The sequence below is a fragment of the Phyllobates terribilis genome, unplaced genomic scaffold (genome assembly GCF_046119375.1).
Source record: "Phyllobates terribilis strain yellow unplaced genomic scaffold, ASM4611937v1 Scaffold_5__5_contigs__length_657084704, whole genome shotgun sequence".
In the NCBI taxonomy this organism is placed as follows: domain Eukaryota; kingdom Metazoa; phylum Chordata; class Amphibia; order Anura; family Dendrobatidae; genus Phyllobates; species Phyllobates terribilis.
The window spans coordinates 21,719,435-21,981,175 of record NW_027362765.1 but is presented as its reverse complement, the minus strand read 5'-3'; the positions used below and the strand labels follow the sequence as shown (position 1 = coordinate 21,981,175).

Sequence of the window (261,741 nt, the reverse complement as noted above, 5' to 3'; positions counted from 1 at the left end):
AGGCGGAGCGAGCCCCCAAGGCAGTGTAGGTGCAGTTGGTGGTGATGCTGGGGCTTGTAGTGCAGGAGAGATGGCGCAGCAGGAGAAACTGACAGAGACAGGGGATTCACTTCAGTATCTTTACTGGTGCGGATGTCAGGTACGGTCCAGGATAGGTAGGAAGGGTGCACTTCAGGACTTCTCCCCAGTGAGCGGGTATAAGGCCTCCTGGTCCGTGTCTCCCTCTCTCTAAGCTCCTGGCCAGCCTGCAACTGGGCCTAGCTTCTGTGTCGTGCTGTTCCTTCACCTGTCGCTTGGTAGTAGGACCTTTTTCTGGCAACCACTATCCCTGGACGCTGGGGCCTTCGTGGTTCCTAGTCCTGTCAAGGGTTTAGCTTCAGGTCAACCAGGGACTTGTAGTCCTCCTGGTATGCCGTTGATCCCTACTGGGTATAAAGGACCCTGTAGGCGCGGACCCATTGTCCGGTTTGTGTCTTGGGGTGAGCCAATGATGCTCCTCTGCCCCCTCAACTCCTTTCTCCTCTCTTTACTGCCTCCGGCCACACTCGGGGCCCTCAATACAGCAGCAGTCGTGCTGCGTCTTCACTGCTCTCAGTGGCAGCACACTCTCTGACTGACTGAGACTCTGACTGAACTGAACTGCCTGGCTCTACCTTCCATATATATACAGTACAGACCAAAAGTTTGGACACACCTTCTCATTTAAAGATTTTTCTGTATTTTCATGACTAAGAAAATTGTACATTCACACTGAAGGCATCAAAACTATGAATTAACACATGTGGAATTATAAACTTAACAAAAAAGTGTGAAACAACTGAAAATATGTCTTATATTCTAGGTTCTTCAAAGTAGCCACCTTTTGATTTGATGACTGCTTTGCACACTCTTGTCATTCTCTTGATGCGCTTCAAGAGGTAGTCACCGGACATGGTCTTCCAACAATCTTGAAGGAGTTCCCAGAGATGCTTAGCACTTGTTGGCCCTTTTGCCTTCACTCTGCGGTCCAGCTCACCCCAAACCATCTCGATTGGGTTCAGGTCTGGTGACTGTGGAGGCCAGGTCATCTGGCGTAGCACCCCATCACTCTCCTTCTTGGTCAAATAGCCCTTACACAGCCTGGAGGTGTGTTTGGGGTCATTGTCCTGTTGAAAAATAAATGATGGTCCAACTAAATGCAAACCGGATGGAATAGCATGCCGCTGCAAGATGCTGTGGTAGCCATGCTGGTTCAGTATGCCTTCAATTTTGAATAAATCCCCAACAGTGTCACCAGCAAAGCACTCCCACACCATCACACCTCCTCCTCCATGCTTCACGGTGGGAACCAGGCATGTAGAGTCCATCCGTTCACCTTTTCTGCGTTGCACAAAGACATGGTGGTTGGAACCAAAGATCTCAAATTTGGATTCATCAGACCAAAGTATAGATTTCCACTGGTCTAATGTCCATTCCTTGTGTTCTTTAGCCCAAACAAGTCTCTTCTGCTTGTTGCCTGTCCTTAGCAGTAGTTTCCTAGCAGCTATTTTACCATGAAGGCATGCTGCACAAAGTCTCCTCTTAACAGTTGGTGTAGAGATGTGTCTGCTGCTAGAACTCTGTGTGGCATTGACCTGGTCTGTAATCTGAGCTGCTGTTAACTTGTGATTTCTGAGGCTGGTGACTCGGATTAACCTATCCTCAGAAGCAGAGGTGACTCTTGGTCTTCCTTTCCTGGGGCGGTCCTCATGTGAGCCTGTTTCTTTGTAGTGCTTGATGGTTTTTGCAACTGCACTTGGGGACACTTTCAAAGTTTACCCAATTTTTCGCACTGACTGACCTTCATTTCTTAAAGTAATGATGGCCACTCGTTTTTCTTTACTTAGCTGCTTTTTTCTTGCCATAATATAAATTCTAGCAGTCTATTCAGTAGGACTATCAGCTGTGTATCCACCAGACTTCTGCACAACACAACTGATGGTCCCAACCCCATTTATAAGGCAAGAAATCCCACTTATTAAACCTGACAGGGCACATCTGTGAAGTGAAAACCATTTCTGATGACTATCTCTAGAAGTTCATCAAGAGAATGCCAAGAGTGTGCAAAGCAGTCATCAAAGCAAAAGGTGACTACTTTGAAGAACCTAGAATATAAGACATATTTTCAGTTGTTTCACACTTTTTTGTTAAGTATATAATTCCTCATGTGTTAATTCATAGTTTTGATGCCTTCAGTGTGAATGTACAATTTTCTTAGTCATGAAAATACAGAAAAATCTTTAAATGAGAAGGTGTGTCCAAACTTTTGGTCTGTACTGTATATATCCCTAACGGGCTCCCTCAGGTGGTATGAGGTGGAAGGGTGGAGGTGTCTGTAATGAGGGCCTCTTGTGGAGAAGTCCATCCATGCACCCTTTTGGGGTGGTACCTGTGAACAGGGTGCCACAAGAGTAACAAATGTGCTAATAGTATTATGTGCTGGCAAATGCAAGAAGTTTAGCTAAAAAATGAATAAACTGAAATATGATGTGGTGGGTATTATGGAAACCTGGCTGGATGAAAGCCATGACTGGGTGACAAACGTGAAAGGATATACTACATTTAGAAAGGACTGGAAAGACAAAAAAGGTGGAGTGGTGTGTATTTTTGTAAGATCCAACTTAAAACCTGTGCTCAATGACAACATTGGGAGGAGCTTTGACAATGTAGAGTCAGTCTGGGTTAATGTACATGGAGATGGCCATAATGAAAAGCTTTTAATTGGAGTTTGTTAGAAGCCTCCTAATATAGTTGAACTGGTAGAGGATGGATGAAATTCTGCAACAAATTAAAAATGCAGCAAATAATAATAGGGTCCTTATTATGGGGGATTTTAACTATCCAGACATTCAGTGGGACATAGAATCTTCCAGTTGTGCTAAAAGCTGCAAATTCTTATCCTGGTAGATGAACCAACCAGGGGAGGTAATCTGCTGGATCTGGTTCTGTCAAATAGACCAGATAGAATTTCAGATCTACAGGTCCAGGAGCATTTGGGAAACAGCGACCATCATATGGTAAGTTTCAATGTAATATTTAATAAAACATTTCAAAAAGGGAATGCAAAAACCTGGAAATTAATGAAAGCCGATTTCAACAAATTAAGGGAAGAGTTTATTCGTGTAGACTGAGATCATGTCATGGTAAGTGGGGATACCGAATGTAAATGAGGCATGTTCAAGGAAATACTACTAGAATCCTGTAGAAAATTTATACCCTCTGGTAATAGAACGTCCAGGAATAAAAAGAAATCATTATGGATAAATAAGACAGTACAAAGTTTAATAAGACAAAAACAAAGAGCATTCAAAATCTTGAAGGCCGAGAATACAGATATAGCATTTCAAGAGTATAAAGACCTAAATAAGAAATATAAAAAAGGAATCAAGCTAGCAAAGTTATCTACAGAGAAAAAAATCGCCAGTGACATTAAAATAAATCCCGAAAAATTTTATACATACATCAATGGCAAAAAGAGAATATCAGATGGTATCGGCCCCTTAAAAGACAATAATAACAAGATAATTATAGAGGACAAAGAAAAGGCTGAGATATTAAACAGACACTTTTCATCCATGTTCACCAACAAACAGTCTGTTCCAGGGATCTTTCTACAGAGCAAAAATCAAAGTTCACCACCTGATATAACTAGTATAACACAAAAAGAAGTACACCTGTGTCTGAGCAAATTAAATATTGACAAATCCCCCGGCCCAGATGGTATTCATCCACGGATACTGAGGAAATTGAGCTCAGTAATTGACAAACCGCTGAATCTCATTTCCTTAGACTCTCTTGTAACAGGGGTAGCGCCACAGGATTGAAGGATAGCTGACGTGGTACCGATATTTAAGAAAGGTAAGAAGGTGGATCCAAGTAACTACTGTCCGGTAAGTCTGACATCAGAAGTGTGCAAAGTTTTTGAGGGCATTGTAGAGATATGAGGTTGTGGGTTGTAAGTAATCACCTAGGCAGATTAGTTATGCAACAATATTTTATTGATCACAGCCATGGTAATAAAGCAATTCCAGGTAAATGGCCAAAATACAGTTCTCTCAGTCCTCAAGTTCCCAATCTGGGTTCAGTAGTTCCACTGGCTTTGTATAAGGCAATACTCACTGTCTCCCAACTTTTGGTTGGCCCACAGATTTCATATCTCCAGCTAGTATAGCCTGTAGATAAAACGATGAAAGCACAGGTATCCAGTCCTTTTAAGAAAGTTTAAATCCAAATGACATAATCCATAATGGTAACATGTTTATTAGTGTTGAGCGAGTATGTTCTGTCCGAGTATGCTCGGGCCGAGCTCCGAGTATTTATAGCTGCTCGGTGATATGGTTGAATCGCTCCCGTGTGCATGATTTGCAACTGTTTGACAGTTTTATTACATGTGAGGAATGTGTAAGAAATAGACATTCCTCACATGTAATAAAATTGTCAAACAGTTGCAAATCATGCACACGGGAGCGATTCAACCATATCACCGAGCAGCTATAAATACTCGGAGCTCGGCCCGAGCATACTCGGACAGAACATACTCGCTCAACACTAATAAACATGTTACCATTATGGATTATGTCATTTGACGAAAGGGTTAATAGAACATACTCGCTCAACACTAATGTTTATCCATCCTTCCAAGTCCACGGTCTCCATCCTCTTCCGTCAATCCTTCCACACAACTCTCCTAAAACATGACTCTCCTTTCTTTCACTGGGATCAGTCCCCTCCCAGGTCAGAAGTGATCACCCTCACCCTTAAGCATTTACTGTTAGCTAAAAACAATGAAGAATATTCTAGAATATTCTTACGGCATGTAAGACCCCCTGCGGTGATGGCTCCACTGTGTCTACAATCTACACACACATAATGAGATTATTGGCTGTTGGAACAATGGTTAGATACTCCTGAGATACAGATATTCTGAGATACAAATTAGTGGAATGCTGGACATTTTACAAGTGAATCTAGTGCACATACTGACAATTTAGCAGAACTATATAAAACATAACTAGTAAATCACTAATAAAACACAATAATAATATTGACAAAAATGGTGGTCCGTTGCTGGAAAAGTATCATAGTCTTTAGTAAGTGGGCAGCTCCTCACATGCATCATAAGATATGACCTGCAGTTATATCACAGAGAATAATATAATAAATGATAATCAGCATGGATTCATGAAAAATAAGTCGTGTCTAACCAACATGTTGGGGTTCTATGAGGAGGTAAGTGCAAATCTGGATGTTGGTAATGCGGCTGATTTGATTTATCTGGACTTTGCAAAAGCGTTTGATACTGTACCACATAACAGCCTTATGCTGAAGCTGCAGAAGCAAGGACTTGGGGGAACTATATCCAGATGGGTAAGAAATTGGCTAAATGATAGGAAACAAAGAGTCATCATAAATGGTACATTATCTAAATGGGATATAGTCAACAGTGGGGTGCTACAGTGATCTGTGCTAGGATCGATTCTTTTTAATCTCTTTATTAATGACCTTGGGGATGGGATTGAGAGTAAAGTGTCAGTTTTTGCTGACGACACCAAACTATGTAGGATTTTAAAATCTGATCTTGACATTACGATATTGCAGAACGATCTGGATAATATGACTGAATGAGCAAACACTTGGCAGATGAGGTTTAATGTAGATAAATGTGGAGTATTGAACCTAAGACGGAGTAATCCTATTGCTACATATACATCTGGAATATGGGATCCAGTTTTGGGCTCCACATTTTAAAATTATATTCCGAAGTTAGAGTCAGTTCAAAGAAGGGCAACTAGATTGTTCCAAGGAATGGAAGGCCTCTCATATGATGAGAGGTTGAAAAAGTTGAGCTTGTTTAGCTTAGAAAAACAACACCTCAGAGGGGATCTCATTTACATGTATAAATATATGTGTGGTCAATACAAACGACTGGCACATTACTTATTCCTTCCAAAGACCATACTAAGGACCAGGGGGCACTCATTACTGGTGGAAGAAAGGTGATTCCAGCACCTAAACAGGAAAGGGTTCTTTACAGTCAGAGCAATCGGACTGTGGAATGCCCTACCACAAGAGGTAGTGATGGCTGACACTATAACAGCTTTCAAAAAAGGGCTGGATGATTTCCTCAATACACATAACATTCTGGGTTACAGTTAAATTAGGCAAAATGTTACACCTATAGTATTACATTTAGTACGGTAATTTTTTGCCTTCTGAATCAATAGATTTAGGCATAGGGATTAGTAAATTAGTGTAGGGAGTACAATTGGGGGACAAAGGTTGAACTTGATGGATCTAGGTCTTTATTCAACCTACATTACTATGTTACACAGTAAGGGTATGTGCATACATTCAGTTTTGATTGCAGAAAATGCAGCCTCAAAAACTACGCTTTTTTGCCTGCCTTTTTCAGTGCATTCAATGGGTGAAAAACGCACAGAGAATTGACATGCTGATGATTATTTTCTGCACCAAATCTGCAAGTGAAAAATACTCAACGTGGGCATCACACTTCAGGTTTCTCATTCACTTTGCTGGCATCGGGTTTAGCTTCAGGTTTTGTCACAAATCCGAATGGAAAAAAACGCTACGAAAACTCACCAAATCTGCAACATGTGCACACAGTCTAAGATGCCTCTAAAGCCCCTCACACACAGTATGATATCCCCTAAAGTAGATTATCCCACACACAGAATAGTGTCCATTCCCATGTACACAGTATGATACCACACAGTATTATGTCTCCACAAGCGATTGTGTAGGAATCGAGCCACCTGGGCCCAGCATCCCCTAAACTCCATAAAAGATGGAAAAACCATCCTCGAGCCCCTTGGGACACTCATCCAGGAACTGGGGTTGTACCCTGTGTATTGTGGATTTAATGTAATACATACGGTGAAAGATATAGACTAGACGGTAGAGCCCAGATTTAACAGTTCATGAGTGCCTCTTAAGGCCAATCCCCCACTATCAGTATTTAGTCAGTATTCAGTCAGTATTTTTTCTCAGGAGTGGGAGCCAAAACCAGGTGAGGAACATTCTCTCTGAAGATCAGATTTCACTTCTTTCTAAAGGCTTGGGTTTTGCTCCAGATACCAAATTTGACATTTTTAAAACCCTGCTGGACGTAAATAAATTCACGAGGAACTTAACTTTAAAATGTCACTTTTTGAATGACACTTTCTCCCCAGAAAGACTTTTTCAATGTGACCAGGACGCCAGATCTACACCGTGTCTGTCTAACGATATTTTTTCATTTCAGGAATACATCTCACAGCTCTTCGCAATTTAGAGGTGGAGTCGATTGTTCCATCTAGCATTAGATGTACATTTGTACAGCATAACCCCTTTTTTTTATCCGGTACAGTCGAGACCACAAGTGTTGGATCTCTTCCAAGAACGCATAGAGGATGGTTAAATTGGACTATTCTAGTCATCATTTAATTTCTAACCTTACTATAGGGGAAAAGTTGGCTTTAGGCAATCTTACCAAGAATAAAGATCTAATGATTAAGAATGCAGACAAGGGAGGTGGGTTAGTTGTCCTTAATACCTCCTTATATCTCCAAGAAAATCAAAAGGTTCTTAATAATGATAATACTTATATCAAACTTAGGGAGGATCCTACTTCAGCCTTCCAACAAGAATTGAGTAAATTATTAAGAGAAGTTATATATTTAGGAGCAATAGACACCAAACTTTCTGAATATCTTTACGTGGAAAATCCGATAATCCCTATTTACCTTGCTCTTCCGAAAGTCCATAACAGGGTCTTTCCCCCACCTTTTAGGCCAATTATATAAGGCATAGGTTCAATGTTGGAAAGGCTGGGAAAATGGGTAGATCATTATCTACAGCCTCTTATTAGTTTTATCCCCAGTCACATCAAGGATACCAAATCAATTCTCAATGTGCTTTCTAATCAATCATGGAAATCCCAATATAGATGGCTTAGCTGTGATATTGTCAGTTTATATCCTTCAATTCCACATAATATAGTGACTAAATGCTTAGAATTTTTTTCTATATAAATACAGTACATATTTGATTGCTATTCAACAATTTATTACTATGGCTGTCACTTTTCTGTTAAATCATAATTATTTTACTTTTGATAAATTATTTTATCTACAAAAGCAAGGTGTGAGCATGGGGGGAAATTCTCCCCCTCTTTAGCTAATATAGTAGTGGCCATATGGGAAGAAGAATATATTTTTACTGATAGTAATCGTTTTTCAGAACATATAGTTTTTTATGGACGCTACATAGACGATACAATACTGATTTGGAATGGAGGGGAAACAGAAATAAATAATTTTATGTCTTACATCAACGACAATAATTATAACTTAAAATGTACTCATTTCTCTGCTGAAAAAAACAATTAATTTTTTGGATATAACCCTGAGAGGTGATAAATACTACAGTAAGGTTTTTACAATGACCTATAGAAAACCATCAGAATCTAACTCTATTTTGGAAGCACATTCCTGTCATCCCACGCAGACAATTAAAAACATCCCCGTTGGGGAACTGGTCAGGATGAAGAGAAACTGCACAACTAGAGATTTATATGAAACTGAGCTCCACATGACTAAAATAGACTGAGGGAACTTGGTTACCCCGAATAGACTCTTCTATGAGCTGAGTCAATTGTGGATAACATGAAAAGGGATGATCTTTTGAATACTAATAGAACTATTAATAAGAACAAGGATAAATATAAAAATAGCAAGAAAAATAAGAATGGAGCAGAACTTATGGAGTATCCGAAACAACACGGTTATATTACATTCTCCACACAATATAGCAGTGAATTCCATTAAAATGGTTTTGATTATTAAAATATTCCTTCCTATGCTGAATCATGATATTAAACTGGCACAAATTTTGCAGAACACGGATATAAGATTTGTAGCTAAAAAAGCCTGTACTTTGGGTAATATTCTTTCACCCAGCTATTATATGGATAAATCATTACCTGCCAACAATACAGGCACTTGGCTATCTACAAAAGTTTTTTTTAGATGTGGTCATAATATTTGTAAGTCCTGCAATTATGCAAATGTTTCCCCAACCTTTGTATCTTCAACTAATGGTCGTGATTATTCTATTAAGAGTTTCATAAACTCCAATACGACTTTTGTGGTTTATCTAATAGAATGTTCGATATGTAAAATCCAATATGTAGGATGTACTACAGGTCCTCTTAAAAAACGCATTCGTAGACATATTTCTGACACTACCAGCACCTCTGCGACTAATATCTCCAGTTTCAAAGCATTTTGCCGCTAAACACGGGGGAGATACTCGATATCTAAAATACATGGGTATAGAAAAAGTTTTTAAACCCGTCAGAGGTGGCGACCTCAGGAGAAAAATTCTGAATAGAGAGAGTTTTTGGATTTTTTAAATTACAAACCCGTATCCCTTATGGTTTAAACACTCGCCAGGATTTAATTCTATAGTACAATTGATGTTAGTTAATTCATGAGTTGGTTTTCTGGGTATTGTTTTTATCAGTTCTCTTTTCTTATGGAGCTCACATTTGTCACATTGCCTGCTAGCTGTGTTGCTGATTTTAACCCTTTTCCTCCCATTTAGACGGCTTGTTATTTCATTCACTATTGAGTGCACCTGTTTCTGGATGGTGGCCTACTAACCCTATATATGTGAGTTGCCTCTTTTTGACTATAGATCATGAATAAGACTCGTCTGAGTTGAAACGCATCGATTTGACTGATGTAATTCCTCACTGGAGCAGATTGATGTGATGCTTGTATTTCTCAGATGAACTCAAAGATTTTTTTACCTTGGACTCAATAAATTACTGTTTTAGCTTTATCCTACGATGGAGATTTTCCTCTTTTCTATTCTATATTTATCACCCACTCCTGGTTTTGGCTCTCACTCCTGAGAAAAAATACTGACCAAATACTGATAGTGGGGCTGTGGCCTTAAAGTGAGATTCAGGAGTGTAAGCTGAAGAAGCCCAGAGCTCTTTACAGTGGATATTCTTGTCTCTTATTAGTCATCTACAGATTAATCGCTACAGATGCGATTCTAGGCTGATTTTTAGGCCACGGCCCCACTATCAGTATTTGGTTAGTATTCGGTCAGTATTTTTTCTCAGGAGTGGGAGCCAAAACCAGGAGTGGGTGGTAAATGCAGAATTGGTTCACTTGTTTCCATTATACCTTTTCTTTGATTGCTCCTCACCTGACCGAATACTGACCAAACACTGATAGTGGGACTGTGGTCTAAAAATCAGCCTAGAATCGCATCTGTAGCTACAATCCTGGCAGAGATATGACCATAGTAACCAGAAATTATCTCAAACATCCATGGTCACTGAAGTGCCAACCTGTAGACACTTTTGAGATTATTCCTTGGCAGAGAAAAGGTTTAAGATAATCTATATATTTATATTCTAATGTTAATATTTACAGGAGTGTTATTTCATAGTTAGTTTTTAAGGTTGAAGGTAGACAAAGGTTCATGGAGTTCAACCTATAACTTAACATGTTGATCCAGAGGAAGGTAAAAACCCCATGAGCCGGGGCGTACATAGGAATCATGGGGCCCCATAGCAGAAGTTCTAATTGCCCCCCCCCCCCCCAAAAAAAAAGTAAATAATTGTCGGGGTCACAGAAGAGCAGATCTCACAACTTTCCAGCCTTTACATAGTAATTTTTCTCCTGCTGAAGTCCTAGATTCCTTTTTCATTGACCCATAAAGTGTGATGCCAACAATGCCAACAAAAGTGTTCCCAAACACAGTATGATACCCCCATGGTGAATTCCTCCACATTCACAGTATAATGACCCTATTTGAACCCCACCTCAACTCCCAAAACAAAGTATGGTGACCCCAAAACAGTATGATCCCCCAAACTGTGACCCCCATGCAGTATAATGGACCTACATACAATATAATGGCCCCACACCTCTCCACACTTCACAGAGTATAATGCACTCGCCATGGTCCTCCATACAGTATAAGGCACTCGCCATGGTCCTGCACACAGTATAATGCACTCGCCATGATCCTCCATACAGTATAGTGCACTCGCCATGATCCTCCATACAGTATAATGCACTCACCATGGTCCTCCACTCAGCATAATGCACTCACCATGGTCCTCCAGTCAGTATAATGCCCTCGCCATGGTCCTCCACACAGTATAAGACACTCGCCATGGTCCTCCACACAGTATAATGCACTCACCATGGTCCTCCACACAGTATAAGACCCTCACCATGGTCCTCCACACAGTTGAAGACACTCGCCATGGTCCTCAACACACTATAAGACACTCGCCATGGTTCTCCACACAGTATAATGCACTCGCCATGGTCCTCCACACAGTATAATGCACTCGCCATGGTCCTCCACGCAGTATAATGCACTCGCCATGGTCCTCCACGCAGTAAAATGAACTCCCCATGGTCCTATATGCAGTATAATGCTCTCCCCATGGTCCTGTATGCAGTATAATGCACTCGTCATGGTCCTCCACGCAGTATAATGAACTCCCCATGGTCCTCCATGCAGTATAAGACACTCGTCATGGTCCTCCACACGGTATAAGACACTCGTCATGGTCCTCAGCACAGTATAAGACACTCACCATGGTCCTACACACAGTATAATGCACTCGCCATGGTCCTCCATACAGTATAATGCACTCGCCATGGTCCTCCACGCAGTATAATGCACTCGCCATGGTCGTCTACGCAGTATAATGCTCTTTCCATGGTCCTCCACACAGTATAATGTACTCCCCATGGTCCTGTATGCAGTATAATGCACTCGTCATGGTCCTCCACACAGTATAATGCACTCGTCATGGTCCTCCACACGGTATAAGACACTCGTCATGGTCCTCAACACAGTATAAGACACTCGCCATGGTCCTCCACACAGTATAATGCACTCGCCATGGTCCTCCATACAGTATAATGCACTCGCCATGGTCCTCCACACAGTATAATGCACTCGCTGTAACATACCTGGCGGCGTCCTTGCATAGTGGTCCATCTCCCACTGTGCAAGAGCGCGCACTTGATCTCCTGTCCAGAATGTCTCTCTGGCTTCCCTCCATGCTGTCTGTTTGTGTCTGTTTCTGCTGCTTAAGGGCGGCGCCCGATCACTTCCTGCTTTTTGTACCTGCTGTGGGTCACACCCCTTGTGCGTCCTCAGCCTATTGCTGTCTGTCACCTGGTATATAGCTCAGCTGCTCCAATCAATCCCTGCCTGAGCATAGTGTTTCATTCAGTGTGTGCTTGCACTCTGAAGGTGCCAGGTCCTGTTCTGTGTTCTCTTGTCTGCCTATCCTGGAGGCTGTATTTCCAGGCCTGTCTGAAAATGCTCCTAGCCTGTTCCTCCTGCCTTCTAGGGGCCGATTACCTAGACCCGCTCCTGTATCTTGTTTGTCCTGTCTGAACACGCTCCTAGCCTGTTCCTCCCGCCTTCTAGGGGCCGATTACCTAGACCCGCTCCTGTATCTTGTCTGTCCTGTCTGAATACGCTCCTTGCCTGTTCGTCCTGCCTCTCTGGGGGCCGTATTCCCAGACCCGCTCCTGTATTCCGCTGCAGTGTTGGTCTCCTCCGTACACTCAGTTCCAGTCGGAACTCTCTCCTATCCCTTACCTGTTTTGCCTCTATGTCCGTTCCCTTCCTTTTTCTGCAGAGTCTGAACTCGTACCTAACTCCTGCTTGTTGTCTCTGTACTCCCGTTTGTGAGTTTGTGGTCCACTCGCTACTTCACTGCAAGTACCCTGTGGGTATCTGGCTCTGCCTTTCCCTTCCTGTCTGTTCCGTGTGAACAGAGCCCTGTCCCCCCTGCTCAGCCTTGCCTGCTCTGACTCCTTTGCTCACCGCTCCGGCGGTTCTAGCCTGCTCTTACTCCTTTGCTCACCGCTCCGGCGGTTCTAGCCTGCTCTGACTCCTTTGCTCACCGCTCCGGCGGTTCTAGCCTGCTCTGACTCCTTTGCTCACCGCTCCGGCGGTTCTAGCCTGCTCTGACTCCTTTGCTCACCGCTCCGGCGGTTCTAGCCTGCTCTGACTCCTTTGCTCACCGCTCCGGCGGTTCTAGCCTGCTCTGACTCTTTTGCTCACCGCTCCGGCGGTTCTAGCCTGCTCTTACTCCTTTGCTCACCGCTCCGGCAGTTCTAGCCTGCTCTGACTCCTTTGCTCACCGCTCCGGCGGTTCTAGCCTGCTCTGACTCCTTTGCTCACCGCTCCGGCGGTTCTAGCCTGCTCTGACTCCTTTGCTCACCGCTCCGGCGGTTCTAGCCTGCTCTGACTCCTTTGCTCACCGCTCCGGCGGTTCTAGCCTGCTCTGACTCCTTTGCTCACCGCTCCGGCGGTTCTAGCCTGCTCTGACTCCTTTGCTCACCGCTCCGGCGGTTCTAGCCTGCTCTGACTCCTTTGCTCACCGCTCCGGCGGTTCTAGCCTGCTCTGACTCCTTTGCTCACCGCTCCGGCAGTTCTAGCCTGCTCTGACTCCTTTGCTCACCGCTCCGGCGGTTCTAGCCTGCTCTGACTCCTTTGCTCACCGCTCCGGCAGTTCTAGCCTGCTCTGACTCCTTTGCTCACCGCTCCGGCGGTTCTAGCCTGCTCTGACTCCTTTGCTCACCGCTCCGGCGGTTCTAGCCTGCTCTGACTCCTTTGCTCACCGCTCCGGCGGTTCTAGCCTGCTCTGACTCTTTGCTTACCGCTCCGGCGGTTCTAGCCTGCTCTGACTCCTTTGCTCGCTGCTCCGGCAGCCTTGCTCCGCTATGACCCTTTTGCTCACTGCTCCGGCAGACTTGCTCCACTCTTGCTCACTGCTCCAGGCGGTCTCGTCCTGCTTTACTCTTGCTCATTGCTCCGGCAGTCTCGCTCAGCTCTGACCCTTTGCTCACCGCTCCTGGCGGCCTTGTCCTGCTCTACTCTTGCTCACCGCTCCAAGCGGTCTTGTCCTGCCCTGTTCTCGCTCACCTCTCTGGGCGGCCTCACTCTGCTGTGTTTGTCCGCCACATCTGTGGTTCTGTTCCAGAGTCCCAGTGTGTACTGGGTCCTATCCCGCCAGTGTTCCTACCTGCTAGTGCCTCCCTGTCTGCACTCTAGCTGTGCTTGCCTGTACCCCCCTGCCTGCATACCCGCCTGCCTGCATACCAGTCGTGCCTGCCTATACCCACCAGTCAGTGCGCCAGCCTAACCAGTCTGTTCCTGTGTTCCCCTGTGTGGGTCAACAGCCGTGTCCGGGGTCTGTCCTGGAGTAGCACCTGGTCCCTCTGCTCGGTTCCTCCTTGGTGCACTGGCGTCGTATGCCGTCGTGCGACCCTGGTCGGATCGGGTGAATACCTAGTTACGCCCCTCCAGGCAATCACTCTCCGGCACGGTCCAGTGGAATCACTCGCACACGCCGCTCAGCCCGGGCGTGTGCATTACACTCGCCATGGTGGTCTACGCAGTATAATGCTCTTTCCATGGTCCTGTATGCAGTATAATGCATTCGCCATGGTCCTCCACAGAGTATAATGCACTCCCCATGGTCCTCCACGCAGTTTAATGCACTCCCAATGGTCCTCAACACGGTATAATGCACCCCATGGTCCTGTACGCAGTATAATGCAGCCCCCCATAGGGTAAAATGCAGCTTCCCCCCACCATAGGGTAAAATGCAGCCCCCAGTCCTCCAGTTTTATCAGTACTCACTGATTTATAAATAAATACATACTTACCGCTCCTCGTTCCCCGCTGCTTCAGTCTCTGCAGCGCGTCTCTGTCATCACCTCAGCAGCTGCCAGCTCCACTGTCTGACAGAGCGTGGAGCATCATCAGGCTGCTGCGTCAGACGCAGAGGAGGAATGATGGGAGAGAGAGTGTCACATGATGTTCCCTCCTCCATCATTGCTATCAACCAGGGCCGACCAGGTTTTCGTGGGCCCCGGGCGAAAGAGTCTCAGTGGGCCCTTTAATACATACCAACATTCATGATGCACAGATACGGCGGAGAAATATAGGTAGAGTACACAGGGCCCAGGCTGTCCCCTCATCCTTCATATATGCAGACATGCATACACACAGTACGCAGACACGCACACACACACACATTACACAGACACGCACACACAGTACGCAGACACGCACACACACAGTACACAGACACGCACACACAGTACGCAGACATGCAACACACAGTATGCAGACACACACAGTACGCAGACACGCGCGTACACACAGTAGGCGGACGCGCACACACAGTACGCAGACATGCGCACACAGTACGCAGACATGCGCACACAGTACGCAGACATGCACACACGCAGTATGCAGACACGCACGCACACACAGTACTCAGACATGCACACACACAGTACGCAGACATGCGCACACACACAGTACGCAGACATGCACACACACAGTATGCAAACATGCACACACACAGTACGCAAACATACACACACAGTACGCAAACATACACACACAGTACGCAAACATACACACACACACAGTACGCAGACATGCACACACACACAGTACGCAGACATGCACACACACACAGTACGCAGACATGCACACACAGTACGCAGACATGCACACACAGTACGCATACATGCGCACACACAGTACGCAGACATGCACACACAGTACGCAGACATACACACACACACGGTATGCAGTCATGCACGGACATGGTACGCAGACATGCACGCACTTGGTATGCAGACATGCACGCACACGGTAAGCAGACATGCACGCACATGGTACGCAGACATGCACACACACGGTACGCAGACATGCACGCACATGGTACGCAGACATGCACGCACACGGTAAGCGGACATGCACGCACACGATAAGCGGACATGCACGCACACGGTAAGCGGACATGCACGCACACGGTATGCGGACATGCACGCACACGTTAAGCAGACATGCACGCACATGGTAAGCAGACATGCACATGGTACACAGATATGCACATACACAAACAGATACACAGATAAGTACATATACACATACGTACATATTTGAACACATTCTTAAAAACACATAAAACAGACATAAATATATATATACACAGTCATACACACTGACATACACACAAGACACATTAGAAATATATTTAATATGGGGATTGGGGAATCCGGCGACAAGCCTCACTCACCTGCCCCTTGGCCTGTGTCCGGTCCAGCTGTGCAGGGCCGCCGGCTTGTCTGATGGCTATCACAGGCCCTGGACCATCAGAGGGGCCCACTCGCCATTGGGGCCCACACCGCTTCCCCAGCATCTCCGCAGGGAGGACCTCCGGCGGTGTTTGATTGCCGGCACTTCATCAGGGCCCCACTTCTGCTCCACCGGAGCTGCTTAATTGACGACACTTCATTAGGGCCCCCATCGGGGCTCCCTCCAACGGGGCCCCCCTCGGGGCCTTCCTTCATCAGGGCCTTCCTTCATCAGGACCCCTTCTTCATCGGGGCCCCCCTCCTGCACCCCCCGCTCCGCTGCTTGATTGCCGCCGCTCCCCCCCCGGCACTGTTTTCAGGCATGGCCGCGCGCAGTGCGCTGTGCGGCTGTGTCTGCTAGTAATGACGGCAGGGGCGACACGAGCACAATTAAAGGCGCAGTGTCGCCCCTGCCATGTCATTACTACAATACACAGCCGCATATCGCACAGCACGTGGCCATGCCTGAAGACAGTGCCGGTGGGTGGCGGCGGCAATCAAGCAGCTGAGCGGGGAGTGCAGAAGGGGCGCGACTGCTATGGGGCCCCCCCAGCTCACGGGCCCCATAGCAGTCGCATGGCCTGCCGCCATTGGTGGTACGCCACTGCCCATGAGGCAGAAGCTAATTGCCCCATATTAGGGGAAAAATTTCTTCCCGATTCCACATACAGCAATCAGACTAGTTTTTTGGATAAACACCCCATCACAGAATCTAATACCGATAAACTATTATATTATATTTATCAAGTCATCCAGGTCCTTCTTGAACTTTTTTAAAGAATCAACAATTGCAATATCTTATGGCAGAAAATTCCAATGTCCCACTGCTCTCAAAGTAAAAAATTCATAGTCTCACAGTAGAAAATCTGCATCTGTCATTCTGATTAAACCTTCTTTCCTCTTGAGATAGAGGATCCCTCCTTGTAAAAAAGATCATTATATAGATCTCTCTACTGTCCCTTGATGTATTTGTACATTGTAATCAGATCACCCTGAGCCTTCGTTTTTCCAAACTAAATAACCTCAAGTTGGATAATCTGTCTTGGTATTGCAGTTCACGCGATAGCTTAATAACCTTGGTCGCTCTTCTCTGCATGCATGTCCTCTTTATACGCCAGAGACCAAAATTGTGCACAGTATTCTAAATGTGGCTGCATCAGTGCCTTGTAGAGGCAAAACTATGTTCTTGTCAAGAGCATCTTTTCATGCATCCCATTATTTTATTTGCCTTGGCAGCAGCAGCCCGGCACTGGTCCCTAAAGTTGAGTTTGCCATCCACCGATATGCCCAAGTAGTTTTCAGTGGCAGTTTTACCCAATAATTTACCATTTTAGTACATTTTTATACATTTAATTTTCTCTGCTAAGTGCATATTACATTTATCTATGTTAAATCCAATTGCCATTTCTCAGCCCAGGCCTCCAGTTTACATAAGTCCTTTTGTAATATTAAATTATCCTCCTCTGATTTATTTGCAGTGTTTACTATCATATGCAAACATTAAAATTCTACTCTGTATGTCTTCTCTAAGATCATTAATAAATATGTTAAGAGAAGAGGGTCCAATACTGACCCCCATAGTATCCCACTATTAACTGTGACCCAATCCGAACCACAACTGAGCCAGTTGTTAACGCAGTTATAGACATCTTCTCCCTAGTCCTATTTCTCTCATTTTATATACCAACCTTTTGTGTGACACTGTATCAAACGCCTTTCAAAAGTCCAGATAGACAACATTCACGCTGTTACCCTGGTTCATTCTGAAACTTACCTCCTCATAGAGGCTGATCAGATTAGTTCGACAGAACCGATACCTCATAAACCCATGTTGGATGATAAGGTTATTCTTGAGATACTTCAGGATAGCATCTCTTAGGAAGCCTCACCCTTTGGCAAAGAATCTCTCTCAATATTTTCTGTCTTGATTTGTTTTTTACACAATTTAATTTTTTTTCTCTATAATTATTTAATGCCTCGTCGCTACCCTTTTGTATTATTTTCTCGTCACTACCTTCATGCTTTCACTAAACGCTTTCTTTTTGTCATTTCTTGCGCCCCTTATAGTTCTATTTAGCTTTAGTGGTTTTCTCCTATTTTTAGCATGTCTATTCTCATAGGGTATTTATTTGGAACAGGTTGTATTCAGGACACTTATAAAAGTGACCCATTTGCTTTGTTCTTTTATTTTCAAAGACATTGTCCCATTTGATGGCACCAAGATCATCGCTCAGTTGTTGGAAATTCGCCATTATGAAGTTTAGTGTCCTTGTAACCCCTTTACTATACATTTTATTAAAGGACACTTGAAAACTTATTTTTTTGTGAACACTATTACCCAAGTGACCCCCAACCCATTTATTTAACCCCTTCCCGACATGTGCCGTATATATACGGTACCGCGGGATCTGCGTTCCCACAAACCGCTGTATATATACTGCTTCACAATCGCGCAGGCTCACGCTGAGCGCCATCACGATTGTGTGCGGCCCCGCAGCAACGCCCACGATCCATGCTAGCACCGATCGCAGGCGTTTAATCCCTTTGATGCCGCTGTCAATAGTGACAGCGACATAAAGGAGCATCGCAGAGGGAGTAGGCTCCCTGTCTGCTCCCATAAGCGCAACGCGATGCCTCCTTCCTGCCTGTCATACGCTGATCTGATACTCTGCAGTGCAAAAACATTGCAGAGTAATAGATCAGCTATCAGGGCAGAGAAAATTGATGTGCCATAGTGAGACAATGTAAAAAAATTAATAAAAATTATAAAAATCTTAAAAAAAAATCACAAAATAAAGAACGAAAAAAAAGAAAAAATATTAATCCAATAAATCCATTTATCTGTGTGAAAAAAAAGGACACATTTGGTATCGCCGCATCCATAACAACCCGACTTATAAAACTGTCCCACTATTTAACCCCTTCAGTGAACACTGTAAAAAAAATAAATGAAAAATAAGGCAAAAAATGGTGCTTTATTATCATACCGCTGAACAAAAAGTGGATGAAAACGTGGTCAAAAAGATGCATGTCAATAAAATTGGTATACCTGAAAATGTCATCTTGTCCCTCAAAAAACAAGCCACCATACAGCTCTGTCGGCGGAAAAATAAAAAAGTTACAGCTTTCTGAAAAAAGCAATGCAAAAATAATATTTTTTTCTATAAAAATAGTTTTTATTGTGTAAAAGCACCAAAACATAAAAAAATTATAAATCTTGTATCGCTGTAATTGTACTGACACGAAGAATAAAGCTGCCATATCAATTTCACCGATCATGGAACGGCAAAAATAAAATTCCAAAAAAAACAATTCCTGAATTGCTGGTTTTTGTTCATTCTGCCTCCCAAAAAAAGGAATAGAAAGCGATCAAAAGATATCATATGCCTGAAAATGGTACCAATAAAAATGTCATCTCGTCCCGCAAAAAACAAGCCATCACATGACTCTGTCAGCAGAAATATGGAAAAATTATAGCTATCAAAATATGGCGGTGCAACAACTTTTTACAATAAAAAGCGTCTTTTAGTGTGTGCAGCTGGCAATCATAAAAACCCGCTTTAAATCTGGTATCGCTGTAATCGTACTTACTAGAAGAATAAAGTCACCTAATCACACAAGGAATGACGTAAAAAAATAAAATAAAACTAATTCTTCATCTTCTGTTGATTTGTTCATTCTGCCTTCCAAAGGTTGCAGTAAGGCTCAGCACACATTTATCCTGCGCTCTCCGCGGAGCGCTTACACCGGAATTTCCATGTAAATATCTGAAATACACGATTCAGACGGAACTCCCGGTGGAAGTTTTCCTACAATGAGGCAGATGGAGGCACTGCGGACGCTGTCTGGCCTATGATCCGGCGGTGTCCATCTTTTTATTAGCCGTGCATAAAAGTGCCATCAGCCACAGTTTTGTGCACTTCTGAAAAGAAGGACGACGCTGAACAGAGGACAGACAGAGTCCAGAGTAACTATGCTGCCTCATGATAGTGAATAGATCCCTGGGGGGTTTCATCTGAATCACATCACTCAGAGATTTAGATGGAAACCCCGATATAAGTGCTCAGCATAGAACGCTGGATAAATGTGATCCCAAACGTTATGTAAAATGTTCCCAATAAAAGCTTCAACTCCATTCACAAAAAAAGCAAGTCCCCACTCAGGTCCATCATCTGCCAATGGAGTTCAAGGTGCTCACAACACATCTAGATAAGTTCCTTGAGGCATCTGGTTTCCAAAATGGTGTCAGTTGTGGGAGGTTTCCACTGTTTAGGCACATCAGGGGCTCTCCCAACACGACATGGCGTCCGCTAATTATGCCAACAAATTTTACATTCAAAAGTCAAATTGCCCTCATTCCCTTCTGAGCCCTGCCGTGCGCCCGAACAGTGGTTTTCCCCCACATATTGGGTATCTCAAATACAACATATTTTGGAATCCATTTTCTCCAGTTACCATTGTGAAAGTACGAAAAATTGGGTCTAAGTATAATTTTTGTGGAAAATAGTTAAATGCTTATTTTTTGCTTCCCCACTCCAAAAATTCCTGTGAAGCACTTGAAGAGTTAATAAACTTCTTGAATGTGGTTTTGAGCACCTTGAGGGGTGCAGTTTTTAGAATGGTGTCACTTATGGGTATTTTCTATCATATAGATCCTTCAAAGTCATTTCAAATGTGATGTGGTAACTAAAAAAATGGTTTTGTAAATTTTGTTGTAAAAATGAGAAATCGCTGTTCAACTTTTAACCCTTATAACTTCCTATAAAAAAAATTGTTTTCAAAATTGTGCTGATGTAAAGTAGACATGTGGGAAACATAATTGCTTACCAGTAATTTGATTTTACAGAACCATGACAGCACCGTACAGAGAGAGAGTATCCGCCCCATGGAACAGGAAACCTACCAAATAAAAAGGGCGGCACCGCTCTACCTCCCAGGTGTGTTTTCAGAGAATAAGATGTAACCGCCTTGTTAAGACATATATGCATACAACAATAGTTATCAATAATCACCATATAGTGTTTGCACAAACGAGTGATTTTTTTTTTTGAAAACAGAAAGTTTTCCACCACCAAAAAAGTAAAACAGAAGGGAGGGAAGTAGCACAGTACTGTCATGGTTCGGAAAAATCAAATTAACGGTAAGCAATTATCATATTTACCCTTCATCATGACAGCACCGTACAGAGAGATTAAAATAGATGAAATCCCTAGGGCGGGACCACCGCTGAAAGAACCTTTCTCCCAAATGAAAGATCAGACAACCCAATATCCAGCCTGTAGTGTCTGAAGAGATGGTCAGAGACGACCCAGATTGCTGCTTTGCAGATCTGGTCTACTGAGGCATTAACTCTTTCTGCCCAAGAGGTAGCTATGGCCCTAGTAGAATGTGCTTTTATACCCTGAGGGGGATCACGGTCAAAGGCAGAGTAGGCTAAAATGATCGCCATTCTAATCCATCTGGCAATCATGGGCTTAGTAGCTGCTTTACCTTTATTTGCCCTCTGAAAAGAAACAAACATGGCCGTGGACTTCCTCCACTGACTTGTTACCTCAAGGTATCTAAGGATACACCTTCTCACATCTAGGGAGTGAAACGTTATTTCCCCTTGGGTCTTTGGTTCATCACAAAACAAAGGGAGCACTATTTCCTGACTTTTGTGAAATTTAGAGCTCACTTTTGGGAGGAAAGCTGGATCTGGCCTCAATATCACCCTGTCTTGTAAGATGTTTGTAAAAGGGGGATTGATCGAGAGAGCCTGTAACTCACTCACCCGCCTAGCAGAGGTTAGTGCTACCAGTAGTACTGTTTTTAGTGTAAGCACCTTAATAGCTGTGGATGACATGGGTTCAAAGGGAGCCTTTGTAAGGACATTCAGAACTACATTAAGGTCCTAGGGAGCTACACTAGGATTGGCTATAGGTCTGGATGAAAAAGATTCTTTTATAAACCTATATATCCATGGGTGATCACTCAGCTATTTTATGATTGAATAGCGCCCCAAGGGCTGATACCTGCACCTTTAAGGAGCTAGTGGAGAGACCCCTCTCTAGACCTTTTTGAAGGAATTCTAGTATTTCTGAAATGGGAACTAGCTGACATTGGGGAGTCATGACCCGACCGGAAAATTTAAGAAATTTATTCCATATCTTTTCATATTTAAGGGAGATGACTTTTTATCAGCTCAACAGGAGAGTTGAAATTAAGTTTTCAGAGAAACCTCGGGCCGATAACAATCCCCTATCAAGTTTCAGGCAGTTAGGTGTAATCTGGGAATCTGACGATGGGTCACCGGACCTTGGGATAGTAGATCTGGATTGTTGGGTAGGATCCAGGGGTCCGAGACTGACATGACCCTTAGCCAAGTAAACCAGGCCCTTTTCGGCCAGAAGGGGGCAATCAGTATTACTCTGGCTTTGTCCTCGCGTATCTTTTTTAATACTATGGGAATTAAGGGAAAGGGCGGGAAGGCATATGCCAGGCGAAACCCCCATTTCTGCAGAAGAGCATCCACCCCGTCTGGTGACTCCCTTGGATTTAGAGAATAGAACTTTTACCTGGTTGCGAATAAATCTATTTCCGGAAGACCCCAGGCCGATCAAATCTGATCGCCGGCTCTTCTGTTTAGAGCCCATTCTCTTTGAATGAGTGAATGGCGACTTAAATAATTGGCGATTATATTTTCTGAACCCCTTAAGTGACAGCTTGATAGCGATAGAAGATTTTGCTCTGCTATGGAGAATAATTTCTCTACCTCCAACATTAATGGGTCTGACCTGGTTCCCCCTTGGTGATTTAAATAAGCCACTTCTGTGCTGTTGGCCAATGGGATTACTACATCCTTCCCCATACAGTATTTTAAGGTTGCCTGCAATGCTTTCCTGACTGCTGCCAGTTCTTTTAGGTTTGAAGAACCGCTTTTTAATTTGGAATCCCATAGACACTGAAACCAAACCCCCTCTAGGTGGGCACCCTAACCTGTCGGGCTTGCGTCCGTGGAGATTACAACTGGATCTTGTACCGTCCATGGGACCCCCTTCAAGATATTTCCTGAATCTGCCCACCAATTTAGAGAATTTAGTGTTTTTGTAGCCAGCTGAACTTTGTAGTCCAGCTGATCTCCTTCTGAGGTCTGTATTTCCAGGATTTCCTACTGTAGTCTTCTTGTGTGGAAATGAGCCCACTATACCGCTGGAATTGTGGCTGTCAGGGATCCTAGCAAGGACATGGCTTCTTTTACCAAGATTATATGTCTTTCCTGAATATTTTAGATTTTTTGAATCTTCTCTTGTGAAAGGAGGCAACGCTGATGAATAGCATCCAGGTTGATGCCCAAAAAAGTTTGAAGTTGAATGGGCTTGGGTCTTGATTTTTCTTCGATTACTATCCAACCCAACCTTGTTAGGATGGATAGAACTTTTTTGACCGCTATTGTACAGGCTTTTTCGGAGTCCCCGACTATTAAAAAAATCGTCTAGGTATGGCACTATTAATATGTCTTTTTTCCTTACATAGGATGTAATTTCTGCCACTACCTTGGTAAAAATTCTGGGCGCTAGTGACAGCCCAATTGGCAGGCACTGATATTGTAGATGCAAAAGGTCACCTTGGAACTCTACTGCCACCCTGAGATATTGTTGGTGAACTGGGTGGATTGGGATGTGATAGTACGCATCCTTTAAGTCTATCACTGCCATGAAACTTAAGGGGTACAAAAGCTTTACTGTCGATATCAAAGTCTCCATCTTGAATTTTTCTGTTTTTATATATACGTTCAAGGCTTTTAGATTTATTATTGTTCTGTAGGAACCATCGTTTTTTTTTATTAGAAATAAATTGCTGTAAAAGCCTCTTCCTTTTTCCAGCTCTGGCACACTGATTAACACACGTTTGTCTAGTAACTTTATGATTTTCGCTTCTAATGTGATCTGCTTGGTCTTGCCTACCTTGGTCTCTATCATCCAAAGTGGGGGAACGGAAGAAAAACCTATTTTTAAGCCTCTGGAAAGAGTATCCACTATCCATCGGGTAGCGAGCAGCAAGGCCCACTGATGATAAAATTGCTTTAATCTTCCCCCCACTGGTAAACTGGTGTCATTGGTGGTTTGTTTCCTTATTAAACAGGAATCCCTTGGACTGACCCCTGTCTCTTCTCCAGGCTCGACCCCCTCTTCCACTATCCTCTCTCTGGCTTCTTCCTCTTCCCCTGGTTGTTGACCCGCGAAAGGATTTTTTATATCTTTGTGAGGGAGAGGGAAAATTTCACTTTTTATCAGCTGCCTTCTCCAATATGTCAAGGACTGTCCAGAACAAATAGTCACCTTGGCAAGGAATGGCACATAATTTCATTTTGGATTGGAAATCGGCTGACCAATTCTTAATCCAAAGGGCTCTGCGCGCCGAGTTTGAGAGACCACAGGCCCAGGCCGCAAACCTAACACTGTCTACTGAAGCGTCAGCCAGGAAGTCAGCTTCTTTCTGGATAGTGGGGAGTGCTTCCAGGAGTTGTTCTCTAGGACATTTATTTCTTATTTGAGACTCCAGTTCTTGTAGCCACTTCTCTAGAGAGCTAGCAGTACTTGTGGCTGCTATGCTGGGCTTAAAGGAACCGGCTGGTGCCTCCCATGTGCCCCTGAGGAATGTGTCAACCTTTTTATCTAAAGTATCTTTTAGAGAACCTAGATCCTCAAAAGGAAGGGCTACTTCCGTGGCAATAGCCACGTCAATTTTTTGGGATTTTTCCCAAACATTTGTCAACTAATCTTCAAAAGGATACTTTCATTTAAGTATGTTTGGGACTAACACATATTTAACTGTTTTTTTCCACTCTTTTTTATCAAGGAAAGTAAGTTTTTTTGGACTGGGAACACCCAATGTTTGTGCTCCTCCAGGTTACTGAACATGGAATTCTGCACAGATCTACGCTCCCTCGGGGTCTCTACCCCCATAGAAGACCTAATGACTTTTAATAGTTTTGACGTTTCTTCCACTGGGAAGCATGGTTGGCCATATGCCCCATCAGATTAAGATGGTTCTGAGCTATCAAAGTCAACTAATTCTCCTGATTCTTCCTTTTCCTCCTCTGAGCTAATGTCTGAGAGAGTATGCTGTATGCCTGAGGAGGTGGACGGACCCCGGGTATGTCGTATTTCCTTTTTTACAGTATTTTTAACTTCGTCTTTGATTAAGGTTTTTATCTCCTGAATTAGAGACGGGGATTGCTCCATTACTGTTTTCTCTATACAGGCACGGCAAAGCTTTTTAGCTATGATTTCGGTAAAGCGTTCTTGCATAAGGCACAATCTTTATTTTTTGTCTTGGTCACCGTTTTCCTAGTTCTATCCGAAAATAGGTAATGACACCAGTCAATATGTGTGTGTGCAGGAGAAACACTCACCCCGTCCTAGGGCCCCAGAACTACTGCGCCAGGAGCAGTAGCACACTCAGCAATATTATGCTAAGCACACCTCACCTGCTCAGGGACCCACACCATGTGCCACTTATATTCAGTGTGGGAGGAGCTGGGTCTGCATGGGGTGGTGGGGTCTCTCTTTTTTTTTAACTGCGGCGACTTTCGCAATGCCACGTGTATCGGCGGTGTCATTCTCCAAATCCGGAAGCAGACCGCCCTGTAGCCCTTGCCGACGTCATATCCGGCACCGAGCATGCGCCGTTTAACAAACCAGCGCCATCTTTCTTATGATCTCCTGGTGCTCTGTGCTCCCCTCAGCACCAACCTAACAATCCGGAGGTTGGAGCGATCCTACCAAGAAGATTGCCCCCACCTCTTGGTACAGCCCTCCGGCTACCAGGGTTACCAGGTCAGCACGGCACCAGGAGAAATCTCCCCAGGTATGTTGTTCCACCGTAGGTATCCTCTTCCAGGAACAGGAAACCACTGGGGAGGTAGAGAGGTGCTGCCCCTTCTATTTTGGTAGTTTTCCTGTTCCTGGGGGCGAGTACTCTCTCTCTGTACGGTGCTGTCATAGTAAAGGGTAAATGTTATTTATTAAAGGGGTTGGCCGGTACTTTTTTTTAAGTTGCCCAATGTTTTCAGCATGTGGGCATAAGTATCTCTGTAAATACCTTGTGTTGCAGATAATGCCTGTGTGTGGCGCTATCACTGGCCGCTCATAGGTATCACGTGACCCCACGCTGACGTCACGACAAGTGAGGCGTAACTCAGCGCTGGGGTCCCCGCGGTGGTTTCTGGGTTGTGGGCGGGGGTATTCCCTGCGTCACACCCAGTGTCCACAGCGCGCTTTACCAATGAATGGGGACAGGGAGAGCGCGTGGTGGATGCTGGGTGTGATACAGGGTAATAACCCCGCCCACAACCCAGCAGCCATTGGTGGAACGCGGAAGAGGGACCCTCGGCTGCAGCCTGGACTTGTCGTGACGTCAGCATCGTTTTTTGTGTGACTCTGATTTAAGGGCATAAAAATTCAAAGTTTGAAAATTGCAAAATTTTCAAAATTTTTGCCAAATTTACGATTTTTTCACAAATTAACGTAAGTCATATCAAATAAATTTTACCACTATCATAAAGTACATATGTGCCAAAAAAAAACAATCTCAGAATTACCGTGATCCTTTGAAGTGTTCCAGAGTTATTACCTCATAAAGTGACACTGGTCAGAATTCAAAAAATTGACCTGGTCAGGAAGGTGAAAACAGGCTTCAAGATGACGGGGGTTTATATTCTGCCGGGCCTATTGGTTAATATTAGGTCTAGCAGTGCCCCTTCTTGTTGGATCCTGAACCAGTTGTGAAAGGTAATTGTCTTTACTTATTTTCAAAAACCTGCATCTTCTGCTAGACCTGCAGGTTTCTGCTCCCCAATTTATACCAGGGTAGTTGAAGCCGCACTATAATAATATCTTATCCCTGATTTTGAAGCCTTATCTATTTGCTTTGTGAGGATATTTTATGCCACTTCCATTATATTTGTAAAGTTATAACAAACCTCAACAAACAGGTCTCAGTTATCCCCACCATATCATAATTTCTCTAACTCCTCCAACCTTCTAACCCTTTTTCCCCCAGCACAGTGGCATCCTCCCCATTGAGATGCAGCGTAGAGCCTGTATCCAACAGAGAAGTTGGCCCACTTCTCCAAAAAACCCAAATCCTCCTTCCTAAATGAATTCCTGAGCCACTCATTCACCTCCATAATCTCCCGCTGCCTCCCTGGTGTAGCTTGGCGCACTGTTTCAGAAAATACTACTTTGACAACACAGCTTCTAATCTAATTAGCTAGACGTCTTGATTGATTAGGCCAAGATAGACTATTGTGTTTGTATTGACTTTAGATTGTGTGTGTTTCTTTGGCTGGTCAAGTAATATTTGTATAAACCTGAATGTTGACTTCTCTTGGTCTTGGAACAATAATGTTTGTTAAGATGCTAATTACATATTTTACTAAGCGAGCTAGTTGTTGATTTAAAGAACAGGGGTATACCAACTATGCAAATTGATTAAATGCTCAAACAATGAGACAAGGGGGTATGTGGCGCCCCTGCGGGTTCAGTCGCCACAGAGGTACTGCATCTCACCCAGAGGTGTGGTATCTCACTCTCAGGTAAGGATAGAGTGCTGCCCGGGACCCTAACACCTGCATCCAACACTACACTACTCCAGACCAGCTGGAGGGGCAAGATGTGTCGCGCTTCCTGCTGAGCCCTGACCCTGGCTGGTGTGGGGGGGAACCATGTAGTGGGTGTGGGTGGAGGACGTAGATCAGGGAGCACTTGTTAGAAGTGATATAAAAGAGGGAACCATCTTGGAAAGACAGATCAGTCTGAGAGGAGAAGTAGAGGGAGCAGGAGCTCTGCTCTGGAGGAGGGCCTAGGAGAGAGGCCCAAGACTGAGAAGGAGAGGAGGAACGAGAGAGGAGCAGGAGAAAGGCTCCAGGAATGGGAAAGGGATCCCAGGGGTACGGGCAGTGCTGGAGGCCACCCGTACGCCCGAATCTGCCAGGCGGTGGGATCAAGCCGCAGAGGGGACCGGCCCCTGACCAGTGAGAATTACAAAGTTCAACTGGAAACTGGAGGCTTCTGTACTTTCATGGTGCAGTTGCCACATCCGCACTCAAGTCGCCAAAAAGGTAACCACATAGGATCCAGGGAACTCCAGGTTGCCCAGAAAGATCCGAGAATACCGGCTTGGGACATTGTTTGGCGAGGCGCAGGGCAAGAAGGGTGAGGGCCAGCGCAGAAAGACGGCTGAGAAGGTCATATAGAACGGGTCCTGTCAGGCACTCTTGAATCACCTGGGAGTTTGCTGAAACCCTGCCTGGTGAACGCAGCGCGACGTGGGAGGCTGTAAGCTGGACAGTGCAACCTGAGGAACTTAACAACTGTGAGTGAACTCTGAAGACTGCACCCCACTGTCACTGTGAAGTTATTGCTGCGCCATCACCCCCTGCACTACACTGCAACATCCATAACATCTCAGCACAGCCCTGGAGCTAAGCTCTACCTGTGGAGAGCTAAACCAACTCTGCTGCATTTACACCAGCTCCAGAGGACCTGCCCCGCAGTGGCGGCTCCCTTTAGCCGCATACCACAGGTGGCGTCACGAACTCTATACAAGAACTATAAATCCCCTGTAAATAATTCCCCTTTTGATTGACCGCCCTGGGTCACGGACCGGGTCACCGCCACTGTGACATCTCCCCTAGCAACGACTGGCCCGGCACCGAGTACCCCACGGCCCAGAGGGCGCGTCAATGTACATTGGATGGCATTGTCAATAATGGAGCGCATTTTACTAATGGGGATTATGCAACATAGGAATATAAAGAAGTAAATGCAAACAGTGAATTAGTACGAGTTACTCTCTTCTAAACTTTCTAAATCCAATGTCACTGAATCACAAGTCACATACTTAAGCCAAATCACACTTAATAACAAATCACTCACAAGCTCATTCATTTGTTATTTTATACATTTTAAATATAGTTGATTTTCCCATAGCTGCAAAACAAACTGCAACTCAATGCAATGGCTGCAAAGAAATATTTAGATGTTGTTTTCTGATATTTATTATTAATTACATACATTTCCAAATCATCAACCAGCGCTCCAAATTGCTTTCCCTTTTCCATTTAAATTTGTGACTTACTTTGATTGTAACCTAAGTATAATATAACTTTTCTTGTACAATTTTTCAACAGAAGGACTTAAAAAATATATAATTGCTAGATCTCTGATACTTAATATGATGTAATTTCTCTGTAACACATTTTACACATTCTCAACATGAAAATGATTTCCCCCCTGTGTGACTTTTCTTATGTTTAAGAAGATCTGCTTTGTAGGCAAAACATTTGTCACAGTCTGAACACGAAAATGGCTTCTCTCCAGTGTGAATTCTCTGGTGTGTACAAAGATTTGCTTTTTGGCTAAAACATTTCCCACATTCTGAACATGCAAATGGTTTCTCCCCTGTGTGAGTTCTTAAATGTACAACAAGATTAGATTTATCATAGTAACATTTCCCACATTCTGAACATAAAAATGGCTTTTCTCCTGTGTGAGTTCTTAGATGTATAATAAGTTTTGATTTATTGGAATAACAACTCCCACATTCTGAACATGAAAATGGCTTCTCTCCTGTATGGATTCTCTGATGTCTAAAAAGTCTTGATTTTCTGGAATAACAATTCCCACATTCTGAACAGGAAAATGGCTTCTCACCTGAATGAGTTATATGGTGTTCAGAAAGATTTGCTTTGCTTTTAAAACATTTCCCACATTCTGAACATGAAAATGGTCTTTCCCTTGCGTGAGTTTTCTGATGTTTAACAAGATCGCCTTTGCAAATAAAACATTTCATACATTCTGGACATGTGTATGGCTTCTCCCCTGTGTGAATTCTTTTATGTATAAAAAAATATCCTTTGTGGGTAAAACATTTCCCACAATCCGAACATGAAAATGGCTTCTTTCCTGTGTGGATTTTGTTATGTACTAGAAGAGCTGAATTGGATGAAAAACATTCCCCACATTTAGAACATGAAAATGGCTTCTCCCCTGGCTGAATTCTCTGATGTGAAACACGAGTCAATGTGTGCTTAAAACTTTTCCCACATTCTAAACATGAAAATGGCTCTGTTTGTGTACAAGCTGTTCTATGTTCCACATCCCTTCCGTTATTTTTATTTTGATGAACATTCAGTATTGAGTCAGAAGATAGCACATGCTGCAAAGGATCAGATGATAGATCTTCGCTGTGAAGCGTTGAACGTAAATGTGGGATAATGACATCCTCTTCCAATGTATCTGGTTTGATACCATGATCATCGGTGTTGAAACCTAAGCTCCAGGTACAATCATCTGCCAACAGAAATGTTTTTATTTTAGAAATTCAATTTATTTCAGTAAAATTAAATTATTAACAGATCAAGACAGTGGAGGCAACAGGAAACTTGAATACAAGGACTAATAGATTATGTTAGCCTAAACAGGTTAAGCTCAAACACTCACTTGAAGCTATCTGCATGTTAGCACACAGCAAGGCACAGTGGTGAAGCAGCATGTTCATGTAAGAAAAAGCAATGGCACTGTAGCAAGTGTAGGGTTGGAGTAGCACGTGTTTTTTTTTTATTATTAATAAAATCATGCAGTGGATATAAAAATATGTAGGATTTATTTTTTTATACTCCTTCTATACACAATAAAAGCCAAGGAGGGAGATTTATTAAGACTGGCATAGACCTACCGCCACTTTCTCCAGTGTCCAGCGCCGGACTTATCAGCTTCCCTGTGATGTCACCACTCTGAAGACTGGCCGGGTCACGCTGCGCTCTGCATGACCTGGAAATCTCTTTTACAATGAAAGCCTATGGAGTGTGAGAACGAGGCTCCATAGCCTTTCATCGTAAAATCAACTTTCGGCTCATGCATAGCACATAGAACGAGCCGGCTAGTCTGAATTGTGGTGACTTAATAGAGAAGAACGGTGCTGGACACCATAGAATGGGGAGTATATTAATACACCTACACTACATTACATGCATGCATGTACACACACATTTAATCAATAAAAAATTTAGTGGGAGTGCTTCTTTATATGTACAATTGCTTGACTTCTGAGTATGCCCCAGTTCTTTGAATTTAATTTGGGTGAAAGGCCATGTGCCCACGTAGCGTTTTTGCGGCGTTTTTACGGCTGCGAAAACACTTGTAAAACCGTCTGCCATGCAAAGCAATGTGAATTCGGATGTGCTGTGCACATGATGCGCTAATTAGCGCACCAAATTCGCATTGCGTTGCAAAACGCAGCATGACCATTTCTACCGCGATTACGCTGCAAATTCGCGGCCATTGAGGAACATTGAAACGCAGCAAACCCGCAGGTATATGTGGATTTGCTGCGTTTCAATTAAATTCAATGGCCGTGAATTTGCAGCGTAATCGCGGTGCGTGTGGTACCCAGGATGAAGAGACTACAACTCCTCTTCATCCCGGCTACCACACGGTGAAAAAAAGAAATAAAAAAGTAAAAAAAAAACAAACCTGTATACTCACCTCTCCGGTCTGCTCCCGGCGGTGCCCTCTCTCCTCGGCGTCCCGCGGTGTACTTGCAGGACCTGCGGTGACGTAATTTAGTCAGCTGATGGTCACGCGACCGCTGACGCCAGCGGTCAGGTGATGGTCGCATGACCATCAGCTGACTAAATGATGTCACCGCAGGTTCTGCAAGTACACCGCGGGACGCCGAGGAGAGAGGACGCCGCCGGGAGCAGACCGGAGAGTTGAGTATACAGGTTTTTTTTATTTTTAACTTTTTAATTCTTTTTTTTTTTAATATAGATGCAGCATTTAAAGCATCTAAGTTGGTCACACAATATAAATCCATGCTGGTTGCATGGATTTATATTGTGTGACCAACTTGTCAAGCACTTTTACAAGTGATGCTCAAAATCGCTTGGAAAAGAGCTTGAAAAAACGCATACGAAAACGCATGTAAAAACGCTGAAAAAACGCTTCTTTCTGGCAGAAAAAACGCATGTAAATCTGCATGCGCTTTTTTCTGCCAGAGAGAGGCAAAAACACTCTGCATCAAATCTGCTACGTGGGCACATAGCCAAAAGGTGAATACTAATGATCTTTTGAACTACCTCTTCTAGCCAACACCAAGATAACTGCTTGTTGGTGTTTGCCTGTACTTTTCCCACCTGATTATTGTCTCGTAGCAAGCAATAAAGAAGAAGATTTCTGCATGATGTGGTGAGTGCCATCATCTGCACTTCTAATACTTGGGACCCCAAGATGAATGCGGCTAGCCTCAATTTACAGGTAAGCATAAAAGAGTAACTGGCCAATACTAGCAGGATTGCAAAGAATAAAATTCAATTACATCCGGGTATAATGTCAGCAGGAAACTATTGCTCTGACTGCAGATGGTGGGCTGCAGATTTCAGAATGTTCCTGGCGTCTGATATGAACTTATCACTGTCCTTTCAGACTGCAATAAAGGACAACTCGGTGCATTATCTAACCCTTGACCCACTGGAGTTAGCCAAGACATGTCCAAAAGCCCGTAGAGAAGAATGCATGAATATCATCTCTAACAGACACTAGACTTATTTTTTTTTTTAACAAGGCGGGAACCCTATTACCATCAACTAAAGAAAAACATTACTTGCTCCATTCATGGCTAACAGACTGCCATCTTCCTCTCTCTCTATCTGAATTCCCAGATAATGCTTTATATTTTTTAATATCTATGGTCTCATAATTTTGTTTTAGGGTTTGTAGCATTTTTATTTCATCACCTTTTTGCTGAAAACAGAATAAAATATGGCTGTCTTTTATACTCGCACCCACTGATCTCAGATGTGCAATCACTTTTTTTTTTTTTTTTTTTTACATCCTTTGGCTCAGTAGGAAGATTGATCTTGTGCAAGCCTAGATAGGTCCACCAGGTCTTCTCCTCAAATATTTTGATAGTATCAAGCCATTGAGTTGCTGGTCTTCCTCTTCAACTTGTTCATTCTCTGCCGACCATTAGGTTCTTCTCCAGTGATTGCTCTCTTCGTATAATGTGTCTAAAGTAGGCAAGCTGTAGCATGGTGATCCTTGCTTCCTGTTAAATCGCTTTACTTCCTAAGCTTCATTTTGTATAATTACACTTATAAATTCCAAAGCTGGTAATTTTCATTATTCAGTTTGGCCATTGTAGCCACTAGTTCTAAATTGTTTCTTTGGAACTCTCTGTTACCCCAGAGACTCTCCAGCTCCTGATGATGAAATAGAGTTTAACCCCTTTCCGATCAAGTCAGTAATAGTACGTAGCTGCGCCCAGGGACTTATGGACCAGCTATGTACTATCACGCGCGCTGCGATCTCGCCCGCACACAAGCGGTGCGGGGTGATCGCCACCGGGTGTCAGCTGATTGTCACAGCTGACACCCGATGCTATGTGCCGGGAGCGGTCCTGCACTGCTCCCAGCACATTAACCCCCGAAATGCTGCGATCGAAGTCAATCGCAACATTGCGGGGACAAGGGGGGAAGTAAGTGCCGATACTTACCTCCTCTCCGGCGTCCAGCGATGTCTGCGGAGGCTCCCAGATGTTGGCATGACGACCCAATTGGCAACCTGTGGAAATCATTAAAAAGGTTGTCCACCCCTAAATCTTTAATTTAATGGGATAAATTATACTTACCTTACTGATCCCTCAACACTCTTTTTCTTATCTGCCCAGATATATTCGCCGATCTCTGTACTTAGCTTCTGGCCAGAAGACCATGACCGTTGTGGTCAGTCACTGATGGCAGAGGTAGACAGCACAATTTTGCTGTGGCCAGTGATTTATCTGTACCAATCATAAGTCCGTATGGAGAGAACAGACTGTATAGAGAGCAACCCTGTGATTTTTTTAGGTGGAAAAAGTGTCAATTGTGCCAGTTTAGCTTTTCCAATAAAAATATGTTGAGAAATTAAAAAAAAAAAATCTAATAAAATCCATGTCATAAAAATACAACATATATTGTGTGACTGAGTAGAATTTAGAGGCTATAAGTCACCTGGGAGGTTATCTGTTGGAATCTCCTCTTTACACTGCTCATCACCCCTCACATATGTCTCTGTAGAATTACTATGGTTCAGATCTTCACCCTGAAACAAATATTGTAAAAGTCACAGACAGATGGAGAAGTCACACCTATGATCAGCTCTAATCCTGCCATCTCCACCGTTCTCATTACACAAGTATAAAACATATAATACTGGTGGATAAAACAAGACTGAGCACAAGATATTCACAGCCGTCTACACATCATAGGGGAGATCTCATGACACCTTCTCTCCATCTACCTGATGATTCTGAGGAACATTGGGATCTTCTTGTTTACAGTCCTGTGGAAGAAGAGGAGGGGGACATCTCTCTGGTGTTTTCTTCTTACTGGATAGAACTGGAGGAAACACACACAGGGAGTGAACTCATTCTATACATATAGATAATTATAGGTCGTGTGTATTTAGTCCTGTCTATTACCTGGTGATGTGAGGGGCTGGGGGTCCTCCATCATGACGTCCTTGTACAGATCTTTGTGTCCTTCTAAATACTCCCACTCCTCCATGGAGAAATAGATGGCGACATCCTGACACCTTATAGGAACCTGACATATACAATGATACCGTCATCCCCCCGATCCCTTCATAGCATTACTGTATAATGTCCCAGCAGTGTCACCTCTCCAGTCAGCAGCTCAATCATCTTGTAGGTGAGTTCTAGGATCTTCTGGTCATTGATGTCCTCATGTATCAAGGGGTGAGGTGGAGGCCCCGTGATTGGGCTCAGGGGTCTTCCCCATCCCTCAGACACAGGGGCCTGACAGCGCTCTCTAGAGGTCTTCTTCACTACTGTGTAATCCTGGTTATGGAGAGACACATTAATAAATCTCACTACAGACATTTGCAGAGTCCTCGCCTCTCCAGTTCTGTCCATCTGTTATTCCCATAGACAAGAATGATGTAATGTGACGTCATCAGAATCTCTCACCTCTCCAGTAAGCCGGAAGAGGATCTCCAGGGTGAGGTGTAATATCCTCTCCCCCATCTTGTCCCTGTTCATTTCCATCCTTGATGGGTCAATCAGGAGAATTCTCTTATATAGAAAATCTCCACTGAGAGGATGCAATATTGTGGGAACCTAAATGGGAAGATCAGCCGATATAACATCATAAAAAACGCAGTGTAAAAAGTATAAATGAATAAATGTTTCCTATGACAATAGTCCTGTTGCCTTCACACCAGCATCAATGCTGGGGGCAATTTTGTAGTAGGGTTTTGAGTACAAAGTGAATTTGGGTCATGGGAGTCTTAGTACTCAACGTTAATGAATGTCAACATTAGTGTTCATTAGAATAGGACAGCTCCATAGCTATTGACAATTGTGCATATATTCTGGCAGATATCAATAGATGTGACATCACCTGCCCCTCTCACCTGATGAGGAAGCGAGCAGAGCAGGACTAAACCTTTAACTAATTTACCATTGTAGGCCTATGTCATGCTACAAACTGCATTTCTTACAAATATACAACATGACACGGCACCATCTTGAGTTCTGTATAACACACCATAGGGTACAGTATGGCCCTGATATATGTTGGATCCTCATACTATTTGTACTACAGCACACACAGTGACCAGCAGTTTTTTCTTTGATGGCAGTGGTTTCCTCAGATCCTACATGCTGAAGATACATCCCATATATTAATCCTTTCTGTAAAACTCGTTCATGTCTCAGTCATCGACACTAGAATCAGCATCACCATCTTCAGGCTTACTGTAACCACCAAGAAATACTGTGATAAAATGCATACAAATCCCATACAAATTAATTTAGAGAAATACGCATGTAAGATTACCATCTTCCCCATTACCAGTAGTGTTCTATGAAGTCCCATACTGTCACGCTAGTCACAATGTGGCGCCCCTGAGGGTTCGACCGCCACAGGGATGCTGCACCTTTTTAATGGGGTGTAGTGTTCCTCCGGTAGTAGTAGATGCGGTTTTGTATAAAACCAATAGGGAGCACCTAAATAGATGCATAACTATTTAAAAAGAAAGTCTGTCTTCTGCAAATGTCCGCAGGGACTAATGTCTCTCTATACCGGGAGGAAAAACATTATCAAAACATAAATAGTAACAGATTAACTGTAAGGCACAGCCTCCGGGGCCGTTCAGTCCAGGTATCCCCACCGGGGAAAAGGCTCGTTCTTCCCGACGGAGCCTGACCGGTCCTCCACCTGCGCGCGCGCGGGGCCTCACCCTTGAACACCATATGGAGGTCCAGGGCGTACCAGCCACGCACTCCGTGGTGGCGGGTGTAAGACACCAGATCACCCGGATAGAGATTCCGGCCAGGATGTCCCTTCTTCAGCTGTGGCTCGACATCCCGCCGGTTGACAAAGAAATCTTGCTCAAACTGGGGACTCCGTATGAAGCACCATCCCGCCTCCTGGTGGAAGCGAACTATCAGCCCTTCCTCCCTGGGGCTTGGATGGGCGGCCTCCTCCTGAAGGGCCTTGGACTTGGCGGCCTTCCACCTCGATGCGCTCGCAGTGGATCCGCCTATCCCGTCGCTCTTTGTCAAACTGGAGGAGCTGCTTTCTGCACATCTCCTTCCTCCTCCATGCTTCAGCCCGGGTCTCCTGGGGGAAGCCTATCGGGTCCCCCCCCTGGTTATCCCAGGCCATCTCCTCCGCAGTTGGGCAGGTATCCGGAGGCGCTAGCAGAGGCGACAGTAGGGGTTGCTGCAGGCCCTCGGGTGACGCGGACCAGTCCGGGTTGGGGGTGATGGTCTGCCCTGCGAAGGCGGGTTGCAGACCGGGACTCGGGAGACATAGCAGACCTTCGCCGGTGACAGTTACTTGGGCCTCCGGCTCCGGAGCTAGGAGCTGCTCCCACACGGCAGCGCCCGGGGACATGGGTGTTGGCATCAGATCCAGGAGGGCCTCCATGGGCCTGGCGCTCGGGACAGGGGTTTGCTTCTTACTCGATCCTGGGCTGCACGCGGCCTCCGGGGTTTCCTCCTCCTGGTTTGCTGTTCCGCTGGCCTGGGCGGCAGCACGTTGGTGGCGGGACCGGATCTTCAGCACCATTTCTTCCCGCCACGCCGCGGACACCATGCGTTGAGCCTCCGCGACCCTCCGGGTCAGGTCTTGCGACTCCTCTCGGAGGAACTTGGCCTCCTCCGGGGTTAAACGGATTCTCCGTATTCCGTGCGGGGCAGCAGCTCGTGGAGCAGCATCGGAGGTACTCTCCTGCGCGGCTTCCATCATCGCTGCTGGGTGTGGAGTGTCTCGGACTGTTATGGCCGCACCTTGTACTTTCCTTCGTTCCCACCTCTTTTCGGGGCGGCTCCTTGGCGGTATGCTGACAGGCCCGCCTTCGTTCAGCCCATCCAGTTTGACGGGCACTACCCCGCGGACAGTTTCTGATGGAAGGGGCAGTCCGCACTTTTGGCGCCATTTGGGAGCCTGTCCCACGATGGGAGGTGTTTAAAGACCGTCTTTTCACAGCATTATGGCGCCTGTTCTTCTTGGGCGGGCGCCATTTTAAGTGGAAAACGACAGTCCAAGGTATAAGGCACACAGTACCCGGTAGCAATGGACAATCTTCCCCCGTTGCTGCGGGCACGCAATCCTGCCGACTACGCCAAGTATGTGACGCCTCGCAGCCCTCACCCTGGGAAGTGGGGTTACTCGGAGGCGGGCCTGTTGCTGGTGTTAAGGGGATGCAGTCGTGGCCTAGGCCCGTTCCGTGCCCAGGGTGGTCACATTAAAAAGATGTAATGGGCTTTCAGGGTTGAGTGGTATTTCGACTACGCCACCTGTGGTGTCTGGTGATGGCCACCAGCGCTGCTGCAGTCCTCTGAGGCGGGATGTAGTGGCAGCTGAGGATGGTAGTACTCCCCACAGGCGGAGCAGGGCCTCAGGGCAGAGATGAGGATGGAGGGAGTCATAGTGTAGAAGTTCTGGTGCTGCGTGGTGCGGTGCAGAAATAAAGAGTCTGGAGGCCATAGGGGTAGACTTCCAGGATTTTTACTCACGGTAGAGAGTACAGCTGCAAGGCTTCTCCCTGCTCCTCACGGAGTTCTGCGGTCACCAGGGACGGGGGTCTGACAACCTCCGAGTAAGTCCAGTGTTCAATAAGGACCCCGCACCAGAGTGTTCCTAGACTTCAGACCGGGTCCTTTCCTGTCTGTGTGTGTGTGTAAATAGGCCGGGTCTCCCTCTGAACTTCACTCAGAAAAAGGGTATGGGTGGCAGCTCCGCTCTTTCCGTTACCCGGTGGGATCCTCAGGGCCTACCCAGGCTTCCCTGACCAGGACATAGAGTAGCAAGATCAGGTGTCGGGGGCCGGTACCCCTTTCTGCAGCCGGAATCCTTCTGACTAGATCAGCATAGAGAGGACAGGTGGCGTACAAAGCTCCGTCTGCATCCTCCCTGGAATCCATTTGCGATGGAGCTACACTCTTAAGCTCCGGGCGTTCTTGGTCATGGTCCTTGACCAGGTTGAGACATTCATTATCTGCAACCTGCCCCTCGACCCAAGGCCAGGGTACGAGGGCTGTGACCCCATCCACTGCAGGTCCACACAGGATCCACGCTCAGTGATGAAGATCACGATCAAAAGGCAGTCAAAAGTCTAGGAACACTTTGGTGTGGGGTCCTGATTGAACACTGGACTTACTCGGAGGTTGTCAGACCCCCGTCCCTGGTGATCGCAGAACTCCGTGAGGAGCAGGGAGAAGCCTTGCAGCTGTACTCTCCACCGTGAGTAAAAATCCTGGAAGTCTACCCCTATGGCCTCCGGACTCTTTATTTCTGCACCGCACCACGCAGCACCAGAACTTCTACACTACGACTCCCTCCATCCTCGTCTCTGCCCTGAGGCCCTGCTCCACCTGTGGGGAGTAGTACCATCCTCAGCTGCCACTACATCCCGCCTCAGAGGACTGCAGCAGCGCTGGTGGCCATCACCAGACACCACAGGTGGCGTAGTCGAAATACCACTCAACCCTGAAAGCCCATTACATCTTTTTAATGTGACCACCCTGGGCATGGAACGGGCCTAGGCCACGACTGCATCCCCTTAACACCAGCAACAGGCCCGGCTCCGAGTAACTCCACTTCCCAGGGTGAGGGCTGCGAGGCGTCACATACTACTCACAGATAAGCCATAAAGCTGGATAGTCAAGAGGTCCGAGGTCAAAAGTCAAGAGAGTACATCATAGACAGAGGGGTAAGACAAAAGAGTAGTCATGAAACAGTCTGAGGTCAATATTCCATGAAGGTAGCGGATTATGACAAAAAGGGCTAGGCAAACAGATGGTCAAGACAAATCCTATTTTGAGCAGCAAAGATCAGAATACCAGACAAAGAGCATAGAGCACGCACACTCCTCATGAGCAAAGCTACAATTGGCAGCAATCAAAGGCAGAGAGCTGGTTACATATCCAGGTAATTACTCTGGACAAGAGACACATGGATGAAGCCCCGGCACACCCTGGTCCTGATTGGACGGCTAAACTGTCACTCCAGACACTGACAGCTCAGCATGCTCCTGTCCCATATTGGATGGCAGAACTGTCAATCACTGCATCCAGACACTCAGATAGAGCGAATCGAGACACGTACTAGAGATTATGCACGTTCCACTTCTATCAGACTTTTATAGCAAATCCTGCTTAAAAATTGCCACCAATTATAAAGGCCCATATCTCTGAAACCATATGGCGGATGTAATAAAATAAAGAGGCAAAAAAAACCTAAATAAATAAAATCAGTAGAGGAACATAGGGAATAAAAAGAAGAGTACAAGCTGATCACTTTTCACCTATTGGCAGGTCCTCTTTGAAAACATAATGACAGGGTGTATTTAACTAAATGTTAAGACCTTTTAAGGCTAGGATATTTGTTTAATAGGTCCTGATACATTAAACCATAGAATTCGCAGACGGCGCAGAGCTGATCACTTCCTGTATCTTGATGTAACTGTACATTTTGAAAATGTAGTAATTTGTGGTGCCGGACTGCCTCTTTAAAAGATAAGTGTTTGTTACATTAGGTGCAGAGAAATGCTTTTGTACACCGGACAGGAGCAATACAGAGGCAGCCGCCCAACACCCGACAGATACAGAAGCAGCTGCCCAACACCCAACAGATACAGAGGCAGTCACCCAACACCCAACAGATACAGAGGCAGCCGCCCAACATTCGACGAATACAGAGGCAGCCGCCCAACATCTGACAGATACAGAGTCAGTCGCCCAACACCCAACAGATACAGAGGCAGCCGCCCAACACACGACAGATACAGAAGCAGCCGCCCAACACCCGACAGATACAGAAGCAGTCATTCAACATCAAACAGATACAGAGGCAGCCGCCCAACACCCGAGCGATACAGAGGCAGCCGCCCAACACACGACAGATACAGAGGCAGCCGCCCAACACACGACAGATACAGAGGCAGCCGCCCAACACACGACAGATACAGAGGCAGCCGCCCAACACCCGACAGATACAGAGGCAGCCGCCCAACACCCGACAGATACAGAGGCAGCCGCCCAACACCCGAGAGATACAGAGGCAGCCGCCCAACACACGACAGATACAGAAGCTGCCATTCAACATCCAACAAATACAGACGCAGCCGCCCAACACCCGACAGATACAGAGGCAGCCGCCGAACACCCAACAGATACAGAGGCATCCGCCCAACACCCGAGAGATACAGAGGCAGCCGCCCAACACCCTACAGATACAGAGGCAGCCGCCCAACACCCGACAGATATAGAGGCAGCCGCCCAACACCCGACAGATACAGAGGCATCCGCCCAACACCCGAGAGATACAGAGGCAGCCGCCCAACACCCTACAGATACAGAGGCATCCGCCCAACACCCGAGAGATACAGAGGCAGCCGCCCAACAGACACAGAGGCAGCCATTCAACACCCTACAGATACAGAGGCAGCCGCCCAACACCCGACAGATACAGAGGCAGCCATTCAACACCCTACAGATACAGAGGCAGCCATCCAACAGATAGAGAGGCAGCCCAAACACCCGACAGATAATAACAAAAAAATATACCTCTTTTCTTTTGCACCAGTAAGTAATTATTCTATTTAGTACATTCACCCCCCGTCCCCAAAATGCTACTACAATGTTCAGTTCACACTGCAAATACCAGCCCCTCATACATCTACATTACAGGGAAAGGAAGAAGTTCTATGTCCTGGAATGTGACAACATAAAAACACCGAAATGGTCTCGGTACTGAAGGGGTTAATGCCCCATGCACCCAGTAATGGGGTCTCTCCACATACCTCCACCTGCAGAGCCGCCACCACATATATGGCTGTTCTGTGCGCACAGGACCTGTGATGAGGTCACAGGAGGGGAGGAATATTCCTACCCACTTTTCTATTCAGATTGGACGTGCACAGACAATATAGTAATTCATCAATTAACAAGAGGAGTGAGGGCTGCACCTCCTAAGCATGAGGTGGCAAATTTTGACTTTGCCTCTCGCCACATCCAATTACCATTTCTTTCTCCCCGGCAGTAGAGGATGTCAGAGGGGTCATGGTAGTAATGAGGGACATTCAGCAGACACCGGGGGCCGCAGAGTGTAGACCCCAATCCTGTATCCGGGACAGTTGGGATCTATGGATTAATTTTTTGTTCATTCATAGTTGTAGCAGCCAGAACTTTCTCATTTTTCCGCAGGCTTCACTCTATCAGGTCTTACTTTTTAGTGTTTATAACGCTGTGGGTTTTTTGTTTTTTTTTTCCCTAGAGTTTCTTCTTCTACATATTTTCTGTAGGGGTCCGCACCATACTATACAAAAACGAGGTGTACGGAGCGGAGCCGTGTGTGTACGACGTGTACGAAGCGGAGGCATGTGTGTACGACATGAGCGTCGTGTGTGTACGACGTGTACAGAGTGGAGCCGTGTGTGTACGATGTGTACGGAGCAAAGTGTGTATGGAGCCGTGTTTGTACAACATGTATGGAGCAGAGCCGTGTATGGTTGGATGATGTGTACGGAGCGGAGCCGTGTGTGAACGACATGTAGAAAGTGGAGCCGTGTGTACAGCATGTGAAAAGCGGAGCCATGTGCATACAAAGCATATGTAACCGAGCTGTGTGTGTACGGAGTGGAGGTATGTGTGTATGATATGTACGGAGCATATGTAGCAGAACTGGGTGTGTACTGAGTGCATGTAGTGGAGCCATGTGTGTACGAAGTGCTCGGAGCGGAGCCGTGTGTGTACGAGGTGTACGGTGTGGAGCCACGTGTACAGAACGTATGTAGCAACGCCGTGTGTATCTGTCCCTTCCATTACTTTGCTATGGATGCTGTCAGCTCTCGTCTTCTCCATGAGACTTTCCACAAGAAATACAATCACATCTCGTCCCCCGATCTGTGTGCGGCCGCTCACGTCTCTGATCAGGGAGGAGAAGAAGCTGATCGGTATCTGCTCATCGCTCTTAAGCTTCCTACAATGGAGAGAAGTGCTGAAGCTGCAGGTCCTGGAAGAGATGATGGGTAACTATGAGCTGAAGAACCAGGGGCGGACACTGACTGCTTGGGGCCCTTGTACGAGAAATGTGTCTGGGCCCCCAACCTTTTATGGCGATAAAGCTACAGATGTACAGTACTGACCAAAAGTTTGGACACACATTCTCATTTAAAGATTTTTCTGTATTTTCATGACTTTGAAAATTGTACATTCACACTGAAGGCATCAAAACTATGAATTACCACATGTGGAATTATATACTTAACAAAAAAGTGTGAAACAACTGAAAATATGTCTTATATTCTAGGTTCTTCAAAGTAGCCACCTTTTGCTTTGATGACTGCTTTGCACACTCTTGGCATTCTCTTGATGAGCTTCAAGAGGTAGTCACCGGAAATGGTCTTCACTTCACAGGTGCGCCCTGTCAGGTTTAATAAGTGGGATTTCTTGCCTTATAAATGGGGTTGGGACCATCAGTTGTGTTGTGCAGAAGTCTGGTGGATACACAGCTGATAGTCCTACTGAATAGACTGTTAGAATTTGTATTATGGCAAGAAAAAAGCAGCTAAGTAAAGAAAAACGAGTGGCCATCATTACTGTAAGAAATGAAGGTCAGTCAGTCTGAAAAATTGGGCAAACTTTGAAAGTGTCCCCAAGTGCAGTTGCAAAAACCATCAAGCGCTACAAAGAAACTGGCTCACATGAGGACCGCCCCAGGAAAGGAAGACCAAGAGTCACCTCTGCTTCTGAGGATAAGTTTATCCGAGTCACCAGCCTCAGAAATCGCAGGTTAACAGCAGCTCAGATTAGAGACCAGGTCAATGCCACACAGAGTTCTAGCAGCAGACACATCTCTTCAACAACTGTTAAGAGGAGACTTTGTGCAGCAGGCCTTCATGGTAAAATAGCTGCTAGGAAACCACTGCTAAGGACAGGCAACAAGCAGAAGAGACTAGTTTGGGCTAAAGAACACAAGTAATGGACATTAGACCAGTGGAAATCTGTGCTTTGGTCTGATGAGTCCAAATTTGAGATCTTTGGTTCCAACCACCGTGTCTTTGTGCGATGCAGAAAAGGTGAGCGGATGGACTCTACATGCCTGGTTCCCACCGTGAAGCATGGATGAGGAGGTGTGATGGTGTGTGGGGGCTTTGCTGGTGACACTGTTGGGGATTTATTAAAAATTGAAGGCATACTGAACCAGCATGGCTACTACAGCATCTTGCAGCGGCATGCTATTCCATCCGGTTTGCGTTTAGTTGTTTAGTTGAACCATCATTTATTTTTCAACAGGACAATGACCCCAAACACACCTCCAGGCTGTGTAAGGGCTATTTGACCAAGGAGGAGAGTGATGGGGGGCTACGCCAGATGACCTGGCCTCCACAGTCACCAGACCTGAACCCAATCGAGATGGTTTGGGGTGAGCTGGACCGCAGAGTGAAGGCAAAAGGGCCAACAAGTGCTAAGCATCTCTGGGAACTCCTTCAAGATTGCTGGAAGACCATTTCCGGTGACTACGTCTTGAAGCTCATCAAGGGAATGCCGAGAGTGTGCAAAGCAGTCATCAAAGCAAAAGGTGGCTACTTTGAAGAACCTAGAACATAAGACATATTTTCAGTTGTTTCACACTTTTTTGTTAAGTATATAATTCCACATGTGGTAATTCATAGTTTTGATGCCTTCAGTGTGAATGTACAATTTTCATAGTCATGAAAATACAGAAAAATCTTTAAATGAGAAGGTGTGTCCAAACTTTTGGTCTGTACTGTATATATAGCCACACATACGTATATACCTCTTACATACCTCTTACATAGTCTCCTTTATTATGCATATTGCCACTCCTTATAACACAGTGCCCTCTCTTGTTATGTACATCACAGTCCCTTACATGTTGAATTATCTATAGCGCCCTGTCTTTATTACATACTGTCCTCTCTTGTTAGATATATAATGCAATGATGGCTGATGGAGCATGGGAAAGCTTCTTTTCTGATGGAGGAGCTGATGGACTGGTCTTCTGGTCACCGGCTGCTCCATCAGCAGTCATTATATATCTAACAAGAGACGACTATTTAATAAAGAGAGGGCGCTGTGACTGACAAAAATAACAAGAATACGCTATGTAAGGGACAGCACTGTACATAACAGCAGAGGAAGCTATATAATAAGAGACGGCACCATATATAACTAGAGAAGATGGTAGGTAATAAAGGAGGGTGTTATACATAATAAAAGAGGAAACTATATAACTAAGGATGGCGCTATACATAATAAGTGAGTACACTATATACTAAGGGACTGTATTATACATAATAAGCCTACATTCCTGTATCTGTGTGCAATGTCGGTGTGCTGCCCGCTTTTACAGACGCATTGAGCAAGTCCAATTCTAATCCTCAAAATCTGATAAGAACAGGACATTCTCTGACCCTCACAGATCTCATTCTCAGATCCGTGATTTTCATGGATGTGTGAATGAATCTATAAAACTTTACGAGTCCGTGGACCATCCCATAAAAAATCTGGCAGCACACGGACATTCCACACAAATGTGAGACAAATGCAGCCTAAGGGATTTTACAGATAACATTATCACTACAAGTCACACAGTGCAGATACAGAATAATATTACATCCAGGCACTTACCGCTGACATCTCATCTGATCAGAGTCGGTTTCTGCTGTTTCTTCTCCGTCTGGTCAGACCTTCATGTAGACATCTCCCAGCCACGACTTGTCTTGTCACGATGAACTCCAGCCTAGAAAATAACAAGGTCACATATATTGTATACATACATGTGTCTCCCCCACACTGCGCTCCTGACTACAGATATGTACCCCAACATTAATATACTATTAGCCACTTAGTAATCAAAATATAAAGTGATAAGCAGCACTGTGCCCCCCATTAACTATAATCTCCACCAGCCAATAATGTAAATTATTCAGTCTCTGTGACTCTCCACAATTAACTGTAAGGCTATGTGCACATGGAAAATATACAAGACTTTACAGTAGAAGCAAAGTGAAACTCCCATCATTGCACTCCCCCAGCACCCCCATCATTGCTCTCTCCCAACATCCCCATGATTGCTCTCTCCCAACACCCCCATCAATGCTCTCTCCTAGAAACTTCCATCTTTGCTCTCCCTAGCCCCATCATTGCTTTCCCCATCCCCACCATCCCCGTAATTTCTCTCCAGCCCCATCATTGATCTCTCTTGCCCCATCATTGCTCTCTCCAGCCCCATCATTGCTCTCCCCATCACCACCATTGCTCTCCCCATCGCCACCATTGCTCTCCCTAGTCCCACCATTGCTCTCCCCAGCCCCTCCATTGCTCTTGCCAGCCCCATCATTGCTCTCCCCAGCCCCACCATTGCTCTCTCCAGCCCCAACATTGCTATCCCCAGTCCCATCATTGCTCTCCTTAGCCCCATCATTACTCTCCCCATCGCCACCATTGCTCTCCTTAGCCCCATCATTGTTCTCCCCATCGCCACCATTGCTCTCCTTAGTCTCATCATTGCTCTACCCATTGCCACTATCGCTCTCCTTAGCCCCATCATTGCTCTCCGCATCGCCACCATTGCTTTCCTTAACCCCATCATAGCTCTCCCCATTGCCACCAATGCTCTCCTTAGCCCCATCATTGCTCTCCCCATCGCCAACATTGCTCTCCTTAGCCTCATCATTGCTCTCCCCTTTGCCACCATTGCTCTCCTTAGCCCCATCATTGCTCTACCCATCGCCACCATTGCTCTCCTTAGCCCCATCATTGCTCTCCCCTTTGCCACCATTGCTCTCCTTAGCCCCATCATTGCTCTACCCATCGCCACCATTGCTCTCCTTAGCCCCATCATTGCTCTCCCCCACCTCCCCTCATTCTCCTGTTCTCCCCAGCGTTTCAGTATATAAAAATAAAAAAACACACAACGTTCCTCTCAGAGCGCTCCCCTGCTGCATTGTCCTCACCGGCAGCTTTCTCTCTCACACAGGCCTGCACCGCATGATGACATCATCATGCAGAGCGGTCCTGTGTCAGGGAGGAAGCCGCAGCGGCGGGCTGGAAGCAGAGGTGAGGACGCCTGATCCCTCCAGCTCCGCTGCCATTTTCTCCTGTAAGCAGAGGAGCTGGAGGGATCGCTCCCTGCTCACCGCATATGATGAGAGCAATCTGGCCATGGGCCCCCCTGGAGCCTGGGGCTCTGAGAAGCAGGCCTGATTTCGATCATCATTAGTTGCTCGGCAAGGGCTCCGCTGCACCGCAGGGCCCCGATGCAGTTACACCGGTGGTAGGTCCGCCCCTGCACAAAATCATCCAGGTGTTCATTGGCAAACTTCAGACGGGCCTGCACATGTGCCTTCTTGAATAGGGGGACATTGCGGGCACTGCAAGATTTTAAATCTTTAAAGCGTAATGTGTTACCAATGGTTTTCTTGGTGATTGTGGTCCCAGCTGCCTTGAGATCATTAAAAAGTTCTCCCAGTGTAGTTTTAGGCTGATCTCCCACCTTCCTCATGATCAAGGATACCCCATGAGGTGAGGTTTTGCATGGTGCCCCAGATCGATGTCGATTGACAGTTATTTTGTATTTCTTCCAATTTCTTACTATTGCACTAACAGTTGTCTCCTTCTCACCCAGCGTCTTACTTATGGTTTTGTAGCCCATTCCAGCTTTGTGCAGGTCTATGATCTTGTCCCTGACATCCTTAGAAAGCTCTTTGGTCTTGCCCATGTTGTAGAGGTTAGAGTCTGACTGATTAATTGAGTCTGTGGATAGGAGTCTTTTATACAGGTGACTATGGAAGACAGCTGTCTTTAATGCAGGTAACGAGTTGACTAGAAGCGTCTAACTGGTCTGTAGGAGCCAGAACTCATAATGGTTTGTAGGGGATCAAATACTTATTTCTCACTGCAAAATGCAAATAAATTTATCTAATTTATACAATGTTATTTTCTTGATTTTTTTTGGATATTCTATCTCTCAATGTTAAAATTAACCTAACCTTAAAATTATAGACTGTTAATGCCTTTGTCAGTGGGCAAACTTACAAAAACAATGAGGGATCAAATTGTTAGAACCTTGCTCTTAGTTTTTTTTTCCTTTGCTGGTCACATGACCTTGTTGGCCTATTTAATCCTGCTCCGCCCTTCTGGCTTTGCTGGACTTCATTGTATAACTACTTTCTAGCTAGCCTGTGCTCTGTATCGAACTCTGTTAGTTTGCTTGGTCTACGGACCTCTATGTTCTATATATTTTGTTTGTTCGTCTGTCTGCTACTATTTCTGTTAGGAGGTGTCCCATATTCCTCCCAGTCCTTAGTACTTGTAGGGATTCCTTCCCCACATCTATAGGTCTCCGTACAGACTAGTCTAGGACTTTAGCAGGTCTGATCGCAGGATCAGGTTCCCTGTTACATCGTAGGGATTCAGCTGAGTTCTATCGTAGGGACAGATCTCCTCTCTTTCCTTAGCTCTGGTAGCAGAACATAACAGTAAGTCCAGCCAAGCCAGAAGGGCGGAGCAGGATTAAATAGGCCAACAAGGTCATGTGACCAGCAAAGGAAAAAAAACCTAAGAGCAAGGTTCTAACAGTGGTGAACCGATGGAGATTGGATCGGTGGCACCTCGATCTCAAGAAAAAGACCGTAGATTTTCTGAAGGCTTGTGTTTCTATTGCGGAAAATCTGGTCATTTGATTAAAGGCTGTGAGCTTCGTATGAAGAAAGAAAAAAAAATGGTCAGTCATGCCCGTATTGCCTGTTTAAATTCCAAGGGTGTATTTTTAGCTGCTTCCACGATTGCTCAGGAAAAATTAATGGAATTTCGGGTGTTTGTTGATTGTGGGTCTACTCTGAATGTTATTGATGGGGGATTCTTGGAAAGACTCAATTTAAAACCCGAACCTTTATCATCCCCCATTGCTGTGGTTTCTGTGGATGGTTCCCCTTTGAAGAATATTACTCTCAAGGTCTGTGAATTTCCTCTCACTATTAATGGTGTTCACCATGAGAAATTGGATTTGGTAGTTTTGAATAACTTGCCTTCTCCAGTAATATTGGGATTGCCCTGGTTAAAATTTCACAATCCTGTACTGGATTGGTCTACCAGTGAAATTAAATCCTGGAGCCATAAATGTTATGACAAGTGTTGTAACGGGTGTATTGCAGCTTTGGATAGGGGAGAATTGCCTGTTCCTATTCAGGATTTTTGGAGAGTTTTTTCTGAGAAGGAATCGCAGGTTTTGCCTCCCCATAGAGACTATGATTGTTCTATTGAATTTGTCCCTGGAGCGACTCTTCCTAAAAGTCGTTTATTTAACCTTACTATTCCTGAGAGGAAGGCTTTGGAGGAATACATACAGACAAGTTTGGCCGCCGGTCACATTAGGCCCTCTAAGTCTCCTGTGGCGGTTGGATTTTTTTTTGTAAAAAAAAAGGACGGCGGTTTACGTCCTTGTCTGGATTTTCGTGAGATTAACAAAATTACTGTACGCAATCCTTACCCACTGCCATTGATTCCTGATCTGTTTAACCAGTTAATGGGGGCCAAGTGGTTCTCTAAAATTGACCTTAAGGGGGCATACAATCTGTTGCGCATGAAGGAGGGTGACGAATGGAAGACTGCTTTTAACACTCCTGTGGGTCATTTTGAGAATCTCGTTATGCCTTTTGGTCTTACTAATGCTCCTGCATTTTTTCAGAATCTTATTAATGACATCCTTAGACCTTTGATCGGCAAAAATGTGGTTGTGTATTTGGATGACATTTTGATTTATTCGCCGGATCTGGAGTCTCATTGGCGGAGCGTACGTGAGGTATTACAGTTATTAATGGACAATTCGCTTTTTGCTAAGCTGGAGAAATGTGAGTTCGCTGTACAGAGAATTAGTTTTTTGGGTTACATTATCTCCAGCGAAGGTTTTGAGATGGACCCGGTTAAAGTTCAAGCTGTACAGGAATGGCCTAGGCCTATTGGTTTGAAATCGATACAGAGGTTTTTAGGTTTCGCCAATTATTACAGAAAATTCATAAAAAAATTTTCTAGTATTGTCAAACCTCTGTCCTATCTCACCAGGAAAGGTGCTGATGCGGTTCAGTGGTCTTCTGAGGCCATTGAAGCTTTTGTGTATCTCAAGGAGAGGTTCACCTCTGCTCCCATCCTTATGCAGCCTGAAGTGACTAAGCCGTTTTTGGTTGAGGTTGATGCTTCCTCTGTGGGGGTTGGCGCAGTATTGTCTCAGGATAACGGGGATGGATTACATCCCTGTGCCTTTTTTTCAAAAAAAATTTTCGGAGACTGAACTGAATTACGATATTGGTAATCGGGAATTATTGGCTATTAAACTCGCATTTGAACACTGGCGCCACTTCTTGGAAGGTGCGGAATTTCCCGTTCAGGTTCTTACGGATCATAAAAATCTGATATATCTTGATGCTGCCAAGCGCCTGAATGCCCGTCAGGCTAGGTGGGCACTGTTTTTCTCGCGGTTTAATTTCTCCGTTACTTACATCCCTGGTACTAAGAATGTTAAGGCGGATGCCTTGTCTCGCAGTTTTTCTCCCATAGTCGGTGCTGAGAAAGAGGAGAACATTTTACAAGAAGGTGTTGTGATAGCTGCTTTGGACTCCGTTTTGGAAGATGAGATTCTTAAAGCACAGGAGAATGCCCCATCTAACACTCCTCATGGGAGGTTGTTTGTGCCTGGGACCTTTAGGAGAGATTTGTTTGTTGAGTGTCACGAATCTCGGTTGGCAGGTCATCCCGGAATCTCTGAGACCAAGAGACTGGTGGGTCGCAGTTTTTGGTGGCCTGGATGGCAGAAGGAAGTCATTAAGTGGGTGCGTCAATGTACTATATGTGCTAGATCTAAGTCCTCACATACTCCTGCTGCGGGGTTGCTTTGTCCTTTGGAGGTTCCCAGTGCTCCCTGGACACATTTGGCTATGGACTTTATAACTGACCTTCCCCCCTCTGAGGGTTTTACTGTCATCTGGGTGGTCGTGGACCGTTTTAGCAAGATGTGTCACTTGGTTCCCTTCATCAAACTGCCCTGCGCTAAAACTCTCGCTAAGGCCTTTGTCAAGGAAATTGTCAGACTTCATGGCGTTCCTACTGACATTGTTTCTGATAGGGGTCCTCAGTTCGTGGCTCGTTTTTGGCGTGCCTTTTGTGACAGGTTGGGAGTTCATTTGTCGTTCTCGTCCGGATATCATCCTGAATCTAATTGCCAGACAGAAAGGAAAAACCAGGATGTTGAGCAGTTCTTACGTTGTTTTGTGGCAGACAATCAAGAGGGGTGGTCTGAGTTTCTGCCACTTGCTGAATTTGCTCTGAACAATCATACATCTTCTTCTGCTGGTTGTTCGCCTTTTTTTTGTTGTTCTGGGAGACATCCGTCGTTTGGGTCGTTCTCCAAGTTGGGATCTGCCGTGCCTGAGGAGGAGAATTTTTCCGGTGATTTGGAGAGAGTTTGGACGGATGTGCGTGGTAATCTTCAGGAAGCCAACAGAAAATCTAAAGACTACTTTGATAGGAAACGACAGTAGGTTTTGTTCGCTGTTGGTGACATGGTTTGGTTGTCCTCTAGGAATCTGCGGTTGAGGATTCCTTCTAAGAAATTGGGTCCCAAGTTTGTAGGGCCCTTTAAGGTGCTTCAGGTTGTCAACCAATCTGCTGTTAGGTTGGAGGTTCCTACCTCCTGGAGAATTAATCCGGTATTTCATGTCTCTCTGTTGAAAAAAGCTGTTGTATCGGATTGTGACGCCTCTGCCTCTGTTCCTCCGGTGGTGGAGGACGGGGAATATGAAATTTCTCGCATCCTTAACTCTAGACGGTATAGAGGTAGTTTGCAGTATCTTGTGGCCTGGAAAGGTTTCGGACCCGAGGATAACTCTTGGGTGAGGTCGGATGATGTTTCCGCGTCCAGACTTATCAGAGTGTTTCACAGGAGATTTCCTGATAAGCCTGGTCCTAGGGGATCCGGAGGATCCTCTTAGAAGGGGGGGTACTGTTAGAACCTTGCTCTTAGTTTTTTTTTCCTTTGCTGGTCACATGACCTTGTTGGCCTATTTAATCCTGCTCCGCCCTTCTGGCTTTGCTGGACTTCATTGTATAACTACTTTCTAGCTAGCCTGTGCTCTGTATCTAACTCTGTTAGGTTGCTTGGTCTACGGACCTCTATGTTCTATATATTTTGTTTGTTCATCTGTCTGCTACTATTTCTGTTAGGAGGTGTCCCATATTCCACCCAGTCCTTAGTACTTGTAGGGATTCCTTCCCCACATCTATAGGTCTCCGTACACACTAGCCTAGGACTTTAGCAGGTCTGATCGCAGGATCAGGTTCCCTGTTACATCGTAGGGATTCAGCTGAGTTCTATCGTAGGGACAGATCTCCTCTCTTTCCTTAGCTCTGGTAGCAGAACATAACACAAATAATTATTTCCTTCACTGTACCTTCTTAGAAGCTAAGATAGATATAAAGAAATAATTGGCACTCCATAGTCCTTGTTGGTGGTTGGTGGTGCACGTGGAGGAATAGATTGCAAGCAAAGTAGAAAGGTCCTGGCAATCATGTGTATATAATCAATTAATTTATTCCACATGTAGGAGAACTACAACAAAACGTTTCAGCCCCTTACGGGCTTTTGTCAATTTCTACTTTGTTTACCTTCTTAGAAGCTGTCTCTGTAGGACCCAGCGGCTTCCTATTGCTAATTAACACTCTGGCCTGGGTGTATAAATAGCTGCTGTTTGCTAGAGGGAGGTGCCAGTGATATTCACATGACCCCTTGTGAAGGCTTGAGCAAGAGCAGTACTTCTTCCTCTCTGGAGCTAAGAGGACGTGTTCATCTCTCTGAAATTGACTAAAGCTAAGCTATCTTCCCTTGTTTGTTCCTCCTTGTTGTGTTTAGTTGTGTTTAGTTGTCAGTGGGGATCAACTAGGGCTCATCCCCTCCCTTCCCTTGCCAGGGTCAAACACCAGGGAAAGACAGGGCGAGGGTCCTGTGCGGCGATTGGTTCGGAACCAATATTGGGACGTTAGGGGAGACAGGGTGAAATAAGGTCGGCCTTGTAGGTCTCCACTACCCCCTTTCCCTAGAGTCTGGTCCCCCTTTTCCCCCTTCCCTTTGTGTTGCACTAACTATTTCCTACACCTTGCGTGACACAGCACCTCCCAGTCTCAGATTGAATGGCTTAGCTGTCAATCAAAATACAGATAGCTCAGCACGTGACTGCACTAGATTAGACATCTGAGCTGTCAATCAAAATAATGACAGCTCAGCACGCCCCTACACTAGATTGTTCTGAGCAGTCAATCAAAATACAGACAGTTCAGTATGCCCCTGCACTAGATTGGATGACTGAGCTGTCAATCAAAATACCGACAGCTCAGCACACCCCTGCACAAGACTGAACGACTGAGCAGTCACTTACTGCGTCTAAGACACACTGATCAGTGGAATCGTGACACAGATAACACCAAAAACTAGACAAAAAACATGTGCAAATGCAATAATTATTCTGGCCCTTTGTCTTGTATAACCCTATTAATTACTTGTAATTCTAGCTTGTAGAGAGGACTGGATCCGTTCAATGGAAATTAATTTGTGCCAAAATTTTAGGAATTCATTGCATCAGCCAGAGAAGGGTCAGGTGACCTAGTCCGCAACTTGGCTTCTCCATAATGTTTTGCAGCTATCATATCACCGGATGTAGCACAGCCAATCATAAGGAGCCATCATAGCCTGTATAAAAGCAGAGGCAAGGAATGAAGCAGCCTGTCAAGGGTTTACCGCAACAGAGAGGAGTCAGAAGACAGCAGCGTCTGAGTTCACGCACTCCTGCATCAAATAGAAGTACTTCTCCCTATTATTAAATGGTGCTAGTTTCTTTCAGTAGTCCATGAGTTAATCTGCTCAGCTTTGTAGCTTTCTTCTGGAAGTTCTCAGCTGTGCAGCATCAGTCACTCCTATCTCCTATATAGTCTCTGCTCTGGCAATCTGGGATTACTAGTTTTAAGTCTTGTACAGCCTGATGAGGAGTGGGGGATTCAGTGTTTGGTAGAGGCATTTAAGAAGAGTTGTTCTGTGATGTTGCATTGTGTTTTGGTTGTGTGCATAGTCCCATCCTCTTCTGTTTTTGTTTTGCAGCCTAAAATCTTAATAAATCATATGTTTTGTTAATCCGAGAGAAATACTCTATTATCTTTACGTATTTGTGTCCAGTCAATAAGAACGGACCAGTGTTTGTATAACCCTGAATGTGAGGTTTATTTATAACAGCCGCTGTGATACCATCTATGTAAATAGATTAGCTCAAACAATGATAGGTGAGCCCTGCACCTTTACCTCTTACCTGTGACAAATGACCCTTTGTTACGCTCGCGCCCGGACTGACTGGCGTGAGCGTGATTAGTGATCCCACTGTACCATGAACCGAGGAGTGCTTGGAGGGGCGTAACTAAGTATCAACCCAATCCGACCAAGGTCGCACGGCGGCTTAGTCGACTCCGTGAACCAAGGAGGAACCAAGCAGAGGGACCAGGTGCTACTCCAGGTCAGACCCCGGTCACAGTTGTTGACCCACACCAGGGAATGCAGGAACAGGCAGGTAGACTGGCATACAGGCAGGTGGGTATTGGCAGGCACGGCTGGTATGCAGACAGGTGGGTACTGGCAAGTACGGCTGGTATGCAGACAGGTGGGCACTGGCAAGCATGGCTGGTATGCAGACATGTGGGCACTGGCAAGCACGACTGGAGTGCAGACAGGGAGGTACTAGCAGGTTGGAGCGCAGGCTGGATAGGGTCCAGTACAGACTGGGAGACAGGTTCAGAGCCGCAGTAGTCAAGCAGAGTAAAGCGAAACCGCCGGAGCGGAGGACCAGGCAGAGTAGAGAGGAACTGCTGGTGCGGTGAGCAAGCAGAGCGGAGCGAAAACTGCAGGTGCGGTGGGCAAGGCAGAGCAGAGCGGAACCGCCGGAGCGGTGGACAAGGCAGAGCAGAGAGGAACAGCCAGAGCGGTGGACAAGGCAGAGCAGAGCAAAACCGCAGGTGCGGTGGACGAGGCAGAGCAAAGCAAAACCGCAGGTGTGGTGGACGAGGCAGAGCAGAGTGAAACCGCAGGTGCGGTGGACAAGGCTGAGCAGAGCGAAACCGCAGGTGCGGTGGACAAGGCAGAGCAGAGCGAAACCGCAGGTGCGGTGGACAAGGCAGAGCAGAGAGGAACAGCCAGAGCGGTGGACAAGGCAGAGCAGAGCAAAACCGCAGGTGCGGTGGACGAGGCAGAGCAGAGCGAAACCGCAGGTGCGGTGGACAAGGCTGAGCAGAGCGAAACCGTAGGTGCGGTGGACAAGGCAGAGCAGAGCGAAACCGCAGGTGCGGTGGACAAGGCAGAGCGGAGCGAAACCGCAGGTGCGGTGGACAAGGCAGAGCAGAGCGGAACCGCCGGAGCGGTGGGCAAGGCAGAGCAGAGAGAAGCTGCCGGAGCGGTGGGTAAGGCAGAGCAGAGGGAAGCCGCCGGAGCGGTGGGCAAGTCAGAGCAGAGAGAAACTGCTGGCGCAGTGAGCAAGTCAGAGCAGAGAGAAGCCGCCGGAGCGGTGGGCAAGTCAGAGCAGAGAGAAACCGCTGGCGCGGTGAGCAAGTAAGAGCAGAGAGAAGCCGCCGGAGCGGTGGGCAAGGCAGAGCAAAGAGAAACCGCTGGCGCGGTGAGCAAGCAGAGCCAAACAGGGATGAAGGTGCAGGCAGAGAGGACAGGGCTCTGTTCACATGGAACAGACTGGAAAACACAGGAAGATGGCTAGAACACAGGAGGAAGATACGGAGGAAGGGAAAAGGGACAAGCAGAACCCTGATACACACAAGGTACTTACTATGAAGTAGCTAGTGGACACAAAACTCACAAACAGAAGTACAGAGACAATGAGTAGGAGTTAGGTGCATGTTCAGATACTGCAGGAAAAGGGAAGGTACGGACATAGAGACAAACAGGTAACAGGCTAGGATACAGTTCAGACAGGAACTGCTACTGCAATGAGATACAAGAACGAGCCTGGGTATACAGCCAGGTTACTTCTTCTTCCCAACCTGGTTTCCTCAAATTGTATCCATGTCCCTCTGATGGTTAATGGAACAGATCCGTATCTTTCCAGTCAGGGCCGTAGCCTTAGGCTTAAGTGCCCACGATGCAGAAATGCTGCGGATTTTTCCTGAGCGTTTCTGCATCACCACCGGTCGCTTGCAACCCACAGAGACATTCAGAGAAGCCATTTTGGGACCCGCCAGTCATCTGGCCCATGGAAACTCTCAGAGAGGCCAGGTTGGGAGCTCCTGGCCTTGTACGTCGATGGACTGCTAGCTTCCTAAGCTTGCTGCTACCTCCTCTCTGTGGCTGCCCGCCAGAAGCGGGGGGCCACTGATTGGAGACTTCCAGGGCTGACTACCTCAACCAAAGTTGCAGCTGTTTTATCCCAGTTCTACCTCATACATACACGGCTCCGCTCTGTATACCTCATACACACGCGGCTCTGCTACGTACACCTTATACACATGCGGTTCCGCTCCGTACACCTCATACACACACGCTCCGCTCCGTACAGCTCATAAACACACACGGCTCTGCTCCGTACGCCTCGTACACACGCGGCTCTGCTCCGTACGCCTCGTACACACGCGGCTCTGCTCCGTACGCCTCGTACACACGCGGCTCTGCTCCGTACGCCTCGTACACACGCGGCTCTGCTCCGTACGCCTCGTACACACGCGGCTCTGCTCCGTACGCCTCGTACACACGCGGCTCTGCTCCGTACGCCTCGTACACACGCGGCTCTGCTCCGTACGCCTCGTACACACGCGGCTCTGCTCCGTACGCCTCGTACACACGCGGCTCTGCTCCGTACGCCTCGTACACACGCGGCTCTGCTCCGTACGCCTCGTACACACGCGGCTCTGCTCCGTACGCCTCGTACACACGCGGCTCTGCTCCGTACGCCTCGTACACACGCGGCTCCGCTCCGTACGCCTCGTACACACGCGGCTCCGCTCCGTACGCCTCGTACACACGCGGCTCCGCTCCGTACGCCTCGTACACACGCGGCTCCGCTCCGTACGCCTCGTACACACGCGGCTCCGCTCCGTACGCCTCGTACACACGCGGCTCCGCTCCGTACGCCTCGCACACACGCGGCTCCGCTCCGTACGCCTCGTACACACGCGGCTCCGCTCCGTACGCCTCGCACACACGCGGCTCCGCTCCGTACGCCTCGTACACACGCGGCTCCGCTCCGTACGCCTCGTACACACGCGGCTCCGCTCCGTACGCCTCGCACACACGCGGCTCCGCTCCGTACGCCTCGCACACACGCGGCTCCGCTCCGTACGCCTCGTACACACGCGGCTCCGCTCCGTACGCCTCGTACACACGCGGCTCCGCTCCGTACGCCTCGTACACACGCGGCTCCGCTCCGTACGCCTCGTACACACGCGGCTCCGCTCCGCACACCTCGTACACACGCGGCTCCGCTCCGTACACCTCGTACACACGCGGCTCCGCTCCGTACACCTCGCACACACGCGGCTCCGCTCCGTACGCCTCGCACACACGCGGCTCCGCTCCGTACGCCTCGTACACACGCGGCTCTGCTCCGTACGCCTCGTACACACGCGGCTCTGCTCCGTACGCCTCGTACACACGCGGCTCCGCTCCGTACACCTCGTACACACGCGGCTCCGCTCCGCACACCTCGTACACACGCGGCTCCGCTCCGTACACCTCGTACACACGCGGCTCCGCTCCGTACACCTCGTACACACGCGGCTCCGCTCCGTACACCTCGTACACACGCGGCTCCGCTCCGTACACCTCGTACACACGCGGCTCTGCTACATCCACACTGTAAACCCCTCCTGACCCCACACATAACCTTCACCTCATCCAGCACCATGACAACCAGCACAGCAGAGTCCTGCATCCACTGAGGCCCCTGATCATGTGACCCCTGACTCCTCCCCTCCTGTGACCTCATCACAGGTCCTGTGTGCACAGAACAGCCATATATGTGGTGGCGGCTCTGCAGGTGGAGGTATGTGGAGACCCCCCATTACTGGGCGCAGGGGGCATTAACCCCTTCAGCACTGAGACTATTTCAGGGTCCTTCTCAGCTGTATATGGCTCACACCTTGGGGGGGAGCAGTGTGTAGAAGGGTTGACCGTAGACTGTTACCAGGGCGACTATAGAGGAGCACAGGGATTGGCTGTTACTGCGCCCTCTGCTGTACAGAGAGAACAAGTGCAGGATTAGTACTGCAGCAAGTACCTAACATCTCAGCGTTTTTTTCACACACAGCAGCGAGCATTCACACTGTGCAGACTGATACCAGCCGCACCGGACAGTGGTCAGAGCAAGATGGAGAGGCTCTATATCTCTCTACTAGTGATGAGCGAGCATTTCTGTTAACCCTTTCGGCGAGTATGCTCGGGTGTTATGTTTGACTCACCCCGTGCTTATGATTTGCGACTGTTTGACAGCTTTCGCTCCTTTCTGACGTATGCGATAATAGTACGTCATGGTGACCTGGGCCTATTGCTCCAGGGACGTACTATTACTGCATACTCTTTAATGCGGTGCAGTGATTGCATTAAATTTCCCGTGCTCCGAAATTCTGAGCACCGATCCTAGGCTGTTGCCTAGTGTTTTCAGCCCTCTCTCCAACCCGCTCTGATTGGTGCGATTGCTGATTACATTGATTGCACCGATCGGAGCGCGACCGCGCGGTGACCAGCTTGTGACCTGCCTGTCACCGCCCCATGACCCCCTGTGATGTAGGCTCAGACCCCAGCCAGCTCTCATTGGAGTGATCAACAATGTCATTGAACGCTCCAATCAGAGTGCCTGACCATAGGTAATCGGGAGGTGACCAGCTTGTGACCTGCCTGTCACATCCCTGTGATGCTGCCCAGGCCCCAGCCAGCTCTGATTGGAGCGATCGATGATGACATCAATCTCACCAATCAGAGTGCCTGACCGGGTGATGACCGGCCTGTTACCTGCCTGTCATCACCCTATCACCCTCCTGTGACCACCCTGCAGATCCTCCCACTTGATGAAGATTTCTATAGAGCGGTCACACTGCTGATCTCTGTGCTGGGCCTTCTGGTGCCACAGAAGTACCTGTGACACCACAAGACCTTTCTCTCACCTGCTCCAGTCGCTGCTCCTGTTCCGGTGTCCTGGGTCTCCTCCGGTCTCCTGCTGCTGCGGTAAGCTGTAGATCCTGCTCCAGAGCCTGCTGCTGATCCTGCTGTTGCTGAAAGAAGAACAGATAATACTTTGGTAAGTCCATCTCTGATCTCCCCTCATCCACCCAAATCCCCCTCCCCCTCCCTCTTTTTACCCCCTCTCCCACCCAAGTCCCCGTTCCCCTCAGTTATTTATTTTTTCCGTGCTCGCTGCTTTTCAGGACTTTTTTTTGTCCCTGTCAATTCCCCCCCCCTCACTTTGCACCACCTGCATGCGTGCATCCAGCAGCCGCCGAGAGTTGATCGGTGACGCAAATCACCGATCAGCACTCGCTACTTTACCCTTTTTTTTTCAACTAACCTTTTTTCTTTTCTAGAGGGCATTCGCGATGGCCGATTGTGCGCCATGCTGAGCCTTGCGGTGCCACAGAAGCCTGTGACACCACAATCGCCGCTCCTGCTCCAGAAGACATCTTACAGAAGACATCTTACAGACGACAACTGTAAGTAGGATTTTTTGATCCCTCCTCATCCCCCCCTTCCCATACCCCTTTCTGCCACCAAGTGCTGATCATTACTTGATCGGTACTTGATTGCTCAACTTTTGTCCGTTTTTTTTTCGTGCTTCCTGCAGCGGCCGAGTGCTGATCAGTGACCACACATCACTGATCCGCACTCGTACTCGCTGTTTTACACTCCCCTCCACCTTTGCACCACATGCAGCAGCCGCCGAGCGTTGATCGATGACATAGTTCACTGATCCACACTCTTGCTCGCTGTTTGCTCCACCTTTTGAGAAAAAAAAAAAAGTTCACTCCAAGCACACTGACACACACCCACACACTCTAAATAAAGTACTGACACACAAGCACCACATACATAAAAAAAAATGTCCCGCTCATCCCAAACTTGCTATTCAGCGGACGAAGCATATGCTTTCCTTGCCTCCTGATAGCGAGTGAGAGGATCTCCCACTACTTTATTTTTCTGATTCCTCGTCGTCCTCCTCTTCTTCCTTCTCCTCCTCAGGTGCTGCTGAACCGCCACGCAGATGCCCAAGGAGAGAAGATGAACCAGCGCCCTCCACTACTGACCCCTTATGGACCTCGCCCCCCAAAAATTATGATTCCTGATTCTGCCACAATATCAGGAATCAAGTTTGACACCACTGGCCTCACAGAAATAGACTTTTTCAAAGTCTTTTTCTCTGAGGATTTTGTAAAACCCCTCTTTATCATTTTCTAACTGGTCTCCTGTAGACGCAGTAGAAATGATGACGTTTTGGGGCCTGGTCCTTCATATGGGGATCCTGAAGAAGGATTGCCAGAAGTTCGTCAATAGTGGAGTGTTGACGTTTTGTATAACACTCCAGTGTTCCGCATGGCTATGACCTGGACACGTTTTGAGGCCATCCACAAGTTCTTGCATTACAACGATAATTCAAGGTGTCCTGCACGTGATGACTCGAACTTTGATCGTCTTTTCAAAGTTCAGCCGGTCATCGAGCACTTCAACCACAAGTTTGCTGAAGTGTACGTGCCCCAAAGGGACATCTGCGTGGATGAGTCCTTAATCCATTTTAAGGGGCGGCTTGGATTCTGGCAGTATCTGCCCAGTAAGGGGGCCAGGTACGGAATCAAGCTATATAAACTTTGTGATAGAAAACTTTGTGATGCGAAGGGAAGTACTCCCGGATTGAACCCCCTGAATGCCCCCCTGTTCTGGGAGCGAGTGGGAAAATGATGTGGGTATGGTGCACCCACTACTGGATAAAGGTTATCACCTCTACATGGGTAACTTTTATACCAGTGTCCCTCTCTTCAAGTCCCTATCTGCATGAGGTACCACAGCCTGTAGTACTGTTCGCAAAAATCAGAGAGGCCTCCCGAAGACGCTAATTGGGCAGCTGCTCAGAAGAGTTGAGAGTGGAGCCCAATGTAGCAACCACCTGCTGATCAAGGACAAGAGGGATGTCCTTTTCATGACCAACATACATGGTGATGGCAGCACCCTCAGCACTCTACGAGGTTCCACTACACAGGTCATCAAACCAGACTGTGTAGTGGAGTACAACAAGTACATGGGGGAAGTTGATCTCTCTGATCAAGTCCTCCAGCCGTACAGTACTTTGAGAAAGGCGAGGGTGTGGTACAAGAAGTTGGCCGTAAACATCGTTCAGATGGCAATGCACAACGCTTTCCGTCTGTCACAATGTGCTGGCCAGACTTCTACGTTGTACCTTCACTTCCAGGAGGTAGTTATCAAGGCCCTGATATTTGGCAGTAGTGACAGAACGGGCCCCAGTACTTCCAGAACTAAAGGACCTCGAATTGTACCAGGCCAGCATTTCCCGGGGGAGGTCCCTCAGGTCGCAAAAAAAAGGTAAGTCACAAAAGAGGTGCCGAGTGTGTTACCAAAGGGGAATACGCAAGGACACCACTTATCAATGCGACAGCTGTCCCGACAAACCAGGCCTGTGCATGAAAGAATGCTTCAGAAGGTGCCATACTTCCATGCGATACTGAATTAATTTTTGACGTATGACAACCTGACGAACACTACACAACTGAAGTAGTGTCAGGTTGTCATACGGCAGTTGTGTAGTGTTCTTCAGGTTGTCCTACACAACTGCCATATGACGCTACATTTTAAACTTCACAAATCAGGTATCAGTTCCAAAAAGGGGGCACTTGTTGGGCATTTCCACTTTTTAGGCACATCAGGGCCTCTGCAAACGCGACATGACGCCCGCAGACCATTCCATCAAAGTCTGCATTCCAAAGCGTCACTCCTTCCCTTCCGAGCCCTGACTTGCTCCCAAACAGTAGTTTTCTCCAACACATGGGGTATCAGCATACTCAAGAGAAATTGCACAACAACTTTTGGGGTCCAATTTCTGCTGTTACCCTCATGAAAATGAAAAAAAAATTGCGGCTGAAAGATCGTTTTTGTGGGAAAAAAATTATTTTTTTTTTCACTGCTCTACGTCATGAACTTTTTCTAAACACTTTGGGGTTCAAAGTGCTCACCGCACATCTATATAAGTTCCTTAAGGGGTCTAGTTTCCAAAATGGGGTAATTTGTGGGGGGTTTCCACTGTTTAGGCACATCAGGCGCTCTTCAAGCGCAACATGGTGTCCGCTGTCAATTCCAGCGAGTTTTGCTTTGAAATCATCAAAGGGTGCTCCTTCCCTTCCGAGCCCTGCCGTGCGCCCAAGCAATGGCTTTCCCCTACATATGGGGTATCAGCGTACTCCGGAGAAATTGCACAACAACTTTTGGGGTTCAATTTCTCCTATTATCCTTGTGAAAATAAAAAAATTGGGGTCTAAAGTAAAATTTTTGTGAAAAAAAGTTAAATGTTAATTTTTTCCTTTCACATTCGATTAATTGCTGTGCAGCACGTGAAGGGTTAATAAACTTATTGAATGTGGTTTTGAACATCTTGAGGGGTGCAGTTTTTAGAATGGTGTCACTTTTGGGTATTTTCTGTCATATGACTTCAAATGTGGTGTGGTTCCTAAAAAAAAAATGGTTTTATAAATTTTATGGTAAAAATGAGAAATCGCTGGTCAACTTATAACCCTTATAACTCCCTAGCAAAAAAAAAATTTTGGTTCCAAAATTGTACTGATGTAAAGTAGACATGTGGGAAATGTTATTTATTAACTATTTTGTGTGACATATCTCTCTGATTTAAGGGCATGAAAATTCTAATTTAGAAAATTGCTAAATTTTTGCCAAATTTCTGATTTTTTTCACAAATAAACGCAGTCATATCAAAAAATGTACCACTATCATGAAGTACAATATGTCTCGAAAAAAACAATCTCAGATTCAGGGGGATCCGTTGAAGCGTTTCAGAGTAATTACCTCATAAAGTGACTGGTCAGAATTGTAAAAATTGGCCTGGTCATTAACGTGCAAACCACCCTCGGATGTAAAGGGGTTAATACATGTGAGCAATGCCTGTTTCTTTGTTTATTAAATCTGTCAAACAGTTGCAAATCATGAGCATAGAGTGAGTCAAACATAACACCCCAGCACGCCGAAGATACTCGGAAAACACGCGAGCATGCTCTCTCATCACTCTCTATCTCCGATATAGTGACGGATGCTCTGTCTCTCTCGTGGTGTACCTCAGATATAATGGAGGAGGCTCTGTCTCTCTCTAGGTGTACCTCAGATATAACGGCGGAGGTTCTGTCTCTCTCAATTCACCTCAGAAATAATGGCGGAGGCTCTGTCTCTCTCAGTGTACCTCAGATATAGTGGAGGAGGCTCTGTCTCTCTCGATGTACCTCAGATATAATGGAGGAGGCTCTGTGTCTCTCGATGTACCTCAGATATAATGGAGGAGGCTCTGTCTCTCAATGTACCTCAGATATAATGGGGGAGGCTCTGGCTCTCTCGGTGTACCTCAGATATAATGGCAGAGGATATGTCTCTCTGTGTACCTCAGATATAACGGAGGAGGCTCTGTCTCTCTCGATATAATGGAGGAGGTTCTGTCTCTCTGTGTACCTCAGATATAATGGCGGAGGTTCTGTCTCTCGATGCACCTCAGATATAATGGAGGAGGCTCTGTCTCTCTTGATGTACCTCAGATATAGTGGAGGAGGCTCTGTCTCTCTTGATGTACCTCAGATATAATGGGGGAGGCTCTATCTCTCTCGATGTACCTCAGATCTAATGGAGGAGTCTCCGTCTCTCTTTCGGTGTACCTCAGATATAATGGAGGAGTCCCTCTCCCTATCTCTCTCTCTCTCCCTCCCTCTCTCTCTCCCTCTCTCCCCCTCTCTCCCCCTCTCTCCCCCTCTCTCCCCCCTCTCTCCCCCCTCTCTCCCCCCTCTCTCCCCCCTCTCTCCCCCTCTCTCCCCCTTTCTCCCACTCTCTCTCCCTCTCTCTCCCTTTCATTTTTGTAGTAATCGTGCAGTAAAAATGACCTTGCAATGTGATACTTTCTTAGTTATTTTAGTGGCTTAAAAATTGTGGAACTTGTTTACACAAACAAACAAAAACTCTGGTTTGTGTCGGTATTTTCTGAGACCGATAACATTCCTGACACATGCTTTTTTTTTTTTTTTACTTTTTACTGTATTAGTTAGTCCCCTCAGGCACTGATTCATTTTACTACGTACTGTAATATTTCAGTATTTTAGTATGCAATAAAACACTATCTTCTATGAACACAAATCGTACATTGATATAAAGTCTCCAGTAATTGTAATATTTCATGGGATTCTTTCTGATGTTACATGGGCTCATCTTCTCAAGATTCAGGTTCCTACAGAATCGGATCCTCTCAGTGGAGATCTTCTATATAAGAGAATTTGCCTAATTGTCCATCCAGGATGGATATAGACAGAGACAAGATGGCGGAGAGGATATTACACCTCACCCTAGAGATTCTCTTCCGGCTTACTGGAGAGGTGAGAGATTCTGATGACGTCACTTACATCATTCTTGTCTATGGGAATAACAGATGGACAGAACTGGAGAGGTGAGGACTCTGGAAATGTCTGTAGTGAGATTTATTAATGTGTCTATCCATAACCAGGATTACACAGTAGTGAAGAAGACCTCTAGTGAGCACTGTCAGGCCCCTGTGTCTGAGGGATGGGGAAGACCCCTGCACCCAATCACGGGTCCTCCATCTCACCCCCTGATACATGAGGACATCAATAACCAGGAGATCCTAGAACTCACCTTCAAGATGATTGAGCTGCTGACTAGAGAGGTGACACTGCTGGGAATGCTGGGACATTATACAGTAATGATGTAAAGGGATCGGGGGGATGACTGTATCATTGTATGTGCCAGGTTCCTATAAGGTGTCAGGATGTCGCTGTATATTTCTCCATGGAGGAGTGGGAGTATATAGAAGGACACAAAGATCTGTACAAGGACGTCATGATGGAGGTTCCCCAGCCCCTCACATCACCAGGTAATAGACAGGACTAAATGTACACAGCCTATAATTATCTGTATGTAAAGAATGAATTCAGTCCCTGTTTGTGTTTCCTGCAGATCTATCCAGTAAGAGGACAACACCAGAGCGATGTCCCCGTCCTCTTCTTCCACAGGATTGTAAACAAGAAAATCCCAATGTTCCTCAGGATCATCAGGTACATAAAGAGCAAGTGACATGAGATCTCCCCTATGATGTGTAGATGGCTGTGAAGGTCTTGTTCTCAGTCTTGTTTTATCCACCAGTATTATATGTTTTATACTTGTGTAATGAGAACGGTGGAGATGGCAGGATAATTAATCCTGATGATTGATTTTAGATGTTCTCTGGATCTTCTCACAGTTTTCTTGCTGTGGACACTACTGTTTGGAATAAGGAACCAATAGATTGGTTCCATAACTACTGCTGTTTTTGTATTTTTGGTCATTGTAATAATTGTAAATTATGCTGTGGCTTTTACAATATTTGTTTCAGGATGAAAGTCTGGACAATATTAATACTACAGAGACATATGTGAGTGGTGATGATTGGTATAAAGTGGAGATTCCTACAGATAACGGCCCAGGTGAGTTGTAGCCTCTATATTCTGCTTATTCACTGATTGGTACATTCATGTGTTATATATTGTATGGTTTCTATCTGTTTGCTTGCTTAGGCAGAAGTTCTGCACTCCTGCTTTCTAAGCTTTTCACTTCTCAGTGGTTTTTTTGAGTGATAGGTGGGGGGTCTCAGGACCTGGACATCCACCAATTTCCTTGCAATTAAAGTGCCTAAAAAATATTTAAAAAAATCTAGTAAAAGTTTATGTACTCTTTTTAATACACAACTGTGGCTTGTCTCCTCTAATAATGTAAGGGACACACCTTGTGGATAAAGGAGTTACTCAGACCTCAATGCCAGTGCCTCCTTGCAATGTTGAGTGGTAGTGCTGTATTGCCACACGTTACCTGATAAACCTCAAAACTTCTGGGGCAAATTAATTACAGCAAGTTCCTCTAATATATAATGAATTAGGGACAATGGATTACAGCTTAGTACACACCTTATACCCTAAACTGTTTTTATTGGGGTTTTACATATTTTTTTCATAAATTTACACCAAGTTTGTCATTTATGCAGTGTACATTTGTGAGCATACAATGGGTGTATTTGGGCCAAAATGGTTTGCATGCATTTGCTATCATTATACTACTACTGGAGGTGAGTCCACAATGAGTAGGGGTGCCACATTGTCTACAGTAGGGTGCCTACCTCTGCAGTTAGGAAGGGTCTATTAGAGGGACTAGGTATTGGAGATACCAATATCTAAGCTTCTCCCTAAATGCATATAAATGTGTCTTCCCTTCACTGATATCCAGCGTGTTTTGAATGCATAAAACGCAATTTAAAATTTTTGGTGTTTTTTATGTATATCTAATAAAGATTTATCATTTTAGTTGGGTTTTGGTTTTCTGGTTTTGTTATATTTGGACCCCCTAGCTGGCCCAGTAGATATGTTCTATCTACTGGCTAACACGGTACAAGAATATATATATATTTTCCCTATATCATCATGTATCTTTTGAAAATCTTTACTCAAATGATAAAAACAGATTTTTGGGTCGAGGGCAAGAGCCCACTAAAATAAGTTACTGCTTTGTGTTAAAATAAGTTATGCTTACCGCATATGTCACTGCGTTGTGATCCACACTGTCCCCAAAACATTTATTTTTTTGTACAAACAAATATACGCTAGTTGCTACGAGCTGCTGAAATAAGTCATTACTTCAACATCATAATTTTTTTCATCATCATTTTTGGTGCAAGTAAGAAAAGCAATCCTTTTACTATTGACTTCCCCACCATTTAAAAAAATATTTAGTCAAAAGACCACAGCTAAAATTATCATGAGCTATTGCTTTTTCGTGGACATTGGTGCTTCCCCATTTCTTAATCACTTTACAAACCCCAACTTTTGCTACTCCACAAAAAGGAGTAATTAACAATTTTTGATGGTTAAAAGAAACCAAACCATTGCTTCTTCAGCTTCCAAACATCAGAGCTGTTTCTACTCCCCAAAAATTGATAATTTTTCAACCACTGTTTGTTAAAAAGCCATGGCTTCTTCTATATACTCAGTTTGTATATAAACACTAATGATCTTTGACCTAATAATGGTGGTTTTTACTATCTCCTCTTCACCATCCACTCCGTGACGCTCAATAGACCGCGGCTTGTCCTCTATCTACTGTGTATAAACACTGACACAGGAGGCATCTGTCTCCTAGAAGGGATAATTTTGAAAACATTTTTTGAATTTTGAAAATTTCCAGAAGCGCTGTGTGGTTAAACAGGCTGTTGGTTACCTTCCATTTACAAATAGCCATATATGTTGAGGTCACTTTAACATTACTAAGACTAAGTCTGCATTTAAAGAGCTAGGAAGGGGTTGGATGCAGTCGTAGGAGATGACAGAATGTCTTTTTCAGGGCAGTTGGTGGCTTTGCAGTACTTTTGATTTGCCATGTATGAAATTTCTTGACAAAATTTGGTCATGCTGGTAAATTCAAATTCCAAATAATTTGCTCATCTTTTTAATATATACATTTTTCTTTTCTTGGCAGAAGATTATACTAGATCAGATGGACATCGGATTTTTTCTGATTTTAAAGTTGACAATCATGGTATCAACCCAGAAGTGTATGAAGAGCATGCCAGTATTCTACATATATTACCAGCGTTTCACAGCAAAAATGTATTATCTAATCTTTTTCAACATGGCCTACCATGTGATTCATCACAGACTTTTAAGAAAAACAATAATAAAATAGATCCTCCACAACAAAAAGCTCATACAGGGGAGAAACCGTTTTCATGTTTAGAATGCGGGAAATGTTTTACCTACAAAGCGGATCTTGTTATACATGAGAGAAATCATACAGGGGAGAAGCCATTTTCATGTTCAGATTGTGGGAAGTGTTATAGTGCTAAATCAAGACTTGTTAATCATCAGAGAAGCCACACAGGGAAGAAACCATTTTCATGTTCTGAATGTGGGAAATGTTTTAATCGGAAACCAAATCTTGCTGCGCATCATTTAATTCACACAGGAGTAAAGCCATTTTCATGTCCAGAATGTGGGAAATGTTTTACATACAAATCAGCTCTTGTTAGACATCAGAGAACTCACACTGGGGAGAAGCCATTTTCATGTTCCGAATGTGGGAAGTGTTTTCATGACAAATCAAATCTTACTGCTCATCAGAGAATTCACACAGGGGAGAAGCCATTTTCATGTCGAGAATGTGGGAAATGTTTTACTTCTAAAGCAGAACTTGCTATACATGAGATAACCCACACAGGGGCAAGGCCATTTTCATGTTCAGAATGTGGGAAATGTTTTAGCATTAAATCAAGACTTGTTAAACATCAGTCAATTCACAGAGGAGAGAAGCCATTTTCATGTTCCGATTGTGGGAAATGCTTTAACCAGAAGGCAAATCTTTCTGCACATAAGAGAATTCACACAGGTGAGAAACCATTTCCATGTCCAGAATGTGGGAAATGTTTTACCTACAAAGCAGATCTTGTTAAACATAAGAGAAGTCACACAGGGGAGAAGCCATTTTCATGTTGCTAATAAGGAAAATGTTTGACAGAGAAGTATTTCTTTAAAAATAAAATTAGAAAAACCAAACAGGAAAGAAGCCTTAAGCTAAGTGCCCACGATGCAGAAATGCTGCGGAGCGTTTCTGCATCTCCCTGGCAGAAAAAACGCATGCGGATTTTACATGCGTTTTTTCTGTCAGGTAGAAGCATTTGTGAAGCGTTTTGAACATGCGATTTCGCCTGCGGGTTGTCAATCGCTTTTCCAAGCGATTTTAGCATCACTTGGAAAAGTGTTTGACAACTTGGTCACACTATATAAATCCATGCAACCGGCAATAGTAAAAAAAAAAAAAAAGAATAAAAATGTTGAAAAATAAAAAAAACATTATACTCACCTTCCAATGGCCCCTGGTCTCCTTCTCCGGTGCGTCCGGTGTCTTCGGCTACTGGTGGTGGTTAAAGGACCTTCCAAGACGTCATTTAGTCATGTGACGGGTCACGCGACCGCCGACGTTTCATGACTAAATAACTTCATGGAGGTCCTTTTACTACCACGAGCAGCCAAAGACACCGGACGCACCTTTTTTTAAATTATTTTTTAACTACAGGTACTATGGTACACAGGTCTGGAGGAGAGTCTCCTCTTCTCCTGACCCGGGTACCATCCGCGCATTGAATCGCATAATATCCGCATGTGTACGTGTAGTCATGCGGATGTTATGCGGTCCAGTGCAAGTCAAAGGCGGCGATTTTGCCGCGATTCCACAAAATTAATGGTCGTGCTGCGGATTTTTCCGCAATGATAATCCACAGCGGAAATGTCCGCAGCATGTGCACAGCACATGCGGATTATCATTGGGAAACATGGCAGACAACTTAACATGCGTTTTTAATGCGTTTTTAATGCGTTTTCGCGGCGGAAATGCAGCCGTGGAAACGCATTAAATCCGCATCGTGGGCACGCAGCCTTATAATTAAAAGTCACTTATAACTTACAGTCAGATCATCATCCTAATTGTGCATCATGAGAATGTCAGACCTGAAAATCATCTATGAGGGAGGTTAACTTCTTCCTGTAATTACTGAATTGTATAGAAAGCTTTATTGGACAATACAAGTCTTGTAATATCAGATGAAATCAAATTTTCAAACCCACCTACTTGTGAGAATTCAGGGAGGTCCGGTTTCTCCACACAGATGTATACAAAGTGAGGCCTTCAACTCCTTCCAATTGCTTTACTTTACACCACAATTTATGGATCGGCTCTTCATTACATGTGTTATTGACCAAAGGAGCTAATAAATCCATATACTTGAGATATTGCGAGACGTCACCACTGTCAGCCATTCCTAGTCTCCCTTTAATGCTGGCTTTGTGCTGCGAGGTAATAGTTACAGGTTTGGAAGTGCCAGTCCTGCATCATCCTTAGCCCTTTGTAACATTTCTAGTTCAAGTCTCTGGTGACCTCTATTCCAAATCAGATCTCTGAAATACACATTTACATGGTGGAAACGATTAAGTGGGAGAAAGATAGGTGCATTATGTTCTGTGTGTAGTTCCTCTGGAATTAGCAGCATTTTTATCAGGTTCAGCCTTCATAATTTGTTCCTGGCAATTATTTTTTGTTAAAACTTTTGCAATAACATTTGCAGGTTCAAGTCCTCAAAGTCTAATGGGAATCTAATGACCTTATTCCCTGGATATTTATATTCTTGTAGGCATTCGGTGTGATAAAGAAAGGAATCAACACAGCTGTTATAATCCATAATTTGCGAATATGTTATATTACTTTTATACAGTACAGACCAAAAGTTTGGACACACCTTCTCATTTAAAGATTTTTCTGTATTTTCATGACTTTGAAAATTGTACATTCACACTGAAAGCATCAAAACTATGAATTAACACATGTGGAATTATATACTTAACAAAAAAGTGTGAAACAACTGAAAATATGTCTTATATTCTAGGTTCTTCAAAGTAGCCACCTTTTGCTTTGATGACTGCTTTGCACACTCTTGGCATTCTCTTGATGAGCTTCAAGAGGCAGTCACCGGAAATGGTTTTCACTTCACAGGTGTGCCCTGTCAGGTTTAATAAGTGGGATTTCTTGCCTTATAAATGGGGTTGGGACCATCAGTTGTGTTGTGCAGAAGTCAGGTGCATACACAGCTGATAGTCCTACTGAATAGACTGTTAGAATTTGTATTATGGCAAGAAAAAAGCAGCTAAGTAAAGAAAAACGAGTGGCCATCATTACTTTAAGAAATGAAGGTCAGTCAGTCTGAAAAATTGAAAAAACTTTGAATGTGTCCCCAAGTGCAGTTGCAAAAAGCATCAAGCGCTACAAAGAAACTGGCTCACATGAGGACCGCCGCAGGAAAGGAAGACCAAGAGTCACCTCTGCTTCTGAGGATAAGTTTATCCGAGTCACCAGCCTTAGAAATCGCAGGTTAACAGCAGCTCAGATTAGAGACCAGGTCAATGCCACACAGAGTTCTAGCAGCAGACAAATCTCTACAACAACTGTTAAGAGGAGACTTTGTGCAGCAGGCCTTCATGGTAAAATAGCTGCTAGGAAACCACTGCTAAGGACAGGCAACAAGCAGAAGAGACTTGTTTGGGCTAAAGAACACAAAGAATGGACATTAGACCAGTGGAAATCTGTGCTTTGGTCTGATGAGTCCAAATTTGAGATCTCTGGTTCCAACCACCGTGTCTTTGTGCGAAGCAGAAAAGGTGAACGGATGGACTCTACATGCCTGGTTCCCACCGTGAAGCATGGAGGAGGAGGTGTGATGGTGTGGGGTGCTTTGCTGTTGACACTGTTGGGGATTTATTCAAAATTGAAGGCATACTGAACCAGCATGGCTACCACAGCATCTTGCAGCGGCATGCTATTCCATCCGGTTTGCGTTTAGTTGGACCTTCATTTATTTTTCAACAAGACAATGACCCCAAACTCACCTCCAGGCTGTGTAAGGGCTATTTGACCAAGAAGGAGACTGATGGGGTGCTACGCCAGATGACCTGGCCTCCACAGTCACCAGACCTGAACCCAATCGAGATGGTTTGGGGTGAGCTGGACCACAGAGTGAAGGCAAAAGGGCCAACAAGTGCTAAGCATCTCTGGGAACTCCTTCAAGATTGTTGGAAGACCATTTCTGGTGACTACCTCTTGAAGCTCATCAAGAGAATGCCAAGAGTGTGCAAAGCAGTCATCAAAGCAAAAGGTGGCTACTTTGAAGAACCTAGAATATAAGACATATTTTCAGTTGTTTCACACTTTTTTGTTAAGTATATAATTCCACATGTGTTAATTCATAGTTTTGATGCCTTCAGTGTGAATGTACAATTTTCATAGTCATGAAAATACAGAAAAATCTTTAAATGAGAAGGTGTGTCCAAACTTTTGGTCTGTACTGTATGTCGGCTGTTTATCGGCTTTATAAAATAATGTTGTGTTTCAGTTAAAAGAAACTAAGACTGAGGCTGCAGATATTGTTAAAATATTCTGTAATGTCCCGTAAAATGTTGGACTAAAGATTAGCTATTCTCTCAGAATCCTGATTCCTGAAAGCCTTCTCTCTTCAGTTTTATCCTTGAAAACTAATAATTGTTATGTTTCACATTAATTATTTTGTCTGGGTATGTGTGGAAACTTCATGGCTGCGAGCTAGAATTTTGATTTAAATACTCCACCTTTCTCCCACAGAGCATCTCCCTCTCTCAATTTCATTGGGGTCCTATATATGCCTTTTACTGTATATCTTACCCATTTCCGACAATTAATAATAAAAAAAAAAACATGTAACAAACAGACTGTAGTATAATTAAATGAGAATGGGAAAAAATCTGGCTAATTAGTAAGTTCCTCCTTAGGCGATGTTCACACTAGACTTTTTTTCAGCGTTTTTTATGCAAATTTTCAGCTGCGTTTTACAGTACCAAGAAATTGTATGAGATTTCAGAAATCTCATTCACACACATTGGTTGTTGTGTCATCAGTATTTTGCATGATTTTTTGCACAATAGAGCATGTCACTTCTTTCAGCATTTTTTCTGCGTTTTTCACTCATTAAAAGTAATGGGTGGTGAAAAAACGCCTAGTGTGAGCATAGCTATCAGGTTTTTCTGCATTTATAGTGAAAAAAGCAAGTAGAGCAGTATGTGAAACTCATTTATTTTTGTGATTTTACCATCTTGTCTTGGTCACCTGAGATGGCAGTTTGGATTAGAACAGTTTAATTAAATTAGAGATGTGTACAGTTTAAACATTGGCTGAGCTAGGTGTGAGATTGAACAATACCTGTGGTCCATGGAGGTCTGAAATTGAACAATCTCTGAGCAATTCTTCTATGCTTTGGTGGAAGCAAAGCTGAAGTTTGGGATCCTGCAAAGTGCAACAAAAATGAACCAAAACCTGTGTTTTTGATGCAGCTTTTTTCCTGCCAAGAGATCAGGTTTTGCTGCAGAAAAAAACGCTGAAAAAATGTCTATTGTGAACATAGCCTTATAGTCCGGAGTCAGCTTCCTGTGATGAAGGAGAGCGCTGAGACCAGTGTCCTTCCCAATCACTGAGAGAACTGCTCTCTCCTCCTTCCAAGCAGGAGAGGAAGCTGCTGAAAAGTGGTATCATGTTTTGAGTGAACAGTTGAAGAACCTTCCACCCATCTAGCTTCAGGACCTTTCAGATCATGGGATCAATCACATAACCAGGAAGGAACTGCAAAACAGGGTAATGTATACACAATTTGTGTTTGTACGTAAATGTGCATATGTAGCAGAGCTGTGTACTGTCCAGCAGCATTGTGTGTGTAAATTTGTGCTCCGCAGAGTGCTGATTAACCTCTTAGTGACACCAGATTTTAAGAGTAATGACCAAACCATATTTTTCAAATCTTACCTATGTCACTTTATGTGGTAATAACGCAGGAAAGCTTCTATGTATCTCGGTGATTCTGAGACTGGTTTTTCATGACAAATTGTATTGTATGTTAGCGGTAAATTTAGATCAATATATTTTTTGCTTTTTTGTGAAAATGTTTGACATTTTATGAGAAAATTAGTGATTTTCAAACTTTGAATGCTTAGATCCTCAAACCAGATCGTCATACTGCACAAAATAGTTAATAAATTACATTTCCCATATGTTTACTTTGTCATTTCATTTTTCTTTTTTTCAAGGAAATTTACAAATCCAATTTTTTCATTTTCTAATTATGAAAAAATCATACAATGTGATTATCTGGATTTTTTTTAGATTCTGTCTCTCACAGGTGAAGTGTACCGTATGATAAAAATTACAGACCTCTCCATTCTTTGTAGGTGGGAAAACTTGCAAAATCGGCAGTGCATCAAATACTTATTTTCCCTACTGTAGCAAAGGGGAGTGGCCAACACTGCTAAGACAGTCCAGGTAGGGAATCTCCAGGAGCTTCTACTGGACAGCTTAACAAGGAAAAAACCTGCACTGTTTAATACGATGGTGAAATACTTCTAACCAGTGCAGGACTTCTAGCCCCTCTGTTGTGGTATCCCCATGCATTACCCCCTCTTCTAACCTCTGGAACATCAGGGCCAAGTTTATCAGGGTGTGTCACATGAAAAGACCGGACCAATCTGACCGCATGGACGTCAGATGCTGGTACCCACATTCTCTCTTCAGGACCGTAAACCTTCCAGTGTACCAGATACTGATGAGATCGACAAACCAAGCGACAATCTGAAGTTCCAAATTGTGGATGAAAGGCTAAAGAAAACTAAACCCTAAATTAGCGCAAAATGCTTACTAAAATTTGGAAATAAATTGCACCCCCGGTCGCAGAAAAACAATATCAGTAGGAATCCCATGTAGCTTCTTGATTTCTTTGCTAAAAATTTGCACCCAGGTCTTGGCGTTAGATAAAGTGGGCTGCACAATGAAATAAGATATCTTGCTGAATCTGTCCTGCACCAATATTATAGTATTACCTGCAGATACAGGTAGATCACTGATAAAAATCTACCAACAAATGAGTCCAAGGTCTTCTGGGAATCGCCAATGGTAGAAGAACCCCAGGCGCACAAACACTGCAGGCAGCTACAAACTCCCAAACATCCTGGTGCACCCCAGACCATCAAAAACGCAGAGGAAGGAGATCTGTGGTGGCTTTTCAAAAAGGATGCCTGGCCAAGATCAAATCATAATGTTCACTTAAAACTTTAAGACGAAGATTCACAGGAACAAACAGTTTACCTAAAGGACAGGCAGCAGGAGTGTACCCCTGAGCCCCTAGAACCTTCCTCTCCAGATCAGAACATATAGTTGCAATAACTACCCCTTTCTGTAATATAGGAACCGGTTCACAATTATCTTCACCCCCAGGAAAATGAAATAAGGCATCCGCCTTAATGTCCTTATTCCCCGACCTATACGTCACAAAAAAAAGTTAAATCTTGTGAGGAACAATGACCATCTTGCCTGTCTAGGTGTCAGACGCTCAACAGATTCCAAATATAAAAGATTTTTATGATCGTTGATTATCATGACCGGATGTACTGCCCCCTCCAAAAAATGTCACCACTCTTCAAAAGCCCACTTAATTGACAAGAGTTGCCTATTACCAATGTCACAGATGACAGTTTCTTTGAAAAGTATGCAGACGGACGCCATTGACTTGAAGATGTGCCCTGCGACAATACAGCCCACACCCCTTCCTTCAGACGCATCAACCTCTACAATGAATGGCTGAGTGACAGGCTGTATAAGAGTCGGTGCAGAAACAAAAAATATCTTTAAGGTATCAATGCCTCACTGGCCGGACTGAACCATTTGGAAAAGTCCGTCTCTTTCCTCGTCATATCAATCAGAGGTTTGGCATAACCTAAAAACCTTTGTAAAGCCTTTTACATGTGCACATGTTGAGTAAATGGATGCAGAATTATCTGCACTATTTTTGCATCTCTTGACAGAAAAAAACGCAGCTGTAAAAACTGATGTTTTTGGTGTGTTTTTGCCCTGAGTTTTTGACTGATTTGACTGAAGTCAATGGTGAAAAATGCTGGGCAAAAAAAGCACAGAGAATTGACATGCTGCAGATTATTTTCTGCACCAAATCTGCAAGTCCCATATAAGCATCGTGTGCATGACACTTCAGGTTTCTCATTCATACATTTCTCTGGTTTGACAAGTAATTTACTGTCTCTAAGTATCTGTAAGACCTGCCTGACATGTGCCTGATGTGACTCCAGGTCAGTGGAATAAATCAATATGTCATCAAGATAGACCACCACAAATCTACGTGCCAGGTGATAAAAGATGTCATTTACAAAGTGATGTCCCTCAAGTGTATTAAAGGCTGTCTTCCACTCATCAACCTGCTTAATTCGAATAAGATTATATGCCCTTGAGGTCCAGTTTAGAAAACGATTTTGCCCAGAAGATCAGGTTAAAGAGGTCCAGAATGAGAGGGAGAGGATATGGACCCCGGACTGTGATCCGATAAAGTTTGCCGAAATATAGACAAGGGCGCAACCCCACCATCTTTTCTCTCAAGAAAGCAAAAACTTGCTGCAATGGGAGATGAGGAAGGTCTGATATGACCCATTGCCTGACTTTCAGCAATATAGTCCTTCATGACCTGCCTCTCCAGCACAGAAATATTATATAACCTGCTATTGGGTAGCTTGGCCCCAGCAATAAGATTAATGGCACCATCATAAGGAAGATGAAGAGGGAGTTCTTGACGCCCCTGTTCTGAAAACACATTCCTGAAGTCAGGTATTCATGCAGAGACCGGGTATGCACCCTGGCTAACTGGATGTTCAAGCAGTGTCCTTGACAGTACTCACTCCACCTTTCCACTTCCCGAGTCTGCCAGTCCACTATGGGATTATGCAACTGTTAAAGATAAGATTCTAAAATCTACTAAAAAACATTATATGAAACTGTGATGTATACTAAATATCTATACTTATACTCTGCTATATGTTATGAATCTTGTTTTGCATATATCTGTTATATTGAATATCATTTAGTCATATATACCCTCACTTTAATATATATTATGAAAACCTTGATATATATACATATCAGATATCATAGAATCATAGAATGGTAGAGTTGGAAGGGACCTCCTGGGTCATCTGGTCCAACCCCCTGCTCAAAGCAGGATTCACTAGATCATCTCAGACAGATGTCTGTCCAGCCTCTGTTTGAAGACGTCCATTGAAGGGGAACTCACCACCTCTCGTGGCAGCCTGTTCCACTCATTAATCACCCTAACTGTCAAAAAGTTTTTTCTAATATCTAATCTGTGTCTCCTCCCATTTAGTTTCATCCCATTGCTTCTAGTCTTTCCTTGTGCAAATGAGAATAAAGATGATCCTTCTACAATGTGACAGCCCTTGACATATTTGTAGACAGCTATTAAGTCTCCTCTCAGTCTTCTTTTTTGCAAGCTAAACATTCCCAAATCCTGCAACCGTTCCTCATAGGACATGGTTTGCAGACGAGTCACCATTCTGGTCGCTCTTCTCTGAACTTGCTCCAGTTTGTCTATGTCTTTTTTAAAATGTGGTGCCCAAAACTGTACACAGTATTCCAGATGAGGTCTGACCAAAGAGGAGTAAAGACCGATAATGACTTCACGTGATCTAGACTGTATGCTTCTGTTAATACATCCCAGAATTGTATTTGCCTTTTTTGCTGCTGCATCACACTGTTGACTCATGTTCAGTCTATGATCTATTAGTATACCTAAGTCTTTTTCACATGTACTGTTGCTTAGCTCTATTCCTCCCATTCTGTATATGCTTTTTTCATTTTTATTGCCCAGATGTAGTACTTTGCATTTTTCCCTGTTAAAAACCATTCTGTTGCTTGCTGCCCAATCTATACTCGTGTGGCACTATACAAATATCATGGAAGGACTGGTTAGAACTGGTTATAGAAGTGGACTTTCAAATTGTTTACAAGAAGGAGACAAAGGATTCAACGTGACACCTCCCAAAGGAATATTCTGAGGAATGCGGAGAATATCTGGGGAGGAAACACTTCACCCCATAGGACAACATAATGAGACTTATCTATACCATGGGCCAGAGACCACTGTGATTGCTCAATTGCCTCAGGGAGACTCCCTAGTGGGGCCACCCTTTATGCTGAACATATATGCTGTGCTGGAATAATAAACACATCTGCGCCATCTCTCTTCAAGAGAAGTTCAGTATCTGACTCTGTCTGTCTGATATCAAAGCTTCACGTATACACTTGAATAAGTTAATTTGGCAAGGGATAAGCAAAGGGTTGGGGTCCTTTGAACTTCACTTCAACAATTGGCGCAGCCAACGTGGGGCACCACACGGGCACCACACCAGGGCAGACCGAATGAAGGTGTCCAGCTGTGGATCGTGGATGACTGGATGGGCCTGATCACCCCCCTTACACGGTAAGTCTAGCTAATTACACTGTAATTACAGACTTGCTTGTGTTTCCAGTCGTTCATAGATAAGCAGAGGGCACGAGTCGGTCTGTTGTGGTAATCCTTAAGTGGGGGTAGGTGTGACCCTGCTGGCGTTATCGAAACCCACTCACATTCCAATCCACTGTAACCTTTGCTTATTCTAATTTGTTTGTGTTTGAGACTGACTTAGTGGATGGGCTGTTGTGTGTGACTTGTGAACAGAGTACTCTCCTGGGTGTAATCTCACATTGCATCTCCATATACCTCCTGTTCTTGGAAAAAAAAAAAAAAGTTTTGCAGATCTGTATCGCTCCCTAAAAAAACGTCCTGTTCTTGAAAGAACGCACGAGGGTGGATACAGACGGAAAAAAGCAAAAAGAGAGAACGTAGGGGGGATGATGTGAAGGAAAAAAAAAGGTTTGCAGATCTGTATCGCTCCCTAAAAAAAGTCCTGTTCTTGAAAGATAGAACGTACGTGGGAGGATAAACAGAAACTAGGCTGGCCAGCTAGCAACTGCAGTTATTATAAGGAGATTATTCTGTTTCATTGAGTTATATTGACACAAATTCACTTTGTCTGGTCCGTCTTCCTGTTTGTACTGTGTTAACATTCCTCAGCCACGCAGAAATTCTTGAGACTGTTCACAAAGGAAGCCAAGGTGTCAAATAACAGCTATACGGCTCAGACACTTGTGGCTGACAGAGAAGGGGTTAAGTATATTGCTAGAGTCAAACAGTTAATGGACATTGTAGGAATGAATAAGAAGGGAAGACTTCAGCCGGGGCTGTGGAAAATAGCTATAAAGGAAAAAAAGGGTAAACTAGAGGATACAGGTTTATTATCTGCGGCTATGGCCTGGGGTCGTATAGCAAGTGACATAGCGAAAGAGGGATGGGAAGAAGAAGAGAGAACAGATGATAATGATGATGTATATTATATGTATGTTAAGCCCCATGTTTTTAATGTTGCTTTGAAAACTGTTGAGCCACCACCTTATAATGGCCTCAGGGGGTGGACATGTTCTAGGAGTGATGTGCAAACTTTAGACACTCAGGACAATGGTTTACATTGTGGAGTTCATAGACCGTCCCCCCTCCTCACTGACTTTGTAGCCACAGCACCCTCTCTTGACTGCTCCCGGACAGACACGCCACCCAGGTGTCCTCCCACCTTTGGAATGCATGACTCAAAGGAAGTCCCACCCACAGGTACTTCCTGCGGTGGCCATCTTACTCCACCCGGAAGGCCTGATAACAATGAGATGACAGATATTCCAAAGCCTAATACCCAATTAGTTCCTCCACCAGTTTCTATATATCCGGTTGTGACTATGCAAGGACAATACTACACCCCACCTCAGCAATGTACCTCAGCGTCTCCCCCACCTCTGACACCGATGTTCCCAGCTCTTACATCACCTGTCCCTCAGTCAGGTGAAGGGGCTCCATCTGTTGCCCCATCACATCAACATGTGGATAATGGTAGCTTTGTGTCGGGCCCCCCAGAGGACTGGGATCCTATTTTTGAGAAAATGATTACCCAGGGACAGACAGGGGCTGGGGTACTAATCTCTGTGGGTGTAGGAAATATGGTCACTCAGCGGGTGGATGCTATAGTGAATGCTACCAACAGCCACCTGCAGCACAGGGGTGGCCTGGCTAGAGATATTGTTATGGCAGGGGGAGACAGTATTCAAAGGGAAAGTGATAATATTGTACGACGACATGGTCCTTTTCAGCCAGGAATGGTCACAGTTACAGAATTAGGTGACTTACCTTGTAACACTATTATTCATGCAGTGGGGCCCATCTATGACCCTTCCTATCCAGATAATAGTGCACGGCTCTTGTGCCAGACTGTACACGCAGCATTTGACATTGCAAACAAGACTGCTTGCATTAAGACTATAGCACTTCCTTTAATTAGCTCCGGTATCTTTGGATACCCAGTCAGAGCATGTGCAAGGGAGCTAGTGCAGACAATGATAGAAGAGGCCTCTAAGCTTTCTTGCCATTTAACCGAGATACGCCTAGTCAGTAAACAGACTGACACTGCAAGGGCAATGAAATATGCTTGTCAAACAAATGTGACTCCCATCACACCAGTACCATTAAAAATGATGTGGATGAAGAAAAGTTGCTGCCAGGCCTACCTAGACCACCATCTAATTTAACCCTTAAGCCTATCACGCCACCACCTGCTCTTGGCAAACCAGAACAGATCATGTATGTAAAATTCATACCGACTCAGGCCATGACACTCTGCAACCAATTGCCAGACCCAGAGAAACAACTCATGCCTTTCTACCATGCAGTTTTGGCTATTCAGAAGACATACTCAGCTACGGGGCAAGATTTGTCCTCTCTTGTGTCTATTAAAGCAGAAGAAAGCAGTCACTGCCATGTTAACTACAGATGAAGAAGATTATCCCATGATGTCCTAAGAGAAGATAATCTTATCACCTATGGTCATAACATACCCAGCCAGATGTATGACTCCTTTGAGAAGCTAAAAGAAGCCATCGTATCTGCCCCAGCCTTGGGCATACCTGTTTATACCAAGCCCTTCTACCTGTTTGTATACGAAGTTATGGGACATGCCTCTGGAGTTCTCGCCCAGAAACATGAAGGCAGCATGAGACCCGTTGCCTACTACTCAGCAAGGCTTGATCCTGTTGCCAGAGCCACCCCTTCATGTCTCAGAGCTGTTCAGGCTGCACACTTGCTTCTTGACAAGACGGCTGATGTGATCCTTGGACATGAAACCCGCGTTATGGCTCCTCATGACCTCAAGGCTATCCTTGCTCAGACACAGCCAAGATTCCTATCTGCGGAAAGACATGTCCGTCTTGAGTGTTCCCTTTTGCTTCCTAAGAACATCACTCTCCACAGATGTACAGTACTCAACCCTGCCACTCTGCTGCCTCTTTCCAGGGGGGATGATGTGGACAATTCTCCTCCCGTTAATCTCAGACCACATGATTTTGACCCAGACGGCCCGAACATAGAAGATCTCCTTGAGCATGATTGCATTGAACAAATGATGTCAGAAGCACAACATAATTTGAAGATCCAAGAAGAGCCCCTCCCCAATCCAGACTTCCAGATGTGGACGGATGGCTCTAGGTTTGCTGATAAAGCAGGAAGATTCCACACAGGCTACGCAGTGGTCATGATGGACCAGCCTGTCTCCGTAGGCCCATTACCCCCGTCCATGTCAGCTCAGGAGGCGGAGCTAGTTGCACTCATAGAGGCTTGCAAGGCAGGGGAGGGCAAGAAGATTAATATCTATACGGATTCGAACTATGCTTTTGGTGTGGCACATGATTTCTGTTATCTGTGGAAGAACAGAGGATTTCTTACAGCCACCGGGACACCCATTAAACATGCAGATCTTGTAAAAGACCTTTTGGAGGCATTGAAGTTGCCAGAAGAAGTAGCTGTAATCAAAGTCCGAGCACACAGACGTTTGGATACAGAAGAAGCCCTGGGTAATCATTATGCAGATGAAGCAGCCAAGGATGCAGCCCTTCAGTGGTGCCCAGGGAAAAAGACAGCAGAAGTGGCATGGCAGGAACAACAGATCCCGGCCCAAACAATGGTTATGACAAGAAGTCAGAGACAAATCCAAGATCAGAATGAGAATGAACGTATAACACCACCATGGACCTTACTATACAAACATCAGGCAGAAGCTGGAGCAGAAGAAAAAGAAGAGTGGAAGAAGTCGGGAGCCAAGCAGGACAAGTATGGCCTATGGATGTTAGGTCCAAGAGTATGCCTTCCACGAACACTATATCCAGCAGCAATCTCATGGGCCCATGGAGCCACACACTTGGGAAAAGATCAGATGTTCCAAAAAATAAATAAATTATACTTGGCACCTGGAATATCAACACCCATTCTGCGATATACAAAGGCCTGCTTGATCTGTGCAACCTGCAATCCAGGAAAAACTGAGAAGACCCCACCAAAACATCTGGGAAAACCACTGTACCCATTTCAGAGAATCCAAGTTGACCATATTCAGATGCCCAAAGTAGAGAAATATGAATATGTTCTGGTAATAGTGGATATGTTTTCAGGCTGGCCTGAGGCCTACCCAGTCACTAACATGACAGCCCGCACCACAGCTAAGAAACTGATGACAGAGATTGTGTGTAGGTTTGGGGTACCAGAAGTAGTAGAAAGTGACCAGGGACCAGCATTCACAGCCCAACTCTACAGGGATCTGTGGAGTATGGTAGGAACTAGCTTAGGTCTTCATACGCCTTACAATCCCAAAAGTAGTGGGAAGGTTGAGAGACTGAATGGTACTTTAAAGTCCAAATTGTTGACGATTAATCAGGAGACACAAATTCCTTGGCCAGACGGTCTTCCCATTGCTCTGTACTCAATCAGAAACACCCCGACAGGCCGACATAAACTGACTCCCTATGAGATTTTGTTTGGAGGAGCCCCAAGGTTGGGAGGGTATTTCCCCCAGGAGATGGTTGCAGGTAGTGATATCATTGTTAACTATGTAATACAATTGTCCAAAGAACTTGCAATAACACATGCTGCAGTTTTGTCTTCTATCCCAGATCCTGACAGTGACGAGCATACTCACTCAATTAAACCTGGAGACTGGGTGGTCGTTAAGAAGCACATCCGGAAGTCCTGCCTGGATCCCAGATACGAGGGTCCATTCCAAGTGATCTTGGTGACACCTACATCAGTCAAAGTCGAAGGGAAGGCCACTTGGATCCACGCTTCACATTGCAAGAAGACCCCAGCACCAGCACAGCCATGAAACTATATATCTTTTTTTTGCATTGTTTTTGTGAGCGCTCAGAATCCCGAGTCCCAGGTAGCAATTACTAAAATGGGAGGTGTACCTACCTTCTGGTATAATGCCACCAGCATTCAAGTGGCAACGTTTAGATTTGATTATTGTAGCATTGTTCCCTGTTATCATGAATATGCCCCACAAATGGGTAGGGCCGCCCAATTAAGGAGAGGGCAACAATATATATGTGTAACGGAAGGGGAATGGGGAGAGAGTTGTACTTCATGGAAAGCGGCAGGGTGGAACACAGGGGATGATTGGGGGTACAGACCTCAGGTAGCACTAAACAAGCAGGACACCAAGCGAAGATCCCTCCTTATCAGAATGACCCTCACCAAACAGCAGACAACACGTAATTGTGGGAACATAGGAAGTTGCAACCCCCTAATTTTAAATATTGACTCTCCCCAACCTGGAGATGCAGGATTATATGTGATGGGAACATATATAAGTGGAGGTTGCTATGGTTGTTCTGATCTCGGGAAGTTTAAATTAGCTGACATGAACTCGCCTGAGTGGCAACCCTATCAGAAGTCATTGAAACCTATAAATCCAAATCGCCTGATGCCTCACATTTCAACTTTCCTAGGAATGACCGCAATCATAAACCCTACTTTTGAAGATGTTTTTGCTATTGAAACAGGGTTTTCAGAGACTAATGTATGGTTAGAATGGATGAAATACATAGCCAGCCAATCTAATAAATCTAATTGCTTTGTGTGTGCAGGAGCTAGACCCCATTTAGGCTCTGTCCCTCTGAATGTACCATCCGAAATAGAAAAATGTTTTCTAAGTTTATTCACTAATCAGTCTTCTGATGACTCTGTATGTGAGAAATGGAAACAGAAATATCCTATTGTTACCAAGGCACCCAGTCCAGTTAATGGTATTACTATCTATAAAGGTAATTACACTTGTTTTCACAATGAAGGAACTGGTAGATTTCTAGGGAATTTTACTGAAGGGTATTGTGCCAGGTTTAGCAATGCCACTAAGAAACAAATCACTAATCAGATCCAATCTGTGGGAGACGTTTTTTGGATATGTGGAGATATGAAAATTAGGTCCAGACTTGAAGGTGATTGGACAGGACAGTGTGCATTGGCCAAATCTATCATGCCTTTCCATATAGTAACAGAAGGAGAGGGTGTCAAGGAATCAGAAGGTCTCCATAGGACAAGAAGGGGAGTGGGAATAAATATCAAAGAAAATCTGGATCCCCATGTCTATATTGATGCTGTAGGAGTGCCAAGGGGGGTACCAGACGAGTTTAAAGCCAGAGATCAAGTTAAAGCAGGATTTGAGTCCTTCGTCATGCCCCTGGTAACTATCAACAAGAATGTAGATTGGATTAATTATCTGTATTATAACCAGCAGAGATTCGTAAATGCTACTAAAGATGCCCTACAGGGTCTGACAGATCAACTAGGTGCTACATCAGTAATGGCATACCAGAATAGAATGGCCCTGGATATGATTTTAGCAGAAAAAGGGGGTGTATGTAAGATGTTTGGGGACTCTTGTTGTACCTATATTCCAGATAATGTTGGCCCTACAGGCAAAGTAACAATTGCTCTAAAGAAACTTACTAGCTTATCACAAGAACTTAAAGAAAATTCAGGGATCAAGGATCCATGGGATCAGTATTTTTCGTGGATGAGTGGCTGGCAGAAATGGTTAGTTCAGGTGGGGATGGCGATTCTTGTAATAATGATTATACTAGCGATGATGGCATGTTGTGTTGTTCCTTGTATACGGAAACTAATACAAAAAACTGTGGATCCTATAATGGTAATGACTGATGAGGAAACTAATAACTGGACAGAAGAATCTCTGACAACAATCCAGATTAAACAGTCAGTCTTCAGTAATAAGTAGTGTTGAGCGATACCTTCCGATATCAGGAAATATCGTATCAGATTGGATCGGGCCGATACCCAAAAAGTATCGGATATCGCCGATTCCGATACCGGAAACCAATGCAAGTCAATGGGACACAAATATCGGAATGAAAATAAACCCTTTCTTTCCTTGTAGGTTAATTCTACATGAAGTAAAACAACTAAGAATAATGTAGAATGACATGAAAAGCCGGCAATTCATCAGCGGCATTCACCGGTACCCGACAATTTACAACAGAAAGAATAGAGCTTCACACATAGATTAGATAGATAGAAACATGTCAGTCACATATATATGAAGTACAGTGACAGTGTTGCTTACTGTACTTGTCATTTAGTGTAAAGGATTTATTAAAAAAAATATTAGTGTTTTCGTGCACCGTCTCTTTAAAAAAGCCGGCCGGCAATTCAGCATCTGTACCCGACAATTTATAACAGACAGAATAGAGCTTCACACATAGATTAGATAGATAGAAACATGTCAGTCACATATATAAGAAGTACAGTGACAGTGTTGCTTACAGAACTTGTCATTTAGTGTAAAGGATTTATTTAAAAAAATAATAGTGTTTTCATGCACCGTCTCTTTAAGAAAGCCGGCCGGCAATTCAGCATCTGTACCCGACAATTTAGAATAGAAGGAATAGAGAATCACACATAGATTAGATAGATAGAAACATGTCAGTCACATATATATGAAGTACAGTGACAGTGTTGATTACTGTACTTGTCATTTAGTGTTAAAATAAAGGATTTATTTAAAAAAAAATTGGCGTGGGGTTCCCCTTAATTTTAGGCTCTAGCGGAGGTTAAGCAGACAGCTGGGGCAAATGTTTGAAGCCTGGGAAGGGGGTAATACCCACGGAGCTTCCCAGGCTACTAATATCAGCCCCCAGCTGAATACCTAGCCTTTACTAGCTATTAAAATGGGGGACCCCCCCAAAAAAATGACGTGGGGTCCCCCCTAATTTAATAGCTAGCACAGGCTAGGCAGACAGCTGGGGGCTGATATTAATAGCCCAGGAAGGGTGCCATGAATATTGGCCCCCTCCCAGGCTAGAAACACCAGCCGTCAGCCGCCCCAGAAATGGCGCATCCATAGGATGCGCCAATTCTGGCACTTAGCCTCGCTCTTCCACGCTGCCCTGGTGCGGTGGCAGGGGGTAATAGGGTTGGGGTTGATGTCAGCTTATAATGCCAGCTGACATCAAGCCCAGGTTAGTAATGGAGAGGCGTCTATAAGACACCCCCATTACTAACCCCATAGTCAAAGTTAAAAGAAAACACAAACACCCAGAGTAAAGTCCTTTAATTGAAATAAAGACACAATTCTTTATTGTTCTAAATTAAACCATACTTACCGCCACGCCCATTCCAGCTGAAGCCAACGATCTCCTGCAATAAAAGAAAAATAATAAAGCAACCTCATCCTTACCTTTCGATGGTTCCCAGGACAGCTCCAGCTCTGCTACATCGAGATGACAGGCTGGACCGCAGCAGAAAGCTGCCATCCAGCCTGTCATCCCGCAGACACTGAGAAGCGCAGGCATGCTTGCGCTCCTCAGTGTCTCTCTGTGACGTCATCCAGATGAGCCGAGTTCATGTCCAATGAACTCAGCTCACCTCATGCACGTCACTGACAGCGTGGGAAAATTCTCCTGCACTCAGCGCTTCAGCGTGAGAATTCTCCCACGCTGTCAGTGACATATATGAGGTGAGGTCATGTCCAATGAACTCAGCTCACCTCATGCACGTCACTGACAGCGTGGGAAAATTCTCACGCTGAAGTGCTGAGTGCAGGAGAATTTTCCCACGCTGTCAGTGACGTACATGAAGTGAGCGGAGTTCATTGGACATGACCTCGGCTCATCTGGATGCCGTCACAGCCAGACACTGAGGAGTGGAAGTATGCCTGCGCTTCTCAGTGTCTGCGGGATGACAGGATGGATGGCAGCGTTCTGCTGCGGTCCAGCCTGTCATCTCGATGTAGCAGAGCTGAAGCTGTCGTGGGAGCCATGGAAAGGTAAGGATGAGGTTGCTTTATTATTTTACTTTTATTGCAGGAGATCGTTGGCTTCAGCTGGAATGGGCGTGGTGGTAAGTATGGTTTAATTTAGAACAATAAAGAATTGTGTGTTTATTTCAATTAAAGGACTTTTTTCTGGGTGTTGTGTTTTTTTAAATACTTTACTAGAAATTCATGGTGGTCATGTCTAATATTGGCGTGACCCCATGAATTTTGGGCTTAGGGCCAGCTGATAATGCCAAGCTGGCCTTAACCCCTTTATTACCCAGTGAGCCACCGCACCAGGGCCCTGGATGAGTTGGGTACAGCGCCAGAAGATGGCGCTTCTATGAACGCGCCATTTTCTGGGGCGGCTGCGGACTGCAATTTGCAGCGGGGGTGGCCCAGAAAGCTTGGGTCTCCCTGCGCTGCGGATTCCAGCCCCCAGCTGCCTAGTTGTATCTGGCTGGGCACAAAAATAGGGCGAAGCCCCACGCATTTTTTTTTTAAATTATTTCATGAAATTCATGGAATAATTAAGAAAAAAAGGGCTTCCCTATATTGTTGTGTCCAACCAGGTACAAATAGGCAGCTGGTGGTTGGGGGCAGCCCATTCCTGCCTGCTGTACCTGGCTGGACACAAATATAGTGCGAAGCCCCACGTCAATTTTTTTTTAATTATTTCATGAAATAATTTTTTTAAAAAAGGGCTTCCCTATATTGTTGTGTCCGGCCAGGTACAAATAGGCAGCTGGTGGTTGGGGGCAGCCTGTTCCTGCCTGCTGTACCTGGCTGGACACAAATATAGGGCGAAGCCCCACGTCAATTTTTTTTAAAATAAGTCCTTTATTTTAACACTAAATGACATTTGAGGAGTTAATAAAGATGCAGTCCCTAAATTATTATTTATTTTTTAATTAATTTTTCCCAAAACTTTTGACGTGGGCTTCGCCATATTTTTGTATGCCAGCCAGGTACAGCATCCAGCTTCTATGAACGCGCCATTTTCCGGGGTGGCTGCGCACTGCAATTTTCAGCGGGGGGGGGGAGGGGGGGGGAAGAAAGCTTGGGCCTCCCTGCGCTGCAGATTCCATCCCCCAGCTGCCTAGTTGTACCTGGCTGGACACAAAAATAGGGAGAAGCTTCACGTATTTTTTTTTTTTAATTATTTCATGAAATTCATGAAATAATTAAGAAAAAAAGGGCTTCCCTATATTGTTGTGTCCAACCAGGTACAAATAGGCAGCTGGTGGTTGGGGGCAGCCCGTTCCTGCCTGCTGTACCTGGCTGGACACAAATATAGTGCGAAGCCCCACGTCAATTTTTTTTAAATCATTTCAGGAAATTCATGAAATAATTTAAAAAAATTGATGTGGGGCTTCGCCCTATATTTGTGTCCAGTCAGGTACAGCAGGCAGGAACGGGCTGCCCCCAACCACCAGCAGCCTATTTGTACCTAGCCGGACACAACAATATAGGGAAGCCCTTTTTTTCTGAATTATTCCATGAATTTCATGAATTTAAAAAAAAAAAAACGTGGAGCTTCGCCCTATTTTTGTGTCCAGCCAGGTACAACTAGGCAGCTGGGGGCTGGAATCTGCAGCGCAGGGAGGCCCAAGCTTTCTGGGCCCCACCCGCTGCAAATTGCAGTCCGCAGCCGCCCCGGAAAATGGCGCGTTCATAGAAGCGCCATCTTCTGGCGCTGTACCCAACTCATCCAGGGCCCTGATGCGGTGGCTCACTGGGTAATAAAGGGGTTAAGGCCAGCTTGGCATTATCAGCTGGCCCTAAGCCCGAAATTCATGGGGTCACGCCAATATTAGACATGACCACCATGAATTTCTAGTAAAGTATTTAAAAAAAACACAAACACCCAAAAAAAAGTCCTTTAATTGAAATAAACACACAATTCTTTATTGTTCTAAATTAAACCATACTTACCATCACGCCCATTCCAGCTGAAGCCAACGATCTCCTGCAATAAAAGAAAAATAATAAAGCAACCTCATCCTTACCTTTCCATGGCTCCCACGACGGCTCCAGCTCTGCTACATCGAGATGACAGGCTGGACCGCAGCAGAACGCTGCCATCCAGCCTGTCATCCCGCAGACACTGAGAAGCGCAGGCATACTTCCACTCCTCAGTGTCTGGCTGTGACGGCATCCAGATGAGCCGACAATGAACTCGGCTCACCTCATGTACGTCACTGACAGCGTGGGAGAATTCTCCTGCACTCAGCGCTTCAGCGTGAGAATTTTCCCACGCTGTCAGTGACGTGCATGAGGTGAGGTCATGTCCCATGAACTCGGCGCACCTCATGCACGTCACTGACAGCGTGGGAGAATTCTCACGCTGAAGCGCTGAGTGCAGGAGAATTTTCCCACGCTGTCAGTGACGTGCATGAGGTGAGCTGAGTTCATTGGACATGACCTCGGCTCATCTGGATGACGTCACAGAAAGACACTGAGGAGCGCAAGCATGCCTGCGCTTCTCAGTGTCCGCGGGATGACAGGCTGGATGGCAGCGTTCTGCTGCGGTCCAGCCTGTCATCTCGATGTAGCAGAGCTGAAGCTGTCCTGGGAACCATGGAAAGGTAAGGATGAGGTTGCTTTATTATTTTACTTTTATTGCAGGAGATCGTTGGCTTCAGCTGGAATGGGTGTGGCGGTAAGTATGGTTTAATTTAGAACTATAAAGAATTGTGTCTTTATTTCAATTAAAGGACTTTTTTCTGGGTGTTTGTGTTTTTTTTAAATACTTTACTAGAAATTCATGGCGGTCATGTCTAATATTGGCGTGACCCCATGAATTTCGGGCTTAGGGCCAGCTGATAATGCCAAGCTGGCCTTAACCCCTTTATTACCCAGTGAGCCACCGCACCAGGGCCCTGGATGAGTTGGGTACAGCGCCAGAAGATGGCGCTTCTATGAACGCGCCATTTTCCGGGGCGGCTGCGGACTGCAATTTGCAGCGGGTGGGACCCAGAAAGCTTGGGTCTCCCTGCGCTGCAGATTCCAGCCCCCAGCTGCCTAGTTGTACCTGGCTGGACACAAAAATAGGGCGAAGCGCCACACATTTTTTTTTTTAATTATTTCATGAAATTCATGGAATAATTAAGAAAAAAAGGGCTTCCCTATATTGTTGTGTCCGGCTAGGTACAAATAGGCAGCTGGTGGTTGGGGGCAGCCCGTTCCTGCCTGCTGTACCTGGCTGGACACAATTATAGGGCGAAGCCCCACATAATTTTTTTTTAATTATTTCATGAATTTCCTGAAATAATTAAAAAAAAATTGACGTGGGGCTTCACACTATATTTGTGTCCAGCCAGGTACAGCAGGCAGGAACGGGCTGCCCCCAACCACCAGCTGCCTATTTGTACCTAGCCGGACACAACAATATAGGGAAGCCCTTTTTTTCTTAATTATTCCATGAATTTCATGAAATAATTAAAAAAAAAAAAACGTGGAGCTTCTCCCTATTTTTGTGTCCAGCCAGGTACAACTAGGCAGCTGGGGGATGGAATCTGCAGCGCAGGGAGGCCCAAGCTTTTTGCCCTCCCCCCCCCGCTGAAAATTGCAGTCCGCGGCCGCCCCGGAAAATGGCGCGTTCATAGAAGCTGGATGCTGTACCTGGCTGGCATACAAAAATATGGCGAAGCCCACGTCAAAAGTTTTGGGAAAAATTTATTAAAAAATAAATAATAATTTAGGGACTGCATCTTTATTAAGTCCTCAAATGTCATTTAGTGTTAAAATAAAGGATTTATTTTAAAAAAAAATGGCGTGGGATCCCCCATAATTTTAGTCTCTAGCGGAGGTTAAGCAGACGGCTGGGGCAGATGTTTGAAGCCTGGGAAGGGGGTAAAACCCACGGAGCTTCCCAGGCTACTAATATCAGCCCCCAGCTGAATACCTAGCCTTTACTAGCTATTAAAATGGGGGACCCCCCAAAAAAAAATGACGTGGGGTCCCCTCTATTTTAATAGCTAGCAAAGGCTAGGCAGACAGCTGGGGGCTGATATTAATAGCTCAGGAAGGGTGCCATGAATATTGGCCCCCTCCCAGGCTAGAAACACCAGCCGTCAGCCGCCCCAGAAATGGCGCATCCATAGGATGCGCCAATTCTGGCACTTAGCCTCGCTCTTCCACGCTGCCCTGGTGCGGTGGCAGGGGGTAATAGTGGTGGGGTTCATGTCAGCGCCAGCTGCCATGAAGCCCAGGTTAGTAATGATGGCCGTCTATATGACACCCCCATTACTAACCTACAAAGTGTTAAAAAGAAAAAACACACTACACCCAGAAAAAAATAATTTATTTGAAATAAAACACCATTTTATTTAATTCTTAGTTTACTAAAAAAAAAATAGTTACCTGTCCACGTTCCTGCGCTGATCTCCCATGCACAGCTGTCACATCTGGAGATGGTGACAGCTGTGCATGGCTGCTGTAAGCTCACGCTGCCGGGAACACGTCCGCTCCCGGCAGCGGGAGCCACTGACTGAGGTCACCGGAGTGCATTCAGGCAGCGCAGCTCCGGAGACCTCCTTTACGGCAGTGCTGTACCGTGGGAATTTCTCACGATACAGCAGTGCCGTAAAGGAGCTAACCGGAGCAGCGCTGCCTGAACTCCGGTGAACCCTTACGGCCCCGTCATTCTAACGGCGGCAGCGGTTCAGAGCGGTCACATTCTATGTGGCTGCTCTGAACTGGAGATCTTCGTGGGACACTCGTGGACTACTACGGAGGGGTAAGGATAAGGTTGTGGTTTATTATTTTATATTTTATTACAGGAGATCGATGGCTTCGGGGAATTAGGTGTCTTGGTGAGTATAGGTGTAGTTTTTTATTTTTTACTTTATTTTAGGTGGCGATCGGCGGGGACAGGTAATGTATGAACTAATTTCTTTTAGGTAACCACTGGCCACCAATGACATGTATTTAACATTTATTGGGGACACAGTAGGGCAATTTAAATAGCAGGATCAGGCTGATGGGAACTACTGCTCCCATCGAGCTGATCCTGCTGGCAGGAGTGGACGGGGGACAGACATAGGCCGATGGGAGTAGTAGTGTCACATCGGCCTATGTCTGCCCGCACACACACCCGCACACACACCCGCACACACACACCCCGCACACACACACACCCCGCACACACTAATCATGACGGGTCCGGGAGGTGAGGCTGACCTGTGCGCCGTGGGAAAGTTGATGTGAGTTCATGCAGTCAAGCATGAACTCACATGAACCCTCTGAGGGCACCGCGGCTACTTCAAATGAACAGCTGATCGGCATCACCTGATACCTCAGCTGTTCATTTGAAATAACCGGCGGGAAAGCGCAGCACAGAACGGGAAAGCCGGCGGTGAAGTCTTTTCACTGCCGGCTTCCCCGCCCGGGTCCTTCGCTCCTTGGTGCTGCGCTCCCCGCCCGGTCCTAATTTACGATCGGGATGGGAGGTGGCGAGGGGAGCGGAGGATCGGGGTGGGAGGCTGCGGGGAAGCAGTATGGGGCTGCGTGATTGTTTAAAAGCCGGCGGCTTTTTACCGCGCGCCGGCTTTTAAACAATCAGGAGAATTCTCCCACGCTGGGATGGCATTCTGATGACAAGCTGGATCGCAGCTGAGCGCTGCCATCCAGCTTGTCATCCTTCAGAGACACTGCAGAGCGCAGGCATTATGGGAACTTCCGATTCCGGTATTCGATATTATAAAAGTATCGGAATTAAGTATCGGAATTCCGATACAGTGAATATCGGCCGATACCCGATATTTCAGTATCGGAATGCTCAACACTAGTAATAAGTCTAAAGGCCCCGTCACGCAGTAGCGATTTCGCTGGCGATTTCGTTATGTGTGAAGGATTGTGGCGCCTGTATAGCTCCCTATATGTTTGTCGTGGTTTGTGTGTGTTCGTGTCCATCCGGCAGTGCAGCGGACGGGCTTGTCTGGGGAATCCGGCCTCGGCTGGCTCCTCCCACTAGGGGAGGAGAAGTACGTGGGCGGGTCTGTGTGTTTGCACTTCGGCTGGAGCGTTCACCCACTGCCACAGGAGAAGGGAGCTGTGGAAGCAGTATTCATTTACTGATATCTAGAGTTTATATTATTACATGGAACCTCTAGATTCTTTGTGTGAAATTTTTGCTATGTATTTCTACAAGTGCTAAGCAGAGAGGGGGTCTGCTGAAGGGTTTCAAAAAATGTTTTTAGGGGGACTGTTAAAGATAAGATTCTAAAATCTACTAAAAAACATTATATGAAACTGTGATGTATACTAAATATCTATACTTATACTCTGCTATATGTTATGAATCTTGTTTTGCATATATCTGTTATATTGAATATCATTTAGTCATATATACCCTCACTTTAATATATATTATGAAAACCTTGATATATATACATATCAGATATCTATACTCGTGTGGCACTATACAAATATCATGGAAGGACTGGTTAGAACTGGTTATAGAAGTGGACTTTCAAATTGTTTACAAGAAGGAGACAAAGGATTCAACGTGACACCTCCCAAAGGAATATTCTGAGGAATGCGGAGAATATCTGGGGAGGAAACACTTCACCCCATAGGACAACATAATGAGACTTATCTATACCATGGGCCAGAGACCACTGTGATTGCTCAATTGCCTCAGGGCGACTCCCTAGTGGGGCCTATCCTTTATGCTGAACATATATGCTGTGCTGGAATAATAAACACATCTGCGCCATCTCTCTTCAAGAGAAGTTCAGTATCTGACTCTGTCTGTCTGATATCAAAGCTTCACGTATATACTTGAATAAGTTAATTTGGCAAGGGATAAGCAAAGGGTTGGGGTCCTTTGAACTTCACTTCAACACAACGTCATCTACGGTTGTCCAAGAACCACAGAAGAGGGCAAGCCTTCTAGCACATAATAATCGATTGATTCAGAGGGCATTGCCCCCTCCTGCATATACACACGTGGTCAAAATTGTTGGTACCCCTCGTTTAATGAAAGAAAAACACACAATGGTCACAGAAATAACTTGAATCTGACAAAAGTAATGAAAGTCAGACATTGCTTTTCAACCCTGCTTCCACAGAATTAAAAAAAAATTAAACTCATGAAATAGGCCTGGACAGAAATAATGGTACCCCTGAAAATAATGTGACAAAAGGGACATGTTAAATCAAGTTGTGTCCACTAATTAGTATCACAGGTGTCTACAATCTTGTAATCAGTCAGTGGGCCTGTATATAGGGCTACAGATACTCACTGTGCTGTTTGGTGACATGGTGTGCACCACACTCAACATGGACCAGAGGAAGCAAAGGAAAGAGTTGTCTCAGGAGATTAGAAAGAAAATTATAGACAAGCATGTTATCATCCTAGCCACAGGTATACCAGTATCTTCTAAGATACCTTTATATAGCTAAATCTCAGTTTTTTACCCTTTCCACTCCAATCATAGACCTCGTTCTGGACCCTCTGCATGAGGCCGGATATACCCTCTGACCTCTACTCTACTAACCTACCAGGTAATCGTATTCTAACTGTGCACTCCCAGACTACTTTTTATCCAGCTTCTAACAAAAAATCTTTTTCACCCCAGGGGAACCCCCCTCCCTCCATACGTTGAATCACCAACAACTTTCGGGTAAGGATTGGGTGTGTCAGTGTTGGTTTTGCAATCAGCAGAGCAGTAGATTCTGTATATGCCTGTCTGTATGAGACTGAACACAGACCAGAGCCAGAAAGAGAAAAGCTATTATCGCACTCACGAGTTACACAGTGGTGGAGTCGTCCACGACAAAAGACGGATACGGACGGTCCAGCTGCGAACTAGATGATAACGTTTTGAGTTTATTTTCTTAAGTTGGCAAAATAAAGGCATCTTTTTACTGACCTGTGATATGAGAGACTAGCGTTCCCCCACAGGTGACAATCCTTTAACTGTCACCTATACACTATAACTGACAACTTGCTGCATCAGCCACGATCAGTGTTGGCACCCCCCATGGATGTTTAACACCTTAGATTCTGCTGTCAATAGTGACTACAGAATCAAAATAGTTAACGTAGTGTGGGGGCTTCCTCTTTAATCTCATGGGCACCCTGAGATCTTGATTCTGTGGTCCTGATGTTTGTCTTGGCAGTTCATCACCAAATAACGGCCTTAGAGTCTTCCGGCTATAGCGACCTGTTCAGAAGTTATCAATATTTAGGTGGTAAAAATAAACTTTTTCATTTTTGTCATGCCACTTTCCATTACTTCCTGAAAAGAACCAGAAGGGTTAATGAACTACATTAAAGCAATTTTAAGTACATTGAGGGGTGCAGTTTTTAAAATGGTATGACCTTTGTGTGGTTTCCAACATATAGGACCCCCAAAGTCACTTCAAAACTGAACAGGTTCCTATAAAAATAAGTTTTGTAAATTTCCTTGAAAAAATGAAAAATTACTGCTACATTTTTAAACCTTCTAAAATGCTAATGAAATAAAACTCTTTACAAATGGTGCGGATGTAAAGCAGACATGAGGGGAAATGTTATTTACTAATTTGTTTTGTGTGGTATGACTATTGGGATTAAAGGGATAGTCATTCAAAGTTTGAAAATTGCAATTTTTAAAACATTTTTGTCAAATTTCTGTTATTTTTTTTATAAATAAACGCAAAACATATCAACCTAAATTTACCATTATTATAAAGTATCATGTGTCACAAAAAAAACTATCTCAAAATCAATGGGATATGTTGAAGCGTTCCAGAGTTATTATTACTACATAAAGTGATACTGGTCAGATTTAAAAAAAATTGGTCCGGTAACTAAGGGGTTAAGTTGAACTATCTTGGGTTACTGCCTAATTACTGCGCTGACATGAAAGGCGCTGCCTTACACTTGGTAGCAGCTGCCTGGCACTGGTCCATAAAGTTGGGTTTGCCATCTACCCATATGCCAAAGTCTTTTTCAATGACAGTTTTACCCAATGTTTTACCATTTTAGTACATTATTATACATTTAATTTTCTCTGTCCAAGTGCATAACATTTATCTACATTAAACTTTAATTGCCATTTCTCAGCCCAAGCCTTCTGCTTACATAAATCCTTCTGTAATAGTAAATTATCCTCCTCTGTGTGATTTATTTGAAGCGTTTAGTATCATATGCAAATATGCAAATTTTACTCTGTATGCCCTCTCTAAGTTTATTAATAAATATGTTAAAAAGAAGAGGGCTAATACTGACCCCCATAGTATCCCACTTTTAACTGTGACCCAATGCTAGCGTGTTCCATTAATAACCACCGTTTTATATCACTGAGCCGGTTGTTAAAGGGAAGGTGACGTGATTTTAATTGTATTAATAATTATTAATTATATAATCAATTATTTTTAATACAAAATTAAATAAACAACTTTAATATTTTTTTATTTAGAAATTTTCACTTTAGCCTTAGGGGCTGCCATTTTCAATTGGGGGGGGGGGTGTAAGTGTCTGAGCACGACACTTACACACCTTACATGTGGCAGCCCTGGGCATAAGAGACTGCGGTCAGACGGTCGACCGCATTTCTTGCATTGAGGCCACTTCTCCTGCCTCTTAGCTATGACCTGGGCACGCCCCCTGGGCTGTCTAGGTCACAGCTGTGGGAGGAGATTGTGGCCATTTTGTGGTAGCCAGCAGCGTATGCTGTGTGCTTCATTTTCCCCATCATCGTACGTACTGCTCATTGCCGTCCTCTGTGACACTGTACTTGTCAGTATCACTGGCAGTCACCAATAAAATGGCTCCGCACTGTGAGCCTACACTTCATCCTCTCTTATCATTTTAAAAACACCCAGAAGAGGAGGAGAGGAGCGACATCACACACGTGAGCAGACCCCGCCCACATTTAACTGCAGTCATAAGGCGAGCTAGTTGTACACTAGGTTTTCGTGACAAATTTCAGCAGCTGCTCCCCCTAGTGTTTAAAAGTGAAAATACCAAACATTTTAAAATTATTTTTCATATTTTACTTCATTAAAAACAAATGATAATATAGATTTTTTTAAAGTCAAAACATTAATACTTAACCTTTTTGTTTTAATTGTTGAAAAAAAAATTTGATGGCACCTTCCCTTTAACCCAGTTATAGACATCTTCACCCTAGTCCTATTTCTCTCATTTTATATAGCAACCTTTTGTGTGACATTGTATAAAACGCCTTTGAGAAGTCCAGATAGACAACATTTATGGCGTTACCCTGGTTCATATGATATTTATTGTGCAAAGGTTCTTTTCAGGATGCTTATAAAAGTGTTCCATTTTCTCTGTTCTTTTATTTTCAAAGATATTGTCCCATTAGATGGCACTATGATCATCACTCAGCTGTTGGAAATTCGCTATTATGAAGTTTAGTGTTCTTGTAACCCATTTACTATACAGTGGGTACGAAAATTATTCAGACCCCTTTACATTTTTCACTCTTTGTTTCATTGCAGCCCTTTGGTAAATTCTAAAAAGTATTTTTTTTTTCTCATTAAAGTACACTCTGCACCCAATCTTGACTGAAAAAAACCAGAAATGTATAAATTTTTGCAAATTTATTAAAAAAGAAAAACTGAAATATGACTGTCATAAGTATTCAGACCCTTTGCTCAGACACTCATATTTAAGTCACATGCTGTCCATTTCCTTGTGATCCTCCTTGAGATGGTTCTACTCCTTCATTGGAGTCCAGCTGTGTTTAATTAAACTGATAGGTCTTAATTTGGAAAGGAACACACCTGTCTATATAAGACCTCACAGCTCACAGTGCATGTCAGACCAAATGAGAATCATGAGCTCAAAGGAACTGCCCAAGAAGCTCAGAGACAGAATTGTGGCAAGGCACATATCTGGCCAAGGTTACAAAAGAATTTCTGCATTACTCAAGGTTCCTAAGAGCACAGTGGCCTCCATAATCCTTAAATGGAAGACGTTTGGGACCACCAGAAGACTTCCTAGACCTGGCCGTCCAGCCAAACTGAGCAATCGTGGGAGAAGAGCCTTGGTGAGAGAGGTAAAGAAGAACCCCCAGATCACTGTGGCTGAGTTCGAGAGATGCAGTAGGGAGATTGGAGAAAGTTCCACAAAGTCAACTATCACTGCAACCCTCCACCAGTCGGGCCATTATGGCAGAGTGGCCCGATGGAAGCCTCTCCTCAGTGCAAGACATATGAAAGCCTGCATAGTTTGCTCAAAAACACATGAAGGACTCCCCTATGATAAGATTCTCTGGTCTGATGAGAGGAACATAGAACTTTTTGGTGATAATTCTAAATGGTATGTGTGGAGAAAACCAGGCACTGCTCATCACCTGCCCAATACAATCCCAACAGTGAAACATTGTGGTGGCATCATAATACTATGGGGGTGTTTTTTGGCTGCAGGGACAGGATGACTGGTTGCAATTGAAGGAAACATGAATGTGGCCAAGTACAGAGATATCCTGGATGAAAACCTCTTCCAGAGTGCTCTGAACCTCAGACTTAGCCGAATGTTCACCTTCCAGCAAGACAATTTAACACAGCTAAAATAACAAAGGCGTGGCTTCAGAACAGCTCTTTGACCATTCTTGACTGGCCCAGCCAGAGCCCTGACCTAAACCCAATTGAGCGTCTCTGGAGAGACCTGAAAATGGCTGTCCACCAACGTTCACCATCCAACCTGACGGAACTGCAGAGGATCTGCAAGGAAGAATGGCAGAGGATTCCCAAATCCAGGTGTGAAAAACTTGTTGCATCATTCCCAAGAAGACTCATGGCTGTACTAGCTCAAAAGGGTGCTTCTGCTCAATACTGAGTAAAGGGTCTGAATAGTTATGACCATGTGATATTTCAGTTTTTCTTTTTTAATAAATTTTCAAAAATGTCTACATTTCTGGTTTTTTTTTCAGTCAAGATGGGGTGCAGAGTGTACTTTAATGAGAAAAAAATGAACTTTTTAGAATTTACAAAATGGCTGCAATGAAACAAAGTGAAAAATTTAGAGGGGTCTGAATATTTTCCGTACATCTTATTAAAAGACACTTGAAAATGTATTATTTTGTGATCACTATTACCCAAATGCCCCCCAACCCGTTTTTGATATTCTATCTAGTCTCTTGGTTAACCCCTTCACAACCTATGACGTATAGTTATGTCACAGGTCGTGTTCTTGCACTCCTTGCGGGATCCGGCACTGAGCCTGTATGTTTTCAGGCACATTACAGCTGATCCGATCAGCTGTCATGTGCCCCTAACAGCCGCGGGTGGAATAGCGATCTACCCATGGCTGTTAACATGTTAAATGCCACTGTCAATCTCTAACAGCGGCATTTAAATCGCGCTTACCGGAAATGCGTCACAAGTCACGCCCATCAGCGCCCCCATCACATGATCGCGCAGCACCGATGGGTTGGCCTGACAACCTGGGGTCTGCAGACCCCGTGGTCGGCGCTCATAGCAGATGAGCATTTTTGTTACACATAACAAAATTTGTTTTTATTAATGTAGGCCATAGCAAGTCCTTCCATTGGATGTTTTTGAGTTGGCCAGTAAACAATGACAAGGGGATTGTGGATAACTTGGTATAATTGGAGGGATCCCTCAAGATGGACAAGCATAATTCTTGATAGAATCAATAAGCACCACATTTTCCCCCTTGTCAGAGGGCTATACGACAAGGTGGGAGACGTTTTCTTTCAACACAGCCTCCATTTCCAGTTTAGTTAGATTCCACCTTCTTGCTCTATTGAGAGTATTGAGGTTCTCCAAATCCTCTGTGACTAGTGGAACGATCTCCTTACCCAGAGGGCATTTTTTGGCTTTTTAATTTTAGTTTTGTAAAGAGACCTTTGCCAGAATTCTCAGGAGATGTATCAGATAAGTTATATAAAAATCTGATGTCTAGCAAGAGGGAGTCAGGGATACTCAAAAACAGCCTAGTGGAAGAACTTGCTATGGCCTACATTGATAAAAACAAATTTGATTTCATGCTCCCACCTCACCCCAAGGTGGCCACTTTTTACTGCCTCCCTAAGAGGGGCTAACACCTCTGAGAGGCAGACCGATAGTCTCTGGTGTGGGTAGTTTATGCCAGAATGTTGGCATTTATTTGGATGAATTACTACATCCATTTGTACAATCATTAAACTCGTACACGAGGGACTCTACGGATCTGTTGAGAAAACTTGATGAGGTCACTCTGGAGCCAGACATGATTTTAGGGAGCATAGATGTGGAGGTGCTCAAATCTTCCATCATTCACTCCAAAAGATCTTGAAGCAGGTCGTTATTTTCTACATGGTAGAGGCTGACAATCTGTTGGGTACAACAATTTCCTTTTGAGTCTGTTGGAGTTCTGTCTCAACTAGAACTTTTCTCTTTTTGATGGTCACTTCTACTACCAGCTCAGGGGCACGGCCACGGGCAGCCCTTGGGCGCCATCTTTTGCCACCCTGCTCCTATACTAGTGGGAGGAGACCATTGTTTTTGGTGACAATGGCGTGGAGGATACCCAGCGAATCGTCCTGTGGTCACGTTATATTGATAACATTCTGGTTATATGGAGGGGAGATCCAGCCAGTTTTTCTAATTTCGCCACTAGCCTGAACAGGAAAACTCTGGGTTTATCCTTTACATCGGAATGCCACCACACAGAGCACGTTTTTCTTGACATTTTGATTAAAAAAACTATAGAAAACCCACCTCTTCTAATGCTCTATTGTGATGGGATAGCCATTATCCCACCCCCCCATCTCCCTAAAATTTAATTCCTAAGGGGCAGTATTTGACAGTTCAGCAAAACTGCTCTTCTGAAGCAGATTTGAATGTCCAATCAGAAGATCTTCAACAATTCGTCCAGGATAGTGGTTAGCCTGATGGTATTTTAAGGTCTGCATATAAAGAATCAAAAGAGAGGAATAGGACTCAGTTTCTAATTTCATCACCCTCTCAAGAGGACCAAAACTTTATCCATTACATTACCACTTTTGATAACGGATCACATCAGGTTTGTTCACTTTTACAGAAACATTGGCAGATTCTGCGGATGGATAACGACATTGGGGAGTTGGTTGGCCCACATCCCCTTATCACCTTCAAAAAGGGGCAATCTATTGTTGACAGGCAAGTTCATAGCCATTTTATCCCCCCGAAACAGACCACCTGGTTATCCTCTAACATCCATGGATGTTTCAAGTGTAGCAGATTTGTTGACTGTCGGGTGATTACATCAGGAAAAACATTTGCTAATTCTGTAACTAAAAAAGAATACATAATCCGATCCTTCATAAATTGTTGAATAATTAAAAAAAATACTGAACAGTGGCAGTATAGATATGTCAATGCGGTATAGGGAAGAACAATGTCAATCACACATCAATTAAACTGACATATATCTGCCCAGACTATGAATGGCTGACCATTTGGAAAACTATGGTAAATAATACCTACAGAGAAAACCGAACAAAAAGTCACAGAAGGACTGGACTAGAATGTGTTGAAATAAAAAATCTTTATTAGTACAACCATGGAACTGCAAGGAGGAGTGCACACACACCATTGACATAAAATACTAAAAACCGGCTATAGCATATATAGACCATTAACTATAAAGAAGATAAATTGTGGCAAGGAATCATATACAGGGGATACATATTCGTAAAGGCACAAAAACATTCCATATGATCATGTTATAATGTATAGAGACCATCATCTCAATGTGGACTAAAGATTAGTGCCCCACAAACATAATAAATAAATGTAAATATTCCCCAGGATGGTTTAATGCTGACAGATCAATTGTGCACTATAACAAATAAAAAAGGGGATATATATAGGAGGGCTTAAAACCACATAGTGATCATATGATTGTGGCCAAATATATGGAAGTCTAATATCATATTAGCCACATATACAGGCATAGTGGATAAACTGTACATATGTATAAACTGGTGATGTCCACCTAAAAGCACCAGATACCTAAAGTGTCAATAGTCATAATGAAGGGAGATAAATTACCTGGCCCACCGGAAGCCTGTGTGTGGCACGCCAAAACCCCGACGCGCGTTTTGGATGTTACTCCTTAGTCAGGGGGTGTGTGGCGTGGACATCACCAGTTTATACATATGTACAGTTGCCATATATTTAAAGACATAAACGCTGCTCCACGTACCAGGTATCCCGAATATAATGCTTTTGGGAATTTAGAGCCCCAGCCATTGCGGCTAACTTGTACCCCATCCCTCCCCTGATGAGTGATTAACGAAACGTGTTGGAAGCATTTATTTTTCTTGATCCTTGGGAGACTTAACTGTGGGGAAATGTGTAGCTGGTATTGGTAGTGCCCCCCTTTCTTTTCTCCCTTCTATCCAGCATTTAGAAGTTGATCTCTCCGGAACTGACCTGGATCTGCCTCCACAGAACATCAACTGATGATTTGATGAGATTGTTCCTTATTTATTTATTGTTATTATTCATTATGCCTAGATAGGTAACAAAATGCTAGTGCATTCTAATTAACCCTAACGAGGTGATTGTATTTATATTGTATTTTTTGTGTTCTGAGCATTATGCTCTTTTAGTATCTATATTATAATCGGCTAAGCCTGTCTCTGTCTGAAGCCTTTATAGACTGCGCATGCGTGACGCGCAGTCTGGCTCCAGACAGAAGACCGCATCCAGCCGTTACAGGTAAGAGGAGTGTATGGCGCCGGAGATCGCGGTATGCGTAGATACTGAACGCATACCGCGATCTCCGGTGCCATACTTACATACTTACCTGACCGGGAGGAGCGTTGCCGCGGCGCCTCTCTCTTCGCTGGAGACCGGGGCAGGAGTGAGGCGTCGGATCGGCGCATGCGCATAGCGCTATCTGGCGCCATTTTACTGAAGACACATTTGCAGTGTGTCTTCAGCAAAATGGCGCCGGACAGCGCGGTGCTCCGGTGCCGCACTCCTCCCCCGGCCTCCAGCAGAACAGGAGCACAGAGAAGAAAGCTGAGTATAACTGTTTATTTTTTTGGTATGTGTGCAGCGTTAAAGGGATGAGGGGACCATGCATACCAGGATTGAGGGGTGAGGGGGCCACACATACCAGGATTCTGGGGTGACCTGATCATGCATACCAGGATTGGGGGTTGAGGGGACCACACATACCAGGATTGTGGTGTGAGGGGATCATGCATACCAGGATTGGGGGGTGAGGGTGTTGAGGGAGGGCAGCAATGACCCTTCATAGCTGACCAAGCGAGTGTCAAATTATTATGTTGCAAGGTTGATTGCGCAATCCAACAGAAGACCAGATGGAGGCAAAGCTCTGTATGGGGGGATTCAAGAATCTCTAACCCCGTTTATTTCTACTTAGCATTTTATATTGTTTTGAGTATATCAATAGCCAATCACCTACACCCATACTACAAGCTTGAACCAATATTAGTACAATTATTACGGAAATACACATATGGTCATATTATTGTTAGTTCGGTGCATGATGGAAAGTTACAAGGTTACACATCCTGGCTCAGACTAGCTAGATAACAGGAGCAGGGTGTCTCATAGAATGTTCCTGAGAGAAAAGGTTAGTGTGGGAAAGTTCCATGTGAATCAAGAGGTAAGAAGGAAAGAATGTATGTTATGCAAAGAGTATAATAACATGATTTTGAAGCAAGCAGACAAAATGGAGTTGCCATAGCATGAATATCAATATGTCCTTTACAAGGTGACCATGCATACCAGGATTGGGGGGTGAGGGGACCATGCATACCAGGATTAGGTGGTGAGGGGACCATGCATACCAGGATTGTGGGATGAGGGGACCATGCATACCAGGATTGGGGTGTGAGGGGACCATGCATTCCAGGATTGGGGTGTGAGGGGACCATGCATACCAGGATTGGTGTGTGAAGGGACCACGCATACCAGGATTATGGGGTGAGGGGACCACGCATACCAGGATTTGGGGGTGAGGGGACCACGCATACCAGGATTGTGGGGTGAGGGGACCACGCATACCATGATTGTGGGGTGAGGGGACCACGCATACCAGGATTGGGGGGTGAGGGGACCATGCATACCAGGATTGGGGGGTGAGGGGACCATGCATACCAGGATTGGGGGGTGAGGGGATCATGCATACCAGGATTGGGGGGTGAGGGGACCATGCATACCAGGATTGTGGGGTGAGGGGATCATGCATACCAGAATAGGGATGAGGGGTACCATGCATACCAGGATGAGGGATGGGGTGTCATGCATTCCAGGATGAGGGGTACCATACATACTAGAATAGGGATGAGGGGTACCATACATACCAGGATAGGGATGAGGGGTACCATACATACCAGGATAGGGATGAGGGGTACCATGTATACCGGGATTGGGGATGAGGGGTGCCATGAATACCGGGATTGGGGATGAGGGGTGCCATGCATACCGGGATTGGGGATGAGGGGTGCCATGCATACCAGGATGAGGGATACCATGCATACCAGGATTGGGGATCAGGAGTGCCACGCATATCAGGATTGGGGGTGAGGGGTGCCACGCATACCAGGATTGTGGGTGAGGGGTGCCACGCATACCAGGATTGTGGGTGAGGGGTGCCATGCATACAAGGATTGTGGGTGAGGGGTGCCATGCATACCGGGATTGGGGATGAGGGGTGCCATGCATACCGGGATTGGGGATGAGGGGTGCCATGCATACCAGGATGAGGGATACCATGCATACCAGGATTGGGGATGAGGAGTGCCACGCATATCAGGATTGTGGGTGAGGGGTGCCACGCATACCAGGATTGTGGGTGAGGGGTGCCACGCATACCAGGATTGTGGGTGAGGGGTGCCATGCATACCAGGATTGTGGGTGAGGGGTGCCATGCATACCAGGATTGTGGGTGAGGGGTGCCATGCATACCAGGATTGTGGGTGAGGAATGCCATGCATACCAGGATTGGGGATGAGGGGTGCCATGCATACCAGGATGGGGGTGAGGGGTGCCATGCATATCAGGATGAGGGATACCATGCATACCAGGATTGGGGATGATGAGTGCCATGCATATCAGGATTGGGGGTGAGGGATGCCACGCATACCAGGATTGTGGGTGAGGGGTGCCACGCATACCAGGATTGTGGGTGAGGGGTGCCATGCATACCAGGATTGTGGGTGAGGGGTGCCATGCATACCAGGATTGTGGGTGAAGGGTGCCATGCATACCAGGATTGGGGATGAGGGGTGCCATGCATACCAGGATGGGGGTGAGGGGTGCCATGCATACCAGGATGAGAGATACCATGCATACCAGGATTGGGGATGAGGAGTGCCACGCATATCAGGATTGGGGGTAAGGGATGCCACGCATACCAGGATTGGGGATGAGGGGTGCCACGCATACCAGGATTGTGGGTGAGGGGTGCCATGCATACCAGAATTGGGGATGAGGGGTGCCATGCATACCAGGATGGGGATGAGGGGTGCCATGCATACCAGGATAGCATGGTTGGGATAGGAGGGGGGTAGCACAAATACCAGGATGGGGGCAGCACATACCAGCATGGGAGACCATATACCAATAAAAATGCTCGCCACCAGGGCGTAGAACGGGTTCAATAGCTAGTCTATTATAGTAAAAGTTATGTTTTATTACATTCTACCCCACTGTACATGTACATGTGAAAAAGTGAAACTGTATAAAAAAAAGAAAGACAAAAAAGCACACAAAAATAATGTAAAGCCATTTCGCTACTAAAAAAGCAGCTTTTGTGTTAAAACAAAAATAAAATAATGTACACATAATTGATATCGAAGTGTCCGAACTGATTTGAACTACAAAACTATCGTGTTATTTATTCCGTACGGCGAACAATGAAAAATAATTATAAACATTCCAAAAATGTTGGTTTTTCATCCTACTGACAAAAAAATGTAATAAAAAGACGTCATATGTAAAAATATAAGCGAAAATGTCAAATAGTGTTGCAAAAAATAAGCTCTTGCTCTTTTTGCAAAAAAAAATAAAGTTACAGCTCTCAGAATATGGCAATTTAGAATCAAATTAATTTTTGTAAAAAATAGTTTTTAGTCTGTCAAAATAGCAAAGCATAAAAAACTATATAAGGCTATGTGCCCACGATGCAGATATGCTCAGGATTTTTTCCTGAGCGTTTCGGCATCTCCCTGGAAGAAAAAAACGCATGCGGATTGTACATGCGGATTGTACATGCGTTTTCCTGCCAGAGACATGCGGAAATGGAGCTTTCTTCACTGACATTTCCGCATGTGGATTGACAAGCGCTTTCCAAACGATTAGCATCACTTGGAAAGTGCTTGTGACAACTAGGTCACACTATATAAATCCATGCAACCGGCATGGATTTATATAGTGTGACCCGAGAGAGTGGTAAAAATAAAAAAATAAATATATACTTACCCTCTGATGGCCCGCGCTGGCTGTTTCGCTCGGTCCCGGCTGCCGGCAGCAGAGGATTGAAAGACCTGCCGACGTCAGCGTCGCGTGACCTGTCACATGACTCTGACTTCAGCGCAGGTCCTTCAATCCGCTGCAAAGTGCCGGGAAGCAAGTAGGAGCGCTGCACGGGCCGTCGGAAGGTAAGTATACATTTATTTTTTATTTTATTCTTTTTTTACAGATTTTTTAATGGTACCTGGGTGTGGATGAGACTCTCCTCTCTTCTACACCCGGGTACCATCCGCACATTAGAACGCTTGGATTACGCATCTACATATACAGTGATGCGTAATCCATGCGGTCTAATGCAAGTCAATGGCGGCGAAGATGCAGCACTTCCGCAAAATAATTGGTAGTGCTGCGTTTTTTTCCGCAATGATGATCCGCAGCGGAAATTTCCGCAGCATGTGCACAGCACATGCGGATTATCATTGGGGAACATTGCTGCCCTTCTACCATGCGTTTTTAATGCGTTTCTGCAGCGTTTCCGCAGCAGCAAAAATGCTGCAGAAACGCATTAAAAATGCATCGTGGGCATACAGCCTCAATCTGGTATTGCTTCAATTGTACTGACCCAAAGAAAAAATTGGTCTTATCACTTTTACCACTTGGTGAACCGTGCAAAATTAAATTTATAAAAATAATAAGTGAATTGATGGTGTAATTTTATTCTGTGTCTAAAAAAATGTGAATTAGACAAAAATGTAAAAGTGCAATAGGGTCTTATCCAAGTAGTAAAGATGGAACAATGGGCAATTATGATCACCTTATAGGATTGTATAAGACACAACCACTAAAAATGCATAAATTCCAGCTGCTGCAGCTTCCAGAGAATTGTGTATGGAAATTGCCTCGAGTGATGGTATCCTGCATTGCTGGAGAAATGAAAATGAAAAGCCACGATGGAATGTTGGTTTATTGTCGACGCATTTCCGAGTCACTCCGACTCCTTCTTCAGGAAAACCACAAATTAAAGTTGTCCACTACTTTTACATTGATGCTCTATCCATAGGATAGAGCATCAATGTATGATCGGCCGGGGTCCCGCTCGTGGCACCCCCGTCGATCAGCTGTCACCGATGCCAGCGGCGGCCGTAGGTGCTCATCTGCGGGGCTCTGCCGTCAAGTGGTAGTGGCCGCCGCAGTGTACTGCACATCCGCCTCCCATTCAATTGAATAGTAGGCGGATGTGTAGTACACCGCGGAGGCCACTACCACTTGACGGCGGAGTCCCGCAGGTGAGCACTTCTGGCCGGCACCGATAACAGCTGATCGGCGGGGGTGCCGAGTGCGGGACCCCCGCCGGTCATACATTGATGCCCTATCCTACGTATAGGGCATCAATGTAAAAGTAGTGGACAACCCCTTTAGTCATTTGCGTCATTACAGATCCTTTTTACCTGAACCAATTCACCGGAATGAAGTTTCCCGGGCGCATGCGCAGTTATGTTTTGTGCTCTGCCCACAATAGAGCAGAGAGAAGTGTGCCTGCGCTAGCCGACGATGCTAATGTTCAGGATCTCTTTCGGTGTCATCCACATCAATCAAAGCCAGAGGACAGCTTTCATGGGCAAAGAGGCGGCACAGACGATGAGAAATGACGTCCATCGGACCGGAAGAAAGACATTTACATAAAGCGCAGAAGAATATAAAAAAGTATTTTTGATGGTATATATTGGGGATTAGGGGATGACAGACACACTTAAGTAATGCAGTACAGGTGCTCAGAAAGGTGGTGGCATTATTTTTATTATTATAGCACCATTTGTTCCATGGCACTTTGCTATGTATACCTCTTTTTCACATGTAAACAACAAGTACAATAATCTTGAACAACACGAGTCACCGACTGGTACAGGAGGAGATAGGACCCTGCCCGCGAGGGCTCACAATCTACAAGCGATAGGTGGGGATACAGTGGGTGAGGGCAGAGCTGGTCATGCAGCGGTATGGTGGAGCGCTGGTTAATGCAGGTTGTAGGCTTGTTGAAAGAGGTGGGTCTTCAGGTTCCTTTTGAAGGTTTCCACGGTAGGTGAGAGTCTGATATGTTGGGGTAGAGAGTTCCAGTATAGGGGGATACACGGGAGAAATCTTGTATGTGATTGTAGAAAGAGGAGATAAGAGGGGAGTAGAGAAGGCATTTGGATCACACACTAAAAAAATGGTGACAGGTTCCCTTTAACAATTTATGGGGTGCATGTCTCCCGAAGCACAAGCTGGGCACAATGTATGGGGTATGGGGGCGCTACACTGTACAGGGGCACAATATATGGGCACTAGTGATGACCGACCATGCTCGCTACTGCTCGGTGCTCGCCGAGTATTTCCGGGGTTGCTCGGCGGGAGCTCGGGTCCCCTCCCTTCATGTTTGGCGTTCTTGAGAGCTCCAATCAACATGCAGGGATTGCCTGCCACTCACTGTAATGCCATAGCCATGTTGGTTGTGGCATTACAGTGATTGGCTGGCCGCACAGCGTCATCAAGTCTATATCAGACCTGGCGCCGCCATGCTTGTCACAGTCACTCCGGAATCAGGCAGAGTAGGGAGAGGTGCTGATGAGCTAGGGAGAGATTTGCTTGTGTATTAAGTAGTGTAGTGAGAAAAACCGTACATTACACATATCCATCTTAACAAACAATCCTTTTGACGTCTAACTAATCCATCTGCAGAGATATCAGGCAGGCAGTGTATATATAGGCAGGCAGGCAGGGTATATAGCAGACTGCAGTGCATATAGCACAAGAGACTCCATTTCAATTCTGCCTTCTGCTGCTGTTAGACATTTCTAGACATAGGCCCAGGTCTCAGGGGCCAGGAAAACTTTTTTTTAATCTTAATCCTCATTATTTGCTTAAAAAGCAATCCAGAGAACACCGTTTTTCTGCTCCATTTGCTTGTTGGCACTGCAGAATATAGCCAGGTCCTTTCCATATTACAGCACTAGAAATCCAGCTATGTAAAACTGTGTTTTCTCCGTCAGACGGATCACATGTACGTTGTCAGAAAATACTGCCATTTCTGGCCTCCATTAAAAATTTCCTTTAGCGTGTCAGTGAAGCAATTCACACCAGTTTGCTGTTCAAACTACTTACCTACAGGCCAGGTATTTAAAACTGTTTTCTCCGTCACACGGATCACATATAAGTTCGCTCCAAACTCAGTCATTTGTAGTGAGCGTGGAAGATATTGTCCTCCATTTAAAATGGGCAAGGCACGTGGCAACGGACAGGGAACTACATGTGATGGTGCATGCAGAGGCCGAGGACAAGGCCGTGGGCAAGCTGAAATTGTGCCACAACAAACACCCACATCTTCTCGCCTGACCTTCCTGTCCCAATTCCTAGGGGACCGCAGCACACCACTATTGAACCCAGAGCAGTGTCAAAAGGTTATTGGTTGGATAGCGGATAATGCTTCCAGTCACTTAGCCACCACCACCCTGTCTTCCACAAGGTCAAGTCTCAGTAGCCGTGAGTCTGGACCGCATATTCCTCACCCTGATCCTCCTTCCTCCCACCATGCCGAGTGCCCAGAGACTACTGATTCCACACTTGGACACTCTGAAGAGCTGTTCACTTTTCCATTTATAGATTTGGGCCTCTCGCCCGGTCCACTTAAAGCGGGGCAAGAGGAGATCGCGTGTAGCGATGCCCAAATATTTGAGCAGACACGGTCACACGAAGGCGACGGTGGGAAAGTGTCACAAGAGGTGGACGATGATGAGACACAATAGCCAGAAAGTCAGGAGGAGGACCAGGGTGCGGAAGTGGAAGACGATTTGGTGGATGATATAGTAACTGACCCAACCTGGCAGGAGGACATGCAGAGCGAGGACAGCAGCACACAGGGGGAGGGAGGCAGAGCACCCCAACAGGTAGGAAGAAGCAGTGTGGTGGCCGCAGACAGAAGGCAGGCAACCGTTCCCCGCAACACCAACACGAAGGAAGTTGCCAGTACAACTGTTAGGTCTTCCCAAGTCTGGTTGTTTTTTAAAGACTCTGCCGATAACCCCAAAAAGGCCATTTGCACAACCTGCCAGGCCAGCATCAGCAGGGGTGGCAAAACGACCAGCCTGACCACCACCAGCATGATCAGGCACATGGCAGCAAAGCACCCGACTTTGTGGGCCAAACCCCAGGGTCCAGGAACAGTGTCTGCAGGTGGCATCATTGCTTCTTCCGCTGTTGTGCAAGCCAATCCCTTCTCCATGGTACATGCGAATATGCCTCCTGCCCTGCACCTGTCGTTGCGCACTCTCAAGTAGCAGCATCAGGAAGCACGTCCACGTCCTTGTCCCAGCGCAGCATTCAGTTGTCCATACCCCAGTCCTTGGAACGCAAGCGCAAATATGCAGCCAACGCCCCACAGGCCACACTACTAAATTCTCACATTTCATGACTGCTTGCGCTCGAAATGTTGCCTTTTAGACTCGTGGAAACGGAAGCATTCCGCAACCTGATGGAGGCGGCCGTCCCTCGGTACTCGGTCCCCAGCCGCCACTATTTCTCCCGGTGTGCCGTCCCAGCATTACACAAGCACGTGTCCCAAAACATTAGCCGTGCCCTCAACAACGCAGTTACCGGGAAAGTCCACCTAACCATGGACACGTGGACAAGTGCTTGTGGGCAGGGAAGAAACATCTCGCTGACGGTACACTGGGTTAACATAGTGGAAGCCGGGACCCAGTCGGACCTTGGGACGGAACACGTCCTCCCGACGCCAAAGATTGCGGGCCCTAAGTCAATCAGGGTTGCCCCCCACGGTCTACAGCTCCTGCACCTTATCCTCCTCAGCCTACTCCTCCTCTTCAGCCTCCATCTCCGAAATGACCACATCAGTCACAAGCTGGAAGCACTGCAGCACTGCCTCGGCCAAGAGGCAACAGGCTGTGCTGAAGCTAATATGCTTAGGTGACAAACCGCACAAAGCTGAAGAGTTGTGGACAGCTCTGAAAGAGCAGGCAGATCTGTGGCTCACACCGCTGAACCTACATCCAGGCATGGTCGTGTGTGACAATGGCCGGAACCTGGTGGCGGCTCTGAGGCGAGGCGAGCTCACACACGTACCATGCCTGGCCCAAATACTTAACCTTGTGGTTCAGAGGTTTCTCAAATCCTACCCGGAGCTTCCGGATCTGCTTGTTAAAGTACCTGTGTGCCCATTTTAGAAAGTCAACTACAGCTTCCGCCACCCTTGCCGTGTTTCAATAGAGTTTTCAGCTTCCGGCTCACAGACTGGTGTGTGATGTCCCCACGCGTTGGAACTCTACACTGCAGATGTTGGGAAGGATTTGTAAGCAGAAGAGGGCAGTTGTTGAGTACCAGCATCAACAAGGCCGTCAGTATTCAGTTCAGACTCCACACATAAGACCTCAGGAGTGGACATGGATGTCAGACATATGTACCATCCTCCAAAACTTTGAGGACTTCACCAAGATGGTGAGCGGCGATGACGCCATAATTAGCATCACCATCCCACTTCTCTGTCTTCTGAAACGCTCTCTGCTCATAATCAAAGAGGATGCATTGCAGGCGGAGCACAATGAGATGGAGCAAGGAACCATACAGGGTGATTACACAAAGCCAAGCCTCATCTCATCCCAATGTGGATTGGGTGACAATGAGGAAGAGGAGGAGGAGAAAGGACAGGAGCTAGTTTCATGCACTATAGACGGTGACAGTCATTACTGGTTGGTGACACTTCTAGACCCACGCTACAAGGAGAACTTTATATCTCTTATTCCTGAGGCGGACAGGTCTACAAAAATGGGGCTGTACCAGAAAGCCCTTGTTAAGGAACTATTAAAAAAATTTCCATCTGAAAACGCTGGCGGCACAGGGCACACTTCATTGGACAACCAAGGAGTACAGGTGAGAGAGACACAACTTCAATCCAGCAGAGGCAGGGGAACACTGTCAAAGTTCTGGGAGAGTTTTCTCAGACCCTCCCATCACACTGGCCCTGAGGCGCGGGGTACTCTCACAAGGAGTGCAAAGTTTTCGAAGATGCTGAGGGAGTACCTTGTCGACCGTACCAACGTCCTCCGTGATTCCTCTGTGCCTTATAATTATTGGGTATCCAAGCTGGATACGTGGAATGAACTGGCTCTCTATGCCTTGGAGGTCCTGGCCTGCCCTGCCGCCAGCGTTTTATCACAGCGGGTTTTTAGTGCCACTGGTGGAATTATAACTGATAAGCGCATCTGCCTGTCACCTGAAAATGCTGACAGGCTGAGTCTTATAAAAATGAACAAAGGCTGGATTGGGCCAGACTTCTCATTACCACCGAATGATAGCAGCGTAACATAAACTCAAATCCAGTGTCTTTTCTTGGGAGGTGTATTCCCATGCACCTTTTCACACCCACACATGGGTATACGCTTCCTGATTTTGGCTACTTGCTTTTGTCCTCCTCCTTCTCCTCATCCTCCAACACCATATCACCAGGGTGATCGTGGTCCGTGATGCAACACCCACATAATTTTTTTTAAATGGTGTTTATGATGCCCATAAAAAAAATTTTTTATACAGTATGTTCATGTATACCCCCCAGGGGTAAATGTTTGTCAGCCCATACACTTGTGCATGGGCATTACAAGTATAGGAGGCTGTCACGCTGTCTCTGTATACTGGAGGTAGGGGGCCTAAGCTGACCCTAAGCTGGGGCCCTGACTAGTCCCTCAACCTGGAGGTACTGTTAAAGGTACAGAGGTCCAGGCCGCCAGCGTAACCCCTACCTCCTGAGGATCCCTGCACCTAAGTAATCTAGTCCTGAGAAGGACCCCGATCACAACAAAAGGGGACAAGTAATAATATGCCCACACACAGTACTTAGACGAACGAGACAGTACAAGGGAAAAACCAAAACCACCTTGCATACAACAACTACACAACTACAACAGAGGGAACACCAACGGGAAAGGAGATAAATGATAAAGCGAGGAAGGGAAAAAACACTCCAAATACACTTATCTCAGAAACTCCAAACACCACGATCCGCTCTGTTAGTCTGAATGAAATGCTTTCACCGACACTTCCCAAACAGACCAGCAGGCATTTGAAGGAGTCTCACTACAGCAGTATTGATTGCAGCTGGGCGAGGCTGGACCTCGTCTAGCACAGAGAGAGAGAGAATTAACTCCCTCACTGCCGAAAAACACAAAGCACCAACAAGTCAGCTGCGAGAAGTCAGGCTGTGTACTCGTGACGATCTTCGTGGCGACACACCCGTGACAGTACCCCCCCTTCTACGAGGGGCCTCCGGACCCTCAGGGCCAGGTTTATCCGGGTGAGTCGTGTGGAAGGCCCGAACTACTCGGTCTGCGTTAATATCCGACGCAGGAACCCACATCCTCTCCTCAGGACCATACCCTTTCCAATGAACCAGGTACTGAAGGGACCGGCGATTAAAGCGTGAATCGATGACCCTCGATACCTGGAACTCCAAGTTACCATTGACCACCACTGGAGGGGGAGGTAAAGGTGACGGTACCACCGGCGCCACATACCTCTTAAGCAACGATCTGTGGAACACGTTGTGAATTTTAAACGTAGGGGGGAGGTCAAGACGGAATGCCACCGGATTAATAATAGAACTGATTCTGTACGGCCCGATGAACCTGGGACCCAGTTTCCAGGAGGGAACCTTAAGTTTAATATTCCTGGTAGACAACCATACCCGATCGTTCACACTTAGGTCCGGACCAGACACTCTCCTCCTATCAGCCATACGTTTGTATCGGTTCCCCATAGTATTCAGATTCTTCAGCACCCCTCTCCATACTGAAGCGAGTGATGAGGAAAATCGTTCCTCCTCAGGAACCCCCGAAGAGCCCCCCCTACTGAAAGTACAAAACTGGGGGTGAAAACCATATGCCCCAAAAAACGGGGACTTACCAGTGGACTCGCTCCGCCTATTATTAAGAGCAAACTCTGCCAGAGGTAAGAAAGAAGCCCAGTCCTCCTGGTTCTCTGACACAAAACACCGGAGATATGTCTCCAAGCTCTGGTTCATACGTTCCGTCTGACCATTGGTCTGAGGATGAAAAGCCGATGAGAATGACAAATGCATCCCCCGCCGTGCACAAAACGCCTTCCAGAACTTGGACACAAACTGAGACCCCCGATCAGACACCACCTCGGAGGGTACCCCGTGAAGCCTCACAATCTCCCCAATGAACACCTGCGCAAGAGTTTTAGCATTAGGGAGAGCCGGAAGAGCGATAAAATGTGCCATCTTGCTGAACCTGTCCACTACAACGAGTATGACCGTTTTACCCGAAGACGGAGGGAGGTCCGTAATAAAGTCCATAGACAGATGAGTCCAAGGACGCTCCGGGATCTTCAAAGGTAAGAGGGCCCCAGACGGACGGGTATGTGACGTCTTAGAGCGCGCACAAACCCCACAGGACGCGACAAAAGTTACCACCTCCTTATGTAAGTTAGGCCACCAAAACCGACGCGAGAGGAGATCCACAGTTGCTTTACTCCCCGGGTGTCCTGCAAAAACTGAGTTATGGTGTGCCTCGATCACCTTTTGTCGCAACTGATCTGGAACAAACAGTCTCCCCGGAGGTCCAACAGGGGCGTCCCCCTGAGCCTCCAATACCTCCTCCTCCAGCTCAGAGCATACTGCCGAAACCACCACCCCCTCCTGAAGGATAGGAATCGGGTCGTCCGTATTCCCGGCCCCAGGGAAACTACGAGATAAGGCATCCGCCTTTACATTTTTTGACCCAGGACGATATGTAACGACAAAATTAAACCTGGTAAAAAACAATGACCACCTAGCTTGTCTGGGATTCAGACGTTTCGCGGACTCCAGATATAGCAGGTTCTTGTGATCGGTGATGACGGTGACCGGATGGACTACCCCCTCCAAAAAATGGCGCCACTCCTCAAAAGCTAACTTAATGGCCAAGAGTTCCCTATTGCCGACATCGTAATTCCTCTCAGCGGACGACAATTTTTTAGAGAAAAAGGCGCACGGATGCCACTTACCAGGGGACGAACCCTGTGACAATACTGCTCCCACCCCTACCTCGGAAGCGTCTACCTCTACAATGAATGGCTGTGACGCATCAGGTTGAATGAGTATGGGTGCCGAGGCCAAACATTTTTTCAAGGAGGAGAATGCTTGACAAGCCTTGTCAGACCACCTAGAAAAATCCGTCCCCTTTTTAGTCATGTCTGTGAGAGGCTTAACCATGGACGAGAAATTACGAATGAACTTCCGGTAATAATTAGCAAACCCCAGGAAACGTTGTAGTGCCTTAAGATTCTCTGGCCGATCCCACTCAAGAACTGCCCGCACTTTCCCAGGGTCCATACGAAAACCGGACGCTGAAACCAGGAAGCCTAAAAACTGGAGTTCCTGTACGGCGAACACACACTTTTCCCATTTGGCATACAGTTTATTATCCCGCAAGATCTGTAACACCTGCCTAACGTGCTCCTGATGAGACACCAGATCCGGCGAGTAAATTAAGATATCATCCAGATATATGACAACAAACTGTCCCACCAGGCGGCGAAAAATGTCATTAACAAAGTGTTGGAACACCGCCGGGGCATTAGTCAGACCGAATGGCATGACAAGGTTCTCATAATGCCCCTCCGGAGTGTTAAACGCCGTCTTCCACTCATCTCCCTCCTTCATCCTAATCAGATTGTACGCCCCCCTGAGATCCAACTTAGAGAACCATTTGGCGCCCACGATCTGATTAAAGAGATCGGGAATAAGTGGGAGCGGATACGGATCTCGGACCGTAATCCGATTAAGTTCACGGAAATCCAGGCAAGGGCGTAGGCCTCCATCTTTCTTCTTAACAAAGAAGAACCCCGCAGCCACCGGTGAAGATGAAGGTCTAATATGCCCCTTAGCCAGACTTTCTGAAATATAATCCTTCATGGCCTGCCTCTCAGGACCAGAAAGGTTATACAACCTAGCTTTAGGTAACTTGGCCTCAGGGAGCAGTTTTACAGAACAGTCATACTCGCGATGAGGAGGTAGTTCCTGACACCCTTTCTCCGAGAATACATCCTCAAAGTCCGCCAGAAATGGAGGTAAGACCCAAGGAGTAACCGCACCGATGACCGTGTTCATGCAGTTTTTATTACAGAATTTACTCCATTGGCTTATCTCTCTGGTTTGCCAATTAATAACCGGGTTATGCTTAGCTAACCAAGGAAGGCCCAACACTATAGGAGTGGGAAGACCCTCCAACACGTAGCAAGACAACAGTTCTTTATGTATCGCCCCCACTTGAAGTTTTACGTCATGCACAGCTTGCAAAAAACTTCCCTGACCGAGAGGCCTGGCATCGATCGAGAATATGGGGATGGGTTTAGCCAACTCACTCAATCGCATACCTTGAACCCGGGCAAACCGAGCATCAACCAGATTAGCCCCGGCCCCACTATCCAGAAGAACAGATATCCTCTCAGTTCTCGTACCCACCACCACCTCCGCCGGTACGAGAAACTGAGACGAACCTAGGGACGAAATACCTACTCCCAGATTGCCGTCCACTACACAACCTGGGATCAACAGTTTTCCGACGACTCTTCACTCTGCAAGGGACGGGATGGACACCCCCCAATAAAATGTCCCTTTCTCCCGCAGAAGAAACACCTTCCTGTCTTATGGCGCACCACCGGTCCCCTCCCCCGAAATGATGTCCCTCCTAATTGCATAGGCTCCTCTGGACTGACCAGGGGAACCACCATATGAGGGGACCTTGTAGGAGGTGGAGTCATCACAGGGGGTAGAGTTATCCCGCACCTCTCCCGAAGCCGTCTGTCAACGCGAATAGCAAGGGCCATAGCGGCTTCCAGTGACGCGGGAGAGTCATACTGTGCCAACACATCCTGTAATTTGTCGGATAAACCATGACAAAACTGGCTCCTAAGAGCCGGGTCATTCCACTGGGTGTCCGTGGCCCACCTACGGAACTCCGAACAGAATTCCTCCGCCGGACGATCTCCCTGCTGGATCCTACGTAACTTAGACTCAGCAAGGGAGATCCGATCTGGGTCATCATATACGAGTCCCAGAGCAGCGAAAAACCTATCCACTGACTGGAGAGCCGGGGAGCTCGGGGGAAGAGAGAACGCCCAAGATTGTGGGTCCCCTTGTAGGAGCGAGATGACAATTCCCACCCTTTGTTCTTCACTCCCCGATGACCGAGGCCGCAGCCGAAAGTACAACTTGCATGCCTCCCGGAAAACAAAAAACTTGTCCCGCCCCCCAGTGAACCTGTTAGGGAGAGCTACTTTAGGTTCTGGTCCGGCTTGCTCCTGAGGATGCAAAACCTTGGACCTAACGTCCGCCAGCTCCATGGACAAACTCTGCAACTGCCGAGCTAGACCGGCTACTGGATCCATGGTAGCTGGAGAAAAACTAAGTGGGTCGGTGAAAATGTCACGCTGTCTCTGTATACTGGAGGTAGGGGGCCTAAGCTGACCCTAAGCTGGGGCCCTGACTAGTCCCTCAACCTGGAGCTACTGTTAAAGGTACAGAGGTCCAGGCCGCCAGCGTAACCCCTACCTCCTGAGGATCCCTGCACCTAAGTAATCTAGTCCTGAGAAGGACCCCGATCACAACAAAAGGGGACAAGTAATAATATGCCCACACACAGTACTTAGACGAACGAGACAGTACAAGGGAAAAACCAAAACCACCTTGCATACAACAACTACACAACTACAACAGAGGGAACACCAACGGGAAAGGAGATAAATGATAAAGCGAGGAAGGGAAAAAACACTCCAAATACACTTATCTCAGAAACTCCAAACACCACGATCCGCTCTGTTAGTCTGAATGAAATGCTTTCACCGACACTTCCCAAACAGACCAGCAGGCATTTGAAGGAGTCTCACTACAGCAGTATTGATTGCAGCTGGGCGAGGCTGGACCTCGTCTAGCACAGAGAGAGAGAGAATTAACTCCCTCACTGCCGAAAAACACAAAGCACCAACAAGTCAGCTGCGAGAAGTCAGGCTGTGTACTCGTGACGATCTTCGTGGCGACACACCCGTGACAGAGGCCCGCTCCTTTCTAATGGGAACATTTTTTTATGAGGTCCTCCTCCACGTCTCTTCCAAGGGGCATTGAAGTGCCTCCAAATTTTTGGCAGCCCTTGCATTCACTGCATAGGCCAACACTATGGGAGACTCTCTCCTTTCTAATGGGAATTTGTCATTACTGTGGCCCTGCTCTATGTCTCTTTAAATTGTTAGTGGGGTTTTTCTTAAATTTGGTCAGTCGTTGGACTCACTGCATACCCTATAACTATATAGCAGACCCTCTCCTTTTTAATGGGAACATGTCGTACTTGTTACTGTGGCCCTGCTCTATGTGTCTTTAAATTCTTAGTGGGGTTTTTCCTAAATTTGGTCAATTTGGTTAATTTCTTAGTGGGGTTTTTCCTAAATTTGGTCAGCCGTTGGACTCACTGCATACCCTATAACTGTATAGCAGACTCTCTCCTTTCTAAAGGGAATTTGTCATTACTGTGGCCCTGCTCTATGTGTCTTTAATTTCTTAGTGGGGTTTTTCCTAAATTTGGTCACCTGTTGGACTCACTGCATACCCTATAACTGTATAGCAGACCCTCTCCTTTCTAATGGGAACATGTCGTACTTGGTACTGTGGCCCTGCTCTATGTGTCTTTAAATTCTTAGTGGGGTTTTTCCTAAATTTGGTCAGCCGTTGGACTCACTGCATACCCTATAACTGTATAGCAGACTCTCTCCTTTCTAATGGGAATTTGTCATTACTGTGGCCCTGCTCTATGTGTCTTTAATTTCTTAGTGGGGTTTTTCCTAAATTTGGTCAGCCATTGGATTCACTGCATACCCTATAACTGTATAGCAGACTCTCTCCTTTCTAATGGGAACATGTCGTACTCGTTACTGTGGCCCTGCTCTATGCGTCTTTCAGAGTCCCTCCATCATCAATGAAACAGGATGTGTCTGATGATGTGTCACACACCACATTGCCAGATAAGGTTGTAAAATGTTAAAATGACATTTCCCGGTGAATGCATTTGCCTTAAAAAATAACATAAAAAAAAAGTAGGATCTTTCTTTAGTATAAAAACAGAGTCGCCAATGTAACCTCAATGTAATCACATTGTTCAGCTCCTGCACCTCCTTCTCCATCTCCGAAATGACCACATCAGTCACAAGCTGACAGCACTGCAGCACAGCCTTGGCCATGCGGCAACAGGCTGTGCTGAAGATAACATGCTTAATGCTTAGGTGACAAACCGCCCAACGCTGCAGAGTTGTTGAAAGCTGTAACACAGCAGCTTGATCTGTGGCTCTCACCACTGAACATACAGCCAGGCATGGTCGTGTGTGACAATGGGCGGAACCTGGTGCCGGAGAAATGACAGCCGGAGTAGATACAGTTTCCCTCTATGCCAGTCCTTTCACTGAGCTAAAGAATATGGCTGTGGTGAAATACAACTCCCACTGATAAGCTATTTCAGATTGAAAAACATTGGGCCCACCAGATGATTTGATTCTGAGGGCTCACCTTTCTCACCCGCTCAAGAGCACCATAGCAGCTGCAAAGTTAGCGCTATCATGAACTCTCCTGATGTAGAAGCCAGGGCACACCAGAGGAGTCTCTAGTGGGACCGTCCAACCCTGCCGAGAAGCAGTCCTGGCTGAGAAAAGTGTGTGGGAAGGTTCCCGGACACTCTATGGCTGCTTTTTCACGGCGGTAGAAACCCACGCAAACACGGGGAGAACATACAAAATCCTTGCAGATGTTGTCTTTTCTGGGATTTTAACCCAGGATCCCAGCGCTGCGAGGCTTCAGTGCTAACCACTGATCCAATGTGCTGCCGTTCACCCTCTGATATCTAACAGGCTGGAGAAACTTGCACCTACTGCCACTCTATCTTCAGCTCCTTTGTGAGAAACTAATGTATTTGGGCAGCAACTCAGTCTACCAAATAAAATTCCTGAGAAGGAAATTGGGGAAGGCTTCGCTACTGGTACTGGGGGCAGTGCTAATACCATGGTGTCGTACCATAGAAATATTCCAGGCTGGTAGGAGGCAAGAAGATTCTGACAGAAAAGTACCAGCAGTAATGTTCAGGGACCCGCGCTTGTAGAAGGCAGAGACAACACCGGGAGAAATAGTGGCAGCTGGAGACCGAGTATGGACACGAGGCATGAGGTTGTGAAAAGCTTCCGCCTCCACGAGCCTAAAAGGCCACATTTCAAGTGAAAGCAGCTTTAGAGGACTTCCTGGGAGAAATGACAGCTGGATTAGATATGGTTTCCCAAGTCCTTTCACCAAGCTAAAGAATATGGCAGTTTAGTATTGCAGCCTGTGGGTGGGTGGGTGGCTGGCTAAGAAAAGTGTGTGGGAAGGTTCCCGGACACTCTATGGCTGTTTTTTTTAATGTGGATCGGACGTGCTTATGCATGTTATTTCTCAAACCGGATTGCAGATCAGGCCATTTCCCAACTCTGTAGTCATGAAATTAAATGCGCAAAGAAAGATGTTTGTGTGTCAAAGAACCACCGAGAAGTGTGAGTTGATGTTGGATGGGCTGCCATTGCTTCTGCAAAAGCTGCTTTAGAGGACTTCCTGGGAGAAATGACACCCAGAGTAGATACGGTTTCCCTCTATGCCTGTCCTTTCACAGAGCTAAAGAATATGGCTGTGGTGAAATACAACTCAGCAAAAAAAGCTGTGGACTGGCTCCGTACCGTCCCTGGCCACATTCACCTGTCCACGTGTTTGTGGTTAGGTGGTCCTTCCCAGTAAGTGCACTGGGGAGGGCTCGGGTAATGTTGTGGGACCCGTGCTTGTGTAAGGCGGAAACGACACTGGGAGAAACAGTGGCGGCTGGGGACAGAATATGGACACCCGGTCACCGCCACCATACGATTGTGGACAGCTTCCACCTCCACGAGCCTAAAAGGCCACATTTCAAGTGAAAGCAGCTTTAGAGGACTTCCTGGGAGAAATGACAGCTGGGTAGATATGGTTTCCCAAGTCCTTTCACCAAGCTAAAGAATATGGCTGTGGTGAAATACAACTCAGCAAAAAAAGCTGTGGACTGGCTCCGTACCGTCCCTGGCCACATTCACCTGTCCACGTGTTTGTGGTTAGGTGGTCCTTCCCAGTAAGTGCACTGGGGAGGGCATGGGTAATGTTGTGGGACCGGTGCTTGTGGAAGGCGGAGACGACACCGGGACAAATAGTGGTGGCTGGGGACCGAGTATGGATACCCGGTCGCCGCCGCCATACGATTGTGGACAGCTTCCGCCTCCACGAGCCTAAAAGGCTACATTTCAAGTGCAAGCAGCTGTTAAAAATTTGGCAGTATAGTATTGCAGCCTGTGGGTTGGTTGATGGCTGGCTGCATACTTGCGCTTGCATTCCAAGGAATGGGATAGGGACAACTGAACGCTGCACTGGGACAAGGACGTGGACGGTGATTGTTGCAAGTCTGCAATGACAGGTGCATGGCGGGAGGCATCTTCGCATGTGCCAAGGATCACTTATGATGGACACACTTTTAGGCAGTGACCTGGGAGTCAGAGATGCTTCCAGAGGTCTTCCCCATGCTGTTCCCATGTCTTTTCAGCCCTGTATGCATGTGTCTGATGATGTGTCACACACCACATGGCCAGATAAGGTAGTAAAATGTTAAAATGACATTTCCCAGTGAATGCATTTGTCTTGGTTGAAAGCAATGGAAAAGTGCAAAAACGCATCAAAAACGCTACGTGTGAACATAGCCCAAGGTGTGGAGGAGTATTTTTGTTTTTGGTTATTTATTTTGCCTTATATACAAGTCATTACCCTGGAAAGGATGTTCCTTAACATATTTCCCAGGAAAATCAATTTTGGTTTTGTTTTTGTATGTTTTATTGTGAGTCCGTAAAAGTGGCGCAATACTTCTGACAACGTTGTTGACAGCAGTGATCTGGGAGTCAGAGATGCTTCCAGGGGTCTTCCCCATGCTGTTCCCATGTCATGAGCACTGTTCCCATCGATTTGGGCAATTTTTAGGCCCGCTGCAGACCGCCGGGGGGAGCCGCCTGAAAAATGCTCGAGTTTCCCATAGACTTACATTGGGCTCGTTGCTCGGGTCGAGCACCCGAGTATTCCAATTTGCTCGACCCGAGCAACGAGTACCCGAGCATTTTAGTGCTCGCTCTTCACTAATGGGCACTAAACTGGTATATTTGCAATTCTTCAGAATAAAAAGCTCGGCCTGATTGTTACAAAGTGAAAACACCTGTAGGGTCAAAACAGTCACTGCAGCAGTAGATGAATTCATTGAGAAGTGCGACTTCTAAATTGGGGTCACTTCTGTGGGATTTCTACTGTTCAGGCACCTTATGTTAGAACTCTCCCATTAGGTTTTTTCTACCTTGCTGGTCACATGACCATTTTTGCCTATTTAATCCGGCTCCGCCCTCCTGGCCTTGCTGGACTTCATTGTATTTACTACTCTTGAGCTAGCTTGGTGCTCTGTTACCGTTCTCTGTTAGTTTTGCTAGGTCTTCGGACCTCTATGTTCTTTGTTGTGTGTTTGTCTTTGACTGCTACAATTTCTGCTAGGAGGTGTCCAACTTTATCCCAGTCCCTAGTTCTTGTAGGGATCCCTCCCTTGCATCTATAGGTCTTCGTACAGACTAGCCGAGGACTTTAGCGGGTCTGATCGCAGGATCAGGTTCCCCGTTACTTCGTAGGGATCCAGTTTAGTTCTATTGTAGGGAAAGATCTCCTGTCTTTCCTTAGTGCTTGTAGCAGATCATAGCAGTAAGTCCAGCCCAAAAAATTTCTCTAAGGAAAGACCTCCAGTTTCCATCATGGTCTCGGTTCAAGATTTGGCTCAACGCTTGCAGGGACTCTCTCTGGAGGTGGCCGAGCTCCAACAACACGTGAGTAGCTGTTCTGGAGCACATTTGGTAGAGCCAAAGGTACGTCTGCCTGATCTATTTTTTGGTGAACAACAAGATTTTTTTTCTTTTAAAAATGCTTGTTTATTGTATTTTCGTTTAAGACCCGGATCCTCTGGTGATGAATCACAGCGCATAGGGTTCATAATGTCACTTTTGTGCAAGGATCCTCAGGGATGGGCTTTTCCTTTCCAACCTAGTGATCCGTGCTTTAGATCAGTGGATAGTTTTTTTTCTGCTTTGGGTTTGTTGTATGATGATCCTGATCGTGTCTCATCTGCTGAGTCTGAATTGAGACGTTTGAGGCAGGGATCAGGTAATGTGGAAAAGTATTGTTCTCACTTCCGTCGGTGGTCTGCCCAGGTGGGGTGGAACGATTCAGCTTTGAAAAGTTTGTTTCTTGTGGGGCTAGGTGAAAGGGTTAAAGATTTGCTGATTGCTTATCCCACACCTGGAAACTTGCAGGAGGCTATGCAATTAGCTATACGGGTGGACAGGAGACTGCGTGCAAGGGTTAATGAGAGCAAATCCTCTGCTATGTCAGCTCCGAGTCTTGAGAGGGTCTGTGCTGAAAAAGGAGAGCCGATGGAGATTGGGGCGATGACACCCCGCTCTCAGGAAAAAGACCGCAGGCTTTCTGAAGGTTTGTGCTTCTATTGCGGAAATTCTGGTCATTTTATTAAGAACTGTGTGCTTCATATGAACAAAGAAAAAAAATGGTCAGTTATGCACGTATAGCCTGTTTAAATACAAAGGGAGTATTCCTATCTGCTACTACCGCTGCTCAGGAAGAATTAATTGAATTTCGGGTATTTGTGGATTGTGGTTCTACTCTGAATGTGATTGATGGGGCATTCTTGGAAAAACTTACATTAAAACCTAAACCTTTGTCATCCCCTATTGCTGTGATTTCTGTTGATGGCTCTCCCTTGAAGAGTGTTACTCACAAGGTCTGTGAGTTTCCCCTCACTATTAATGGTGTTCATCAAGAGAATTTGGATTTGGTAGTATTGAATAATTTGCCTTCTCCAGTAATATTGGGGTTGCCCTGATTAAAATTGCATAATCCTGTACTGGATTGGTCTACCAATGAAATTAAGTCCTGGAGCCCTAAATGTTATGACAAGTGTTGTAACGGACTTATTGCTGCGGTGGAAAAAGGGGAATTACCTGTACCTATTCAGGATTTTTGGAGAGTTTTTTCTGAGGAGGAGTCACAAATTTTGCCTCCCCATAGAGACTATGATTGTACCATTGAATTTGTCCCTGGAGCGACTCTTCCTAAAAGTCGTTTATTTAATCTTACTATTCCTGAGAGAAAGGCTTTGGAGGAATACATACAGACAAGCTTGGCCGCCGGTCACATTAGGCCTTCCAAGTCTCCTGTGGCTGTTGGATTTTTTTTTGTTAAAAAAAAAGATGGCGGTTTACGTCCTTGTCTGGACTTTCGTGAGATTAATAAAATTACTGTACGCATTCCTTACCCACTGCCATTGATTCCTGATTTGTTTAAGCAGTTAGTGGGGGCCAAGTGGTTCTCTAAAATTGATCTCCGGGGGGCATACAATTTGTTGCGCATGAAGGAGGGTGATGAATGGAAGACTGCTTTTAACACTCCTGTGGGTCATTTTGAGAATCTGGTTATGCCTTTTGGTCTTACCAATGCTCCAGCATTTTTTCAGAATCTTATTAATGACATCCTTAGACCTTTGATCGGCAAAAAAGTGGTTGTGTATTTGGATGACATTCTGATTTATTCGCCTGATCTGGAGTCTCATTGGCGGAGCGTACGTGAGGTTTTACAGTTATTAATGGACAATTCGCTTTTTGCTAAGCTAGAGAAATGTGATTTCGCTGTACAGAGAATTAGTTTTTTGGGTTACATTATCTCCAGTGAAGGTTTTGAGATGGACCCGGTTAAAGTTCAAGCTGTGCAGGAATGGCCTAGGCCTATTGGTTTGAAATCGATACAGAGGTTTTTAGGTTTCGCCAATTATTACAGAAAATTCATAAAAAATGTTTCTATTATTGTCAAACCGCTGACCGATCTCACTAGGAAAGGTGCTAATGCGGTTCACTGGACTTCTGAGGCCATTGAAGCTTTTGTGTTTCTAAAGGAGAGGTTCACCTCTGCGCCCATCCTTATGCAGCCTGATGTGACTAAGCCGTTTTTGGTTGAGGTTGATACTTCTTCTGTGGGGGTTGGTGCGGTGTTGTCTCAGGAAAGCAAGGATGGAGTACATCCCTGTGCCTTTTTTTCAAAAAATTTTTCTGAGACTGAACTTAATTACGATATTGGTAATCGGGAATTGCTGGCTATTAAACTCGCATTTGAACACTGGCGTCATCTCTTGGAAGGTGCTGAATTTCCCATTCAGGTTTTCACTGATCATAAAAATCTGATCTATCTTGATGCTGCCAAGCGCTTGAATGCCCGTCAGGCTAGGTGGGCACTTTTTTTCTCGCGGTTTAATTTTTCCGTTACTTACATCCCGGGTACCAAGAATGTTAAAGCGGATGCTTTGTCTTGCAGCTTTTCTCCCATGGTCAGTGCTGAGGAGGAGGAGGAGAGCATTTTACAAGAAGGTGGTGTGATTGCTGCTTTGGACTCCGTTTTGGAGGATGAGATTCTTCAAGCTCAGGAGAATGCCCAATCTAACACTCCCCATGGGAGGTTGTTTGTGCCTAGGACCTTTAGGAGAGATTTGTTTGTTGAGTGTCATGAGTCTCGGTTGGCAGGTCATCCAGGAATTTCTGAGACCAAGAGACTTGTGGGTCGCAGTTTTTGGTGGCCTGGATGGCAGAAGGAAGTCATTAAGTGGGTGCGTCAATGTACTGTGTGTGCTAGATCTAAGTCTTCGCATGCTCCTGCTGCGGGGTTGCTTTGCCCTCTGGAGGTTCCTAGTGCACCTTGGACACATCTGGCTATGGACTTTATTACTGACCTTCCCCCCTCTGAAGGTTTCACGGTCATCTGGGTGGTCGTGGACCGTTTTAGCAAGATGTGTCACTTGGTTCCCTTCATCAAACTGCCTTGCGCTAAGACACTCGCTAAGGCCTTTGTCAAGGAAATTGTCAGACTACATGGCGTTCCTACTGACATTGTTTCTGATAGGGGACCTCAGTTCGTGGCTCGTTTTTGGCGAGCCTTTTGTGACAGGTTGGGAGTTCATTGGTCGTTTTCATCCGGGTTAAATCCTGAGTCTAATGGCCAGACAGAAAGAAAGAACCAGGATGTTGAGCAGTTCTTGCGTTGCTTTGTGGCAGACAATCAAGAGGGGTGGTCTGAGTTTCTGCCACTTGCTGAATTTGCTCTTAACCATACATCCTCTTCTGCTGGGTGTTCGCCTTTTTTTTGTTGTACTGGGAGACATCCGTCTTTTGGGTCATTCTCCAAATTGGTATCGGCTGTGACGGAGGAGGAGAGTTTTTCCGGTGATTTGGAGAGAGTTTGGACGGATGTGCGTGATAATCTTCAGGAGGCTAACAAAAAATCTAAGAGGTACTTTGGTAGAAAACGGCAAGAGGTTTCGTTTGCTATTGGTGACATGGTTTGGTTGTCCTCTAGGAATCTGCGATTGAGGATTCCTTCGAAAAAATTGGGTCCCAAGTTTCTAGGGCCCTTTAAGGTGCTTCAGATAGTTAACCAATCTGCTGTTAGGTTGGAGGTTCCTACCTCCTGGAAGATTAATCCGGTGTTTCATGTTTCTCTGTTGATAAAAGCTGATGTGTCGGTTGGTGACGCCTCTGCCACTGTTCCTCCGGTGGTGGAGGACGGGGAATATGAAATTTCCCGCATCCTAAATTCTAGATGGTATAGAGGGAGTTTGCAGTATCTCGTCGCTTGGAAGGGTTTCGGACCCGAGGATAACTCATGGGTGAGGGCGGATGATGTTTCTGCTTCCAGACTTGTCAGAGCGTTTCACAGGAGGTTTCCTGATAAGCCCGGTCCTAGGGGATCCAGAGGATCCTCTTAGAAGAGGGGGTACTGTTAGAACTCTCCTGTTAGGTTTTTTCTAGCTTGCTGGTCACATGACCATTTTTGCCTATTTAATCCAGCTCCGCCCTCCTGGCCTTGCTGGACTTCATTGTATTTACTACTCTTGAGCTAGCTTGGTGCTCTGTTACCGTTCTCTGTTAGTTTTGCTAGGTCTTCGGACCTCTATGTTCTCTGTTGTGTGTTTGTCTTTGACTGCTACAATTTCTGCTAGGAGGTGTCCAACTTTATCCCAGTCTCTAGTTCTTGTAGGGATCCCTCCCTTGCATCTATAGGTCTTCGTACAGACTAGCCGAGGACTTTAGCGGGTCTGATCGCAGGATCAGGTTCCCCGTTACTTCGTAGGGATCCAGTTTAGTTCTATTGTAGGGACAGATCTCCTGTCTTTCCTTAGTGCTTGTAGCAGATCATAACACCTTAGGGGCTCCGCAAATGTCGCCTGTAAACTATTCCAGCAAAATCTGTGCTCCAAAACTCAAATAGTGCTTCTTCCTTCTCAGCCCTGACTTGTGGCCGAATAGTAGAACAGTAGCATCACCGCATTCAGAAGAAATTGTGCAATATATTGTGGGGTCCAGTTTCACCTATTAACCCTTGTGTAACTGACAAATTTGCAGCTAATAAAAAAATAATAATTTTTACCAATAAAATGTTATTTTTCCACGCCCCAATGTTATGAAATTCTGAGGCAACTGTGGCTTCAAAACAGGGCTGTGGAGTCGGAGTCGGTGTCCATTTTGGTGGAGTCTCCAACAATATATAATAAATTGGGTACAGGAGTTCAATGCAGTTTGTGGGGAATATTTTTTTCAGAAGAATTTGGGAAAGTTATGAAATGTCCTATAAATGTCTGTCCTATTCCTGATCTAAAGGTCTAGACTTTTAGCTGAGTTGAATCTCTGCTACAGTAAATTTATCACTTAAACATGAGCCATGTATGAGGGAGCCGGAGTCAGTGTCATGGAAATTGAGTCGGAGTTGGCGTCGGAGGTTTGGTTTTACCGACTCCACAGCCCTGGTTCAAAATACTCACTATATCCCTAAATCAATTCCTTAATCAGTGAATTTTCCAATATGTGATCATTTGTGGGGGTTTATGTTGATCTCGCACCTCAGGGGCTATGTTAATGGAGCCCACAATTTATTCAAACAGAATCTGCGTTACAAAAGGCAAGTAGCACTCCTTCCCATCCGATCACTGCCGTGTGCTCAAACTGTAGTGTGCAAACACGTGGGGTACTGCCACTTTCAGGAAAAATTGCATAACAAATTGTCCTGTCCATTTTCTGTTATTACGAGAGAGAGTTTTGATATGGTATTTTTTGTAGTTTTGACATGCGAGAGGCTCTGTAAGTGCGACATGGCATTCACAATCTGTTCGAGCCAAATTTATGCTCTAAAAATCAAATAGTACTCTTTCCTTTCCTAGCCCTGCCATGTACCCAAACAAAAATAGTGAAACAATACAAGGATACCCGAGAAAATAAATTCCTGAAGGTTAATTACAGGTGACAACAAATGGATAGCAAACAATGGCAAAAAATAATAAAACATTAAAAACATCTAAAAACAGGGGCGCATATCCGTGTTGTATATAGTTAAATTCATATTGGGAACAGCTAATTAGCGGATAAAAAATCTAATCAAGAAACAGCAAATTATATATATATAGTTAATAGATAGAAAATAGATAGATAGAAAATATAATTAATAGACAGCAAATTATATATACACTGCTCAAAAAAATAAATGGAACACTTAAACAACAGAATATAACTCCAAGTAAATCAAACTTCTGTGAAATCAAACTGTCCACTTAGGAAGCAACACTGATTGACAATCAATTTCACATGCTGTTGTGCAAATGGAATAGACAATAGATGGAAATTATTGGCAATTATCAAGACACACTCAATAAAGGAGTGGTTCTGCAGGTGGGGACCACAGACCACATCTCAGTAACAATGCTTTCTGGCTCATGTTTTGGTCACTTTTGAATGTTGGTTGTGCTTTCACACTCGTGGTAGCATGAGACGGACTCTACAAGCCACAGAAGTTGCTCAGGTAGTGCAGCTCATCCAGGAAGGCACATCAATGCGAGCTGTGGAAGGTTTGCTGTGTCTGTCAGCGTAGTGTCCAGAGGCTGGAGGCGCTACCAGAAGACAGGCCAGTACACCAGGAGACATGGAGGGGGCTGCAACAACCCAGCAGCAGGACCGCTACCTTGCCTTTGAGCAAGGAGGAACAGGAGGAGCACTGCCAGAGCCCTGCAAAATGACCTCCAGCAGGCCACAAATGTGCACGTGTCTGCACAAACGTTTAGAAACCGACTCCATGAGGCTGGTATGAGGGCACGACGTCCACAGATGGGGGTTGTGCTCACAGCCCAACACCGTGCAGGACGCTTAGCATTTGCCACAGTACACCAGGATTGGCAAAGTCGCCACTGGCACCCTGTGCTCTTCACAGATGAAAGCAGGTTCCCACTGAGCACATGTGACAGACGTGACAGAGTCTGGAGACACCGTGGAGAGCGATCTGCTGCCTGCAACATCCTTCAGCATGACCGGTCTGGCAGTGGGTCAGTAATGGTGTAGGGTGGCATTTCTTTGGAGGGCCGCACAGCCCTCCATGTGCTCGCCAGAGGTAGCCTGACTGCCATTAGGTACTGAGATGAGATCCTCAGACCCCTTGTGAGACCATATGCTCGTGCGATTGGCCCTGTGTTCCTCCAAATGCAGGACAATGCCACACCTCATGTGGCTGGAGTGTGTCAGCAGTTCCTGCAAGATGAAGGCATTGAAGCTATGGACTGGCCCGTCCGTTCCCCAGACCTGAATCCGATTGAGCACATCTGGGACATCATGTCTCACTCCATCCACCAACGTCACGTTGCACCACAGACTGTCCAGGAGTTGGCGGATGCTTTAGTACAGGTCTGGGAGGAGATCCCACAGGAGACCATCCGCAACCTCATCAGGAGCATGCTCAGGCGTTGTAGGGAGGTCATATAGGCACGTGGAGGCCACACACAATACTGAGTGTAACGGGTCTGGGAGGCGGAACCTCTGGGCTACTATACAAGGGAGCGGTCCTTGTAAGGGAGTGGGTGGCGACCAGGCAGGCAGTCACAGCAGGTGACCGGGACAGTCTCTGGGTGTACGGGCAGGAGGTCACGGCAAGTGATCAGGGCAGTCTCTGGAAGAACGGGCTGGAGGTCACGGCAAGTGACCGGGGCAGTCTCTGGAAGAACGGGCTGGAGGTCACGGCAAGTGACCGGGGCAGTCTCTAGGTAAAGGGTAGGTACGACCTGTGATGGCTGAACCTCCAGGTAGGCTAGCAAGGCAGATGGAGGATGTGTGCTCCCAGGTGAGCAAGCGAGAGTCTCTGGAATAGCAGGTGGTCACAGCACGTGACGGCGGAGCCTCCAGGTAGGCAAGCAGGCAGGTAGTGGAGAAGCGCTCCCAGGTGAGCGGGCAAGAGTCTGGAATAACTGGTGGTCACAGCACGTGACAGCGGAGCCTCCGGGCAGGCAAGCAGGCAGGTAGCGGAGAAGCGCTCCCAGGTGAGCGGGCAAGAGTCTGGAATAGCTGGTGGTCACAGCACGTGACAGCGGAGCCTCCGGGCAGGCAAGCAGGCAGGTAGCGGAGAAGCGCTCCCAGGTGAGCGGGCAAGCTGGTCCATAGACAGACTGACCGGAGTTGTAAGGCAGACCGTCGGACCTCAGGCAAGCAGGCAGGTAGCTGATGTGCGCTCCCAGGTGAGCGGGCAAGTTGGTCCTTAGACAGACTGACCGGAGTTGTAAGGCAGACCGTCGGACCTCAGGCAGGCAGGCCGGTAACAGGAAATCAGGCAGGATTAGGACAGCAAGCTGGCAGGAATCTGGCAGGTAACTGGCAACGGGACCTGAGGGCTGAAGCAGAGTAGAACGGTGCAACAACATTGCTCGGGCACCTCCATTTTGGAGGAGGTGCCTTATATATGGTAAAGTCCTCCGGCCATTGGCAGGGGACTCCTTAGTGCGGCGCGCGCGGCCCCTTTAAGAGGGAGGGAGGGCGCGCGCGCGCGCCCTAAGCACAGTGGCCGGGAAGGAGCGCGCGCTGCCAGCAGAGCGGGAGAGGGACGCCGGGCACGGAGCAGAGCGGTGAGGGGAACAGCGTCCCTGCCTAGCAGAGGGCAGGGACGCCGGCACTACAGTACCCCCCCCTTTAGGCTCCCCCTTTTTTAGGCCAGATAGAAATTTAGCTAGGATGAGAGGGGCATGGATGTTCTCCCGGGGCTCCCACGTTCTCTCCTCAGGACCAAACCCCTTCCAATCTACCAGAAAAAAGGTCTTTCCTCTTACCCTTTTGGTGGCAAGAATGTTCTCTACCTCAAACTCGTCCTCAGCAGAAACCGGAGCAGGAGGCGTACCTGTAGACTTGGAAAAAGAGTTAAGCACCACGGGTTTGAGGAGAGATACATGGAAGGAGTTAGGGATCCGTAAGTTGGCCGGGAGTTTCAATTTATAGGCCACCGGGTTGATCTGACTGATGACCTCCAGAGGACCGATGAACCGAGGCCCTAACTTGTAAGAAGGTATCTTGAGTCGAACATATTTAGATGAGAGCCAGACTTTATCTCCTGGACGAAATTGTGGAGGATCCAGGCGTTTTTTGTCAGCGTGTCTTTTCATACGCTCGGATGACAGAAGGAGTGCGGACCGGGTACTCTCCCATATGGAGGAAAATTTGCTAACGAGAGATTCCGCAGCCGGGTTGTCCACAGAGGTGGAGACAGGAAAAGGAATCCGAGGATGCTGACCAAAGACTACAAAAAACGTGGATTTGGAGGAGGATTCGCTCTCGTGATTATTATAAGAGAACTCGGCCCATGGTAGGAGATCCACCCAGTCAGAATGGTGGGCATTAACGAAGTGCCGGAGGTAACTGGTCAGGTTCTGATTGATCCGCTCCACTTGACCATTGGACTGTGGGTGGTAAGCGGAAGAGAAGTCCAGGGTGACGTCTAGTAGTTTACAAGTGGCTCTCCAGAAACGTGAGGTGAACTGTACCCCACGATCCGACACGATGTGGAGGGGCAGGCCATGAAGACGGAAGATGTGGCGGATAAAGTCTTTAGCCAGCTCGGGTGCAGACGGAAGGCCTGGCAGGGGAATAAAGTGAGCCATCTTGGAAAAGCGGTCAGCGACCACCCAAATGACCGTACAACCGGCAGAGACGGGGAGATCAGTTATAAAGTCCATTGCTATATGCTGCCAGGGGGCAGCAGGTACAGGAAGCGGAAGGAGGCGTCCGGCTGGCAGATGTCTCGGGACTTTGTTGCGGGCGCAGGACACACAGGCAGAAACAAAGTCTATTATGTCCTTGTGCAGGGTAGGCCACCAATAGTGCCGGGCAATAAGCTGGAGGGTCTTTTTCTGACCGGCGTGGCCAGCTAGTTTAGACGAATGGCCCCAGTGTAGGATCTTCTCCCGATCAGGTACTGAAACAAACGTCTTACCGGGAGGGAGACGATTTAGACTCACGGGAGCCACCTGCATTACTCTGGCGGCATCGATGATATGTTTAGGTTCTTCCTCGAGATCGGACACCAGAAAGGATCGGGACAAGGCGTCTGCTTTGACGTTTTTGTCTGCCGGGCGAAAATGAAGAACAAAATCAAAGCGAGCAAAAAACAAGGACCACCGGGCTTGGCGCGGGTTAAGTCTCTGGGCATGCTGGAGGTAAGCCAAATTCTTGTGGTCAGTGTAAATTATTACCGGATGAAGAGCCCCCTCGAGTAGGTAACGCCACTCCTCCAACGCCCGCTTGATGGCCAATAACTCTCGGTCTCCTATGGAATAGTTGCGCTCAGAAGAGGAGAAGAGTTTGGAGAAGAAGCCACAAGTTACCATTCTCCCGGAAGATGATTTTTGAGTAAGTACCGCTCCGGCTCCAGAGGAGGAGGCGTCAACTTCCAGGAAGAACTGCTTGTTGCCGTCCGGGCGATGCAGCACCGGGGCGGAAGAGAAGGCCTGTTTTAGGGAAAGAAAGGCCTCCTCTGCTTCGGGCGGCCACTCTTTGGGATTAGTACCCTTACGGGTGAGCGCGGAAATTGGGGCAGTCCGGGAAGAGAAGTGCGGGATGAAGAGGCGGTAATAGTTGGCGAAGCCCAGGAACCGTTGAATAGCCTTCAACCCCTCTGGTCGGGGCCATTTCTCGATGGCAGACAGTTTCTCAGGATCCATTTGTAGGCCGGTCTGAGAGATAATGTAGCCCAGAAACGGAAGCGAGGTCTGCTCAAAGAGGCACTTCTCATATTTAGCGTACAGATGGTTCTGCCTGAGCCTGAGCAGGACCTGGCGAACATCCCTCCAGTGAGTCTGGAGATCCGGAGAGAAGACCAAGATGTCGTCCAGGTACACCACTACGCAGGAGTAGAGAAGGTCCCGGAAGATGTCATTGACCAACTCTTGAAAGACGGCAGGAGCGTTACAGAGGCCAAAGGGCATTACCAGATATTCATAGTGGCCGTCCCGGGTGTTGAATGCCGTCTTCCATTCATCCCCCTGACGGATACGAACCAGGTTGTACGCCCCACGGAGGTCCAGTTTGGTGAAGATTCTAGCCCCCCTCAGACGATCAAATAACTCCGGAATGAGCGGAAGGGGGTACTTATTCTTCACCGTGATCTGGTTAAGGCCTCTATAGTCTATACAGGGACGGAGAGAGCCGTCCTTCTTTTTGACGAAAAAGAAGCCTGCTCCCGCCGGGGAGGTAGATTTCCGGATGAATCCCCTGGCCAGATTCTCCTCAATATATTCGGACATCGACCGGGTCTCAGCAGCGGATAATGGATAAATACGCCCACGGGGAGGAGAAGTACCAGGTAACAGGTCGATAGGGCAGTCGTATGGTCTATGAGGGGGTAGTGTCTCTGCCTCCTTTTTATTAAAGACATCAGCATAAGACCAATAAGGAATCGGAAGTCCAGGTAGATTAGCTGGGGTAGGAGAAGGACGGACGGGATGAACGGGAACCAGACAGGTCTTATGGCAGCCCTGTCCCCAGCGAAGGACTTCTCCGGTCTGCCAGTCAAGAATGGGTGCATGTTTCTGGAGCCAAGGTAGGCCTAGCAAGAGGGCGTGAGAGAGTCCAGGCAGAACATGGAAGGAGATACTTTCAGAATGCAGCATTCCCACCTGCAGAGTAATGGATTCGGTGATGAGTTGGATGGGGCGTGGTAAGAGCCCCCCATCCACGGCAGCAACAGACAAGGGTACAGCCAGAGGTTTGGTGGGGATGCGGTATTTCTCTACCAGGGACTGTGAAATAAGATTCCCGGCTGCTCCAGAGTCCAGTTGGGCTAGTTCGAAATAACAGTTCTCCCCGTAGACGATTGAAACTGACAACAGCAGGGATGGAGAGGATTTATTCTTGTCTAGGTGGACCTCTCTGAGCGAACCTAGACACAGGCGTTTCCCGACCTCTCCGGGCAGGCACGGATCCGGTGCTCCTTACTGCCACAGTAGAAGCAGGTCACCTCGGCACGGCGTAAGTCCTGACGGGTCTTGACCATCTTGGTCTGGTCGACCTGCATAGGCTCAGGAGGGTGTACCTGGTTAGAGACAGAAGGAGTGACGGGTTTCTGAAAAGTAGGAGCTAGACGTGGTAACCTCCTCTCACGGGTGACCTCTCTGGCACGCTCCTGGAACCGTAGGTCAATCCGGGTGGCAAGAGTTATTAAGTCATCGAGAGTGGTAGGAATGTCCCGACCGGCAAGTTCATCTTTAATACGGCCGGACAGACCCTCCCAGAAGACGGAAACCAGAGCGTCGTTATCCCAGGCCAGCTCCGAGGCAAGGATACGGAACCGTATGGCATATTGGCCCACGGTGAGACTTTCCTGACGGAGGCGTAGCAACGATGATGCGGATGAGGTCTTCCGTCCGGGTTCGTCGAAGACTTTCCGGAAAGCCGTGAGAAAAGCAGGCAAGTTGGACACCAGGGGGTCTCCTCTCTCCCATAGAGGATTTAGCCAGGCCAGGGCCTCCCCGGTGAGATCGGACATGATGAATGCAATTTTGGCTCGGTCGGAGTTAAACTGGTGGGACAATAGTTCAAAGTGCAGGGTGCACTGATTTATGAAGCCCCGAGCCTGGGCTGAGTCACCTCCGAAGCGAGGAGGTGCAGAAAGCCGAGGTCCGGAGTAGGATATCATGGTGTTAGTGGACAGCGGAGCTGCCGGATTGTGAGACATGGCACTGGCGGAGGTTGTTGGTGGAGCAGTCAGAGTGTCCAGGCGAGTATTGACATTCCGCAGGTGACCCAGGATGGACTCCTGTTGGGACCTTTGACGGGACAGTTCATGACACAGGTCCGAGAGCGAGGGAGCTTGGGTGCCACCGGGTTCCATGGCCCGAGCAAACTGTAACGGGTCTGGGAGGCGGAACCTCTGGGCTACTATACAAGGGAGCGGTCCTTGTAAGGGAGCGGGTGGCGACCAGGCAGGCAGTCACAGCAGGTGACCGGGACAGTCTCTGGGTGTACGGGCAGGAGGTCACGGCAAGTGATCAGGGCAGTCTCTGGAAGAACGGGCTGGAGGTCACGGCAAGTGACCGGGGCAGTCTCTGGAAGAACGGGCTGGAGGTCACGGCAAGTGACCGGGGCAGTCTCTAGGTAAAGGGTAGGTACGACCTGTGATGGTTGAACCTCCAGGTAGGCTAGCAAGGCAGATGGAGGATGTGTGCTCCCAGGTGAGCAAGCGAGAGTCTCTGGAATAGCAGGTGGTCACAGCACGTGACGGCGGAGCCTCCAGGTAGGCAAGCAGGCAGGTAGCGGAGAAGCGCTCCCAGGTGAGCGGGCAAGAGTCTGGAATAACTGGTGGTCACAGCACGTGACAGCGGAGCCTCCGGGCAGGCAAGCAGGCAGGTAGCAGAGAAGCGCTCCCAGGTGAGCGGGCAAGAGTCTGGAATAGCTGGTGGTCACAGCACGTGACAGCGGAGCCTCCGGGCAGGCAAGCAGGCAGGTAGCGGAGAAGCGCTCCCAGGTGAGCGGGCAAGCTGGTCCATAGACAGACTGACCGGAGTTGTAAGGCAGACCGTCGGACCTCAGGCAAGCAGGCAGGTAGCTGATGTGCGCTCCCAGGTGAGCGGGCAAGTTGGTCCTTAGACAGACTGACCGGAGTTGTAAGGCAGACCGTCGGACCTCAGGCAGGCAGGCAGGTAACAGGAAATCAGGCAGGATTAGGACAGCAAGCTGGCAGGAATCTGGCAGGTAACTGGCAACGGGACCTGAGGGCTGAAGCAGAGTAGAACGGTGCAACAACATTGCTCGGGCACCTCCATTTTGGAGGAGGTGCCTTATATATGGTAAAGTCCTCCGGCCATTGGCCGGGGACTCCTTAGAACGGCGCGCGCGGCCCCTTTAAGAGGGAGGGAGGGCGCACGTGCGCGCGCGCCCTAAGCACAGTGGCCGGGAAGGAGCGCGCGCTGCCAGCAGAGCGGGAGAGGGACGCCGGGCACGGAGCAGAGCGGTGAGGGGAACAGCGTCCCTGCCTAGCAGAGGGCAGGGACGCCGGCACTACACTGAGCCTCAATTTGACTTGTTTTAAGGACATTACATCAAAGTTGGATCAGCCTGTAGTGTGTTTTTCCACTTTAATTTTGGGGGTGACTCCAAATCCAGGCCTCCATTGGTTAATAAATTTGATTTTCATGGATGATTTTTGTGTGATTTTGTTGTCAGCACATTCAACTTTGTACAGAACAAAGTATTCAATGAGAATATTTCATTCATTCAGATCTAGGATGTGTTATTTGAGTGTTCCCTTTATTTTTTTGAGCAGTATATATACAGTACAGACCAAAAGTTTGGACACACCTTCTCATTTTAAGATTTTTCTGTATTTTCATGACTTTGGAAATTGTACATTCACACTGAAGGCATCAAAACTATGAATTAACACATGTGGAATTATATACTTAACAAAAAAGTGTGAAACAACTGAAAATATGTCTTATATTCTAGATTCTTCAAAGTAGCCACCTTTTGATTTGATGACTGCTTTGCACACTCTTGGCATTCTCTTGATGAGCTTCAAGAGGTAGTCACCGGAAATGGTCTTCCAACAATCTTGAAGGAGTTCCCAGAGATGCTTAGCACTTGTTGGCCCTTTTGCCTTCACTCTGCGGTCCAGCTCACCCCAAACCATCTCGATTGGATTCAGGTCTGGTGACTGTGGAGGCCAGGTCATCTGGCGTAGCACCCCATCACTCTCCTTCTTGGTCAAATAGCCCTTACACAGCCTTGAGGTGTGTTTGGGGCCATTGTCCTGTTGAAAAATAAATGATGGTCCAACTAAACGCAAACCGAATGGAATAGCATGCCACAGCAAGATGCTGTGGTAGCCATGCTGGTTCAGTATGCCTTCAATTTTGAATAAATCCCCAACAGTGTCACCAGCAAAGCACCCCCACACCATCACACCTCCTCCTCCATGCTTCACAGTGGGAACCAGGCATGTAGAGTCCATCTGTTCACCTTTTCTGCGTCGCACAAAGACGGTGGTTGGAACCAAAGATCTCAAATTTGGACTCATCAGACCAAAGCACAGATTTCCACTGGTCTAATGTCCATTCCTTGTGTTCTTTAGCCCAAACAAGTCTCTTCTGCTTGTTGCCTGTCCTTAGCAGTGGTTTCCTAGCAGCTATTTTAACACGAAGGCCTGCTGCACAAAGTCTCCTCATAACAGTTGTTGAAGAGATGTGTCTGCTGCTAGAACTCTGTGTGGCATTGACCTGGTCTCTAATCTGAGCTGCTTTTAACCTGCGATTTCTGAGGCTGGTGACTCGGATAAACTTATCCTCAGAAGCAGAGGTGACTCTTGGTCTTCCTTTCCTGGGGCGGTCCTCATGTGAGACAGTTTCTTTCTAGCACTTGATGGTTTTTGCAACTGCACTTGGGGACACTTTCAAAGTTTGCCCAATTTTTCGCACTGACCTTCATTTCTTAAAGTAATGATGGCCACTCGTTTTTCTTTACTTAGCTGCTTTTTTCTTGCCATAATACAAATTCTAACAGTCTATTCAGTAGGACTATCAGCTGTGTATCCACCTGACTTCTGCACAACACAACTGATGGTCCCAACCCCATTTATAAGGCAAGAAATCCCACTTATTAAACCTGACAGGGCACACCTGTGAAGTGAAAAGCATTTCCGGTGACTACCTCTTGAAGCTCATCAAGAGAATGCCAAGAGTGTGCAAAGCAGTCATCAAAGCAAAAGGTGGCTACTTTGAAGAACCTAGAATATAAGACATATTTTCAGTTGTTTCACACTTTTTTGTTAAGTATATAATTCCACATGTGTTAATTCATAGTTTTGATGCCTTCAGTGTGAATGTACAATTTTGAAAGCCATGAAAATACAGAAAAATCTTTAAATGAGAAGGTGTGTCCAAACCTTTGGTCTGTACTGTACATGTACATGCACGTGACCGTCACATAAAAACCATATAAAAGATAAACAAAATATAAGGTATATAAAGTTCTAGTGCGTATAATATATCACTCTCTCTCCCAAAAGTGTGCAAAGTTGCAATATATATCTCTCTCTTTTCTCCCAGAATGAGCAAAAGTTGCAAGGTATATATCTCACATTCATAACATGTGCAAAGTTGCAAGAAGTATATATATGTGAAGAGGAGAGGAGAGGCTATGCGACGGCCAAATACAACAAAATAAGTAGTCAGGAAATCATTATAATAGGGTGAGCTCCAAGGCAAAATATGCACAAGGAATGCCCCTTAATCGCTGGACCACATAATTGGCATGTATCATAATTATAGGATACTTACAATAAATTACCAATGTTCCCAATCCCGGGCTGCGTTCACCCCGACGCTCGTTTCGGCAAGCGCCTTTGTACCCAAACAGCAGTTTTTGACCACATATGGGGGTATCAATGTGGTAGGGAGTAGAGATGGGCAAACCCGAACAGTAAAGTTTGGGGACCCGTACCAAACACCTCAGGAAGTCTGTGTTACTGTTAGGATTTGGGTCTTTCCCGCGCTGTCATCTGCCTGAAAATTCTCACGCAGCACTGGTGCCATAAGAGAGGTCACCCAGGCTCATCAGCTGATTGAACTCCAGTGACCTCACTCCCAGCTGCTCAGCGTGAGCTCCTGTGTCAGTGTATAGCCGGCTGTACACTGTCTTGGCTTCAGCGGATTAGGCGTTAAGTGAGTATTTTTGTTGTTCATTATTTTATTTTTTGTTACATAAGACGAGGGCTTCAAAGGATTGGACATTAGGTAAGTATTTTTTTTTGTAAATTAAGAATTATTAATAAAGAATTGTGTCATTATTTCAAATGAAGGATTTTGTTCTGGCTGTATCTCTATGTCTCAAATTGTATTATGGGGTTAGTAATAGGGGTGTCTTATAGACGCCTCTCCATTACTAACCTGGGCTTCATGTCAGCTGCCAATACAAGGCTGACATGATCCCCAACCCTATTACTCCACTTGTCATCGCCACAGGGCAAGTGGGAAGAGCGAGGCTAAGCGCTAGATTTGTCACATCTTATTGATGTGCCATTTCTGTGGTGGCTGAGGACTGATGTTATTAGCCTCGGACAGGGCCACTATCCATGGCCCCTTCCCTAGCTAATAAAATCAGCCGACAGCTGTCTGTTTAGCCTTTGCTGGATCGATTTTATAGGATGAACCTATGTCAATTTTTTTCTGGGGTCCCACTGTAAACTATTAATCTATTATCTATCTATTACTTATCTATATAACTATCCATCTATCGATAGACTATAGATAGACATATGGATGGATATATGGATAGAAAAAACAAAGATAGAAGCAGCACCAGCATGCAACGTTTGGGTGCAAAGCCCCCCGGTATTGACCAACCTTCAATATAATACAAAAAATAGGAGGAAGCCACCATTATGAGTGAGCAAAAAAGTGATATTTAATGGCCCATCATGGCGACGTTTCGGTTCTGTAGTGAGAACCTTTCTCAAGCCTCAAGATAGATAAATTGATAGATAATAGATAATTAGATAGGTAGATAGATAATATATAGATATATTGATAGATAGATAATAGATGTATGGATAGATAGATAAATGCATAGATAGATAGATGATAGATAGATATATGGATAGATAGATTGATAGATATATGGATAGATAGATATACAGATTAATAGATAATATATATATGGATAGATAATAGATAGATAGATAGATAGATATACAGATAGATATACAGATAACCAGAAGAATATGGGTGCAGCACCAGCAAAAACAGTTCAGAAATGGTCACTGTCACAGCTGCAGGATTATGCTGATATCTGACAGCATGATCCCACAGAGCTCTGACCCACGGTAACGGTGTTACTGCTGATCAGAGCCCGTGTTTCCGGCGCTGTCATGCAGATGACAGCATGGGAAACCAGGGATGTTCCAGTCCCCCATTCATATGAATGGGGTCCGTGTTCGGGGTTGGGTACTGTTCTGGTTCCTGAACCCAAACTTTTACTTAATTGTTCGGCCGAACCCGAACAGTCACCCGAACCCATCTCTAGTCGGAAGAAATTGCGCAACAAATTCTGTTTTTTTTTCCTCCTATTATCCCATGTGAAAATGACTAATTTGGTGGTAAAATAGTTAAGTGCAAAAAAAAGTAGCTTTAATTTGCACATCTACATTTTAAAACGTTCTGTGAAACACCTATGGATTCAAACTGCTCAACACACCCCTAGATGAATTCTTTGATGGGTCTAGATTCCAAAATGGGGTCATTTGTTTGGGTTTCTGCTGTTTTGGTACCTCAGGGGCTCTGCAAATGAGACATGGTGTCTGCAATCTATTCTAGACAAATTTACTTCAAATACCAAATAGTGCTTCCTCCCTTTCGAGCCCTGCCGTGCCCCTAAACAGCAGTTTTTGATCACATATGTGATACTGCTACATTCAAGAGAAATTCTGTAATATATTTTAGGGTCAATTTTCTCCTGTTACTCCTTGTGAAAATGAAAAATTTGCAGATAAAGCAATATTTGTGGAAACAATGAAATTTTTCATTTTTTGTCAATCCACTTTGCTTTAATTCCCATGTAGCATGTGAAGAGTTACATTTTCAACAGCAGTTTAGAACAATTTAAGGGGTGCAGTTTTTAAAATGGTATCACTTCTGGGGGATTCCAATATATAGGCCCCTCAAAGTCTCTTCAAATCTGAATAGGTCCTCTGGTAAAGCAACTTGCTCGGCTCTCCCAGAGGCAGACACAGGACACACGTCTCGGGATAACTTCCTGCTGGTTTATTTAGACGGCATAAGCTCCAGCAGGGTTCCCCAAAAATAAACAGGCCCTCTCCGGGGATAGCGGAAAAAAAAAAGATAAAGCATAAAAGAGTCAATTAGCGAGCGAGGCTTCGCCTGCTCCAGGTAGCACAGTGAAGTCTCACCGAACACCAGTCCTTCGGTGTTGCTCTCTGGCTTCACCAAACACAGCCTGGAGACTTCCCTCTCCAGACCATACACTACAGAAAAAAAACATTGACTGACCATTTAAACTCGCTCAGCCACACCCTGAGAGGAGGTAGTGTGAATGGCTTCCCACCCTCTTTACCATTCACAAAAAAACACACCCTTTATGTGAGTTGACCCCCAGCATATAACATGCTGGCAAAAAGTTTGTAGGTTTCAGTTCACACAGGCTAGCAGCCGGAGTGACACATACCTCCCCTCGTATATAACACCAGTGACTCTGTCACAGTCCTTAAAAAACTGGATTTATACATTTCCTTGAAAAAAAAAGAACAATGAAATGACAAAGCAGACATATGACAAGTGTAATTTATTAACTATTTGTGCAGTATGACTATCTGGTTTAATGCTATGAATCATTCAAAGTTTGAAAATTGCTATTTTTTCATAAAACTGCAGATATTTTCACAAAAAGCGAAAATGTATTGACCTAAATTTACTGTTAACAATGTGCACGAAAAAACAATCTTGGAATCACAAGGATATATAAAAGCATTACTAAGTTATTACCACATAAAGTGACACTGGTCACATTTGAAAATTGATGTTTGGTCATTACCCCTGTCACTAAGGGGTTAATCAGCAGTCTGCATCTCAAAAATATACTCACAACACTGCTGGACAGTACATGCCCACACAGCTCTGCTACACATGCCACACGTTTACATATACACAGCTCTGATACATATGCAAATTTGCATACACACACATCTCTGCTACATATACACATTTACATACACACACAAACTGCTTATACATTGTAAGGTGGCTGTTAAACACATTCTGGTTGGGAGATAAACTTGAAGTAATGCTTTAGTACATGTAGGACTAAAAGGAGTTAATCGACCATGACACATTGATTATGAGCAGCTGAAGAGTTGGGAGAGATGGCTGCTCACCATATGTCCACCCCTGGTTGTGGATCACTTTGGAAATTGAGAGCTGTTTGTCTCACACATGGCTGTGTGTAATGTGGTGTGCAGATCTCCTGGATTGAGTGCCTTTGCTAAAGGACTAAGAAGCTGGACTCTAAAGCCAGCCAGGCTAACCAGCACTATTGTATGGATTTGTTACTTTGTATTACTTTGTGCCGGACAAAGGCTGTATTTAACTTTTACTGTGATGTGGTTTATGAGGACTGAAATAAACCAGCCGGATTTTAAACAGAAATGGTTCCTGAGATACCTCATATCGCTCCCAAGTGAGTAGCATTGTTACAACATTAACCAATTTTGCAGTTCCGTCCAGGTTATGTGGTCCTGCAACTAGTAGGGTGGAAGATCCATCAGCTGCTCACTCAAGACGTGCTGCCTCTATTTGAGAAGGAGGGGGATGGGGATGCACTACCAATATCTCGTTTGATGTCAGTGAGGGTGCTACGTCATGCAGAAAAAGACAACATGATCATGTAAAGGAAAAGCACTACATAAAGACGTGCACACCTCCTATAATTATATATACAAGGAAAGTTTATTGAACATGGACATACAATACTAAAAACATTTTATAACCAAAAAAATGGTACATAAAGTGTCCCCAAATAGCAAATATAGAAAATAAACATATAAATATACAATGGGTATATGAATCCCAGAAATACAGTACTATATCTGGTGTAATCTCCAAGAAGGGGGTCCAAAAATAATGAGCCCCAAAATGTCATGCAATAATAAAGAACAATATCCAAAAATCCCAAACAATATCTAAGAGGTAGAAAAAAACCTCTGTAGCTCACCATAAGAGGCCCCAGGTGATGCAAGTCAGAAGGGAAAACAGCCAGTGATGTTCAAATACCTCAATTATATGAACACCGTGAAAAGCTTCTCAGCAAATACATATATCAAATAAATTGCAAATGCAAATAATATGAAGAACAATATAGCCCATGCTCCACAGCCTGGAAGAATACAGATAGTGATTGCCTTATCTAGTGGTATACAGGCAGTATTAGGAAAAACCCAATGAGAGCTAGAGAAAGATAAGGGTAGCTAAGATGCAGCTCACTAATAGGGAGAGGTGCTAGACGCTGTAGAGGTGCGGCAACAGGAACCAGGGTGGCATATTAAAAAGATCACTGGCAGAGAGGTAGGATAATACCTGCTAGCATCAAAGGGAAAAAGGGGCTAGAATGCTGGGGGGTGTGGACATGAGGAGAATCCAACGCGTATCGCCGTGACCCACACGGCTTTGTCACGTCACATGCTCCCCACATTAGTTCAATAGACTTATAAACACATTTGATTAGAATGAGTGCTTACTGGTACTGAGTCGTGCTGTGGGACGCCGCGGACCAGAAGCTACGCAACCGGAAGTAGTGTTAGTAATAACATGCCCCAAAATCACACATTCCATTCATGCTATATGAAAGAGAAGGGGTGGGCGTGATGCACAATACATGTTGAACACGGAAGGAAGACTTTCATCGCCAGGCCGGCAACCTCACGGACCGATTCAAAAAGAGGGGATATCCTAGGAAAGTGATTTCTATGGCTTACCAATGTGCCAGATCCCAGACACAGGAAACTCTCCTCTCTCCCAAGAATAGACGACAAAACTCGGATTTGCGTTTCACTACCAATTACGTCAACCAATGGGAACAGGTAAGAGACATCCTGTGTAATTGTTGAGGCATATTAAGAACTGATAGGCCAACAGCCTCCATCATCACAGATCGCCCACTTTTGACAGTGAGAAGGGCACCCAATCTAAGGGATCTGTTAACAAGGAGTCATTTTAACAGACTCACACATAAATTAAACAGCGGCATTTCCCTAAAAGGCTTCTTCCTATATGGGGAGTGTAATGTATGCCAATTCATGCACCCTACCCGGGACACTTTCGTCAATCCCCTTGATGCAAAGGGACATCCCCTCAGAACATATGTCAACTGTAAAAAGAGATGTGTTATCTATGCAATTATCTGCCCTTGTCAAGAAGTTTATGTGGGGCAGACCTCACAAGAGTTGAGGAAGCGCATTCAATAACACTTCTCCACTATTAACCTAGCAGCTGTGGACCTTAAAAATGGGAAATCCCTTACTTCTGTTGACAAGCTTTTAATATCTCTGTACCACTCCGCTCATTTTTGCCTCTTCTTTTTTTCTAAAAGATCTTTCCAGTGGTGGAACGGCTACTTTTTACACAGATGACCAAGGTGCCTTACCTGACTTTCCGATCCAAGATATCTTTGAAATCAATCCTGAGGATTATCCCACAAGCCACCTGGGTCTCCCTTGGATCTAAGGACAAAGAATTCTTCACACAAACATCTTAGTGGCTATTATGGATGGACTACTCTAAATCATTAGAGTACAGCACTATTCATCATATGGCATGATGCATTGACTTTGCAACATAACAACATTATCCAATGTATGGATGTATGGACTAGGAACAAGATACGTCTTAAACCTATGGGTCAGCCAGTGATTCTCTATTTTATGGTGATTTTTTTTGCCCTACCCCTGTCGGGCGGGTTTATTAATTATCATCACTCATTATATAGTCGTAAGCTGTGGGCAGATTAATTTTCTCGCTGATCACGCACATGGTACCTCAGACTCCCCTATCCACCGGCTTTGAATCGGGGCATGGTCGCCGGGGAGATCATCGACTATCTATCTGTTGATGGTCTCATCAGCATGGAACCCCATCTGGCAACAACACTGAGATCTAGCTGTCATCCTTTGGGGGGGGGGTGATCTTGGGGCTAAATGGCTGATTTTTGCAAATGTGTTTTACACTGACATTGATAAATCTTTGTTTCCTCTAGGGGTTTCTTTTCTCCCTTCTTTTAGCAGGATGTATGGCTCTTTTATCCACCATCATACCCACCTACACATCTCTTATAATCTTCTACTGTGGTCTTCGGTCTTAAATTCACTTCCTCTCTGGGCCCACACTTTAGGTGCCCACGCATAATCAATTTGATAGGATATCACTGGTTGGACATAGACACTAGTACCTACTAGTCAGTCTTGGTATGGCCTTTGACCTCTATGACCCAAAATTTTTCTGTATACTTTCTCCCCATCTTCGGATTGGGGTGTGTACTGTTCAAATATATTTCGTTTTTTGGCTGTTAAGAACATGGCCCATCCATGGTCTACCTAACTATCCATTTAGAATACAGTATGCATCTTGCACGGTTTGGTTAACATGACTGTAAACTCGTCTGGGGATAAGTTGTGCTTATAATATATATATATATATATATATATATATGCCTTTTTTTGGACATTTCCGATGCTACGGTGCCTGTAATATCATCGCCGGGCATATAGCATACATGAAATCTTGGCTCAGGTAGACTGTGTGCGTTCTATTGAGTTACCATACTTACCTCTAGCCCTATTGTCCCTAATAACGTCACCAGACATTGTTTTATTTGGATCATATATTTGGGCATATCATCGTATCTCTGTTTCTTTACCTCTTTCCTTCATTGCCCTGGACATATATACCAATTTATATAGGTGAATATAACTATTTATACCTCTTCAGTATTGGAACTAATACTTGGACACTGTCCTGCATCAGCTATTATTATAGGCTGCTATATGGTCCCTATATAACGTCATATTACAGCTGGTCCTATTATGTCCATCTTAGGACGTGCCTGATCCAAGTGCTTTGCAAATAGTACTTTTGAGGTGTTGTTCTATCTAGCGCATGCGCGGCCTGTGCACGGACCCCACTACTGATTTATTGTAACTTAATCTGCTTTCGGAGTATTATGTATGTTCTTAGTTCACTTTCAACAATATCATAGGGATAACATACTTATTGGTACCAATGGTGGGCAACGTCATCTATAGTTAGATGCAGTGCGATCAGCCCCACCTCTCACTTAACTTCCATGCAGTTACGATGTTTACTGCCTGCTCTTCATTGATAGGCCATTCTTGATGACCCACATCCCTACCCATTGGACATAACATGTATTGTCTCTCACGCCTACCCCTTCTCTTTCATATAGCATGTATGGAATATATGATTTTGGGGCGTGTTTTTACTATCACCACTTCCAGTCGCGTATCTTTTGGTCCGGGGGGTGGTCCTGCAGCGCGACTCACTACCAGTAAGCACTCATTCTAATCAAATGCGTTTATAAGTCTATTGAACTAACGCGGAGAGCATATTCCCCTGACAAAGCCGTGTGGGTCACGAAGATACGCATGGGCTTCTCGTCATGTCCCCCACAGCATTCTAGCCCGTTTTTCCCTTTTATGCCAGCAGGTATTATCCTACCTCTCTGCCAGTGATCTTTTTCATATGCCTCCCTGGTTCCTGATGCCACACCTCTCCAGCATCTAGCACCTCTTCCTATTAGTGACCTGCATCTTAGCTACCCTTATCCTTCTCTAGATCTCATTGGGTTTTTCCTAATACTGCCTATATTAAGGTGTGGGCAAGGGAATCACTATCTGTATTCTTCCAGGCTGTGGAGCATAGGCTATTATTCGCATTTGCAATTTATTTCCTATACGAGAAGATTTTCACAGTGTTCAAATAATTGAGGACATTTCCCACATTCTGAACATTAATAAGGCTTCTCCCCTTTGTGAGTCTTCTGATGTGAGTTAAGATTTGCTTTATCTGTAAAACATTTCTCACATTCTGAACATGAAAAAGGCCTCTCCCCTGTGTGAATTCTCTGGTGAATAACAAAATTCCATTTCCGGTTAAAATATTTTCCACATTCTGAACAAGAATATAGTTTCTCCCCTGTATGAGTTCTTTGGTGAATAGTAAGACTTGATTTCTGTGTAAAACATTTTTTACATTCTGAACATGAATATGGCTTCTCCCCTGTGTGAGTTCTCTGATGTGTAATAAGAGCTGATTTGAATACAAAACATTTTTCACATTCTGAACATGAATATGGCTTCACCCCTTTGTGATATCTCTGGTGTAAAACAAGCCGTGAATTATTTACAAAACATTTCCCACATTCTGAACATAAAAAAGGCTTCTCCCCTGTGTGAGTTCTTTGATGTATAACAAGAGATGATTTCTGTGTAAAATATTTCCCACATTCAGAACATAAATATGACTTCTCCCCTTTGTGCCTTCTCTGGTGTTTAACAAGAGATGATTTATGTACAAAACATTTTCCACATTCAGAACATAAAAAAGGCTTCACCCCTGTGTGTATTCTCTGGTGACTAACAAGAATCGATTTCCAGTTAAATTTTTTACCACATTCAGAACATGAATATGCCTTATCCTTTTTATGAACTCTTTGATGTGTAACAAGATGTGATTTACATGAAAAACATTTCCCACATTCTGAACATGAATATGGCTTCTCCCCTGTGTGATATCTCTGGTGTACAACTAGTAGTGATTTATGTACAAAACATTTCCCACATTCTGGACATGAATATGGTTTCAACCCTGTGTGGATGCTTTGATGTGTAACAAGAGATGATTTATGTGTAAAAGATTTCCCACATTCAGAACATGAATATGACTTCTCACCTTCGTGATTTCTCTGGTGTTTAACAAGAGATGATTTATGTACAAAATATTTTCCACATTCTGAACATAAAAAAGGCTTCACGCCTGTGTGTATTCTCTGGTGACTAACAAGAATCGATTTCCAGTTAAAATTTTTCCCACATTCGGAACATGAATATGCATTATCCTTTTTATGAATTCTTTGATGTGTAACAAGATGTGATTTACATGAAAAACATTTCCCACATTCTGAGCATGAATATGGCTTCTCCCCTGTGTGATACCTCTGGTGTACAACTAGTAGTGATTTATGTACAAAACATTTCCCACATTCTGGACATGAATATGGCTTCTTCCCTGTGTGGATGCTTTGATGTCTAACAAGAGATGATTTATGTGCAAAATATTTCCCACATTCAAAACATAAATATGACTTCTCCCCTTTGTGACTTTTCTGGTGTGTAACAAGAGATGATTTCTGTCCAAAACATTTCCCACATTCTGAACATGAATATGGCTTCTCCCCGGTATGAATTCTCTCATGCCTAACAAGATCAGATTTCTGCTTAAAGTATTTCCCACATTTGTAACAACAAAATCTATTATCCCCTGTGTGAATTTTTAAACAAATTTTTTTAACCAAAGAAGTTTCGAGTGAAAAACTTTTTCCATATTCTGAATGTGAAAATGGCTTCTTTGCTTTAGGTGCAGTTCGTTTTTTAATGTCTCTTTTGAGACATTTTTTCTTGCTAGTAGTTGATAATGAATTAGAAGTTAAGACCTGTTTCAAAGGATCAGATGATTGATTTTTGCTGTGAAGGAATGATGGTATATCTGGAGAAATGGTGTTCACTTCAATTGTATCCTGTGGGATCTCCAGATCATTTGATTTAAAACTTGAACATGTCAGATGTCCCTCTGATCTCCAGTCACCAGCATCTGCAAAGAATAAAACCAATTATTTTTTAACAAAATATCCTTGAAATTTATATCTTTTTAAGATCTGCACTTAAAATTTACGGAAAAATTGCAAGTTATGTAAAAAAAAATTACTTATTCACCAAGACAATGGCAGTTCACAGTCTAACAGAAAACCTCATAGGATGAACCAGTAGAGCGTGGTATTCAATTGTTTGTTCATTCTGCCCACAAATATGGAATAAAATGCCACCAAACAAGGTTATGTAGGTGAAAATGATAAAAATACATACCGTATTTTTCAGACTATAAGACGCACCAGATCATAAGAGGTACCTGGGTTTTAGAGGCGGAATATAGAAAAAAAATGAAAGCAAAAAATGTGGTCATGATGCACTGTTATGGGGGAGAGGGGTCTGCTGCTAACACGGTTATAGTGGTAATATTCCCCAAGTCTGTACTAATATCCCCCATCCTGGTATGTTTGGCACCCCTAATCCTGGTATGCATGGCACCCCTCATCCTGGTATGCATGGTACCCCTCATCCCGGTATGGATGGCACCCCTCATCCTGGTATGCATGGCACCCTCACATCCCTCATCCTGGTATGCATGGCCCCCCTCATCCCTTATCCTGGTATGCTTGGCACCACCATCCTGGTATATGTGGCACCCCTTATCCTGGTATGCAAGGCCCCCCTCATCCCTCATCCTGGTATGCATGGCACCCCTCATCCTGGTATGCATGGCACCCCTACATCCGGGTATGCATGACACCCCCACATCCTGGTATGCATGGCACCCCCACATCCTGGTATACATGGCACCCCCACATCCTGGTATGCATGGCACCCCCACATCTTGATATGTATGGCACTCCCACATCCTGGTATGCATGGCACCCCCACATCTTGACATGTATGGCACACCCACATCTTGATATGTATGGCACCTACATCCCCATCACACAAAAAAATAAAAACTCCAACTCACCTTACTTCCCTCTGCTCCATCGTTGAGTCCCTGCCATGCGCGCTCACATAGGGAGATCAGCTGCCGGAATAGTCACTGCTCCCCATGCCAGGACTATTGGCGTCGGGAGCAGTGACTTCACGCTCCTTAATAGCGGGCGCACACTGTAGCCGTGCCGTGGTTCCTGCAGCTGCAGGGCAATCGCGTGTGCCCACTATTAAAGGACATGAATATTCACCCCCTCTCAACTCCCATGAGCATGGAGAGAGGGTGAATATTCATGCTCTTTAATAGCGGGCACAAATGACCGCCGAGCGCTGCAGGAGCCGCGGCTGCTGCAGACACTGTACGCCCATGATTAAGGAGAATGACACTGTACGCCCATGATTAAGGAGAATGACACTGTACGCCCATGATTAAGGAGAATGACACTGTACGCCCATGATTAAGGAGAATGAATATTCAGTGCACTGAATATTCATTTTCTTTAGCAGCAGGGACAGTGTAGGCTGCAGCAGCCGCTGCTGCCTCCTGTACCCCGCTCCTCCGCTGCTGCTGCTCCCCCCATGTCCCCACCACAAGACACTAAATTAGAAGGTTCGGACTATAAGACACACCCCCCACTTTCCTCCAAAATTTTGGAGGAAAAAAATGTATCATATGGTCCGAAAAATACGGTACTTTTACTCATCCCACAAAAAAACAAGTCCCCACTCAGGTGCATCATCTGTCAGTGTAAAAAAAACAGGTTGTCACATTATTGGTTTCTCAAAAGGCTGTTGAAATGCAACATTGCTTCCATAAACCAATCCAGCAATATCTGCTCTCCCAAAGTGAAATCTCCCCCGCGCTTCTGAGCCTTGCAACCACATTTAGCATCCATGTATTTGCCATTACTATAGTGAGAAGAACCCACTTAATTTACGGTGTTTGTCTCCTGAAGCACAATCTGGGCACTATGTGTTGGGTAATAAAATGGCATATTTGCACTTTTCACTCTGCAATATCCACAGCGTGCTAATTTCCGGAAAGTGTCTGTGGAATCAAAATTGTCACTAATACTGATGAATTCACTGAGGCTAATAATTTCCAAAATTGAGTCATTTTATGGATATTCTGCTGCTCTGTTTTTTTTGCCATTCTGTCACACTAGCGCTTCTGCAATTAATGTGTCACATCTGTTGGATCTGCTCCTGTGACTTCTGCTTCTGTCACCAGGAGCCGCCTTATTAATTCTGTAGGCGGCTCTGGTAATGGAGGAGACATCAGAACCAGAAGCTCTGAGAGTCACAGGCTCTGTCCAGCCACTAAGATTAGGGTACCTGGGACCGGTAGTATCATCCAGTCTGGCAGTATGGGTTTGTGTGCTGTCCAACTGGAGTAATCATCTCCCTTCTTCAGCCAACTGGAAACCACCACACCCTACTAAAGCTGGAAGCATATTGCCGGAAGCTGCCAGATACAGCCTTGTTCTCCTCTGGTTCAGTCCTCTGTGCTCAGCTCCTAACTTGTATATTTGTTTCTTGTTGTTATCCTGGCCTGGTTACGGACTACTTTTCATTTTTCTGATTTTGTATTTTCTCTGCCCTCTTGGTTCTGAACCGGCTACCTGACTATTCTTCTTGCCATCTCACACAAGCGAACAGCAGATAATTCCTTGTCCCCAGCCTAGGGTTCCCTGTGTAAATCCAGATCCATGTGTATGGGTTAAATGGTTAAGGGATCTGGAAAATGAAGTAAGATAGCGCCAATCTGGTTTGTGGTGGCCATCTTTTGAGCTACCAAGTGACCATGAACAGTGCCCCCGTTACATTATGCCTGCAAACGATTCCAGTAAATTCTTCGTTCCAACAGCTAAATGGCGCTCCTTCCCTTCTGAGCCCTGCCATGTGCCCAGATAGTAGTGTACAACCGTGTATAGGGGGTTGTCGGATTCAGGAGAAGTTGGAAAATAATTTGTTAGGTCCATTTCTTTCCTAATACCCTTTGTGACAATAAAAAATGGGGTTAAATCAACATTCTAGTTAAAAAAATAATAATTTTTCCATTTTGTGTTAATTCCTGAATCTGGTTTTTGATACTATGAAAAGTGCAATTTTCTAAAATCTAAGCCCCTCAAAGGAACTTCAAAAGTGATTTGTTACCCAAAAAAAATTTTTTGTAAATGTTATTGTACATATAAAAACTTGTTGCTAAACTAGTAAACCTTCTATCATCCGAAAAAAAAAAAGGATGTTGAAAATATAAAAGGGGATGTTGGAAAAATGCTGACGACCTAAAGTAGAAATATGAAAAATCTAGAGAGGTGGACAAGAGAGACTGAGTAACTGTAAGGGTGCTTTCACACTGCGTTCTGTGCCCCCATCGGGGTATATGTCCGAAATTCTCGGCAGAGTGAACGTGCGCTCTGCCGTGCACTTTTTTCGGCAGTGTACGCCTACAGGAGATGGACACTCAGACGCAGCAGCCTACGTCTGAGTGTCCTCCTCCTGTAGGCGTACACTGCCGAAAAAAGTGCACGGCAGAGCGCACGTTCGCTCTGCCGTCGCCATTGCAGCCTATGGCCCCCATCAGCTTATATGTCTAGAGCCCGTTTTGAGGGGAATTTCAGACATATGCCCCAATGGGGGCACAGAATGCAGTGTGAAAGCTAAGTGAACACCACAATCTTCTGGATAAAACTGAAAGAGAAAGTAAAAAAAGAAACAATTGTATTAGCAGAAACCAAGAAAGAAGTACATGGTCCTCTGGGGAAGAGTTTTTAAAGATGACACCAGGTCAGGTGACACCTGTGTCACAGTGACTAATTATACAAGGCTGGCCAGGCCGAGAAGAGGCAGTTGGCACCAGAACCTGCACCTGGGCAGGTTGTGTGGCTGAGAAGTGGGCTTACAGCCCCCATTGCAACAGAAGAGTCCGAGAGCGATCAGATGTCGGAGAATGCCTGAATTGTTAGGAAGATCCGTGCCCCGCTCCAGTGGAAGGCCATGACCAGAGCCACACCAGGCCTGAGGGACGCCGCGGCCGAGTCATCGGGATGCACCTGGAGAGCGAGACAGGCAAGACGCCGTGAGCCAGTGGGTGAGATCCGGACGACTCCATTCGATGCCTGGGATCCAGACTACGCCAGTCAAAACCGAAGGCCCAACCCTTATCCGTTCCGGCCAGATAGTCGACCTACGCAGGTCAAGTACCGAAGACCAGAGCAACACCGGTCAAGACCCATAAACCAGACAACGCCAGTCAAGATTCGAGGACCAGCCCCCACTTTACCAGATCTAGGAGACGCCCGTCGGCGGTCAAGCCCTGAAGATACCCAAAAATATGAGACCAGAGACTCTCACCTAGCCTGGTTATTGGAGGATGCGAGAGAGCCGGGCCATTACTTCCAGCACAGATGGTACGGGGTGTGAACAGGAGGGAGGCTGCAGATGAGACGGGGTTTGACTGATGCTAAAGCAGCCCAGAAAGCGTTATTAGACTTTGTCAGGGCCTGGAAAGCTGCAAAGATGCCCTAGAGACTGTTCCCGCCAAATACGGCATTTGTCCCCTTCCTGGTTAGACCAAGGTTGGACTGTAGACCCAGAACTGATCTCGAGGACTTATTTCTTGTAATGTACTAACCAATATATCTCTATGCATATAATTGCATGTAAATGATACTGTGAATATTGTTTGTGTGCGATTTATCTGTGATAATAATCTTTCCTGCATTTAACCCTATTAAATGAATAAAGTAGAAGTAGACTGTTGATCCCACCTGTTGTCTCCGCTGTTCCATCCAGATCACCTGCATTACAAGTTCACGATTGTGATACAGCAGGACTACAAGACCGATAAAGCAACCACAGCTGGTGACTGAGAAGAATCTGTGACTTCTCTGCATTTAGTGGTCACTGCTCACCTGGGTAGTCAAAGGTAGGACTCTCCTCTTTACACCACTCATCACCCCTCACATATGTCTCTGTAGTATTAATATGGGCCAAATCTTCACCCTGAAACAAATATTGTAAAAGTCACAGACAGATGGAGAAGTCACATCTATGATCAGCTCTAATCCTGCGATCTCCACCGTTCTCATTACACAAGTATAAAACATATAATACTGGTGGATAAAACAAGACTGAGCACAAGACCTTCACAGCCGTCAACACATCATAGGGGAGATCTCATGACACCTTCTCTCCATCTACCTGATGATCCTGAGGAAAATTGGTATTTTCTTGTTTACAGTCCTGTGGAAGAAGAGGATGGGGACATCTCTCTGGTGTTGTCCTCTTACTGGATAGATCTGGAGGAAACACATACAGGGACTGAATTCATTCTTTACATACAGATAATTATATAATTATAGGCCGTGTGTATTTAGCCCTGTGTATTACCTGGTGATGTGAGGGGCTGGGGAACCTCCATCATGACGTCCTTGTACAGATCTTTGTGTCCTTCTAAATACTCCCACTCCTCCATGGAGAAATAGACGGAGACATCCTGACACCTTATAGGAACCTGACACATACAATGATACAGTCATCTACCCCAATCCTTTCATAGCGTTACTGTTAATGGGACATTACTGTTACTAGCGTTAATGTTCCAGCAGTGTCACCTCTCCAGTCAGCAGCTCAATCATCTTGTAGGCGAGTTCTAGGATCTTTTGGTCATTGATGTCCTCGTGTATCTGGGGGTGAGATGGAGGCCCCGTGATTGGGCTCAGGGTTCTTCCCCATCCCTCAGACCCGTGGGCTTGACAGTGCTCTTTAGATGTCTTCTTCACTACTGTGTAATCCTGGTTGTGGAGAGACATATTAATAAATCTCCCTACAAACATTTCCAGAGTCCTCACCTCTCCAGGTCTGTCCATCTGTTTTCCCCATAGATAAGAATGATGTAATGTGATGTCATCAGAATCTCTCACCTCTCCAGTAAGCCGGAAGAGGATCTCTAGGGTGAGGTGTAATATCCTCTCTGCCATCTTGTCTCTGTTCCTTTCTATCCTTGACGGGCAAATCAGGAAAATTCTCTTATTTAGAAGATCTCCACTGAGAGGATCCGATATTGTAGGAACCTGAATGGGAAGAAGATGAGCTGATGTAACATGATAAAGAATTCTGTATAATAATACAACTACTGGAGTTAATAAGGGAAAAATATGAGGAGATTTATTATTTTACAGTAATTAATTTTCTTCATTACATCTACTAATAAATCCTATATATTTTAGACCACAGACAACAAGCAGTTTCTTCCTCAGAGTCTGCGGCTGAATACGTTTCTCATAGACTCATTATCCATAATGCTAATTCTCGTCTCATTTACCGACTGCAATACAGCAGGAGATATTCATTACACTTGACATAAGAAATAACTACTTCATGATGAGGACGACATCTTGATCTTCTACTATGGCTCTAGAAACATATTTGGCCAGAGTCCGTCACTGACTACATCACCACCAGCCGCCTGTATGAATGTTTCCCGTCTTCCCCGGGCTGTAATCTTTTATCACATTAAATCTCATGTCTAATTCACACACAGAAGATTGAGGCATTTATAAAAGCTGGTTTGTAAGAACACTGAGGACAGGAGATATTTGATGCCAAAATCTACATGTAGTGTTTTATGTTTTTTTTTATTCTGAATATGATGTGTTTTTCTAGGATATTCTCTGAACATTTCCCTAAATTACATGAAAAACACCAGAAAATACAGGTGCTAAAATGTTACAAAATACTATTGGCACCAACAACTCTTAAACATTTTTATAGAGATCACAGGAAAGCTCAGCAGAGTAAAACAGCTGTGTATGGAGGAGTCGGGAGAGGTAGACATCAGCCAAATGATCGATCAGCCAACCGTTATTTCATGTGTATGGGGTCATTAGTATTACACTGACAGGCAGGGATAACACACGGCACTACAGTAATATCAAAAATCCCACGAGCATTGTCAATCACCTTCAATCAGAGCATAATAGGTCATGTAGTGCATGTATGTAATAGTGATCACTCCAAAATATACTATTGGCTAAAGGAGAAAAAAGGAGTGTTTCATTAAAAAAATATTCCTTTAATTTATTACATTAATAAAATACTATATTCTAAAATGGACATCACAATGGCAACACACGGAGGAGAGAAAGTGCTCCTCCCATGAGCCAGTAATCAACATGGTATAATATTAAAGGCAGGTGGGACCAAAAACTGGACAGTATCAGAAGTCAATAATTTAGAATCATACAATAGGCATATATCACTGTTAATCCTGTTAATAACTACGTCCCTACGTATTCAGAGCCTCACTTCAGAGTAGTATATAAGGGATCAATAGGGCTGGACATAGGTGACATCAACCTGTCCCACTTTGAACAGGTTGATGTCACCTATGTCCAGCCCTATTGATCCCTTATATACAGCACTCAAATGAGTCTCTGAGTACGTAGGGATGTAGCTATTAACATGATTAACAGTGATATATGACTATTGTATGATTCTAAATGATTGACTTCTGATACTGTCCAGTTTTTGGTCCCACCTGCCTTTAATATTATACCATGTTGATTACTGGCTCATGGGAGGAGCACTTTCTCTCCTCCGTGTGTTGCCATTGTGATGTCCGTTTTAGAATATAGTATTTTATTAATGTAATAAAGGTATATTTTTTTAAAGAAACACTTCTCTTTTCTCCTTTATCCAACGGTACTACAGTAGTACAGTGCATCACCGGAGCAATCAGAGGATTGTTTGTTGTATGATCACAATAATGAACACATTTACATACACACAGCTCTTCTGGATATGCACATTTACATACACGCTCAAATTGTGTATACATTACCCCATTTTGCAGTTGCTTCAAGGTTATGTGATTGATCCCATGATCTGAAAGGTCCTGGAGCTAGGTGGGTGGAAAGTCCTTCAACTGCTCACTCAAGACGTACTACCTCTTTTCAGCAGCTTCCTCTCCTGCTCTGCACTGATCACATTTATCAGTGTGGGGCTGAAGAAGAGAGCAGTTCTCTCCGTGATCAGGAAGGACACTATCTCAGCATTCTCCTGCATCACAGGAATCTGCCTGCGGACTGTAAGAGAATCTTGCATATTAGCAAGATTTTTCCCTTTCTCATTTAATTATACGCTGGTCTCTTATATATATTTTTTTAACTAATTGTCAATAAAATATATGGTTTCTCCCTATGAGAGTTATTTTTCATGGTCTACAAAATATAATTTTCCAGTAAATCATTTCTCACATTCTAGGTATGAAAATGGCTTCTCCCCAATGTGAGACTTTTGATGTTTAAGAGGTGAAATTTTTGGCTAAAATATATCCCACATTCTGAACATGGACAAGGCCTTTCCCCTGTGTGAATTCTCTGGTGACTAACAAAACTCGATTTCTGGTTAAAATATTTCCCACACTCTGAACATAAATATAGTTTCTCCCCTTTGTGAGTTCTCTGATGATTAGTTAGCTTTGATTTCTGTGTAAAACATCTTTCACATTCTGAACATGAATATGGCTTCTCCCCTGTGTGATATCTCTGGTGTACAACAAGTTGTAATTTATCTAAAAAACATTTCCCACATTCTGGACATGAATATGGCTTCTTCCCTGTGTGAATGCTTTGATGTCTAACAAGAGATGATTCATGCGCAAAAAAAAATTACCACATTCAGAACATGGAAAAGTCTTTTTCCCTGAGTGTATTCTCTGTTGACAAACAAGAATAAATTTCCAATTAAAATATTTCCCACACTCTGAACATGAATATGCCTTATCCCTTTTATTAATTCTTTGATGTGTAACAAAATGTAATTTACATCCAAAACATTTCCCACATTCTGAACATGAATGTGGCTTCTCTCCAGTATGAATTCTTTGATGCCTAACAAGATTTAATTTCTGGTTAAAATATTTCCCACACTTGTAACAACAAAATCTATTCTCCCCTGTGTGAATTTTTAAAATAGATTTTTTTAACAAAAGACGTTTTGAGGGGAAAACTTTTTCCATGTTCTGAATGTGAAAATGGCTTCTTTGCTTTAGGAGCAGTATGTTTTTTAATGCCTCTTTTGTGATGCTTTTTCTTTTTAGTAGTTGGTAATGAATCAAAAGTTATGACCTGTTTCAAAGGCTCAGATGATACATCTTTGCTGTGAAGGGATGATGTTATATCTGGAGTAATGGCATTCACTTCAATTGTATCCTGTGGGATCTCATAATCATCTGATTTAAAAATTGAAGATGTCAATTGTCCCTCTGATCTCCTGCCACCATCATCTGCCAAGAAATAAAACCAATTATTTTTTAACAAAATATCCTTGAAATTTATATCTTTTAAGATTTCTACTTACAATTTAAGTAAAAATGGCAAAAATTGACTAATTCACAAAAACAATGACAGTTTACAGTCTGATAGAAAACCTCATAGGATGAACCAGTGGAGCATGGTGTTCTACTGTTTGTTCATTCTGCCCCCAAATATGGAATAAAAAGCCACTAAACAATGTTGTGTACAGTACAGACCAAAAGTTTGGACACACCTTCTCATTTAAAGATTTATCTGTATTTTCATGACTTTGAAAATTGTACATTCACACTGAAGGCATCAAAACTATGAATTAACACATGTGGAATTATATACTTAACAAAAATGTGTGAAACAACTGAAAATATGTCTTATATTCTAGGTTCTTCAAAGTAGCCACCTTTTGCTTTGATGACTGCTTTGCACACTCTTGGCATTCTCTTGATGTGCTTCAAGAGGTAGTCACTGGAAATGGTTTTCACTTCACAGGTGTGCCCTGTCAGGTTTCATAAGTGGGATTTCTTGCCTTATACATGGAGTTGGGACCATCAGTTGTGTTGTGCAGAAGTCAGGTGGATACACAGCTGATAGTCCTACTGAATAGACTGTTAGAATTTGTATTATGGCAAGAAAAAAACAGCTAAGTAAAGAAAAACGAGTGGCCATCATTATTTTAAGAAATGAAGGTCAGTCAGTCCGAAAAATTGGGCAAACTGTGAAAGTGTCCCCAAGTGCAGTCGCAAAAAACATCAAGCGCTACAAAGAAACTGGCTCACATGAGGACCGCCCCAGGAAAGGAAGACCAAGAGTCACCTCTGCTTCAAGTTTATCCGAGTCACCAGCCTCAGAAATCGCAGGTTAACAGCAGCTCAGATTAGAGACCAGGTCAATGCCACACAGAGTTCTAGCAGCAGACACATCTCTACAACAACTGTTAAGAGGAGACTTTGTGCAGCAGGCCTTCATGGTAAAATAGCTGCTAGGAAACCACTGCTAAGGACAGACAACAAGCAGAAGAGACTTGTTTGGGCTAAAGAAGACAAGGAATGGACATTAGACCAGTGGAAATCTGTGCTTTGGTCTGATGAGTCCAAATTTGAGATCTTTGGTTCCAACTACCGTGTCTTTGTGCGAAAGGTGAATGGATGGACACTACATTCCTGGTTCCCACCGTGAAGCATGGAGGAGGAGGTGTGATGGTGTGGGGGTGCTTTGCTGGTGACACTGTTGGGGATTTATTCAAAATTGAAGGCATACTGAACCAGCATGGCTACCACAGCATCTTGCAGCGGCATGCTATTCTATCCGGTTTGCGTTTAGTTGGACCATCATTTATTTTTCAACAGGACAATGACCCCAAACACACCTCCAGGCTGTGTAAGGGCTATTTGACCAAGAAGGAGAGTGATGGGGTGGTACGCCAGATGACCTGGCCTCCACAGTCACCAGACCTGAACCCAATTGAGATGGTTTGGGGTGAGCTGGACCGCAGAGTGAAGGCAAAAGGGCCAACAAGTGCTAAGCATCTCTGGAAACTCCTTCAAGATTGTTGGAAGACCATTTCCGGTGACTACCTCTTGAAGCTCATCAAGAGAATGCCAAGAGTGTGCAAAGCAGTCAAAGCAAAAGGTGGCTACTTTGAAGAACCTAGAATATAAGACATATTTTCAGTTGTTTCACACTTTTTTGTTAAGTATATAATTCCACATGTGTTAATTCATAGTTTTGATGCCTTCAGTGTGAATGTACAATTTTCATAGTCATGAAAATACAGAAAAATCTTTAAATGAGAAGGTGTGTCCAAACTTTTGGTCTGTACTGTAGGTGAAAATGATAAAAATAAATACTTTTACTTATCCCGCAAAAAAACAAGCCATCACTCAGGTCCATCATCTGTCAATGGAAAAATAGAGGTTTCCACATTATTAGTGGCTCATTCTGTTGAAATGCAACATGGCTCTCATAAACCAATCCAGCAATATCCGCTCTCCCAAAGTCAGATCTCCCCCTCACTTCTGAGCCTTGCAGTGTGCCCAAACCACATTTAGCATCCATGTATTTGCCATTACTATAGTGAGAAGATCCCACTTAATTTACGGTGTGTGTCTCCTGGAGCACAATCTGGGCACTATGTGTTGGGTAATAAAATGTCATATTTGCACTTTTCACCCTGCAACATCCACTGTGTGCTACTTTCTGGAAAGTGCCTGTGGAATCAAAATTGTCACTACTACTGGAGAATTCACTGAGGGTTATAATGTCCAAAATGCAGTCAATTCCTAGGGTTTTTTCCTTCTCTGGTGTTCTGCCGTCCTGTCACATTAGCGCTTCTGCAAATGATATGTGACATCTCCTCTGGGACCTGCTCCAGCGACGTCAGCTTCTGTCACCAGGAGCAGCCTTATTCATTCTGCAGGCAGCGCTGGTGATGGAGGAGATGTCGGAACCAGAAGCTCTGGGCAGCTCATGCTCTGTCCAGCCACTAAGATTATGGTGCCTGGGACCAGTACTGCCATCCAGTCTGGCAGTATGGGTGTGTGTGCTGTCCAGCCAGAGTAATCTGCTCCCTGCTTCAGCCAATCGGAGAGCACCACACTCTACTAAAGCCGGAAGCTGCCAGATACAGCCTGGTTCTCCTCTGGTTCAGTCCTCTGTGCTCAGCTCCCGGCTTGTGTATTTGTTTCCTGTTATGATCCCAGCCCGTTTACTGACTACTTTTAATTTTTCTGATTTTGTATTTTCTTTGCCCTCTTGGTTCTGACCCGGCTACCTGACTATTCTTCTTGCCATCTCACACCACAGAACAGCACGTAACTCCGTGTCCCCAGCCTAGTAGTCCCTGCGCAAGTCCAGATCCATGTATAAGGGTTAAATGGTGAAGGGCAAGGCAATCCTTGGAATGTGGAAAAAGAAGTAGAAAGCGCCAATCTGGTTTGTGGTGGCCATCTTTTGAGCTGCCAGGTGGCCATGAACAGTGCCCCCGTTACATTGTGTCTGCAAACTAGTCCAATAAATTCTGCGTTCCAATAGCTAAATGGCGCTCCTTCCCTTCTGAGCCCTGCCATATTCCCAGACAGTAGTGTACAACCGTATATAGGGTATTGTCGGATTTCGGAAAACAATTTGTAAGGTCCATTTGTTTCCTATTACCCTCTGTGACAATACAAAAATTGGGGCTACGTCAACATTCTAGTTAAAATATAATAATTTTTCATTCCACTTTGTGTTAATTCTTGAATCTGATTTTTGATACTGTGAAAAGTGCAATTTTCTATAATCTAGACCCCTCAAAGTGATTTGTTACCCAAAAAATAGTTTTGTAAATTTAATTAAACATATACAGTAAAACTTGTTGCTAAACTAGTAAACCTTCTATCATCCGAAAAAATAAAAGGATGTTGAAAAAATAAAATAGGATATTGCAAAAATGCTGACATAAAGTAGAAATATGATAAATGTTATTTATTAACTATGTTGTGTGGTATCACTATCTGTTTTTAAAGCATAAAAAATTAACCCCTTTACCCCCCAAGCCTGTTTTCACCTTCATGACAAAGCCAAATTTTACAATTCTGACCAGTGTCACTTTATGAGGTAATTACTCTGGAACGCTTCAACGGATCCCCCTGATTCTGAGACTGTTTTTTCGTGACATATTGTACTTCATGATAGTAATAAATTTTGTTCGATATGACTTGCGTTTATTTGTGAAAAATCTGAAATGTGGCAAAGTTAATTTTTTGCCCTTAACTCTGATATGTCACACAAAATAGTTAATAAATAACATTTCCCACATATCTACTTTACATCAGCACAATTTTTGAAACAATTTTTTTTTTCGTTAGGAAGTTAAGGGTTAAAATTTGACCAGCGATTTCTCATTTTTCCAACAAAATTTACAAAACCATTTTTTTTTAGGAACCACATCACATTTGAAGTGAGTTTGAGGGGTCTATATGACACAAAATACCCAAAAGTGACACCATTCTAAAAACTGCACCCCTCAAGGTGCTCAAAACCACATTCAAGAACTTTATTAACCCTTCAGGTGCTTCACAGGAACTGGAACAATGTGGAAAGAAAAAATGAACATTTAACTTTTTTTCACAAATTTTAATTTAGACCCATTTTTTTTATTTTCACAAGGGTAACAGGAGAAAATGTACCCCAAAATTTGTTGTGTAATTTCTCCTGAGCATGCAGATACCCCATATGTGGGGAAAAAGCATGGCATGGCAGGGCTCGGAAGGTAGGAGTGCAATTTGACTTTTTGAATGGAAAATTAGAATTGAGAGTGGACACCATGTCGCGTTTGGGGAGCCCCTGATGTGCCTAAACAGTGGAAATCCCCCACAAGTGACCCCATTTGGGAAACTAAACCTATCAAGGAACTTATCTAGATTTGCGGTGAGCAACTTGAACCTCCAGGTGCTTCACAGAACACTATAACGTTGAGTTGTGAAAATAAAAATGTAAAAAAAAAAATTAAATTTTTTCAACAAAAATGTTAGCCGCAGATTTTTTTATTTTTACAACAGGAGAAAATGGACCCCAAAATCTGTTGTGTAATTTCTACTGAGTATTCTGATACCTCATATGTGTAAGAAATCTACTGTTTGGGCGCACGGCAGGGCACGGAAGGTAAGGAGTGACGTTTTGACATGCAGACTTTGATAGAATGGAATTGATCTAGTGTTTCCTGGTATGTGAATTTTATTATGTAGTGGCATACGTAAGTTGCATAGAGTGCATCAGGTTGGCATATGTGTGTAGTGTACAGTGTATCAGGTTGGCATACGTGAGTTGTGCAGTGAACGTCTGGTTTGCATACGCGAGTTGTGTAGTGTACGTCAGGTTGGCATACATGAGTTGTGTAAGTCAGACATGAATATAGCAGTCCATGGATGTGTGGTACAGTTTGAAGCATTCTTTTATACACAGGCCAGGTTTGTCAGGACAGTTGTTGCATTTCCAAATAATGTCCTCTTTTGCGACCTTCCATGCTTTGTGGCTTGAAGGACCTCCTGAGGAAATGTTGGCCTGGTACGATACAAGCACCTTCAGTTCTGGAAATACTGGGGCCTGCTCCTTCCTAACTGCCAAATATCAGGGCCTTATTCACTACTTCCTGGAACTGAAGGTACGACATACTGTTCTGGCCTGCACATCATGATAGCACATAAGCGTTGTACATTGCCATCTGTACGATGTGCACGGCCAGCTTCTTGTACCATACCTTGGCTTTTCTCATGGCACTATACAGCTGGAGGGCTTGAATAGAGAGATCAAACCAGACTGTGTACTGGGGTACAACAAGAATATGGGGGAAGTTGGAGACCTGTGTAGAGGTACCTCATTCAGTGGTGGGGGTGCTGCCATCGCCATGTATGGTGGTCAAGAAAAGGACATCCCTTTTGTCCTTGTACTTGACCACCAGCATGTTGTATTGAGATGTACTTTTGTAATTGACCAAATACTTATTTTCCACCAAAATTTGAAAAAAAATTATTTCCAAATCAGACAATGTGATTTTCAGGATTTGTTTTCTCATTTTGTCTCTCATAGTTGAGGTCTACCTATGATGTCAATTACAGGCCTCTCTCATCTTCAAGTGGGAGAACTTGCACAATTGGTGGCTGACTAAATACTTTATTTCCCCACTGTACAACGACAATGCACATTGTCCTCCCCGAGATTACCCCAACTTTGACCGTCTTTTCAAAGTTCGGCCGGTCATTGAGAAATTCAGCAACAAGTATGAGGTGTACGTTCTCCAAAGGGACATTTGCGTGGATGAGGCTCAAAATCCGACAATATCTGCCAAGTAAGAGGGCCAGGTACAGAGTTAAACTCTACAAGCTGTGCGAGAGTACTTCAGGGTAAACCCAAAGGTTTAGGGTTTATGAAGGGAAGGACACCTGGATTGAACCCCCTAATTGTTCCACTGTCCTGGGAGTGAGTGGGAAAATTGTGTGGGATTTGGTGCACCCACTGCTGGATCAAGGTTATCACCTCTACGTAGATAACTTTTATACCAGCATCCCATTTTTCAAGTCCCTCTCTGTGTGAGCTACCGCAGCCTGCGATACTAGCCGCAAAAATCACAAAGGCCTCCTTAAGAAGCTAATTGGCTAGCTGCTCAGAAAGGGTGAGAGCAGAGCACAATGTAGCCACAGCATGCTGGTGGTCAAGGACAAGAGGGATGTCCTTCTCTTGACCACCATGCGTGGTGATGGCAGCACCCCCACAACTGTACATTATGAGGTCAACAAACCAAACTGTGTATTCGTGTGCAACAAGAACATGGGGGAAGTTGATCTCTATGATCAAGTCTTCCAGCTGTACAGTGGCATAAGAAAAGCCAAGGTGTGGTACAAGAAGATGGCTGTGCACATAGTACAGATGGCAATGTACAACGCTTTCGTGCTATCACGATGTGCAGGCCAGACCCGTATGTGCCTTCAGTTCCAGGAGTTAGTGATCAAGGCCCTAATCTTTAGCAGTCAGGAAGGAGTGGGACCCAGTATGTGCTCGTATCGTACCAGGCCAACATTTCACCAGTGAGGTCCCTCAAACTTCAAAGAAAGTAAGGTCGCAAAAGAGGTGCCTAGTGTGTTACAGAAAGGGGATACACAAGGACACTATTTGGCAATGCAACACCTGCCCCGAAAGAATGTTTCAAACTGTACCACACATCCATGTACTACTAAACTCATTTCTGACTTGCACAACTTGCGTATGCCAACCTGACGTACACTACACAACTCAAATATGCCAACTTGACGTACACTACACAATTCACATATGTCAACCTGATGTACACTACACAAGCCACACTCTACACAATTTACGTATGTCACCACATTATAAATTTCATACACCATGAAAACACTAGATCAATTCCAACAGGGGTCATTTGTGGAGGGTTTCTACTGTTTAGGCACATCAAACGCAACATGACACCCGTAGACCATTACATCAAAGTCTGCATTCCAAAACATCACTTCTTCCCTTCCGAGCCCTGCTGTGAGCCCAAACAGTAGTTTTATCCCACATATGGGGTATCAACATACTTAGGAGAAATTGCACAACACTTTTTTGGGTCCATTTTCTCTTGTTACCCTTGTGAAAAGAAAAAAAATTGGGGCTAAAATAACATTTTTGTGGAGTGGAAAAAATGTGATTTTTTTTTTTATTTTTACAGATCAACGTTTTAAATTTCTGTGAAGCACCTGGGGGTTCAAGGTGATCACTACACATCTAGATAAATTCCTTGGGGGTCTAGTTTTCAAACTGGGGTTACTTTTGGGGGGGTTTCCACTCTTTATGTACCTCAAGCACTCTCTAAACGTGACATGATGCCCGCCATGAAGCATCTGGGGATTGAAGTTGATCACCACAGGTCTAGATAAGTTCCTTGAAGGGGTCTAGTTTCCAAAATTGGGTCACTTGTGGGGTTTCCAATGTTTGGGCACACCAGGGGCTCTCCAAAAGCGACATGGCGTCCACTTTTGATTCCAGCCAATTTTGCATTCAAAAAGTCAAATGGCGCTCCTTCCGTCCGAGCCCTGCACTGCTCACAAATAGTATTTTTCCTCCACATATTGGGTATCGACATGCTCAGGAGAAATTGCACAACATATTTAAAATTAAATTACTTAAGTACTGACCCAAAGAATAAAACTGCCTTATCAATTATACCATACATGGAATAGCATTAAAAAAGAAAAAAATCCTGAATTGTTGGTTTTTGTTTATTCTGCCTCCCAAATATCGGAATACAAAAGCAATCAAAAAATGTCAAGTGCCCGAAAATGGTACCAATAAAAACGTCAACTCGTCCCGCAAAAAACAAGCCAGCACGAGTCTGTCGACAGAAATATGGAAAAATTATAGTTCTCAAAATAGGTCAAACTAGTTGTTGCAAAAAAATAAGCGTCTTTTAGTGTGTGACAACAGCAGCCAAACATAGAATGCCGATAGAAATCTGCTATTGCTATAATTGCACCGACCAGAAGAATAAAGCCGTCTAATCACTTATACCGCACGATGAATGGCATGAAAAAAAAATAAAACCAATTCTTCACCTGCTGTTGAATTGCTGAGCACTTACACCGAGGTTTCTGTGTAAATCTCTGAAATACGTAATTGCGGTAAAAAAAAACCCTGGTGGAAGATTCCCTTTAATGGGGCAGATGGAGGCACTGTGGACGTCGTCTGGCCTATGATCCGGCGGTGTCCATCTTTTTAGGCGTGCATAAAAATGCCGTCAGCCACAGTTTTGTGCACCTCTGAAAATAAGCACACCGTTGAACAGAGGCCAGATGGAATCCAGAGTAACTCTGCTGCCTCATTATAGTGAATGGATCCCTTGGGCGTTTCATCTGAATTGCGTCACTCAGAGATTTAAATGGAAACCCTGATATCAGTGCTTAGCGTACAGCACAGGATAAATGGGAAAATTCTACACAACATTTTGGATCACAATAAAAGCTTAGACAATTCACAAAAAAAGCAAGTCCCCACTCAAGTTCGTCATCTGTTAAAGGAAATATAGGGGGCTTCCAAATTACTGGTAGCAAAAAGGCTGTGGAAAAACAAAATGGCACTTGCCCCCCAAAAGAAATTCAGCAAATTCTGTGCTCCCAAATCCAAATGCCCACCTCCCTTCTGAGCCCCATAGTGTGCCTAAACCACAGTTAGCGTCCACATGTTTGGCATTTCTGAGAGCCCGCCTAATTTAAGGGTGCATGTCTCCAGAAGCATGAGATGGGCATAACGTACTGGTCACTGCAACGTACTGGTCACTACAACGGGAGTTAGCAATTTTTTTTGGAGTCAGAGTCGGTATAAAATGGACAGACTCCGACTCCTAAAATATATAATAAATTGGGTACAGTAGTTTAATGCAGTTTGTGGGGAATATTTTTTCATAAGAATTTGAGAAAGTTATGAAATGTCCTATAAATGTCTGTCCTATTCCTGATCTAAGGGTCTAGACTTTTAGCTGAGACTAATCTGTCCTAGAGTAAATTTATCACTTAAGCATGAGCCATGTATGAGGGAGTCGGAGTCATGGAGTCGGAGTCAGTGTCATGGAAATTGAGGAGTCGGAGGTTTGGCTTATCGACTCCACAGCCCTGGTTTCTGGAACACACCCATGTAGTTAAAATCATTACCACACCTGTAAATAAATTCCTAAAAGGGGTATAACTTCCAAAGTGGGGTCACTTGAAGAGGGATTCTGATCTTCTAGCACTTAGGGGCTCTGTATATGGAGTCCACAAACTATTCTGGAAAAAAAAATCTATGCTAGAAAAGGCAAAAGAACCCTGCCTCTCTGGAGTCTCGCCGTGTGGCTAAGCAGCACTGTACAGCCACATATGGGGTATTTCTACATTCAACAGAAATTGTGTGACAAATTTTGGTGTCATTTTTACCCATTTTTCGGTGTGAAAATGTAAAATCTGGGGCTAAAACAAAAATGTAATTATTATTTCTTCACCGCCCAATGGTATAAAACTCTGTGAGGCACATGTGGTGTCAACATGCTCACTGCATCCCTAGATGAATTCATTGAGAGGTGTAGTTTGTAAAATGGGGTCTCTTATGGGGAGGGTTCTGCTGTTCTGACGCCTTAGGGGCTCTGCCAATGTGACATGGCAACGTCAAACCAGTCCAGCAAAATCTGAACACCAGTATGGCGCTTCTTTCCTTCTGAGCTTTGAACTGTGCGTACTCAGGAGAAATTGTACAACAAATTGTATGGTGCAATTTCTCCTGTTACGCTTATTAAAATGTAAAATTTGGGGCTAAAAAACATTTTTGTGGGAAATACGTGAAATTCTTATTTTTATGGCTCAATGTTATAAACTTTGTGAAGCACCTGGGAGTTCACCACACATCTAGATAAGTTCCCTGAGGGGTCTAGTTTCCAAAATGGTGTCACTTGTGGGGGGTTTCCACTGTTTAGACACATCAGTGGCTCTCCAAATGCAACATGACGCCTGCTAATTATTCCAGCAAATTTTGCATTGAAAAAGTCAAAGGGCGCTCCTTCCCTTCCGAGCTCTGCCGTGCACCCAAACAGTGTTTTTACCCCAGATATGGGGTATCGTCATGCTCGGTAGAAATTGCACAACAAATTTTGGGTTCCATTTTCTCCTGCTACCCTTGCAAAAAAAAAAAAAGTGGGTCTAAAGTAAACTTTTTGTGAAAAAAATGTAAATGTTATTTTTTTTCTTACACATTCCAAAAATTCATGTGAATCACCTGAAACTTCTTGAATGTGGCTTTCAGCACCTTGGGGGTGCAGTTTTAGAGTGGTATCACTTTTGGGTATTTTCTGTTGTATAGACCCTCAAGGTCACTTCAAATGTGACATGGTCCCTAAAAAAAATGGTTATTTGTTAACTATTTGTGTGTGACATAACTCTCTAATTTAAGAATATAAGAATTCAAAGTTGGAAAATTGCTAAATATTCAAAATGTTCACCAAATTTCTGTTTTTTTTCACAAATAAACACAAGTCATATTGAAGAAATTTTACCACTATCATGAAGTACAATATGTCACGAAAAAACAATCTCAGAATCAGGGAGATCCGTTGAAGCGTTCCAGAGTAATTACCTCATAAAGTGACAGCGGTCAGAATTGTAAAAATAGGCCTGGTCATTAACGTGCAAACCACCTTTGGGGGGTAAAGAGCAACCGTTATTTTAATTTTTATTTCGTAAATCAATAGTTTACATGAAAATAAACAACTATGTAATGTATCTTATCAGAAAGATCTGCTTCTTTCTCTTCCTGGACTGATCTTTCATTCACAAAATTCTCAATTCTCGGGTGTACAATACAAAGTTATATTGTGGTACTGTGTTAGCCAGAAAAATCAATGTAAATACTTTTATGCCCAAAAATGACAAAAGTATTCTCGGAGTGATAACTTTATTGGCTATCCAGAAATAAAAATATAATATATGCAAGCTTTCAGAGCACAAAGGCGCCTTCTTCATGCAATATAAGCTATCTATAAAGGTACTATTTGTCATTTTTGGGCATAAAAGTATTTACATAAATTCTCAGGTAAAATCAGTCTTGAATGAATAAGATTTTTATGTTACCGAGATAGGAGATGGTAGTGGGATTTTTATATGATTCTATTTAGATGGAAGGGGGAGGAGTTCTGACTCTGGCTCCTCCCTTCTAAAATAGAATCTTGTCAGTATTAACTACCATCTCCTATCTCAATAATACAAAAATATTTATTCACTGAATACAGATTTTACCCGATAACTGAGAATTTTGAGAATCAATGACCAGTCCAGGAGAAAGAAACAGATTTCTCTGATAAGATATATCACAAAGTTGCTTATTTTCATGTGTGCTATTGATTTGTGAAACAATTACACTTTAAAGTTTGGAAATTACAAATCTTTCTAAATTATTTGGCAAGTTTAAGGTAATTTAAAAGTAAACAGAAACTGGATCAACCTAAAATCACTAAAAACATAAAAGGTTGCTCCATTTGTGGCAGTAGAGTTCTTGTTCTTTACCTCTCTGATGAGGTAATTTGCATATTTACTTTCCCAGAGGCGCACAGCATGGCTTATAAGCCTCCACATACTGCGGTGCCAGGCATGTCACTCTCTATTCCATAAAACGTTCCGACTTAGATCCAGGTCAGAAGCCTCATACAAACCAAATCAGATCTCATACTTTACACTGACGAGGGGCAACACCCCGAAACACCAGTTCTGCAAATTATGATTGTGTATCCCTCAGATCCCAGGAACATATAGTACAATGTGGCACAGAAAAAAATATTTCACAATCACGAGAAGCATTCAAAGCTATCACAACCTAAAGTAACACATTAGATGTAAAAAATGGAGCCTGATTAAGAACACAAAACTGGCTGCAGGAAGTTTTTAAATACAGTGGGTACGGAAAGTATTCAGACACATTTACATTTTTCACTCTTTTTTTCATTGCAGCCATTTGGTAAATTCTAAAAAGTTCATTTATAAAGTACACTCTGCACCCCATCTTGACTGAAAAAAAACAGAAATGTAGAAATTTTTGCAAATTTATTAAAAAAGAAAACTGAAATATCACATGGTCATAAGAATTAAGACCCTTTGCTCAGACACTCATATTTAAGTAACATGCTGTCCATTTCCTTGTGATCCTCCTTGAGATGGTTCTACTCCTTCATTGCAGTCCAGATGTGTTTAATTAAACTGATCGGACTTGATTTGGAAAGGCACACACCTGTCTATATAAGACCTCACAGCTCACAGTGCATGTCAGTCCAAATGAGAATCATGAGCTCAAAGGAACTGCCCAAGGAGCTCGGAGACAGAATTGAGGCAAGGCACAAATCTGGCCAAGGTTACAAAATAATTTCTGCATTACTCAGGGTTCCTAAGAGTGGCCTCCATAATCCTTAAATGGAAGAAGTTTGGGACCACCAGAAGTCTTCCTAGACCAGGCCGTCCAGCAAAACTGAGAAATTGTGGAAGAAGAACCTTGGTGAGAGAGGTAAAGAAGAACCCCAAGATCACAGTGGCTGAGCTGCAGTAGGGAGATGGGAGAAAGTTCCACAAAGTCAACTAGCACTGCAGCCCTCCACCAGTCGGGCCTTTATGGCAGAGTGGCCCGACGGAAGCCTCTCCTCAGTGCAAGACATATGAAAGCCCGCATAGAGTTTGCTCAAAAACACATGAAGGACTCCCAGACTATGAGAAATAAGATTCTATGTTCTGATAAGATGAAGATAGAACTTTTTGGTGATAATTCTAAGCGGTATGTATGGAGAAAACCAAGCACTGCTCATCACCTGCTCAATACAATCCCAACAGTGAAACATGGTGATGGCAGCATCATGCTATGGGGGTGTTTTTCAGCTGCAGGAACAAGACGACCTCAGACTTGGCTGAAGGTTTACCTTCCAACAAGACAATGACCAAAAGCACACAGCTAAAATAACAAAGGAGTGGCTTCAGAACAACTCTGTGACCATTCTTGACTGGCCCAGCCAGAGCCCTGACCTAAAGCCAATTGAGCATCTCTTGAGAGACCTGAAAATGGCTGTCCACCAACATTCACCATCCAACCTGACGGAACTGGAGAGGATCTGCAAGGAAGAATGGCAGAGGATCCCTAAATCCAGGTGTGAAAAACTTGTTGCATCATTCCCAAGAAGATGGCTGTACTAGCTCAAAAGGGTGCTTTTACTCAATACTTAGCAAAGGGTCTGAATACTTATGACCATGTGAAATTTCAGTTTTTCTTTTTTAATAAATTTGCAAAAATTTCTACATATCTGTTTTTTTTCAGTCGAGATGGGGTGCACAGTGTACTTTAATGAGAAAAAAATGAACTTTTTAGAATTTACTAAATGGCTGCAGTGAAACAAAGAGTGAAAAATTTTAAAGGGTCTGAATACTTTCCGTACCCACTGTAAGTGAGGCAGGATAATCCCACCACAATCGAACATATCACATACGAACCTATAAAAAAGGAGACAGAATAAATAAACATGTTACATCCCCAACAAGAACATATGTTCGGGATCAGAGCTCTATCAATAAACCAGAGTTGCACTCATTTATGGTGGACCACTGGAGCTACTATGAGTTCTGACCAGAAGAGTAGAGAAAGTATTAGTGCTCCCCATTTCAGGAGAGATGGTGCAGTAATCTGAATTCCTTAGGATCGAAAATATAATAGAAATAATGACATGGAGTGAAGCCATGACACCAGGGCTTGAGCCATGTCAATGACAGCCATCAGCCACGCACAGCTTAGAGATATATCATGACACAGGTGTAATTTTTTGTTGTTGTTTATCACAATCCTGTTTGAAGTTAGTAGGGTTTTTTTTAAGAAATTGAAAATTCAGGATAAAAGGGAAAACTGTTATTATTGTACAGAAATTTACAGTTGGCCCTCACTGCACATTTAAAGGGAATCTGTCACCCCCTTGGGACCTATCAGACCGCTAATATGGGCATACAGGTGATAGAAATGTGAATCCAGACTTACCAGTATGGCCCATATTAGAGGTCTGGTTGCTGTGTAATAGCTTTTTATTAAATTATTTCTACTAAGCTTTCTACTAGCCCTATTTCCATACTCACCCCACCTCCCTTGCACGTCACAGGGCCCTGGGACATGCAGTTGCCGGCCAGATCCTTCGCCTGTGCTGTTTCCTCTGTACGGACGGCGCTCTTCTTCCTGCCATCTGTGTAGTGCAGTGTCTGTGCAGCAGGAAACTTGTGCGCATGCGCCGGTGAGTCACTGCCTTCCCAGCGCAAGTTCCCTGCTGCACAACGTTACACAGACGGCAGGGAGAATAGCGCCGTCCGTACAGAGGAAACAGCGCAGTCGCGGGATCCAGCCGGGAACTGCATGTCCCAGGGCCCAGTGACGTGCAGGGGAGGTGGGTTGAGTATGGAAATAGGGCTAGTAGGCGGGGATTTCTTGGCGCCCGGGGAACGCAAAGCTTAGCAGAAATAATTTAATAAAAAGCTATTACATAGCAACCAGACCACTAATATGGGCCACACAGGTAAGTGTAGATTCACATTTCTATCACCAGTATGCCCATATTAGCGGTTTGATAGGTGCCAGGGGGTGACAGATTCCCTTTAAATGGAACCTGTCACGTCCTAGTTGCTATGTACACTGCCCCCATTGCTTTGTTAGTGATGCGGTGTGCATCACTAACAAGCTTTTTTCATTAAAATCGGTGGTAGTATAATGATTTTATAACTTTATATACACTTTGTCCTACCTGCTCGTATTCAGTCATAGGGGAGTGATTCTCTCACTCAGTCATGGGCAGCATCGCATTCAGTCACTGCTGGCGCCGCCCATGTATTTGAATATTGCTCCCGACAAGATTGCGTCTAGATCGGAGGTGATTTTTTTGTGCTCCTCACTTTAGCCTCCGATCTAGACGCTGCACTGCTGAGGAGACTAGATCGTAGCAGCTGGAGTGAGGGCCTCAGTAATCCCCTCCGATGTAGACAGTTCAGCACTGACACCACTAGATGGTGCTGATTCCAGGATCCTCATACTCACTGCTATCTGGTCACCTCTTCAGGCTTTTTATTGTTTTTCTTATGCTTTTTTTATGCAATTGCTCATGTTTTAATGGAGCAAACATCACAAGTCAAAAATAATTTTTTACACTGTTATATAATTTACCGTATATTCCGGCGTATAAGACGACCTGGTGTATAAGACGACCCCCCTACTTTCCTGTTAAAATATCGAGTTTAGTATATATTCACCGTATAAGACTACCCCTTTTCCAACGCATACCAAACACCGGTAAAAATTAAAAAAAAACAGATTTGAATTTAACATTGTCCTTTTTTTAATTTAAATTCTTATGACATGCAGGTATATAGCAGGAAAACTGTCACTCATAAACATATTAAAATAGGGGGGACCCCACGTCATTTTTTGGGGGGGTCCCCCATTCTAATAGCTAGTAAAGGCTAGGTATTCAGCTGGGGGCTGATATTAGTAGCCTGGGAAGCTCCGTGGTTATTACCCTCTTCCCAGACTTCAAATATCTGCCCCAGCCGTCTGCTTAACCTCCGCTAGAGACTATAATGATGGTGGATCCCACGCCAATTTTCTTTTTAAAAAATCCTTTATTTTAACACTAAATGACAATTGAGGGGTTAATAAAGATGCAGTCCCTAAATTATTAATTTTGTAATTAATTTTTCCCAAAAATGTTGACGTGGGGCTTCGCCATATTTTTGTGTCCAGCCAGGTACAGCAGGCAGGAACGGGCTGCACCCAACCACCAGCTGCCTATTTGTACCTGGCCGGACACAACAATATAGGGAAGCCCTTTTTTTTTAAATTATTTCATGAAATAATTTAAAAAAAAAATACGTGGGGCTTCGCCCTATTTTTGTGTCCAGCCAGGTACAACTAGGCAGCTGGGGGCTGGAATCCGCAGCGCAGGGAGGCCCAAGCTTTCTGGGCCCCCCCCGCTGCAAATTGCAGTCCGCAGCCACCCCGGAAAATGGCGCGTTCATAGAAGCGCCATCTTCTGGCGCTGTACCAAACTCATCCAGGGCCCTGGTGCGGTGGCTCACTGGGTAATAAAGGGGTTAGGGCCAGCTTGGCATTATCAGCTGGCCCTAAGCCCGAAATTCATGGGGTCACGCCAATATTAGACATGACCACCATGAATTTCTAGTAAAGTAATTAAAAAAAACACAACACCCAGAATAAAGTCCTTTAATTGAAATAAAGACACAATTTTTTAATGTTCTAAATTAAACCATACTTACCATCACGCCCATTCCAGCTGAAGCCAACGATCTCCTGCAATAAAAGTAAAATAATAAAGCAACCTCATCCTTACCTCTCCATGGTTCCCAGGACCGGTCCAGCTCTGCTACATTCACATGACAGGCTGCACCGCAGCAGAACGCTGCCGTTCAGCTTGCCATGCGGCAGACACTGAGAAGCGCAGGCATGCTTGCGCTCCTCAGTGTCTGACTGTGACGGCATCCAGATGAGCCGAGATCATGTCCAATGAACTCGGCTCACCTCATGCACGTCACTGACAGCGTGGGAAAATTCTCCTGCTCCCCGCATGCGCAGTAGAAGTTTCCCACGCTGTCAGTGACGGACGTCCAGGAGGTGAGCTGAGTTCATTGTCGGCTCATCTGGATGCCGTCACAGTCAGACACTGAGGAGCGCAAGCATGCCTGCGCTTCTCAGTGTCTGCGGGATGACAGGCTGGATGGCGGCGTTCTGCTGCGGTCCAGCCTGTCATCTCGATGTAGCAGAGCTGAAGCTGTCGTGGGAACCATGGAAAGGTAAGGATGAGGTTGCTTTATTATTTTATTTTTATTACAGGAGATCGTTGGCTTCAGCTGGAATGGGCGTGATGGTAAGTATGGTTTAATTTAGAACAATAAAGATTTGTGTCTTTATTTCAATTAAAGGACTTTATTCTGGGTGTTTGTGTTTTTTTTAACTTTGACTATGGGGTTAGTAATGGGGGTGTCTTATAGACGCCTCTCCATTACTAACCTGGGCTTGATGTCAGCTGGCATTATAAGCTGACATCAACCCCAGCCCTATTACCCCACTGCCACCGCTACAGGGCAGTGGGAAGAGCGAGGCTAAGTGCCAGAATTGGCGCATCCTATGAATGCGCCATTTCTGGGGCGGCTGACGGCTGGTGTTTCTAGCCTGGGAGGGGGCCAATATTCATGGCTCCCTTCCTGGGCTATTAATATCAGCCTCCAGCTGTCTGCCTAGCCTTTGCTAGCTATTAAAATAGGGGGGACCCCACGTCATTTTTTTGGGATCCCCCATTTTAATAGCTAGTAAAGGCTAGGTATTCAGCTGGGGGCTGATATTAGTAGCCTGGGAAGCTCCGTGGGTATTACCCCCTTCCCAGGCTTCAAACATCTGCCCCAGCCGTCTGCTTAACCTCCGCTAGAGACTAAAATTAAGGGGAACCCCACGCCAATTTTTTTTTTAATAAATCCGTTATTTTAACACTAGATGACAAGTACAGTAACCAGCACTGTCCCTGTACTTCATATATATGTGACTGACATGTTTCTATCTATCTAATCTATGTGTGAAGCTCTATTCTGTCTGTTATAAATTGTCGGGTACCGCTGCTGAATTGCCGGCCGGCTTTTTTAAAGAGACGGTGCATGAAAACACTATTATTTGTTTTAATAAATCCTTTACACTAAATGACAAGTACAGTAACCAACACTGTCACTGTACTTCTTATATATGTGACTGACATGTTTCTATCTATCTAATCTATGTGTGAAGCTCTATTCTTTCTATTCTAAATTGTCGGGTGCCGGCTTATGCGGCTGCTGAATTGCCGGCTTTTTATATATTGTCACAGAAGCGATGCGAACTTCCCTGCTCCGGACACAGCGCACCGCTTCTGTGACAAGTGAAAGCTGTCGGCACAGAAGCCCTGCGCTGTGTCCGGAGCTGGGAATACGCAGCGATGTGTCAGTTTCAGCAAAGAAGCGCTGAATGTCTGGACCTACCGCCGCCGTATTTTAACTCCCTCCACCTTATATTAACTCCGACATGGCAGGGATACGGCCACGGCAGCTTATTAACACCCCCAGAGTATCCCCGCATGTCAATTTCTGAAAGTTCAAAAGCATTACCGGCGTATAAGACGACCCCAGACTAGACAGAAGATTTTTCAGTCTTCAAAAGTCGTCTTATACGCCGGAATATACGGTATGTATTTTTACACTATTATAGATTTTAAGGATTTGAGCAAAATTCTTTTTTTTCATGATTAATGAAACTTACATTTAGTTTGACAGTGGGAATCGAGCTGTCAATCAGAATGACGTCGTCAGTCTCGCCCTGTCAACACAGTGAAGCGGAAAAGAAGCCTCTGCTCTGTCGACATGACGTCAGCACAGGTAGCTGAACGACAGGAACGGATATCCCTTTAATGAAGGGTGAGAGGGAGAAATCTCAGCTACTTTATGATTTTTTTAATTAATAAAGTGAGTTTTTTTATTATCTCTTTCTGTAATATAAAAAATTACACATAGCTCTGATTGTTCAATTTTTATAGAATTCAAATTTCCCTGTATGTCCACAAGTCTCAGCCAGTGATGGAGCGCAGCCAGCAGAATCATCAGAATGTACAGCACTAAAGTGGCACAAATGATAACAGTTCTCCAGTGATAATTTACAATATATATATAAAACGTAATTACTATTCAAGAAAACGAACCACCTGTAATCTCGTTTATTCCGGGGCCTCGTTACATCCCCGCACTGCAGTAACTGCATTCTAGCCATGATTATTTGAGGACCTCATTTTAGCCTCCACCGTAGGCGGCTCACTAGTGATTTTTTGAGGACCTGGCCGTATCCTCCACAGTGGCTAGAATGGAGTGAATAAGAGCGACAGTAAGAGTTTTAGCAGTTTCAAAAGTGAGAAAAGATCAGATTCTGGAGATGTTTTTAAGATGCAGGTGACAAGAGCGAGTGAGTGATCGGATATAGGGAGTAAAGGAAAGGTTAGTGTCGAATATGACCCCAAGGCAGCGGGCGTGCTGCTTGGGAGTTATGGTTGAATCTTCCAAGGTAATTTCGATGTTAGGTAGAGTTAGGTTAGTAGAGGGGGGAAACACAAGAAGTTCAGTTTTGGAGAGATTCAGTTTAAGATAGAGGGAGGACATGATGGTAGAGACAGCAGACAAACAATCCTTGGTATTTTGTATTAGGGTAGGGGTGATGTCAGGGGAAGAAGTGTATAATTGGGTGTCATCAGCATAGAGATGATACTGAAACCCAAATCTGCTGATAGTTTGTCCAATAGGGGCAGTGTATAGAGAGAAGAGGAGGGGGCCTAGGACTGAGCCCTGCGGAACTCCGATAGGAGACGAGGAGAGGAAGAGGAGCCGGCAAAAGATACAGTGAAGGAGCGGTCAGAGAGGTAGGAGGAGAACCAGGAGAGAACAGTTTCCTTGAGGCCTATAGAGAGGAGCATAGTGAGGAGGAGCTGGTGATCTACAGTGTCAAATGCTGCAGAGAGATCCAGGAGAATCAGCAGGGAGCAGTGACCTTGGGATTTGGCTGTTAGTAGATCATTAGAGACTTTAATGAGGGCAGTTTCAGTGGAATGTAAGGAGCGGAAACCAGATTGTAGAGGGTCGAGGAGAGAGTTATCTGAGAGATAGCGGATTAGACGGGAGTGGATCAGGCGTTCCAGGAGTTTAGAGATGAAGAGAAGATTAGAGACAGGTCTGTAGTTAGCAGTGCAGTTCTGGTCCAGGGATGGCTTTTTAAGTAAAGGGGTTATGATGGCATGTTTAAATGAGGAGGGAAAGATACCTGAAGAAAGAGAGAGGTTAAATATTTTAGTCAGGTGAGTGGTGACCTCCGGTGAGAGGGACTGCAGGAGATGTGAAGGAATGGGGTTACTGTTGCAGGTTGCAGGCCGAAAAGAAGCGAGGAGCTGGGTAACTTCTTCTTCTGTAACAGGCTCAAAGATGGCAAGTGAGCTTGAAGTGCGGCAGGGAAGGGGATCCAGGCACTGAGGAGATTGGGCTGAGATGTCCTGATGGATGTGGTTGATTTTTTCAAAGAAATAAGTGGCCAGATCCTCCCCGCTGAGGTTGGTGGTGGGGGCCTGTGCTTTAGGTTTCAGGAGGAAGTTTAAGGTTTCAAAAAGTCGTTTTGGATTGTTGGACATTGAAGTGATGAGGGTGGTGAAGTAGGATTGTTTGGCCAGATGAAGGGCAGAGTTATAGGTTTTGAGCATGAATTTATAGTGGATGAAGTCCTCTGCTAAAAGAGATTTTCTCCACTGACGCTCAGCACACCTTGAGCAACGTTGAAAAAAACGTGTTTGCATCATGTGCCAGGGCTGCCGTTGTCTGTGTCGGGTCTTTCTGCGTGTAGAAGGTGCGGCTTCATCTAGGGCACTTTGCAGTGTATTATTATAGTGTGACAGTGCTAAGTCTGGACAGGAGAAGGAGGAGATGGGGGCTAAAGATGTGTGGAGATTGTCCATAAGCTGCTGGGTATTAATGGTACGTGTATTCCTATATAAGTGTGGTAAGTGGGGGTGTCCCGGGTGAGGAGACAATTCTTAACAGAGAAGGAAAGAAGGTTGTGGTCCGAGAGCGGGAGAGGGGAGTTGGTAAAGTCATCCAGCGAGCAGAGACTGGAAAAAACCAAGTCCAGAGTACTCCAGTCTTCATGGGTAGGAGAATTAGTAAACTGTGAGAGACGGAATGAAGAGGTTAGAGAAAGTAGATGAGAGGCAGATTGAGAGAGGGGATCATCGATGGGGATGTTAAAGTCGCCCATGATGAGGGTGGGGATGTCACAGGATAGAAAGTGAGGAAGCCAGGTGGCAAAGTGATCCAAGAACTGGTGGGAGGAGCCTGGAGGGTGATACACAACCGCCACTCGCAGGGAAAAGGGTTTAAAGAATCTGATGGTGTGGACTTCAAAGGAAGGAAACATAAGTAAGGGAACCGAGGGGATGACCTGGAAAGCACATTGTGAGGAAAGTAGCAGACCAACACCTCCACCCTGTCTGTTGCCTGGTCTGGCAATATGTGAAAATTTCAGCCCACCAAACGAGAGAGCGGCAGCTGCGGTGGTGTCTGGCTGCTGAATCCAGGTTTCAGTGATAGCCAGAAGGTTAAGGGAATTAGAGAGGAAAAAATCATGGATGTAAGTTAGTTTGTTACACACAGACCGTGCGTTCCAGAGAGCACAATGGAAATCGATAGGAGAGGGCATGCACTGAACGTTAATAAGATTAGCAGGGTTTCTATATGCAGCTGGAGGAGAGTGGTGTATGCTAGTGGAGGGGGGCCCAGGGTTGGGGGAGATGTCGCCTGCGACTAGTAAAAGGAGAAAGAAGAGAAAGAGCAGGCGGTGCAATGATTTGTATGAACGTTTTGAGTGCTGTATGGAGGTAGAGGATGGTTTGCAGTGGGTGAGGAATGTCAGTAGAGCCTCAGAGTTATACATGGGAGAGGGGAGAAAGAAGGGGTTGATATAGAGTGAGTGCACAGAAAGTGTTAAAGGGCGGGCAAGTTGTGAGAAAGCAGAAGTGATAACAAATAAACAGCAGATTGATAAGACTAATGCATAATGCAGTATGACTGACCGAGAAGCATGTTTGTATGAATATCTTAAGAACCTTACCTGTCTCCTGCCCAACTGCCATTGTATAACTGCACTTTTAACTATTGCACTTAAAATCTATTGCACGCGTGACCCAGCACGCGTGCTATCCCGAGCCAGAGCTGAATATATATGAAATTAAATGTCTGCTAGAGTCCAGCACCAGTTGGTCATACTGAGTAATTAGCCAATTAGCACAGGGCTAGAGCAGGCAGTGCTATGTAAGATAAACACAGAGGCCATAAAACAGTGAAATAGAAGGCTTTGAACATTTTAAAATAGAAACAAGACAACAAAAACAAAAAAGACAAAAATACACAGGAGCAAGGAATTAAATACCATGGAAAAATGTTGCTAGAGAATATGACTCTGTTCACACTTATCAGACAGCACACAAACGGATGGATGAATTAAATACCATGGAAAAATGTTGCTAGAGAATATGACTCTGTTCACACTTATCAGACAGCACACAAACGGATGGATGAATTAAATACCATGGAAAAATGTTGCTAGAGAATATGACTCTGTTCACACTTATCAGACAGTACACAAACGGATGGATGAATTAAATACCATGGAAAAATGTTGCTAGAGAATATGACTCTGTTCACACTTATCAGACAGCACACAAACGGATGGATGGATTAAATACCATGGAAAAATGTTGCTAGAGAATATGACTCTGTTCACACTTATCAGACAGCACACAAACGGATGGATGAATTAAATGAATAAATAATAATAACAGTGTAAAAAAAATAATTTTTGACTTGTGATGTTTGCGCCTTTAAAAACATGAGCAATTGCATAAAAAAGCATAAGAAAAACAATAAAAAGACAGAAGAGGTGACTAGATAGCAGTGAGTATGAGGATCCTGGAATCTACTCTGATCTAGTGGTGTCAGTGCTGAACTGTCTACATCGGAGGGGATGTTTTGAGGCCCTCACTCCAGCAACTCCGATCTAGTCTCCTCAGCAGTGAAGCGTCTAGATCGGAGTGGCTTAATTGAGGAGCACAAAAAATCACCTCCGATCTAGACGCAACCTTGCCGGGAGCAATATTCAAATACATGGGCGGCGCCAGCAGTGACTGGATGAGAGAATCACCCCCATATGACTGAACGAGCAGGTAGGACAAAGTGTATATAATGTTATAAAATCATTATACTACCACCGATTATAATGAAAAAAGCTTGTTAGGGATGCACATTGCATCACTAACAAAGCAATGGGGGAATGGGGGCAGTGTACATGGCAACTAGGACGTGACAGGTTCCCTTTAACCCCTTAATAACATCTGACGTACTAATACGCGTCTGTGCCCTGGGACTTAAGAGCCAGACCCGTATTAGTACGTCATCGCGATCGCGCGCGCACACAGGCTGTGCGGGCGCGATCGCCGCCGGGTGTCAGCTGATTGTCACAGCTGACACCCGGTACTATGTGCAGGGAGCGGTCCTGCACCGCTCCCAGCACATTAACCCCCGCGATGCTGCGATCGAAGTCGATCGAAGTCGATCGCGGCATTGCGGGGGCAAGGGGAGGTGATCGGCGATACTCACCTCCTCTTCCGGCTTCCAGCGCAGTCTGCAAAGGCTTCCCGGGTGTTGCCATGACGACCCGATGTCGTCATGACAACATCCGGGTCACCAGAGAGCAGGAAGATTGCTTGGACATGCGCAGTGCATCTCCAAGCAATCTTCACACTGTGCACTTCTGACAGCCTTCATGGCATAGGGATGGTGCTCCATTCCTGTGCCATGCAGGCGATCAGAAAAAAAAAAGTGAAAGTCCCAGAGTGGGACAAAGTAATAAAGTGTATAAACTGTGTGAAAGTGGAAAAAAAAAAAAAAAAAATGTGCAAAAATATTATAAAAAAATAAAAAAAATAATACACCAAAAATAAAAATATAATGTACCCATCAATAAATATTATTATAAAAAAAATAAAAAAAAACAATAAAAGTACACATATTTGGTATCGCCGCGTCCGGAACAACCTGACCTATAAAACTGTCCCACTAGTTAACCCCTTCAGTGAACACGGTAAAAAAAAAAAAAAAAAAACGAAGCAAAAAACAATGCTTTATCACCATAACGCCAAACAAAAAGTGGAATAACACGCGATCAAAAAGACGCATATAAATAAAAATGATACCGCTGAAAACGTCATCTCGTCCCGCAAAAAACAAGCCGCCATACAGCTCCATCAGCCGAAAAATAAAAAAGTTATAGCTCTCAGAATAAAGCGATACTAAAAAATATTTTTTTCTATAAAATAGCTTTTATTGTGTATAAGCGCCAAAACATCGAAAAATGATACAAATGTGGTACCGCTGTAAACGTACTGATCCGAAGAATAAAGCTACCTCATCAATTTTACCACACGCGGAACAGAATAAAAAAAAAATAAAAAAAAACAATTCCTGAATTGTTGGTTTTTGTTTATTCTGCCTCCCAAAAATCGGAATAGAAAGCGATCAAAAAATGTCACGTGCCTGAAAATGGCACCAATAACAACGTCAAGTCATCCCGCAAAAAACGAGCCGTCACATGACTGTCTGCCAAAATCTGGAAAAATTATAGCTCTCAAAATATGGCGATGCAAAAACTAGATTTTACAAAAAATGCGTCTTTCAGTGTGTGACACCTGTCAGTCATAAAAACCCCATATGATTCTGGCATTGCTGTAATCACACCGACCCGAAGAATAAAGTCGTCTAATCACTTATACCGCACAAGGAACGGCGTCAAAAATAAACTCTTGGGTTAGGATTGGGCTAGGGTTAGGGCTGGGTTTGGGGCTAGGGTTGTGCTGGGGCTAGGGTTGTGCTAGGGTTAGGGCTGGGGTTGGGATTTTTTTCAAAAGTAAGAAAAAAAGATGACGATATGGCGACTAGTGTTGAGAGCAAGTGCTCGCTACTTGAGTTTGCATCAGGTGCTCTGGTATGCATTGAGTATCGTGGGTATTTGAGTGACATGCTCGAGTCTCTGCCCCATATGCTTCGCGGCCAAAAAACTTTACGGGGATTGCCTGCCATGCACGAGCGATCCCCGCATGTTTTTTTTTGGGTGTCTAATAACCGTGAAACATGCGGAGCAGGGACTCGAGCATGTCACTCGAGCATACGCTGTACATGGTGCATACCTGAGTACCTGATGCAAACTCAAGTAGCGAGCACTTGCGCTCAAGAATAATGACAACTTATTCAATATGATGACCTAATGTAAACAAATAATGTGCCGTACCTCTGGGTTCAAAATGTTCACTATACACCTTAATAAAATCCTTGAGGGGTACAGTTTCCAAAATGGGGACACTTGTGGGGGAGCTCCACTGTTTAGGCACATCACGGGCTCTCCAAACGCGACATGGTGTCCGCTAACAAATTGAATGGAAAATCGGCTCAAAAGTGAAAAAAAAAACACTTTTTCATTTTTATGAATCAATTTGTGAAGCACCTGGGGTTCCAAGTGCTCACTATGAATCTAGATAGGTGCCTTGGGGGGTCTAGTTTCCAAAATGGGGTCACTTGTGGGGGAGCTCCAATGTTTGGGCACACAGGGACTCTCTAAATGCAACATGGTATCCGCTAACAAATTGAATGGAAAATCGGCTCAAATTGTTAGCGGACACCACATTGCGTTTGGAGAGCCCCTCTGTGCCCAAACTTTGGAGCTCCCCCACAAGTGACCCCATTTTGGAAACTAGACCCCCCAAGGCACCTTTCTAGATGCATAGTGAGCACTTGGAACCCCCAGGTGCTTCACAAATTGATTCGTAAAAATGAAAAAGTGAAAAAAAAAACACTTTTTCATTTTTATGAATCAATTTGTGAAGCACCTGGGGTTCCAAGTGCTCACTATGAATCTAGATAGGTGCCTTGGGGGGTCTAGTTTCCAAAATGGGGTCACTTGTGGGGGAGCTCCAATGTTTGGGCACACAGGGACTCTCCAAATGCAACATGATATCCGCTAACAAATTGTCGGCTCAAATTGTTAGCGGATATCATGTTGCATTTGGAGAGTCCCTGTGTGCCCAAACATTGGAGCTCCCCCACAAGTGACCCCATTTTGGAAACTAGACCCCCCAAGGCACCTATCTAGATGCATAGTGAGCACTTGGAACCCCAGGTGCTTCACAAATTGATTCATTAAAATGAAAAAGTGTTTTTTTTTTCACTTTTTCATTATTACGAATCAATTTGTGAAGCACCTGGGGGTTCCAAGTGCTCACTATGCATCTAGAAAGGTGCCTTGGGGGGTCTAGTTTCCAAAATGGGGTCACTTGTGGGGGAGCTCCAAAGTTTGGGCACAGAGGGGCTCTCCAAACGCAATGTGGCGTCCGCTAACAATTTGAGCCGATTTTCCATTCAATTTGTTAGCGGATACCATGTTGCATTTAGAGAGTCCCTGTGTGCCCAAACATTGGAGCTCCCCCACAAGTGACCCCATTTTGGAAACTAGACCCCCCAAGGCACCTATCTAGATGCATAGTGAGCAGTTGGAACCCCTAGGTGCTTCACAAATTGATTCGTAATAATGAAAAAGTGAAAAAAAAAACACTTTTTCATTTTAATGAATCAATTTGTGAAGCACCTGGGGTTCCAAGTGCTCACTATGCATCTAGATAGGTGCCTTGGGGGGTCTAGTTTCCAAAATGGGGTCACTTGTGGGGGAGCTCCAATGTTTGGGCACACAGGGACTCTCTAAATGCAACATGGTGTCCTCTAACAAATTTAACGGAAAATCGGCTCAAATTGTTAGCGACACCATGTTGCGTTTGGAGAGCCGCTGTGTGCCCAAACATTGGAGCTCCCCCACAAGTGACCCCATTTTGGAAACTAGACCCCCCAAGGCACCTATCTAGATGCATTGTGAGCACTTGGAACCCTCAGGTGCTTCACAAATTGATTCATAAAAATGAAAAAGTGTTTTTTTTTTTCACTTTTTCATTGTTACGAATCAATTTGTGAAGCACCTGGGGGTTCCAAGTGCTCACTATGCATCTAGATAGGTGCCTTGGGGGGTCTAGTTTCCAAAATGGGGTCACTTGTGGGGGAGCTCCAAAGTTTGGGCACACATGGGCTCTCCAAACACAACATGGCGTCCGCTAATTATTCAAGCAAATTTTACAATCAAAAAGTCAAATGGCGCTCCTTCCCTTCCGAGCCCTGCCGTGCGCCCAAACAGTGTTTTTTCCCCAAATATTGGGTATCTGCGTGCCCAGGGGAAATTGCACAACAAATTTTGGGGTCCATTTTTTCTTGTTACCCCTGTGAAAATAAAAAAAATTGGGTCTAAAGTAACATTTTTGTGAAAAAAGTTAAATGTTCATTTTTTTCTTCCACATTCAAAAAATTCCTGTGAAGCACCTGAAGGGTTAATAAAGTTCTTGAATGTGGTTTTGAGCACCTTGAGGGGTGCAGTTTTTAGAATGGTGTCACTTTTGGGTATTTTCTGTCATAAAGACCTCTCAAAGTGACTTCAAATGTGATGTGGTCCCTAAAAAAATGGTTTTGTAAATTTTGTTGGAAAAATGAGAAATCGCTGGTCAACTTTTAACCCTTATAGCTCCCTAACAAAAAAAAATTTTGGTTCCAAAATTGTGCTGATGTAAAGTAAACATGTGGGAAATGTTATTTATTAACTCTTTTGTGTGACATATCGCTCTGATTTCAGGGCTTAAGAATTCAAATTTTGAAAATTGCAAAATTTTCAAAATTTTCGCCAAATTTCCGTTTTTTTCACAAATAAACGCAAGTGATATCGAAGAAATTTTTCCACAATCATGAAGTACAATATGTCACGAAAAAACAATCTCAGAATCAGGGGGATCCGTTGAAGCGTTCCAGAGTAATTACCTCATAAAGTGACAGTGGTCAGAATTGTAAAAATTGGCCCGGTCATTAACGTGCAAACCACCCGCGGGGCTTAAGGGGTTAATGTTTTTGATCATAAAAGAGAAGTATGGTCACAAAGACTGGACCTGGTCTTATAGGGACCATATGAGCACATTCAGCAGCACAGAAGAGAGAAGGTAAATTCACCCAATAAGACATCAGGGCTCAAGGAAGCCAACAGCATCATTACCCTCCCTTTTATCTTAGAAGCCATCATAACTTTATTCTTCAAGTGATTTTCTAACTTGTCAGCACATTCTACATAAGCGGTCATTTGACTTTGTGGTTTCCCAGGGGCTAGTTGGATCCTCCAGGTTGTTAGGAGTGTGGTAAAGCGACAAACTCGGCTGTAGGCAGAGGTAGACACAGGACACTTTTTAAATTTCAGGTTAGTTTATTCAGCATCATAAACTACCCAGTAGTCCATAAAGAAAAAAACAGCCCATTCGGCTAAAGTGGCAAAACAAAATACAAAACTCGCAGCACAGTCCGTATATCAGCCAAGGTCTGGCCACTCACGATGAAGAGCACACGATTCAGCACAGCACGTGCGAGCTCCTCTCTGGAGCAGGTTTTCCCCAGGTACGGAACACACCTGAGTGTCACAGCTGGCTATTTAAAGCCCAGAGCACTCCCTGGATTGGAGATATGGTGCACTTCGTCATCCACTAAAAACATTCCCTTGTAAACCTGGGCTGTTAACCCTCTCTGCACTTAATGTGCAGGAGAAACTTCCATGTGTTCACATTACTGAGGTTAATAGCCTCAGTGACACATATCTCCCTTCCGTCAGACTGCCTGTGACTTTGTCACAGGAGTAAGTTGAAAAGTTTCGGTGGATGAACATGCAGGGGTCTAATCGCAGAATAGTGATAAAGTAGTGAAAGCTGAAGACTGAGAAAAATCTGTGAATTCTCTGCATTTAGTGATTACTACTCACCTGGGTGGTTATCTGTAGGAATCTCTTCTTTACACCACTGATCACCCCTCACGTATGTCTCTGTAGTATTAATATGGGTCAGATCTTCACCCTGAAATAAATATTGTAAAAGTCACAGACAGACGGAGAAGTCACATTTACAGTTGGTACGGAAAGTATTCAGACCTTTTAAAATTTTTCACTCTTTGTTTCATTGCAGCCATTTGGTAAATTCTAAAAAGTTCCTTTTTTTCTCATTAACCGGTTCCCGACCGCCCACTGTAGATAAACGTCGGCGCTTGCCGGGCTCTGTGCAGCGCCGACGTTTAAAAACGGTGGGTGGTCTCGCAGCGCTCAGGACCCCCAGGGTCCTGCAAGTGCTGCGATTCCGGTGCAGAGCGTTAGCTCTGACAGGGAACATCATCGGGACCTGATTAGATCAGGTCCCAGTGATGTTAACCCTTAGCTGTCTTCTATATGCTGTGATCTATAGTGATCGCGGCATATAGGAGACAGCAGGAGGAGAGGGGGTCGTCAACTTACCTCTCCGAAGACCTCCGAGTCCTTCCAGGACCTGGGGTTGCTATGGCAGCTGGAGGTCACATGACCGCCTCCAGCTCTGCCATATATGGTGTCCTGTGTGGCTCAGCTGCAGCTGTAGCCAGACAGGAGACTCTGACTGAAATAGTCAGGGAAGATCTCATGTAATGTAATATATGTCTATTACATTACATGAGATCAGAGATCAGAAAAATAAAAATTAATGTCCCATACAGGGACTAAGAAAAAATGTGAAAAAAAGTAAAAAAAAAGTTTTTAAACTATTAATAAAAAAATCACAAAATAAATAAAAATAAATAAATAAAATATTAAACCAATAAATCCGTATATTTTTACAAAACCAAAAAAAGTTCACATATTTGGTATCGCCGCGTCCGAAACAAACCGAGCTATAAAACTGTCACACTAATTAACTCCTTCTGTGCACACCGTAATAAAAATAAATAAAAAACGGAGCAAAAAAATATGCTTTTTCATCATATTGCCAAACAAAAAGTGGAAAAAAATGCGATCAAAAAACAAAATAGAAATAAAAATGGTACCACTGAAAACGTCATCTTGTTACGCAAAAAAAAAGCCGCCATACAGCTCCATCAGCCGAAAAATAAAAAAGTTATAGCGCTCAGAATAAAGCAATGCAAAAAAAATATTTTTTTCTATAAAATAGTTTTATTGTGTAAAAGCGCCAAAACATAAAAAAAATACAGTAAGTGTAGTATCGCTGTAAACGTACTGACCCGAAGAATAACGTTGCCTGATCACTTTTACCACACGCAGAACGGCATAAAAAAAAAACTCAAAAAACAATTCCTGAATTGTTTGTTTTTGTTAATTTTACCTCCCAAAAAACGGAATAGAAAGCGATCAAAAAATGTCACGTCCCCAAAAATGGTACCAATAAAAATGTCAACTCGTCCCGCAAAAAACAAGCCGTCACATGACTCTGTCGGCCGAAATATGGAAAAATTATAGCTCTCAAAATATGGTGATGCAAAAACTAGATTTTGCAAAAAAAGCGTCTTTTAGTGTGTGACAGCTGTCAGTCATAAAAACCCGATATCAATCTGGTATCTCTGTAATCACACCGACCCGAAGAATAAAGTAATCTAATCAGTTATATCACACTAGGAACGGCATAAAAAATAAATAAAACCAATTCTTCACCTGCTACTGATTTGTTTATTATGTCCCCAAAGATCCCAGTAAGGCTCTGCCCACATTTATCCTGTGCTCTGCGCTGAGCACTTACACCAGAGTTTCCGTGTAAATCTCTGAAATACATGATTCAGCCGGAACCCATGACGGAAGATTCCCTGTAATGAGACAGATATAGGCCACTGTGGACGCCGTCTAGCCTGGGATCCCACGGTGTCATTTGTTTTAGGCGTGCATAAAAGTGCGGTTGGCCACAGTTTTGTGCACTTCTGAAAAAAAGGACACCGCTAAACAGAGGCCAGACGGAGTCCAGAGTAACTCTGCTGCCTCATTATAGTGAATGGATCCTGCAGGGGTTTCATCTGAATTACATCACTTGGAAATTTAGATGGAAACCCCGATGTAAGTGCTCAGCCTAGAGCGCCGGATAAATGTTACGTAAAATGTTCCCAATAAAAGCTTCAACTCAGTCCTCAAAAAAAGCTAGTCCCCACTCAGGTCCGTCATCTGTTAAAAATATAAGGGACTTCCAAGTTACTGGTAGCAGAAAGGCTCTGGAAAAGCAAAATGACCCTTGCCCCCCAAAAGAAATTCAGAAAATTTTGTGCTCCCAAATCCAAATGCCTATTCTACAATAATTTGTTCTCCAATTGTCAAATAGCACTCCGTCCCCCCCAGATCTCACCGTATGGCTAAGCGGTACGATACAGCCACATATGGGGTATTGACACTTTTAGAAGAAATTGTGTGACACATTTCGGCACCATTTTTACCCATTGCCCTGTGTGAAAATGTAAAATCTGAGGGTAAAACATTTTTTTGTGGTAAAAATATAATTATGATTTTTTCACTGCCCAATGGTATAAATTTAAAAATTAAAAAATACTCACTACTTCCCTAGATGAATTCCTTGAGAGGTGTAGTTTACAAAATGGGGTCATTTGTGGAGGTTTCTGCTGTTTTGGCATGTCAGCGACTCTTCAAATGTGACATGGTGTCTGCTGCCTATCTCAGCCAACATAGCGCTCCTTTCTCTTCCGAACCCTGCCGTACACCAAAGCAGTGGTTTTCCCCCACATATGGGGTATCGGCATACTCAGGAGAAATTGTACAACAAACTTCATGGTGCAATTTATCCTATTACCCTTATGATAATGCAAAATTAGGGGATGAAAAACATTTTTTATGGGAAAAATGTGAAAATTTTATTTTCACGGCTCAATATTATAAACTTCTGTGAAGCAGCTGGGGGTGCAAGGTGCTCACCACACATCTAGATAAGTTCCCTAAGGGGTCTAGTTTCCAAAATGGTGGCACTTGTGGGGGGTTTCCACTGTTTAGTCACATTAGGGGCTCCCCAAATGCGACATGGCGTCTGCTAATTATTCAAACAAATTTTACATTCAAAAAGTCAAATGGCGCTCCTTCCCTTTCAAACCCTGCCATGCGCCCAAACAGTAATTTGCCTCCACATATGGGGTATCAGCGTGTTCAGGAGAAATTGCACAACAAATTTCATGGTGCAATTTATCCTATTACCCTTATGATAATGCAAAATTAAGGGATGAAAAACGGTTTTGTGGGAAAAATGTGAAAATTTTATTTTTACGGCTCAATATTATAAACTTCTGTGAAGCAGCTGGGGGTGCGAGGTGCTCACCACACATCTAGATAAGTTCCCTAAGGGGTCTAGTTTCCAAAATGGTGGCACTTGTGGGGGGTTTCCACTGTTTAGTCACATTAGGGGCTCCCCAAATGCGACATGGCGTCTGCTAATTATTCAACAAATTTTACATTCAAAAAGTCAAATGGCGCTCCTTCCCTTTCAAACCCTGCCATGCGCCCAAACAGTAATTTGCCTCCACATATGGGGTATCAGCGTGTTCAGGAGAAATTGCACAACAAATTTCATGGTGCAATTTATCCTATTACCCTTATGATAATGCAAAATTAAGGGATGAAAAACGGTTTTGTGGGAAAAATGTGAAAATTTTATTTTTACAGCTCAATATTATAAACTTCTGTGAAGCACCTTGGGGTTCAAGGTGCTCACCACACATCTAGATAAGTTCCTTAAGGGGTCTAGTTTCCAAAATGGTGTCACTTGTGGGGGGTTTCCACTGTTTAGGCACATCAGGAGCTCTCCAAACGCAACATGGCGTCTGCTAATTATTCAGACAAATTTTACATTCAAAAAGTCTAATGGCGCTCCTTCCCTTCCGAACCCTGCAGTGCGCCCAAACAGTGGTTTTCCCTCACATATGGGGTATCAGCACGCTCAAGAGAAATTGCACAAAAAAATTTGGGGTCCATTTTTTCCTGTTACCCCTGTGAAAATAAAAAAAATTGGGTCTAAAGTAACATTTTTGTGAAAAAAGTTAAATGTTAATTTTTTTTTTCCACATTCCAAAAATTCCTGTGAAGCACCTGAAGGGTTAATAAAGTTCTTGAATGTGGTTTTGAGCACCTTGAGGGGTGCAGTTTTTAGAATGGTGTCACTTTTGGGTATTTTCTGTCATAAAGACCCCTCAAAGTGACTTCAAATATGATGTGGTCCCTAAAAAAATGTTTTTGTAAATTTTGTTGGAAAAATGAGAAATCGCTGGTCAACTTTTAACCCTTATAGCTCCCTAACAAAAAAAAATTTTGGTTCCAAAATTGTGCTGATGTAAAGTAGACATGTGGGAAATGTTATTTATTAACTATTTTGTGTGACATATCTCTCTGATTTAAGGGCATGAAAATTCAAAGTTTGAAAATTGCAAAATTTTCTAAATTTTCGCCAAATTTCCGATTTTTTCACAAATAAACGCAAGTTATATGGAAGAAATTTTACCACTATCATGAAGTACAATATGTCATGAAAAAACAGTCTCAGAATCAGGGGAATACGTTGAAGCGTTCCAGAGTAATTACTTCATAAAGTGACAGTGGTCAGAATTGAAAAAATTGGCCCGGTCACGAAGGCAAAAACAGGCTCTGGCGCGAAGTGGTTAAAGTACACTCTGCGCCCTATCTTGACTGGAAAAAAACAGAAATGTAGAAATTTTTGCAAATTTATTAAAAAAGAAAAACTGAAATATCACATGGTCATAAGTATTCAGACCGTTTGTCAGTATTGAGTAGAAACACCCTTTTCAGCTGGTACAGCCATGAGTCTTCTTGGGAATGATGCAACAAGTTTTTCACACCTGGATTTGTCTATCCTCTGCCATTCTTCCTTGCAGATCCTATCCAGTTCTATCAGGTTGGATCGTGAACGTTGGTGGACAGCCATTTTCAGGTCTCTCCAGAGATGCTCAAATGGGTTTAGGTCAGGGCTCTGGCTGGGCCAGTCAAGAATGGTCACAGAGTTGTTCTGAAGCCACTCCTTTGATATTTTAGCTGTGTGCTTAGGGTCATTGTCTTGTCGGAAGGTGAACCTTCGGCCAAGCCTGAGGTCCAGAGCACTCTGGAAGAGGTTTTCATCCAGGATATCTGTGTATATCATGTTTCCTTCAATTGCAACCAGTTGTCCTGTCCCTGCAGCTGAAAAACACCCCCATAGCATGATGCTGCCGCCACCATGTTTCACTGTTACGACTGTATTGGGCAGGTGATGAGCAGTGCATGGTTCTCTCCACACATACCGCTTAGAATTATCACCAAAAAGTTCTATCTTCGTCTCATCAGACCAGAGAATCTTATTTCTCATAGTCTGGGAGTCCTTCATGTGCTTTTAAGCAAACTCTATGTGGGCTTTCATATGTCTTGCACTGAGGAGAGGCTTCCATCGGGCCACTCTGCCATAAAGGCCCAACTGGTGGAGGGCTGCAGTGATAGTTGACTTTGTGGAACTTTCTCCCATCTCCCTACTGCATCTCTGGAGCTCAGCCACAGTGATCTTAGGGTTCTTCTTTACCTCTCTCACCAAGGCTCTTCTCCCACGATTGCTCAGTTTGGCTGGACGGCCTGGTCTAGGAAGACTTCTGGTGGTCCCAAACTTCTTCCATTTAAGGATTATGGAGGCCACTGAGCTCTTAGGAACCTTGAGTAATGCAGAAATTCTTTTGTAACCTTGGCCAGATCTGTGCCTTGCCACAATTCTGTCTCTGAGCTCCTTGGGCAGTTCCTTTGAGCTCATGATTCTCATTTGTTCTGACATGCACTGTGAGCTGTGAGGTCTTATATAGACAGGTGTGTGCCTTTCCAAATCAAGTCCTATCAGTTTAATTAAACACAGCTGGACTCCAATGAGTAGAACCATCTCGAGAAGGATCACAAGGAAATGGACAGCATGTGACTTAAATATGAGTGTCTGAGCAAAGGGTCTGAATACTTATGACCATGTGATATTTCAGTTTTCTACATTTCTACATTTCTGTTTTTTTTTTCAGTCAAGATGCAGAGTGTACTTTAATGAGAAAAAAATGAACTTTTTAGAATTTACCAAATGGCTGCAATGAAACAAAGAGTGAAAAATTTAAAGGGGTCGTAATACTTTCCGTACCCACTGTATGATCAGCTCTAATCCTGCCATCTCCAACGTATAAAACATATAATACTGGAGGATAAAACAAGACTGAGCACAAGACCTTCACAGCCGTTTACACATCATAGGGGAGATCTCATGACACCTTCTCTCCATCTACCTGATGATCCTGAGGAACGTTGGCATCTTCTTGTTTACAGTCCTGTGGAAGAAGAGGAGGGGAACATCTCTCTGGTGTTGTCCTCTCACTGGATAGAACTGAAGGAAACACATACAGGGACTGAATTCATTCTTTACCAACAGATAATTATAGGCCATGTGTATTTAGTCCTGTGTATTACCTGGTGATGTGAGGGGCTGGGGAACCGCCATCATGACGTTCTTGTACAAATCTTTGTACAGATCTTTGTGTCCTTCTAAATACTCCCACTCCTCCATGGAGAAATAGACTGTGCCATCCTGACACCTTATAGGAACCTGACACATAAAATAATACCGTCATCCTCCCGATCCCTTCATAGAATTACTGTATAATGTCCCTGCATTCCCAGCAGTGTCACCTCTCCAGTCAGCAGCTCAATCATCTTGTAGGTGAGTTCTAGGATCTTCTGGTCATTTATGTCCTCATGCATGACGGGGTGAGGTGAAGGCCCCGTGATTGGACTCAAGAGTCTTCCCCATCCCTCAGACACAGGGTCCTGGCAGCGCTCACTAGAGGTCTTCTTCACTACTGTGTAATCCTGGTTATGGAGAGACATTAATAAATCTCACTACAGACATTTCCAGAGTCCTCACCTCTCCAGTTTTACCCATCTGTTTTCCCCATAGATAAGAATGATGTAATGTGACGTCATCAGAATCTCTCACCTCTCTAGTAAGCCGGAAGAGGATCTCTAGGGTGAGGTGTAATATTTTCTCTGCCATTTTGTCTCTCTCCATATCCATCCTTGAAGGGTCAATCAGGAAAATTCTCTTATATAGAAGATCTCCACTGAGAGGATCTGATATTGTAGAGACCTGAATGACAAGAAGAGCCATCATAAAAATCATGAGTAATAATACAATTACTGGAGATAATATGGGAAACACATCAGAAGATTTATTATTTTCCAGTATTTAGTTTTCTTCTTTACATTATATGAGGCCAATTATTCTGTATGGAGCAATATATGGGGCCCAGTATTCTGTATGCGGCATTATATGAGGCCCATTATTCTGTATGGAGCATTATATGGGGTCCATTATTCTGTATGGAGCATTATATGGGGTCCATTATTCTGTATGGAGCATTATATGGGGTCCATTATTCTGTATGGAGCATTATATGGGGTCCATTATTCTGCAAGGAGCATTATATGGGGTCCATTATTCTGTATGGAGCATTATATGGGGTCCATTATTCTGCAAGGAGCATTATATGGGGTCCATTAATCTGTATGGAGCATTATATGCGGTCCATTATTCTGCATGGAGCATTATATGGGGTCCATTATTCTGTAAAGAGCATTATATGGGGTCCATTATTCTGTATGGAGCATTATATGGGGTCCATTATTTTGTATGGAGCATTATATGGGGTCCATTATTCTGTATGGAGCAATATATGGGGTCCATTATTCTGTAAGGAGCATTATATGGGGTCCATTATTCTGTATGGAGCATTACATGGGGTCCATTATTCTGTATGGAGCATTATATGGGGTCCATTATTCTGTATGGAGCATTTTATGGGGTCCATTGTGAGATATGGTATCATAATGTATGTGGGGGAATGGTGGTACTGAGTGAACATTATACTGTGTGTGAGAGCAAGAAAGGCCACTGTACTATGAGAGCAATATGTGTTTCCTCACTTCCTGTCTTTCATAGTTGGGTTGTATGTATCTATCAGAGGAAAAGGAACAAAACGTCAGGATTCTATTACAAAAAAAAGGACAAAAAAGTCTCAACACTTAAGGGGTTAATGCCCCCTGCGCTCAGTAATGGTCCACATACCTCCACCTGCAGAGCCGCCACCACATATATGGCTGTTCTGTGTGCACAGGACCTGTGATGAGGTCACAGGAGGGGAGGAGTCAGGGGTCACATGATCAGGGGCCTCAGTGGATGCAGAACTCTGCTGTGCTGGTTGTCATGGTGCTGGATGAGCTGAAGTTTATGTGTGGGGTCAGGAGGGGTTTACAGTGTGGATGTAGCAGAGCCGCGTGTGTGCGAGGTGTACGGAGCAGAGCCGCGTGTGTACGAGGTGTACGGAGCAGAGCCGTGTGTGTACGAGGTGTACGGAGCAGAGCCGTGTGTGTACGAGGTGTACGGAGCAGAGCCGCGTGTGTACGAGGTGTACGGAGCAGAGCCGCGTGTGTACGAGGTGTACGGAGCAGAGCCGCGCGTGTACGAGGTGTACGGAGCGGAGCCGCGTGTGTATGAGGTGTACGGAGCAGAGCCGTGTGTGTACGAGGTGTACGGAGCGGTGCCGCGTGTGTATGAGGTGTACGGAGCAGAGCCGTGTGTGTACGAGGTGTACGGAGCGGTGCCGCGTGTGTACGAGGTGTACGGAGCGGAGCCGCGCGTGTACGAGGTGTACGGAGCAGAGCCGCGTGTGTACGAGGTGTACGGAGCGGAGCCGCGTGTGTACGAGGTGTACGAAGCAGAGCCGTGTGTGTACGAGGTGTACGGAGCAGAGCCGTGTGTGTACGAGGTGTACGGAGCAGAGCCGTGTGTGTACGGAGTGGAGCCGTGTGTGTACGAGGTGTACGGAGCAGAGCCGTGTGTGTACGGAGCGGAGCCGTGTGTGTACGAGGTGTACGGAGCAGAGCCGCGCGTGTACGAGGTGTACGGAGCAGAGCCGTGTGTGTACGAGGTGTACGGAGCAGAGCCGCGTGTGTACGAGGTGTACGGAGCAGAGCCGCGCGTGTACGAGGTGTACGGAGCAGAGCCGCGCGTGTACGAGGTGTACGGAGCAGAGCCGCGCGTGTACGAGGTGTACGGAGCAGAGCCGCGCGTGTACGAAGTGTACGGAGCGGAGCCGCGCGTGTACGAAGTGTACGGAGCGGAGCCGCGCGTGTACGAGGTGTACGGAGCAGAGCCGCGCGTGTACGAGGTGTACGGAGCAGAGCCGCGCGTGTACGAGGTGTACGGAGCAGAGCCGCGCGTGTACGAGGTGTACGGAGCAGAGCCGCGCGTGTACGAGGTGTACGGAGCGGAGCCGCGCGTGTACGAGGCGTACGGAGCAGAGCCGCGTGTGTACGAGGTGTACGGAGTCATGCTGATCAGAGTGGCATCAGTTTTTTTCGGAAACATTAAAAAAAAAAAGGTTCTCCACTGACTCCACCATTCTGTCAGTCTGTGAAAATCAGTCTGGTGCAGTCGAGGGCAAATGCCAGCCCACAGGCCCCCGACAGTACCGTCCTACTGTTGTGAAGCAGCTGCTACCGCAGGAAGCGAGGAGCCACTGAGAGCCTTGATAGCAGAGCCGCTCTAGGCTGAAGCTTCGGCAGGAGCATCAGTGAGAGGGAGCAGAGACTGCCTGGCCCAGAGACTTCTGCAAATGACTGGCAATGTGGGGAATGTATGAGCTAAGAAGGAGGCATTGTGTGCTGGGACTGTGCAGGCAGAGCTGTCTCTTCCACACTTAAACCCATAACTGCTCTAGTAAAGCTTGATTTTGGGCAGCAGTGTGCAGCGTGCCTCCTCACAGGACAGTGTGTAATTGGGTTAAAAAAGTTGTCCGACCACTTAGTTCAATTATCATTTTTTAAGGTAATCTATGCTGTATTGTAATATACATTGCTTAAAAAAATAAAGGGAATGTGTTAAGAACAATAAAACATAAAAATTATCAATGTATATAAAAGTTAATATCCATGGAGGTCTGGATTTGGTATGAGACTCAAAATCAAATCAAAGTGGTAAATCAAATTTCAGGCTAATCTAACTCCAGTGGAAATACCTCAAGACAAGGAGATGATGCTCAGTAGTGTGTGTGGCCTTCACATGCCCGTATAACCTCTCTACAATGCCTGGGCATGCCCCTGGTGAGGCAACGGATGTTCTCCTGAGGGATCTCCTCCCAGACCTGGATTAAAGCATCCGCCAACTCCTGGACAGTCTGTGGTGCAACGTGGTGTTAGTGGATGGAACGAAACATGATGTCCCAGATGTTCTCGATTGGATTCATGTCTGGGGAACGGGCGGGCCAGTCCAAAGCATCAATGCATTCATCATGCAGAAACTGCTGACACACTTCAGCCATATGAGGCCTAGCATTATCATGCATCAGAAGGAACCCAGGGTCCACCACCTGCATATGGTCTCACAATGGATCTGAGTATCTCATCCCAGTACCTAATGGCAGTCGGGGTACCTCTGGCTAGAACATGGAAAGCTGTGTGGCCCTCCAAAGAAATGCCTCCTCACACCATTCCTACAGTCATGCTGGAGGATGTTGGAGGCAGCAGAACGTTCTTCACAGCGTCTTCAGACTTTGTTCCGTTTGTCACATGTGCTCAGTGTGAACCTGCTCTCATCTGTGAAGAGCACAGGGCGCCAATGTCGAATCTGCCAATCTTGGTGTTCTCTGGCAATCGCCCAGTTGGGCTGTAAGCACAACACCCATTTGTGGACGTCGGGCCCTCATACCACCCTCATGGAGTCTGTTTCTGACAGTTTGAGCAGACACATGGATGTTAGTGGCCTGCTGGAGGTCATTTTGCAGGGCTCTGGCAGTGCTCCTCCTGTTCCTCCTTGCACAAAGGAGAAGGTAGCGGTCCTGCTGCTGGGTTGTTGCCCTCCTACGGCCCCCTTCACATTGCCTGGGGCACTGGTCTGTCTCCTGGTATCTGCTTCATGCTCTGGACACTGTGCTGAAAGACACAGCTACCCTTCTTGCCACAGCTCGCACTGATGTGCCATCCTGGATGAGTTGCACTAACTGAGCAACTTATGTGGGTTGTACTGTAGACACCGCCTCATGCTAGTGTACATCTAGGGGTGAGAACAATGACAGAATGCAAAAATGACCAAAACTGCAGCCAAAAAGGATGAGAACAGAGAAATGGTCTGTGGTTACCACCTGCAGAACCACTCCTTTATAGGGACTGTCTTGCTAATTGCCTATCATTTCTATCGGTTCTCTGTTTCATTTGCACAACAGCAAGAGGAGTTGATTCAAAATCAGTGTTAATTCATAACTGGACAGGTAGATTTCGCATAAGTGTTATTGACTTGGAGTTACATTGTGTTGTTTGTGTGTTGCCTTTATTTTTTTGAGCAGTGTATAATACCCCTATCCTTTATTATTTAACCTCAAGGTCAGAGCTGGCACCTCCCAACCTCAGTGTCCAGCACCGCCCTCTGCCCACCCACTGAACAATCTCATTGGCTGTCTGTAATCTTCCCCTGCGCTGACCTTTATCATCACTCCAGTATTAGAAATAACAGTGATCCTGTGTCCTCATCTGTGGAAAGCAGTACAATCACTCCACACCACATCCCCAGTAGTGATAGAGCATCACATGTCTCCACACATCACATCCACAGTGGTGATAGCGCTTCACATGTCTCCACATGTGGCACCCCAAGAGTCCGGTTGCCACAGTGGCGTTGCCTCCCTCACAAGGGGGTGATGCCATGCCTGGAAGCAAGGAGGGGCCCCCTAATCAGGTTTTGCTAGTATGCAACACTTTCCTGGCTCCAGACCAGCAAGGGGAGCTTCTCCCCTTAGCAACTGGGATCTGGAGGCGGGGTTAGTTAGTCTGAGAGCAGACAGGGGTTGAAGTCAGGACGTCGATGAGGAAAGACCTGGGGAGTGGAGCTGCACGGCAGTCCACCCCAGAGGGAAGCGCAGAAGAACTGGAGTCCGAGGTTGTGGGGCACCGAAAGTCCAGCAGCAGAAACCGGAGGGCAGGAGACTGCAGGTCTCCTGGCCCTATCAGATTCCCGGAGGCTCAGCAGCAACATAGGGCCCAGCACCGCTACGTGGGAGCGACACTCCAGGAAGGCTCGAGCTGCCTGCCATACGGGTGAGCACAAAGACGTTTTGCTCAGGGACGAGGGCCACAGCACAACTATAATCAGCAGGGCCAAAGAGATTAGCGCAAAGGGAAGGCCTACAACTCCACCTGGCTAGGTGGATCCCCCCAACTTGCTTCCAGGCTGCCCGGACCTCTACTACCAGCTAGTACCCGTGCTCCAGTCTGCCTAACCACCGCAAGTAAAGATAAGAGGAAACCGCTATTAAGTTGTGGACTAATTATTAACTGCACCATCCTCTGCACTACACCGCACAGCAACATCTATAAAATCACTACTTCCTGCCCTGGAGCTGAGCTCTGCCTGTGGAGAGCTGAACCAACTCTGCTGCACTAACAACAGCTCCAGAGGTTCTGCTCCGCAGCGGCGGCTCCCTTTAGCCGCATACCACAGGTGGCATCACGAACTGTATAATAAAACTATAAATCCCCTGTAAATATCCCCTTTTATTGACCGCCCTGGGTCACGGACCGGGTCACCGCCACTATGACATCTCCCCTAGCAACGACCGGCCCAGCACCGAGTAACCCACGGCCAGGGGGCGCGTCACACACATCACATCCACAGTGGTGATAGCGCTTCACATGTCTCCACACCACACTGAATGTGGTGAATAGAGCTTCACATGTCTCCACACATCACATCCACAGCAGTGATAGAGCTTCACATGTCTCCACACATCACAGCCACAGCGGTGATAGAGCTTCACATGTCTCCACACATCACAGCCACAGCGGTGATAGAGCTTCACATGTCTCCACACCACATCCACAGTGGTGACAGAGCTTCAAATGTCTCCACACCACATCCACAGTGGTGACAGAGCTTCACATGTCCCCACATCCACAGTGGTGACCAACCTTCACATGTCTCCACACCACATCCACAGTGGGGATAGAGCCTCACATGTCCCCACACCACCCCTGACAGGAATACTGTGCGGTGAAAAGTCTATAGTGATGTGTCTGTATCTACATATACAGTGGTGGCCAAAAGTATTGACACCCCTGCAATTCTGTCAGATAATACTCAGTTTCTTTCTGAAAATGATTGCAATCACAAATTCTTTGGTCTTATTATCTTCATTTAATTTGCTTGCAAGGAAAAAACACAAAAGAGAATGAAGCAAAAATCAAATCATTGATCATTTCACACAAAACTCCAAAAATGGGCCAGACAAAAGTATTGGCACCCTCAGCCTAATACTTGGTTGCACAACCTTTAGCCAAAATAACTGCGAACAACCGCTTCCGGTAACCATCAATGAGTTTCTTACAATGCTCTGCTGGAATTGTAGACCATTCTTCTTTGGCAAACTGCTCCAGGTCCCTGATATTTGAAGGGTGCCTTCTCCAAACTGCCATTTTGAGATCTCTCCACAGGTGATCTATGGCAGGGTTCCCCAACTCCAGTCCTCAAGGCCCACCAACAGGTCATGTTTTCAGGATTTCCTTAGTATTGCACAGGTGATGTAACTATTGCCTGTACTGATGATGGAATTATCACCTGTGCAATACTATGGAAATCCTGAAAACATGACCTGTTGGTGGGCCTTGAGGACTGGAGTTGGGGAACCCTGTTCTATGGGATTCAGGTCTGGACTCATTGCTGGCCACCTTAGAAGTCTCCAGTGCTTTCTCTCAAACCATTTTATAGTGCTTTTGGAAGAGTGTTTTGGGTCATTGTCCTGCTGGAAGACCCATGACCTCTGAGGGAGACCCAGCTTTCTCACACTGGGCCCTACATTATGCTGCAAAATTTGTTGGTAGTCTTCAGACTTCATAATGCCATGCACACGGTCAAGCAGTCCAGTGCCAGAGGCAGCAAAGCAACCCCAAAACATCAGGGAACCTCCGCCGTGTTTGACTGTAGGGACCGTGTTCTTTTCTTTGCCTCTTTTTTTTTCCTGTACACTCTATGTTGATGCTTTTTCCCAAAAAGCTCTACTTTTGTCTCATCTGACCAGAGAACATTCTTCCAAAACGTTTTAGGCTTTCTCAGGTAAGTTTTGGCAAACTCCAGCCTGGCTTTTTTATGTCTTGGGGTAAGAAGTGGGGTCTTCCTGGGTATCCTACCATACAGTCCCTTTTCATTCAGACGCCGACGGATAGTACGGGTTGACACTGTTGTACCCTCGGACTGCAGGGCAGCTTGAACTTGTTTAGATGTTAGTCGAGGTTCTTTATCCACCATTCGCACAATCTTGCGTTGAAATCTCTCGTCAATTTTTCTTTTCCGTCCACATCTAGGGAGGTTAGCCACAGTGCCATGGGCTTTAAACTTCTTGATGACACTGCGCACGGAAGACACAGGAACATTCAGGTCTTTGCAGATGGACTTGTAGCCTTGAGATTGCTCATGCTTCCTCACAATTTGGTTTCTCAAGTCCTCAGACAGTTCTTTGGTCTTCTTTCTTTTCTCCATCCACAGGAGAGAATTGAGCCAACTTTAATCCATGTTAACTGGCTGCAAGTGTGATTTAGTTATTGCCAGCACCTGTTAGGTGCCACAGGTAAGTTACAGGTGCTGTTAATTACACCAATTAGAGAAGCATCACATGATTTTTCAAACAGTGCCAATACTTTTGTCCACCCCCTTTTTTAGGTTTGGTGTGGAATTATATACAATTTGGCTTTAGGACAATTCTTTTTGTGTTTTTTTCATTGAAGACAAATTAAATGAAGATAATAATACCAAAGAATTTGTGATTGCAATCATTTTCAGGAAGAAACTGAGTATTATCTGACAGAATTGCAGGGGTGCCAATACTTTTGGCCACCACTGTATACCTCATAATACCCATCAGCTGTTGCAGATCCTCATAATACACACCTAAGCTGTTGCAGTACCTCATAATTCTAAGCTCAGCTGCGCAGGACCTCATAATTCTCACCTCAGCTGCTGGAGAACGTCATAATACACACGTCAACTGCTGCAGAACCTCATAATTCATACTTCAGCTGCTGCAGAACCTCATAATACACACCTCAGCTGCTGAAGAACATCGCAATACCTCTTAGGCCTCCTTCACATGTACAGTACAGACCAAAAGTTTGGACACACCTTCTTATTTAAAGATTTTTCTGTATTTTCTTGACTATGAAATTTGTACATTCACACTGAAGGCATCAAAACTATGAATTAACACATGTGGAATTATATACTTAACAAAAAAGTGTGAAACAACTGAAAATATGTCTTATATTCTAGGTTCTTCAAAGTAACCACCTTTTGCTTTGATGACTGCTTTGCACACTCTTGGCATTCTCTTGATGAGCTTCAAGAGGTAGTCACCGGAAATGGTTTTCACTTCACAGGTGTGCCCTGTCAGGTTTAATAAGTGGGATTTCTTGCCTTATAAATGGGGTTGGAACCATCAGTTGTGTTGTGCAGAAGTCTGGTGGATACACAGCTGATAGTCCTACTGAATAGACTGTTAGAATTTGTATTATGGCAAGAAAAAAACAGCTAAGTAAAGAAAAACGAGCAGCCATCATTACTTTAAGAAATGAAGGTCAGTCAGTCCGAAAAATTGGGCAAACTTTGAAAGTGTCCCCAAGTGCAGTTGCAATAACCATCAAGCGCTACAAAGAAACTGGCTCACATGAGGACTGCCCCAGGAAAGGAAGACCAAGAGTCACCTCTGCTTCTGAGGATAAGTTTATCCGAGTCACCAGCCTCAGAAATCGCAGGTTAACAGCAGCTCAGATTAGAGACCAGGTCAATGCCACACAGAGTTCTAGCAGCAGACATATCTCTTCAACAACTGTTAAGAGGAGACTTTGTGCAGCAGGCCTTCATGGTAAAATAGCTGCTAGGAAACCACTGCTAAGGACAGGCAACAAGCAGAAGAGACTTGTTTGGGCTAAAGAACACAAGGAATGGACATTAGACCAGTGGAAATCTGTGCTTTGGTCTGATGAGTCCAAATTTGAGATCTTTGGTTCCAACCACCGTGTCTTTGTGCGACGCAGAAAAGGTGAATGGATGGACTCTACATGCCTGGTTCCCACCGTGAAGCATGGAGGATGAGGTGCGATGGTGTGGGGGTGCTTTGCTGGTGACACTGTTGGGGATTTATTCAAAATTGAAGTCATACTGAACCAGCATGGCTACCACAGCATCTTGCAGTGGCATGCTATTCCATCCGGTTTGCGTTTAGTTGGACCATCATTTATTTTTCAACAGGACAATGACCCCAAACACACCTCCAGGCTGTGTAAAGGCTATTTGACCAAGAAGGAGAGTGATGGGGTGCTACGCCAGATGACCTGGCCTCCACAGTCACGAGACCTGAACCCAATCGAGATGGTTTGGGGTGAGCTGGAGCGCAGAGTGAAGGCAAAAGGGCCAACAAGTGCTAAGCATCTTTGGGAACTCCTTCAAGATTATTGGAAGACCATTTCCGGTGACTACCACTTGAAGCTCATCAAGAGAATGCCAAGAGTGTGCAAAGCAGTCATCAAAGCAAAAGGTGGCTACTTTGAAGAACCTAGAATATAAGACATATTTTCAGTTGTTTCACACTTTTTTGTTAAGTATTTAATTCCACGTGTGTTAATTCATAGTTTTGATGCCTTCAGTGTGCATGTATAATTTTCATAGTCAAGAAAATAAAGAAAAATCTTTAAATGAGAAGGTGTGTCCAAACTTTTGGTCTGTACTGTACATGAGAAAGCGTGGCACGGTCCGTTTTTACCATCTGTGTGTACGTGTGTGACATCCATGTGACATGTATGGGAATACAATGCATTCAAGAAATTACTGATTTTTAAGTGTTAAAGGGATTGTGTCACGCAAAAAACGCTATTAACCTATAGATATGGGGTTAATCTGCAGGTTAATAGTGTTACAAACCTGCCCAGTACCTGCACATAGCCGAACACTGTGAGGAGAAATTGGACTTTATTCTCCCTGCAGCGTTCCAGTTTTAGTCACAGGGGTGGCTCTATATTCTCAGTCACCATTCTGAGAATATACTGTAGAGCGGAAGGTCCGTGGTTATTTTGCCCTTCTCAGCCTAAAAATACCAGACCAAAGCCGCCCCAGAATTGGTACATCAGATTAGATGCACCAATTTTGACGCTTCACCTCAGCTGTTCCCGATTGCCCTGGTTCTGTGGCAATTGGGGTAATGGGATTTAACCCCTTTACGACATAGGGCGTATTAGTACGTATCTGTGCCCTGGGCCTTATGGACCAGATACGTATTAATACGCCCTGGCGATTTCGCCCGTACACAGGCTGTGCGGGCGCGATTGCCGCCGGGTGTCAGCTGATAGCCCCGGGTGTCAGCTGTGACAATGTGCAGGGAGCGGTCCCGCACCGCTCCCGCCACATTAACCCCCGCAATGCTGCGATCGAAGTCGATCGCAGCATTGCGGTGGCTAAGGGGAGGTGATCGGTATACTCACCTCCTCTTCCGGCCTGCAGCGCTGTCTGCCGCGGCTTCCTGGATGTTGCCATGACGACCCGATGTCGCCATGACAACATCCGGGTTACCAGACAGCAGGAAGATTTTTTGGACATGCGCAGTGCATTTCCAAACTATCTTCTCCCTGTCCAACGCAAATTTTACAATCAAAAAGTCAAATGGCACTCCTTCCCTTCCGAGCCCTGCCGTGCGCCCAAACAGTGTTTTTTCCCCACATGTGGGGTATCTGCGTGCCCAGGGGAAATTGCACAACAAATTTTGGGGTCCATTTTTCTTGTTACCCCTGCGAAAATAAAAAAAAAAATTGGGTCTAAAGTAAAATTTTTGTGAAAAAAGTTAAATGTTCATTTTTTTCTTCCACATTCCAAAAATTCCTGTAAAGCACCTGAAGGGTTAATAAAGTTCTTGAATGTGGTTTTGAGCACCTTGAGGGGTGCAGTTTTTAGAATGGTGTCACTTTTGGGTATTTTCTGTCATAAAGACCTCTCAAAGTGACTTCAAATGTGATGTGATCCCTAAGAAATGGTTTTGTAAATTTTGTTGGAAAAATGAGAAATCGCTGGTCAACTTTCAACCCTTATAGCTCCCTACCCCAAAAAAATTTTGATTGCAAAATTGTGCTGATGTAAAGTAAACATGTGGGAAATGTTATTTATTAAGTATTTTGTGTGACATATCTCTCTGATTTAAGGGCATAAAAATTAAAATTTTGAAAATTGCAAAATTTTCTACATTTTCGCCAAATTTCCGTTTTTTTTCACAAATAAACGGAAGTGATATTGAAGAAATTTTACCACAATCATGAAGTACAATATGTCACGAAAAAACAATATCAGAATCAGGGGGATCCGTTGAAGCGTTCCAGAGTAATTACCTCATAAAGTGACAGTGGTCAGAATTGTAAAAATTGGCCTGGTCATTAATGTGCAAACCACCCTCGGGGGTAAAGGGGTTAAGGGTTGATGTGAGCTGTGTAATGTCAGCTGACATGAAGCCCAGGGGTTAGTAACGGAGAGGCGTCTATCAGACACCCCCATTACTAATTCAGTAATAAAATGGAAAAACACACACAAAAATACTTCATTGAAATTAACACTCCCTCGTTCACCACTTTATTTAAAAAAAAAAGAAAAAATCCCACGCAGGTCAGACGTAATCCACGTCATCTGACATAGTCCAGCAAATCAGACAAAATCTATGGAGCCTGTTCTGACACTCCATAGACTCAGAAACTCTAGACTAGACAGATAGATAAATGGATGATGGATAGATGATAGACTAATAGATAGATACAGCTGTGCTCCAAATTTTACATACCTCGGCAGAATTTTTGCTTTCTTGGCCTTGTTTCAGAGAATATGAATGATCACAAAAAAACTTTTTTCTCCACTCATCCCTGCGAGTGGTGGTTGTGTATCACCCTTCAGGCCCCTCCCGTCAGTTCCTTGATCACTTTGCCACTAGACTTCCAAATTTTCTATACTGCGGCATCCCCATTCTCATCATGGGGGACCTTAACATCCCAACTGGTGATCCCCTTTCCCCATCTGCCGCTCATCTTTTATCACTAACCTCCTCCTTTGGCCTTTCACGGCTTACGAATTCTCCTACACATGAAGACGGGAAGACACTGGACCTGATCTTCTCCCGACTCTGCTCAGTACATGACTTTACTAACTCTCCTCTTCCGCTCTCTGTCCACAACCTTCTTTCATTCTCTGTCAAGAACTGTGACCCTACTCAAAACACCCCCACTTTCCACACTTATAGAAATATATGCACCATTAACACCCAGAAATGTATGAAAAACGTTGCAATCATCATTGGCCCCAATCTCCTCCCTCTCGTTTCCTGACTCTGCACTGAAGCATTATAACGAAACATTGCAATGTGCCCTGCATGAAGCCGCACCTCCTACACAAAGAACTCCTTGGCATAGATGGCGAAAACCCTGGCACATTCCGCAAACATGTTTTCTCCAGCGCTGCTCCAAGTGTGCTGAACGGCTGTGGAGAAAATGTAATCTGGCTGAAGATTTCATCCATTATAAATTTATACTTAAAAATTATAACTCTGCCCTTCACCTCTCCAAACAAATCTACTTTAACAACCTCATCATCTCATGGTCCAATAATCCTAAATGCCTCTTTAAAACTTTTCACTCTCTTCTTAAAGAAACAACACAGGCCCAGAACACCGACCTCAGCTGTCCAATTATTTCAAAGAAAAAATTGACCATATTCGACAGGAAATTTTCTCCCAATCTCCAAATGTTATGCATGCTCCTCCCTCCCACATTTTATCTTGCTCACTTTCTGACTTCGAACCAGTCACGGAAGAAGAAGTGATCAGGCTCCTTGCATCTTCTCGCCCTACCACCTGCACCAGTGACCCTATTCCCTCACATCTCCTTCAGTCCCTTTTTCCAACTGTCACCACTCACCTAACTAAAATATTCAACCTCTCCCTCTCATCTGGTATTTTTCCCTCCTCTTTTAAACACGCCAGCATACATCCAGTACTTATAAAAACATCCCTTGACCAGAACTGCGCTGCTAACTACAGACCTGTTTCCAATTTTCCCTTTATCTCTAAACCCCTGGAACGCTTGGTCCACTCCAGTCTAATCCGATATCTCTCAGATAACTCTCTTCTTGACCCTTTACAATCTGGTTTCCGCTCTTTACACTTTACTGAAACTGCCCTCACTGAAGTCTCTAATGATCTACTAACAGCTAAATCTAATGGTCACTACTCCCTGCTGATTCTACTAGATCTCTTTGCAGCATTCAACACTGTGGATCACCAGCTCCTGCTCACTATGGTCAACTCTTTTGGCCTCAATGACACTGTTCTCTCCTGGTTCTCCTCCTACCTCTCTGACCGCTCCTTCTCTGTGTCTTTTGCTGGCTCCTCTTCCTCTCGCCTTCCCCTTACTGTTGGGCTTCCTCAAGGATCAGTCCTAGGATCTCTTCTTTTCTTCTAATACTCTGCTCCTATTGGACAAACAATCAGCAGATTCGGTTTTCAGTACCATCTCTGTGCTGATGACACCCAATTATACACCTCTTCTTCGGACATCACCCCTGCATTATTACAAAATGCAGTGATTGTCTTTCCGATGTCTCTAACATTATGTCCTCCCTCTATCTAAAACTGAATATGTCAAACTGAACTACTCGTATTTCCTCCCTCCCCATCTACATGCCCTCTGTCTTGGGGTCTTATTTGATTCAGATCTTTCCTTCACTCCTCACATCCAATCACTCGCTCGTTCATGTCATCTACACCTCAAAAACATCTCAAGAATCAGAACTTTTCTTAACTTTAACTTGGCAAAAACTCTTACTGTAGCTCTTATTCATTCTTGTCTGGACTATTGCAACTCTTTACTAATCGGTCTCCCTCTTTCCCCTCTCCAATCCGTCCTGAACGCAGCAGGCGGATCATATTCCTCGCCAACCGCTACACAGATGCCTCTTCCCTGTGCCAGTCATTGTACTGGTTGCACATCCAATACAGAGTTCAATATAAACTTATCATTCTTACCCACAAAGAGGTCCATGCTTCAGCACCCCCCTACATCTCCTCCCTCATCTCAGTCCACCAATCTACCCATGCCCTCCATGTTGCCAATGACTTAAAACTAAAATCCTCCATAATCTCCTGTCTCCAAGATTTCTCACATGCTGCACTACTCAGGACAGTTCGATTAATTGCCAATACCCACAGTTTTAAGCGTGCCCTAAAAACCCATTTCTTTAGACTGGTCTATCGCCTCAACATACTTATCTAACTGTCCTATTTTGGCCCATACTAAACTTTCTTAAATTCATGTTCATACCATCCATGCACTTAATAGCCTCTGTCTGTACACATACTGGCTGGCGACCAGTTCATACAGTGTTATAGAATCATAGAATCATAGAATCATAGAATGGTAGAGTTGGAAGGGACCTCCTGGGTCATCTGGTCCAACCCCCTGCTCAAAGCAGGATTCACTAGATCATCTCAGACAGATGTCTGTCCAGCCTCTGTTTGAAGACGTCCATTGAAGGGGAACTCACCACCTCTCGTGGCAGCCTGTTCCACTCATTAATCACCCTAACTGTCAAAAAGTTTTTTCTAATATCTAATCTGTGTCTCCTCCCATTTAGTTTCATCCCATTGCTTCTAGTCTTTCCTTGTGCAAATGAGAATAAAGATGATCCTTCTACAATGTGACAGCCCTTGACATATTTGTAGATAGCTATTAAGTCTCCTCTCAGTCTTCTTTTTTGCAAGCTAAACATTCCCAAATCCTGCAACCGTTCCTCATAGGACATGGTTTGCAGACCAGTCACCATTCTGGTCGCTCTTCTCTGAACTTGCTCCAGTTTGTCTATGTCTTTTTTAAAATGTGGTGCCCAAAACTGTACACAGTATTCCAGATGAGGTCTGACCAAAGAGGAGTAAAGACCGATAATGACTTCACGTGATCTAGACTGTATGCTTCTGTTAATACATCCCAGAATTGTATTTGCCTTTTTTGCTGCTGCATCACACTGTTGACTCATGTTCAGTCTATGATCTATTAGTATACCTAAGTCTTTTTCACATGTACTGTTGCTTAGCTCTATTCCTCCCATTCTGTATATGCTTTTTTCATTTTTATTGCCCAGATGTAGTACTTTGCATTTTTCCCTGTTAAAAACCATTCTGTTGGTTGCTGCCCACTGCTCCAGTTTATTTAGGTCTTTTTGAATCCTCTCTCTCTTCTACATACCCGATTTAATATATTATGGCTGTCTTATACAACATATGTACACTGGGGTGGATTAAGAGTAGCAAGGGCCCCGGGCAGTTTAGAAGGCGCGGGCCCCCCCACACACACACACCTGATGTATCACATGACATGTCACATGATCCCCTGTGATAGATCATGTGATAGTTCACGTGAAATTAATTTGGCACAATATTAATACATTAATTATAATAATTTTTTTTACATTAATTGTATGACTTAATATTGAGCACAATTAAGTATGCTGACATCCCCTATATACAGTATGAGACCCTACACACAATATGAGCTGCCACAATCCTATACACAGCAGGAGGCCGCACGTAGCCATCTATACACAGGGGGATGCCGCACGTAGCCATCTATACAGAGCGAGAGGCCGCACGTAGCCATCTATACAGAGCGAGAGGCCGCACGTAGCCATCTATACAGAGCGGGAGGCCGCACGGTGCCATCTATACACAGCGGGAGGCCGCACAGTGCCATCTATACACAGCGGGAGGCCGCACGGTGCCATCCATACACAGCGGGAGGCCGCACGGTGCCATCCATACACAGCAAGAGGCCGCACGTAGCCATCCATACACAGCGGGAGGCCGCACGTAGCCATCCATACACAGCGGGAGGTCGCACGTAGCCATCTATACACAGCGGGAGGCCGCATGGCGCCATCTATACACAGCGGGAGGCTGCACGGCGCCATCTATACACAGCGGGAGGCCGCACGGCGCCATCAATACACAGTGGGAGACCACACGTAGCCATTTATACACAGCGGAAGGCCGCACGGCGCCATCTATACACAGCGGGAGGCCGCACGGAGCCCCCCAGATACAGCGGGAGACCGCACGGTGCCCCCCAAGAGGGAGCGGGAGGCCGCACAGTGCCCCCCCATAAACAGCGGGAGGCCGCACGGCGCCCCCCCCAGAGACAGCGGAAGGCCGCAAGGCGCCCCCCCCCAGAGACAGCGGGAGGCCGCAAGGCACCCCCCCCAGAGACAGAGAGCGCGAGGCCGCACGCAGTCATGCACACACACAAACATATACAGACATATACATACATACACGCATAAACCCATTTGAAACACAAAAATACATATAAACAGACATCACACAATGATATCTGCCTGCACACACACTCACTCACGCACACACACTCACTCACCATCCCCCGGCTCGGCTCCAGTCGTCCAGCTCCTCTCCTGTGGTAAGTAGCAGTGCAGGGCGCGCACTGTGTGACGTCACACTAGCAGGTACGGCCGCGCACAGGGCCGTGTCTCCTAGCTGTGACGCGGCCAGGCCAGCACACAGGGAAGTTAATAGGTGCAGTGCCATGCGCAGCTGCTGGGGGAGCCCCCCTGCCTCTGACTGCTGGTATGTGCCGCATATTATAATGAGGGCAATCTTGCCATGGTCCCCCCGGAGGCCCGGGCTCCCCGGGCGGTAGCCCAGATTGCCCTCATTATAATCCACCTATGACTGCGATCAAGACTGTCTTCTAGGCCATAGTCATATTTCTAGTAGGCAAGCTGCATCCACAAGTAGCACCTGGCAATTGTCCTACTCTTCTTTCTTTTCTTCTGTTGCATTCTCAGTTATCCATATCTGTGCCCAGGAAAACATCCATACTAGTGTTGAGCGAGTATGTTCTATTAACCCTTTCGCCGAGTATGCTCGGGCCGAGCTCCGAGTATTTACAGCTGCTAGGTGATATGTTTGAATCGCTCCCGTGTGCATGATTTGCAACTGTTTGACAGTTTTATTACATGTGAGGAATGTGTAAGAAATATACATTCCTCACATGTAATAAAGCTGTCAAACAGTTGCAAATCATGCACACGGGAGCGATTCAAACATATCACCGAGCAGCTGTAAATACTCGGAGCTCGGCCCGAGCATACTCGGAACAGAACACACTCGCTCAACACTAATCCATACGCATCAACTCGTCCGTTTGTGATGAAACTCAACTCTCACAAGTCCGAGTTGACAGCAGGCATGGTCATATTAAATGTATTCTAATGCCTTTTGGTAAATAATGGCATGAGTTTAGACTTGATGGAGGATACCTTGCTGCTGACATTTTTTGAAGCAAAACAACCCCACTTTGTACTAGAACATGGGCCGCTCTTTGGAATTGTTCTTGTGTGGCATGCTACAGCCAACCATTGGCACGAGGAACAGCAGTTATGGCCAGGGACAGTAAATGTCTTTTCTGGCCCACTGTGTCAATGTTTTGAATAGCGATGATGCACCATTACTAGCAGACCAGGTGGTGATACCTCCATGGTTTGGTACTAGATCTGGTTTTAATACCATCGTAAGCATTTTCCACATGCTCCTCAACAGACATCTCCTTTGTTGTTTACATAGTTACATAGTTACATAGTTAGTAAAGCCGAATAAAGACTTGCGTCCATCAAGTTCGACCTGTTAGTTCTGTAATTGCTAAAGTTGATCCAGAGGAGGGCAAAAACCCCAAATGATTTAGCCAATCTTCACCTGAGGAAAAATTCCCTCCCGACTCTGAAACCAGCAGTCAGAATAAATCCCTGTATCAACCTACTATTTTATTTTATTTTTAAGTATACGCTGAAATCTGCCTGGTATCTAGAAATGCATCCAGTCCCCGCTTGAACTGGTTTAGTGAATCCGACATTACCGTCTCCTCACTCAGTGAATTCCATATTCTCACTGCTCTTACCGTAAAGAACCCCTTCCTATGCTGGTGCTGAAACCTTTTCTCTTCCAGTCTTAGTGAATGCCCTCTTGTTACCGTAATATCCCTCCTTTTGAACAAATCCCGGGCAAGGTCTCTATACTGTCCCCTAACATATTTGTACACATTTATTATGTCCCCCCTCAACCTTCTCTTTTCCAGGCTGAATAGTCCTAGTTTTGCCAACCTCTCTGGGTATTGCAGTCCCTCCATTCCCCTTATTAATTTTGTTGCCCTCCTTTGTACCTTTTCAAGCTCATTTATATCCTTTCTATATATTGGGGCCCATAACTGAGCACAGTATTCCAAGTGTGGTCTGACTAGTGCTTTGTACAGTGGAAGAACAATGTTCTCCTCCTTTGCAGCTATACCTCTTCTGATACATCCCATTACCCTGTTTGCCCTTACAGCAGCCGCCTGACTTTGGGCACTCCAATTTAGTTTGCTATCAATCAAGATGCCCAAGTCCTTCTCCATCTCTGAATTCCCCAATGATTTCCCATTCAGTGAGTACTGGTGACTTCCATTTTTCCTTCCCATATGTATGACCTTACATTTCTCCTCGTTAAACCTCATTTGCCATTTAATGCTCCACCTACCCAGCTTATCCAAATCCCTCTGTAGGTCTGCACTGTCCTCTTTTGTATTAATTGTTTTACATAACTTTGTGTCATCTGCAAATATTGATATTTTACTATTTATCCCGTTGACTATGTCGTTAATAAAGATATTAAATAACATTGGGCCTAGTACAGACCCCTGTGGTACCCCACTAGTGACGCTTACCCAATCTGAGTATATTCCATTTATAACCACCCTCTGCCTTCTATCCTTTAGCCAGTTAGCTACCCACTTGCAGACATTTTCCCCCAGCCCCATCATTCTCATTTTGTATACCAACCTATTATGTGGCACGCTATCGAACGCTTTTGAGAAGTCGAGATACACGACATCCACTGGTTCCCCCTGATCTACTCGAGAGCTAACCTCCTCGTAGAAGTCAATCAGGTTTGTTTGGCAGGAGCGATTCCTCATGAATCCATGTTGGTTCGGGGTTAATAGATTATTAGCATCAAGATGCTCCGTAATTGCCTCTTTAATGAAGCTTTCAAAAATTTTGCCCACAACGGATGTCAGACTCACCGGCCGATAGTTTCCGGCGTCACTTTTCGCTCCCTTTTTGAATATTGGCACTACATTCGCCTGTCGCCAATCAAGTGGTACAGACGCAGTCTCAACAGAGTCCTTAAATATAAGATATAACGGTCTGTCTATCACATTACTTAGTTCCCTTAGTACCCGTGGGTGTATGCCATCAGGTCCTGGTGATTTGTTTATTTTAATGTTACTGAGGCGTTTCTGTACCCCAGCTTGGGTTAGATTTGTCATACTTAGTGGAGGATTAAGCTTGTCACTTCTCATTTCGCCTGTTAGTTCTTTTTCCTTTGTGAAAGTTGACGAAAAAAATGTATTTAATAGATTAGCTTTATCCTCATCTTTCTCTATGATTTTGCCTTCATCACTTTTTATCGGTCCAATATTATCCGATTTAATCCTTTTACTATTTATATAAGGTCAGGATATTGCCTTAGAATCTGTAAAGTTGATAGAGAACTGGCAGGCATTTTGCGTAGAAATATGGAAGACTAAGTTTGTTAAGATACTTTCGTTAAGCAAAAGGGTAACAATGTTTTGAACTTTTGACTTTCAGGCTCCATACTTCACCATCCACTACAGCTTCTAACGTGAAACTACCATCATTTTACAGATAATCATCTTGGCTATCTCATACATAAATTTGAGTTCCTTCAATTTCTCAATCCGTTAGCCCCTTTTCCCTTGTTTCTTCCAGACCCTTTTGTACGCATCAGAGCCTAGTCTATGGACTTTCGTCTCTAAATCACCCGTTTCCAATCTTCTACTGTCCACTTTTCGTACTTTTTTTGCAAACTCAAGCCAATGCTGCTTATGACGATATTGAAGTCAAGGTTTCTTCACCTTTTTTCAAGCTACCATTCCAAAGTTGTGTGCTTGCATGTACATCTGTAATTGCACTATTAGAAAGCATACGAACCATCTCCACTGCTGTGTTTGTCGCGCCAGAGCTGATAGACCTTGTGATGAACAGACTTGTTGACTCCAATATTTCGCCTTGACATCCACCTCTTAGCTTTTGAATGGTCAGACTTAATTTCGTATTCTTCCAGCTGTCATGGCACTCACATGATGAAGTTCGGCAATTTTCTTGGACGAGAGATTGCTATCGGTGAGCTGGATGATGCTGTTTCTCTTTTCTTTGGAAATCTTCCTGCCTGTTCCTTGATTCGAATTAGTGACCTTTCGCTTGGCAATCAACCTTATAACACACTGAGCTATAAGGGAATGTGAGAACAGGTTATATTTTTTAGTATACAGGAAGAATTTTTCTACCATCAGGAGCAAACCGGTAACAATGCAATAACATGACAAGAATCTGCATGACTAATCATATGCTAAGTAGTTGCAAGTCAAATTTATGTATAAGATAGCCAAGATGATTGTCTATAAAATGATAGTAGTCTCACATTCGAAGCAGTAATTGATGGTGAGATATAGAGCATGAAAGTCAAATGTTCAAAACATTGTTAGCCTTTTGCTCGTCAGTGTGTATCAAATGGAAGACGGCCCAGTACTAACCCCTGTGATACCATTCTATTAACTGTGACCCACTCATAGTATGTTCCATTAATAACCACCCTCTGTTTCGTGTCACTGATCCGGTTGTTAACCCTGATACACTTATTTTCACCTAGTCCCATTGTTATAATTTATGTATCCACTAAATGTACCACTCAGTACATTTGGGGGGGATGTCTCCCACCCCCATTGACTATGTTATATATTCAGCTTTCCACAGGCAGTTACGAACACAGTCAAACACTGGTCTTGCTCTGCCTCTATTTTTAAGCCTGGTTAGCACATAGCAAGATGAGTCACTATATATTCAAAGCCATCCTGATTGGGTACACCTTGTTGCGGTGGGATGGTTTTCACACTTTTTTTATCCAAAAAAATGTTAACTAAGTACCCTATGTTATTTACACACACGGCTCCGTTCCGTACACGTTGTACACTACACAAGGCTCCACTCCGTACACGTTGTACACTACACACGGCTCCGCTCCGTACACGTTGTACACTACACACGGCTCCCCTCCGTACACCTCGTACACGCGCGGCTCCGCTCCGTACACCTCGTACACGCGCGGCTCCGCTCCGTACACCTCGTACACGCGCGGCTCCGCTCCGTACACACGCGGCTCCGCTCTGTATGTAATGCAGGTGCCGGAATGCAACACACAGAGACACAAGGCGAGAACAGTCAGAGATGATTGTAAACAGTTTTATACAACAGGTATTCTGAAACAAGGGATTAGCAACAAGGGTAATGAACAGTGGTTTGAAATATCAGCAAAATACGAAATTTCTCAAAGTAAGGCGCAGTCTCTTAAAATAAAGCGCAGTCTCAAAGTAAGGTGATGCCCTCAATCATGGGAGACACCACGCAAGTTCTTTAACTGTGCATTTGGCCCTAGCGGGGGTCACCGGTTATTCCCGCTAGGCCGTGAGTCTCTTCCGGACAAATTCAATTAGGTCACGTTGAGCTTCTTTAGCCACAACCGTTCCCCTCCCAACCCGAGTACATAAACCCAATTGTCCCCGATACCATGGGTGAACAGTGGAAGGGACGGCCCTGCTCACGTATGCAGCTCCTCTGCTTCCGCTGGTGTGACTTTCCTCGGGCAACCGTCTCTCAACTCCTCTCTGCTTGGCCACTGGAGGCAGTCTCTCGAGCCTTGGATAGGGGGGTCTAGGCCTCGTATCCGCGTACTCACTCAGCACCGCAATCAGGTTCCTAGTCCCCTCAGCAGGCACAGCACTTGGGTCACAACTGTGAGGGATCCGGAGCTCTTTCACTGATGCCCGGCTGGAGCACCTCTCAGGCCTCTGGATTTGGCCTGTCACGCGGGTTTCTCAGGACGCAGGGAGCACGTCTGCTCCTTTCTGCTGCTTGGCGCCAAAGACCCCTCAGGTTTGGCGCGCTGGCCTCTTATCTCCTGGAACTCCTTCCTGGAAGTCACCTGATTGGGTCTAGCGTCTGAACCTGCCCTCCCTGCAACTTCCCTTGCATATTTTGTTTCCGCTTGGCTGTATCTGGCCAGTAGATGGCAGTCTCGCTCCATCTTTGAAACATCATGTTGAAGTCCTTTTACAAGCTTTCTTGCCTGTTCTACACGTACACCTCGTACACGCGGCTCTGCTCCGTACACCTCGTACACACGCGGCTCTGCTCCGTACACCTCGTACACACGCGGCTCCGCTCCGTACACCTCGTACACGCGGCTCTGCTCCGTACGCCTCGTACACACGCGGCTCTGCTCCGTACACCTCGTACACGCGCGGCTCCGCTCCGTACGCCTCGTACACACGCGGCTCCGCTCCGTACGCCTCGTACACGCGCGGCTCCGCTCCGTACACCTCGTACACGCGGCTCCGCTCCGTACGCCTCGTACACGCGCGGCTCCGCTCCGTACGCCTCGTACACACGCGGCTCTGCTCCGTACACCTCGTACATACGCGGCTCCGCTACATCCACACTGTAAACCCCTCCTGACCCCACACATAAACTTCAGCTCATCCAGCACCATGACAACCAGCACAGCAGAGTCCTGCATCCACTGAGGTCCCTGATCATGTGACCCCTGACTCCTCCCCTCCTGTGACCTCATCACAGGTCCTGTTCACACAGAACAGCCATATATGTGGTGGCGGCTCTGCAGGTGGAGGTATGTGGAGAGACCCCATTACTGGGCGCAGGGGGCATTAACCCCTTCAGCACTGAGACTGTTTCGGGGCCCTTCTCCTCGGCTGTAGATGGCTCGCACTTCGGGGGGAGCAGTGTGTAGAAGGGTCGGCATTACATTGACTATTAACAGGGCGACTATAGAGGAGCACAGGGATTGGCGCTGTCTCTCTCTCTCTCTCTCTGTCTCTCTCTGTCTCTCTCTGTGTCTCTCTCTCTCTCTCTCTCTCTCTCTCTCTCTCTCTCTGTCTCTCTCTTATTCTCTCTCCTTTTGGCTCACATATAATGGAGGAGGCTCCCTCTCATTCTGCCTGGAGGCAATGGAGGACACTCAGCCAGAGGAATGTAGTGAATCAATTCTTCTCTCTCCTTTTGTTCCTGACAGGACTGACTTTCTTTCCTCCGTCTTTAGCTCATTACAGTTCTAGTTTTGATTTTTGAATTTTTTTTCCCCTTTAAGACTATGTGCCCACGATGCAGAAATGCTGCGGATTTTTCCTGAGCGTTTCTGCATCTCTCTGGCAGAAAAAACGCATGCGGATTGTACATGCGGATTGTACATGCGTTTTCCTGCCAGGGACATGCGGATATGAAGCGTTCTTCACATGCATTTCCGCATGCGGGTTGACAAGCGCTTTCCAAGCAATTTTAGCATCACTTGGAAAGTGCTTGACAACTTTGTCACACTATATAAATCCATGCAACCGGCATGGATTTATATAGTGTGACCATAACCTTTTCGCAACCCTGGGATTTTCCGTTTTTGCATTTTCGTTTTTTGCTTCCCTTGTTCCCAGAGCCATAGCTTTTTTATTTTTTTGTCAATATGGCCTTGTGAGGGCTTATTTTTTGCGGGATGAGTTGTTCTCTTGAACGACATTACTGGTTTTACCATATCGGGTACGGGAAAAATATTCCAAGTGCGGTGAAATTGCAAAAAAAGTGCAATAACACAGATGTTTTTTTTTTTTAACCACGTTCACTGAATGCTAAAACTGACCTGCCATTATTATTCTCCATGTCATTACAAGTTCGTAGACACCAAACATGTATATAGGTTCTTTTTATTAAAGTGGTGAAAAAATTCCAAAGTTTGCTTAAAAAATAAATAAAAAAATGGCGCCATTTTCCAAGACCCGTAGCGTCTCTATTTTTCAGGATCTGGGGCCGGGTGAGGGCTTGTTTTTTGCGCACCAAGCTGAAGTTTTTATTGATACCATTTTGGGGTAGATTCGATGTTTTGATCGCCCATTATTGCATTTTATAGCAATTTTGCTGTGACTAAAAAACGTAATTCTGGTGTTTAGAATTTTTTTCTCGTTACGCTGTTTACCGATCGGATTAATTTTTTTTTATATTGATAGATCAGGCGATTCTGAACTCCGCGATACCAAATATGTGTATGTGCTTTTTTTATTATTATTTAAACTTTGATATTTTTTTTTTATTTTTTAAATATTTTTAAAACCATTTTTTTTTCACATTTTGCTTGCTTCTATAGTCTCCATAGGAGACTAGAAGCAGCACTTGTCTGATCGCCTCTGCTACTTACAGGGGACGAGTAGATCCCCTGTATGCAGCAGAAATGCTCCTGTGCTATGAGCACCGACCAGCTCATGACAACCACTGGAGTCTGCTGCAGACCCAGGGTTGTCATGACCACCCATCGGTGACCCGCGATCACGTGACGGGGTCACTGATGGGCGGGGTAAGTGGCGCTTCCGGCGCGGCGCTGTTAAATGCCGCTGTCAGAGATTGACAGCGGCAATTAACATGTAAACAGCCACGGGTGGATCGCGATTCCACCCGCGTCTGTTCCGGGCACATGTCAGCTGTAATAATCAGCTGACATGTGCCCGGTTCAGTGCAGGCTCAGCGCCAGAGCCCTCACTGAACCGGGGGTTACAACCTGGTGCGTACTAATACGTCCCAGGCTGTAAAGGGGTTAAAGAATGGTAAAAAATAAAAAAATAAATCTATACTTTCCTTCTGATGGCCCCCAGAGTCTTTATTCGATCCGTCCTGGCTTGCAGGCAGCTCACAGTACACTGAAGGACCTTCCGTCACATGACTAAATGACGTCAGCGCAGGTCCTTCAGTCCACCGCGATCTGCCGGCAAGCGAAGACCGGCGCACCGCGGGCCATCAGAAGGTAAATATAATATTTATTTTTATTCTTTTTTTAACAGGTTCTATGGTACCCGGGCCCGGAGGAGAGTCTCCTTTCCTCCCGACCTGGGTACCATCCGCACATTGAAACGCTTGGATTCCGCATGTACAGATCCAGTGATGCGGATTCCTTTCGTTCCAATGCAAGTCAACAGCGGCGAAAACGCAGCGCTTTCGCAAAATAATTGGTAGTGCTGCGTTTTTTTCCACAATGATAACCCGCAGCGGAAATTTCCACAGCATGTGCACAGCACATGAGGATTATCATTGGGGAACATGGCAGGCCTTCTACCTTGCATTTTTTAAGCGTTTCTGCAGTGTTTTTGCCGCTGCGGAAATGCTTAAAAAACGCATCGTGGGCACACAGCCTAAAGGTTTCCTTTTCAGGTACAGCTAATTTCCTTTTTTGTTTGTTTATTTGTTAGATTTTTATTTATTAATCTTTTTCTACCTCCAAGACCTATAACTTTTTTATTTTTCCGTCAGCGTATTTGTATCATTTTATCATATAACCACTGAAGTGACGTAAATTGGTCAAAAAAACATTATTCTCCCATTGCTTTTTGAGAATCATTTTGTGGCCATCGTGCAGTAAATATTACCTGGCAATGTGATACTTTCTTAGTTATTTTAGTGGCTTAAAAAATTGTGGAACTTGTTTAAACATACAAACAAAATGTCATAATTCCACCCTTCAATGAGTCTGGGATGCAGTTACTGACAGCTCAGTTGTCCAATCTGGTGCAGGAGGGTACGGAAGCTGTCAGTACTTTGAGAGCTCAATCGTCCAATATGGTGCTCCTCCAGAACCTCTATCCTCCATTCTTCCTCGGGGTATTGTGGTTTCTATGGTAACCTCGGCGTTGGAAGAGTCCAGTTGTTGGCTCCTTCCGCTATCCAGGGTCCAAATTAATTGTGCCTGTGTATCTAAGATTGTTACAGGAGTTTCATGATTCCATCTTGAGAAGTCATCCTGGGGTCGCAGCTACGCAAAAAGCCATTGCTAGACTTTTTTGGTGGCTGTCCATGCATAAGGGTATGAAAGATTTTGTATCCGCTTGAGAAGTCTGCACACGGGTTAAAGTTTGTCATAACCGACCAGCCGGGGAATTGGCTCCATTGCCAATTCCAGAAAGACCATGGATTTCAATATGGATTTGCTCTGTCTGGTGGTAAAACTGCTATCTGGGTAGTGGTTTACCTATTCAGCAAACAAGCTCATCTTGTTCCTTTGTCAGGATTACCTAATCCAGAGACACTCTCCTGGTTGTTTATTTCTCATATTGTAACGTTACATGGGATCTCTCTTATCATTATGTCTGATAGGGGAGTGTAACTTGTCTAAATTTTGGAGATCTTTTTGTAGTAAAATGGGGATTAAATTGTCATTCTTCCGCTGTTTACCACCCCACTCTGAAACCAACTGTCAAACTGAAAGGACAAATTGATCTTTGAAACAAATTTTAAGGTGTTTTGTGGCGGCTCAGCAAGAGGACTGGTCTCCATTTTTACCTCTCGCTGAGTTTGCCTTTAAAAGTCAAGTAAATCGGTCTACTGGAACTTCACCGTTTTTCTGTAATTATGGTTTTCATCCCCATAATAGATCAAATCAAAATCAGTTTATTGTATAAGACACCACATGACCAAACAATGTTAAAAAAAAAAAAGCAAAACATAATAAAAAACAAAGAACAAAAAACAATTGCTAAAAAGGAGAGGCAAGGAGACCTCAGCCTTGAATAGTAAATGCAAAGTGCTGGATCAGAAAGAAAAGACCATATTGAATATATAAGGATATAAAGTCATAGTGCACATAAAGTGGCAAAATATGAAAACTGGTGTATTACGATGCATGCCCAGATATCTAGGATTAGGCAATATATAACACCAAAATGTGCATAAGAAAGAGTTTTACTGACCCAGATTCATGCTGTGGATGTGTCCACGCCGCCCCTCACTCCATCGCGCTTTTCACACATGCTTCCTCAGGGAGTGATTGAGTGGGGGGCGACATACACAGCTAATATAGGTATTAGGGTAGCGTGCCAGCCAATAAGAAATTACTTAACAGGTACAGATTATAGGGTGCATACCACGGCGAAGTCACAAGAAGGCGCAGTGGCGCTGTCCGTGACGTCGCAGGTGAGAGACTGCGCGCACACCCCGGAAAAGACGTGATGTGCACAGCATCGGCATCACCATGTTGGTTATGGGCAAAAAGGCAGGCAGACTACCTTAACGCTAGCAGTGTGTGCATTGTGGACATAAGATGATATAAGAACAGTGTTACACTAACAGCGACATGTTATAGAGTTATACATGACTGGACTGATAGAAAAATACACATGAGAATGTGAATAATGGTGAAAAACCTATGTATGAGACAAAAAGGAGGGAGCGAGAAAAGAAAATAGTGAATTATTTAATATACAGGGTGGGCCATTTATATGGATACACCTAAATTAAATGGGAATGGTTGGTGATATCAACTTCCTGTATGTGGCACATTAGTATATGGGAGGGGGAAAACTTTTCCAAATGGGTGGTGACCATGGCGGCCATTTTGAAGTCGGCCAGTTTGGATCCAACTTTATTTTTTTCAATTGGAAGAGGTTCATGTGACACATCAAACTTATTGAGAATTTCATAAGAAAAACAATGGTGTGCTTGGTTTTAACGTAACTTTATTATTTCATGAGTTATTTATAAGTTTATGACCACTTATAAAATGTGTTCCAGGTGCTGCCCTTTGTGTTGGATTGTCAATGCAACCTTCTTCTCCCACTCTTGACACACTGATAGCAGCACCGCAGAAGAAATGCTAGCACAGGCTTCCAGTATCTGTTGTTTTCAGATGCTGGACATCTCGTATCTTGATGGTATGGTGTGGTATATGGGGTACAAAGATAGTGGGGCAACTGAAGATGGCACGTTCCCTGAGTTTTTCTAACAAGATGGTGCACCGCCACATTATGGGTGTCAGATCTGAGCATTCCTACATGAACAGTTTCCTGGAAAGTGGATTGGTCGTCGTGGGCCAGTTGAATGGCCACCAAGGTCTCCTGATCTGACCCCCTTAGAATTTTATCTTTGGGGTCATCTGAAGGCAATTGTCGATGCTGTGAAGATACGAGATGTGCAGCATCTGAAACAGTGGATACTGGAAGCCTGTGCTAGCATTTCTTCTGCGGTGTTGCTATCAGTGTGTCAAGAGTGGGAGAAGAGGGTTGCATTGACAATCCAACACAATGGGCAGCACTTTGAACACATTTTATAAGTGGTCATAAACTTGTAAAAAACTCATGAAAGAATAAAGTGACGTTAAAACCAAGCACACCATTGTTTTTCTTATGAAATTCTCAATAAGTTTGATGTGTCACATGACCCTCTTCCCATTGAAAAAAATAAAGTTGGATCCAAAGTGGTCGACTTCAAAATGGCCGCCATGGTCACCACCCATCTGGAAAAGTTTTCCCCTAACCCATATACTAATGTGCCACAAACAGGAAGTTGATATCACCAACCATTCCCATTTAATTTACGTGTATCCATATAAATGGCCCACCCTGTATATAAAATATGAGAGATAAGTGAAGAAAAGTAAGTATATAAAATACTTTGAGTGTAAGCAATATATATGGAGAACTATGTAGGAGGATAATTAGTGTACAAAAGAAATATGTGAAAGGAAAAAAAGGGGATAAAAGGTGATAAATGAAGTGATGTGTGAAATAAAATATAATATAGATTATTCATATGTAAATGAAAATATCCAAGCATGTATATCACATACCAAATTAAAATATATATGAACATACCGTATACATCATATATTAAAAGCATAATTAAGAATAGATTGTATGAATGGAAATATAATCAACAACTAATGCAGATAATGTGCAAAATTATTTATAGGAACAGAATATATAACGAGCACAAGAAAAAACTTGAAAGGCCCTAATAATTTAGAAATACAGTGGGGGAAATAAGTATTTGATCCCTTGCTGTTTTTGTAAGTTTGCCCACTGACAAAGACATGAACCTTTTATCATTTTAAGGGTAGGTTAATTTTAACATTGAGAGATAGAATATCCCCCCAAAAAATCAAGAAAATCACATTGTATAAATTAGATACATTTTTTTGCATTTTGCACTTAAAAATAAATAGTTGATCCCTTTGGCAAACAACACTTAATACTTGGTGGCAAAACCCTTATTGGCAAGCTCAGCAGTCAGACTTTTTTTTGTAGTTGATGATGAGGTTTACACACATGTCAGGAGGAATTTTGGTCCACTCCTCATTAAGATTTTGAGGCTGTCGCTTCGCAACTCGAAGCTTCAACTCCCTCCATAAGTTTTCTATGGGATTAAGGTCTGGAGACTGGCTAGGCCACTCCATAACCTTACTTCGCTTCTTTTTGAGCCACTCCTTTGTTGCCTTGGCTGTATGTTTTGGGTCATTGTCTTGCTGGAAGACACAGCCACGACCCATCTTCAATGCTCTTACTGAGGGAAGGAGGTTGTTGGCCAAAATCTCGCGATACATGACCCCATCCATCTCCCATTCAGTACGGTGCATTTGTCATGTCCCCTTTGCAGAAAAGCATCCCCAAAGTATAACGTTTCCTCCACTATGCTTCACGGTTTTGACAATGTTCTTAGGGTTGTACTCATCCTTCTTCTTCCTTCAAACACGGCGAGTTGAGTTAATGCCAAAGAGCTCAATTTTTGTCTCATCTGACCTCAGCACCTTCTCCCAATAACTCACAGAATCATCCAGGTGTTCATTGGCAAACTTCAGAGGGGCCTGCACATGTGCCTTCTTGAGCAGGGGGACCTTGCGAGCACTGCAGGATTTTAAGCCTTTAAGGCGTAATGTATTACCAATGGTTTTCTTGGTGACTGTGGTCCCAGCTGCCTTGAGATCATTAACAAGTTCCCCCCCGTGTAGTTTTAGGCTGATCTCTCACCTTCCTCATGATCAAGGATACCCCAAGAGGTGAGATTTTGCATGGTGCCCCAGATCGATGTCGATTGAGTCATTTTGTATTTCTTCCATTTTCTTACTATTGCACCAACAGTTGTCTCCTCACACAGCGTCTTACTTATGGTTTTGTAGCCCATTCCATATTTGTGCTATGATCTTGTCCCTGACATCCTTAGAGAGCTCTTTGGTCTTGCCCATGTTGTAGAGGTTAGAGTCTGACTGATGAATTGAGTCTGTGGACAGGAGTCTTTTATACAGATGACTAATTAAGACAGCTGTCATTAATGCAGGTAACGAGTTGATTAGGAGCGTCTAACTGGTCTGTAGGAGCCAGAACTCATAATGGTTTGTAGGGGATCAAATACTTATTTCTCACTGCAAAATGCAAAAAAAATTATCTCATTTATTCAATGTGATTTTCTTGATTTTTTTTTGTGGGGGGTATATTCTATCTCTCAATGTTAAAATTAACCTACCCTTAAAATTATAGACTGTTCATGTCTTTGTCAGTGGGCAAACTTACAAAAACAGCAAGGGATCAAATACTTATTTCCCCCACTGTATGTAAAAGGGGAGAGGTAATCCAATTATAGTTCATAAAATTTCAGGTCCATGTTTAGATGAAGATGGTAAGGTCCAAAAGAAAGAAGAGTGAATCATCCACTTCCTTGCTCTGACCCGCTTTCCTCCGGGTATTCTGACCTCAGAACATTAACTGACTACACCTTTGTCTAGTCCCTCTGTTTATGACATAACCTCCAGGCTTTTCGCCTCGGATTCCTTGAATAGCCTGATTCTCGGCTTGCCCGCGAGAAATGGCTCAGCGTCCCACAAATACTTTGGTTTGTGTCGCCATTTTGTGAGACCCATAACTTTTTTAATTTTTCTTTGGATGGAGCTGTATCAGGGATTCTTTTTTCGCCTGCTGAGTAGATTTACTGGTACCATTTTTGGGTACATAGGACATTTTGAACACTTTACATTGCATATTTTGGTAGTTGTACAATGACCCCCAAAAATGGCAATTGTGCTATTTCAACTTTTGTGGTTTTGGAGTGTACCATATAGGTCAAATTGTTTTAGATTTTGGTAGACTGGACCTTTACAGACATGCTTTTTATATATTTTTTTTAACTTGCTAACTTTTCACTCTATTAGTTAGTTTCCTCAGGCACAGATTCCTGCTAACTGCTTTTACTATGTACTGTAGTACTTCAGTATTTCAGTATGTAGTAAAAACACAATCTTTTATGAAACCAAATTGGAAAGTGATATAAAGTCACCAGTAATTGTAATGTTTCATGGGATTCTTTATTATTTTACATTGGCTCATCGTCTCCCCATTCAGGTCCCTACAATATCGGATTATCTCAGTGGAGATCTTCTTCTATATAACAGAATTTTCTCGATTGACCCTGCAAGGATGGATAGGGATAGGGACAAGATGGGACAGAAGATATTACACCTCACCCTAGAGATCCTCTTCCGGCTTACTGGAGAGGTGAGAGATTCTGATGATGTCACATTACATCATTATTATCTATGGGAATAACAGATGGACAGAACTGGAGACGTGAGGCCTCTGGAAATGTCTGTAGTGAGATTTATTAATGTGTCTCTCCAGAATTATACAGTAGTGAAGAATGAGAGCGGTCAGGCCTTTGTGGCTGAGGGCTGGGGAAGATCCCTGAGCCCAATCACAGGGCCTCCACCTTACACCCTAATACATGAGGACATCAATGGCCAGAAGATCCTAGAACTCACCTACAAGATGATTGAGCTGCTGACTGGAGAGGTGACACTGCTGGGAATGCTGGGACATTATACATTAATGCTATGAAGGGATTCAGGGGGATGACGGTATTTTTGTATGTGTCAGGTTCCTATAAGGTGTCAGGATGTCACAGTCTATTTGTCCCTGGAGGAGTGGGAGTATTTAGAAGAACACAAAGATGTGTACAAGGACGTCATGATGGAGGTTCCTCAGCCCCTCACATCACCAGGTAATAGACAGGACTAAATACACACGGCCTATAATTATCTGTATGTAAAGAGTGAATTCAGTCCCTATATGTGTTTCCTCCAGTTCTATCCCATAAGAGGACAACACCAGAGAGATGTCCCCGTCCTCTTCTTCCACAGAATTGTAAAGAAGAAAATCCAAATGTTCCCCAGGATCATCAGGTAAATGGAGAGAACGTGTCATGAGATCTCTCCTATGATGTGTAGACGGCTGTGAAAGTCTTGTGTTCAGTCTTGTTTTATCCACTAGTATAATATGTTTTATACTTGTGTAATGAGAACGGTGGAGATGGCAGGCTGAATAAATCCTGATGATAGAACATATATGTGGATCTCCTCCCAATTTTATGGCTGTGGACACTGCTGTTTGGAATAAGGAACCAACAGTTTGCTACGGCTGTTGTGGTACTTTTGGTCATCGTAATAATTGTAAATTATGCTGTGGCTTTTACACTATTTCAGGATGAAAGTCTGGAGAATATTAATACTACAGAGACATATGTGAGTGGTGATGATTGGTATAAAGTGGAGATTCCTATAGATAACTGCCCAGGTGAGTTGTAGCCTCTATATTCTGCTTATTCACTGATTGGTACATTCATGTGTTATATCGTATGGTTTCTATTGAATCTGTACTCTACTCTGTTTTCTTGCTTAGGTAGAAGTTCTGCACTCCTACTTTCTGAGCATTTCACTTCTCAGTGTTTTTTGCGTGATAGATGGGGGTCTCAGTGCTTAAAAATATTTGAAAACAAATCTCTTAAAAATGTATGTACTTTTAGATATTTGAATATAAATGAAGTGAATGGGGACAAATATCAGAATATACCCCAACTAAACAGGAAAAAAACATTAAAATGTAACCCTTTAATAGGTATCTTTAAAAATATTAATATAGATACATATATAGACAACCCATTTCTAAAGGAAATGGGGGCTATAGGTAATGATAATGAGATATAAACTACGTAACAAACTAACTCACTCTAGTAGTTCCCTATAGATCTGATACCCTGCCTCCTGGCACCCTAAAAATTTGACATGCCGCCCCCACTCAGCGTCAGCATTCCCTATTAATCCATAATTTATCACACACCTATCTACAAACACATATATAATATCAATAGAGTCATGTCATAAGGTTGCTGCTGGGATTCTAAACAACCGTAGTGATAAGATGCAAATTTTGTTAGATCAAGAGAAGTAACCATAGAGAACACTGATCCAAATGGATCCAGTTAAGCAGCTTACTCACCAGATGTAGGGTCTTTTGGGAATGTTCCAGGATTTGGCGGGCACCGTGAACCAGGATAGCCAGACCCTGGCTCAGAGGGTCCCCCCCAACACCGTCAAGTTCTAACTCCAGTCCTACAGCGGGGATCATTCCCATAGAACCTAAGGTGCCCCTTCCTGATTTTTTGCTGGGGAGATTGGAAACAGTTTAATAATTTTAAGGAGGGGTGCAAATTATATTTTCAACTTCGCCCTGTTTCCTCCGGGAATGAAGGTACTCAAGTGGGTCTTATTATTTACCTGCTTAGAGGGGAACCCCAATCTTGGGCATTTTCATTACCCTCAGGTTCACCCATACTTTCATCAGTAGATGAAGTTTTTAAGGCTATGGGGCAGATTTATGATGTACCGGACCATGTGGCTTTAGCTGAATCCCATCTTAAGGCATTGTGTCAGTGGGACCTTACTACGGTGGACCACTGCTCCCAGTTTAGTAAGTGAGCCATAGAGACTGGGTGGAATGATACCGCTCTTCGTAGTACTTTCCGGTCTGTGCTAAATGAGCATATTAAAGATATGCTAGTGCACCACTCTCCTCCATGGTCGTTGGAGGCCTCCTAGACTTTAGTTGTGCAACTTTATCTGAGACGAGGCGAGGGATGTTGGGAAAAATTGTCCCTTGGACGGAGTTCATCCATACCCTCTGCCGGTCCTGTGTGACGGCTGTGTCAGATATAGCAGACAGTCGTTCTGCAGCTGGTTGCAGAAGGTCACTTCGTTTGGCATTACAGACGCCTTCTTAAATCTGTCTTACTCTAGTACACAGCAGCTACCTCCCTCCTGCTCTGATTGACACCCTGGCCTGGGTGTTTAAATACTTTCAGTTTGCTACAGGGAGGTGCTGGTGATATTTACATGTTACCTTGTGAAGGCTTGGAGCTATTGCTGTCTGCTTACTTTCTCTCTGGTGCTTGGAGGACGTTTGGTGTAATCTCTCTGAAGTCGGCTCAAACTAAGTTGCTTCCCCCTTTGTTTGTTTCCCTTTTTGTCTTCAGTTGTTACTGGGGACTGACCAGTGCTAACCCCCCTTACCTATCCAGAGCGTAGCTCTAGGGAGATACAGGGCTTAGGTTTCCTGTTCGGCGATTGGTGAGGAACCAATATAGGGGAGACAGGGTGATACAGTGTATTAGATCAGCCTAGGAGGTCTCCATTTCCCCTTTCCCTAGTGTCTGGGCTCCCTTCCCCTCATCCTTTTGTGTTGCAGTTTGTCTTTCCTACACTGTGCGTGACATTATCACCAATCATGCATATTTAGAAAAAATATTTTTCGGACGTGTTTTTTTATTTTCTTCCACTTTTGATTATGGATTAGGTTGCAGAGCAGCTGCGCTGTCTGTCTCTGGAGGTGACTGACCTCCGCTGTTAGGTTCAGCAGCAGCATCAGCGCCTGCAAGTCGCTAATGTTGGGGTCTCTGCAGGTAGGCCGGTCCAGCTTGAACCCAAGGTTGCCCTCCCGGATAGGTTTTCAGGAGGTAGGAACAATTTTTTTGTGTTCAGCCGAGGTGGTGCTAGAGACCAAAACCGAGAAAATTTCTGTGTTTGTTGACAGTGGAGCCGGAGTCAGCATGGTTGATGCTGAGTTTGAGAGAACTCATGGTCTTGCTTGCTGTACTTTAGGTAAGCCTATTCCCATCTTTGCCATCGACTCAGCTCCACTTGCACAGAAAGCTCTAACTCAGATTGTACAAAATGTAAAACTGAGGGTGGGGTCAGTTCATTGTGAGATAATCCCTTGCTATTTCCTGGATGGCCTTCCCACCCCAATTGTTTTGGGTCTACCTTGGTTGGTGAAACATAATCCGTTGGTGGATTGGCAAGCCAGGGAGATCATTGAGTGGGGAGATTACTGCCATGAGAACTGTTTAGCTATTTCTCTTTCTACTGTCTCTATGGAAATATTACCTGCTTTTCTGTCTGGTTTTGAGGATGTTTTTCTTCTGAGAGGGGGTGTCCGAATTTGCCTCCTTATCGTGCATATGACTGTCCTATTACCTGACCCCTGGAGCTAAAGTACCAAAGTCCAGACCGTATAATCTTTCTGGCCTTGAGAGACAAGCTATGAAGGATTTCAAACAGTCACAAATCATGCACACGGGAGTTATTCAAACATATCACCGAGTACGCTGAAGATACTTGGTACTCGCTCGAGCCTACTCGTCAAAAGGGTTAACCGAACATACTTGCTCATAACTAGTTCCAAGGCGTGATACGCATCCTGCGTTCCACCTTCTGATGACACGTACATCCAATGCGTCACTTTAGTCATGCGAATGGATTCAGGCGGCCTCACTTTGGCCGCGCCTCATTCATAGAATGCATAAGCGTTCCACCAGCCGTATCTGGCTTCTAGAGCATTACTTGCGTTTCACCGGCTGTATCTAGCTTCTGGAGCGCAGTTGGTGCTCCACCCAATAGTATGACACCATTACTTCAAGCTATTACTTCATCATCATCATCATCATCATCATTTTTTTTTTATCATCATTTTTGGGGAAAGCAAGGAAAAAAATGTAGCAAAGCCTTTACTACTGAACCTTCACCCTCCCAAAAAAATATTTAGTCAAAAGACCACAGCTAAAATTATCATGTGCTATTGCTTTTTCATGGGCAATAATGGTTGAGCCTTAGTGCTTCCCCTTTACTTACAAACAAACATGAACCTGTTTTTACTCCACAAAAAGGAGTAATAAACAATTTTTTGATAGTTAAAAGAAACCAAACCATTGCTTCATCAGCTTCTGGGAACTCCTTCAACATTGTTGAAAGACCATTTCCGCTGACTACCTCTTGAAGCTCATCAAGAGAATGCTGTATATGGAAACAAATGGTAACTAACAGGGATCATTTTTGGAACATTTTTTTAATTTTGAAAATGTTCATTAGCACCATGTGGATAAACAGGCTGTTAGTTACCATTTGTTTCCATATACCGTACAGACCAAAAGTTTGGACACACCTTCTCATTTAAAGATTTTTCTGTATTTTCATGACTATGAAAATTGTACATTCACACTGAAGGCATCAAAACTATGAATTAACACATGTGGAATTATATACTTAACAAAAAAAGTGTGAAACAACTGAAGATATGTCTTATATTCTAGGTTCTTCAAAGTAGCCACCTTTTGCTTTGATGACTGCTTTGCACACTCTTGGCATTCTCTTGATTAGCTTCAAGAGGTAGTCACCGGAAATGGTTTTCACTTCACAGGTGTGCCCTGTCAGGTTTAATAAGTGGGATTTCTTGCCTTATAAATGGGGTTGGGACCATCAGTTGTGTTGTGCAGAAGTCTGGTGGATACACAGTTGATAGTCCTACTGAATAGACTGTTAGAATTTGTATTATGGCAAGAAAAAAGCAGCTAAGTAAAACAAAACGAGTGGCCATCATTACTTTAAGAAATGAAGGTCACTCAGTCTGAAAAATTGGGAAAACTTTGAAAGTGTCCCCAAGTGCAGTAGCAAAAAACATCAAGCGCTACAAAGAAACTGGCTCACATGAGGATCGCCCCAGGAAAGAAAGACGAAGAGTCATCTCTGCTTCTGAGGATAAGTTTATCCGAGTCACCAGCCTCAGAAATCGCAGGTTAACAGCAGCTCAGATTAGAGACCAGGTCAATGCCACACAGAGTTCTAGCAGCAGACATATCTCTTCAACAACTGTTAAGAGGAGACTTTGTTTAGCAGGCCTTCATGGTAAAATAGCTGCTAGGAAACCACTGCTAAGGACAGGCAACAAGCAGAAGAGACTTGTTTGGGCTAAAGAACACAAGGAATGGACATTAGACCAGTGGAAATCTGTGCTTTGATCTAATGAGTCCAAATTTGAGATCTTTGGTTCCAACCACCATGTCTTTGTGCGACGCAGAAAAGGTGAATTGATGGACTCTACATGCCTGGTTCCCACCGTGAAGCATGGAGGAGGAGGTGTGATGGTGTGGGTGTGCTTTGCTGGTGACACTGTTGGCCATTTATTCAAAATTGAAGGCATACTGAACCAGTATGGCTACCACAGCATCTTGCAGTGGCATGCTATTCCATCCGGTTTGCGTTTAGTTGGACCATCATTTATTTTTCAACAGGACAATGACCCCAAATACACCTCCAGGCTGTGTAAGGGCTATGTGACCAAGAAGGAGAGTGTTGGGGTGCTACGCCAGATGACCTGGCCTCCACAGTCACGAGACCTGAACCCAATCGAGGTGGTTTGGTGTGAGCTGGACCGCAGAGTGAAGGCAAAAGGGCAAACAAGTGCTAAGCATCTCTGGGAACTCCTTCAAGATTGTTGGAAGACCATTTCCGGTGACTACCTCTTGAAGCTCATCAAGAGAATGCCAAGAGTGTACAAAGCAGTCATCAAAGCAAAAGGTGGCTACTTTGAATAACCTAGAATATAAGACATATTTTCAGTTGTTTCACACTTTTTTGTTAAGTATTAATGATGAGCGACTGTTTAACAGCTTTAGTACATGTAAGGAATGTCTATTTCTTACACATTCCTTACATGTACTAAAGCTGTCAAACAGTCGCAAATCATGCACACGGGAGTGTTTCAAACATAACACCGAGCAGCTGTAACTACTCGGTGCTCGGCCCAAGCATACTCACCGAAAGGGTTAACAGAACATACTCGCTCATCACTATTAAGTATATAATTCCACATGTGTTAATTCATAGTTTTGATGCCTTCAATGTGAATGTACAATTTTCATAGTCATGAAAATACAGAAAAATCTTTAAATGAGAAGGTGTGTCCAAACTTTTGGTCTGTACTGTATGTTGAGGTCACTTTCACATTACTAAGACTGTGTTTGCGTTAAAGAGATAGGAAGGGGTTGGATGCAGTCGTAGGAGATGACAGAAAGTCCTACAACCTGTCTTTTTCAGGGCAATTGGTGGCTTTGCAGTACTTTCGATTTGCCGTGTATCAAATTTCTTGACAAATTTGACCAACCCAGTAAATTCAAATTCCAAATAATTTGTTCATTTTTAATATATACATTTTTATTTTCTTGGCAGAAGACTGTACTAGGAGGTCACATGGACATGGGATTTTTTCTGATTTTACAGCTGATGATCATGGTATCAAACCAGAAATATATGAAGAGCATGCCAGTATCCTACATATATCACCAGTGTTTCACAGCAAAAATGTATCATCTAATCTTTTTCAACATGGCTTATCCTCTGATTCATCACAGACTTTTAAGCAAAATTATGACAAAATAGATGCTCCACATCAAGAAGCTCATACAAGGGAGAAACCATTTTCATGTTCAGAATGTGGGAAATGTTTTAGGATTAAATCAAAACTCATTAGACATCAGAGAAGTCACACTGGGGACAAGCCATTTTCGTGTTCAGAATGTGGGAAATGTTTTAATGACAAACCAAATCTTGCTGCACATCAGAGAATTCACACAGGGGAGAAGCCATTTTCATGTTTAGAATGCGGAAAATGTTTTACCTACAAAGCGGATCTTGTTATACATGAGAGAAATCACACAGGGGAGAAGCCATTTTCATGTTCAGAATGTGGGAAGTGTTATAGTGTTAAATCAAGACTTGTTAGTCATCAGAGAAGCCACACAGGGGAAAAACCATTTTCATGTTCTGAATGTGGGAAATGTTTTAATCGGAAACCAAATCTTGCTGCACATCAGTTAATTCACACAGGAGAAAAGCCATTTTCATGTCTAGAATGTGGAAAATGTTTTACATACAAATCGGATCTTGTCAGACATCAGAGAAGTCACACAGGGGAGAAGCCATTTTCATGTTCCGAATGTGGGAAAGGATTTAATGACAAACCAAATCTTACTGCACATCAGAGGATTCACACAGGGGAGAAGCCATTTTCATGTCGAGAATGTGGAAAATGTTTTACTTATAAAGCAGAACTTGCCACACATGAGAGAACCCACACAGGGGCAAGGCCATTTTCATGTTCAGAATGTGGGAAATGTTATAGCATTAAATCAAGACTTGTTAGACATGAGTCAACTCACAGAGGGGAGAAGCCATTTTCATGTTCAGAATGTGGGAAATGCTTTAACCAGAAGGCAAATCTTTCTGCACATCAAAGAATTCACACAGGTGAGAAACCATTTCCATGTCCAGAATGTGGAAAATGTTTTACCTACAAAGCAGATGTTGTTAAACATAAGAGAATTCACACAGGGGAGAAACCATATTTATGTTCGGAATGTGGGAAATGTTATAGCATTAAATCAAGACTTGTTAGACATTTGACAACTCACACAGGTAAGAAACCATTTTCATGTTTAGAATGTGGAAAATGCTTTAATCAGAAAGCAAATCTTTCTGCTCATGAGAGAATTCACACAGGAGAGAAACCATATTCATGTTCAGAATGTGGGAAATGTTTTATCTATAAAGCAGATCTTGTTAAACATGAAAGCAGTCACATAGGGGAGAAGCCATTTTCATGTTGAGAGTAAGGAAAATGTTTTACAGAGAAGTATATCTTTTAAAAAATTAGAAAAATCAAATGGGAGAAACCTTTTTATTTATTTTTTTAATTATTCTATTGACAAATTCTGTAATTAAAGTTATTTATAAGTTACGGTCGAACTTAGATACGCATCTAAATGAGAAAGGGAATGCAATTTTGAACACTAAATCATGATGAATAGGAAATGTATGCAACTACCAATAAACATCAAAAATATAATCCAGAAAACAATATATCTCACCATGTATATAGCACACGTTATATGTATATAAACAGTAAAACTACATATAAAAAGCCTGACTGGCACTTCTCTGTTATAAATAATATATATAATAGTGACAGTTGACTTGTCAACCATCTGACACCCAGTTAGTCACATTAATAATTAGGTTGTCCTATTAATTAGATGAGACCAACTGGCCCCTGGATGGTTACCTCTTCCACTTTACTGATCGAATACGGCACCATACACCCCACACCTGATGTCAGATCGTCTGCATTACAGAGATGTCGGATAATCCCTTTACAACTTGTAAAGATTCATACACCTGTGCTTTGATTACTAATATCCTTCTGTTTGTATGTATATATTTGTTATTGTTTGTATGTTAACATATTGTCTTAGAACCTATAGAATTGAGGTAGAGCTGGCAGGCATTTCGTATAGAAATAGTGAAGTGAGAATTACATTCTGGATCTCAGATTTGTTGACACATTTTTTTAAATGATCCTTTCGTAGGGAAAACATGCATTAACCGTATTACACATCTGCGATATTGAGATGTCATCGCTCTTTCTAAAAACTCATTTGCGAGATAGCATTAATGTGCAATGTATGGTTCACTAGTTTTATTGTTGGCTGCAGGGGAAACATAAATTGGTTTCAAGAACCTCTTCTCACTCTACTTTCTAAGGGACAGGATTGGGGTCCTCTTCATCCTGTAGAATTTGCAACATAATTCATACGTGGCATATTGTGATATCAGGTCTTCTTCCTCCTTGACCAATTATCCTTTGTGTTGAAATAAATGATTGATTTAAAGCAAACTTTAGTTATGATTTTAGTGTAGATTGTAAGCTTTCGAGCAGGACCCATACTCCTAATGAAACTGTTTAAACTGTCTTGCCTTGTATTGAATTTATTGTCTGTATATGTCCCCTCTTAATTGTAAAGTGCTGCTGAATATGTTGGCGCTATATAAATAAAAATTATTATAAAATTATTATAGTGTTTCTGATAACACCATTTTATTTGAGTAACTGTGATTATAGTTAAATTTGAAATCAGTCGGGAATACAATCTAGTTTACAACACAAAAAAAAAGGATAGCCTAAAGCATAGAGAATTTCAGTTCTGGCCACAATGAGAAATGATTAGATACAACTCACAGTAAATAATAACCTACTGCAGAGAAAATAGCATATATCTCTGAAGAGTAAAAGATAGTCAAAACTGGTGAATGTACACATATGGGGTGAGTCATAAAAGAAGGGATAGATGGGTGATAAATGCACCAAAATCAAGCCAGCTTTTATCAGACATAAATGTACCTAATATAGTTGAAAGAAGAGAGTAGTACAGTGGATCCCAGGGACTGCCGATGACTAAGGTTAATCCAGGCGGTAAGTATAAAAAGCTTCCAATTAATTTATAACGTGTTTCGGAATGGAAGCTACGCCTGAGGGAGGAGTAGGTTCCACACCAAAACGTATTGCAATAAATTGGAAAAAAAAAATTATACTTATCGGCTAAATTTACTTTTGTCAGTGGCAGCACCCGGGATCCACCGCACTCCTCTCTCCTTTACTTGTTATGTCCTCTCTCCTTTTGGTGTGAGTATAGCAGCTGGCGTAGCAGCCACGATTGGATTATACATCACTCTTTACGTAGTTGTGCTTCACACAACCTGATCAGGTGAGCAACCAATTCTCTGTCTCTCCTTTACCTGTTGCCCACTGTTACATGGGGATCACCTTTTTGTTTTTTTATTTTTCCAAGGTAATCTAGTTGTAGTGAGTGGATTTCTGAATTGCAGTGCTGTTCCAAATTTATTAATATAACAATCCATTAACATATGAACGTTATACAAAAGACAACTTTATCCGGCTAAGAAAAGTGCCTTGGTCAAAATAGATAAAGAGGTTTGGGGAGGATTGTAAATGTGCACAATTAATTGGGGCATGTCAGGAATTTCCAACACGCACAGAGAGACGACACCGGGGAGATCACGCAATATCTCACCGTGCCGTCACGCTGTCCGTATTTCGTCCGGAGTCGCGAGCACGCGATCCAGACTACTCTCTATGTAGGTATCGGTAAGCGACCAGTGAGCGTATGGCGCAACACCCTGGGTTCCACAGACTGGAATCCGTGTTTAACGCCCTCCGTACGGTCACTGTCAGCTTCACGATAGCCCAATTATTAATACTCTCTGCCACCACCGGCCGAGTTTGAAATATAATACAGGCCTGGCTGGACGCCTGCGTTTTGGTAGCGTATGTGGCTTCGGGGAAGGGAACGATTACGGAACAAAAGAAACAGAACTATTAAATTTTATATTTAATCCAAAAGGGAGGCAGTGTTTAGGAAAAATATATACATGAGGATGTTACAAAAGGGACATTAAAATACATAGGCAGTTACATAAAATAAAAATCGTAAAAAGAAGACAACTTACACTACACGATCGTGGAGACGATGCAATATAGGTGGAGGAGGGGCTCTCCAGATTATGCTGTTATTGAACAGGACCCGTTGCTTATAATTCTTATTCCCACCTGGCAATGAGTGCTCCTGTCTTCTCCATAGATTATTTTATACCTAAGGGGAGATCTGGCCACACGCCCCTTGTGGTGACATCATGTGGGCCGGTCTCCAGCCTGTACATTTTTATTAAAAAATGCTAACTTCTGCGATAACTCATTGCTCATTGATCGCAGAAGCTTGCAAACTACGCCATTTTTTCCCTTATGATTTTATCTTTATTTTGATATCACACATCCCATAGCTTCAGTCTGCCATTCTGGTGTTTTTGCGCTACAGCTCCCTGATTTTGGTTACTGCCCTGGAAAGCTACCTATACATTCCTGGGCTGATTTGGTCACTACACATATGGGTCCCGTTACTGTCGGACCTATGGAACTCATAATATTTCATATCTAATATCGGAGTCGATCTGGCTATGGCTGGTGGCCAGGAATTGTCTGTGGGTGTCTTTGAACTTAACAAACCATTTCCTCTTTCCTCCAAACTCATTGCTTGGGAGAAGGTGTCAATCTATCTCAGGTATGTGTTAAGAGCAAATACATTTGCATTTTAGCTTGTGACACTTCATGTGTAAAGCCTTTTGGCTGTGGGGGATAATTTGCAGGAAGACACCGTATAATTGTCATCTCTGGACAAACACTACAGGAGAGGGCATGAGAGAAGAGGCTAATATTCTGTTAATCTGTCCCTGACATTAATATTTTCCTGACAGGGCATATAATAATTTTTTGCCATGACACATTCCTAGGATCCTTCTGAGTCAACTGTCGATTGCATGGGTTTCAATTATAGATTGCATGGGTTCCAATCGAAGAGAAAGATTTATTAGAGGAGAGAACTGTAGAGTACGTCTTGCGGAATGCAACTGTATGGACTTTTTATTGTTTCTTCTATGGGGCTATGCACTTATCATTAAGTTGTTGGTAACTACCTGCCTGCTCTGCATGCACCAATCTCTTACCGCTCAGAGCTATCAAAGAACAGCTCCTGGCAGTGATTCTTCCAGTTCCTTCTATTCCTCTGCTCTGTCGACAGTGCATCACTGCCAACGTCATATCGATTGTCAGTGTTGTTGTTGTTTTTTGACATTTTAAATTTTAAATTTTTCATTTGCTGCACAAATAAAATGTACAGTAAATTTTATTTTGTGATGTGAAGAATATTAGAGATATAATTCCATGTCAAACATTGTATCCAATTTGGCAAACGATTATAAAGCCCCTTCAGTGTGCAGTTGTAACAGGACACTGAGCAACTGCAGTAGGGGGGGTCAAGAGACTGTGAGTGACAAACATCACACCTCGAACCAACTCAACTCAGAACAAAGGACTAGCAGGACATGTGGTCCCAAGCCATGTGGGTTTCCTTTAGTTAGACAGATAGGAATTCAATAATGAGTTATGGAAATACTATACATCTTAGCCACACACCAAATGGAGTTTTGAAATCTGGATGACATGGTGCAGGTCCGCCTGGGTCTCAACCCAGTCTAGCACATAGGGATAGGGATACACGGCACAGCCATTCGGAAACCCCTAGGGCCACTGTGTTTAGTCTCCATGCGTAGCAGGGGCCCGGCTGGATCCGATGGCACCAGAACCAGCTCCCTAGGACCATCCATTAAGGAGTTTTGACCCATTTTAGTTTCTGGAGTTTCTAGCTGCCATTTAGGTCCAGCCCAGGGGGCAGAAGGAGGGTGATTCAGAGGGGTTAAAAAGTTCCTGTAACTCTTGGCCTTTTGATTTTTCTCTGGGAGGCCGCGACGACACATCGTGTGGTAGAAGTCACCCAACAGAGGGAACCACAAGCCTTCCATGTGGCAGCCCCTCCCCCACAAGCCAGGCCTTTCATCTGACTGGTAACTGACTCTTAATATCAGCATACTTTTATACCACTACTATTGTGTTTGCATCTCTGACCATTATGTATGTGTGCCCTTATGGCGATGAAATATATAATTTTATATAATTGTCTAGTGTGCCCTTATGGTGATGAAATATATAATTTAACCTTGGACTGCTCTTTTATCCCGGTCCACGAATCCACACGTCCGTTGTTCGGTTCAACTTACATGCTACCGGGGCTGGTTTCTGGCCTGATATAAGCCTAGGTACGTAACGAGAATTATGTCTAATAGGAACTAGTGGCAGCTCTACTGGGCTGATAAGGTTCTGTTTCACTGGGGTCAGTGAGAGGCACCTCTCAGCCTGTCAGGGGTGTGAGCCAGTGTGGTGCAATGTCCGTGACTGAGTGGGCCACATCTTCTCACTCAGAGTACCTTCCTGAACCCGTGAGGACAGGGGTTGTCTGTGTAGAACTGTACCAATCTGACCTTATGTGTCCCCAAGGGGGTGCGGAATGTTACATTGGTGCAAAGTGCGGATCTGAATCACGAGATCCCTCTGATGTAATAGTGACGTCAGGCGGGAGGCGCAGTGAGGATCCTTCCAATGTGGGGGCTGCGGTGGGATTCTGCGTGATCTCTCTGGTGTCCTTCATCACATGTGGGTCAGCACATTTATAATGATACCAAATTTATTTAATTTTTTTCATGTTTTATTTATTTTACCCAAAAATATATTTTCTAATTTGTGTCACCATAAAATGCAAGCTATGAAGTTTAACATTTTTCTGGCGATGCAGCTACGTGATGTCTTATTTCTTTGCAAGACAATATGTAATTTTCATTAGTTCCCTAATTTCACTTTATATTACAGATTTGGGAAGTGTAATGAACAAAAATATTCTGGATTCATTTTTATTTTTAAACGCCATTCAATTTAATTGCCATGCCAGTTTTCTTTCTACATGTAGATACAATGAGAATAACAAATGTATTTAGATATTTTAGGTTTAACTATTATTGCAAAAAAAAACACTTCAAAAACCAACTTTTTTTACGCCATTTTTCTGAGACGCATAACCTATTTTTTCCATAAACAGAATGTATAGGTGCTTATTTTTTACTGTATAAGCTGAAATTTTTACTGGTGACATTTTTTGGTACATATGTTTTTTTGATCACTTTATTTTTTAGGGTAATAAAGCTACAATTCTGTCAATTAGGTGGGAGTCCTTGTAAGGCCACGTTCACACATTCAGAACTTGGTCCGTATTTTACATCACTATTTGTAATCCAAAATCAGGAGTGGAACAATCAAAAGAAAAGTATAACAAACATTTGCTCCACTTCTGCATTTTTCACCCAATCCAGTGTCAGTTCTTCTACATGTCCTAATAAAATACCTTGGTGTCTGACAAAACCTGCTGATTTTGAGTTTAAGATCAGCAGGTTCCACTAAGCACTTCGGACCTTTGGCCTCTGTACGTATGTCGACCTTGTGGAGAAACAGGGGTCATATATTCCCTTGGGATGATTTATAGTTGTGACAGATTGCAACTTTCCCTTAACACTTATTCATATGCAGCGCACTGGCTCAGTGGTTAGCACTGCAGCCTTGCAGAGCTGGGGTGCTGGGTTCAAATCCCACCAAGGACAACATCTGCAAGGAGTTCTCCCGTGTTTGCGTGTGTTTCCTCCAGGTTCTCTGGTTTCTTCCCACACTCCAAAGACATACTGATAGGGAATCTAGATTGTGTGCCCCAGTGGCGATAATGTCTGTAAAGCGCTGTGGAATTAATGGCACTATATGAGAGAGTAAAATAAATAAATGTCCATTTTTCTTGTACAAGTTCTATCCGGGTCTTTACTGTATGGATTACAGTCTTTTGGAGATATTCAAATATCCTTGTATTTTTGAAGACCAAGTGGTCCAAACAAAATCGCTGATAAATTTCCTATTTTTATTAATTACACATAGGCTTCCACGGGCGCCACGCCTACAGTGGATTTTCACTATTTTAAAGCACTGCATACCTCTGGAGTCTTTCCCAGCAATGTTCTACTCTTTTTCCTTGGTGGCAACCCGGTATGTCCTATAGGTCGTATTATGTGTCAGTTGAGTTCCTACATACAGAATTACAATTTGCATCAGGATTGCATTATTGGCCATGTGTTCTCTAGTGATTTTTTTCTAGTGGTTGCTTCTGTTAACTCCTAATAGTATTTTTAGCTGAAATTCACTCCACTTCTCTACTCCTGAATTGAGTCCTTCAACTTACCCTTTATAATTGAGATGGGATTATTTATTCAGTCTCTATTTATTTTTGTTTGCATTTATTCAAAATTTTTAAATAAAAAAATGTTCTCACTGTGGATTGCATCTTTTGAATAAATCACCTTGAAATTCTATGATTTGAGGGCCAACTTCACCTATCACCTATTTTTTTATCAAAGTCTCGGATCAAACTTGCCAATACAAGACTATGGGTCCATGAAAAAAAATCAGACCGTACTAGCAATGTCATCCATGTGCTGTCTCTTTTTCACAGACTGTTTATTATTTTTCCATCTGAGAAAAGCTGATGAAACTCCGAACAAACTCTTATGGTAAAGACTAAATTACTTAACAGTAATGGGATAATCTTGAACCCATGACAGTACCACCTTAGAGAGAGGGAATCTAACCATCAAGAACAGAAAACCTACAGAATAAAAGGGTGGCGCCTCTACACCGCATCAGTTGTTTACAGAGCATGAGAGGACACCACGTAATAGTTACAGTGGCTTACTAATGTATTCACCTCCCTTGGGTTTTTACATATTTTGTTACATTACAACCTGTGTTATAATATTTTTGTAATCCGATTTGTGTGTGATGCATCAGCAGTAAATAGTATAAGTTTGTGAAGTGAGAAAAATATAGGCATAAATTTAATTTTATGGGATCAAATAACTAAAAATTGGCATGTTCTTAGGCTAAGTGCCCATGTTGGGGAACTGAAGCATATTTTTTACGCTTCTCCCTGGCGGGAAAATCGCATGCGGATTTTACATGCAGTTTTCCCGCCAGGTAGAAGCGTTTGTGAGGCGTCTTTGCAGCGTCTTTGCATGCATTTCCGCATGCGGGTTATCAAGCACTTCTCCAAGTGATTTAAGCATCACTTGGAAAAGTGCTTGACAACTTGTTCACACTATATAAATCCATGCAACCGGCATGGATTTATATAGTGTGACCAAGTAATAGTTAAAAAAAAAGAATCAGAATGGTAAAAAATAAAAAAATAAAGTTTATACTCACTTTCCGATGCATTCTCTGCCCCGTCCGGAGTCACGCTGTTGTGTGCAGGACCTGCGGTGACGTCATTGAGTCATGTGATGGGTCACATGACTCAATGACGTGGCAGGTCCTTCACACAACAGCGCGACGGCGGGAAAACACCGGGAAGACTTCAGAAGATAAGTATAAACTTTATTTTTTCTTTTTTTTACAGGTTCTTTGGTACCCAGGTCTGGAGGAGAGTCTCCTCTCCTCCAGACTTGGGTACCATCCGCACATTGATTCCGCTGCGCTTCCGCAAAATTAATGAACATGCTGCGGATTTTTGACCGCAGCATATACCCTGCGGAAAAGTCCACAGCATGGGCATTGACATTGCGGAATGCCATTGGGGACCATGGGGTGCGGATATACATGCGTTTTACAAGCGTTTACGCTGCGGAAATTCCGCAGCATATACGCTTGTAATACGCAACGTGGGCACGCAGCCTAACAGTATGTATTCACCCCTTTTGCGATAAAGCCCCTAAAAATTTCTGGTGCAAGCAATTACCTTTATAAGTCACATGCTTAGTGAAAGGAAGTCCACCTGTGTTCAATCTAAGTGTCACATGGTCTGTCAGTATATACACACCTTTTCTAAAAAGCCACAGAGGCTGCAACTCCATTAAGCAAGAGGCACCACTAACCAAGCAATGCCATGAAGACCAAGAATCTCTAAACAAATCAGGGACAAAGTTGTTGAAAAGAACAAGTCCGGGTTGAGTTATAAAAAAATATATATACAGTATATCCCAATTTCTGATGGTCCCCGGAGCACCATCAAATCCATTATCATCAAATGGAAAGAACATGGTACCACAACAAACCTGCAAAGAGAGGGCCGCCCACCAAAACTCTAAGCCCGGGCAAGGAAGGCATTAATCAGAGAGGCAGCACAGAGACCAAAGATAACTCTGAAACAGCTGCAGAGTTCCCAAGCAGAGACTGGAGTATACGACCACAGTAAATCATACACTCCAGAGGTGGCCTTTATGAGAGAGTGGGTACAAAAGAGCCTTTACTTACACACAAAAATTGTAAGGCTTGATTTGAGTTATCCAAAAGCTATTTGGGAGACTCCCCAAATGTATGGAGGAAAGTGCTGTGGTCAGATGAGACCGAAATTCAACTTTTTGGCCACCAAGGTAAACGCTATGTCTGACGCCAAAGCAACACAGCTCATCACCCCAAGTACACCATCCCCACAGTGAAACATGGTGGAAGCATCAAGCTGTGGGGATGGTTTTCAGCAGCAAAGACAGGGAAAATGGTCCGAGTCGAGGGCAAGATGGATGGTGCGAAAGTCATAAGTTACTTACCGATAACGGGATTTTTCGGAGACCATGACAGCACCACGAGAGAGGAGATCCGCCCACCAAGGACAGGAAACCTACAGGCTTAAAAGGGCGGCACCTCTGTCTCGCCTCAGTTTGGATTACAGAGCATTGAGAGGACCGCCAGGTTAATAAACTTAGCAAACAATCACAAAATTACTATACCATACGACACCTATTAATTGTGAAATTATAATTAATAAACAGGGAGTGCTCCTACAAACGTGAAAGGAGGGAATATAAGGGGGCTGTCATGGTGTCCAAAAAATCCCGTTACCGGTAAGTAACTTATGACTTTATCGGTTGACCATGACAGCACCACGAGAGAATTACAGAGATGAAGTAGTCTAGGGAGGGACCACAGCCTGAAGCACTCTTCTCTCAAAGGTGAGGTCAGTTGAAACACCCATATCCAGTCTATAGTGCCTATAGAATGTAGAGGGAGATGACCAGGTAGCAGCCTTACATATGTCTTCAATCGAAACACCTGTCTTTTCTGCCCAGGAGGTCGCCACAGCCCGGGTGGAGTGAGCCTTCAACCCTTGTGGCACTTTCTCGCCGCTAGATGTATAAGCTAGAGAAATAGCTTCCCTAATCCATCTAGCTATGGTGGACTTTGTGACTTTTTAAACCCTTTCCTAACCCCTTGGTAGGATATAAACAATGAGCTATCTTTCCTAAAGCCTTTGGTAACCAAGAGGTAGCTAACCACACATCTCCTCACGTCTAATGTATGTAACTCTGCTTCTTTCTGGTTACTCAGATTAGGACAGAAGTCAGGTAGGACTACTTCCTGAAGTCTGTGGAAACAAGTAGCTACCTTAGGGAGATACACGGGATCAGGTTTAAAAATTACTCTATCATCCAGGATTTGAGTAAATGGCAAGGTCGTAGACAGGGCCTGAATGTCACTAATCCTCCTAGCCGAGGTTAAAGCTATTAACAGCACTGTTTTAAGGGAGAGGGATTTAAGGGTTCCTGATTCTTTTGGCTCAAAAGGCGAGCTAGTCAAGATCGTTAGAACCAAATTTAGATCCCAGGGAACCAAGTTACTTTTGACGATGGGTCTAGATCTAAAAGCTGCCTTAATAAACCAAGAAACCCAATAGTTACCTGCTAGATCGCAGCTATATAGGGCACCCAAGGCAGACACCTGAACTTTTAGGGTGCTGGTAAATAATCCTAATTCAAGACCCTTTTGTAAAAACTTCAAGATCTTTCCTATTGACGCCCACTCATCAACCCTAGATCCAGAGAAAGACAAAAAAGTTCTGGCATAAATTTGAGTCGTAAAAGGTTTTCTACCACTCATCAGGGTGGCTACTAGACATTGAGAAAAACCTTCCTAGCTTAGCAGTGACCTTTCAAGTTCCATACCGTCAAGTGGAGGCCAGTTGCTTGAGGATGGACTATTGGACCCTGGAAAAGGAGATCCGGAATCTCGGGCAGTATCCAAGGTTTGGAGATGGACATTTTCCTCAGGCATGAGAACCAGGGTCTCCTGGGCCAAAAGGGTGCGATCGGCAGAACCCTCGCCTTGTCCTACCTGATTTTTCTTATGACCATGGGAAGAAGAGCCAACCGGGGAAAGGCATAGGCCAGGCTGAAATCCCAGGGTAGCAGGAGAGCGTCCACTGCCAGGAGATTCTCTCTGGGCTTTAGGGAGCAGAAAAGCCTTGTTTTCCGATTTAGTCTTGTGGCAAACAGGTCAACCACCGGAGGCCCCTATTTCCAGACTATTTGGGTAAAACTTCTTGTTTTAGTTCCCATTATCCCTGCATCAGAGGATAGCGGCTTAGGTAGTCTGCTCTTGTATTTTCTTTTTCCCTTATATGGAGGGCCGTCAAGGAAAGGAGATGACTTTCCGTGATCTGAAAGAGATGATCTGTCACTCTCATCAGCGATCTTGACCGTGTACCTCCCTGGTGGTTCACGTACGCTACCGCCACTCTATTATCCGAAAGGATCTTCACATTCTGACCCTGAAGTAAAACTAAGAAATTATTTACTGCCTTGTTTACTGCCAGCAGCTCTTTTGCGTTGGAGGAGAGACCCTTCTCATAATCTGACCAGGTCCCCTGGGCTACCATATCCCCCAGATGGGCTCCCCACCCCCAGGGACTTGCATCTGTGGTAATTGTTCTAGTGATCCTAAGTACCCAGGGAACCCCCCGAGATAGGTTCTCCTCATCACCCCTCGACTGTATGGATTCTACTGACTGGGGTGATAAGGACATCTTCCCTTCCAGGTGTCCCTTAAGAGAAACTTTGTTATATAGCACATCCAACTGTAGAACCCTGGAGTGGTATTGTGCCCACAGAACCCCTGGGAAGCATGTCAGGGACATTGCTGCTCTAAGGGACATGACAGGATTTGCTACAGCTTTCATCACCTGATTCCTTATTTTTTGTTTTTTAGCTTCTGGGAGGTAACGTTCTTGAAATTCAGAATCAACCATAATCCCTAAAAACTGCTGAACTCTTGAGGGTACTAACCTAGATTTTTCTAAATTTAGCATCCAGCCCAGACTTTCTAGGATGGTGATCACCTCTTCTAGTTGTTTATTACATTGATAGGCAGAATTTCCAACCACTAAGAAATCATCCAGATAAGGGATAATTAAAATATCACATTCCCGGACATGAGCCATGACCTCAGCTATAACTTTAGTAAACAGCCGGGGAGCTATGGATAGGCCAAACGGCAGGGCCCTAAACTGGAAATGCTTAATTTCCCCATCCATGACCAGGGCCACCCTTAGGTATCTCTGATATTCCTCATGGATAGGTACATGGTAATAAGCGTCTTTCAAATCTAATACTACCATGTAACAGCCGGAAAACAGTAATTTTATTGTTGAACTAACAGATTCCATCTTAAAGGTGGGAATTATCAAGAACTTATTCAGGGCTTTTAAGTTTTAAGAGAGGCGAGTAGAACCCCAACCCTCTTTTGGATGCAGGGACTTCCATCAGGTTCAGGATTTCCTTATGAACCAAGTCCAGCACCTCCTTTTGTAGTGCCAGTTGCTTTGTAACTGAGGAACGGACAGGGGTCAAGGTGAATCTCTCACAAGGGATAGTCTGGAACTCGAACCTCAGACCCGAACCAATCAGATCAAGGATCCAATTACTGGCTGAAATTTTTGTCCAGGCAGGCAAGAAGCCCAATAGCCTCCCCCCTACCTGAGCAACGAGTCATTGACTCGGCTTCTGGGGCCCCTGAGAAGAAGAACCGAACAGAAGACCTCTACCTTTCGGGCTGCGGTCTTTCCATTTATCTTGATCTCTCTGCGGTCTTTTACATACGAATCTTCTTTTACAAAATGAACGTTTATAAGCAGGCATGGATAGGCTAGGGAATCCCTTTTTTATGTCTCTTGCCTTAGCCTAAATTTCATCCAGAGCCGGTCCAAAGAGATGTTCCCCCTCACATGATATAGAGCACAGTCTCGTTCTGGCCTGGATATCTCCTGTCCAACACTTAAATCACAAGGCTCTACAGGCTGCGTTGGACATGGCAGCCGACCTTGCCGCCAACCTAACCGAGTACGCAGATGCGTCCGCTAGGAAAGCTGCTGCCCCATGCATGAGTGGGATGTTGGACAATATCTCCTTCCTTATTTTTTAAATGGGACTCAACCTGTTCCAGCCATATCATAAAGGACCTGGCCGTACAAGTTGCAGCGACTGCTGGCTTTTACACCCCAGCTGTTGTTTCCCAGGTCCCTTTGAGAAAGGTATCAGATTTCTGTCCAAAGGGTCCTTAAGAGCCCCCATATCATTGAAGGGGAGAGATGATCTTCTAGATGCCTTTGTTATGGCTACATCTAGCCTTGGGGCGTTCTCCCAGGAGGATGAGGCTGAGTCCTCAAAGGGGTATTTCCTCTTAAAGGAAGGGGGGAGAGAGCCCTTTCTCTCTGGTCTTTTCCATTCCCAGGACTGGGTTAAATCCTAGCTGTATAGGCTTTGATTAAGGGCACCTGGGTACCTCTTCATCTGATCAGGCTAGGTGTTCACTTTAGTCACTCTGATGGAAGCAGAGCAGACTGGATGTGCCTTGCAGTGGAACAGAGAGAAGCCAGAGACTCTCCCTGAGCGGAGTCTGCATAGGGCCATATGCGGAGAACCGCAACGATCAGTGGTTGCTATGAACAATAGCTGTTTGTTTAGTTAGCGCATGGACAAGTTTAGGGGTTTATGTTTCTGATCTTTGATGAGGAGGAGAACGTTATCATTTACAGGAAGAGTTCACCGCTCCTCCAGATAGTCTTGTATAGAGAAGACTTACACAACTTCTCTTTGCATCAGCAAAACTAGGGATTCCCAGGCTGGTACTCGCCCTGCTTCAATTGCATAATGGCTGCAATCTGACAAGGGCAGGCCAATTCCGTATAGAATGGCCGATGACCCCCTGTGTCTGGTAACCTTGCCTTGTACAGTGAACATTACCTGAGCTTGTTTTTTTCACACATTTCCTAGGTTTTCCCTAACAAAGAAAATGACAAGAAACCCCAACTACACGGTGAAGGAGCTGTTTAGGTACTGGATTATGAGGAAGAATCATTTCTTTCGAATGACCTCCTTTGGAGGCAGTGGACTCATCCATCCTGCTTGCACAGTCCACTTTCCTAGTGCTGCCGCTGAGGAGGGTCTTCACAGGCTGTCAGCAAGCCGCTCTTCTGCTGGGCTGACCGCAGCTTTCATCCAGCAGTCAATGCCCCACCAAACACAGCGCTGCCATTTGAATTTGGCTCCTCCCCCCGGCATCCCCTGGAAGTGGATCTATCTCTTCTGGCGCTTCTGACATAACCAGTGCATTTCTTTCAAAACTTAAGAGTCCTTTCCTGCCTATTCCAGACATCTCAGATTTGGAAGTGTCAGTCCTTATCCCTTTGTAACATTTTTAGTTTTAGTCTCTGGTGACCTCTGCTCCAAGTCAGATCTCTGAAATACACATTTACAGTTGAAATCAGAAGTTTACATACACTATATAAACAGACACATATGCATTTTTTTCTCAGTATTTGACATGAAATCAGAATAAACCTTTGCCGTTTTTGGTCAATTAAGATTACCATAATTTTTAATATTTGCCAAATGCCAGAATGATGAGAGAGAGAGAATGTTTTAAGGCATTTTTATTACTTACTGCAAAGTCAGAAGTTTACATACACTAAGATTACTATACCTTTAAACAATTCTGGACTGCCCATATGATGTCATGTGTTTGGAAGCTTCTGATAGATGTTGCCAAAACTGAGACTAGCCTTTATGTTCTTTTTGCTCAGCAGTGGTTTTTGTCTTGGAGCTCTGCCATGCATGCCATTTTTGCCCAGTCTCTTTCTTATGATGGAGTCATGAACATTGACCTTAACTGAGGCAAGTGAGGCCTGCAGTTCTTTGGATATTGTTTTGGGGTCTTTTGTGACCTCTTGGATGAGTCGTCGCTACGCTCTTGGGGTAATTTTAGTCGGCCGGCCACTACTGAGAAGGTTCATCACTGTTTCATGTTTTCGCCATTTGTGGATAATGGCTCTCACTGTGGTTTGCTGGAGACCCAAAGCTTTAGACATGGCTTTTCCAGACTGATAGATCTCAATTACTTTGTTTCTCATTTGTTCCTGAATTTATTAGGATCGCAGCATGATGTCTAGCTTTTGAGGATCTTTTGGTCTACTTAATTATGTAAGGTAGGTCCTATTTAAGTGATTTCTTGATTGAGAACAGGTGTGGCAGTAAACAGGCCTGTGTGTGGCTAGGGAAAATTGAACTCTGCTTCCCAAAGATGTGATAAACCACAGTTAATTTATGTTTTTAGGGGTGGGGGCAATCACTTTTTCACATAGGGTTCTGTAGGTTTCAATTTATTTTTCCCTTATTAATCAATACCTTCATTTAAAGGGAATCTGTGACCCCCTGGGACTTACCTGACCTCTAATATGGGCATGCAAGTGATAGAAATGTAAATCTATACCTACCTGTATGCCTCATATTAGAGGTCTGGTTGCTGTGAAATGGCTTTTTATTCAGTGAACTTTCCGATGCTTGCGGACCGGGAAGAAATCCCCGCCTACTGCGGTAATTAAAATATTTCCCCCCCTCCCCTGCACGTCACAGTGCCCTGTGACATGCAGTCGCCGTGGTACTTCTCTTTTTACAGAAGGTGCACTTGTAATATGCAGTCATAGTACTGCAAGGATCTTGTGCGCAGGCACCAGGAATTCACAGTGACAGTATTTGAAGCGAACAGCTTTCTGCTCCCCTCTATCGTCCAGACAATTACTCAGTTAACGGAGGAGGCCACAGGCTGTTTCCACTACTAGGCTGGTTATCGGGAAACTAACAGTGTGCATATGGTATATACTCCTCCGATTCCAATGCGTGTAATATGTATATATGTAATATGTATATACCCCGTAAAGTAACTGCTAACTCCACGATAACCCAAGAAAGATTATTATAAGCTGCCACTACCAGTTATTTTTACAGGCTGACTGGATGCCTGATAGTTAGTGTATGGCTTCAAGGTGTGATTTACAGAACAAAAGGAACAGAACTATTACATTTTATATTTAATCCTAATCGAGGCAGTGTTTATAAAAAATCAATTTGACCATTACTAATTTATGGTTTATAGGCAGGTGTTACAGTTAGGGAAAAATATGCATCTGCCTCCACTATTAGCCCTGAAGCCGAAAAGGTATGTCCCATCAGAATTGGATTTATACAAACTTCGACATTCAATATTATCTTTTGGAAACATCAAGTTTGCCAAAGATGTGTTTATGAAGGGAATGTGCATCCTGGCTAAACAATAACTATCACTAACAGGTGTTAGATATTCGCTTCATTTCTTTCAAAACTTAAGAGTCCTTTCCTGCCTATTCCAGACATCTCAGTCTTTCACAAAAGACATCCTTGTCAGTACTGCAGGGATCTGTTGTCCCTAAAGGAGCTCCTGCATGTTAATTTCCTAGTTCTTTATGCTCATTATACTAGCCTAGGAGATTGCAAGCTCTTGATTCCTTATTGGAAAAGAGAGGGAAGGAGGGAGGCAGGTGAATAGCCCCCTCACTGGTGACTGCTGAGATTTTAATATTTATTATGGCACTACAGTATACCTGCCCATTGTGAATTTGCGTTATTGGTGGCCACTCACATCTGAAGCAGGAGAGGCACCTGACAACCCCTTTAACAACTTTCCTAAAATCAATGATGACTACTTCCTGAGGTGAAGCATTTAATGCAAGATAATATTTGGGCCCCTCAAAACCACGTAAGAAATGAACTGTTTTTTAAAAAAAGATAAATTTTACGTCCAGGTGCTATTCTCGTTTTTCACGGATAGCACTCGGACCTATGATATGCTATGGGGCTGTGAATATGTCTGATTTTTTTACTCTGTCCAAGTGGTCCGAGAAAAGAATTGAAGATTGTCCGATTTTGATCCAACTGTTGTATCAAAATCGGCAATGCTAGTCTATGCGTCCATGAAGAAAAGCAAACGAGGTGTGGGCAATTAATTTTTCCCAGGGGGCCACATAGGAAATTGGTTCAGCCCTCCACAACAGTCCCAATCAGCTGATCATAATTCTGCTTAAGGCTATGTTCACACACAACTGTTTCTGCAGCCAAAATCTGTACCACATTCTTTTGCATCTGATAGCACTCAACTGTGTTAAATGCTAGTGTGAGCGAGCCCTCAGAAGAAGCATATTTGAGGGGGATTAATTCTTACCTTTCTTGTGCAGGATGCGCAAAACTAACACACAATCTTGCTGCAAAATTGAAGGGTTAACCACCTTACATACTGCAAACTACTGTCCAAAATCGAGCTTTAATCCAGCAGTTATGGGGTTAAGTGTGGAAGAGACAGCTCTGCCTGCACAGTCCCAGCACACAATGCCTCCTTCTGTAGCTGGGGTTTTGGTTTAAGGGGGGCGAAACTTCTGAATGGGCCCCTTACCAGGTAACCCTGATTACAGCTATGGTGGCACACCTTAATAGTGGATGTAGGAAAACCTCAGCAGATGACCACACTGTTACTGAAAATAATCTCTATACAAAGACCAGCACTGATATTACCGCCATATGGTGACAGATATTGATAGATGCCAGTCCTGCAAAACATATAAGAGATCACAGCACTGTTATATATTGTAACTTACAGCTGACGTTCTTTCTGATAAATTGTTCATTTTTCCCGTCTTTTTCATCTGGCCCAGAACGACACGATGACTTCTCCATCTAGGACTCAGTCTCAGGTCCTCAGAGATCACAACAAAGACACATTTGACTCCTTACATTTCAGGCCCCGTCTCCATCTATTCCCAACCTGCACAAACTCCTCATCCTGCTGATACCCCAATACTGAGCCTCTGATGCTGTACGTGACCCTATTACTGCACCTGCTGTGTGCCCTGTAGATGGTTAAACAAAACCTATAGAATATAGTAAGGACGTGTGCAAGTGCCCTAGAAAACAGTGCCCACATTTTGTCCCCTAGAAAGTAATAATGTCCTCTGTGTGTCCCTCTGACAGTCATAATAACCTGAGTTCCCCTATAACGATAACTGCTTACTTAACATTAAAAAATGTCTTGAGTCTCCCCCCATGTACAGCTCCCCTCTACACAGTATGATGCTCTCCTATATACAGTATAATGCTCCCTCACTTTATAGTACCCCACACACAGTATACTGACCCCTTAGTAGCCTCCAAGCTGATGGTTCCAACACTGTATGATGGCCCCCACACTGCACAAAGACCCCACATTATCTCCCACACTGTGTGATGGCCCCCACACTGTGTCAAGACCCCACATTATCTCCCACACTGTATGATGGCCCCCACATTATCTCCCACACTGTATGATGGCCCCCACATTGTGCCAAGACCCCACATTATCTCCCACACTGTATGATGGCCCCAACACTATACAAAGACCCCACATTATCTCCCACACTGTATGAAAGCCGCCACACTGTGCAAAGACCCCACATTATCTACCACATTGTACGATGGCCCCCACACTGTACAAAGACCCCACATTATCTCCCACACTGTATGACCCTAACTGTAATCCCCACACTGTATAAATAGCCTACAAATAGTATAATGCACCAGATAGTCCTTCATATAGTATAATCCCTTCATTGGCAGTCTGTAGCATAATCCCCCCCATAGGCAGTCTGTAGCATAATCCCCCTCATAAGCAGTCTGTAGCATAATCCCCCCATAGGCAGTCTGTAGCATAATCTCCCCCCCAATAGGAAGTCTGTAGCATAATCCCCCCCATAGGCAGTCTGTAGTATAATCCCCCCATAGGCAGTTTGTAGCATAATCTCCCCCCATATGCAGTCTGTAGCATAATCTCCCCCCATAGGCAGTTTGTAGCATAATCCCCCCATAGGCAGTTTGTAGCATAATCCCCCCCATAGGCAGTTTGTAGCATAACCCCCTCCCCCATAGGCAGTCTGTAGCATAATCTCCCCCCCCCATAGGCAGTCTGTAGCATAATATCCCCCCATAGGCAGTCTGTAGCATAATCTCCCCCCCCATAGGCAGTCTGTAGCATAATCTCTCCCCCCCCATTGGCAGTCTGTAGCATAATCCCCCCCCCATAGGCAGTCTGTTGCATAATCCCCCTCATAGGCAGTCTGTAGCATCACCCCCCTGATAGGCAGTCTGTAGCATAATCCCCCCCCCATAGGCAGTCTGTAGCATAATCCCCCCATAGGCAGTCTGTAGCATAATCCCCCCCATACGCAGTCTGTAGCATAATCTCCCCCCCATAGGAAGTCTGTAGTATAATCTCCCCCCATAGGCAGTCTGTAGTATAATCCCCCCCCATAGGCAGTTTGTAGCATAATCTCCCCCCATAGGCAGTCTGTAGCATAATCTCCCCCCCATAGGCAGTTTGTAGCATAATCCCCCTATAGGCAGTTTGCAGCATAACCCCCTCCCCCATAGACAGTCTGTAGTATAATCTCCCCCCATAGGCACTCTGTAGCATAATCTCCCCCACATAGGCAGTCTGTAGCATAATCTCCTCCCCCCCATAGGCAGTCTGTAGCATCTCCTCCCATAGGCAGTCTGTAGCATAATCTCCCCCCCCCCATAGGCAGTCTGTAGCATAATCTCCCCCCCCATAGGCAGTCTGTAGCATAATCTCCCCCCCCATAGGCAGTCTGTAGCATAATCTCCCCCCCATAGGCAGTCTGTAGCATAATCTCCCCCCCATAGGCAGTCTGTAGCATTATCTCCCCCCCATAGGCAGTCTGTAGCATTATCTTCCCCCCATAGGCAGTCTGTAGCATTATCTCCCCCCCATAGGCAGTCTGTAGCATTATCTCCCCCCCATAGGCAGTCTGTAGCGTTATCTCCCCCCATAGGCAGTCTGTAGCATTATCTCCCCCCCCATAGGCAGTTTGTAGTATACTCTCCTCCCCCCATAGGCAGTCTGTAGTATAATCTCCCCCCATAGGCAGTCTGCAGCATAATCTCCCCCCCCATAGGCCATCTGTAGTATAATCTCCCCCCCCATAGGCAGTCTGTAGCTCCGTACACCTCGTACACACGCGGCTCCGCTCCGTACGCCTCGTACACATGCGGCTCCGCTCCGTACGCCTCGTACACACGCGGCTCCGCTCCGTACGCCTCGTACACACGCGGCTCCGCTCCGTACGCCTCGTACACACGCGGCTCCGCTCCGTACGCCTCGTACACATGCGGCTCCGCTCCGTACGCCTCGTACACACGCGGCTCCGCTCCGTACGCCTCGTACACACGCGGCTCAGTTCCGTACACCTCGTACACACGCGGCTCCGCTCCGTACGCCTCGTACACACGCGGCTCCGCTCCGTACGCCTCGCACACACGCGGCTCAGCTCCGTACGCCTCGCACACACGCGGCTCAGCTCCGTACGCCTCGTACACACGCGGCTCAGTTCCGTACGCCTCGTACACACGCGGCTCCGCTCCGTACGCCTCGTACACACGCGGCTCAGTTCCGTACGCCTCGTACACACGCGGCTCCGCTCCGTACGCCTCGCACACACGCGGCTCAGCTCCGTACGCCTCGTACACACGCGGCTCAGCTCCGTACGCCTCGCACACACGCGGCTCAGCTCCGTACGCCTCGCACACACGCGGCTCCGCTCCGTACGCCTCGTACACACGCGGCTCTGCTCCGTACGCCTCGTACACACGCGGCTCCGCTCCGTACGCCTCGTACACACGCGGCTCTGCTACATCCACACTGTTACAGTGTCCATTTTAGGACATGATCAGATATCAAAATCAAACATCAGAATGATGTCAGTTTGAGGCTAAATACGCTGTCTGAGAACTGATTCTGACAAGTGATTTTGACGAGTGATTCTGACGAATGATTCTGACGAGTGATTCCGACAAGTGACTTTTGTAAGAAAGTCCTTACCAGGAGCTGAAAGAGCCTGGAAAACAGTGTAGATAATTCTTCAAAGCAGAGAATGAAGTTTATTCAGAGGTACGCAGCAGAACAGTTCAGAATGCAGGCAGGGAAAATACACTTGACACTCGCAGGTGTCTAGATAAGCAAAACAGCATTGGGATATCTGGTGATGGTCTGGCCATAGTGTGGCTTCTGTCTGGCGATGGTGTGGCCTTGGCGGTGGACCGCCTGTAGACTGGCGATAGCATGGCGGTGGAAAGGCCCCGAACAACAGTATCAGAGCCTTTTTATGCATAGCTTAAACAAAGGAACTACATATTGTGGCAAAAGGCGTATACATGATAACATCATACTGCAGGGAGGACGTGTGTTTTAGAACAACAATGTCATAATGCAAAATGACAATATTTATGAGTATTTTTTACCAAACTCCATTAAATCCATAAATCCCCATGTCCTTACTTAAGAAATGACATATTGACAACTATATTGTCCTAATTTCTATACCACAATTACAATAACATTATTTACTACCCTATAACACCACTTATTTCCTCTCACATTGACCTGCAGCTGCTGCTATTAACCTTTGTGTACACCACAATACCTGCTAATGGCAGTGACATCATTTTAACTCTTCAGTGTGATTAGGCATGTGTAGGACATGCATCTTATTAGCTGCAAAACTCTTTACTCAAACTTCTGAACAAGATAGCTGCTAGGTTTAACATGGCTGCTCAGAATATTAGGACTTCTCATTCTCTTACAAGTCCCCCTCTTGTACTCTTTCCAGAGTACAACTTTACATTGATGTAATATGCAAAGGTGAATTATTCTAAACATGATTATTACGGTAATTCATCATTTTATAAACCTGTGTCTGGAGCGGCAAAATTCCCTAAAAAAAGCAAAAAAATAATACAAAAGTCATTACAGTATTAGTCCCAAGATAATAAGTCCTCTAATAGTTATGTCTTTTGATCCGTGTCTTCCTTTTTTCTTCTTCTTCTTTGAATTCTGGATTTTCCTGGTCTTCTCCCCCTCTCACACTATAAGATTCCCACTGTATAGTGTGAAACACCTTCTCCTGATCATCCAGTAGGTTCAAGGTCACAGGAGTCGAATATGAAAATCTTCGGCTGACCTGGGGAGAAAATAAGGTGGAGTATCAATCCTTACCAGAAATGTCAGTAAGATAATTAAGAAGTCTACACTGATCAATATGAACATTTTTAACACCTTTGTTCCTTGGTTTGATACCTTGCTCACTCCTAAAACTGTGGGGCAATTTCACTTTCAATTATTTTAGGGAAACCCCAATGTGAGAAGACATTTTTCCACAAAAGTCTAACTATAGTCAGGGCAGTATTGGTTGTGGCTGGGAGTGCCTCTACCCATTTAGAAAAGACATTGACTAACACAAGGGCATATGTAAAACCTCCTTTTGCTGGAGGGAAGGGACCAATATAATCAATTTGAATAGACTGCCAGGGACCCTCTGCTGCTTGTATTCTCCGGAGATGGGGCTTGCCTTTTCCTTTTGGATTATTCTGTAAACAAGTAAGGCATTCATCATGTATCTCATGACACAAAGCTCTCAGGTGGGGATGCCACATTTTGTGTTGTACAAGCTCTATCAAAGCCTCTGGTCCTGAATGATTAAATTTAATTAGGGGCTTGATCATTGTCGTGGGGATATAAGGCACAAGCTTGTCATTAACCCTTTTGTAATACAGACACTCCCTTTTTTCCATGGACAGAGACTCGAGGGAATTAAACAAGGGTGAGTCTCTACCCTTCTCCTGTGCTTTTATAAGGTCCTGACAAGGAGAAAAAACAAGGGGGGGGGCTCTTGAGGCTTTTTAGTTACAGCAGCACTTAATGAGGGTATTTTTCCTCCTCTGTAAGGGCGGCTTCCTTGGCTTCATGATCTACATATGCATTGCCAAGGCTGTGGGGGTCAGGAATTAGTTTTTGGTGACCTTTGATTTTACAAAAGGATCATAAATTTGGGAATTCTTTGCCCCGCTGCACAATTTGTCTGAGCATCTCTGCATGTTGTAAGCGCTTGTTCTGTGAATCAACCATCCTCCTCCGGGCCATAACATTTAGATACAAGGTGAGGGAGGAAACAACATAGGCACTGTCACTGAAAATATTTATAGGTTCGCTGAACCCTGGAATAACTTGTAGAGCTGCTTCTAATTCAGCTCTTTGGGCAGAAAAGTGACCTGGGAGTCTGTACTGCAACAACAACTGTTTATCGGGAAACCATACAGCATAACCTGTGGCATAGCATCCATTATACCAGTATCGAGCTTCGTCAATATAGGCACAAGGAACTCCCTCCTGAAAGTCTGCTCGGAAAGGGGGGGGAGTGACATTAGCCTGTTCAACTTGACAATCGTGACATTTTCCTGCATACTGCATCATCTGGGCTAAATGATATTTTTCACCCACTTCTACTTGTAAATCTCTGATCTCAAAGTCATTGATCCATTGAGCCATTCTCTGTGAATTTACCCCAAGGCTTTTCCTTTCAACAGAGTTTTTAAAGTAACATGTAAGTTTGTAGAGGAGCAAATCCCACTATGTGTCTTACTTGATTCATTGTCCAGTGCACGCCCAGTAAGTGCTTCATGCACGGAGTAAAACCTTTCTCCACAGGGGTCAGCAACCTTGAGTAGTAACCAAGGGCATACAACTGACTGGACACTTCAGGACTATCTTTGGGCCATTTTTGTAAAAGCACCGAGGAAATAGATAAATCGCCGGTGTGGGCTTGAATATAAAAGGGCTGGGACGGGTCAGGGCTGATTAACGCAGTAGCTGCCGTAAGGGCTTGCTTCATACCTTCAAAAGCCTGTAAGGCTTCTCCCTCTACAATGACAGGGGCGTGATCGTTATCACCTTCTTTTAACAAATCATACAATGGTTTAGCCAGATGAGCAAAGTCAAATTCTCTGGAAAAATGAATAAGACCCCAAAATTTTCTAAGCTCAATAATATTAGTTGGTATGGGAACAGGTTCAATAGCATTAACCCTGTCATGCATTGTTTTGTTTTATCTTCTGCTGAAATTGACACACCAAAAAATATAACCTCTGACTTCATCAATTGTACTTTGTCAGGCTCACTTTGAGTCCCGCGTCAAGTTTCAAGGGTCTCTTTGTGTTCATATTCATCAACAGTTTGAATTAACAAATTATCAACATATTGTAAGACTTTGTCTCCGTAACCAAGGGGTTATAAAACCTGAGCCCATGCCTGAATGAAATACACAGGGGAACTGTGGAATCCCATGGGCAACCGCGTGAACAAGTACTGCACATTCTCAAACATGAACGCAAAGCGGAGGAGAGATTCAGGTGTTAAGGGTACTGAGGAAAAGCCATTTACAATGTCAAAACAAGAAAACACTTTACAATCACTCCTCAGCTGTGACATAACTTCAGGGACAGATTCAACTAGGTGAGCTGCTAAGGGAGTGTACTTATTTACAAATCTCAAGTCTACAACCATTCGAAAGCTACCATCTTCCTTTTTTACAAGTAAAATTGGACTGTTACATGGTGAATTACCTTTTACAACAAAACCTTGTTTTTCTAATTCACTGAACGCAACCCTTATGTAAGGCATTGCATCCTCAGGAATTTGGTGCTGATGCCGGACAGGTGGTAGCTCTTCATTATCAATTTTAACTTGAGTTTGCATTAGCACATAATCAGTTTTCTTTGAGATCCATAATTCAGGGAACCTTTGTTTCAATTCATTTTTAAGAACATCATTATCAACATTTTCATCAGTACATGAACTTAGACTGGCAATGGGTAATTTGTGATTCTCCAACTCCTCCACAGGCACAGTTACAGAACAAATATTTGCTTCTTTGTTCCACCACAGAATTTTGTTACATAAATCAACAATAATGCCAATTGCTCCCAAAACATTGGTACCCAGAATAGTGGACCATAATTGTAGATTTACCCAAAAAGTGCATCGAAGACCCCTTTTCTTCGATCCCCCTGTGTCCTGAAATCTCAGGTTAACTGGACGTTTTTTTACTGCTTGAATACAGGAGCCCTCAATTTGTGTCCTGTTACTGAAACTGAGGCTCCAGTATCGATGAGGATGTCTTCCCATGGCAGTCCCTCTATTCTCCCCTTGACATAAGGTCTTCCATCCTTGCCCAGGGAAAAAGGGACAAGGAAGGCGAGAGGAACAGGGGAAGCACATTATCAGTCGGTGTTACCTGCGCTGGGAAGCCCAAAAAATCCATCATCCTCATCTGAGAAAGTTTTCCATCTTTCAGCTCCCACCTCCGCCCCAAAGAGATCTTCAGTAAGAAACCGGTCCTCATGATCCTGCAGCTCCTTCATTAAAGAAGCATAGAGATGAAGAGGGGTGGCTCTTCCCTGAATAACATTGATCTCCGTGCTGGACAGATGGGGGCTGCTGGAGAGAAAGCAAGAGCAGAAGGCTCCTGAGAGACAGGGTTAACCATTTGAAGACCCCTATACTGCTGATATTGCCTAGGATCATTCACAGCAGGATAAGGGGATCAACAGTCAACAAAATCTCTACAACATCATCAATAGATTCAGCATTCTGCAAGACTCCTGACTTGAAAGCTCCCTCTAAGGGTATTTTCTTTAAAAATTACATAAACTATTTTCTAAACTGTTCCTCAACGATGTCTTATCACCACATTCTGTTTCTCTAAATGTCCATTCTTCTATTCTATGTCTCGTCCTCAATCTTATTCCTGTCAATCTCTGCTACCCCTCCCATCTCATCAATGACTATTTGCAAAGCCCAGTATTCATACCCATCTTTCTACTATCTCTGCTAGCTTTAGAGTTTCATCCAGCTTTTCTACTCTCTCTCTGAATGCTGCCCCTCCCTGGGTGAGCACATTAACATGCCATCTTGCAGGAAATCTATCAATGGACTGAAGAAAGCAATAACTCTCTTACACAAAGCCACTGTTTGGCTACCATCTTTCCCTAACACCCCTTTCTCATCTAGTTCCCTGCTTTCTTTTGTTAACCACTGCAAACAATTTAGCCAAGTGGATTTAACATTAACCCCCTCCAGCTAGGGTGTGCCAGTATGCATATCTGCCCACTTTCTGTAGCCACTCCATACTGGAGGACTACAAGGACGCATTTTCTCTGTTCTGGTATTAACAAGTGCAATTTAAGCAAAAGTTAGATACTCACACCTCTCTGTCTGGAAGACCCTTTGCCGGCTTGAGTCGACCAAAAGAGGTGTGGCCGCGTTTCCAGCCTCTCTCGCTATGCTTGCCAGGCGTCTCCCTCTGCCTTTTAAAGCCTCAATGCTACCGGGCTCACAACGTCTTCTTCACGTCCTTGTAGATAACTTACATAGAGGTTTCTTCTTGGTTGCACATATATTTTTATAGTCCTTCGCTTTTATAGTTTTCTTATAAATTCGGGCAGGCTTGAAGCGCTCCACGAGATGTCCTCTATCCGGCTGGCTTACTTTGAGCGATTTACACGTGGCGCCGCGCCTTTTCTGCCCTTCCAGTCTCTAGCTCCTCATCTACAATCCTCTCCTTTTGGTTCTGAAGGCAGCTCCACTGAGCCGCTCCTCTTGGCTGGCTGCGCCAATTGTAAGAAAGTCCTTGCCAGGAGCTGAAAGAGCCTGGAAAACAGTGTAGATAATTCTTCAAAGCAGAGAATGAAGTTTATTCAGAGGTACGCAGCAGAAAAGTTCAGAAAGAAGGCAGAGAAAATACACTTGACACTCGCAGGTGTCTAGATAAGCAAAACAGCATTGGGATATCTGGCGATGGTCTGGCCATAGTGTGGCTTCAGTCTGGCGATGGTGTGGCCTTGGCAGTGGACCGCCTGTAGACTGGCAATAGCATGGCGATGGACTGGCGATGGAATGGCCCCGAACAACAGTATCAGAGCCATTTTATGCATAGCTTAAACAAAGGAACTACATATTGCGGCAAAAGGCGTATACATGATAACATCATACTGCAGGAGGACGTGCATTTTAGAACAACAATGTCATAATGAAAAATGACAATATTCATGAGTATTTTTACCAAACTCCATTAAATCCATAAATCCCCATGTCCTTACTTAAGAAATGACATATTGACAACTATATTGTCCTAATTTCTATGCCACAATTACAATAACATTATTTACTACCCTATAACACCACTTATTTACTCTCACATTGACCTGCAGCTGCTGCTATTAACCTTTGTGTATACCACTATACCTGCTAATGGCAGTGACATCATTTTAACGCTTCATTGTGATTAGGACATGTGTAGGACATGCATCTCTTAGCTGCAAAACTATTTACTCAAACTTCTGAACAAGATGGCTGCTAGGTTTAACATGGCTGCTCAGAATATTAGGACTTCTCATTCTCTTACAACTTTTACAACTGTAATAATAATAATAAAAAAAAAGTAACAATTCACTGATGGGACTTGAACTCAAATTTCTGTGTCCCAAATCCAGTGCACTAACCACTAAGTCATTAACTTAGTTGTTAAAACCTTTAAGTTCTATTTGGTTATATGATTTTCAGTGCAAACTTGTCTAAAACTCTTTGGGATGTATGCACAGACTGCAAGCAAGCCAAATTCAAATGATGTTTGATTTGGATGTGTGAGTCTGATGTGACTTTCTTCAAATATCAGAATCATAATGACTTTTAGTCACCCTGAGTATTTTCATGGTTGATCTCATAAGACAAGAAAAGCTTCCAGCTGCTATCATTTGACTGGATAGCGCAATTGTAAGGCATCAGCCACTGAAACTACAGTGTCAGAGTTCAAATACTGATAGGAATAAGATTATTATTATTATTTTATTTTATTTTTTTTAATTATGACTATTTAGCACACAAACTACAGGGGTGTTTTACTTTTAATATCTGACACTCTGATTGTCATCCTGATGTGTTAAGAGTTTCAGACACGCTGTCTATTTGTATGGTAAATTACATAGCCAAAGTAAATTGGGAGGCAATAATTTACTACATATCTATTTCCAAGTGACTTTATATTTGCATAATTCCTTAAAGGGGTCTAATGATAAAATGTCTTTATTGTAAATTTTTATTTCCATCCACCCAAGTACTGGCTGCAAACTCCCAATTTACTTTGGCTATGTAATTTACCATTCAAATATAC

The 261,741-nt window shown here is 44.5% G+C and overlaps 3 protein-coding genes across 3 annotated transcripts; 1 reads left to right on the top strand and 2 right to left on the bottom strand.

Moving 5' to 3' along the window:
• Positions 1 to 29,190: 29,190 nt before the first annotated feature.
• LOC141270549 (uncharacterized) lies at positions 29,191 to 41,656 on the bottom strand. Its single transcript, XM_073680610.1, has 7 exons — positions 41,594 to 41,656; positions 35,250 to 35,399; positions 34,941 to 35,120; positions 34,743 to 34,866; positions 34,562 to 34,659; positions 34,273 to 34,363; positions 29,191 to 30,574 (listed from the first exon to the last, which is right to left on the bottom strand). The coding sequence occupies exons 2-7, from the start codon at positions 35,325 to 35,327 to the stop codon at positions 29,493 to 29,495; spliced, it is 1,653 nt and encodes a 550-aa protein (XP_073536711.1). The 5' UTR covers positions 35,328 to 35,399; positions 41,594 to 41,656; the 3' UTR covers positions 29,191 to 29,492.
• A 16,163-nt stretch (positions 41,657 to 57,819) lies between these two features.
• On the top strand, positions 57,820 to 235,078 carry LOC141270518 (uncharacterized). The gene is made up of 7 exons (XM_073680544.1): positions 57,820 to 57,886; positions 64,321 to 64,475; positions 64,604 to 64,783; positions 64,867 to 64,990; positions 65,074 to 65,171; positions 65,489 to 65,579; positions 232,400 to 235,078. Exons 2-7 carry the CDS (start codon positions 64,398 to 64,400, stop codon positions 233,833 to 233,835), a joined length of 2,007 nt encoding a protein of 668 aa, XP_073536645.1. The 5' UTR covers positions 57,820 to 57,886; positions 64,321 to 64,397; the 3' UTR covers positions 233,836 to 235,078.
• LOC141270495 (uncharacterized) lies at positions 147,008 to 195,157 on the bottom strand. Its single transcript, XM_073680499.1, has 13 exons — positions 195,097 to 195,157; positions 193,969 to 194,118; positions 193,662 to 193,841; positions 193,443 to 193,578; positions 193,262 to 193,359; positions 186,936 to 187,026; positions 158,202 to 158,359; positions 154,995 to 155,144; positions 154,686 to 154,865; positions 154,462 to 154,585; positions 154,273 to 154,370; positions 153,984 to 154,074; positions 147,008 to 149,128 (listed from the first exon to the last, which is right to left on the bottom strand). The coding sequence occupies exons 2-13, from the start codon at positions 194,044 to 194,046 to the stop codon at positions 147,270 to 147,272; spliced, it is 3,243 nt and encodes a 1,080-aa protein (XP_073536600.1). The 5' UTR covers positions 194,047 to 194,118; positions 195,097 to 195,157; the 3' UTR covers positions 147,008 to 147,269.
• Positions 235,079 to 261,741: the final 26,663 nt, after the last annotated feature.

What these genes read in the sequence shown, in the direction of transcription:
- LOC141270518 (XM_073680544.1), top strand. Translation starts at nt 64,398, where the DNA reads ATGGATATAGACAGAGACAAGATGGCGGAGAGGATATTACACCTCACC. An exon ending in TTGAGCTGCTGACTAGAGAG is followed by an intron (nt 64,784 to 64,866) that starts GTGACACTGCTG and finishes TGTATGTGCCAG; the next exon opens with GTTCCTATAAGGTGTCAGGA. An exon ending in CCAGCCCCTCACATCACCAG is followed by an intron (nt 64,991 to 65,073) that starts GTAATAGACAGG and finishes TGTTTCCTGCAG; the next exon opens with ATCTATCCAGTAAGAGGACA.
- LOC141270495 (XM_073680499.1), bottom strand. Translation starts at nt 194,046, where the DNA reads ATGGATATGGAGAGAGACAAAATGGCAGAGAAAATATTACACCTCACC. An exon ending in TCTTCCGGCTTACTAGAGAG is followed by an intron (nt 193,842 to 193,968) that starts GTGAGAGATTCT and finishes CTCCATAACCAG; the next exon opens with GATTACACAGTAGTGAAGAA. An exon ending in TCTTCCGGCTTACTGGAGAG is followed by an intron (nt 154,866 to 154,994) that starts GTGAGAGATTCT and finishes CTCCACAACCAG; the next exon opens with GATTACACAGTAGTGAAGAA.
- LOC141270549 (XM_073680610.1), bottom strand. Translation starts at nt 35,327, where the DNA reads ATGGAAATGAACAGGGACAAGATGGGGGAGAGGATATTACACCTCACC. An exon ending in ATGTTCCTCAGAATCATCAG is followed by an intron (nt 34,364 to 34,561) that starts GTAGATGGAGAG and finishes TATTTGTTTCAG; the next exon opens with GGTGAAGATCTGAACCATAG. An exon ending in TCCAACAGATAACCTCCCAG is followed by an intron (nt 30,575 to 34,272) that starts GTGACTTATAGC and finishes TTCTGTTGGCAG; the next exon opens with ATGATTGTACCTGGAGCTTA.